At 34.5% G+C, this 234,700-nt stretch overlaps 4 protein-coding genes and 1 long non-coding RNA gene across 5 annotated transcripts; 2 read left to right on the top strand and 3 right to left on the bottom strand.

The window, feature by feature from the left end:
• The first annotated feature begins 3,397 nt into the window (after positions 1-3,397).
• Positions 3,398-21,438, top strand: LOC138132945 (ATP-binding cassette sub-family G member 1-like). Its single transcript, XM_069050686.1, has 9 exons — positions 3,398-3,768; positions 10,742-10,859; positions 16,571-16,760; positions 16,816-17,200; positions 19,650-19,781; positions 19,835-20,191; positions 20,242-20,342; positions 20,394-20,549; positions 20,602-21,438. Exons 1-9 carry the CDS (start codon positions 3,582-3,584, stop codon positions 20,944-20,946), a joined length of 1,971 nt encoding a protein of 656 aa, XP_068906787.1. The 5' UTR covers positions 3,398-3,581; the 3' UTR covers positions 20,947-21,438.
• A 401-nt stretch (positions 21,439-21,839) lies between these two features.
• Positions 21,840-25,879, bottom strand: LOC138132947 (ATP-binding cassette sub-family G member 1). Its single transcript, XM_069050690.1, has 9 exons — positions 25,572-25,879; positions 24,811-25,118; positions 24,414-24,559; positions 23,638-24,002; positions 23,011-23,132; positions 22,790-22,958; positions 22,635-22,735; positions 22,430-22,585; positions 21,840-22,377 (listed from the first exon to the last, which is right to left on the bottom strand). Exons 1-9 carry the CDS (start codon positions 25,783-25,785, stop codon positions 22,030-22,032), a joined length of 1,929 nt encoding a protein of 642 aa, XP_068906791.1. The 5' UTR covers positions 25,786-25,879; the 3' UTR covers positions 21,840-22,029.
• Positions 25,880-25,907: 28 nt separating this feature from the next.
• LOC138132955 (cell adhesion molecule 2-like) lies at positions 25,908-225,103 on the top strand. The gene is made up of 6 exons (XM_069050702.1): positions 25,908-26,051; positions 66,754-67,272; positions 189,353-189,558; positions 201,204-201,339; positions 220,506-220,904; positions 223,841-225,103. The coding sequence occupies exons 2-6, from the start codon at positions 67,200-67,202 to the stop codon at positions 223,921-223,923; spliced, it is 897 nt and encodes a 298-aa protein (XP_068906803.1). The 5' UTR covers positions 25,908-26,051; positions 66,754-67,199; the 3' UTR covers positions 223,924-225,103.
• Positions 83,667-84,709, bottom strand: LOC138133907 (protein FAM98A-like). Its single transcript, XM_069051916.1, has one exon. It carries the CDS (start codon positions 84,646-84,648, stop codon positions 83,884-83,886), a length of 765 nt encoding a protein of 254 aa, XP_068908017.1. The 5' UTR covers positions 84,649-84,709; the 3' UTR covers positions 83,667-83,883.
• Positions 93,055-93,560, bottom strand: LOC138133628 (uncharacterized). The gene is made up of 2 exons (XR_011160451.1): positions 93,426-93,560; positions 93,055-93,376 (listed from the first exon to the last, which is right to left on the bottom strand). It is a non-coding gene; the product is annotated as an uncharacterized lncRNA (long non-coding RNA).
• Positions 225,104-234,700: the final 9,597 nt, after the last annotated feature.

Genomic DNA, 234,700 nt, shown 5'->3' with positions numbered 1-234,700 from the left:
TTCCATGCGACTCCGTTCTCTATCTATTTATATATTTTTTCGTATAACGTGTCACCACTCTTATTATCTTTTTTCTAGCATTTAATAATTTCAGATTTTTGTTTATTCTAAACCCATTTATGAGACTACAGCATGTTCATATTTTTCTTTTTCTTAGACCGGTATTGGTAGAACTCGTTAGTGATCTAGACGTGACTTGGGTTTCCTCAAACTGCGATGGAGAACTAATTTCTTTCCACCCTTGAGTCAAAATAACTAAAAATATATTGAGTAGCTAGTCAATAATCTAGACGCGCGCTAAATGTTTTTTTTATCTCGTCATTGACATTGCGTTACTCATTAATCATTATCTATCTAAAACATACTGAGTCATTAGTAGATTTAACTACTCGAAAGTTGATTTTAATCCAAGAACAAAAATTGAGTAAATTTGAATTTATTTATATGACTGTACCAGTTGGATACACGACTTAAGTAGACTATGAAGTAAATACTTAGGTATTATTGTTTTCTCTGGCCACAGTTCCAACCAACTTGGTTGCAATAACAGCCCTTATTATTTCTACCAATTTTAAATATAAAAGTTGCATTGTTAAATATAGAGGGCCGGAGGTAGAAGATTACGCCCGCGGCCGAAGTTTGAGGTATGAGGCCAAGGGTGTAATCTTCCTCCGGCCCGAGGCATATACAACGTTTTACGCACAACTGTAGAACACCGACAAAATTTAATTAAAAATGGTTAAAAATGACGAAAAAACACGACGGTGGCGGTGATTTAAATGAACCGTTCGTTGCGGGCTTTTTGCTTTAGTTTACAGCCCGCCGGGCCTGTAAAGTTACTTTACCGCCCGCCAGATGTAAAATTGAAGTTTCGTTCATGGTAACCAAGATGTAGACCAACTTTTCTAATGCAGTTGTGCGTAAATGTATTTTACGAGAAAATCGCATTCATGAATCTACTATCCAATGAGAAAGCTACGTTTATTTTTATAACCATGGATACATAAAATATTTCCAGGAAGAATTTTGACAACTCCTCCTACCGTACTTTAATGTAAACAATTAGTTATGCATCATGTGTAAAAAGCACTACTTTTTTTTTACGGAGGGTAAGTTTACACACATAAGTGTAACGAGAAAAGTGTTTTATACACAAGTTGCATACATAATTTTTTGCAACAAATCAATATCTGTAAAATAAAATTATTTTGAAAAAATTATTCATAAAATTTCAAAATATGTATCAAGTTGCACTAGTTTCCTACTGTCCTTGCGTAACTTAGGTAGCCAGCTAAAGGTCAAAAGCTATCACCACGTTGAAGTGTGTACACATTTACAATTACATATTTCCATTAAATGAATGAATAGAGTACCTACTGAAAGTGATAATGAAGCACAGAAGATATTTTACCAGAAATTCATTTCGTTATTTACCATTGTTCACTGAAAGGTTATTTTGGGCTGCTGCGCCCTAGGGCGTGAAATTTTTTAGTGGCCCTCTAATGTCATTTGGATGTTTAACGTCAATTAAATTCATTCTTTAATTTGGAGTAGAAGGATTGGTTCAAACAACAGTTCCCTGCCAAGGTTTTAAATTTTTCAAGCTGTAAGCCATCATTGATTAATAACTACTACCAAAGATCAAAGAGTCAATTTCTTATAAGTTTACTATTTTTCATAAAAGTATACTAATAGAATTTTTTTAGTAACGGATTTAACCTTTTTGGGAGTCCGCCACTTAGAAATTTATTGTATACCCTCTTATACTGGGTGCTATGGACGTCCACGTAATAAATTTAATCAATAGAACTCTTTAAAATAAACATTTTTTACGCATTGACCCCTAATTTGACACTTCGCTCATGGGATAATCATCAATTGAAACGAAAGAGTGAGGGAAAATGTTTTTGTGCGATAAACGAAAGAACGATCGCTGTTCTAATACTAATACTAACAGTTTTTACTGGTTTTCATTCAAGTAATTTTTTTTTGTGCTTCGTTATCAATGAATGTGTAAACACATAAGCGGATATGAATGTTAGGATTCAAATTAGATTAACTCTGTTTTGAAGATTTTTTTTTTAATTTTAACGATTGTTGGTTCAAAGTAACATTATTTGCTGCTTTTGTTATATCCTTCGTCATACTTCTCATCCATTTTAAGCTATTTATCACAATTTTCCGCCATCTCGCTTTTGCTTTTTTTTTACGAAAAACTTTTGTTTGTTTATTAAGCTTATGGCAACGTAGATTTGTTCTGTCAGTAGTATTTCAATTTCAGCTGAAATATTTTGAGTTTATGTTTATATGAAGTTAATTTCTTAAAAAAAAAAACTTATCAATCACAACACCCAAGTCTTAATTAGAGTCAAAAAACGCCTTTTTACGCTTTCGATATGAAAACATAATCTCAAACTTTATGAAATTTATTTGAGTGATGTAATGATATACTTTACCGCACTAGTGTCAAAAGTTTTGTATTTCTTACAATAATAATTGATAGTGGATAAAACGATGGACTAAAGTTGTATCACAACTTCATATTACAATACTCATACCGTAAATAGCTGTTATTTCACTTGTGCCGAATGATATTGACTAAAAAACAACCACTTTTTTAATGGTGGTGTAAAAAATATATTAGCTACTTAGGTACGACTGATACGGAAATAATTTGTTTTGAGATCTGTATAATCATCTCAATTTTACGCTCACTTACCATTTTCAACACAATTAAGAATCGAGCAGAAACGATCAAGGTTATATAATTATGCAATAATTACTCTGCAGCTTCCGCAATTGATTAGTTTCAAAATAATAAACCCGGTGGTTACATTACATTAATCGCGTCTATGACTGTATTTGTTTTTCCTTTTGTTGTCTAACTGTAAAAAGCACAAATAATGAGTTTCGATACTTCCTCTGTTTTATTTTGACTCACTGTCCGTAAAATCAGTTAATTCGTCACTTTTCTGCATTTATTGTGCGACCAAGCCGAGTCGACTCTTTCATTCGCCAACTGTTCTCACGAACAAATTTATGAAGTTGACTTCTTGGCCCTATCGACCTTGTTGCGGCAAGTTCATCGAGTGAGTGATTTGATTAAGACCTGTCAATTACCTGGGAATTTGTCGAAAACTTAATTTCGAAGCGGTCTCGTTGCCAAAAGCGAATTTATCAGAATTCGATTGCGCCAACAAAGATAAAAGGGTTTCCATCACGGGCGATTAGAAAATTTATAACACTACACGATAAAGTATTGATCATTGTAGACTCGCACGGCTCTTTCTGAAGCTAATTGCGACGATGAATGATTAAGTGAATGTTATCATTCGTGGCTGATAAGACAATAGGTTGTTTTTCGGAGTCGGCGTGAGATAGTAAACGGCATAACGACACTGGATAAAGTCCTCCCGCGTAGTTCTTCAGCTAATCCCTCGTGCATAATCCAGAATAGCCGAAAGCCGGCCCGAATGTTGATAATAAAGAAAAGAGAAGAAGAGAGTGGGGCAGTAGCGTGATAGTGGTGAAAATCGTCGCGCAGTTACTACCTCAGAACGGTGTGGACTGGATGTACCGCGATGGAGACGACGTCCGCGTCCACGCCGCATCTCAAACCCCACAAGAGACCCGACTCGCTCCAACTGGAGCTGCTCCCGATTCCCGAAGATGGTCCGCTCGTCAGGTGCGGTCAAGGTTCGACCGGTTCAGTGCACGTGGGTTTTAAAAGCATCACCTACACCGTCAAGGAAGGACTCTTCAGGAAAAGTAAGTTCATTTGTGAGAGTCGACTTGTATTGGCGCGCCACTGTTCGATTGGGGTGGAAAAGTGGAAAGCGGGTTCGATAAACCTTGAGAACATCTGCATGAATGATTCGCGACCTTCATCTGATTTAGGTTCAGAAGTCAAGGCGGCAATCAATGCGGTAGGAGCTTTAATTTTTGCGATCGTGCTCACATTCCTAACCAATAATCGGCACATTTTTTTTCTTGATTGGCCAGTCCGTGCCGATGTTGTAGCTTTAAATTGTTCTTCAAAAATTAATAGTTTGTGATAAGTCACAACTATTAGAAGATTAAGATATTTCCTTTGTATAGTTATCAAATAATTGCAACTTTTTTTATTTACAAATTTAAAGAAAAAGTGAATAAACAACGAACATTTTGTTCCTTATCTTTTGTCTACATGGATGACACATATCACAGCGGAGAGTGTTGAATTCAAAGTTAAAAGTTCTCTGTTTTCTAATAATGATGAATTGATGATTCATAATTTGTATTTAATACTGTTGTCGATGATTAATAATTTAAATTTGTTCGTCAGATATTTTTTAATAACAATAAAATTGGTCCCAGAGTATATTTTCCCTTTTCTCGTACCTACCCTAGTTCATTTTTAACCAAGAAAATAATTACATACCTTTATTATCGACCAAAAAGGTTTAATAAATTTTCTTCAAGACATTTTTGATTTTAACCTTGACTTCATTGCGATGATTTATGTTTTAATATAAAATTATAACAAAATTTTTAGTAAATTGTTATAACAGAAATGAATTGCTAGTAACATAAGCCGATATAATTTCAATTGCGCTAGTTACTGACACTTTCTTACAGAAGCTACATTTGTTGAACAAATTAATGTTTAAAAATACATTTATCCAAGTTTTTAATCAAATGAAAATAAAAATTCAAAGAATTATTAATTTTTTTACAAATAGCAATATGTACTTCATTTTTCTAATCAATAATCGGATCTGAAAGAGAAATACATTTTTGAATTTATAAAATTTATTAATCACTTTTTGCAATAATGTGTAATTAATTTTTTAATCGTTTATCGCTCTATAACACAACCTCGAGTGTTAGTAGACAATAAAAAAAATGTAAATAAAGAATTCATTTTTTTTTTGTTGGTATCATTAGCAATTTAAATACATTATACATATACAGGGTGTATCTGAAATACGTGTGTTAATTTTAACCAGAGAAAGAACTCGATAATTCATTAAACTTTTCTGTATAACATTTGGAATAAATTTGTGAAATCAGTCATCAAAGTGTATTAGCCGTTCACGATTGTTTTAAACAAGTAGCAGGCTAACATATTTTTTGTAGATTGGCATTAGGTCCTGTCATGACGTTTCGTTATTAAATATTCGTCTTATTGTCAATTCCGTAATTGATTTAGTGCAATTCAATTATAACCTAAAATAGATTTATTATGCCAAATCACAATACATATTGCCAACTAAAATGTCAGATTTTCGTAGACAGTCTGAATTTGAAACAATCGTGAATGCTGTATATACCCGCCTATGGGTAAGGGCGAACATTTCTTAAAATTAAAATTTTCATGGTTACAAAAAATTATTCACACAAAACGACTCGTGTGGTAAAAAAATTTTGGAATACTTTTGCGAATTTTACAAAATGTTATAGAGAAAAGTTTCATAAATTGGCGAGTTCTTTCACTGGTTGAAATTAACACACGTATCTCAGATACACCCTGTATACTCGTGTATAATTAGATATATGTATACAGAGTGTTTTCGAAGTTGAGACGTTCCTTGTAACACGAGGTACTGTACATTATTCTTAAGAATTTTAGCCTAAATATTCTTAGTAAAATGTTTGTATTAACGGAGATAATTGATTGTATATTTTTATTGTTTTCTAAAATTTTGAGTCCGGTCCTGTCTATTTCTCCGCTGTACTAGATTAATAACTAACGTGGCCCAAGATGGTGTCTTTCTGGAAATCGCTCTGCATACTCTCTGGACGCCGCAGCTGCATTCTGATAACGTGATAACATTGCGCATATACATTAGCAACATATCTGTTCATTATTTTCGTAATGATGAAGCCATTCCGACTAATTAGTTGACAACTCTGACAGTATTTTTGATTAACGTCCATGCTCATTTGATTTTTTTTTGAGCAGGACCGGTTTCAAAAATTTCAAAAAAATTAACTTATTGTATCTTCATTGCCGTACACATTTTACCAAGGTGATTTTGGCTAAAACTATTTAGAACAACATATAAAATCACATGTTAAAAGGAACGCCTCAACTTCGAAAACACCCTGTATAATTTTTGATCTAGCCGTTTAAATATATGTGCTTTAACATTTATTGAGAACAATTTTATTAACATAATTATGCGTTCGTCTACAAATTTTTTAATTGAAATATCTGCATAAGATAGACTGGCAATAAAAATGTTGTTCTGGGATTGATACATGATAAAAAATATTTTATTGAGAACCGGTTTTTAGTTATCACCCTAAGGGTAAATACCTATTTACTTGAGCCAATTATTTATTTACGTTTAGTTGCACAGTAGAATCTTTTCCCAATAGAAGTGGTTCAGTGTGGCATCTTTATCACTGACACAGATTCTTTATTTGATACCTATAATTGGTATAAATATAAACCAAATCGAAAATGTGATGAAAAATTAAATATAAAATTATTTTTTTGTGCAACCGTACGCGAAACGAGCATTTCGCGTACCAAAAACAGGCGTGAAATCCAATTTAGCGGCCATTCATCTTAACGACGGCCGTTAAAGTAAACGACATTTTAATACATATTTGATACAAATCACTCAAATCAGAGTTTCTGACATTTTTACGATTATTTACAAAATGAATTGTTTTATTTGATGTATGTATTTAATATGTATTGACAGTGAAGTAAATTTTACTTGTTCGTTTTATTATAATTACATATTTTCGGTTGCACAAAAAATGTTGTGTACACTTTGGCCGCGAAATCCTGTAACATCCTGGAGATTGTCCTGCCACGACCGCAAGCGGCTTCGGCGACAATTGTTCTCTCGGTACGATAAGAATGATTTCGCGGCCTTGATATACAAATAACTATTTTTTAGTTATTCAATAATTGTAGTAGAATTTCGCATTGTCGTATGCAAAGAAACGATGATAGGGACAAAGAACCACCATTAATGTGTCTAAATTTGTGTAAGCCGTGAAAGAGACGCCTCTCTTTATTATCTCTCAAACAAGGTTAATTGCTTGCATTGGCGAGGAAAATGAAATCTTCCTTTATGATGATTTATGGCATCAAAACTCAACTTGTAGGTTGATACTGTGATTACCTCACTTTCAAGAAGACGTCTTCTCAGTACTTATCCAAATGTATTGACTTATCGCAAATTACGAGTTTCTTGATGTGAATTCGAATTGTTCTTAGAACTGCATAGTTTTTTATTACATAGAGCATCATTGGTTGTTCCTAAATTGTTAAACGCTGCAAGATTTTTTATTGTCCATAAAGAATGTTCGGAATTTTTATACCGAGTTATAAAGATCTTGGGGTGAAAAGTAACAAAAGATCGGTAGAAGGAATTCAATGAATTTCTCTATTTGATGGACTTAACACTTGAAACATTGATAGATGTCTATTGGTTTTAGGTGTGTTTTTCTCAGTAACATTTGACAAATTATTAAAAAAAAGTTGCACATAAAAAATACAGTAAACACTCGAGTTTGATAAAAAATAATAATACATAGTTTTAGTTTTTAGTAAATTTAGTAAATCGCCGCAAATAAGGTCACGGAATGAGAAAAGGATAACGACTCGGCAATAAAAGGTGATTTGCTTCTGAAAATAGCTTTGATTTTTTTATTTTTGATGAAAGGAGACAATATATTTTTATACGAGGATGGTTATCGTAGTTTACTATTACATTGTCATTACGAAATAGATAAACACCATTCTTATCTTTCCGCTGTAATTTATGCGTGTGTGAAATGATCCATGAAATGAGTTAAATAAAATCGGTAAATGGTGTCAAAATTCGTAGGATTTTCTCTGCAAGCGTTTCAGTTAATTGTGGCTAAATGAGAGACCGTCCTATTAATTAATGAAGTAAGGTCAAACTAGGTTCAAGTGTTGTCGGCAGAACGTAATTGGTTTGATCAAAACCACGCATTGATCGTCTGTTGTAATAAAAAATGCATAACAGATAGCAGTTGGTATAATAAATGTTTACCTGAAACGGACGATCGATGGTTGGTAATTTATTAATCTGATCTGACAAACAGCATTGTTGCCAATTTGCTAACGAGTCTAGACATAAAAGGGTAAAATAGTCCTCGGAAGTTTAAAAAATCTATTTATTGAACTTTATCGCCACAATTACAAACAGGTGTTTATCAGTAATCAAACAGCTGCATCAACTTGTAGGTCGTCCTTTATGTCGCTTAGTGAGACCAATTCAAACAAAAATGTGGTTTTTCAATCATTGAATGACATTTTCAGAAATAAATAAAATATTTATCAATCAGTTTAAAATAAAATAATTCTTTTGGATTAAAAATTCCCATCTGGATTTATTGTGGAAATAGTTTTGAATTATAAACAAGCGGCTTGACAATGACAATCACAATAAGGTACAGCCACAAGTGGAACACATGTAGATCCTCAGAGATCCTATCTGGTTTCACAAGATCTAATTTAATGATCATTTATGATATAAATTTGCTATAATTATAATCTGTTATCGTACATTGAAATATACGGTGTTTTTAAAAGTTGACAGTTGCTGTATTTTTTTATCACTTTATTGCTTAATGATTAGAAATAGTGTTGTTGCTAAAAATGGTTTCATTGAAAATAATGAATGGTCCCCTTTAAATACTTCTACATTGAATCAATAAGTTTCAGGCTGCAATGGATTCCATAAACGCGAATTGTATGTAACGAGCGTTCAAGTAATTTTGTGGTCGTGTAGATCGTCTTTATAGTTGAAATGCTTTGACGAATTTTTCAAATATACCCAGAGGGGAGAGGGGCATCGGTTACGCGCAGGCGTGAAATCGCGACTTCTAATTAAATAAAATTGTCGAAATTTTTGGGTAAGGTACATTTCATGATTTTTTGATAATTTTTCACTTACAAAGCAAAAAAAAGTAAATTTCAACAAAAAAGTCAAATTCTGATTTTTATACTGACCTACCCAGGTTCACTTCCTATAATTATTTACGAAATCAGCGGGAAAAAACATCAATTCGATTTTGAATTAAGCTACTTGTGCTGTCGTAAATTTAGGTGACAATGGGAACTGTCAATTTTATGGCAAAGCTGTGAATAAGAGGCTTCAAAACGGTCGGCTACTAGTGAATGATCTTTTGTTGGCAAATTATACCATTTTGCCATAAGTCACGCGAATTATTTAGTCAACCACGTCAAAATTTATAATTGTGATTCATTTAGGGTAAAAACTTTAAATTTACATATTATTTATTAACAATTTTTTTTTAATCCTCAAATATACGTTATCAATACAGTAATTATTTAGGTGTATAAAATATCGCCAATTTTAATTTTTAATTAATTAGAAGTGGCGATTTCACGGCTGCGCGTAACCGATGCCCCACCCGGTATAGCCAAACTTTAATCATAACTTCATTTGTTGGAATAATGAGAAATTGAAAGCTTCAGTTTATTTTATATAGTTTCCTTCACTATTTCTTCAATGGTTTTTGAAATACGTATTCTGAGTCGTCTACTTCCACTCCTTTGTGTTTCACGAAGTATTTTACAGCTCACGAAGCTACGTTATACATTAATGGAAACAAAAGCAAACACTAAGTCACTTAAACACCCATTTTTTTTAAACACACCTTGCCTGACTTGGTAAAATATGTATCGGGTGATTGTGAACGCACCACTCGTCAGTCTGCAGAGTAAAAACACAAACAACGCAAAAAGTGAGGTTAGATTTAGATAGATAAAAAGCTGATCCGTGATCTGTAATCCGTGGTATTCACAATCGAGTCTTTAACGCCTATTTTGCGGATCAATTTAAATGAACACCTGATGTATGTAATAATACAAATAATAAGTAAACAGTTTTATTAAAATCCAACGAATAAGGAAAAATATCTGAAAATGAAAAAATAAGAGTATGGCATTTTGTCGTGGTACAAAAATGTTTAGATTAGTGTTTGGGCGGAAGGCTTATCTGAAGGAGCGATGCAAGCAAGCAATTACCAGACCTGATTTCTTTACTTTTTTGCTGTAATGGTTTTTTAAGGCGTTGCTTTGTTCCCAACAAGACTCAGTAACCTAGTAAAAGAAATTGAAAATAAAGTTTAAGTTTAGTTTCTACTTAAGCCACTTTTTATGTCTTTATTATATTAACTTAAGTTATCCTATCTGTTGTTAATTATTTTAACTGTTTCGAATTGTAGACATTAATTTTCTTTTCATTTATTACACTTTGTTCTGAATTTAGGTGAATTTAGGTGGGTGAGGATTAATGTAATTTAATGTAATAAAAAATATACACTGAAATGGGTTTACCCATCACCCAAAATAATAAATTGAAAGAGGTGTATTTGTCAGTATTATTTGTTTTGATTAGAAGGATAATACTTCGTGATTTAATTAAGGGATAAATATAGGTGGAATAGGGAGTTATCGCCCACTCCACGCTAAAATAAAGATAGGTAACGCTAAACTTGGGTAAAACCTTAACACTATCACTCGTAATCATAAAAAAAAAAAATCTCAATGTTATTAACAATTCTAGTTAATCAGATGCATGCATGTGACCTTCTATTCTTCGTAAGATAATTGAGTCTCCGGACTATTCTACATTTTGCGCCTTATGTACTACTAAAAAATTAATTACTCTACTAATTTCTGCCAAGTGTAAATTTTCTTTATTGTACATTTGTGTTTCTAAATACTAATTGTATTTCGCAGAACCGAGAGACGTCTTGCGTAATGTGAATGGGGAATTTTCTGCGGGCGAACTAACAGCAATAATGGGCCCTTCCGGTGCTGGCAAATCAACCCTTATGAATATATTAGCAGGCTACACGTAAGTACGGTGTTAAGCAAAAATATTGCTTCATACTTTCCGCATTCATTAGCACGAGATTGTTTCATTACTCAGTAAACATGATTACAACAATAAATTATAAATTCATTATCTCCTTAAAATGCACATGCTCGAGATTTATTACGCATCGGCTGTTTATCGAAGAAAAATTATTTTTTATAAAGACAGGTCGTCGTTCTTTGACGATGCACTTGCACATGCAACTATTACAAATCCTTGAACAACAAGATTTTGGTAAATTTTTTGTTGACAATTGCAGCGAAAGCAGTGATTTGGTTCGAGGTCGAGTTATGTAAAAGATTAAATTGAAATGCACTCAAGCATTGTTGTTAAATTATGATTTACTGTTCACATCATCAATAGGTTTCGAATTAATCGAGTGATTGATTTTCGGGACGTTTTTTACTATCGAATACTCCACAATACGTTTTGGTTCTCGTTAACAATCTATTGAGGCATTAAAGCGTTCTGGTACGTTAAACACATTTTGAAAGGAGTTAATTAGCTGTTATTTTTACAAAATTGATGACCTTTTTACTACCTCGCGTGCGACTAACACCTAAGACACTATCGATTCGTCAACTGTGTGGCAAAATCAATTATTACTCGTTAATATTTATTTTAGCGGGATTATACTGGTTTTGTACTAATATTGAATTTTGCACGGAATAATTTTAGCTTTCCGTCAAAGATCGCTCCAGGTAATCCAGAGATAAGTGTTATCTCCAGTCAACATTTACTCTGGGACGACCCTTTCAAGATATATTGTTGCACATGATGATTAATAAATAATAATAAATTATTCGTTGTCGTTACCCAACCTCTTTATATGCATCAGGGACAGATTTTTGGTTAGATATTCCATATTGTTAGTCGCGAAACGAATTCTTTTTGACCCTCAAGAAAAACCCGAGACTGACCTCCTAGAGCATCAGATTATTTAAATTTATCACTCAAGCCTCTTCAGGGTAACTAATGATTTGTTAAGATTGAGATGCTGACCCCAAAACAGACAAATTGGCGCTACTCTGTTGACAATTGCTTAGTTAAAACAGTAGTCAACATAAACTCGTTGTTGATCATCACAATCTAGACGAATTTTACACTGATAAGCAATTCAAAATACAACTGTTTATTCTGTCAGTTTTTCCAGATTTTTCAGATGTCATCCTCAGGTCAGGACAGAATCATAATTCACGCTGATCTGATTTGATTATCATTAATCGACTTTTGATTCCTCGAAATGAAATATTCATGGTATAACAAATCAAATAGGGAGTGTTTTGTTTCTGTTCGTATAATGCACCGGTTTCTCTTCGGTGCACGAGCACCCGGTGACTCAGTATTGATCCAAATTGGGTGCACGTGTACCGAGCTCGAGCCGAGCAACCGTTGTTTCCGTACATTAGCACCGGAGTACTCTGGCACATGGTTTTCATTTCACTCTGTCTGAACGCTGCAGTGTTTTTTTCTCTCATGTCCTGTATAATAATGGGACTTACCCACTCCGCTCATGACAAACTTTCAAGGTTTCAGGATGTTACAAGTTGCACAAGTTTTCAAAGGAAATTTTTCGACAAGAAACTGCGATTTGTCTATGCCAGACTAGCAATTTAGTGTCCAAATCGTCCAATCAACGCATGAAGCACACTCAAAATATCTGTGTCGATGGCAATCTGAGTTCATTAAAAATACGTTAAACCTAGAGTGGTTAGCTTTTCGCCTCTGATCTTAAACTTATTGCTGGTTAAAGTATTAAATATTTTGGACGATATCCAAAAGCATAGTCACTATCTGTTGTGTGTTTACTAAGGGAACATTAAACTAATGAATGTTCGTCACATAGCAAACTAATCAAATCTTGTGACTGTAAGAACTTAAGAAGCTTATAGAAAAGTATTCGAGGTGAATAACTTCAAGAATCTGCATTGTCTCCATTGACGAGATACAACAAAGACATCAGGATTCGTCACACTGCAGTATATTTAAGTTTGGTTCGAATACAAGTGCACAATTTTTAGTGGTCTACTAAAATGGCATTTTCATTTATAAAATCCATTGTTCTGTTATACAGGTGTATTAAAAATTGCGCATAATATTTATGTCACGCGAATCTACGTTGAATGCCAAACAAAAAATTACAATTCGAATTTGGTCTTCGACGAATATTTTTTAAGTTATTATGATTGTCAAAAATGACATTAATAACAATCCTTGTTACTTTCTGACTTTACTCAAGTCCTAAAAATCACTCTAACTTAGTTAAAAATCGAATTATGTATATATAAATAAACCAATATTCCCAATATTCCAATATTCCCCATTACAATCGAAGCAAATTTTCAAGTTTGACTGTTAATAACTCCTAGAGTTTTTTTGCTTCTATTTCACCATAGAATCATGTGACGCAAATACAGTGTGGAATAAAATGATTTACATCTAGTTACCTTTGCATTATCCTTGTAAAAATACGAAATGCCGCTCTACAAAAAAAAGAAACCCTAACCTCAAAATATTCCAAAATTCCAAATGTGATTTATTGCGAAGGGATGATATGAATGCAAAGTAGAGATTGAAATTAAAAAGGAGCTAACTAAAGCAAGTCACAGCTAGTGTTGAAAGTGGCCACCAACGTTTGTTAATTCAATTTAGTAAATTGTAACAGTTGTCAATTCGATTGATGACATTTATTGACAGAACTAATAGTTCGGCACTTCAAAAAAAAAGTAGAGCGGTACAGGAAAATTTACATGTGCAAAAATTCCAAAGGTAACTAGATGTAAATCATTTTATTCCACACTGTATTATGTGCCATTTTTAATATAGAATTTATAAAAAAAAGAAATAATATTACATATACTCGAAAATATAGAATAATTATGTATTATCAAACATTACATATTCGATTGTATTAAATGTTTCAGGTAATAAATTGAATAATTATTACAATGTTTTCGTCTGGTTTATGCCCCACCACTATAAAAATTTATCTGCGTCAAAAATAATTGCAACAAATTATCAGTACTCTAGCAAAACAACACCAATTTGTGGTTGTAGAATCATCTGTGTTGAAAGGTGAAATTAATTTTCTTGTCTTAATCGAGTAATGTAGTGATGTAAGATGATTTCAAACAATTTGGCAAAATTAGATATAATGTTGAAATAGTTGATTGCTTTAGGAAAAAAATAATATTGAAAGTTAAAACCGGTGGTACAGTTTTCTGTGCATGTCCAATTTTCGTTGTCTAAATTAGTCAAGATATTTATATTTTCCAGCTGAAGTAATTTGTATACTGCACGCTAGATCACGATAGTTTTAGATTTATTAAATTCTAATGACATGCTTTGACACAGAAATAATTTTAGTCCACTTTTGGAACGATGCCTCTTCCACGCCGGAGTGACTCTGGATCTGGAAAGAGCCGGTTAGGTCCCCCCGCTCGAGATGCTGGTCGTCTTTTTGTCCAGCTCGCTTTTACGGAGCCGCAGTCTTTTTTGTAGGAGAGGAGTGAACGAAACGAACACGTTTAGAGCGTGAACGAAAGTGGGCCGAATTTCGGTCGGCAGCACCTATTTATGGGAAAGTTGGGACCAAACGCGGCACGAACAGTGCCCGCACATTAGCTGGCCAATGAGAGTGTAGAGTGCCCAGAAAAAACCGGGACGCAAACGGTGCTGCGCCGGGGTGACAATATGTATACAAATCCGTTTTTATAAAGGAATTTGTGTTACACAGAGGCAGTAGATCTTGTATGACCAAAGAACAATAAAAATCGTTCAATTGTCCGTATGCAATTGTTTATAAGCAATTGATTTTATGGGCAAAATTAAAAAAAAAATTAACCATTGTAATTTTTTTTTCAAGAATGATATTCCACAACCTTTTTTGATCTTCTTTTGACACAAAAGAGCAACAACACGAGAACTATTGCATGATTTTACTTAAAATGCTGTTAGTTTGAGTGTATGTTAAAATGAAAATTTATTTAAGGAAAAGTTGAAGGTCGCGGGATATTTGAATAGATTATTTCCGGAAGTTAATTTAAAAAAGAACGCAAAACACAGGGAAACTTTTTAAACTAATTAATGCACTTATTATTTGTGTTGTTGTTAAGTAACGAAGCAGGAAGAGGGAATTTGTCGCAGGAAGAGAGCATTTATCGATATAATAATGTGTTGATTGGTGATTTTCAGTAGTCTTTTAATTCGTGAAATAATGTTTACCTAAGTGAAAAATGGGAAATTTATCAGATATAAAAAATTAGGTCGTATTATTTTTGGCAAGATTAATTCCAGAGTACAAACTTTAACGTTAGGTAATTATTTATTTATAATACAGTTATTAAAAACACAATTATTAAAAAAAAATGAGAATCCGACAGGAATAGCATGCAATTTTAATCACTTTTGACTGATGACAGAGTAGTAGGACCTTTTTATCGCGATAAACATTTTTGGTTGGATGAAAGCAAGCGCTCTGATTGGTTGAACACACATGTTTGGTGTACGTGGAAATTAATCGGGAAAAATTGATCTATTCGTCGAAAAAATTATCTTCACCGCATTCCAATCAGCATTGTTATTTTTAATTAGTTTCAATTGTGCTTTCTCCGGTAAGAACTTAACGCTCGAGTATGCTTGGGTAAATCAGGGAAGTGGTTAAATATTTTTTTAATTTTCTTTATGAATATTTTCTGTTTATAATATAAAAGAATTCCTAAATGAACCACTTTAAATGTAATATATGGTTTACGCCTATTTGATTTTTTCTTTTATCCCTCAAACCCTTCGGGTTTCTTGTACATTAATACACACATTTTGTAACAGCATTGTTATCGCAAAAATTCTTTATTTTTGAGTTTGCAATGGATTGACAGTGCTGGAGAAGCTTCAAAAAAAAAGATTTAGACCAGAACAGTATACAGGGTGTTAGGTAAATGTCCGGCCAAACTTTAACCGCGAGCTACTGGCTTCATGTAGAACTCGGAAAAAATATGTAAAAAATTCTACGTCAAAAAATAAATTGACATTTAATTTTTGAGGTACAATTTTTTTTAACTGCTTTTAGTCTTCTACGTTGTCTCACAACCTCGTAGGTAAAATTTCGGCACATTTTTAAAATACACCTTGTATATCATATTTTATAAAACGTACACCAATGCGGTTTTCTTGTTTTAAAGCATATTTCCTAGAGGTTACTACGTATTGGCGTACGTTTTATAAAATACGATATACAGGGTGTATTTTAAAAATATGCCGAAATTTTAACTACGAGGTTGTGAGAACGTAGAAGACTAAAAGCAGTTAAAAAAATTGTACCTCAAAAATTAAATGTCAATTTATTTTTTGACGTAGAATTTTTTACATATTTTTTCCGAGTTCTACATGAAGCCAGTAGCTCGCGGTTAAAGTTTGGCCGGACATTTACCTAACACCCTGTATAAAACATTAATATGCGTTAAAATAAAATTTCTTAAAATTAGACGATAGATGAGTAGACGTAAAATTTAAAAACTTACAAATAGCTGTAAATTGTATTTGAAGTAAGCTTACATTTAAACATAACAAATTTAATTTTTCCTTCAGAAATAAAGTCCTTTAGTGAAAGAAAGAGTTCCGTCCTATTTAAACTTCTTCTCAATAAAGTGGCTTCTATTTCTGATTCTACTTATAAATAATGAAAATTGCAGGACATCAGGTGTTGGGGGTACCCTGTTGGTGAACGGTGAAGTCCGAGATGAGAGCACTTTCAGGAAACAATCGTGTTACATAATGCAAAACGACAATCTCCAGCCTTTATTGACCGTACACGAAGCAATGACAGTAGCTGCGAACCTCAAGCTTAGCGCGAAAAATACTCACAAAGAAAAACAATCAAAGGTAATTGTGACATTTTCCCCACAATTAAGCCACACTACAAACCATCTCTTTCCAGATTAAGGAAATTTTGGAATCTATCAATCTATGGGAACACAAAAAATCTAAAACTTGTGATTTGTCAGGTGGACAGAAAAAACGATTATCCATAGCTTTAGAATTGTTAAAAAATCCCGAAGTGATGTTCTTCGACGAACCAACAAGCGGTCTTGACAGTCTCACATCGAAACAGTGCGTGATGCTCTTAAAAGAAATCGCGTCGACCGGAAGGACCATTATTTGTACAATTCATCAACCGAGTGCGATGATTTTCGAAATGTTCGACCACCTCTATGCGGTAGCTAATGGCTATTGTATTTATCAAGGATCCGTTAAAGGTCTATTACCGTACTTGGAACAAAGCAATTTGAAGTGTCCGCCATACCACAACCCTGCAGATTATCGTAAGTATGATTAACTTGTTTGATTGTGATAACACTGATAACAATGAGTTGAGGAAGTGTACTCATGTGGGGACGGAGGCGTTGCGAGAATTGTTATGCCAACTTGAAAGATACGCTTCGATTGTGGTCAATTATTGGCATTAGCTAATTTTCACAATTCTTGCAACGAAATGCCACAAAGGCTTGTTTTAATGACTGGTTTACACATTTATTACAGGATCATGTTTAACTCCGATATTATTAGACGGACAGTAATTAGTTAGTTTTTCTAACGTTCACTTAGCTTTATCATTCATCTATACAATATAAAAATGATTACATGTTATGTTACTTTTCAAAAAAGTAAAATAAATTCCGTGTAGCAAAGTTCAATTAAGGTTCGATCGTTCGATGTTTGTGGCTATTTAGAACACCCAATTGTGGAAAACGTGAAAGAAATCTAAATCAACACAATGATACTATTTTGGGATCAATGTTCACATTCCACGATTTTCGTGCCAAAAATCAAATTATTAAATAAAACAATATGTTGTATTGTGGTGCTGATGATTTCATAGATAACGTCAAAGTTATCATTTTAACGAAAATTGAGAAAATTACGCTCACTTCGAAATAAGAACAAAGGTCTTTGTCTTACAAGCAAGGTTATTAACACTTTTTCTAGATATCAAGTGGCGCTGGATGACGACGGCGAATCTCTTTGTTTACATCCTGATGTTAAATTGTACCATTGTTAAACGGTATAATATTGTTGTTTAAATGTGAATCATATTTTGTTTAATTTCCCATGGACTATTTGTGGTAAATAAATACACATTCTCTCAGATTGATTGTCTCAATCGTTTTCCAACAAACAAAGAATTATCTCTTGATAATAAATTAGGGCGTAATGAAAGGTTTCTATGTAGATTAGCATATTCCACTTTTGTATTAAATTATTCCGATAAAAATTATTTATAATACAGCACGCTACCAAAATTAGGATTCGTTTTGGAATCACTTAAATATCTGATATTTCGAAAAGATTTGATTAAGAATTTTTTGGTCAATAATCTACTAAAAGAAAAATATTTCAAGGTAATTAATAAATATAAAAGGTCAATGGTCACACGAGTGACAAGCACGAGGGATATTTTGACAAACTATTTCCTGAAAACAGATAATGCATCATTAGTACATTTTTGTGTTTTTTTGTCTCTTTGAAAAATTTAATCCAGTTTTGTCAGATTTGAATTTCAGCACTAGTGCATTAATCGATCTCATTTGCGTTGGCTGAAATTGAAATTTAACGGCGCTGAATTGGATTAAATTTCTTGAAGCAAATTGTGAGTTATTCTTTCCATTGTGCACGGATTATTTCCATTTTTCTGCACCCACCAATGCTTTGTTGTGAAAATCTGCACGAGTCGAAGATTGGTGCTTCATATTTCCGAACAATATCATGAATGCCAGTGCATAAATTATGCATTCCCGAATTTTTCCCGACCTCACGAATGCTTTTGTCTGAGTCTGCGACACGTGTTTATTTACATAACAACAGTATGAGTGAAAAGAGAGGAAAATTTACAAAAACTAAATTGCATGCATATGGGATATTCAACAAGATAATCGCACACCAACACTTGAAGAGACATATTTTTTTAAATATCAAATCTGCAATGGTCGAATTTGTGCGGTAACAGTGATAAAAAAATATATGTTTTAGTCAATGATATGTTTACGAAAATAATATTTAGTACATATTAATCTTTTTGAATGGTAAGAAGTTTCCGGATTTTTTTGTTGTTGCCATGGCAACCGTGCCGAATGTGAACTTTCTATTTTATCTTTACACACGTGCGATTTTCATTGATACATTAAATAAATAAAGCCGTTTTGAAACCTACAAAAACGATACTAAATTGATAAAAATACTTCAAATAGTGATAATATACTGTGTGTTTTCATGTTTGTGTCAGACAAATGTATCGGGTGTTCATTCCCGTCAAAGTTGGCGTTAAAGAATCGATTGTGAACGCACCACTGTCAGTCTGCAGAGTAAAAACGAAAACAACGCAAAAAATGAGGTTAGGTTTAAACAAGCTGATCTGCTGATCCGTAATTCGTGTGCGTTCACAATCGACGCCAACTTTGACGGGAAATTTAAGTGAACGCCCGATACCTAAATTAATTACTAAGTTCTTCTTATTATTGAGAGAATCTAGGGTTTTAATTTAATTTCCAAGTTTGTAAAAACAATGCCTTCGCGTTATGTGACATGTCGGGAAACAATATTAAGAAATTTAGAAAACTAACCTTTGGAGAGAGAGAGTCTGCTGGAGTCGAGGAAGCAGATTTTTAATCTCTGTAACATGGTAGACTTTCTAAATTTTTTAGTCTTGTTTCAGGTGAAACTGAAAAGCGGCAGGATGCTGTCAATTCATCAACTACAAACCAAACTGTATTTCAGTGCTCGAAGTAGCTTCCGGCGAGCACGGCGATTGCACTGACACTCTGGTCAAGACGTCGGAGAACGGTCTAAATGAGTTATGGCGAAACAACCAAAGAAACACCCTTCAACTTCAGTCGATGAACCACATAGGTGAGTTCTCAGGTCAACTTATCCTGAATCGAGTAACTTAAGATTGATTGCAGATAGGTTGATGGAAAGCGGCCGGATTACTCCCGTCAAAGCCCCGCCGATTCTTTTCAGTAGAATGACCAACGGCAACCAGCTCAAAGAAGATCCAACATTTTGTTGGCACAGTCAATATCCGACCTCTTTTTGCAATCAAATTTACGTGTTACTTAAGCGGACGTTTTTGTTGAACAGTCGTGACAGGACTTTGACGTATTCGAGGTTGACTACGCATTTTGGAATAGCACTTTTTATTGGAGTACTTTACCATGGAATAGGAGAAGACGCTTCCAATATTCTCAATAATTTCAATTTCTTGTTCTTCACCGTTATGTTTCTCATGTTGACGGCGTTCAATTGCGTCACGACCACGTGTAAGACGATAAAGTTGTCTCGTTGGCGTTGTAACTAAATTTTCTTGCAGTCCCTTCAGAATTGCCGATCATCACGAGGGAGCACTTTAACAAATGGTATTCGCTCAAGTCCTACTACTTAGCAATAACTTTAGCCGACATTCCAATACAAGTGAGTATTATTTACACAGTTTAAACTTTATTGAAACGATTTTTTCAACAGATAGTAGCCACACTCATTTACGCAATAGTGACTTACTTTCTGACGATGCAACCAGTCGAAGCCTATCGAATATTTTCATTCATGTTTATGTGCATTCTGATATCGCTGGTGGCTCAAAGCTTTGGACTGTTCATCGGTGCCATGATGGATATCAAGGTAGTTTACCTTCCATGTTACGAAACTCACTCACGCACTCTTATTTTTCCAGAACGGCGTGATTTTTGGACCATTTTGCTTCCTACCCTTCACAATATTTTCAGGGTTTTTTGTACAACTAAACGACTCTCATCCTTACATGAGATGGTTGTTTCACATATCGTTCTTAAAATACGGTCTAGAAGGGCTCGTCTTGTCAGTTCTCGGATATGACAGGGGCAAGTTGCCCTGCAACACCGACTATTGCCATTTCGTCTATCCGGAGAAATTTTTGGACCAGATGGACATGGAATATGCTCAGTATTCAACGGCTGTGGTTTTCATGTTAATTTTGATCGCCATTATTAGAATTGCGGCCTATTTTGCCTTGAGCGTTCAAATTAAAAAGCGATCATGAAAGGAAATTGCGGCTGCACTAAGCACTTTTGTTTTTATACACATCTTGTACTAGCGTAAGGTAGTGTACAAAAGTTAGTTGAACTACTACGTTTTACATAGATTTGGCTGCTCAATAAAAGAAGAATTTTAATAATCGGCCTAAGAGAATTATTGAACTGCAAACTGTGCTATCGTGGACAGGGCTTTTCGCTTTTATTCGAGCTTACGTCCACTTGTAATAAATACCGTATCTACACTTAGGTTCTTTGAAGATGTGTTCATGATCAAATGTGATAATTAACATACAAATAATGTGTTATTTATTTTTACAGTAAATATGCTTTGAGAGTTTAAAGTAGTCGTAGTTGGTTATATGTAGGACAAACCTAGTCTGTTTTTTTACATTCTGACTTTGATGTTGGTAACAATGGTAAAAATGCAATAAAACACGATTTCCATTATCTAGAATAAGATAGAATTGACTTGTTGCAAATATATTTTTTAAAATATTCGTTGTAGTTTTGATATTTCAGTAGAGGTATTTTCATATTTGGTGGCGGAAACAAAAGACTGAGAAATTTCAGAAAATTGTTATGTCAGTGTCAAATTTCTCATAAACGCCGTAAAATGTCTAGGTGAATTTAAATTTTCCCTAAATAATCATATAATCGAATGTATTACAAATTATTTCTCTAGTTCGACGAATAACTTTCTTATTGCCAATTTGCTGCATTTCTGTCGAAATCACGAACGTCTTTGAGAAATTTGACACTGACAATAGAATTTGTGACATTTCTCAGTCTTTTGTTTCCGCCATCAAATATGAAAATATTTCTAGATTATTTTACAACGGTTGTCATGAACGAGAGTAATCAAAGGTAAGGTGATATTTGTTCATTTACAACAAAGAGATTGAAACAATAGGTTTTTATTAAAAACGTAAGTGAATGTACTCTTCGATACATAAGTCGTCCTCTCTTAAAGATAAATGTAACAAGTACAAAAACTACGTAAACAGCACATTATAATAAATATAAATAAAATAACACAGCCTTACTTCCTGTTATTACAATAGGTAGGTCAATAAATAATTTAGTTTAAATTATCGGATCGCCATAAGTTTGTATCTCAGTAGTACATACGCAATAACCCTCAAAATGAAGAGGATAAGGAGCAAGGCGATAACGTCATTGCCGAACTGATCTCCCTTCATTGCAATATCTTGAAGAAATTTCTTCGGGTACTTGTAGTGGCAGTAAGCGTCATCGGGACAATAAATCGTCGGTCTTTCTAGACCATAGATGGCTCCAACGAACCCTTCGAGTCCATATCTGAGATAAGAAATGTAACTCCCCCAGTACAGATACGTCGGCAGGTCATTCAAAGTGACTCCAAAACCGGCAAACATCATCATTGGTACTGATAACGTTGGTCCCAGAAAAGTACCATTCTGCAAGATCTCTCGTTAATTTTATTTCTACACTAAGTTGATCAATACTTACGACAACGTTGAAGACGGCTCCGATCATTAATCCGAAACTTTGCGCCACAAACACGACTAGCATACTGATGACCAAGAACATGAAGAATCGGTCTTGTTCGTAAGGTTGTCCCGTCATACCATAGATTATGATCGAGAAGAGTACACAACAGACAACCTACAAGATAAATTAGTACTGGTTTGAGGTAATGAGAGGTTAGACGTACCGAGACAGGAATGTCGATTAGAGTGACTGAAGCGTAGTACATTTTCAAAGAGTACCATCTGTTGAAGTGCTCTTTTATCAAAATGGACATTTCGTTGGGAACTGGAAGAAAATTGCGGATAAGTCGAGGACAAATCATTTTCAAAGGTGACTTACAGGTGAGAATAGTGAGCATCATTGTCGACATCATGTGGTGCATCAATATTGAGAAAAGAAGGTTATAGTTGTCTAGAACTTTGGTACCGTCTCTACCGGCTTGCCAGTACAGCGTTCCCAACATGAGTCCAACAAAGACGTTGACCAAGACACGCAAGTAAGTTAGAGTCTGAAAAAAAATCTTGATAATTGGTACCATCAGATAAAGTTCGGTTTTGTACCTGATCGCGGACAGTTTTTATGAAACCGCGTCTCAAAAGAACCTTGAGCTGGTTCGTAGAACTGGTAGCTTGTAATCCACCTTCATCGTCTTTTTGTGGTTGGACTAGGCTAGTACTTTCTTCTGGAATGATTGGATGCATCATTAGAAGATTTATTTAAAAGGTGACAAGGAGTAAGTAAACAAGATTGTGGTTTTTTGGTAGAGAAGTAAAAATGTAAATAACTGATAAGTGTTGGCAAGAACGCAGACCGCTTGTCGCAGGTGGTTATCTACAAAACATTTATCTTTGTCTGGACGATGAACAACTCGTGATCAATCCGAAAAAATCTGTGCGCAAGAATACGAGAACACCCATGGAGAAAAATTGGTTTCTTTACTTTGACTATCAAAAAATGTTTTGAGTGAGGATTCAATCGATTTGAAGATAACCTTGAAATCAGTGAATCTATCATTCGTCGTGGGAATGATCAAATAGAGATGCAATAAATGGATACGATAAATGATTAGCAGTCTAAGTTCACGATAAAATTAGAATCTGATGAATCGCACCTTCTGTTATCACGTTTGAACGTGTGCCTTCTACTTTTAGAATAATTGAACCTTTGGGATAATTGACCTAAATTACCTGTGGAATTGTGTAATGTCGGTAATATATCTTTGTTGACGTATGTCAGACACTTTCCATTACCAGTCGTGGTAACCATCGTGTCTATTATGTCAGTTCCGTATTCTTCGCACGCCAATTCGATTACGAAGTCCGCAGGGTTGTGGTACTGTGGACAGGGGTACTTCACTTGGTCCAAGAACGGTACCAAGTTGTCGGTACTGCCTTGGTACAAACATCGGCCAGCACCCAAGACGTAAACTTGATCGAACAACTGGAACAAAGAGGCGGAAGGCTGATGGATCGTGCACACTATCGTTCTTCCTTGTCCCGCCAAGTCTTTAAGTAATTTGATACACTGTGAGCACGAAGAGCTGTCCAAACCGCTGCAACAAAGAGAAGAGATGATGTTTTTTGTGGTTGTGACGTTGGAATTCTTAACAACTGGAACTATTATAGTAATTTGGGCAAATCCCCAACTGCATTAATTTTTTTTTTTTTTGTGGAAAGAACCTCTCTAGTTGTTTTTATTCGGCCATGACAACAAATTTATTTTAAAGACGTGCAAGCATGTGTCGTTCGATTAAAATTTCCATGTAACGCTCATCTCACATTTAATCATAAAACTGACCACCCGCTACTCGATAAGCCTATCAAAGCTTCCTCCAATGTGAACCGAAAGTGCGATTTGTGTCTTATGCGACCTCGTGATGTCGATAACAAATAGAATTTGTGCTTACTAAATAAATTCTATTTAATGAGTACAACGTTTCGCAATTCTTTGGGGAATAACTTACGTTGTGGGTTCGTCGAGAAACATAACTGTAGGATTATTAACGAGTTCTAGAGCAATCGACAGTCGTTTTCTTTGTCCCCCTGACAGACCAGAAGCCCTCGTGTTTCTAGTTTGTTCGAGTCCCAGCATGTTCAGAATGGCTTGAATCTGTAACAAAACAGTTTAATCTAATGAGGAACGGTTTTTATCGACTAATACGCAAAATATACATTATGTTGTCCTAGTTGTCTTCAGAGCGCTTTCACGGGTCAAAAACATTGATAAGATGCAGCACGCGTACATGTTATCAATACAGTTTTTTTTACATCAACAACAGATCAAAGAATGTTTAAATAATTCTTATTTCCTTACACAACCTTGACGAGAATAGCCCGAAACGTCACAAAAACAAAACTTACAGTTTCGGCTTTCTCGGATTGGGATACTTCAAGGGGTAGCTTCAGGTCAGCGGCGATTTGCATGTTTTCAGAAGTGGTGAGAAGGGGCTGAAGTCTGTCGTCTTGCGTGATGTAACAAGACGACTTTCTGAACGCTTTTAAATTTCTTGGGGTGCCGTTTGTGTTAACGAAACCCTTCACCCCACGGATTCTGTAACCGCTGAGGATGTCGAGCAGAGTACTTTTGCCAGCACCAGAGGGTCCCATGATGGCGATCAACTGACCCTGAGGAAACCTGCCGTTGATAGCATGAAGAATCTCTTTTTTACCTGTAAATGCAAAAGTTGTTGTCATTCCGAAAATGCAGGGTGAAAATACGAGCGTTGTAAATTTTGTTTACCATATCAATTGTATTGTCATAAGTGGGTAAACAGGTCAATAAAGGTGAGAGCGATATTAATCTTGAAGGTTAAATCTGCTACACTTAATGATCATAAGTCTAACAATTAGTAAAATTGAAAAATGCTGGGTTTTAGTTCATGCAAGTGCTAGAAAACTCGCTTAGCTGTTCAGGGTCATGAACCGGTAATTATTCTTGGAATTTTTGGAAATGACGTCGATAAAACAATCTTATCGCTACAAAATACCTTTTATTGATGAAATCGATTTAACTGGTTTATCTTAGATCTTACAAATAATAGCGCAAAATAATGAGTTCGTAACGATTGGTACGGCACGTACTTGAAAATTCAATTCAATTCATATTATAACACAATAGTGACCTTTTCTGAACCCTAGAGATGCGGTGTAAACCAGATTTTTGAATTCGATTTCGACCCTCTGTTCGTAGGGCACTTGAGCGAAATTGCTAGTGTTGGTGATTCCTTCATCTTGCGTCAAAGTCACTGGGTTTTCTGCACTACCGGTATATCTAACTACACTTTCACTCTTAACACCATCGTCAGGGTTGGAAACCTCGTGCATGATGACCTCCATTGCAGAGCTGTGCACCGTCTAAATGCACATGGAAGAATGAACAAAACTTGTTTGCGATCGCGCGTATTTTCTAGTGAATATTATCATCTTGTTTTGGTCACTTATATAGAGTGTGTAAAGTTAAACAGATTGGACCGCGTTTAAAGTCCATTCTCGCAGTGCTCGACTCGCATTGTCATAAAATGTCGATAGTGGATGTTTCGCCATTTGACATGTTTGAAAATGTGCACAGATGCAGTTTTCTAATTCGTCTATTTGCAATAAACGTATGTATTATGTATTAAAACAATGTGTTTTTCCACACTTTACGAACTCTACTTTTTTGCAACACCATTACCTACAAATTAATTACTAATAAGAGAGACTTCTAAGTCCAAGGATTTGTTACAGTGATGTAAGAATAATTTGGACGTGCATAGGACGATTTTTTTTTCTATAATGTTTTAATTTGCAACCATTGACGTAATCGTGGTAACTTTTATAAAATCACTCAGAATTAAAGTATCGCAATGTTAAAACCGGAAAATAAATATCACTGATTATGATTCGTCTTTGAACTTGGCTTTGTTTCATGTTGTGCTTTAAGATTTTTTTTGCAAAAATATCGGTACACAACAATTTTGAAATTTAGATTCAAATATGTATGTACTATCGCGGCCATCCAAAAGTGAACGTTTTTTTTTATAGTTTGATATTTACTTTAAATCATAGGCGTCCTAAAATGTCAAAGTTTGACACTAGCGATAAAAAATTTATTGAAACTATTTTTTTTAAATGCCACAACTCTCTCCGATGCAGACAGCTAGGGCTATTGCAAAGCTAGAAGAAAATTGGTCGTTAGCTGCTGTGGCGAAAGAATTACATTGCAGTAAGACTTGCATCTTCAATATAAAGAGGGGTTGGCAAGAAAACAGGCTTGAGAGGCCAATGCGAATAGGTGTTGGAAAGGTTTCTTTACTAAAGTTTACTTTCACTTTAATAATGTATTAATTACTTCTCAGTCTCATTTTTATTATTACAACTTTTTATTATTAAAATAGTAACGCCTGCCGCACGAACGCCAATGAATACAGTCTGATTTAATCTAACGAAAAATACGGAAATTTTCGCAAGCTATCGTTCACTTTTGGATGGCCGCCAAAAAATGTTACACAGCAATTTCCCATACGCAAAATCGTAATCAAACGTTCTTTTTTATGCGTCTGTATGGTTTTACAGAGGTTTAAATTACTATAAACATTGTACAGAAAATGTTCTGAATATGATAATAATAAGCAACAGTAATCACAGCAACCATTTTATTATACTGTACAGTTATACATAGTAACGATCTATACATTGCAAATTTTAAAGTAAATCGATGTTGCCAAATGTAAATAAAAAAAATAATAAAAGGAGCATTTAGAAAGCCTGGTAAAAGAAGAAAAACTATTTTTTTTTAATGTCAGTTATGTCCATGTGTCCATCTTAAAATAATATGAACACACATACACACATAGAGTGTTTAATAGATGATCTCTTTGTTCCAGCCTTTGTAACTCTTTATCTTCTGAAGACATACAAAATAGTTTATTTAACGTTTTTTTTGTTCGACGAGCCCCTTAAAGGCTCCAAATCGCTTAAGATCTTTAAAATTAGTTTGACTTTTCATTTTGACATGTTGTGACATTTATCAAAATCCGTTCACACAGGAGAAAATTCTCAAATTCTGACAGTGTCGAACAAAAAACTTTTTTTTGAACGATTTATTATTCAGTATATATTTTATCATGTTCTGTAAAGTTTTGGCTGCAGTTTTCAAACAGCCTGTATAAGATTGCACATTTATAAAATACAGGCTGTTTGATGAAAAACGCCTCAACCCATAACTTTGTTATTTATTACCCGATTTCAATGAACAAAAAAATCAAACATATGGTTTTTCAAGCGCTACAAAGCAGCCATAAAATGTTTTTTTTTTGGTGTTATCTTCAATAGCTAACGATAGTCAACTTTTTTTTTCAAATGGACACATGTAGTTTTTTAGGCTTGGTCTGATAAGGTTTTTTTTTCTGGATCTAATGATGTATTGAAAGTTATCATTTGGTTCATAGCTAACTGAAAAAAAAAAAACATTTTTTTGTGGTTCAGCTTATTATAAAATTTTTAAGAGTGCCGTGATAAACAATCGGAATACAAAGTACGATAAATGTCATCTAAACGTCAGCTTAGAAGTTTTGATCTGCTTTTTTAAACTTTTTTTATTTAAGTATAAAATAACGTTGTCAGTCATGCAGGATAGCACCCATTTGACTATTATTTTATGTTCGAGTGTAATAAAAATCGTAATTAGTCAAAAACAAAAAGTTAATAGAAAAAATAATAAAAAAAATTTTGTTGCAGTCTAGGACTGGCTTATAATTAAAAAAAAAATATTTTTTTAAATTATTATTTATGTTTTCCAAGAAAATAATAATAAAACTCTTCAAGATTGCACCTGAAAATTTTCAAACTCACACTTGACATTTGTTGCTATTTGTTTCCTAATTGTTTTTCACGGCACACTTGAAAATTTCATAATAAAGTGAACCACAATTAAAAATTGTTTTTTTTTCAGTCAGCTATGAACCAAACGATAATTTTTAATCCATCGTTAGATTCAGAAAAAAAAAACTTTACCAGACTGAGCCTAAAAAACTACATGTGTCCATTTAAAAAAAAAAAGTTGACTATCGTAAGCTACTGAAAATAACGCCAAAAAAAAAATATTTTACGGCTGCTTCGTAGCGCATGAAAAACCATATCTTCGGTTTTTTTGTTCATTGAAATCGGATAATAAATAAAAAAGTTATGGGTTGAGGCGTTTTTTTATCAAACAGCCTGTATAGTATCGAACAAACGAAGTATGACATTAGGATACCTATCTATTTCCCCAAAATTCGCGGAACAGATTAGCAGTACGTTGTTAAGTACTCATTAATATATCAAGTAAAAATGTAAAAAAATATATATATTTTTTTGTATCCATGGAAATAAGAAAGAACAATCAAGGTCATGTTGCCATATGTTATTTGAGGTAAAACCGATATAAAATCACTTGTTGGAAATGCTGAAAATAATGCAGTAAATAATTGCTAATGTGCACCTTTTAAGCCCCCATATCCTCAAATTAAAATAAACTGTTCGAAAAAAGTTAGGGATATTGCTAAATATTTAAGTTAACTTTATCAACATGCATCAGTAAGTTTTTTTAAAAAGAATTATTGAAATGGTTTTTTAATAAACGTTTTTACACATGTAATGAGTTTTGACTTATGTCAAACTTTTACTCTTCCTTGGGATAAGTTATAAATTATAATATCAATATCCCTACCTTTTTTCGAGCAGTTTATATAGAACGTATTTATCAATTTTTTCATAATTTTCTTAGTACAAATTGATATTTCCCCATTGAGTTCTTCTACGAATTTTGGGGCACCCTGTATTTAATATTAATTTTAAATTGGACTTGTATAATATATTGCACTTTGCCAAAACACAAAAAAAAAAAAAATGAAAAACATGGTTCTTATATTGACTCTCATAATGAGAGAAATATTTTATTTAACTATTATTTTATCACTTGTTAAAATAATCAAGTGAAAACTTTGAGGACGAATATCTATTTTGCATTGGCTCTTGAACCGTGTACCCAACTTGGAATTTATACAGAGTGACTCATCAAGCACATTGTTTTTTAAATAAATGATTTGAAGTCTGAAATGTCTAGCGACACTAAAATTACTATCAAATTTTCTTCCAGATTTCAAACAGTACATTATTATACAATAATTTTCCTTTTTTTATTTGTATCTAGCACACCCACCAATCGAGTCGTTTTGTATTAATTATAAAAATACATCTTGTTCTGGTTATGGTGTTACGTAAAGTAAAAAAGGAATTATAAACTTTACTGCATTAAAGAGTAGACTTCTTTTAAGTTTGTAACATTTTTGGTGTGTGAATCTTGTTTGAAACATGTTCAGTCACTACTTTTGACAGCGTTCTTGATATTTGAACAACAAATAAAAATGTATTCGCAAAACTCTGTCTACGTTTATTGGAAATAACTTTTAATACTGCATATTGTTCTCATTTGTTTTTTTTATTTTTATATTTATGTAACAAATCCATAGGACTCAAATCAATTATCTTTAACAGTCTAGGCGGTTGAATTTATATTGTCTAAAAATAAATCAATGCCATTTTAGAATTTGCATATTTTTAAAATACAAAAAACAAAGTTTTTGGTTCAGATGACGCAGATACCCATAAGTATGTAATAAATAATTAATAATGGGATTTAAGCTGATAGTGGTTATATTATATTATGGTAGACACAAAATGGTGTCTGTCAAGGACGGTAACCCCTGCGGTCAAGGTTTCTTACACTCTACAAAATTATTATTTCTTGCTGATTACGAATTTCTATGGAAAGAATATCCTCATTGCACCTACTTTTATTATTGTTCTTGTATCCCACCTCCACCCGGCGGCACGGCAATTTTGCCGGAGTACATACACTATTACGGATAATACTATCAAGTAATAGTGCAGTGCTTATCAACATAATTACCGGCGTCTCGCCTCCACATTTTGACTTTTTTGTGTTTTATGTTCTGTGTCAATGTTAAGGAATTTCCTCACGATGTGACATGAGTATAATAATATACCTTTTTGAATTTCAACCACCAATGTGTTCTCTAAGTCCAAAATTTTTAAATTTTTAAAAAGAGATTGCGGTACTATTCCTGTTGCTGAAATTATAAATGGTAAAATCAAATTTTTTTCTAAACACCAAAGATTTCTCATAGCAACGGAGAGTTCTAAATATTTATTAATTTTTGTATTATATGTCTATGTTATATTGTGTGAATTTGGAACAGCTATATCTAAAAGATATGCTTGCTCTTGTTGTTTATTTAAAATAATAATATCTGGTCTGTTATGCTGAATGTGAATGTCAGTTAAAACTGTGCGATCAAAATATAATTTGTAATTGTCATTTTCTAAACAACTTTCTGGTTTATAAATGTAATGTGGTTGTGTATTGTAATTATTATCATTGTGTTAGTAGTGCACTTTCGAGTATCTAAAGGCCCATTCACAATGGCGTTAACGTTACGTTGATGTTAAAACGTTAATGTTAACGTTAGATCTAGAAATTCAAAATTACATGTATTTCAGTGTAGACCATTCACAATGGCGTTATGATGAAAGTTAATGTTACATGATATTGTTAGCGTTAACGTTAGACCCAGAAATGTTCTGGATTCTTAACGTTACATTCTAACATTAGCCAACGGAAATAATTTTAAAAAAATACTAAAATACATGAAATTAGATCTAACGTTAACATTAACGTTTTAACATCGACGTAACGTTAACGTCATTGTGAAAGGGCTGTAACTGCTTCGAGTATCTAACTGATAGTTACACTGTCCACAACAAACTTACTTCATTACTCCGTGTCAAATACTTACGTCAGGTAATTAAAGTTGATTATTATTATGGGACTATGAATAGACAGAAATGAAAATTAACATATTCAAATAAGTCCTTGGTGCACAACTCAAAAATGAATTAACGATTCAAATATCAAATGGCAGTTGTACGAGTTTTGCCTCAAAGTGAATTGCGATTTAAATACAAGCATGTCAAAACACTAACAATTGGGACTCAAAGTTTATCTTTTTGTGTTGTAAATTGATAAATCTGAATTTATGCGAAACTTTAATTGACAAAGTTTATCTGCACGGATAAGCAAATCCCCTGACTGGTATACTATAATGGGTGAAGAAGTGATCAAGATGAATATACTTTTTAACCTTTTACGCCACACTTATCTTATTATTTTTATTAAAGTGGTAATTTTAAATAAATAATAAACAGAGGAAACGGAAAGAAACAAATTGAAGTCGTCGCAGATTATACTCGTAGAATAGTTTAATTCGTGTTGTGTTTTCATTGTGGTTGACTAATTAACGTTTTAAAAACTGATACAACAATGGTAAATTGTTGATTAGTTCTCATAAGCAGAGGTCGATACGTTAAAGACTTTTATTTGCAATATTTATAGAAATGTGGAAAGACGAGTTAATTAGGTTAATGATCCATTATGTGAATTATACGAAATCTGAAAGAAAATTTTTGTTTGATTTTAAAGCAGCTACAGCTGCTCTTGTACTTTAATTAGCTGATAACAATGTCATGAAAAATACATTATAGTATGTATCAACTAACAGCAATTTCCAGCGAAAGTACCAGATATACGGTTGACCTTTTAATCATCCTTGAGTGCAAGGAGTACTTGTAAGTTCAAATACAAAAGAGAAAATAGGTAAGTACAAGTAACAAATTTCGATCAAAGTTCGATAAGATGCTCGAAATTGAACAAAAGCCATTATTCCCAACAAGTTCAACCTTATCGTTTATCATTTTCTTGATTTCGTAACGTAGAAAATTTAATACATAAATCCTACATGGTTACGATTATTATAGAGCATCGGTAAACCACATCCAAAATGATTCATATTTGCTCTTTGCTCTGTACAGTTTTTTATAAGTACATATTATCACACAACGTTCATTTGATCAACACAACGACAATAAACTTGTATAAATTTTGGAGTAGTGGAATATTTGAATGTGATATTTTTACTAACGATACATAAATATTTATCGAATATGACCAATAATAAATTGAGCGTTCAAAGTCCAGAAAATTATAAAATATGTGTTTAATTACTAAAAAAAAATGAGATGAAGCAACAGAGCAGTGATTTGTAAATAATGATCAACGAATAAAAACAAGAAATCTATGTTTCATGCATGCACGATAAAGATTGCCACAATCTATTTAGTGAAGTTTTTATGCTTGACACAGAAGTGTCGGTACCTGTTTTCCGGAATACGGTAATCTTCTTTAGCTCCGGAGTTAATTCGACCGGATTGAATCAGATGGCGCTCCGATACCTACATCAGGAATCCAACAACAAGATGATCCAAGTCTATCATCTTCAATTTTACGATTTTATGAGTTTTGTACATATTGAAACTTTCGTGGGCATGAAGCATTTGTTAAAAGTGTTTTGGGGTTAGTTATGACAAAGCTTTGTCGGATATTGTAAGGCACCGATGGAGCATCACAATCAATAACCCTTGACATTAGATTCCTATTCAGTACTATCGAATTGGGTTGTAAAAGAGGGATGAGGCGGATGGTAACTAACAAAAGAAAACCAGGAACCATTAAATATTTATGCTACAGTCTAATTAGACCTTATAATGCGGATATCTTGAACGTTGCGCTTAGGATTTATATTATTTTAAGCTTTATTATCCAAGTTATGATATATTTAACGGTGGACGGAATTATTTAATGCTTAATAAAATTAACAGCTTCAACATAACCTACACTTATTCTGCTTATCCCAACGTTGCTTATGATCCCAGCTCTAAAAGGTTCATTATTATTAAATATTTCTTTATAAGCTCCACTTTTGTCGCTTTTACTCAACGAAAACTGGTCAAAACATTTTACTATTCTAAGGAGTTGTAATTGGTTTAAAACCACTACAAACTGATTTGGTTGATAAGCCTAACCTCTCTTGTACCTGTCATTTTGACGGTTCTTTATAGTTGGTATCACTTTGCGTTAAAATTCAAACACTCAAATTATCAAAGCCTACTACTTTGTAGTAAACCCCTCTCTTAAATTTAGCTTAAAATGTTTTTTTCAAAATTCTTTAGTATCATTCGTTGTAACTGTAGCAATTAATATTGTTAGAAACCGGAAGTGTAACTTTCTTTTTCCACTTGTTGAAAAGGGTCGTTTTCCCCGTTGTACTAAAGTTTCCATTATCGTCATAAAATCTCTGAATTGCAAATTTGTGTTTACAACCACAAATAAATTACAATAATAACTTCAGCATCAACAGAAGAAATAGGTACTTTTTAAGGAAATTTCTGAACAAGGAAAGAAAAATACTCACATTTTCTTATTTTTGGACATCAGCGAGTCCATTTGATTTTATTGGGGAAAGCGGGTACTGACAGTAAAAATTCATTTTAAAAAGTGAATATTCTAATGGACCTCCTAAGTGACAGCTGACACGATGAGTCAGGTTTCGTCCTCAGCTTTTGCAACATTTAAAAAGGACGCTGAGTTGATTTCTGATGCTCTCAACCTTCCTCCAACCAATCTTAATGAAGTAGAAAGGCAGACATGAGATACTTTTTACTAAAGTATTTTTATAGGTTTTTAAATTGGTGTCTACTGTTCAAATGTTTAAGTTGAAAAAATATCGATTATTTATACACAAGAGTGAAGAATTCCAAATTGTACCTGTGATGGATTTAAGTAAGTCATTGGGAAGCGATTACTGATTAGAATGCGGTGATAAACGAAATCAATACCTAACAGAATGGTAATAAATAATGGCAAAGTGTCCCAATCTGTTCAAGTTCACTATTAAACACGCTAATAAATTAATTAGTTCCAGCGTAGGCCGGGTCCCATAATTTAAACTGAATGTCGATAATAATTATAAATAAATTAGCGATTTCGGGGATTAGGGATAAACCTGCCCAATCTTCGTACATTCTTAAAAATTTAAACACCCGCTTTCTGTTTTGTAATGTCTTGGTTTTATTTGGGTGTAATTTACCCTCCCGGAACACCTGATCAATGGGGACAGATTTACTGTTTCTGACCCGCTGTAATAAGTCCGTTTTAATAATTAGTGGCTGGCCCCACGTTTGTTCAGGTATCCGGTAAGGATTTTACTTCCAGGGATGTAGGCAGTAACGTACCCCTACGCTACTAGACTATAGGAAGTTAACCTTAATTACAGCAATCACTCTGGTGATTCACATTAAGTAACATTACCAGAGAACCCAAAAACCCCCTTCACACGTAATGTGGGTGTCATCTACCAGGTCGGCTTCATTTTCTAGACATGTGGCGAAATCACGAGGTGAACCGTATTGACGGTTAATTTTGTCAAGATTAACACCAGCCGAAGGGTGAACGTCACACCTAGTAAATAGGGGTGAAGTGTAAAAAAATCGTAATTAAAATAATTGAATAAAAAGTATCAGAGTGAAGGGTAATGTTCAGTCTTGAATTTGTTTTAATATGTCAACTTGTTGCCTCCTTTCAATATTCTACGAAAAGTTTATTTCATTCAATAGATCTCAGTTTTTGTTTGAAGCGATATATTTTACGGATTCTAAACTCATTTCTTATTAGGGAACGTTTTCATTTTTTGTCGTCGTCAGTTTAATGAAGTCTGTGAAAAACAAAGAGACAACTTTTCTATGTTGCAAAAGCACTGCTGATGCTCCAATTTGAAGTCATAAAAATTTACTTAGAGATTTCTTTTGAATAACAATGTCGTAAACATCTCTATTTTATAAAACGTGAACGTACAGTATACGAATTCATTTATAAAATAAAATTCTTTTAATTTTAAGAATTATTTAATCAAAAGTGAATAAAACATTTTTTTTATCAATTGCTGTTGTTGTTAGTTGTTGGTATGTTGTAATTATTTTGCCGGATTTTGATGCATTTGAAAACTTTAAATGTGTTGAGAATGAAAACATTTTTGAATTAAATTTGAAACAGTAATAACAGTATGCTATGTAGTTAAAAATTAAATTAAGAAATCAAGTTAGTTGGCTCTCCTTTATCGGTGTTGTATGTTGAATGTTTCAGATACTCTCTTTCTCTCTTTTATAAATATAAATACTTCTAATTTGGATACATTATTTAGTACTAGATTTTGTTTTGTATTTGTTTAAATTATTAACGTCCGTTGTCTTATTTTTATGCAACACAGTATGTTTTAAATTAGACATTAAATGCTTCGAATGAAAAATATTCAACATTAATAAAATATATTATTAGGCTTTTTAAACTATTACTAAAATGTTGTATTACATATAAAGTAAATAGCACAACATTTCAGGAAGAGATTTAATATACATAAGTACTAATTATTTAACTATCATTTCTGGTGTAATGGCAGAGCTTTTTATTCCACCAACATTTTCACGTTATAAAATTAATTTTATAAACCATCATTGCTGGGCGAAATTTTCATATCAGGTAAGGTGCAGTCTATTATAATACAAAATGGAAAATTAATTCAAGTATGAATTGTCATGACAAGGAATCAGAACTAGACAAATGGCGATGACATTTAAGTTATAGATAATTCAGCACAACGAATCAGACTGTAAAAAAATATGAAGCTAATTTACCCATTTGTTAATTAGAATCTGTTTACCAAGTAGTAGTTTAGGGTTGGTGTACCTAAAGATTAAAAATGTTATAGCAACATTTTTAGAACTCTTAATAATATGACATCATGAGTAACACTTATTGGGGGACAGACTGATGGGCTATATGTTCATAATACCGACTTTTCTGACAAAAAAAGACACTCCAAGTACACTCCAGGTCAGGCCCATTAAGTTTTTGGATTCATTCTAAAAGCAATGCTTGCGGAGAGTCTTAGATCACTTGTTAAAAAAATTGAGCTTGATATCTCTAACGTTCTTTACTTCTTTATTAATTAAATATAACTTTGTTAGAGTTCAGTCGGGTTGAAACATTTTAAAAAATCAATTTTTATTTTGGTTTTTATTGATTACAACTTATGTAAACTCAGATTATTGGACAAAACTGGAATGACCTCATCTTTTCCGTCGCTTTCTGTCCTGAAGAATTCATTAAATATACATCCCATCCCATTCTGTTATAAAAAGGCATAAAAAAAAAAAAATAAATAATTTCGGGATGGCTATTGACATTCGCTTGTTAATATTTAAATTATAAGCCAGTATTCCATTTAAAACGTTTGAATTATTTCTCTGAGCGTTTTATATTATTTAGAAGAAAAACTAAAAATCTATATGAAAGTTTTGCAAGTTTTGAATTCATATTATTTTTTTAATAAATTAGGAACGTTATCCAAGTGCAGCAAGGAATGCAATTGTTTTGTTTTTTTAAAGTATAAATTGACAGTTGTAATTCGAGTTCTAATGTTGGCAGCTAACCTACAAAAAAAATTTCTGTTTTCTTTTTCTTTCTTTGCAATGTTTTACATTAAAAATTGAATATCTAAAGATTCCTATTCTCGAAGCAAATATCATATCATATCATAAACAAATGTCATTCGTGTCAAACGGCGGGAAATTCAAACTTTACACTGATCCAAATGGTTTAATTTTTTCAACGCCTCGCCTGTACAACCCAGGTTTTGTTTGTTTGTATGTATGTAATTTTTGAGGTTTTCTCTAAATGGGTCGGGCCCTAATTAGTCGACAGTCCAATTATTAAAATTTTTAAAATTAATATAAGCTCTTCGACGAGAAACGGATGCGGAGGACAAGCGTTTAAATAAAGCAATAGACGTCTGGGGTCTTAATCAAGATTTTGAGATAATTATGCGAACGCACGTGCAATCTTGCAAAAGTACACGTGTGCAAACGATTTATGATTAAAGTTTGTTGTATTAGCGGTTAGATTAAACCATAAAACGGGTCGTTCCATAGTTTACTGGTGGCTTGTTTTGTTATGCCACTTAAGAATTTCTAATTTCTTTACCTAACAGTATTAATCTGATTAAAGTTATTAAACTCAAGAGTACAGCAGTTAATCGTCTTATTTATTTCGTCCTGCTCCGGCCAAAAACAAAATTTATGACGGCTTTCGAAGCGTTCAACTGGCTTGTTTGTCGTATATAACGTTGACATTATTTTAACATCAATTATCGTGGTGCGGGTGGTATATTTCACTCTGATATTGGCACAGTCAAAACAGCCGTCCACTGTTTTAAGTTTGGCTTGTATGTATTTCATGTTTAACCATTCTATTTGCAATATGACAGAACATCATACATCCAATGATAAATGTTCTCCGACACGGACGCACACCCGATTTATATTTGCAAATTTTAACAAAACGCCACCACTGGTCGGTCCAATCTCTGCGCCAGCATTGCACCAGAACGAGTTTTGCTAAATATTTATTTTACTTGTGTTTTATTGCGAAAACATATTTACTGCTTTTTGAGCAGAATAAATCACAGGTGTAATTTATAGATATATGTACATGTGTTCGATTTTTACGACATCTGTTTTAATGCTGATTTTATTCTATTTTACATTTTAACTGACATTAGCAAATAATTATTTCTAAAATATGTATTACGTCTACCCAGAGCTCTACGAATTGTTATTTTTTTATGTTAGGCGTGTCTCCAAGAGACTTTATTAATAAACCTAAATAAGCAAAAGATTTTATAATCCGGGTCTACATTTAAAAACAGAGCAGAAAGTACGAGTAAGTCCATATACAGGATGTAACAGAAAAAAGGGCATTTATCTTAACTGCTAATAGTACTCATCAATTACAACAATGTTTCTTGGGATTTGCAAAATTGAATTGCCATCTGTCCCCCCTTTATTTTGACGTTCCGTTCCAGTTTTTTAAACAGGAATCGTAAAAACTGAATGTTTTTATTCCCTTCGTTTTGTACTTGATGAATAAAATGGTTTCACTTTCGTTTGTTTTTTTTTTATTATTGCTTTTTTTTTTAATGTCATGAGAAGTTACAATTGCGTTTCATGAATAAAAAGGTTTCACTTTCGTTTGTTTTTTGTTACCTCCTTGTTTTGTTTCGTTATTAAATGTACATAGTTAGATTAAAATCGTTCCATAGGCGGGTAAGCAAATCTTCAGTAAATTTAGATTAATTTTTAAAACCCTTTAGAATTTGTTTTCGAAAAAAAATTATTTAGAAAAGTTGTAGCAGATGAGTCCTATTACCAGTTAAAACAAATGCCCTTTTTTGTGTTACACCCTGTATAGCGGAGCGGCCGTTTTATCAGTAGGAGGTGTCAAATAATAATCCTGTCATTATTGAAGTTAATGCAATATCACATAAGAATCGTTGGACAACTATATTTAGTTTTAGTCTTTGGCTATATGAAAAATTAATGTGTTTGGTTCTGATAGCATTTAATAGTAACACTGGATCCATTTGCATAATAAAATAATTGTCAGTATAAATAATAATTCTGATATTCCCACAGAGTTCAGTAAATGAAGAATTAATTATTTATAAAATAGTTAATAAAGTATGTCTCAGAATTGCAAACGAGGAAATGTAACTGACCTGATTCGTTGATTTGAATGGTTAAACGCAGAAGTAAACATCTCAAGGTTCATACAATACAATTTTAGAGCAAAACAAATGCTACTGCGGTAAACTTCAGTTTACCATGTTGCTTTAAAAGTTTCAAACTGTACATTTTTTTTATTATTAAAAGTATGACGTATGTATTTCATTTTCGCTTAGAGCTGGAAACGTCAGTTTTATTTAATTTTTTTGCATATTTTTATTTTATATTATTGTCGACATGTTCACACATTATTTTAGTATCGAACTTATTCTGTATATAAAATCCTGTCCCCACTCTTTGGCCGTAAATTCTTGATGTCGACAGCCCCACCCCCAGCAGCTAGATCCTCTTTTTAAGTTCATAAGATGCATATTAGAATGCAGACCGGTATAACTGACCAGTGTAATTTTCGAAGCATATTAGCAAATTCCATCTCTACCATATGTTTGTGGTACTAGAAGAGAAAATATTCATTCAACAACCATTCAACAATATCAGCGATACCTAGATCATTCTGTAGGTTCTATTGTAGATAATCCTAAGTTCAATTTGTGAATTCGAATTTAACTTGAAACTCTACGAAAATGAAGCTAGAGAGAAGAAAATGTTCAGGACATTTTTCGTACAAACAAGTCCTGGTATCTGGTGTTTTGTTCTTCTGCCGAGTCGTAAAACATAAAAGATGGTATTACTTAAGTGAAGTTTACACTATGTGCTTTCTCGTACGATTTCTCATAAGATTTATCATAAGCTGATATTTCAATGTTTACACAGTGCGATTTCTTATGCGAGTTGGTTTGGTTCGAGAACTCATAGCGAAACAAACAGATTAGGACGGTTCCTAATTTCATCCGAGAAATCATATGAAAAATGGGTCGGTTGAGGGTGGGAGAAGACGTTCGCCAATCATTCACTAGCACTCTGATTCACTCTGATCTCTGGCCTGTTGCCTTGTTGCCTACTTATCAGATGAGAGATCAGACAGTGTGAAAGCACACATTTAAATATAACCAGATATGACCAAATTGTTATATCCTATGAGAAATCATAAGAGATCTCGTAAGAAAAGTCTTACGATAACTCAGATAGTGTAAACTACACTTTAAACGACTCGCCCTTCTGAGTATCATTACTTAACCGCAAGCGCCATTTTCGGACACTTATGTCCATGGGGGGCATCTTCCCCGTGGTCGGCCAATGAGCGGGCTCCGTTCGTCCAGCGTTTGGTCCCAACCAATAGGTAACGTCGGCCAAAATTCGTTCAGTTTCGTTTACGCTGCAAACGTGTCCGTTTCGTTCACTCCTCTCCACTTCTTCTACAAAAAAAAAAAAAACTGCGGCTTCGTAAAAGCGAGGTGGACAAAAAGACGATGCTGTTCTTCGAGACAACGTGCATCGAGAGGCGAGACCCAATCGACTCTTTCCAGAGTCACTCCGGCGTGGAAAAGGCGTCGGTCCACAGATCAATACTGGCCCCGAAATAGATTCGACAATTCGATCCCTCCAGAGGGCCGGTGGTAACAATTCCAAAACTGAAACCCAAAAAAAGAACAAACAATCAAAGCAAATGTTCAAACAGACGTTAAGCATTTTTAGAACTTATCAAACATTTTGGAGAGCTTCTGATTATTTCTGTTGCTCAGTTGTAGCTGACTGCATTTAATATAACCCCACGAATATCTAACGGGCTGAAATCGGGAGACCGCGGAGGACACTTAATAAATCTTCTTCAGAATCCTAAATTATGCACTGGTTTTGGAAGTTTATAGTTTCGAAAATGTGCATTTTGGACGTTCTTTCAATTTCTTGTTTTAGTTTGTCAATACCGAATTTACTTTACTGATATTGAAATATTGACGTGTGTCTTTTCGAAAAGCTTTAATAGGGTTTTCATTATTCGAAATTCTTATTAGTATTTTTTGTCTTTTGAAGAGCAGCTTGGTGCGGATGTATTTAAAAAAAAATCATGAGTAGACAAATCGGTTCATTAGAACCTATTATACATTTCTACCGAAAGAAATACCCAGGCAAATGTTGAAATTATTTATAGATATTTATATTTTTTAATTTTGAAACTTATATTTTGGACATTAATTAATTTCCGAATCGAAAACTATAGCAGATAGAACAAAATTGTATAGAGTCTTTTTTCAAAGGCATAAAATGTCCTACAAAAAACCATCGACAGTCGTATTGTAGCCATTGTAGTTTGAACGTGAGAAACGTTCAAAAACGAGCAGCGTAATAATCCAATTTCACGAGACTTACACATTCGTTGGTTCACTCCGGCTTAGTAACAATTGATTGAAAAAACTTTAAACATTGTTTAAAATTTCTGAAAAAATTCACACATTGTCTAGATACTGCTAAGATACTTTTTAATGACGTTTGTAAGACAACACTCATATTGGGGGGGTGATTACTTTTTTTAAAAAGCATGAGGCCTAACTCACAGCTTCATCTAGTTTTAGATAATTAAAATATTTGCTCTCATAACTTTTGCAATTTTATTAATATAAGAGTAGCTACGGAATGCCCTACAATACTGAATAAAATTTTAATGTTTTAGTGTGTCTTCCTTCTTTTAATAACAATTACACACCTGGCGAACACATTTCCTTGTTCAAAAGTTTCCTTGACCTTCCGTATTCTTAAACAACAGGATGACTTAACCCGTACAAGTTTTCCATACAATTACCTAAATTTCCTAAACAATATTAAGTTCAAGGTTTTCCTGGATAATAATTAAGACACAATGCTCGTTTTTTACTTAAAAAAAAGGACTATTTTACTGAAAACTTAGTACTTGAACAAATCAACGTACGCACACTCGAATAAGATTCAAATAAATATAGGAAACCTGTTGCCTCAAATATAAAGAAAGAATTAAAATTAACATTGAAACTTTCACAATTTCATTTTTATAATACCGAGTGACTATAAATGATTGAAAATTATTTTGTTATGTTGGTAACACATTTGAAATCTTTAGTTGGCGACATCGTTGGCATGACACACGTAATTTTTAAAATTGAAACAAACGTCAAAAAAATCTAAATCGACAATGTATTTCGTGACTTAACCTAACCTAAATAGAAATGACTGACAGATAATGCACGACAAGACTTGCACTACCAACTGCATCAGTGTTGCCAATCCACTATTTTCTTTCAATCATTTATAGTCACTCGGTATAATTACCTTTAATCTGTTTAAAAAAGTGTACCTCTAGCGAGAAGGTAAATTGATAATAAATCGACGAGTTCTAACAACTGCGTTTTCATTTGATACTTTCTCATCCATCAGTGTTCAATGTAAAATTTTGTTATGTGGTTACTTCATTAAGCTAATTATGGATCCTAATACATTTTATTGAATTAGCAGGCTGTTCGTTGCGCACTACATGTTATATGAGGAAGACGCATGAAAATAAGACTGTTTTACGATGTCGTAGTCGTAATCTGCTTAGCTTTAACTAACTTTCTTTAGTCAGGTTCTAATTCTCTGAAATGTTAGTGGTGCGCCCGTTGATTAAGGAAAGTAATTTGAAATTTGGACTGCCGAAGGAGATTTGCTTTGTGTTATGAAGATTTGAGAGTCACTTGAAACTTCTGTCGACAAAAAGTAGTCCTTGTTACAATAATTCGTAGACATTTTCAAATCCGGTTTGACCTAAATGTACACGTTCATCGTTTTTAAACACTTTATAGATGAACTGTTTAACACTGACGTAAGTAGAGTTGCCTAACTCAATTTTATAGCAACCGTTCACATTCTTTTAGCATAATGGGAGGTCATGATTTATTTTTTTAACGTTGGACACACTGTTTCATTTCAGTCACTAAAGTGCCTGACATGCGGACCTGTCAAAATTCAGCAACAAAATGTTGCTGAATTTCCCGCGATGTCTTCTATTGCAAACTAGTAAAAATGACAACAATGCACTAGATATTGATCATTGACGCTATTTATAACCTCAAACTTAGAAAAACATAACCTAATTCAACAGACAGTTTGACTACTAAATTAAACGCAATTTTTCCATTCCATGGCCTCCCGCTATGCCAAAACAACCTGAATGCATTTTTGGTATAGCAAGTAACTATTGCAATACTAAAGGGTGTTTTTATAAATGTGGCGTCGAAGTTGACGTTGAAGAGTCAATTGTGAATGAACCACTCGTCTAAAAAACACCGATTTTCAAACTGCAAGTTAAAAACACAAACAACGCAAAAAGTGAGGTTTGATAAACAGCTGATCAGAGTTGTAATCCGGTGGTGCGTTCACAATCGATTCCACAGCGGCAACTTGGACGCCAAATTAAAAAAAAAAAACATAATATAATATAACTTTGGTAACATTTTTATGTTATGTTTTTATGTTGTTAAGAAAACTGCTTTGTTAAATCGAACAATAATTCAGATTTTATATCATCCACAGATACATTTTTAAATTCTCCACCCGCAAACCGTTTAATTCCGAATCTGCATTTTAAATTTATGAATTTGTAAGCACGAGATTTGTGGGAACATAAAATTAAATATTGAGCCCTGTTCCGTTCTTAATGAATGTCCTCTATTTTAACTGCACTTCAATAAATCGTTGGCATTAATAATTTTCTAAATCGCGCAGAATTTATTTCTACACAAGCGGAAACCGGTTGCCTTTTCCAGCTTTAATTTAGAGTGTTGCCTACAAAAGAAAAAAAAGTGCAGTGAAAGCGTTGGAACGAGCGAATTTCAACTGCAACTCTCTGCTTCGTTTCGAGCCAAGTTTATGGCCTGAACTTTGCGATTGCGTCCTGGTGAGCATGTTCGTGGCGAAATGCATTTTCTGGGTGGATCGGACGCGGTGTCATGAAATTAGCGTCGAACACTGAATAGGCCAAACACATCAATTGTGCGTGTACTTAGCCCATATACACGTGTATAATATCAATCATGAATACCGACGTGATGGGATTGGTATCCTCTGCTACATCCTAGTGTTACTATGTATAATTAATTGGCCGTACTATGCCTCCGGACATCCGGCAGTCAGATTACGACCGTCTATTGGTAGCCACGGTGATGGCGTCGGTGGAGCACGGAGACGTCGGTTACATTGTGTTGGTGCACAAGTCTCCACGATGAAACCGTAGGTTTTGCTTTTACCACTATTTTTTCCCTTATATTAACTGGAACTTTTTTCATTCTTGAAAATCGATCTCTCACAAACATTTTTGTTATCTGTACATCATAGTTCGGTGGTATCTGGAGCCGTTAGACTCGACTACAAAGCGATCAGTTCAATTCTAGTTGTAAATTTTTAATGCGGAAAACGCGTACATTTTTAATGAAATTGTAAACTATATTTACTCCCACCAATAATTTTTATGGTCTTTGTGACCTGCACCATTATCTTTAATGATAATTTGGTTTGAAAGGACTATCCGACAATAGCTAATTTATTTTAGAGAAACTGGGTTAGTATAAGAAGGTTATAATTTCACCTTTCATTAAATTTTCAAAAACTATCAAGAAATGGATACTATATTTCTATTTTATTAATACATAGTATTATATCAATAAATGTTCTTTAAATGTCATAATAATAACAGAAGTGTATTAAAAGTTATGTGTATCACTAGGCCAGAATTGGCACTTTTGCGAGTGTGAGTTAAGTTTGTGGACCGAGGTGATAGTCGAGGCGTGCAAATGCTAGTACTCACAAAACCGTTTCTGGACGAGTAATACACAATTTTTTTGTGCCATTTAGGGAAACCGTAATTATCTCATCACCGAACAACAACAATGGGGTTTAATTTTAAACTAGGATTACAAAAACTTTAGTATAAAGCAATAGTGAACAATCTACTCTTTGTTACGTTGTTTACTAGATTTAGTTTTGATTATATTTTAATAGAAAATTTAGAAAACATAGTGATCAAAGTAAGTGATGCTATTTATAAACCATATTCAATTTCTAAAATTTACTGAAAACTTTTTCGCTTTAATACAGTCATTAATACCGGCACTAACTTCCGGGATGGTTCTTTGCGAGTAAACGCGTTGTACTGTATCCTCAATAATTCCAAAGAGCGATGAAGCTCTTTAATTGGTCTCTGAAGGGGGAAAGGGTTCGTATTTTTGCAAAGCCGGAAAAGCCTGATAATGGATTGGAAGGAGATACTTTGCCGGTTGTGTAACAAATATTAGTAACAAAAACAGACGTGTTGTTTTTGGGTAAGCGGTTTAAAGGGCATAACAATTACTGGAAATTTATGGAAAACAAGCACCGATAATCGTCAACATTAAAAATGTAAATTGATGATCTACATAAAAGCACTAAATATTTATTGAATTTTGCGGTGTTCGCTATAACATTTCCCAATTATGTTTTATTTTTATGCATAACGTGGTTGGCTCGTAAAAGGGTTTATGTTTGAGGGGCATCACAAATTAATGACATTTATAAAGGCTGACACTCACTTCACATATAAATTATGATTTAGTTATTTGGTTATTCATGCAAGCCATAAAATTCTAAATTAAGATGCTTCCAAACATCTTGTTGCCATATCTAGAAATTAAGTATATTACCAATCATGAATTAAGGATTGAATTATTCCAGATTTGTTCCAGAAATAATGGTATTCTTGGGGGTAAACTACAGTTAGAAAAATCTGAAACTTTTATCTTCTTTCCACTAATTTTGAATACTCGACTGGCGTTTTAATCCCGTTCCTGCATATAAGTCTTTCCGTTGCTGGCTCAGTCAGCACGTAGTTGCACCGCTTCTGAACCTTTTATTCGTTGGGAAAGCAATAAAAGCACTTAGTAATCAAATAGAACGAAGTCTGACCTAATGGGGATGAACAAGTACCACGAACTACTAAAACTAAGCTAAAATTGTTTTGGTGTCCATTCGACACAAAACAAGATGATGTAAAGGACAGCAATGGCTTTCTTATTGTTTCATCATGAAATTGACAAGTGATGTGGTTTTTCTAGAAAAAAAAAAGAAAATTACAATTATTTAGTTCTTGTAAAGAAATTATTTAAATTGGCTTAACACATTTTAAGCGATGTTAGCAAAATAACTTAGTGATTCTGTAGCTTTATGCATCCTTCCTAATTTAAAAAAGAATAGAACAGAAAGTTACTTTTTTAATGGACAATGAAATAATTATTTTATATTTTGTATATGCAAACAAAAGCTGGAATATCGTCAAAACAGTATTATTATTTATTACTAAAAGAAAAATCTTCAGTTTACACGAATTTAAATTTTTATAAATTATAAAAATTTTCATGCTACATACTTTATTTTTTACGAAAATGTAATTACTATATTATCTGCACGTTTCCGAGCATGATGTATCTGTCACAATAGTGTTAATGGTAATGTTAATGTTAGTGTTAGCCAGAATGTTAATCTTCAGAACATTGGTGAAACGTTCAACCGTTCACAATAATGGTAATGGTGATGTTAATGTTAGAAACGATGTTAAGAGATCTAGAAAATGTCTGGTTCTTTAACATCTTCGTTAACATCTACCAATCACCATCGAGAATTTCACGCACGCGCAGGCGCAGTGACAGTTCACACCACGTTGACAGCTGTAAGCAGTGGCGTAGATAGCTTTTTGCTTTGGGGGGGGTCCACGTACTTTTGCATTAAGTTTTTGGTTTTCAATGTAGTTTCCTACTTATAACACTAGAATATGAAATTATCACAATACGACTTGAAGGAATACATGTTTATTGTTTATACTCATGTTGAAAAAAAAAAAAACCTCAAAGAACAATTTTAGATAAATAGTCCAGCACGGAAAAAAATCGCCAAAAATTATGCTGTTTTAATTAAAAAAAGATCATGATTTAAACAAATACGTACGTATAGTCGCGATCATTAAATTTTGGTCGTCAATGTCATTCTTTGACGCAATTTAAATGGTCCATTGTGTTCAGGCCGTTAGCCCTACCACTGGTGGGGGTTACCACCCCCCCTAACGCAAACCCTTGTTAGTTCTATATCGCACTTGCAACTGAGAAATAAAACCAGAAACATCATTTCAATAAGTCTTTTTTTTTGCTTCACCAATTTTAAAAGCGCCAAACGATATCGCAAATCTGGTCCTTCGAGAAAACGCGATCACATTGTAAAACGGTCGTACCTAAATATCATAACCTATCATCATGTCGTATGACATTAATTTTCATTTTTTTACACTTTGTTGACGTGGACATAATCCGCTAGGGATTTTTCTTTAATTTGTGACTAACCAAATTTTGAAATGACATTGACGACCAAAATTTATTGCTCGCGACAGTACTTAGGCAGGCAGGCAACGTTCACGTTGTTTTGGTATAACGAGAGGCCATGATTAATTTTTTTAACGTTGGACACACTGTTTGATTTCTGTCACTAAAGTGCCTGACATGCGGACCTATTAAAATGAACATAACATGTTGCTGAATTTCCCGCAATGTCTGAGTATTCTTCTATGCCAAGTTGTAAAACTGACAAAAATGCACTAGACATTGACGCTATTTATAACCTCAAACTTAAAAAAATATAACCTAATTCAACAGACACCGTTACTAAAATTAAATGCAACATTTCCATGGCCTCCCATTAGGCCAAAACAACGTGAATACATTTTATGTAGTCGATCTTTCAATTTTTAAATCGTGATTTTTTTTCAATACTTTATGTATAGGTACAGTGCAAAGGTGCCAAAGGTAATTGCATGGTAAAACTTATACCCCCTCTTAACTTTTGTTCAGATGAAAATATTCAAACCATTTTTGGAACAAAGATGGAAAATTTTTTAAACTAAACTGTCAAAAAAGTTGTGAAAAAAATATTTTAGTAAAAGTATTTTCTTGCCACTATCATTTTTAGCAGGTTGAAATGTTAGTTAACTTTTGCCACCTTCATTTTAAAAAAAGTATTATTCAGTTGTGAAAGAATATGGATGAGCTCTGGGGGGGGGTCCGGACCCCCTGGACCCCCCCCTTATCTACGCCACTGGCTGTAAGAGTAACATTCCGTTAACATTATTGTGAACACTGGACTACTAACATCACCATTGCCATCTCCACTAACATTATAACATTACCACTAACATTAACACTATTGTGACAGATCCATGAGTACGGTTTGCTGTACGAGTCGCAGACGAGTACGAATGCCCGCAAAATAGTTTCTGCGCGTGTGATACACTATTATTAACTTTTTTTATGTTGGCAACACTTAAACATTTAAAATGTAAAATCAACGTCGCTCTTGTTTCCTGACATTTATTTATTTTTTCGGTAGTTTGTAGATCTCGAAATCGTCCAGAAACACATGCGTTGCCGGCCTAGTCCGGGGGCACTCGAATTTTTTTCTCGAGTTTTTTTAGATGTAAGGGGTTAAAATTTTTATACTGTCAGGTTGACAGTTAAAAGACCTATCAAAGTGATGACGAATAAATATAGATGATGACGTCATTACCTTGACAAAAAAAAAAAAAAATGTTACGTCAATAAACGTGAAATTGAAATTAAACATCGATCTGTTTTTGTTCTTTTTCCAAATTCAACAGTATTTATGATTTATCGAATTGTTGCATTTCTTTTGCTCCTCACTGTATACCACTTTTCACGTTATGTATCTCGGGAATCGAACACGCAAAATAAATTACGTCAATTATAGTAATTGTAGCAGAACACAATTTTTTTATTTCTTGCGTTATCTCTAAACTTAATTCAATTAGTAAATTCTACTCTTTAACCGAATAACCGCATCTCGAGGAGTGATATTGATGATTCAACAAAAAGTGCATCCGCAGAAGACGTAGTTAATTACCAATTAATTAAGAGAACTCTTAGATGAACCTTAAAACAAGTGATTGTTGTGTTTGAATTTATAAAATCTTGGACAGTCGTTAAATTTAGAGAGAATCGCATTAGGTTTATTGAAGCTGTTTACTTAAAATATTTATTTTTTATATTTTACACAAAAAAAAATATATTAGCATTCATTTTATTAACTGCGAACTCACTATACATACAAAGTGATCAAAAAGAAAACAAATCGAGCAGGCGTTGTAAATAATAATCGGTCATGTCGTAGCGGAATTCGATATAAATAAGCATTTAATGCATGGGCGTAGACAATTTGTGATCTGAAATGTTACTTAATAATAATCATGAATTTTATACGTGGGAGTTATAAATGTGCATTTAAAAAGAAAAAATATTTATTTTTAAATGCACAATTAGGTATAACTCCAACGTATAAAATTCATGATTATTATATAGTAACATTTCAGATCACAAATTGTCTGATAATGGAGAAAATGTATAAAATAAACAAGAGCAACATTTTAGATTCGTAAAAATGAGTAATTTACCAGCTTTATTGCCAAACGCGACTCTACTGGTAAGCAGATTTGGCGGTGAAACGTCAATTTTACAGCAACGGTGCTGTCGTTAACCTTGAAAAAAGTTTGCGTTTGCTGTAATTATTGTAGCAACAATCCCAGAATAAGTGGGAAAATAAAACATTAATTGATAATAGCCTTTTCGAGAGGTAGGCAACCAATAAAACGACTGTGTATAGCAAGTATACATATTGTGTTCGATCAAGCTAAGACAGACGTTTCGTTAAAACAAAAGATGAGGTAGCCCTCTTGATCTGTTTCCTTGTTGATCACTTGTATCGGGTGTTTTTTTTTTTAATTTCACCTCTTAGTAGGCGTTGAAGAGTCGATTGTGAACGCACCACTCGTGTAAAACGTAAGATTTAAACAGCTGATCCGTGATCCGTAACCTGTATAGTGCGTTCATAATCGACTCTTCAACGCCTGCTATGAGATGAAATTAAAAAAAAAAACCGATACATACAGTTTTTTGAAGACTTACTTAGATTACCAATTACATATTATATTGTACATGATTTTTGCACTTCCGGGAGTAAAAGTAGTAATTTAATACCTTTTTTTCAAAGATTAAAGCGTCAGTTTTAATGCCGGAGGGATTAAATATTTTAAAAAATCGCAAGGAATTAAAAGGCAAATCATCAAGTCTTACCATGGTATAGTCTCTATTTATTTTTGGTCTTCCAAAAAATACGTTTTCTGTGAAGTTTTCTTCGATTTACGTTTCCAATAAATAACATAAATTTAAATTTCTTGATATTGATTGGATTAGTTAAAACTGATAATGTGAGAACTGATCTACGTTTCCAACTTTCATAGGTTTATACTAGTAAATGACGTCTTAAATTATGATAGTAAGAGGATTTCCAGCTATGTTGAAATTTTAAAAACAGGTATTAAAAATGTATATTTTTATAATAATCGTTGACATAGAAAATACAGAATATTTTTTGATGCAATGGTTTGTGTGGTCAGTGAGCCTAAGCAGCCGCCGAAATATAAATTTTGGAAGCTCACAAAAGGCGGTGGAGTGAAAAATAGATATGGATGATATATTCAGTAAGGTAATGTGATGGGTAAGATGGTTATTTCTTAAATCCAGTGGAATTTCATTATGCGGCGTCTCTTTCGCCGGGTAATCCGATAATGGGCGATTAATAATTCCCCGTACTTCTCCACGCTCCTTCAAATATCGGATAGTTCGCTAAAGCGATGCGATTAATTTAAAAAGTCCCCGGTATCAATGTGAGTTCTCGCGATATCATAATATTAATATTCATGGCAGTGACATCCCAATATTCCCCAGTTAATCGCAGGTGGAGGGGTGATTTATATGAGCTGTCGGGCCGGTTCTATGACTTCGTATTAATATATCAAACTTGCGACGCCCTCTAGATATATCTCAACGATGAAATTCAGATTTCCTCCCCAATATGCCGATCCCGGGGAAGACAACAAATCGCTTCGCAAATGCATTCCAGGGGCGCATGGTCGACGAAGCCTTGATGCATGTGTATGTGAGGTCGGCTTTTCTCTTTAAACATCAATTAACACATTTTGCATTTAAATTAAACATCAGGTGGTTGGTACCCTGCCATATGTTCCGAAACTGATGCTTATTATATAGTCGGCCACCTGAAATTTACAACATTTGCAGCTGTTTATTGCACTATTCTAAATGCAACCAGTCGTATTTGCCAATTTGCCTTACTGCTATCAGCTGGCTACACTGACAGAAAATCATTAGCCGCTATAACTCTAACGAATTCGTATAATTCACCTGTCAAATGTGCACTTTTGCTACATATAATTAAGTACCGTGTAATGGGTACTGCCACTAAATCCTTTACCGGTAATTGTCTGCTACTATACATTTTCACGGGGATTAGCCAAATATTTTAAATCGTTGTTTCACAACAGTGTTATAATAGTCATTTACACTATGAGTGGAATATACACATCATTAACGCACGTATTGTGAAAAATTGGGGTAATTACATAGTGGGTTAATAATGTAATATCCCACGAAATAGTCTTAAAATAGCCTCACTTTATACTCGCGTCCTAGTTACTGAATAACAAATAACAACAAACAGGAATTAAAAATTTTTCGAAGATAAAACTATTGTTTTGTGGTGTAATTTGTTGCCTTGAATTTGTGAGTTGTCAGTTTCATTACTGCACTAGTGCGGGAATAATTTCATTACAGCACTCATAGGGGTTTATTACCCTTCTAAAATGAATGCGATATAGTATAACGTAACCCACGGTGATATTTGAAATTTCTTTAATTATTTCTGGGCAAGATACGTATTTACAATTCAATAATGAAATAATTAACATGTGCATTTTTAACTTACCTGGTTTATACTAAAAGAATGTCGCTGCTACGTGAAACGAAAATTGTCGAAATAACTCTTTTTCGCTGGTCGAAACTGAACAAACGCTTCAAATTTTTTAGATAGTTCATGTACATTTAGTGAAGAATTTGTGAAAGGGTCTACTGGTAGCATTCATATAGGTAGCAAGTGAGTAAAACTTCAGAACGAACCAAGCATCAAAGCAAAGACAAATTAATTAAATAATAATGTAATAAATTGGAATTGATATGACGGCTTTGAAATATTTCGAGTTTATTTTGTGTATCTGTGAGCTTAGGTTCGTAGTCGAAAACAAAATTAAATAAAAGAAAGGAAAAAATAAAGTAAATGTAATGTCTCTTGTAAAGTAGCATTAATTAAATTACCTTGTTGTAAAAATAAGCTATAACCCGTCCTGCGTTAAAGAGGAATATAATAGGCTGTAGGGGCATGGAAACTACTTCCGCACAGTCACAGGCCCATTAAGGGACACATTAGCATTAGATAGAATAAACAACAGCAAAGTCGAAATAAATACGAGGAAGACAGCGGTCTAAAAGCTTTATTTTCGCTCTTTAATAAATTTACTCTACAACGTATCGGGGCTTATCGTGAGTTTCTTCGTCGTCGTAGCTCTCCATTAGGAGATATCTTGTTAGTTTCACTACATTTCTATTGAGATGCTACGGGAAGCGAAAAATGTTTTGTTTTACCAAATTAAAATACACTGTTATTGAGAGCTGCAAGAAAGTAATTCCGACAATGTTTTGTTTGCAGATGTTATTCCGCGACTAAAAGTTCTGAACGTGTATGTTGAACATTTATTTTCCTGTACAATTCTGTTAAAACAAATTACGCCAGTTTCGAATTGAATTTGAACACTGGAATTTAATTTAAATGGCAATATTTAAATTTTTAACAAGTAAATAAAATCAAAATGTATGTTATCGAAATAACAAATTACTTTCTAAGTGTACGTACATTATTTTTGTAGATCCAAATGTGGAAACACATACTTACACGGTTACAAAAATGTTCAAAAAATCAAAAAGTGGAGTCAGTGACCTGAAGGGCTCACGTATCTAAATAAGTAGACGTTATAAGTTAGTCGTATGAACTCAGGCACCAACACGCAAACTCATGTTGGTTTCTGTAGCACTTCTTTCAGTATTTTACTTCTGTTGTTGTTGCGCCGTTGACGCGTGTTTCGACAGTATGATGGCAATGTTGCTGTCGAAACACGCGTCAGTTTTATTTTGACAAAACTTGTAAGAAAAGCCAAAAGCTTTTCATGGTCGCTCTGATATTAATAGGTAGAAAGAGATCACAGGCCATGAGAGAATCCGATACCTCTACTATTGTGTTCTTCAAATAATCTCCGAGGGGCGTTTCATTTGATTTGTAAGCTTCTCTATAACTCCCAATCCATTTTAAGATGTTAAAACTGTAACTGCATTGGTAACACTTAATTAATTAGATATTATTATTATTTTGATGGGTTAAGCTTGGTTCATTCTGCATGAAACAGTTTCCATTGAATACATTTTAAAATAGCTAGGGACTAAATAAAAATATTTTTGTAAAGTAAGTTTCTTCACGTTACCACTTCCTTGAACAGTATTCAGTAAAAACACAAAGTTTCCGAGTTCAGTCTGGTTTTAAGCTGATTATGTGAATTTTTAGTAAATGTCTGATTACGGTGTAGTAAAGGAAGCGGTGAACGCTGGAGCTGGATATAGTTCGGAATGAAATAAAATGGAGCAAAAGTGGTTAGTGATAAATATTTTAACATCACTCATCCCAAGGCAGATATTAAAAGTTGTTGTAGATACCTGCAATGTGACAAATAGAAGTTGGTGGTTTTTTTATGGAAATTTATTATCCGTACTTGTCAAGCAACAGGCTCCGTAGCGGGGTTATTTTTATAGAGTAAAAGTAAGCAACAATCTATATTTTTTGGATGTAAGAACACGGTCGTCAGTGTAAGTCAGATATTTTTAACGACGGCGAACTACTATATTTCAGATATTTGGTGATGCAGTAACGCCATCATAAATTACCCCGACTGCTGTGACATAATTCATGAGCAATAAAAGTGGTTTGTATCGTCGTTTTTTTACGAACCGTCTTAGATGACGTGTTACGGCGTCTCAGATAAGATATTTAGCAAAGAAAAGCTACCAGAGTTCAAGTAATTATTTCATGAGGTCCACGGGAAGGACTGTGTGTGAGATCGCGACGACACTTGAATGATGTCATGATTGATGTTTCCCAGCTGCGTACAACCTCTATCTAAGATGTACATTATATATTGCTTTGTGCTGATATATTCGCTGATACTCACCCGGAGGGAAAGAAATTGAAAATACTGAATAAATATATGATCGGTCGTAAATTTTCCCGGCCGGATTTTTCCAATACGTGCAATATCTGCATGGTGAGTGTGATTTGTGTCTATTTCGCGTTGGTTTTTGTGCCTTTTTTCCCGTAATTAATTGCAAACAGTGGATTCAGTTATTCGCGTCCGGGTTGGACATTATCAGCGTTATTGGGATCGCGGCCAGCGTTGGACCAACTCGCGATGTTCAGCTATTTACGTAATGATGCAGTAAATTTGTGTAATTTGAGCTGGGCTCGATATTTCGGGGATTTAGCGACTTTTACAGCGGATGCCGACGCGATTATTAAATATTTCATGTATCGACCCAGCGGTCTTTGCGACACCTCTAATGAACTACCCCTATATACCGAAGACCCTACTCATGCAGGATATGCTCCCGATTTTATGAGCGTATTTAGAGCCCCTTTATCTTTGCCTAATCTAAGTTATCGACGCGAATCTAATCTGCCTTATTACGTTCTAAATGTGCTCAAAAAAATATACAGCTACCACCAATTATACAGGGTGTTTTCTAAGTTGAGGCGTTCCTTTTAACATGTGATAATATGCGTTGTTCTAAAGAGTTTTAGCCAAAATTACCTTAATAAAATGTGAACGGTAATAAAGATACATACAATAAGTAAATTTTTTTATCGGTCCTACTCAAATTTGCGCTGATTTGTTAGAAATTGACAAAAAAAATCAAATGAGCATGGACGTTAATCAAAAATACTGTCAGAGTTGTCATCTAATTAGTCGGAATGACTTATCATTACGAAAATAATGAGCTCACAGATATGTTGCTAATGTATGGGCAATGTTATCAGAATGCAGCTGCGGCGTCCAGAGAGTACGTAGAGCGATTTCCGGAAGGACACCATCCTGGGCCACGTCAGTTGTTATTTATTAATCTAGTACAGCCGCGAAATAGACAGGACCGGACTCAACATTTTATAAAACAATAAAAATATACAATCAATTATCTCCGTTAATACAAACATTGTACATTTAGATTCAGGCTAAAATTCTTGAGAATAACGTATAGTACCTCGTGTTACAACGAACGCTTCAACTACGAAAACACCCTGTATACAGAATAACTTGAAAACATCTACTTCTACTCCTTTCCATTGACATCTTTGATCATTGATAACAGATTGATAGGTACTAAAAATTTTTATTAATACTTCACTACACGTCTCTGTCTGTACACATGTAATTCTACAGTTTCTTGCGAGAATCTGAAATGGAATTTGAAGTCTTTTCATTTCAAATTAGCTGTATATGTGGAAATTAATAGAAATTCGACTGTTTCGTATAATTTCCAAATCGATGTGGAGACAGATATAAACTGTACTGATCTTGATATTGACCTTTCAATGAGGACTGTTAAATTTTAGGAGCATTGGTTTTAATCAATAATCGAGTACAGAGCTCAATCGCCTTACTAAAAAAGAAAATGCGCAGAACTCACGGTAGAAACAACGATAGTTTGTGTTTTCGCATAGTGCAGTTAAGAGGATGAGGCTAGATGTGGAGGACCTCAAGAGTCTGATTGTAATCTCCTGAAGACCAAAATCCTATTGCAATCGTTAAAACTTGCTGAGAAATTTAGTTTCTCTTATTATTTGACTGTGCATCGATACTTTAAGAAGATCAGAAGAGCAACAAAATGAATTGGAATTTAGAAGTAATCTCAGAAATTCAGAGAGACAAATTTAAACCAAAAAATTTCTGCTTAGGATGAGATGGAAAATGTAATAATTTTAAGTGGTGGATATAATAAGTCAACTAGGAGTATAACAGGATATTAAAATTAAGGATTTCACCTAGAAAATGTTGTCAATGGAATATAGACAGAAAGATACGTTATAATATAAGTTTTAAATCCCAATCACACCGTCACCAAATTCGGCTACTGTGATAGCTGGAGGGCAAAAACAGAGCTCTGATTCTTTAAGATGACGACAAGAGAACATAAGTTATATTTTATTGGAGGGTTTCGTCAAATACATAATGTTTGGAATGCAACAAGTGCTGTTTTAACGTTAAACTACAGTCTTGTTGTTAAAAAACAAAAGAAAAAGTATCTGCAAATGTTAAAATGAATTGAGTGCTCCTCAAGACAATTAAATTATTGTACTCTTCGCAAAATTGGGTTTATTACATAGTGAAAAATATTATAGAAGGATTCGTGGTGATGTACTACACATAACCACTATACGGTAGTAATAATTTTAACAGTAATTTGTACCTAATTATAATAAATGGGAATTAGCGAAATGAAACATATTTCAGATTATTTTCCGAGAGATAGTATGTTGTATCTAATAAACATTTGTTAATTGATATAAATTTCTTGTTGTACAGGTTTCCTAGATATACAGATCCAAAAACAAAGTGTAGTGTTCAAATAAGAATCGAAATGAATATTATGCAAGAAAAAAAAAACAAGTTTATTTTCCACACTACTCACAATATACAGGGTTATTCACATAAGATGACAAGCCTGACCAGGTAAAAATGCAACCCAAAAGGCAATTCACAAAGCAATCTCGATCCCTATTACATTATCCGGCATTATCATAATGCCCATAAAACATAGACAGCTTTTAACGTCAGCCTAATGAATGTCAATTTCTGACAGAAAAATACGTCTCTCAACAAAATATGATTTAATAACAATAATAAGCAATTAAAATCACAAAAGTAATGGGTAAGTAGGATCATATCGGTTCAGTCATCGTTCGAAAACTCTTTCAAATACTAAATACCTTAATACCTATGAACGAAAAATGCAATGACAAATTAATAAAATACCTACTTGGATTCCTGATTTAATTTTTAAATAACAAAACACAATGAATGCTTTGTCAAGTGTATTTTGGGTTGCATTTTTACCTGCTCTGGTTCGTCATCTTGTGTGAATAACCCTATATATATAACGTGTTTCACGTAAGAGTATGAGCCTGACGAAGTCTGGACGCAACACAAAATACATTTCGCAATGGGAACTAGATTCATCAAAAATTATAAATTGTGGTTTTGGGCACAACTAATACCGTGCGATCAATTATTTAGATCAAAGAAGGCGTTGGATTTTTCAAAGTGTGTCCAAATTTAGGCAATCAGATGCCCTGAATGCATGGAGGTATTTGCGGTTGCATATACCCGTTTCAATTTAAATTTTTTACCTAAACTTGGCCAAACAAGCAACAGCAATGTTATGTCCATTCTCCGTTATTGCAAACACCATTAAGATCCAATGATGAGTCTTTTATGTTCTGAAGTAAAAACCATTTTTGAGTTAAAATTTGATTCATAGTGACAGTTGTCTGACGTTTATTAGCTGAGTTAGCAAAGATACGAAAAATCTGACACTGTCAAAGTCATAGCCTTTATCTAAATAATTGTTGATCGCACGGTACAATCGCTGGAGAGCTTTTCCACAAATGTGTGAAAAAGGGATGTCCAAATTACTTTTTGTCAAAACATGATTACGCCTTGTTACTCATGAAAATCGAATATTGGATTGCATTTTGAGATCGTCAGGCTCGTACTCTTACGTGAAACACGTGTGGCACACGAGTGGCAATTTGAATTTCCCACTTTATTTTGGATGTCATAGTTTGTTCTGTATTTCGACAGTATTGCAGTGAACTTGTCGTTGCTAATAACTATCAATGATATTAACAAGTAACGAAATGATTTTTTGGTGTCGTAGGAAAATAGCGTACAGAATTCCCCGGAAAGCTTCTTAAGGGAACGAACTCATGTCATTGCCGCACTTGTGTCAACATTCACACTTGTGCGTAAACTACTCATCTATGTAAACCAAACAAAATATTAACATTTATGTCATGATACATTTTAAATTCTTTATGCTGACAGTTCATCAAAGCAATGTAAATGCAAACGAGCCATAGAGACCTTTCGCTTAGATGGACCTACTGGAGCTAGAACATAATGGTACTGTTAGGAATTCATGTGGTTGACCGTGTCAGTGGTTACTTTGCACAATTATTATTGCATGTTGCATCACACGTAAAGACAATAATTACAAAGCCAAACAGTGGCAATGTTGCAATATGAAATAAGTACGTAACAACAAGCGCTCCAGGACCGGATTGTTATTAAATGAAATATTTAATGCTTGTCCCACAGCAGAGATTTGTTGCATATCGATCATAGTAGGCTTTATCAACAAAAGTACACCATAAAGCAATTTATGTACCCACCTACAAGTAGATTATAAAAGAGGTCTTGCATGACTATCACTCAGTAGAAGTTCAATGGAGAGAGTTTTTTATTTTCACGTTAGTTTCAAGGTTTGGAGCAAGTAATAAAATACTAGAAATCATTTGTAGAGGTCTTGGATTTTCTCATGGGCTATGAGTCATATCTGCGCAAACGACGAATGTCGGTCTCAAGTAGGCGCTACAAACCGACCGGAAAACATCGTCATTCGTTACGTTAAAGTCGTCTCTCTGTCGTCTATTTGCATGTAAAGTAGTTCATTTACAAATGACAAGTGGTTTTTTGCAACTTGCGTCAACTTTATAATGCATTGGCTCTAAAGCTTGTGAAAATGGAACAGGTGTAAATTTTTTTATCGATCTGTGTGATTGCATCCAATTACACATTAAGAATTAATTCTGTTGTGAAACAGCAGCAGAGATATTAGAAATGTAGATATTGAGCGATCGCCACAATACACCATCTTAAATCAGTTCGAAGTCGACCTCAAAAGCTGTCCCTGTCAGAAATGCCAGATAATATCTGGATTTGTTTTAAGGGTACTCATCCCTTAGGAGAGCTTGGCAGCTCTCACTTTTTTCAGGCGCTTTACTGTTATTACAGTTTTAATTCTATGGCAATTTGTCGACTTTAATCTCAAAGGAATTGATAAATTCCAATTTCTTCGGTGCCCCAGACGTTTGCAATTAAAGACGGATCCTTAAAGTCAAAAGTCCTTATTATACCCTGACTGCATTACTGTTGAACTTTGCTAATTGTCGTATTCGGCTAAGTTCAGGATCGTACGAAAAAAATTTCGGAACGATTCATAATCATCTAATTAAATTAGGGCGTTGCGTAAGTCGCACAATGGGGCTGATCTATCCGGAGACTGGGGAGGAATATGTTCTGAAAATGTTCTAGTTTTAATTCCAGGGATGTAGTTTCGAGTCGGGAGAAACGTCAGGCTGGAGACAACCCTGGTTGGTGGTGGCACGGGTGTAATGATCTGTACAGGGGATTAAAGAAGGCAATTAAAAGTCGCGTGAGGTAATAAAGATGAATATTTGTGTGGGTTTTCTTTGGCTTCCTTCCGTATCCGTGTGGAGTGAAGAAGCGGCTGCGAAATGAGGCGTGGCGTGACAGATGGCGCTAACTCCAGACGAAATGCCCAGAAACTTCACTTTGTCACACTTTTTTATTGCCTGTCTTAAGCGAGTTTATTTATTAAAATTAAGGCGATTAAATGGGAGCCGCTTTATAAACGACACACTGTTTGCAGTTCGGGCAATAATTACGAAAAAAAATTTAATTATTGCACAACGACGTTTGTTTTCATTAAAATCTTTCGGTCGTCCGTACATCCCAGTTTTTCCTCGGGAACGCGATAAGATCCGGATGAAGCACAATTAAACTGGAAAGTGCTCGCAATTTTAATTGAATTTCTGTAACTAGTCCATTAAATGGGTTTATTTCACGATGCTTTCTCAGACACGACGTTTTTGAATTTCCACTGATACTCACTGCAGGGCGCACCTCAAAACGTCTCTTAATTTTGTGTCGGTTAACGATCAAAGTTTAGAGAGTGTAAGTGGTTGAGAATTAACTAGACTTGTGAAAGTAACTTACATCGACCGTATTTGCAAAGAGTCTATTTGCCGCGATTAACAAAATAAACAAATTTTCGTTCGAAGTGTAATTAAAGTTTTGCCTTTAACGACGAGACGTAGTCATAATACAGGTATTCAGTGGTGGTCATAAATGATTTCGGTGTATAGCTGTAGGGAATTAATTAAATAATTTGATGAGAAATTAATGCTTTAAGTCAAATGATCCCTAAATTAATCCTCCAACTAACCCCCAGGCACGTTTCACCTTTTATTATTAAAATAAAACCATAATACAATAAAGATAGACGTTTGAATAATTACATTATAAGTTGAAATTAATTCGCCAGGGGATGATAAAATCCGATTATCGTAAAAAGTAATTCGATCCCCGTATATCTCACTTCGAAACTCTTGTAGATGATTAGTGAGGGTGTAGGGAAAGGACGATGAAAATTCGCTGTGTGTCTCTCTAGCTTGAAGGGGTAAGGGCGACCCCGAGCCACGTCAGCGCTTATGAAGAACTGAATAATGCTCCTATGGAAAAACCAATCTCTTAAAAAGTCAATCATTCATGCTAGCCAGCCCCTTATACCTTGCTGAAAGCTAGCAAACGCTCGCAAATAAACTTTTACATATTTATAAGAAACACAAAATTTCATTAACCGACAGCAACAGGTTCAATAAACGTGAAAACTGTTCTGCTCCACTATTATTTAGTTGCTCCCTCGCTCATGTTAATTGGTACGATTTTGCACGGATGGAATAATTTACTTGGCTGATTTTCACAAGGGAAAGCGATTTCTGTCCTTACTTTCACATATTATCAAAATTATAAGGCACGTTTCTACCCACTTGAACAAAGCCCACTGTTTTCCACACGTAATAACATTTTGTGAAATTTACACACCCAGTTAGCACCTATTTACGACATATTTAAATCGACAATTACTTCGCCTAATGGCCGAATTTCCACATAATGGGCACAAGCTAAATTCTCCACTTGGCAAAGTGTAGCATTTGTGTTTTTGTTATTTTTTATAAGTTGCATGCCCCACAGATATTTCGATCTCCTCGTTAAGCAGACATCGAAAGATACTTTAATAAAAAAATTGGAAGACAATTCGTTTTCTGGATGGCTCTTCTCTACATGGTAATTTTCAGTTTCCCTTTGAATTGTATGTAATAATTTAGAGTGTCAAGTTTATAAACAGAAACAAATTTGCTAATTTTATCCTGAGGCTATTGGAAATCGTCGATATAAATCAAGATATTATCGACAATTTAACAGAAATTTTAGGGGTAGCGTGCACGAAACCTCAAATAGTTTATCATCTATACATAATAGATACAATACATGAAGTAAAAGGCCGACCGGTTATCCTTTTACGTGTTCGGGTAGCTAAATTAAATTCAAGTTTAATAAGAGGTTTTTGCAACAAATCATTGCAGTTAACCTCTCTTAAATTACAAGTGCCACTTTTATCCTCTAGGAGACCATGAAATTACATATTTCTTTATTGATGTTGACATTGCCATTTTCCATCTTACTGTTTAAGGTGATATTAGTAACGTCATTTAAACAAATACAAAAATTCGGAAATGTTTAGTGAAATTCTTCGATGCATGTTAGTAAGAATGGTAGGTTATATTACATCATTATCAAGAGTAGAAGTGAGTCTTTTTGTGTTAAGCCCAGAGATTGAAGACCAAGACGAAGTCGAGGTCGGAAACTGGGCGAAGCACAAAAAGACTTTCTACTCTGAATTTTATGATTTGAAAAATCAAGTTAATCCGAGTCAGCACCAGAAAGTGTTCAAAATGTTGATTCAGTTGTTTTCATAACCCTAATCACAACCCATCATTAAAAATGTAGGATGTCATTTAAAATCTTGAATTGGGGTTGGCGGGAGCGTGTGGGGGCAGAGCCATGACATGGTAATTTTACTAAATTACCCTTTCCTCCTGACTCAGATACATATCTTTTAAATTTATGGACACCAGATATAAACCCATCCATATTTAATATACATATTATTGTTATGTAAAGGGTGTTTTTTTTTTTTTAATTTGGTGTTGAAGTTGGCGTTGAAAAGTCGATTGTGAATGAACCACTCGTCTCAAAACACTGATTTTACAAATTGCAGATTAAAAACACGAACAAGGCAAAAAGTGAGGTTAGATCTGGTGGTGCATTTGCAATCGACTCTTCAACGCCAACTTCGACGCCAAATTAAAAAAAAACACCCGTTATGTATAAACTAATAAGAATAATCTATCGAAAATTAAATTACAAAAAAGAAGTAATTTATCAGAAAAATTAAAGAAATATTTAAAAATCCCTAATATGCATATCATATAAATATGAAAGATTTCTTTTTAACTTTATATTGATAGTTTTTATCATGTCTTGGACGATGTAGATTGAGATCAAACTTTCTTCGTTATTCCAAATTATTGTAGATTTAACTTTTTATACATCGTTGAATAGATTTTGAAAAATATAAATAATAATTCTTGATTCTTGATGATTTTTCATTTTTCGCAGTGATCTGTAATATATTCTATTTATTATACAGGGTTATTCACGAGAGGGGTATTTCTGAATTTCTTTTTGCCGCAACCCATTATACACATTGCAACAATATCTTGATTTCAAATTTTGAAAATAATTATAACTGAATCCACGATGGCTCTTAGTCCTGTCTCTTTGACGTTAAAGCAAAAAATCTTTGTCAGTTCGAAAAATTTGTTTTGACAATAATGATGAAAAAACTGACATGCTCCTGATTTATGGGGAGTGTGGAAAGAATTCTGTCGCCCACTTGTGAATAACCCTGTATGTACTAGGAGTATTTCTTTGTCGTTTGAGCATATGTTCCTAACATACTATGTATTATAATTATATTCTTGGTGCTGTTTATAAATTTATGCTCATTTTGAAAGACATTTTGGACTGTGAAAAACTGTCGATCTTTGAGGCAAATTTTGGATCTCGTCAATTTTCTTTACGGTGTTACGCTGTTACGTAACGTAAACTAATATTAGAAATAAATGTAATAAACTGTAATTTATACCACTAACGTGCGATAACCAATGGATTTGACGTTCGTTGACTTCTTACATCGTAAAAATTTTGACAATGTAAATTTTCTTATCTTAAACGATAATAACATACACCACTCCTTTATTCGATTGTCCATAAGTTACTGAATGGGCAACAGGAGAAAATTGTCATGCGAGCATATTTTATGCTTTTATATAAATTTTCAACAAAAGGAATGTCGAAAAATATCATACATAACACCTTGAAAAAAATACCAACACTAGATGGAGTTGTCATCTCTTGATGGAGCTTTAACAGGGAGTTAAAGAGGAGTTGATATTCTTAATTTATGTTACATTATGCCAATGAGGAAAAGTTTAAGTTCTGAGGGCTGCTATTACCATTGCGAACAATCACACTAGCACCACTTGCGGTCTATTTGACCGATTTTACGGAACACGAAATAATGTGCCTACGTCTGCTTGCATACTAATGACTCTTGGTAGCAGCTGGTGCAAGGTAAAGCCCTGTGATGTTATTAATCATATTTTTAACGGTTCTTTATTAGGAAATTAATAAATAATAGCGATAAATTTGCATTAAAGTGTTATTTCAGTAAAGCTTGAATGGATAATTATTAAACATTAATTCCATGACAACCTACCATTTCCACTTTTTTATATTATTTAACAATAAAGTTAAATTTGTGACGAGTTTGGTTATGCAAATTAAAAATATATAAAATAATTAAACAAACAAATTAGTGGGTAATAATAACGGAACGTTATTGTACAAATGTAAATTACGTGGAGCTATTCCACATACAGCAATATTTCGATCGCGTGTTTCTAATCCGATAAATTTGGCAAAAATACCTTTATGTGAAAATTTAACATTGTTTTCTTTTAATTTATAGATACATAATTACATAAAAAATATTATTTAGTTAACGTTAATTTAGATGATATTTGCTTCATTTTGCGCTAGCAAAGTAATCTTTTTAAGCAGGTAGTTGTTATACTTTAGATTCACTGGATAGTCATTTCATTACATTTTACATTGTTTACAATTTTCTTTTTGCTGAAATTGATAATAGAAGGAATACTAGGTAGGTATACATAATTTAAGGATAATAAACTGGTGGTGTAACGAATAATTTAACAAATTTATGCATATTTTAAAACACGAAATCATATTATGTTATTTTCATTTGGTATAAGTGACTTAATTGAGTCTTGAGATTTACCACGCAGACATCATTTTAGAATGAAACGAAAGTCCCCGTAGACCACACGAAGACAAAGTAAATTTGTTTTTGCACGAGAAGGCGATAACAGAGTGCCACAAATTTCTTAAATAAATGCTTTTAGGTGTGTATGTGTGATGAAAGTTGAATAACATAAAATACATATTTTAAACTTCAGCTTTGTCAAGTTAGACTAAATCTGCAGAAATTATTTTAATGTTAAAAAGTCTTATTATTTTTTAAATTCATTGTTTGCCAACAAAAAGCCATATGCGTGTGTATATTGTTAGTCGTTGGTAAAATTTTCTAAAAAAAATTTGTCATCCATACTGTGTTCGTGATATTCAAGAATTCTGCTTATAAACCTTGAATATTTTTTGTAATAGTTATTAATAACCAACGATGTTGGAAAATTTATAAAATGGAAATTTTAATTTTAGTAATTGAGATTTGCATAATATTGCCATTTCAATATCATGCCCTAATTATTATTTTAAATTTGCTACGTCATAGATTCGGAATAACTAATAAAACTAGAATATATTTAATGGGGCTGCTGGATATTAATATATTTTATTTGTCCAGTCCTTTTAGTTAAGTTAAAATAAATACAATGAAAAGCATTTCTATTATTCAAAAAGTTCAATTTGCAAAAACTACTTATTTCGATTTACTGTCATCATGTATGTACGTATATTATTCAACGGCAAGTAATGATGGTTATTACTCATAGAGCTGATAATAATCATTATGCACGAGTAGAATATCATACTATTTCTACAGCAAACAGATTTCATCATTTTCGTCATTAGAACACATGTTTTACCTCTTTTTAATCAAAAACTAGTGAATTATGATTTATGAAATATCACAATCATCATGACATACGAATATTGTGCTGTATCATAACAACTTTATAGGCATTCGAATTCGATAATTTTACAAATGCTGTGGTTGTGGCTAATGCCTATCATTACACAACGGTCAATACATATAGGGTGTTTTTGAAATGCGTGCACAAATTTTAACCACGAGCTACTGGCTTCATGTACAACTCGGACAAAATATCTAAAAAATTCTATGTCAAAAAATAAAATGACATTTATTTTTTGAGCTACAATTTTTTTTAATTGTTTTTAGTCTTCTACGTTGTCAAACAACGTCGTAGGTAAAATTTCGGCGCATTTTAAAAATACCCCCTGTATATTATATTTTACAAAACGTACAAGACCTACGGCTTCAGTTCCAGCGCCAACTCTAATTACAAATTCAATCGATCGCACGATACTTTGTTGTTACTTTAAAACACATTATGTCAAATTACCGAGTCGGTTGTGTTTTTACTCCAAAGCAACTAAAAATGCTACTTTACTCTCGCTTTTGAGGGACTAAAAGAACGCTGGATATAAAGTTGTGCAAAAAATACTTGATTTTACAGTTTGGAGAACTTTATTTTGTACTTAGACTTAACTAAGTTTTGCTTAATTTGCTACACAAAAAGAAAAAAAAAAACGCCAAATGAATACTGGTTGAATATTTAACAGTGCGTCATTATCGCTTCACCAACTCATTCACTCAATTTATGGACATAAAGAACTCTAAATGTGCGCACTTCAACACGATGACAGTTTTTTCTTGTAAGTAGCTGTTTACCTAAATAACACGACAGTAGAAAATTAATGCTACTGACTCATATTTTATAGACTAATTATTTCTATCGTAGGTACTTAATAGTTTTATTTCACATAGATGATGTTGCAAAAATTGATGTGTGACTCGTGTATATAATCGTTGCGCTCGTGTTTGTAAACTTCCCACGGATGAAAAAAAGTAGTGCTTTACACACATGTTGCGTAAATAACTATTATTCGTTTTTTACAAATTTGTGCAATTTTTGATTTGTTTATCAGTTTTCATTCGTTTTTATAATCAAAAATATTAAATCTAGTAAAGACGGTAAACATTTTCTTTTTTTGTCAAGCAGTGTGGTACTGCTCGTCGTGTTCTCGGTATGTTGTTAAGTGTAGCAGTTTAGTAACAATATTTGCAAAGTGTCTTGCCTGGTGGCGGCGCACAGAATTTAAAAAGCGCACGTGGATATGTGGCAAACGGTAAGTTGTTTGTCGGAGGCAAAAGCCGAAGGCTAATCGCTTAAGACGCATCCGTTCACCTGGCGTTTCTGGGTATTGTAAAATTTGGAAAACAAACAACGGGATTCCGTCGACTAAATAATATGTGTGTAATTAGGATTTTACGGACGTAAACAATTTTTACGGTGGTTTCATCGGGTAGACAATGGTGTGCGCGCGTTTTTATTTATAGTCGGTACACGCGGCCAACCTTTTGGACAATTAGAGGCAGCTGCCAGACGGTTTTCTAAAAAATCCAATAAGACGATGAGTCAGTGAACCTATTACAACAAATTAAGGGGCTAATTAAATACTTAATCATAATACATTAATTGCAGAGCATGCAGTATAAGTTGGGGTGCAGGGTGACGATTCACTCCGACCGGGCTCGGCGACGGCCGAAAATTGTTCCAGTCAACGCTGCGTCGGTGGAGTCTTCAGTGTGTCCGCATCCAACCGTCGCGACGCTCCACCACTCGGGGGTGTCTCGTTTTGGCGCGATAAACCACTCATTTCGAAAATCGCAAATATCAATTGTCCAAGTCATGGCGGTCGAATACGTCGACTCGTGCGGACGGAACGCTCTTTGAAATTGTTTACTCCGGACGAGATAATATTCGATTGGTGATATTGGATGCGTTTATTGGACATCGGTGGCAGTGCTGGTTCCGTCGTGGCGGCGTCAAACAGTGGTGACCCGGCTAATTTCGTTATGTGTTGTGAACTTTGCCAACTTGTATTTGTGCCAAAAGTGAAATAAATCCGATTGGTTTGTTCGACGGAGATGACGATGTCTTGGTTTGTTCCCGCGATGGATTGGAGGCTGTTCTGTTGCGTGCTACACATTTTATTGCAAGGTAAAATATGTCCACATTTCCGCAACCCTTAGGTAACGAAAGCAATCTCGCACCCAAACCGAAATCGCTGCATACCTGGCCGATTAAATGAGCCTACTGTTGACAACGCGCCCACAAACATTCGCAACTTTTCAAATATTTCCGGATTGTCGCTTACGAAATGTTGTTTGCTTTGCCTGAAAAATTTCACTGAATACCTACAAGAATAGTTTCAAACTAATCCGACAAAAATGCTAAACATCTTTATCAACTTGGATTGTCTACACCAAGCGATCGCCTATCATAGTCAATATCACTAGACGATCTACCCTCCTAGTGATGCGCATGTGCACATTCTACATTCTTCAAATATTCTAGATCACAGTGATATTCACGACCAAAATCTGCACTGCAAAAAAATATTCAAAAAGCTATAATATTCATCGTGATCGCTTTTTCCAACATGTTTGTATTTTTTTAAAAAACTCACGGTACATTTCAAAGTCATTTGGAATTTATTATTTGTTTTTTGTTGTTTTTTGAACAATTCTATTTGGCTGTTTGTTCAAGAGAAGTTCCGGGGATACCCATATTTAATTTTTCATTTATCGCCTTTGTGAAAAAATGGGAAAATCGGAATCGTCGTGCTGCAAATTGTTGCAGTTATATTCGGAAAGCCGAATTAAATTTGACGCCCGTAAAGGGGAATACTCTGCGAAATCATTTATGTAATCAGCTCGTAAAAGTCTAGGAAACACCTGTACTCCCTTATTATGGTTAAGCTTAAAAACGCCAAAGCCAATTTATTTCTTCCTTGTTGCTTAGATCTATTCATGTTAATGGTTTCGTGAGTAGTTTATAATTGATTCAAGAGTAACTGAGCATGTAAACATAACAAATTGTCATATATTTTTTATAACTTGACAATTATATTACAAACAACATTTAAATTAAGATAAATGATATTCTTCCACTATTAATTAATTTGAAAAGCTCAGCTTTTGGAAATACAAAACGAACTTTAAATTGATTAATGTGTATATTTATACCGAGCGATTAAGCAAAGCGTGGTGTTACGAACATATCGTCATTTTAGTTGGTATGTTTTGACATATCCTTAACATACGTAACCTCAATTTGATCATTAATCATCATTAATTAAAAAAAATCATAGGGTACATAAGGAAACCGTGAAAACTATCGTAGTTAGTTCCAAAAGAAACAGTTTTTTTGCAAAAGTAGTACGCACCACTTGTTTTCTGGATAAATCACATTCGATATGAGCGGTTTGACAGGTGATCAAGCTACGCCACCACATAAGGTCACGTGACCACACATTTTTTTGAACGCTCTTTACAATTTTATTCCACATTCCAGAATTTAATTGTGATTATCATTTTAGCGAACTGTCACTTAATTTATGAGAAAGAAATTGACGTATTTCTAGTTTTCTTTATTTTTTTGTGGGTATTGTATCGCGCGTTCAAATGAAATCCTGGGCTAAGTAGGCGTAGGAAAAATTAAACTGTTTAGAACAGTGTCAAGTTTGAATTTCCCGCCGTTTGACAGGAATGACATTTGTTTATGTTTAATCGGGACATAATTGAACATGTTTGTTTTCAGCAAAGGGTGTCCTTAGATATTTGCTTGGAAAATATGAATCGTTAAGTTATTCTATTTTTAATGTAAAACATTGTAAAGAAAGAACAAAAAAGAAAGATTTTTTGGCTCTAAATTTTAATGCTCCAGATTAATCTACGCTTTAAAAAAGCACAACAATTGACGGTTGCCAACGCCTTCCCAGCCCAGGATTTCATTTGAACGCGCGATATTATACACCATCTATTTACAATTTTCGTTATTTGTTTTGTTAGTTTAGAGTTTAGACAATAAAAAGTTTTTAAATTGGTATATTTGTTTTGTAGACTTTATTTTTCTTATCTAAGATCAAATTAAATGTAACGAGTAGAAAAGAGTTGGCAGGAATCATAAAACGCCGTACTCCTCCAGAAATGAGATTAATAAGTCCGTTTCCATTTTCTGGTGTAGCTTCCTTTATATTTTGTCTCTCGCATGATCTGATTTTTTCGTCCGTCTGCTCTCCAACAGTTTTGCTTCGGGTATTTGTCTTAACGGTCTCATTTTTGTAGATCGGAGCATTTGCTGTGTTGTTGTGTTATCGTTTCCATGCCATAAGTCTGTAACGGTCTGTAACTGTCTTGAAAGGTTATATTACGTCTGTTGGACAGGTCGGCAGGTTGATTGTTAACTCCTGTTTAGGCACACAATGGCTTTATAGATTTTGTTATTCCCGAGTTTCTCATCCAATTCCTTTTCTTTTTGTTAGTGGGCGAGGAATCTCGATAAAAATAATCTCGGACCCGCTGTGTTAATATTTTAAAAACCCGAAGCGTCTCCAGGTGACTCGATAAGATTATTATCGTCTGTTTTAATAAAATTTAAATTGAGTTTTGCTCTTCAATTTATTAATTAGGACGCCAGCTAACGCAATAACAAACGAAATGTTTTCGAACTTCTTTCGGCAAGTTTGATTGCTGCCGTTCCAGAAAATGAACAGAACTCCCTAATAAAATTGCTGAAATAAAAACAAGATCATAAATAATTACTAAAAAGAGTATAATGGATTCTCTTTGTTTTCATCATATTTCAAACATTCAACACGGCCTGTGCCGATGATTGTATTTACAAAAAAAAACCCAACTTGGTGCGTATGTGTTTTTGAATTCAGGCTTTAATGTTTTTTTACGTCCTGGCTTTTTTCAGACGTCAATAAAATTTCCGGATATAAATAACACATTTGATAAGGAAGTACAGGAAATTGGTGAACTACTCCTAATAGCCAATTATAAATATAGATCGAAGCAATAAGTATATCATACACTTGAGAATTGCTAATATTACATGAAAAGAATAACTACAGTATGATTTCCAAGGACAGCGTCTAGACAGTGGCATTGCTGTTATTGCGAGATAGCGATTTTTCTTTATTTTAGATGTTTTGATAAGTGCAACGCTGGTTTTAATAAGACCAATTCATTTTTAACACAAAAATGCTTTGAACATATTTAGAAAATAATTCTAAGGAACAAACCACATTTAGTAGTGAATGTAAAGATAGCAATAAATTAAATTAATTAAACCTTCTTTTATAAATCAACCATCAATATCAACTGACATTGTTTCTGCTTGATTAAAATCGCAATAATGTGGAGAACCATCCAACAATGATTATTTCCTTGGTGCAGGTATAAGATCGTATGTATTATTATTTTACGGAACTCCCTCTCAACCAGAAATCTTACTTCTTTGAGATATGATATCAAATTATTTTGCAGAATATCGAACCAACATAAATCAATCTATTTTATGTTCAACTTTTAAGAAGTAGTCTCGAGGCAGATATCAACAAACAACTTCAAACCTCAAACCATAATGAATGTATCTTCATCGGAGTTACCGACGAACAGTTGTTCATGTGTAGTAGTACCCTATTGTATCCTGTCTCGTAAACAGATTCAATTTTAATTCATCACCAAAACCTATTTTCTCATTCTTTTGGAGTTAATGTGGTCTAATTAGTCCTCTACAAATCCTCTTTTATCTTCAAGCGGTCAAAAATCGCTCCTTTGTGTACCTCGATAGATTGATGTGGCTTTTTTTTGTAACCGGTTTGGAAACACTTCAACTCCTAGGAGTTGAAATGTCCACAGTCAAATGAAAGGCTATTTGAAGCATTTCTCACGATTTATTTATTAATAATTAAATTAATTAATAATAATTAAATTATCCCTATTTAAAAAAGCCAATAAAAAAACGAAATAACAAAATTATTACCCAATATTTAACTGTGCCACTGTGGTGTAACATTTCACCCAGTTACGACCTCGACTTCGTCTCGGTCTTCAATCTCTGGGCTTAGCACAAAAAGACTCACTTCTGCTCTTAATGATATAATCTACTATTAGTCTTTTCTGACCTTACTCCATGACTTAAATTTTTCTCTGGCACTTTTGATAAAACCCCAATTTGTTGATCTAATCCTTGCAACCTTTTCGGGTCTTTCTGGGCATCGTGCACTTAATAATTCATCAGTTAAACGAACCCTTTAAATAATTTAAGACACTCCACATTTGTAGTTCTTGCAGTTTTTATTTGTTTGTAGCCATTTTTGTACTATTAAATTGTTTAATTTATAATTTGCTTGTCGATTATTTTGGCCTAATTTATTGTTAACAGTAAAAATAGTGAATCTTTATGTATTTCATGCAAGGTTACTGTCACTTGTCTCCAGATGGCACCTCAGCCAGATTACGTCCCTTTTAGACTATTTTTAGAGTATAAATAATTCAAAATGTTTTCTCGCTGAATGTTTGCAAGAACTTTACAGATTAAAATTGTCTATCGCGGTATTAACTATTCAAGTTGTTTTAAGTAGGTACACTTGTTTTTCTTTTTGAACAGATTTTGATTTTGTTTTTGGACTAACTTTGAACTCTCACCATCTCAACTGTTTTTGTTCAAATCTTTCCAAATCCCTGATTTTATTAGTTTTAACCGACAAACTCGATTCTTGTAAGTTTTCACTTAACGGGATTAAAATAAAATTTTGATAGATCTAGGCACACAGTACTCCTGTCACAAGATGTTACCAAGTTTGACAACTATTTTTACACCACCCCTGGCTTCATTTTTACGAACGAAACTCCCAAATTTACGCATTTATTAAACATTATATTTTGTTTTTGAGGTTGAATGTTGCGTAGAAGCACTATTTCCGATTATAGAGCAATAAATAAAAATGTCGTTATAGAAATGTTTTCAGTTTTTTTCAGTAATAATGCTTTTTACTTTTTATGTCGCTCATGTATATAACACGCCAACGACAAATTTCAGACAAGTTGTAATCAATAAATTGAGATTAACAGTCAACAGGCTAGTTCAATCATTTTTGTAAACAGAATTACCTGGTGTTTTTTTTTTACAATTTTCGTATGCGTAATATTTGTACGACCTAAACACTTATTGGAAATTTTAATATGATTTTTTTTTCAACTCCCAAAGGTCACGAAAACATCTAAATGCTTAAGAAATTTATGGTTAACGATCTACAATGTAAATGTGTTTGCTTGTCTCGAGAAGAATGGAAACATTTTTTTAGCTATTTTTACAAAAGCTAGCTTTAAGAAATAAATTTTGGACTTGAGAAGTTTTGCCACAAGGAAAAATTTGGATAAGTCGTATTTAAAAAAAAATATTTTTACGACAAAGTATGAATCTGGTGAAAGACGAAATAATTCAGTTTTGAGTTAAATTGTCTTAAACTGAAGGTAAGAACCGTGAGCAAAGCCGCAAACAATAATTGATGGATATCAGTTTGAACAAGAAGCTTTTACAGGAAAGCAAGCTAGGTGCTTGTTGTGCAGTAAATTCAATTAGCCGTACGAGCTTCCATAAATAATAAATATAGGTGAGCTTCAAAGCTTCCGTACTTTCTTCATTATTCACACGGAAACGTTCGATTTTTCCCAAGTTGGAATTATTTTTGCAAGTTTGCTTTTTATGTATATTTCTCTTCTGAAGTTGATTACTAACGTATCATAATATTTGCGGGAAGAGACAGTGTAGGGGCTTCGTTGTTATTGATTTCGGCCTAAATTTATTGCTTTGGAAAGTTTTTCGCCCTTGCGGCGAGAAAACTTTATATGAGCATACTTAGTGTTTGAATTATATTCTTTTTGTAACATGCTTCCTCCATATAAAATGTGACGGATGTTAAGGAGCCACGATAATTACAATGATCGATAAAAAGTCGCATTTCAATCTCGACTCTGTCACGATCATGATGAGCTTAAATCTGTGATAAAGTTTCTACACGATTTAACCACAGAGTGAAGTACAGTTTTACACAGAGCCTCATTGCATACTACTATTAAATTAAGGGTAAGACGAGGTTAAATTAATTTTGGATTCCAGGTAGTTAAGGAAAACTCTTCAGACTTTTAATTACAATAAAATGAAGCGGAGAGCTTAACTTGGAAGTTTTTATTGCATTTAATAATTCAGTTTTTAAAGGGAGTAACCAGGGTGTAATGGCTTTTTAATTAACATAACATCATAGCAACATGTACTTTATTCACTACCGGGTTTCTCACTAATCCCATTGATCCCACGTAAAAATGTAACGATAACTCTTTTCGATGATTATGATGAGACCACATAAACAGGGTCAATTTGTGCGCGGAAATAAATTATTTATACTGATAGCTTCATATCTGTTACCGTGAAGGTTATAACGACGCAAATAAATAAATAAGCAACTTGGCCTCACATATATGTTTAAAATATTAGTTCGGAAAGGTCTTACGTACACCAAGTTGATATTCACGAAAGGCTGCTTGGTTGAATGGCGTGAAAGTTGAAGAAATAAAAGGAAATTGGCGGCCATCGGATTTCAAACTTTTCAAATATGAGGCTGAACCATGCACCGATACCGAATCGAATTCAAATTTACCACTCGTTTTGGTATTAAATTTTTATATTTAGACTGCACAAATCTCTCTATAGCAACTAAATCGATCGATCCTTCCATCAATCGCTCTAGTATTAACGAGTGTCGCATTTTGGACGTAGAAATATAATTTTCATTTGAAAGTGTCCATCATGGCAAATGATTTGCCGTCGGTTGTGCCACTTTTCCGAGAGAGAACAATCCGATATTCAAGGTAAAATAATAATTACATTCCAAACAATACGACTGTATTGACCAACATGTGATTAGACAGTAATGACACACAATTTCTCCCGAAAAAACTTTTATTACAAATACAATATGAGCTGCCACGCTGATCGATAACAATATTGTGTCGTGTGCGCTTATTGAAAAGTGAACATTACTTTTTCGTCCACTTAACGACCACACGTTATCTAACGAAAATGTAAAAGTTCGTAGTATTTCTTCGTTACCACAACGACGCCAAACTTACTCTTTCAACAATCTAAAAATTAACTTCGTTGATTTAAGTGTGGAGAGAAAAAAGTCGACAAAAACGTCGCCCAATAATGACTTTAACATTTTAACTTTGCCAGCGAAATTAGTATTTGTTTTTCTGCCACTGTTGGTTAAATTAAAACTTGAACAAAGCTGCAACGTTTTCGAGGCCTTTTGTGATACCGGTGCGTCAAAGCGCAGGACGTTATGTGTTTTTGTTGTATGTATTAACTAAACGTACGACCAAAGTCAACCTGATATTTACAATATTCAATAATTTATTGCCTCTATAAAGTGCAAATGTTACATGAACGTTGATAATACTGTTGCAGGGATTGGACATTCAAAAAGGCGCGTGCAGACTGAACGGGCACAAATGTGTCGGATAATTATAAAAACATAATTTCCAAAATTTATCACGTTTTGTACCAATACATTTATTTTGTCAGAATACAAAATGTAAATGATTGCTCTGTGGTGTTTTTTTAATAAAATGTCTGAAGAGTATTTTCGTTTTCTTCACTGAAGTACGTCATGGGAGGTATAAGCTCAGCAATTTTTTTTGTTGTATTATTAACGCTTTTTGTCGAAGTAATTAAAATTTTAATGAGAATGGGCAGTAATGCGTTGAACATATACGAGAAGTATTATATTTCAACAAATTTCCCTCTATTACTGCACTAGTCAAGTGTTACTTTACCACACTTGTGAGGAAATTCATGACAATCCGATAAATGTCATAAAGTTTAACCTTATTGATAGTAAATAAACGAAGACTATACATACTTCAACAAAATTTTATTAAAAAAATCCAATATTAAAGAAATTAAAGATACAATAGATATACTGAGTGCAGATGTGAAACCTGTCCCACAAAGTCCACGTACTAGAGCTTTAGCAATAAATAACAGTAATCTTCTTCACAAAAACGGTAACGAATTAATCGAAAATTATTTTCAGATATTTTTGAAAACTCCCCTTAGTCATTGATGAGGTGGGTGGAAAGTTACCTTTACTTTAGCACAAAGAGGAAACAGTTTGAGGACTTATTTTTTATATTTTGTAAGCTTGTAGCAAAAGGGTTCCTATTAAACGAAAAATATCTTTTGTAGGTTTTTTTCAAAGTATGTATTTTTAAAAGGTTGATTTTCATACTAAGGAGGTCTTCTATATTTGGAGTCAAACCATTCGTAACAATGCAAAATTTCAACAAACGTTATGTTGACAATTTTAATTGAAAAAAGCTGGAAAAATAAATTGAGGAGAGAGAAATATAAACAGTGTATTAGCCTAAAGTAAATCTTGTGGCCAAGGCTTGTTTATGTTTACATAATTGATTTTCCACTTGGACTGTTTTGTTTCAATAGTAAATGTTATTAGGATAGTATGTATATGGTAGTTGCAAAATTTCATGCCTTCGAAAAGCAAAATGGAAAGTTAACCCTCTGCACAAGTTCTTGAAATCAGCTTGGATTAAGAAACAAAAAAAATTCCAAGGAGAATGTTTAGAAATTGTTTGGTTACCGTCAAATCAAATTTTAATGAAAAAGGGGTTCTTTAAATTTTTCTTCATTGGTAGACGTCTTGGATTTTCTCACGGGCTGTGAGTCATATCTGCGCAAACGACGAATATCGGTCTCAAGTAGGCGCTACAAACCGACCGGAAAACATCGTCATTCGTTACGTTAGTGTCGTCTCTCTCTCGTTTATTTGTATGTAAAGTAGTCGACGTTTTCATTTACAAATTTTTCACAGGTTTGTCGCTCTGCCTTCGCGCAGATATTTCCAAGGTCACCGCCCATGAGAGAATCCAACAATAATTCTTGGAATGTGGTTTGAAAAACAATCCTCTGTTGCTCTTCCAATTTTTTTTGCTAGAAATCGAAACATTAATTAACTTAATTCACCTTTAATTTGAATACTGGTAGACTAAAAAAATACAACGTGTTTGTTACGTTTCGATGCAATAGTTTTAACCAAAAAAGGAGAATCCAATTGAAGTGCAAGAATAGATTTTGTTATCTATGACCCTGCTTCAAAAAAAAATTGGTTTATAAAATTTTTCTCAGGACTCAAAGTTTAAACGAAATTATTGTATTTATAAAAAGTTAAAAGGTTTTAAAACTTTTAGAAAAGTAGTTGTTAAAGAGGGATAAAATCGCCATGAAATGAAAAACTCCTATATTTTTTAATAACCCATGAATAGAATTAAGAGCGAGTAACAGAATTTATAACTTTAAAGTCAATGAAAGGAGCTTTTATAATATCGAAAAATTTATATCCCCGTAAATTTCCTATTTAATGCTTAATGAAATTGTGGTTGGTGTGATTTTCGAAATATGTAACACTGACAATGTACATAGTGGTATATTTTCTAACTCTTTATTGTATTCTAGTGTTTTGTAATTAGTAACTAAAAAAAATGACAACGGAAAGATTTGTCGTTTATTGTTTTTGGTCGAGTCTTTAATGTGTTATTCTAATATTCAAGAATTGTGTATTCCTAAGAAAAGATGTTTGGTATCGTTTTTAGAGAGAATTTCGCTTTTTACTGCGAGTCCTTTCGTGGAAATAATGGGGGTAATTTTTTTTTTCTTAGGAGCCTCCTAAATTCTATCAAAACAAAGCTTCTTATGAACTTATTTAAGCTTTTCTGATCTGGTGTCGTATCAGTGAAATCTGGAAATCGTATACGATACCATTGTAAAATCGGATCGATTCTTGCAGGTGCAGTCTAATCAATGGGTTGTACCAGCACTGTTTGACTTTGTGTGGTGTAGCTAATGTTTTGTTAATATCGCTAATTTATCGAAATCCCATTAAGTGCACGTCTTGCGGTGCGTAGCTTAATCATTTATGGTTATTTTGCAGAAACTCTAAAATCCTAATAGAATCAAGGAGCGATCAATCTTGTTTGGGGAATGTAATGCCTTGCTTTATTATTGTACGGTGGCGCTGAACTAAATCATATTAAGATGTTGGATGTCACATCACAATAGATCAAAGATACAATATGTTTGCTAAACAAACCCTACAATGTGAAGTATAATGTAAACCGCGCGTGTGTGTGTGACTAATTAACGTATTCACACTACACAAAGGACGGAAGGTGTAAGTTTGTAGGCACACACAGGTCTCTTGTAGCATCGTAAAATGGGACGTAAGCATGCTGAAAGCAGACTAATGAATGTTTTAAATCACTAGCTCGTAAATAACAAGGAAAAGATCCCCGGCCTGTTCATCATGAAATTATTCAATCTGCATCGAACTGGAGCGTTCGAGAAGTTCAGAACAACGGAGAAGGATTCAATCGGAATCAGAATATGAAACAAGTGGAAGTGGTCGGGGTCATTTCCGTGAAATTAGAGAAAATCAGTCTTGGAAGTGATACCAGAAGTGGTGTTGTGCAAAACCGCATCGACGTCAAGTCGAGCTTGAAAAGAGAGCTTTAGTGAGCTGGTGTCGTATCAGAGGGCGAGCAACTTTTAATCCGGTGCCGTTTACTAAATTAGTGGAAATAAAGTTTATATCTTTAGTTGTAATTCATCGACAACGTTAAACTCCCGTGGAACAATAAAGGTTGTTGTTGTGCTTACAGTAGCTCATACACAGAGCGCCCCGCTGAATGCTCCAACTTAGTAATTAATTGTTTGAATTTACGGTAAACTTGTCCGCCAACTACGCTTCCTAGTGTACTAGTACCAAGTTAGCATCATCTCTCCGCTACAAGTGTTACTTAATTTCAAACTATTGATATCGACGTAAATTGTTTATCAACTTGGGCCGCGAATCGCAAGCGATGAATAGACTATTTGCCGGAGAGAAACGCGCCCCCAGAAATAATATTGACACTTGTAATTGTCAATACGGCACAACTCTAGTAATTGGATTATAATATCATGTCATAATTTAATTGATAGATCATTCTTAAAGAATTTTGTTTGTCCTAGTCTTAAAAGAGATTTTAAAAATTAATATGACTACCAAAAGTATTTGAAGAATTTATATATTGGCTATAATGGCTATTATTCACTCGGACGATTCCACCACTCGCCTACAGCCCGTGTTGGAATTTTCAACCTCTTGAATAATACGCTCATTGAAGAATGTACTATTCTTTTTGACGTTGCTTTTATTTTAGAATATAATCTCCCTGATTTGCAACACACTTGATCCCATCAGAGAAGCCCGATTCCTCAAGATCTTCGTAACTTCGCAAAAACGTTTCAAGTCAGAGGGGACTAAATCAGGCGAATAAGACGGTCGTGGCAGCAAGTTGTACTTCAATCCAGCAATTTTTTCAATGAAGGTTTATATTATTCTAACGCAAAATTATTTTTTCTTTGTTAAACTCGATCTTTTTTCATAAGCTTTGTCCAAAAGGTATTGGGTTCTTGTTTTAGACAATTATAAATCATCAATATCTTCTTTGCATCAATATCAAAACCATAACAGGTTCCTGTAGATAAAACTAACTTTACCTAGAGTAGAGTAGAGAATCAACATGCTTCCATTTTGTTATCAGAAATTTCCATTGAAATCCATTTTTGGTACATCGTTAAAAGACCCGTCTAATAGATTTTTTTAAAACCTACATAATTATTTATTTAGCAAAAGAAAGGTTAACTAAGATGCTGACAATCATGAATTTCCTAAGTAGCGCTTTACAACTTTTCTATCGTGGTATTTGATCAGAAAATATAAATTTGCTAAAAATTGCTAAAAGTTAAAAAGTAAAAAAGGTCTTAAAGAGAATGTGGTTCCCTAAATTATATATTTTTGGAGCAATTACAAAAAAAATCACAAAACTGGACAAGTGTTGTTTAATGTAACGATTGTTTGTTGGGTTTGAAATTATGAATAAAATCAAGAATCCATCATCCTTGACCTTGATTTTAATTTTAATAAATCCGTTCCACTAAATGACTTTTTCTAAGTTGTCATTAAACCTAGGTTAACTCTGACGTAACAATGATATGGTCAGAAATTTGGAAAAGATAACAATTTAACCACAAATGTAGAAATAATTGCAATCCTTATATAACTACATTGTATGATTCGGTTTTATGGTTATGTACTTAGCTTTTAAAATTAAAAACTTTTAGGTTCTATTAAGACTTAATGTAAGCTAATAATTTGTTTATGTTTTAGATGGCGACGTAAAATACAATTTTAGTTTTAAAACCACTTAGATGCGAATAGTTTTTATTCTTAAATAACACTAACCGGTATTGCTTGAAACATAAATAGAGTGTATTTTCCCGAGAGTTGCAGAAGCCAAATTAATTGAATAACAGAAAAAAATCTAATCAGAATCACCACCATTTGGCTTACTATAGGTATGCTAGAGTAATGAAACAAGTAAATTATAAAGTTGGAAAATTACTAGTTGTAATGTTCATTACTTAGAAATTGGAAATTTTAGTATTTACTCCCAGTTCCTTGAAAATTTATTTCAGGATTTCCTGAGACACGTAATAGCAGTTCTGTATAAAATAATGTAACATTTAAGAGCAGCAATCTAAAGATTATTGTGGAAAAATGTTCCCTGAATGAGATTGCATTTTTAATAATATTTATAAAGTACTCGGTCAGTTATTGGAAACAAATTCAAGAAACAATTGATCCCAGGCATGGTTGTCAGAGAAAGTTTATTCTACGGTTGGGTTGATGGGTCCTGTGGTCACATTAAAATAAGTTGGGTAGCTGTTCTATGCACAAAATGTTTTTATAACAAGACGTCAAGATTTATAGCGAAGCAAATGCGTTTTCTTATGCCTTAGTAGTGTTTATCAGAACTAATAGATTTTATGTAGAGATTTTTAATCGAAGGTAAAATATGTAAAAACAAGACCTAATTTTTTTATCTGATACATTTTTCAATTTTACGAAAACTCTTTGCTTCGACAATTTTACGAGTTGAATCCGGGCATTTTTATTCTGGTTAGGCCCGAGAGCTTTAGCTCGAGGGTTTAAACCTTTTCATAAAAATGCCTAAATATCAACGAGTAAAATTGTCTAAAGCAAAAATATTTAAGTGAAAATTGGGAAATTTATCAGATATAAAAAATTACGTCGTGTTATTTTTGGCAAAATTAATTCCAGAATACAAACTTTAACGTTAGGTAATTATTTATTTATAATACAATTATTAAAAACAATTTGAGAATCTGACAGGAGTAGCATGCAATTTTAATCTCTTTTGACAGATGACAGAGTAGTAGGACGTCTTAATCGCGATAATCATTTTTGATTGGATGAAAGCAAGCGCTCTGATTGGCTGAACACGCACGTTTGATGTATTAGGGAATTAATCAACAGTATTTTTAGATGATATGTAGGAGTATTTTCCAATACATCACCATAACGTATTATTCTGGATGGTTTTAATGAATCCCGGTTTCAACAATACGTGTATGTTGTGTGGATGTACCAAAATAGAATTTATTAAAACTGGTATTATACGATTCTGTGGAAACGTAATAAATTATATTTTATAAAACGAGGGAAAATAAAAGGGTTTCAAATATTTATTAATTGAATGGGGTATAGGTGTACAAACCATGTTTAAATATTAATTGAGTTTGTTTTTCGGTGGCTTTTTCTTTTTGGATATAAAGAAGTTAATACAAACCTTTGAATACATCAACATCATTTATTTTACATTAATGTGTTTATTTTTCACGAACTTGTCTTAGATATTTGTTGTGGGTCGAACGAGGCTAGAACTAATTTTCTTATTTATGTTTTATGTATGTAACTACTAACTAACACAAAATTTTGGTAAATTGTATATTTCTCTATATGTACAAATTACAGAATTGCATAATTTTTTATTTGTTTTTATTTTCATGTGTTCTCCCTTCATTAAGTCCATTTTTAATCATTAATCTACGTAAATTAAGTCGGACGAAAATTTTGTATTAAATTAACATAAACGAGCATAGCAAATTTAAATTGCATTAACTGCTTTCAAAATTCTTCTGGCATATGCATATAAACATCCGGTTTATGTTTTTACTTTCCATCATTGTTTAAGAAGAAAAAAGTGAATCGTAAAATTTTCTGCACGTTTTCGGATACAGAATTTGTTCAGAATTTTAAACCAAAGTACTCTCTCTAATCTCGAATTAATTTCGGCGAAACATTCTACGTATTAGCCACCTGTATTCATAAATAGATTGTTCCGAAGACAACAAAAAGTAATGATGCAAAACTGCATCTTTGGTACATTTAAACTTGATTTAAACGCGACGTTAGTGTTAAATTGGAAAAAGATTTCGTACTGACATTTTTGTAAATGTTGGCTTTTAACCGGAGAATTATACACCAATATCTCGTAAAACGCTTCACGTTGAATAACGTTCTAATTGAGGATCCACCGTTGCCGTTGAAATTTTGATGAAGATTTGTGAAAGCTCTTGTACGGATGAAAATGGAGCTTTATATGCAGGTGGTGCATCCAGTCGTTTTAAAATTAACAAGTTGCATTGCACACAGCTAATAACTTTATTTTTACGAAGTCATGTCTTCGAGCCCATGTATATTTGAGTGGACTTTATTGCGCCAGGCGCAAGAATAAAAATGTATCAATGTTGATAACATATTCGCATAGGAGGTCCATAAAAGGCCGGAAGTGAAATATCGCGGCAATTGTGTAAAAGCCCGTCGGTAATATTCATGCAGTTGAGCGCAGCTTTTAAAGGGTATATTGCACAAAGGGTCCATATTGAAAAGATCACTAACTTGAAGGGTTCTCGGCCATACGTGTCAATGTCTCAGCTTCATTGTTCTAGCGCATGCCTATAAATACTTGTAGTGCTCGTAAACGGGGTGGTAGACAACCCTCTTACGTTACAATTATATTGAAGCCGTAAAAGTATACGGCTTGCATTATGACAGACTTGCCATCACTTGTTAGTCCACTATCTTTATTAGTAGCGACGCTGCAATATTACCATCTGCATTCCGTATCTTCTTTCCCAACACGTACAAAGTCAGAAATCTTTATAAGAATTCGTAAATTGCTATACAGCTCTCCGGAATACATTCTTGTTTTTGAATTTTTTATGCCGATTCGAAATGCAAGTGAGCGGACCAACATATGAATTGCTTCTGAAAAATGTATCAACAAATGGCGACTTAAATATGTATATGCGCGGCTTAAACGAGATATGCTTTAATTATGAATCGGTCATAAAAAGGGCTCGACGGGGAAGTCCTGGAAGCGAAATCAAAGTTGCTCTGCAATGTCGAATAATCCCTTAAGTTTTATGAGGCTATAAGTTGCTGTTATGTCTCATGTTGCGGGGTGTTTGCTAATAATTTATTATCTTTGAATGGGAGCTCAAGTATGGATTTTTTGGGAATGAGAAGAGTTTGTCGGGAGTTGGGTGATAGACCGGTGTAACTTTAATAATTTATTCTCCAAGATAAATGAATAAAACGGGCATCAACGGTACGTCATAACAATATCCCCAGGGATTTGGTAAACAAAGAAATTTAATATATGTATACGGCGTTAAAATAACTTTTGTGAGCAAAAAATGTTGTGGCCATTGTATTCGGTCATTCCCTCTTTCTCACGCTTTATAAAATTCATTATTCGAGGAAACGGGAACGTGTAGTGCCTTTTCCGTGAAATTTTCCAAGTCAGCTACACATTAGGTCAGTCTTTTATGCAAATAACTCTCGACTTTTTCCGCAATACCTGTCACTCTGTATTGATGATATTGTCTAGATTATGCAAAGCGTAAGAATTTTGTCGACGTAACAGGCGTGTAATTAAATTTCCCGCTTTTGGAATGTTGATACGGAACGATTTTTGCGAAACCGGAACACCTGTCCAAACCATTGTGCTAAGAAAATAATTCGGTTTTCTGGGTAAGCGGCAGCCAGATGAAAATAAACCATTGTCCAAGTGCTAAATTCTAAAAAAGCCGTCAACTCTAATCAGGGTTTCTGTTTATTTTATAAATATCAGCCGTTGCGAGGGTGTTTTTTTCCAAGATTATCTCCCAAGTTTTTCGCCATAACAAATATTTAAAAGCCCCGTCTTTCGTCGGATTAATCCTGATTTGTCCGTCATGAAGTCGATCTGGCGAAAAGCAACGTTTTGATGGGCGAAACTTCAACCGGGGTTTCTGCTGATGCCAGGAATGTTCGGATAACGAGATTGGTTTCCAATTACTTCCGAAGAATTTTTAAAACTTGCTTAAAACGTTTAAAGCTGCGAATTTATGGGCGTCGTAAAGCTGTATTGTAGTGTTTTTATTCCATGTTAAACGGATGAAATAAAGCTTTCCCGATAAATTGTAACAATTCGATCCCGTGACGTGCGATGAGATGGCATTAGATAGCGCTAATTCCTGGGGGAGTCGTGGGTGAAAAATAAAAATCTCTGGGGTTATTTCTTATTTTTTTTTGTAACACAAATCAGAACAGGCAACAAAGTGATCAACATGAACGAGACTTGAATAAAACAACGCGTGGCGCTCCGACAGCAATATGTCGATGATATGGGTATCGATGAGTGGTGGTGGATCGGGGTAAATAAGGAATCAAACCCTCGAGGCGTCGGAGTCGTCATGGGGAACTGCTGGCGGAGCGCTACGTAGAAATCTTTAGTGTTTTCCACCACTACTGAAACCGTATTCTTTGCCTCCGGAATGTCCTCCCTTCTTTCCATAGTCGGAGTGATGGGCGTGATGGCTCTCGTGTCCTCCGTGTCCTTTGAATCCTTTATGGTCGTCTTCGTAATGTCCCTTATCGGAATGTCCCTTCTTGCCGTAATGATCGTCATGATAGCCGCTCTTGTGGCTGCCTCCCTTCTTGTGGTGTCCGGATTTGCCTCCGTGATGTCCGTGGAAGTTGCCGTGTTTGGAATGATGTCCTCCCTTATGGTAATCGTCGTAGAATTTATGTTCCTTGTGATAGTCGTCCTTGTGAGATTTGTGGTGGTAGCCGGTGGTCTTCTGTCCCTTTTTGTGTCCCTTCTTCTCGCCGAATTTACCTCCTTTGTGGCTTTTGCCGGCGGCGTGGTGCTCGCTGTGATGACCACCTTCCTCGTGGTGACCTTTGTGGTGGCCGCCTTTTTCGCTGTGGTGACCGGCTTTGTACTCCTTGCCGTGCTTGCCGTGACCGCCTTTGTCGTGGTGATGGGACGATTTGTAGCCTTTGTCACCTTTGTGTCCGTGGCTGGAGTGGTGGTCTCCGTGATGGGACGAACCGCCGCCTTCTTCGTGGCTGCTCGAGTGACCGTGACCAGAAGCCGCGACTTCTAAGTCTTGGGTAGCCAGTGCCGCCGAATCTTCATCTTCTTTGATGACTCTGGCCGAAACGAAGGCACTGACTAGGCAAATGCCCAGACACAAAAGTATTATTTTCATGTTATTCACTCGGAGGAGATGGATCTACTGGGGTTTCAATCATTCCGACGACTATTTATACTGAGACTCTTTCCTCACTGTTGTTGCTTTAATTTCGTGTTTTCCGCAACATTAGGTCGGAGCGTTTTTATAAAATACTTTGATTTGGTGTAATACGGTTTTTGTCGGTTTTATTTAGATTTCATCTTTATGTAATGAGCTTTCTCCGGCGCGGCGGTATTGCATTTCGATGGTTGATTGAACTTTGTTTAGCAATTGTGTAATAGAATATCTGGAAAAGTGGGCCACACCAAAACTCCAATTGTTTGTCTTTTTTTGTTGCACATTTATTGGAGCAACTTCAAATTCGTTTTTAATAAAACCGGCTCGATTAAGGAATTCCTCGCCCTTGCTCTCCAATTATGAAATTAATTAAATTAAAAAAATATTCCGGTAATTACACGACTGACTTGATTAAAAACCTACTACACTGCTATCATGTAAGTTTTCCTGAATAAAGTCGACCGCACGTCGACTTTTCTTTGACGAAAACTCTTTCAGTAATAATTAAAGTTTGCGTTGTTGCATTTCGTAGGCGAGCTCGTGGATATTAAAAAACAAGAAACCGCTCATCCAAAAATGTTTATTTTATCGTCCAGTACTAATTAGAAAATTCCAGTAGTCCACAAACAAAGTATCTTATGGCCATTAATTTAGAATAGATGAGCTTTAAGTTGAACATAAAAAGAACACAAGTGTCTGCTGTTTTGCTAACGGTAAAAAGGTTAATTAATCTCTTTTAGCATGCAAACCACATTATTCTTTTACCCTTTTAATGCAGTCCGACCCTGTTCGGGCGCTGCGGTGCTATTTTACGACTTTAACGAAGCATGTCATGACAACATTTCCATATAAAACGCGGCTCTGAAGCATCGCAGGGAAAGTTCGACGCGATGGATGCCATTTAGCAACTGTCGCCGTGCTATTCCACCGAAATTATTCTTCATATACTGCGGCGTCTCATTAGGAAGGGCCTCGGGAATCAACCCTACACAGCCATCATCAACATATTATTCCTTACAGACGTCACTCAAGCCGCGATTAACAATTTTTATCCGACTTTCTTATCTACACCACCCAACCGCCGTGGATATCTCGACGGGTCGAAAGAGCTCTTCGCGTGCCTCCGTTGCCTCTTTTTAGTTCACGCCATCAGATTATCAACAGATATCTACACGGTTCTCGGTATTTCTGTGCCGGTGCCGAATTGCTTGCTTATGTGCTGCCAGAGAAAACATCGACGACTCAGAATTACCTACTTATTACCCCTGGTTTATTTTTGTGTTTACTTCATTATTTTGCTGCATTATTTCCGGAAACGGAACGTCTCTCCACGGCATCGACTATCGATACTAATCCACAAATTACAGAAATATACAAATCAATTTAATAATCAGAAATGTAGAAGAGATACAAGGCAATTATGCTTACACAAAAATTAAAAATTTCAAGTATTTGCAATGGACAATGTTAATATGAAAAATTAATACAGTATCTTTCACACGGACGCTTGTTCGGTTATTTGAACATTTCAGTTTAAAAAAATTGTAATCTCATCAAAATTCAGTTTACGTTATTCCACTGCACGTAGCAATGATTAGGTAAGTCCTGAAGTATCCGTTTTTACTCATTGTAAACCTGCATATCTGCTTGATGCTATTCTCAAAGGTTTCAACATATTCTTGCGACAAAATCCGTCGTATTTTTTCTGGAGCTGGTTAGAATTCAGAATATATTTTTCTTCGTCTCTTTTATTAAACGACAAACGTCAGGACTTTGAAAGACCATTTTCGACTGATTTTATTTTGCTTCACAGGAATGACTTTGGTGATTCTTTTCACTGTTTTCTGACAAAACATCACCTTTTGCAAACTAATTATTTATAGATTGTAATAAATCGTTCTAACAGAGTTTTAATATTCCAAGAAAGTAAATGTCCAAAACTTAGAGAAGTGCAAAACCTTAGTTATGAACTTTTCGCTGACTAATTACCGATGTGTGAGTAAGACTCAATTACAGTTGACCAATGAGATAATTATCCTCCTGTTAACTTTTATCTTGCTCAAAATAGTCCAACACTATTCACCTATTCTTATACTCAAAACTGATGTAGGAATTTTTGCTGTAAATTTGACTGACTCTTCTGGACAAAATTTCTTTATTTCCACACTATTGATTGTTGTTATGTTTGTGGGTAAAATAGGTTCAATTAAGATAATTGTTACCCACAATAGTCAAAGTTTATTAGTTTATGTGTTAAAAGGCAGTCCATACACTGTTTTCCAGAATTGATTAGAGATAGATTTTCAACATAATATGCAGGGTGTATCTGAAATACGTGTATTAATTTTAACCAGTGAAAGAACTCGCCAATTTATGAAAAGTATTCCAAAATTTTTTGCTCCTCAATTTTTACCAAACGAGTCGTTTTGTGTGATTAACTAGTTTCTATTTTTGTAACCATGAGAATTTAAATTTTAATGAAGTATTTATTTTTTTCTATAACAATGTAACTTTTTAACAAGCCTCCGTTTCTATCAGAACAGAAAATGTTCGCCTTTGCTCATAGGCGGATCTACACTTTGATGGCTAATTTATTCCAAATTTTAAACAAATTTTTAATGCTTTTTTATAAAAATGGTATAGAGGAAAGTTTTATGAATTGGCGAGTTCTTCCACCGGTTAAAATTAAACGCACGTATTTCAGATACACCTGCCTTATTTTACCCTAGGGGCTTTCGGATTCCTGATAACATTTTTCTACTTTGTTCTTTACCTTTTCTTAAATCCGTCTTATCTCCCTTCCGTCTTCATTCAGTATTTCTCCCCGTTCTTTTCTCTCCCTTCCTCTCATTTCGCTACATCTCTCTCTCTCTCTCCTCATAGCACATCCTCCACCTTCTTTCCTCTCCTTCCATCCAATACCTGTTTTCTCTCTCCTCTTTTTCACACCTGAATATTTCGGAATTTCCTGTCATACACCCTGTTGTATCTGGATTCTTTGATTCACTCCCTTCTTTCTTACTTGTCTGTCTGTGTCTTTGTTTCTTTCACTCAGCTTCATTCATCCATTTTCCTTTTGCTCTCAATCTTTCCATTTCTTTCTTCACTGGCATACCCGTTTTTCTGGTAGTACATATTTCTCACTCTTCTTCTTCTCCGTGTTCTTTTTCTTTTCTCTCCAGCATTCTGTCAGCATCCTGCAATCTTCCTTTCTATCCATTTTGTCTTCAAACTTTGCCGTTCTGTTTCCCGCTTTCACTCTTGGTCTATTCCTCTTGCACTCTTTCCTCACTATGTAACCTGGCGTTTCCCTGTCCACTCCTTGCAAATAATTTTCTTGCAGTACCGCTTCTTGTTCCTTCCATCCCCAGATCTCTACCATGCTGTCAAACATCATCATTTTCCTCCCGAAATCACCTCCCCACTTTCTCTCTCCTATTCCCCAAACACATCCCACTATCTTATTTGCCTTCCTCACTACTTGTATCTCTCTGATGTGTGCCTTATCCGTGGTTTTTTCGTGGAATTATTTTTCAACGTTAATTTTGCTTCTAACTTTTAGCTGAAATGTAACTCTTTATTCTAAACTGTTTATCAATACATATTCCTTCCTATTTTTACGCTTCCTAAAAACTGATGATCTTATTAGGTCGAAGCCTAACTCTAAGTATAAGGTTTTTGTAGTTAATTTATTAAAATTGTCGCTATTTTCAAATGAACAACAATATTCTCTTTGAACGACGGTAAAACCTTTATTGATTACGATTTTTTATTAGGACATGATAATGAAAAAAGAAAATTTCAACTTTGGAAAAGTGGGCTAGACCAAGCTGATTTTTATATTTCTGTACGTATGTGTGTTTGCACATAATTAAATCTTTTCAAAATATTTTTAAATTGTCTATTGTACGAGTATTTCCAAAATTTTTACACACCTAATTTCTATAGCAATAGATTTCTTTGAGTTAGTTTTAGCTTTAATTATGCCTTATTATAACTTGACGCCAGTTACGCGGCTACGCCATGTTTCGTTGTTTTCAATTATTTCTTTTATTACTGTTTTCTTTGGTAGAATACATTCTATTATTCGTGCGAGTTGTTATTAATCAACGGTAACACGACGAAAAATAACCCTCTACGGTTTTAATTTATTTAATATAAAAATACTAAATGCTTTACAAACCATGAATTGAAGTGCTCTCCAATGTATAATAAGCTTGAGGTAATAAATAAGTATGCGTTACGGTTATTTATTTAATTTTTATACTCGAAAAAACGGTGGAAAAATATTCTAAAAACCGAATTAAGTTATAATAACAGTGTAATAACGAAACTAACACTGAAAATCTACAAAGCAAAAGAGCATTGGTGTTTCCTTTTGTCCTCTTTAACGTACACCGTATTAGCCGCTATTTTAAAAATCTTTTGACATTTCACTGCACACAACGGTGTACAACGATGCATTATAAAGATAACAGTGAATTATAATTGATTGCCTTATTTGTAATGTACCTGAAGCTTTTTCAGAATCAGTTTTATAAAACAGCAAGAAATAGCGGACATGTAAGAAGTCTGCTCTTTTCTTGTGAGTTTCATTTAACTCCGATGTATCGATACCTATTGGTTGACTTAAAAAATAAACGGTGAAGTTCGAGATTCGCAATTCTCTGCACAAGAATTAATGTCCCGACGTTCCAATAATGATGTATTATGGTAGGTATTTAAAGGACATTATTTACAGTCGTTCTTTATGGGGAAAAAATTCCAGCCACATTTATTGGAATTCCTGTTGAAGCCGTGTAATTCTTCAACAGCATTTCCGAAATTCTGAAAGAAAGAGATTATTTAAAAACCAATTTATGGAACGTAATTAATAAAAATTGAAATTAGGGAAAAAATCACCTGTTACGGAATTCCAGGTGGAAATTGCTTCGAAATTTGATTTCCCTAATTTCTTACAGAATAGGGGGTGATACTGCAGAATGCAGAGAGAACCGCTGAAAAATGAAATTCAGCCAAGGTTCAGCGTTTCCCTTAAATTCAATCAGTAAATGAATATCTATCAGCTGAAACCAAACTGTCAATATTTCAGCGGACCATTTGTAAGACCAATCTGAATTATCGTCGTAACAGAGTTACGACCGTTCGACATTTTAATAAACGCGGTGTCATCAAGTTAATCTTTAACGTTGGAAAAGTTGCTTGTGTGGAGACATTAATTTTAGAGGCGACTGTTAACCCCATTATCGAAGCGCCGCGTGACGTGTTAATTCCTGCCACTGCAGGATCCCCGATTTTCACCGTCTTGGTAGGGGAGGTCAGTTTCGTTTTTAATTGATTTACAATTTGCACCTGATAAAACGTATCTAATGGTTAGAAAGCAGGTTCGAGTAATTGTGTGGAACGAGGCGGCTTCACTTTTTTGGCTTTCCACTTTGCAGGACTGCAGTTATGCACGAGTTTGTCCGCTGATCCGACATGTAGTTGGTGACATTGTTTGCAGAACATTTTAGAATGGCGTCGTACAATTATTAATTGGGTTTTGCGTCTGAAAATGGACGCGTAAAGCCGTTACAGAACACAAATTAGAGCTTCCGAGAAAGCTCAGATATTAATCCGTTAATGTTGACTGTTGAATAGATGGATCCTGAAGTGTTTAATGCTAGGCTATTATTAATGTAAAGAGGATTATATTAAATATATAAGGACCACCTCTTAAGGCTGTCATGTTAACGACGACGATAATGATGGAGCTTACTTTTATTATTGGCTTTGTGATGTTACGCGTTGTGTGTACTAGTTCAATTCTGCAATTTGGAGCTCCGTTCATAATAGATCCTGTGATGCTTCTAATGAGGGGTAAAAGCAGTCGGGTTATTTATGAGCGCTTTTAATGTACATGTGCCCTGTCCCTTGTAGGGTGGCGTCGGATTTTTAATTCACTGCAACGTCGGTATTAAATTATTCTCTCTTCCGACCGCCGTTATATTTCATAGGATTTGAAAAAATAATTAATCATATGGCCGCCTACCTACATGTAGTTTGATTGAGTAATGTGACGCGGACTGCGATTTGTATTCGTCACAAAATCGATTTTATTTAGTTCGGTTTCCAATTGTTTACCGAACGAACAAAATCAAATATTCCATTCCATAATGATAATTCGATGTGGGCTCGGGGGCGAATTGAATACGCCAAAAAACTGTTACCGCGGGACGGTTTTCAAGAAACTAAACCAAAAATCAATATGCGTTTAAAATCGTAAACATTTACTTTGTCGCTGGTCTCTTTCAGTTTAGAATTCGCCTTGGAAACGACCCGCAACGATCTCCAGAGATCGTCTTTCAATCTGCCGTTCTGAATACATAACTAGACCCAATAAGGTTCGCTTTTGCTCAAGATAAATTCATTCAAGTATGTACAGCGTCTCGTAGAAAATCACGTGTACAGGAATCTGTCGAGGAGTAAAGGAGTGCATATCTGTAATTGCGGACTCCTGGAGTGACCTCCTGGCGCCTGCCAGTTCAAATTCTAAACGAGTTGCAGGATTCCGTCGAAACAGCGCTCCGTCTATTATAACTTTGTGCATAGTAATGCGTAGTTAGTTTAAAACTTGTAGATTGATTTAAAAATTTCACGCTGCACGACCACCCTCCCCGCTGGATGTAGTTGAATTAGTTGACTTTATCTTTTGTCCCGGGGAAATGCCATTTTCGCTAATTAATGGACCACAGCATGCACGACAGGCCAGCTTAATTGTTAAATACGACGTCAGCGACGGCGTCAGTCAAATATCAAGCCAAACTTAATTTAAAAGTTTTACCTTAGGTGTTGGCACAACTTTACTTGCAGAAAATGCGACACTCCGTAAGCATACTTTGCGCTCACATTAAAAACAATTTAACTCTTCAAGTTCCAGAACAACATCTAATTCGTAACTGGATGCCGACGAATTCTTCTCTGATCGCCCCTAATGGGGAAGTTCATGAGAGATAAAATCACCAAGACAATTCGCTCTTCGTTTGCGTTTCGTTCGCAGAAGAACGAATCTCATAAAGTTATTTTCACAAATATACCTGAATTAATGATCGAGTGTGTGTTGTGAGGTTACGTGAAGCCGTCTATAATGAAGAGGGTAATGTTTCAAAGGTTTCACTATTTCAGACGAGTAATTGCATTTCCAAATGGATGGCGTCGGTCTTTGCGCAAAGAACTCTCTAAATCAGACTAAATTTAAAAAGCAGCGATCGCTTAAATCTCGTCGGGGGTTCAGATCACTTCATCAAACGAGAGCACGGGCAAGTCGAACGCTTATTTTTTGCCACCTGAAAAAATTGATTAAGTATTGATACGTGAAGGGATAATCGATGGTCTCTACGAATAAATTAATTTTTAAAAGGTGATCAGAAGCTGTTTTTGTGAGAACGAAATTATTAAAAAATGACAGTCGGACGTTAAAAAATTGCCTCCTCAGTCTGTGATGAAAAATGTACAAGGAAGAACGCAAAGCCGATGACTAGTAAACAAAATAAATTTGTATCGATCGTTTCCTTCCTCCATATGAATGATGATGCAGATTCATAGATTTATTACAGCTATTTTATATTCAGTACGTCTATTTTTTCTTTGATGGCCTTATTTTTTTCAAATTGTAAATAGAATTTTTCAAACAATTACTAACTACAACTCACTGACTACTAAAAGTGCTTAAGTCGAAAATTTTCCGTCGAATTCTGATTTAACAGGGGAAGTTTCCTTCTTCGTTGCTCTCAGGGGCTTAATTATCATTTAATAAATAGTATATTATATCATTAAGAGTAGAAGTGAGTCTTTTTGTGGCTAGCTTAGAGATTGAAGACCGAAACGCACAAAAAGACCTTTTACTCTGAATGATATATACAGGGTGTTAGTAAATGGTTGGGAATAAATTTTAGGGCGAACTCCTTACGAAAAATGTGGCTTAAAACCTAAATAAAGTTTTTCGTTAAAATTAGTAGTTTTCTCAAAAAAAAAATAAAAAAATAAAAATAAACGTATTCTGTCATATCCGTATTTTTTTGAAATACCACGGTTTAATAAATAGTTTAAAGAAAAAATTTAAACGTGGAAAGTTGATTTTTTTAACGTATGTCAAAATTCAAAACTAATGCGATTTTAGGCAGACAAATGAACTAATTAGAGAAATTCTCCAACAGTGGACTACATTTGATTTTTTGAGAAAACTACTCATTTTAACGAAAAACTTTATTTAGGTTTTAAGCCACATTTTTCGTAATGAGTTCACCCTGACATTTATTCCCAACCATTTACTAACACCCTGTATACTATTTTATCTTCAAGCGGATCTCAAAAAAAAATCGAACATGAATTCACTCATTTATTTTTCTTTTTCTGCAGTTACAATCTTCAAATTTTAAGGCACTACTAATTTCTATTTCCCTTGTTATTGGTACTTGAAGTTTCGATAATATTAGTAAGGTCTACACTGCTATCCATTCTATGCGATGTACTTTCTGCAAATTTCCACGTAAACTTTCCCAAAATGATAAACGATTTGTGATTTTTAGTATCCTGAACTTTTACTACGATAGCAGAACCCAAATCTTCGATATCTCTCATTGTCAAATTGGTGATTTCATTGCATCGAAAGCGGTCACACTTCGTGACAAGTAAGACCTCACCTAACCTACAATAATAATTTATAATTCTTCCTCTAGCGAACTCAGAAATTTTACCTATGTAGCCAGAAACTTTGCATCAGGAGCAATCATGTAGAAATCATACACTTTTCGCCCGGGACTGTGGTCGGATTCGATCTATGTACATTGAGTTTGCCGCGATCTGCACAATTATACAATTTTGGAGCCGACCCTCGCCGTGCAGTACACACTTCAGTTGTTCACTAAATACAACAAACGTTATCAAAATGTAAATAGCAAACGATTACAACTTACAACTGTTTACCTATTAACATTGAAGGGCAATCTTGCGCCATTTTTGACATCTGTTTGACAGCTGATCTGACATCCATGAACACGCCTAAAAGTCTCACAATGGGCGGCTCGTCTTTTAATCACAGTCGAATCGGTTAAATATTGCATAATAATTTCGTTATTTCGCTTTTTTAGAGGCTTTATCTTAATGGGGATTATTTATTAATTAAATATTTCGTGTAATTGATGGTTGTAATTGATAAATATACCGTGACAAATACTTCAAATGACCTTACATTTGACCCGGTCGAGCCGCCTGTGGGACACTTCTACTCCTAGGACTTGAAGTACTTCTACTCCGCTCAGAAAAAAATGAAACTTTAACCGTCTCTATGGAGATACATAAAGGCGTGATTTTCGACTACTTGAAGATAAAAATATGTAGGTCAAACCAGAATAACATGACTGGACAGTAAAACTAGAATAATACGACGAAATGAAAAATGCTATTATTAGAGAACACATTGTTTGGTTCTAAAAACTTGCACTTATTTTACAAAATTTATTTATTTTTACAGCGTTTGTTGCAAAGTATACAACAGAAAAATTAAACTGATATTATTGGCCGTTTACTATATCGGCATTGCATGTTTTGGCTAATTTTTGCTAACTTACGTATCAATCCAACTTCTCGTTTAGATTCTATTACAATCGGCTCTAGATTTGTCTGTTTTGAGATTTTGTCTCCTACCAACGTGATAGTTATTTACATTAGAGTGAAGTAGGTGTATTTTACATTCCGACAACTAGGTTTCAGGCACGAGGCGAAGCCGAGATTAGTTGGAGGGATGTAAAATACCTACCGCACGACATTTTTGTATTACACAGTTTTTTCAGCTGACCAAATGTTTTATTTTGCACTTTTGCAGATTTGTATGAAATGACAAATGAAAAACTGACATACAGACCTGCCAACCCAATAGGTTGTATTTTCCCTATTATGATTATTAACCATTTATTAGTCAATAAAAAAAAATTAAAAAAAACATTTAACAGAAAGAGAATACAAGTAAATGTGTTTTTACACTAAATTAAAGTAACTGTAAAAAGAGAAAATGAACTGTGCGTGCTACCACACCCCTCGAGATATTTACAGCATCCGTCAGTAAATCGCAGTTACCTAAACGTAAATTGAGAGGTAATGGTGTGTTTTACAGTTGGGGAGGCCGAAAAACATTTTACAGATTTTAATGTACGAGTATTATAGGAATTACTGTGGTCAAGTGCTTTTGTTTTCGTTAACGTATGGCGTAGCTTCATCCGTAGTCTAATATTTCGTAAAACAAAGAGTGAAGAACGAAAGAGTAGAAGTGGACGAGCAGTGAATTTTAGAAACCGTTGCAAGAGTTATGGAAATAATATAAAATGAACCGAAAACTTCAATTTGTCACTCATCACAACAAATGACGGTATCATCAAAATCGAGTTATGCACTTGAAAAATTTGTCAACTAAAAAGACCAGCTACATTGTAAAAAAGAGAAAACCACCTTGTTTGACCACACGTTTATTTGAACGCTCGTTACTTCCACATTATATATTAAACTAAAGAGAAGTATTAAACGCATTTCTACATTTACCAGATTAAATTTTTAATAATAGAAACATATCATCAGCAGATTTTCTACTCAAAGCTACTAATCTATTCCCTCTTGAGTCTGAATTCTATGAAAGTTTTAACACAAGCGCTCAACTAATCCCAGTTTATTTTTTGCCCAATAAATGTTTTTTAAGTCATGTAATAATACAAGCACGTTTTATTAATACGCTTTATACATGCAACATTTATCGATATTCTTTTAACAGAAATATTATTTATGTCCCAAACAATAAAAGTTTTAACCACAAAAGTTTGAAATTTATACAATATGTAAACGTACAATCTGATCGAACTATAATTTATTGATGACGGATGATTTTATACACAATAACGAAACCAGTAATGTACTCCAATCTCTGCGGTCATGTTCTCGTTATCTGAAAATGATTTAAGTCCATTTGCCGAAACCGCTACTATTGATTTTAAATATTCTGATTTGAACTTCATCGTTCACGATTGATATACTAAGACAGGCGCCTGTAACGCGTGAGTGGTATTAGTTACGTGATGGGGTGAATCGATATAAAAATTCTTCTGGTGCTTGGTTTTGTTATCTCCAAAATGTCTGACAAATTAAAGTTGAGTAATGTCATTACGTTCCTACAGCATATAATGTTAAGTTCATGTCAATAACCCTATCGATCCAATTGATTTATATTTTTCTGGCGCATAACTTTTGACAAAACGAGTGAGGAGCGTGCAATATCCTCACAAGTAATTATTTGGGGCTTCACTATTGAATCAAATGCAGTTGGTGACTTGTCAAAGATTTTTACATAAAATGGGTGCATTTCATTGTGCGGGAATTGAGAATTTAACAAGTTGTACTAAAAAGGCGAAGAAACTTTGTAGCGATAAAAACGATATCACACCCGATGTCTGCATTTAATAGTAAATCAATTTTGAAAAGGGTCAGAATTTATATACAACTGATAAGAAATACTTTGGAAGCGAAGTCGGTGAAATCGCACATTTTACTCGGAAAGTATGTATTTATTATCAGTCCATCAGAAGTTTTTGTGCCAACTATAAATTTGTATCTTGTCGACATTTAGTTTGGAGTAAAATAAGAACGCGAAGTAATCAAGGTGTTTATTTTGTGTCGGTCGTTGTTCTGCTTGTTTTTACTTTCCGCAAAATAACATGTTTATTCGAAACGTGGAAACTGGATTTTATGTGGTGTTTTATTCCACTCTTTAAATACTGGAAATCCAGAACACATCGAACCGAATTATCAACAAACTGGTGATTCACTGCACTCGCCGATTTCGACCAGATGTCCCGACTACAAGGGGGATCCAAATAAATTTGGGCCACACTTTAAATGATCGATTATGTGGAGTTTTGTGCTCTTGGACAAAATCTTAACGAGATTGTGACGTTGGCGCCGGTTCCTGGACCTGGCCATACAATCCCGAGTTGGGTCAAGACGTGGAAACTCGGGACGCAACCACTGAGGGCTAACTCCAAATGTAATCATCCCGTTTGCGTATGTGGAAGCTTGAGATTAACTAAACTGAATCTTGCGGAGTTGTTTGCTTATGCAAATGAAGAGGTCATAATAGACTTAGCAAAACTTACGAATTATATGAATGTGTTCTTTGCTCCGTCTCTGCGACCCTTCAATTTAGATTCATTCAAAATACTTCGTGTTTAAATCAAGTGGAGCATATTTATAGGTTGAATTGAAGGGTCGCCGGCCAAAGAACGATCGCTTTTAATTCAGTTAATGAACTTCCATTTAATTATTTTCGTTTCGTGGCCTGTTATGTGTTTGTTAAAAAAATAAACGGATCTGAAAAACACATAAAGAAATTATTTGGCTTGAAAATTTTAATCCATTAAAAAATCGAACATTTGTAATTCGTTTCGCCAACTGTAAGCTTTTTAACCTTAATTAAACAAACTGCCGGTGTGAAATTAAGCTGTCAGCTTTATGAGATTATTGGATAGTTCATTAATGGAATGACTGATTCTATAACCACCTGAAATAGTATTATGTCTTTTACACGTAGGACGTTCCGGTGCATAATTACTTCAATTAATGCTATAATAGCCGCAGAAATGTTCGCCGGTTTTTGCGTTTTGCATACATGTCGGTGCATGTCGCCCACCAGCTAGTTCGGTTCTGCATCGGTGAAGCTGAACGGTGTTTCTCTGATGGACCGTGAACCCTGTCACAACGACACCACATCCGATTTACCATTGAAATTAAAAGGAAATAGGTACATTCGAAACATTTTGTTACCGCACTATGTGGACAAGATTACGAAACTTGACACAGAAAAGAGTTTAAGCAGACAATTGAGTTGTTGCGATTTTTAAAAGCAATCGGAGAGAGTGTTGTAAGGATCAGTAAGACATAAGTCGAGGGTCAGGGAGAAATTGGTAAAAGGAAATTTTCGAAACGATTCTGGGATGATTGTTGCTTACAATTACAGGAAACGTCCGTAAACTAAAACTTTTTTTCAAGGTTAACATCAACACTGTTGCTTTAAAACTGACGTTTGTTTGACACTTTACCGAAAAATCTGTGCGTACCAGTGGCGTCGCGTTTGGCAATAAATCTGGTAAATTACCCATTCTTACGAATGTAAAATGTTATACAATTATAATCCAGACCACAAATTGTCTACGCCCGTGTATTGAACACTTATTTGCATAGGATTCCGCTACGACATGACAGATAATTTGCAACGCCTGCTCAGATTCTAAATTCACCGGCACAATTGGGATAGTTACGCAAGATGGATATGTTTATGTAGACATTTAAGTGTATAAAATTACCAAATATCTGACCTGATTCTATCAACTCGAATTTGTACTTGCTAATGATAACACAGTACTGCAAAATTTGATTTATAAAAACCTGTTTTGGTTTTAATAAGATTAAGTCTTTTTTAGGATGCTAATTGCAGATATGAACTTAATTTTTCTTTATCACGTAAGTGTTTTGGAAAAAAAATGTTAAAATACGACATACCTACGACTAAATAAATTTTGATTTAAAATCGGCAATAATCGTAAGAAAATTAATAAGGTATACTTTTGCACAAACCCGTTATATTTCTTTGTTGTTTTTTGAACATTAAGATAAATTTTGTCGACATTTCAAATTTTTTTGTAATATTTGTTTCGATAAAGTTTCTTTGTACAAATACCATCGACAATAAAACTATAAAAACTGAATTTAAAATTGCAGCAAACATTTTTTTAGTCAAAAAACTTGAGTAGTGTGGATAGATGCAAAATTTTTGTTCTAGCTCAGTTTTATCGTCCAAAAAGTCTACTCTCTGCTTCTACCAGATTCAAATAAACGCCAAAAAAATTATTTTTTTCTTGAAAACTGGACGCGCTGGAATTTTTTAAATATTTTTTTGTACTCATAGCCTTGAAAGCAACGCTTCCAACATCCAACGCTCGCTCCGAAACGAGTGCTTCCCGGTTGACTCGAATGTAAAAATTGCAAAAAACACTGGCCCTTTGAGGCATTCAAAAAAAAATCTGTGTTGATAATAATAAAATTTAGTTCATAAAATACAACTTCCCTGGGTTTTCCTCCATTAAAAAATTACGGAAAGATTTATAATCGTTGAAAATTGTTCCTACAAAATTCACAAATTATTGCAAAAATTGAAATATCAAGTGAAAAGTGAAGCAATTGTTTCCAATAACCAAAGATCACTGCCTACTTGGTTTTATGTTCATTTATGTTTAATGTATTAAAACAAAAAATTTTAATTTAATTTTCGTACAAAAAATATTGTACGAACCACTTGCGTGAAGACATCTTCCGTTCATTCGCGCATTAATTAAACGCACTCGCTCGTGCTTTAAAAAATGCGCTCATGCGGGAACATCGTCTTCCAGCACTTGGTTCGTAAATAACTATTGCCGTCATCAGCATCCAAAAGTCCATCATATTTACTTTTTGATTTTGAGACAGGTTTTTCATTGTTGACCGGTGTAATCTTTTCATCTGAACTACCCCTAGTCAGCAATTGTGAAAAAATCGATTAAAATATACGTTACAACTTGAACACAATAAAATCATTGATTTGTATTTTTTGTGTTTTCATTAACTTATGTTTATTCCTGCACTATTGTCAATATTTTGATAGACTCACTTAATGTAGTTAATTACTTGAACACAGGTACTAATGAATGTTATTGCCTCACCATTATGTATTACGTAATACTGATCATAGAGCTGACAGGAATATCCTATTCATCCTGTGTAAATTGGAAGGTACATACAACGCTTCCATCTTCCCCACGGTGGTCATGCAAATTAGAGATATTAATATTTAATATAATGCGTTTATGTTGTAAGCATCGTTGCCGTGCATATTAATATAAACAAATTTAACTCCCAAAAACAATGATTTATTCATCGGTTCAATAATTGAATATCGTTTTTTATGAACCCTTTATATTTATTTTACATAGGTACTTAAATTGACAATTTCAAATTGAGGGCGACAGCGTTTTCGAATTTAAAGCTCCATTGTAACTTCGTATTCATGTGTGTTAAATGGGAATTTTGTAGATTAAATTTCAAGTGGACATTAATAGGAAAAAAATTAAATTGCATTAAAATCTGATTTGTTTGAGCGCACAGCAAAATATAAATTAATTTTCGTTTAATGCTATTTTCCTGTCATTTAACTTTGGCCGATTATTTTATTTGAATATTTATCTCTACAAATTTGTAATTAACTTGAATAAACTTCCAGTGAAAGTCAATTGATTTGTCAATCTGATTGCCAGTCAAGTGAAAGGTTTTGGCCATGATTTGTAACTTTAACTAGCTTAAATATAAGATGCTTCACTTTAGCTGATTTTGTTATTTAATAAATGTCCGATGATTTAATGTTTCAATAATTTGTCAAGATTTATTTAATACTTTACTTTTGACTCATTTGATGCTGCTAAAGTTGTATCGGGTGTTCATTTAAATTTCACGTGAACAACGCAAAAAGTGAGGTTAGATTTAAACAGCTGATCCGTGATCCGTAATCCGTGGTGCATTCACAATCGACTCTTCAACGCCAACTTGAACGGGATTTTTAAATGAACACCCGATAGATGAGTGACGGTCTAAGGCTCTTTTACTTGAGAAAGTGAAAAAATAAAATAATATTGTTTGTTATTAATTTTGGCTTTATTCTGTTTTTGTAATGAACAAAGTTAAACATGGTTCAAAATATTTTCTGGAAGTGACAACGCCTTGTAAAAAAAGACTGGTTCAGGTTCAAGTTACACAAATTACCAAATATGTTCTGCTGATTTGCAAATAAATACATTAAAATTTTGCGGCTTTCATGTAATTTACATGGACTTTGCGAAATTTGCATAGTTTTAAGCTTGAAAAAACTGTGGTCATAAAATATTTTTGTGTGCACAAAGTTTGAAATGGTGCTAAATAATTCACGAGATCCTTTTTTTGTGTCCAAAACCAACGCAACACCTTGTCGAAATATATCTACTGTCGTGACAACATAAACATTAGATTGTTATGAATGTTGTTTGTTTCTTCATGACACGAATGGTCAGATTAGTGTGTTATCAATACAAATAGAGCGACATACTTTATTAAATCAAATTAATCAAATCATGTTTTAAACCCACAACAATTAGTGTTACATTTCGTGGATTGAGAACTTACAAAAACACAGCGTGAAAAAGTTACTTTGAATTGGGGTTGTATAAACTTGAACGTCCAATATATTACACAACTGACGTGGACCGTTCTTGATGACACATCTGTGGATGTTGCTGAATCACAAGTTGTCACCCTTACTTTTTATTTGACGTGTCATTATGTTTTTCCGAGTCATAAGCTCCATGAATATTTAATAAAATCCTAAACATACACAAACGGTCATCATTAAACGGTCGTCTTGGGACTACAACCCGGAGCCTGTGGTTTTTCAAATTAAATTACCACAAACTGGTACAATAAATCGGTTACTGAAGGACAGATCCCGTCAAATATATCCCAAGATTGCGATTATTTGTATTATCGTGTTTACCTAGAACTTGTAATTGTTTTAACGATACAATTATCATTTATTTAGAGAGTCTGGTTAAATAAATTCGGTGGGTTTATTTTCGTGCGCTATTTTTACAATTACTTTCCACTAAGTTCTGCATAAAACGAGCTTCGCGTTTTTTCGGGAAGCTCTTCATGTAGCGTCAAATCGAAGAGAATCTAACGATCGTTAGTCCCTAGACGATATCACGCGATCCCTCTCTCTGATAAACTTCCACACATTATTTAATACACTGATGTCATTTATCGTTATCGGTCGTTATAAAGTTTCGGGGGCATACTGCAACACTTGTAATTAAATTCGAGTGAATTCTTTCATAATTAATAATAATAATCGGTCGGATTTTAATTATCTTCGATCTAGCAATTTATCAGAAATAAATACAAATTGTTTCGGTTTTATGTGAAAGGGTCTGTTTTGGAGATTTATCAATTTCTAAAGTGAGCCAGTCTCCTCAACTCTTCCCAATCCATTCGGGCACGCTTAACCGATCAGAATTATTAATGAACCGTAACGCAATCGAAAATAATTTCAGTTTGTCTTTTCGCAATGCTTTTTCTCTCGCTAATTAAATCCACGTCTTGCAGGTTAATTCGCTCCGGTGGATATCGATGCTGCATCTTCCCATTTTGATCTGCCGTTTTTCCCTTGTCGAAATAAATGTCGTTCGCATAAGGTCTGAAACGCCGCAGAAACTAACCGTCTGTATCGTCGTAAAAGTAGCGTCGATGTGGACGTGCCCTAATCTATGTCCTGTACCTATCTTTCTTGTCAATTACTTTGGCAACGTCCAACAACGGTTGTTTGTCTTCGGCCCGAACCATAGCTCCTAACAGACGTTACAAATTTCGTGTCAAAAGTAGTTTGCTTTTTTGTCGGCTTGGAACGGGATAAAAAATTTACTGGATTCATTTATGGGTTATGGTCCGTTGAAGATTTCCGAGTTTCGCTACACTGCACGCTTTCCTGCTTGTCACTGTATTGAATCACTGAATATCGGAAACAAGTGCAAATGTTTGGCTTATTGGTTCTTTAAGTCGGTTACAATAAAAGTGAGGCTCTTGGGAAATACCGTCGAAGATATTGTAATGCAAGAAACTGTGGAGTTCATTTGTTATGGAGTAGTGCTGTTCGAAATCAGGTGATTATGAGTTCATTAGGGGTGGAGGCTCGATTATCATTATAATAACGGGTTTAGTTCAAGCCAAGGTATTGAGGATATTATCTCGGTGAAATATGGTAGGTGCAGTTCATGTATATAAGAAATTGTGAAATTGTACCTATTCCGCATACAAAAGCTTGCCTACTGTGCTCACAAACTTATTGCCGACCATCTTTTGTATGCTAAATCTTTGAAAATATGTCTTTCAAATTTTATTTTTTTATATGCATAATTTTTAATTAACATAGCATAATAACAATTTATAAGAATTATAAATTGTACGAGAGATTTTATATTTTAGTCAATTTTAAATATATTTGGTGTAATTAAACACCTGAAAATGATACAGCAGTTAAAAAATATTGGTTTAAATGAGATTTTTGATAAATTAATAATCGATGATTTGTAAACACAAATTCATAACACCTAAAGGTATTAATTTTATGTTGTAAAAACTGCATCAAAATTTACGGAATAATAATTGAAATATAATTTTGTGGTGAATGGAATGTGTTATTAGTACGATCTAGAAAAATTGTATTTTTTTTTATACATGTATACTGTGTCCATCAGAATGAGTACAAATGGTAGGAGCATAAGGAAAGTAAATTGTTTTTTTTTTATTATACTCTGATGAAGATTCATTTTATCTTAGGGTGGAGAGGATAACACAATAAACATTTATTGCCAGTTGCAAATCATCAGTTTGGTTAAAATTAAAAAACTTGGTCTGGCACACTGAGGGTGAGTACAAAAATTAAATACCACTATAAACGGCAAAAGTTGTATTTGTTAAAAATTAGAATTAGAATTGTTATCTGTTTCGGTGATTTATTTTAGGCACAAGTTATGCACAATTAATAGAATAGTGGAGTTTGTTATGTTATATGATTAACTAATTAATCGCATAAAAATCTAACGTTTTTGGTAATGATGCTACTTGGGACAATGTTGTTCTACCGGGATATCAACAATTGCTTAGATAAGGGGCGGATATGACTTTGACAGTGTCAGGTTTTTCGCATCTTTGCTAACTCAGCTAATAAACGTCAAACAACTGTCAACGTTAATCAAATTTTAACGCAAAAACGGTTTTTACTTCAGAACGTAAAAAATTCATCATTGAATCTTACTTGGTGTTTTCAATAACGTAGAATGGACATTCAGGGCCGAGTTCCAAATTTAAAATGAAACAACAATAAATTTAGGCCGGCCTGTCATTGAGTTGACATCAAAATGTGAAGCTGGCATTATGTTCAACTAACCCCATTTTCGATTTTTGTCATTCTTGTCATCGTGACAGCGATACTCAAAATTAAAATTGGGAAAAGAAGCGTGCACCAGAGAGAAGTGCTACTACAAATCAGTTATGCTAGTGCGTCATGATCTGTAAGTTACGAAAAAGGCGAAGGAAACGCCAAACAGCTTGAAAACCTTCAGTTTGACAAACTGACACATCAGTCATAATGACAATAAATGGTCGCTTGCATTGACTTTTTTGAAATGTCAGAAATTTGCGGGCCTAAATTTATTGTCCGCCATAGTACATATATGCAACCAAAAATACAGAACATCTGACGTCTGAACCTCAAGTAGATTTGGACATACGTCCAAAACCTCTAAGGCTTCTTTGATTTAAATAATTGTTGATCGCACGGTAAAATAGATACTCCTAATGTCGCGACACATGTAATAAACTGTTTTTTTACCATCTTTAATTGGGAAAGATTACTATTTAAAATAGTAAAAATACGTAAAGTAATTTCAAAATTGTCAAGCTGGTATTCTTGTAGGTGTCTTTGATGACATAATTTCATCTGTTGCTGTAGTTTTAGATTTTTTCAAGTCACTTTTTTTTGTTACACTGATAAATTGTAGCTTCAGTGAAAATCGAATTTTATTTTTAGACTAGCTTTTACCCGCGGCTTCGCTCGCAAATTTCAGAATGTTTTAAAATTATCTTTCTACTTTCATGTATTGTGATAAACGCAGTAATTTCAATATGAAGTTTGTCTTTTTACGAAGAATAATTAAAACTTTACTGTAGACTACTTTTTTCTTCGACTATATAAACAAAAAGATCAATACGATAAGAAACTAACACTATGATCACTTACCAATTCATGAAAATACGCCAATATAACAATTTTATTTTCAGTTGTAACCTTATTTAGATCCTCCTATTGTTTGATTGTTTCGTTTGATTTCAGATACCTGCCTTTTGATTTTTCCGCTATTAAGCTCTTTGAAGCTTGTTCTGCTTCATTTAATACATCTTCCGGTAAAACAAAATCATTCAAACACATTTTGCGAAATTGCTACCTTTATAAACAACAAAATGTAACTATGACACCTGAACATATCATGCAAACGCGATTTCCAACTCGAAAAAACTGTTTTTGTGCTTAACAGGCTTAAAAATGATAATAGGGGTTGCTTTTTGTGGGTGTCAAGCGGCGAAGGTGACGATATACTCAGAGGATGAAATAGGGGTGAAGCGGCGAAGGTGAGGGTATTTCCAACTCGAAAAAACTGTCTTTTTTTCTTAACAGGGTTGAAAATGGTGGTAGGGGTTGGTTTTTGTAAAATTAAAGTAGACAGTAATTTTCTTCTTGCTTTGAAGATCAAGTGTACAAAATTTCATCAAGATCGGAGTAAAACTGTAGATTTGCATACAAAATATACAAACAAACAGACATTCAGTTTCATATATATATAGATAATGACTTATCTGTACCAGATGTAACTTGCTTCGTGAGGATTACCTTCGTGTCTTTTCTTTACATATTTGGTCAACAATATAAGTCAGGTTTAATCAGATTAAACTGTGTTGTTACTTATATTTAGCTATCGGGTGTTCATTTAAATTTCTCCTCAAAGTAGGCGTTGAAGAGTCGATTGTGAACGCACCACGGATAGCAGCTGTTTAAATCTAACCTCACTTTTTGAGTTGTATTTTTACGAGACTGTCGAGTGGTGTGTTCACAATCGACCATTCAACACCAACTTTGAGGAGAAATTTAAATGAACACCCGATATAATGAATAAACAAATAAAGAACATTTAAATTCATGGACAGATTCTGTTAGTTTACTTTTGACATAATTAAACCATGGTATATGTGTCCCAGAACTGCCGTACATTCCGTTAACTGCAAATGTAAATATTTATTCTGAAATGGATTCTGCAAGAAAAATTGTTTAAATCCTTTTGTTTTTAAGTTACAACGATTTTAATTTAACAAATCATCGCAGACAAATATGAATTCAATCCATGCGTTTCCTAGGGAACAATAGCTCACGGTAGATTTATCTGTAATCTTTCTGTTGTGATTGGCTAACTTAAAATTGCTGTAGTTTAAAAACTATCAGGTTAAACAAAAAAATTCTAGTGAAATCGCAGAAAGACCGGACCACGTGGTTAACGGGATGTACGCCAGTTCTGGGACACTCAGTATATAGGATTATTGCTGTACTTTTCTCTTACTGCTACATATTTTTTTGAATTTCTAATTTGATGCAACAATGGAAAAATGATATTTATTTCGAAATGACACCACGTGTGTGTCTAAAAGTAAGTCAGAAAAAAATAGAATAAACGATTTATTTTCGAGATGGTTGATGAGGGTGAACAGAAAAATTCTGTAATTTTGCTTGAACAAGTCAACAAGATGTTGTTATACGATCCGTAGTTATTTACAGTGGAAAAAACATACGTGATTTGTTCGGGGTGTATTATAACAAAATGGTAAAGAATTCCTAGAACCTGATCTGATCATAAAAATAGATAGAAAAAACCCCAACGCAGCGTTGACGTGCGAAGGACAATCCCTCGTGAACAAAATCGGGATAGTTTAAATATTTAATATCAATAATAAAAGTTTTTTAATTTTTTGTTTCTCTCCTGGGAGAAAAGTACAGTTTCGCAATTTTATTATTTTGTGAAAAGTTAACTGAATAAATTTTAGTTATCAACTTATCAAATTAGTAATTTGAAAAGTTTCAGAATGAATTACTGAGTTAAAAACGTTCAACTAGTTCGTGTAGAAAATATTTATGAGTTGGCGATTTGAAACCGGTTAATATCCAAAAATTGGTATTTAATAGAAACGAATGAAATGTTGGAGGGATGAGGTGAGTAAGTTTTGCAGCACAACGGGCAGCTACTCAGGGATGAAGCGTAATAAATTCAATAGACAGCAAATCTTTTTTACTTATGACAGCAGAAAAAAAATCCGCATCTTGAAAATTTTTTCCGCCGTCAAAGTTTCCCGGCGAGTTTCCGATAACTCCGGCGATGTATTTTAGTTTTATAATGTATACTTTCTCAAATTTCCCGATTCCGAAGAGGCTTCACCGATCAGGTGTAGGCAGATGTCGAACATCGCGGGCTTCATTTTATAATTAGAAATTTAAAACCGGCGCAGCAGCAGCAGTAGTAGTTTGGCACGCATGGGTGGCTGGACAATATTCCGGGGTAATTGTTTCGACATTTTAATCCGGGGGCGGTCGGAGCGATCCGAGGGATAAAAAAGGGTGGTCGTTGTGAGTGACTGAGAGTGTGGGTGTTCTGAGGCAAATAATAGACCTCGTAGAATGACAAATTCATGATAGTAACCGAGCACATTCTGTAGTACTTAGTGGTGACAGATCACCTTATGCGTCTAACAGGGCTTCTACATAACCGCGTAGCCGCACATAGATCTGTCAAGCGTCTCTGTGGTATTCACCCCGACGCACCCCGTGCAGACGTCGAGTCGCCCGGGAGGTATTTATTTCATCCCTCTGTTTACTTTAGACGCATGCTAAAGTCATCAACGCACAGGCGATGAACGAAAACACTTCCCACGTGTAAACTTATGATTAAGTTGTAAAATTTAACCAAGAAGTAAACACGATTCAAGAGCGTCGCGGTCTATCACGGAGGAAACGAATCGCGAATCCTGTCTCAAAGTAATTAATTTTCGCTACTGCGAACTAATATTTGTTCGCCGGAATCTGACGGAATCACCGAATTTTATAAATAAATAACCAGTTTAACCTTCGTGATTATACTTTCCCCCGGGAATATGTAAATAATCATGCTTTCTCCTGTTTACAAGGACCATTAATTTATAGGGACAGAGAAAATTAATTTAAATTGTCTCCGATCTGAAACAAAAGCGATAATTTTCCCTCAAACTTTCGTTTGTGAACGCGAAATAAAATTATCTCCGCAATAAATTAGGAGACGGTTGGGAAAATTATCACCGAGACCGAGCCCAACTATTCTGAATTCCGCTACAACGTCTGAATTTTGCAATTAGATATTACAATAAATTCGGATATAATTAGATCAAAACCTGAAGATGGTATAATGGCAAAACAGAACGCCTCCGAATTAATCATGACACAATACGCAGAATTTCTCTTACTACGTTCACAATTAACAGAGCAAAGCAATGCATCTCTTGGATTTATTAGCCGCTGCGAGCAAAATTGAATAAAGAGAGTCGGGATAATTAGTGACTTCTGTGTGGGAGAAGGACCTTTCGGAATGTATAATTAGAACATGGCCTATAAATTATGTAAAGGAACAGAGGAATTACAATCGGTACATGTACAGAATTCTGTCAGTCACGGGGAAAAGGAGCTTATACTTGAAGGAGACAAGTTGTTGCGAGAAATTATTCGCTCTTGGGCGGCTTACAGTTTAATTCGACTGGCGCGACGTCACTTACATCCAGCATGGGTTTTAAATAAATTGAAAACGATTTCAACCCTCCGGGAAACTAATTTCACTTCAATTATTAGGAATGTTGCCTCTATTATCGGCGTCCAATCACTGTGTTTACACATTATTATCTCTTGTTTCGCTCTTTACTGATTTTAAGACTGATCACCCACCGACCACCTTATCTCCGAAGAAAAATCGCCGAAAAACTTTCATATCTCATGTTGAGCACGCAATCTCACCAAGTCAAACTTCAACTTCGCTGACTCTTTCATAATTTCACTTCTGCTTCCGTACTGACGATCTGTCACTTCGCACTAAAATTAAATAAAATACCAAAGCAGCTATATGAAAAATTGTACTACCGGAGGAAAATTCTTTAGCAAAATGTACACCCACACGCACAAAATGTCACTCGCAGATTGATTTCTGGAAGATGGAACATTTTAAATTTTAATAGTTTATGCGAAGTCCCAAATTACATTTTACTCGAACTGATCTCGGATCTTAAAAGAAAACATAATACTTAAGCCACATAATTAGGAACACCGTAGTTGTTCGAAAACTGTCGCTAAAACTTTACAGTACGTGGTAAAATACAGAGTGATCAACAAGAATCCAAATCAAGAGTGCTACCTCATCTTTTGTTTTATCGAAACGTATTTCTAACATGGATCATACACTTTTATTTACTTGCTGTGCATACTCGTTTTGTTGGTTGCCTACCTCTCAAAAATCTATTATTAATTGCCTTTATACATTTTTTGTAATTTATGAATAATGGATTTAAAAGAAAGTTATAATTAATTATTATTTTTATTGATAAAGGAAGAAACACACAGTTACAGAAAATTTCTTCATAAGGCACAATCTTTAGTTACAACATTTTAAAAATAATTATTTTTCACAATTCTTTGTTTTGTTGTTTTCTGTAAGAACAGGGCAAAAGTTATTATTCTCTAATTTTTGGATAATTGAGAACTTACTCGTATCTTTTCTAGCAGTGTTTAAAACATTTAAATTACTCCAAGGTCAAAAAATAAGTTTTCACAAAAACTGCTCAAAATGTTCTCCATTGTGGTCCAGACAGAATTAAACTCGCCTCTCATAATTTCAAAAACCCTTATGTTTAGGGTAACGTGTGGGTTTTATTTCTTGCAACACACAAAGGCAAACAAATTAATATCCTTCTTAAAAATTTTCTGATAAGTGCCATAACACAATTTAACTTGTTGTCTTAAACGTCTTATGGAAGTTGAGGGATGTTCTTGATAATTTATTGAACATTTTGCACCATTTCTAAAATTTAAACTAAGGACTGACCTGACTTCTTCTTAATGATGGATTATGATTTGCTAAAATTAGGCACATTGATAAATTTGTTGATAACCAATACCATCAGGTTCAGACATCTGGCTTGAAATTCTTCGGTGTAAGGAGGTACAAAGTAAGGCCAGTCTTCATTTTCTTGTTTCACCCTCTTTCGAAAATAATCCAATAAAAATGCCTTCTCTTTAATGGTAAAACCCATTTTACAACTTATTCTGGGATAATTATTGCTTACAACTTCAATAAACGTCTGTAAACTTTGCCGAAATCGAAGATTTGTTTTCTAGGTTAAATCACTTAAATTGTCAACAACAATAACCTTGAATTTTGTAATGTGACATTTCAACGAAGCATCTCCGTACCAGTGGCGTCGCGTTTGGCAATAAAGATGATAATTTACTTACTCTTACAAATGTAAAATGTTGCTCTTGTTAATCTTCTAAATTGTTTCCCTTATCTTATAATAATAATAAAATGCACAATTATAATTCCAATGTCTAAAATTCATAAGGTATCATTTTTTATTAAGTAGCGTTTGAGACCATAAATTGTCTACGCCCTTGTTTTGCCCGCTTATTGCGCTTATGTGCATATGATTTTGCTACGACGTGACCGATAATTTGCAACGCTTGCTCTGATTTGGATTCTTGTTGATCACTCTGTATGCTATACTGAATAATTAATAATTTAAAAAAATCCTGTTTTCCTTCTTGTACAAGGCTTTTGAAACGCTCGTTTTATTTTTTTTTTTTTTAAATTTACATTTGGCAATATCGATTTACCTTAGAATTTGCAATGTCAAAATTTAATCAAGTTATAAGACAATTTTTTTTTTACTTCTGTAAAATCATACAGACGCATAAAAAACCATTTGATTACGATTTCGCATTGATATTGATACGGTAAATTGCTGTGTAACATTTTTTGGCGATAGTTTTGGAACAGCCTCTATATTTTTTTTTTATATACCACTACTTATTTAAGAAAACTTATCTAATAATATTTAAGGATTCTTATTAAGTAGCAAAAATGAATCAATCACCAATGGCAATTTCCAGTGGTCAATTACATTAATTCTAAAGTGAATCACTTTGAAGTTCTTAATGTTTGCTCAGAAACTTGGAGCTTTGGCAGTGAGACGTTTTCCTAGATTCGGTAAATGTTTTATGACATACACGTTTGGGTTACTTGTTGGTCAGTTCATTACCTCAATTCCAACCTCATCAAATTTAAAATCTTGCTACTTCAATCATTTGTAAAAATAGCGGAAGACGATGTTTGTAGCATCTATTCTTTATCTTGGCGAGTGGTCTTTGGGAAATTTTCAGCCGTCAAGTTGAATTTAGGGATTTTTGAAAGTTCCAATGGAAAAACGCGTTGGTAGTTGTTAAAAAAATATTCAAATGTTACAATAATGTACTTACAGAGACGCCGCAAAGGCTTTCTATTTATTATTTTCCAAGTTAAATTGCTCATGAAGTCATAATTCACATGCACCGAGACATAACCTCAAACGTGTCATGTTCACATCGCATCGTTTTCTAAAAATGTAATTACTTGCTTGAGAATTTCAAAATGTTCTAGACCGGCCACACACTTTTCGGTCAAATTAGGTCCGGTTTATGGTTTATTAATCCGGTTAATTTCTCAAACCCAAACTTCTTTGCAATCATAGTTTGCAATACATATTGCCCGGCACGGGCATAATGTTCGGTCGGATTGAGCGACGAGCGACGAGGAACGCCGATAATTTTCAGAGCGGTGAACGGTTAAATTTAAGAATCGGTGTGTACGGCTTATATAATATTTACATTTCGCGACATAAGACTGCGAGATTTAGACATGCACATGAATGCTTGACGAAGATTCTGAATGTGAATGACAGCGATGACAGTTAATATTTGATGTACACCACACAAAAATTTGGTGGAAAAAGTAAAACTTACAAAGCTACCCATGGCTATAGTATAGGTATGTTTGTGAAATTAGTAACCACATTCTGAATAACTTGCTACCAATACGCATGCAATAATGAAGCACATGATTAATACTTAGGAAAAATAAGAAGTTATAAAGTAAAATTTAGTTACTACCACTATCAGTACATAATGTCAAAGTTTATAACATTCTTTGGGATATCGTGATGACACTCTTTACCACTCTTGTATGGTAAAGGACAAGCTAAAATTTTCGTACTTTCATTGCTGGCATCAAAGTTGTAAAAGCGGTAATCTCAATGTCTGAGGAAATATTTTCTTCGTTTGTATCATCTGTTTTTTCGCAGTGGTTACAGAACTGTGACCGACATAAAAATGTCTCTTGCTTACCAGTGTGATTTGTAGAATATTATTAACGCATAGTAGAATATTCGTAACACAGCTTCATATTATGATACTGGAATATAGGTGTTGGATTTTCTCATGGGCTATGAGTCATATCTGCGCAAACGACGAATATCGGTCTCAAGTAGGCGCTGCAAACCGACCGGAAAACATCGTCATTCCTTACGTTAGTGTCGTCTATTTGTATGTAAAGTAGTCGACGTTTTCAGTTTTCATTTACAGATTCTTCACTGGTTTGTCGCCCCGCCTTCGCGCAGATATTTCCAAGGTCACAGCCCATGAGAGAGTCCAATTCCTCTACCGTAGTATGATACGTTGTGCTACTTATTTCACAGAATAGTGGTATTTGTTTGATGTTTAGCTCAAAATAAGAAACTAATGTAAATACAAGGGGTAAATTTTCCAGACCGAAATAATTAAAAAAATATTTTTTGAAAAAACTGAGTACTTATCTTATTTTGGCATTATTTACGTCTCAGATACATTTGTGTTGTTTACTTTAGAGCTACAAAGGCGCAAGAATGACATTAAATCTGGAGCAAGCTCTATTATTATTTACCTTGAAGTTGCTGCTCGTAACAGAACACAACAGAGCTATTTCTTTGTGGATGACGTCACATTCAGAGATTGCTTCCAGACTCCTATAGTTGTAAAACGTCAACTCATTAGGAAGTCGGATGATTGCTCAATTTGTCCAAATTCAAATGAATTTAACGGCGATTTTATAGATTTCTTTTCAAAATCACTCAACAGTGTAAGTATAGAAAGTTACTTAATTGCAGATAAAGAGAATTTGGCAAATTCTTTTCATAATTACTTAACAGAAAAAACCGAAAGTAATAACTAATATAATTTAATATTTGACGGAACTTTTTGTCGATTGTGGAGAAAACGTGAAAAAATAAAAATGTGAATGTTAACGATCCTACTACATAATGTTAGCTTTCAAATTAATAAAACTGGGGCGGTATTAACAAGAACCAGATCAAGAAGGACGATATTGGGTCGTTACCACAACCTCGTGATAAATGTGTCGTAAATTGCCCCAAAGTACCTACTTTTGGTTGGATTTCAGCAACACCATTTTTCAGATTAGCGACAAAGTCAACTGGAGCACAACACCGTTTCATTATCGGTTAATTTATTTATTTGACTGCAGTGACATTATTATTTTCACCATGTTTTTGACCCTAAGGATTCACTTTTTGTTCGGATGATGCAATTTCACATTTACATTTCAATCTTGCATGTAAACGACTGTTTTACATCCTGAATCGTAAAATTTTTATATTTTGATAATCATAACTCTCGGAGCTAGTATGTACATACTTACTTGATTGGAGTGACATAATGTGAGCGGATTTTAATTGGAATATACCTAGCTCGAGTGGGGCAATCCTCGTAAAAGGGAACAGTAACGAAAAAGTCATCTTTGAAGGTTGCTCAAGGAAATTGAATTAAAATCGCCTTCAGCTTGATATTTTCTTTGAGAACCACCCTGAGTGTATTCTTTGACCGCATAAAGTCTTTTGACATAAATTGTTTGTTAAGAGAAAACGAAGATTCCCGAAAAAATCATGTCTACTATTTAGGGTTAGCGAAAACGGGGGTAATATAATCACCTTTAACACCGGCAGGACTCACGGACGCCCACCGTCAACATAAAAATCGCCGGCGAAATTACCGTTCAATGGAACGTTATGTGAATTTCGTATTTGAAATTCATTCGTCGGGTCAATATTTAGATACTGAAATTAGATATCTGTGGAAACTTTGTTTCGGCGGCGGCAGAAGCAGTGGCAGCAGGCGGAGGAGGGTCTTAATATTGTTATCGTTCCGTGGGCTTGCGTTCGCCCTCTTTCATCGAGATAAAGAGCGCAAGATAACGCTAACAAATATTTTAACACGGCACTCGATTGTATCTAAAACACTTCCTAAATGTGGCATTTGTTGCCTTTTTCGGCCTAAAACAATATTAATGAAACGACTCCAAACTGGAAAATTGGATACCAAACTCAATTACGATGACTCCATTCAAGTACGAAATGTCATAACACACCGAGCTCCTTTATATACAGAGAGTTTCAAAACGCCACCGCTATTTGGAAAATCAGCACGAACCGGAACAGTCTTGAGTGTCATAAATAAAATCTTGGCTGTTCTTCTGGTTAATAATTGAATTGTCTTCTAAAGAAAGTCTAATTAAAGGTATGCAAATCAAGCTGCAGCAACTTGTAGGAGCTCCGAGAAGCTTTTAACCCAATTCTTATACGTGACGCTACTGGAGTGGAAGCGTATCACGGCTGAAATAAAGATTTGAGCTTGACGAAGGGAGGAACTTTACACATGCATTTTCTTCAGGTAATAATGTCTTGTGTTTTATATTCCCGAGACACCGGTTAGCTTACATTTTATGCTTTTTTGCTTTTGGGGAGCGGCAGGTGGTAAAAATGTAATTATAAAGATGCCTTCCTTTTCCTTTTTGTCGAAGTTGTTTCCTTCCATATTTTAAAAGTCACATTTAGTTTGAGATTTGAAATACGTGCTCGCTTTCGGAGTTGCACTTCCGCTTCATACTCATGCGCCGTATAACAAAGAAAGATGTTGAAGTGAGGAATTTTTAATTAGAGTACGGTGGAATCGTGCTGATGATGCTCTGTTATCTGTAACAATTTAATAACTTCCAGGATTGGATTGTAGATGGTGGAGAACGACCGCTGCACGGAGATTCAAGATAATATAGTTGGTACAATTGATATAATCGAGCCCTTGTGAGATAATTTTAGTACATAATAACAAGCAAGGGCTGCTAATTGAGAGGGAGTATTAAATTATCAGCATCTTGTCGACTATAAACTTCCTCGACTTGGCGTATACCTTAGGAGATTTGGTTGACCGTATTTTGCTCTGGTTAGCTCAATACGTAAACACTTTCCTGTAATTGCTACCTGACCTACATAAAATCGCTATGCGCCGATTGATTGACAACTAAACAAACAGTCTTTAAAATTGAGTGTATCACTTACTTAAGTGAATAAAACTTCAAAAATAACAACCTGCGGAAATCCACTGACGGCTTCGGATTGTTCCACACCTACACCAACACCCACTTCTCCAAAGCGCCAATAAATTAAAATATGCCGGGACGAAGCTTTTGCAAAATTCCTTTTTGTTATAAGCGAATACTGTTTCGAGAAATTCAGAGGATTACAACTGGTGATAAAAATAAATACACTTATTATAAATTTTTTATAAAAGGAAGAGCTGTCTGCTCCCGATATGTTTTAAATCTTAAAGTTATGTACGTCGCTGGACTGGGTTTGATTTTCCAGAAATATTCTTGTTTTTTTTGTTGTGTATTTTAAAAGCAGACATTTTTGCTCAAGAGCTTTAACAAGCTTAATAGCATTATTTTCATGGTTCTTGAAGTTAAAGCGACTCATTAAAAAAGTATACCTATGTAAGATTTTTTTCTAAGCGTTGTAGCTTATAAACTTTAAAAAAATTATCAGTTAATTAATGATTGGATCTGTCCTTATGAAAACTTGAATAATAACTTTGCAGTTTTCATAAGAACAGAGATAATTTTAGTCAATTGGTGGAAAATTAAATTAATTAAAATTAAATTTAGCAAAAGCAAAAGAAACCAGAATTAGCACCAATGGACGTCTGCTTGAATTATTAATTGATTTGAATAATACTCGTAACTTTTATAATGAAAACAGACGTCCATTCGTGCCAATTCTTTTTTTTTTTTTAATTTTTGATAAATTTAGTCGTAATTAATTTAATTTTCTGCCAATTGACTAAAATTATTTCTGTTCCTTTTTGAGTTTTATTATTCGAAGTAGTAGTGGACTTTGGTATACTTCTTCCCCTTTTTAAAAGAGAATATTCCTGCTTCATCGTATCTTCTTCCTTTGGAATTGCAAAAGCTTAAAAAGTATAAGATTAAGAAATGATCAAATAATAAATGAATTTATGGAAAAATAGACAAAAATGCTAATATTTATGTAAGTTATCTCAGCAAACATATTTTTTTTTAAATATGTATGTACATAATTCAGTTCATTTAAATAAAGTCCATTCATTTTGTATTGAACTTTTCAAGGTCAAATAATTTTATTTTTTTGGCTTTGTAATTATGTTTTGTAAATAGTGACATACATGTAAACACCGTAAACGTGAGCATTGCTAAATCACATTATGTTGGTTATATGCATGTCACTATTTACAAAACATAATTACAGTGCCAAAATTTAAATTATTTTACCTTGAATGGACTTGACATTTATCTATTTGATAGAACTATACTAATTCATCAAAATAAATATTTAACTCTTTCTCACTTACTTCAGTAGCAAAGGAACAAGTGAAAACTTTAAAAGATTAATTGAGATTTGAAAATCGCAAACCCCACTTGTTCCTTTTTAACCAAAAAAAAAAGAAGAAATAGGTGCCAGGTCAGGTCTGTAAACCGAATAGTTTGGTAAGTTTATTTCAGAAGTTTCCAAAAGTGTATTGTCTATTGAAAAATATGAGACGAAATGATGTGGTAGTGCGAAATTATTTCACTTTTTCGAAAACCTAAGCACTTTTGGTGAACACTGTTAATTACTTAATTAGTATTTTTCATAATTCCATGAACAAGGATTCTTTTTTCTCCAGTTGTAGTAGAAATTGGTTTAGCTTCATGTAAACAGTTCTAAATGAAGTCCTTTCAAACCTAATTGGTCGGCCAATGAGCCGGCTCTGTTCTTGCCGCGTTTGGTCCCAGTTTTCCGAAATTCGTTCGCTTTCGTTCACGCTCTAAACGTGTTCGTTTCGTTCACTCTTTTCTTTCTCCCTCTACAAAAAAGACTGCGGCTCCGTAAAAACGAGCTGGAGAAAAAGACAATACTCTTCTTCGAGACGACCTGCATTTCGAGAGGGGGGACCCAACCGGATCTTTGCAGAGTCACTTCGGCGTGGAAGGGGCATCGATTTGTGGACCAATCGACACATGCTCCGAAGATGGATTCAACAGTTCGACCGTTCCAGAGGGCCTGTGGTAACACTGCGTTAAAGCCATTTTTATTATGTAACTCCATTTCAAAAATTAGTAGAAAATTAGAAGTGATAGTTATTGGCACAAAAACGCTGTTAAAAGTGAAAAATAAAAGCATAAAAGCAATTATTTTAAAAGACATATGAATAAGTTTCCTAAGCGACTCATATAAAAAAATACCGTTTTGAAGTACATATTTTGCAATGAAATTGAAAGAAGAATTCACAAATAAATTGAAAAAAAAAGAAAAATAAGTGTCTTATTTTAATACTATTTAAAAAGCTAGGTTTTTACGACTATAGTGTAAAAATCCTTGGATTAAATCTCTTGAGGCCTTTGAACATAATTCTAGAAATTTAAATCTAAATATAAAAGTTAAATTTTTCATGAACAGTGACAAGAGTGATTTGAAAAAAGTATTGCAGACTTTATAAAAGCCCAAGCAAAGGCCAATGCCTTCGTTACGTCTAAGCGTAATCCGTTTATCCAAATTTGAAATTGTAAATTAAAATTTGTTTTCAAAGAAATGGCTTGTTGGAAAAGCCCAAGTCTAAAGTCTGTAAAGACTCGTAGTTTACATAATATACACATATTATATCAAATAAAAAAAAACACACCTTTTCAACAATTAGTTATACTTATTGTGTCGTTTTACATTTACAAGATGGAAAGGTTTAAAGAGGCGCAATTTTTATTGTTTGACATTTCCTTTAAATTTTTTACGTGTGCATTTTATAGTTTGTTACAAAAAAACCGTTGCATTCCCATTACGTTTGATGTTTGAATTGATGCGATCTCTACCCCGAGCATTTGAACTTTTTAGTTTCATCATTTTCAGTGATGGTTCGATTGAAAAGACCGAAATATTTTGAAAGGCTCTTTTTGTGTTCTATTTGTTCAGCTAGATCTAAAAAGCTGTTGATCCAACAGTGGACTGGACGTTCCGATTCATTCCTCCCCTTCCTATAAAGGACGACATTTTTCAATAGTATTCGATGCATAATCGTAAATCTGGAGTGTTGATGGTTTATTTACATGTATTTCCAAGTTAAGGGAAATAGCTCCTATATTTTAACAGCTGAGCGGTATTTATGCGTGTGCATAAATAACAAACTACTTTAATATTAAAGCTAAAATTGATTTATGTTGAGTGGAAAATTTGTGTGATGTTCTAGTTGAAAATTCGCTCTAGACTAGTGTGGAGAGGATGTCCCCCCGACCAAGTGGAGATAAACTAGATTACATTTAGTGTTCGCATTGTTAGATCGGGGTTGCGATAGGCATAATGTCCCAAAAGAAATACGAGGAAAGTTGCTACATTTTTATTTAGGTAATTTGGTTCCCGGTTCGTATCGAGTCCGACCAGAAATTATATTTGATTTGATTCGGTTATAATGCGACGTAAAATTTTATGGAATAATATAAAAAAGTATTGAATATTGATGCCTGTGTGGTCTCCTATCTCAATTACCGGCAGTGAAGCCAATGCTATTACAGGGACATAAAGCTCTGGAGAGGGAATAATGCAAATTCTGATGCGGTAGGCTTTGCTACTTTGTTACATAAACGATGTTGCTTTTCAAGCTTATTCAGCGGTTCTTTTAGAAGGTGCAGCGGGGATAATGAGGTTTATTCTTTCTAAGAAAAGCACGGGGCTCATGTTGCGCTCCCACTTTATTTAGTCTCGCGTCTTAAATGCCATTCCTGCCATGCCACAGCAATGTTTATGCATGCAGAAAACTTCTGAAAATTAAAGCCGGACCGATTACTCTTTAGGAAGCCATTAACCCGATGGCGTAACGTGTCCGATAAACGTTGCGTGTGTTCAGCAAATCCAAATAATTATTTCATTTTCATCTGTGTCTGGTTTCCTTCGCGGAAATAATTTCAGGCGAAAAAGAAGGATTTGTTTTGAAAGTAGGTGGAGAGTTGGCAGCAGCGAGTTTACATTTGAATTTAAAAATTTTTTTTTGTTGCATCCTATTGGAAAAGTTGAGCGAGCGTATCAATGTGTAAATTGGAAAACGAATACGATGAAAGAAAAATGTAACTTCAAAAAAGTTGCAAGAGAAATAAGTGTTTTAAAAATAAGTTCTATCCGTGCTGCCTTTGAGAAACCGCTTGATGGGTATCAGGTATGCATGTTGGCGGTAATAAGTTCTCTTCAGAGTATCTATCGAATAGGAACTGGGGCACTCTTGCACAAAGGCAACGATTTTTAATGCCTTCTCCTCTATACCTACTACAAGAGTTTGTATGTAACGAGAATACTTTAACGATGCTAATTATTTATTCGCAGATTCACAGGATTTATTTTTGTGTCTGCGGCAACCTAACGTACCTACAAGTTTCACTGCTCCCGCTTCTTTTGTCAGAAAATAACAAACAAACTCGCACAAGTTGCTAATTTGAATTCCAACTTTGAAGATCCTGCAACGTGGTCTACCTGTTCCTTGCAGCTATCCTAACCAGTTTGGTTCCTGTACCTACTTCACTTTTATAACTAATTTTCATTGGAAGAATGTATCACCGGAGTTCTAATAGTTGGCAGACCCTCATCCCACAATTCAATGCTTAGATAAATACGCATCCGACCGTTACAGCCTCTCTATACAAACTGTTATACTCAGTTAACATGCGGATGTTGATTTCGAATTTCAAACAATAATTGTGTTATGCGCAAACACATTTAGTTTTAGGCAGGAAGCAGACCCACAACTTGATTTTAATTAACGCCCAGCAAGATATTTGGAAAGGACCGAATACGGTAATCTACGGACTCGAAAACCTTGTCGCAATAATATTTTCGTACAGTTTCGAATCTGTAACAAGAATTTTTAAAAAATGCAAACAAATTACAAATCAAAATACAGAGTTATTATTACAAACGTTTCTTGCATCGTAGTTGGCTGTGAAATTTGCCGCCTGCAATACACAACGTAACTATACTACCCTAAGGGTCGATTGTTGTGATTACTTGGTTGCCTAAAATTAAGGGGCTTTGAGGCATTACAATTTAAAGTTAAAAAAAATGTCACCTACAAATTTTGTCTGTCACTTTACTCATCTTCGAATATTTGCAAATGTTTTACCACATTGTCTGGTTGATATTGCGGAAGTAACGTCAAACATTTTCTTATCGTCTGTTATTTGAGTACTTGGTCTTTAAAATATATAAATATTGCCAAAGGTTTGTGGGTTATGCTTTAGTCATTCTTTAATCCTGAACAGATTCCAGTTGATTGTTCTTTATTTACACTTTCAGCCTGAACAAATCAGTTGATTACATTTCCAAGAGGGCTATAAAGACGTTTCATGGTTTAGAACGTTGGAATATTTTGTAAGGTATTCATTATGTGAATAAGTCCACTCATCATTCTTGAACATTCCATTTTAATAACAAGACATTATAATCCTGTTTCAGGGAATAAACCATTTTCTTTACTGCTAAAGTAAGAAAGTGTTTGTGTTGTGTACGATGCAGTGTTGAAAAGAACTCTTTTGCTTCTTCAACTAACACAGAATACCCTAATTAACACTGCAAAATTGCAATTGACAAATGTGAGGTGTCATATGTCAAATTTACAATGCAGAAAAGGTGTACACCATAAATCACAGGCAACTGCGATAAAGAAACTTGTATATCATATCAGGAATGGCTTTTGGATAACGTCAAAGTGTCGATTATTGCTTTACTGATTTTTTTGTGTTTTAAACAGAATTGCTGGTTTTAGTTGCGTACATCCTGTTGATATAACAGAAACATTTTAAGTAGAGTAAGAGGATGCAGAAGAATGCGTTGTGCATTGCGTTATGAGTCGTATTTCTAATAATATTTCAATGTAATACTGCACAATACCATTTTCATAAATTACATGGTTTAAGATTCCCATCACATAAACACCCTTTTAGTCTGCTCGACGATGTTTACTACAAGCTGCAAGCGACGAACAACGATCTATTAATTTTACCTCTGATTTATTATGACTGTAAAGAATCCATTTTTTAATCTTGCATCATGCGGTTCTTAGGACAACTTTGTTTGTCTACAATTTTTCATTGTGTACTTTATAAATTAACTTTTTATATAAATTACTCACTTGGAACATTTGTTCTTACTCATTTCGCTGTACAAATCCAAAGATAATCAAGTACAAATCAGTAAAGAACGTGCAGATAGAATTTTGTGGGAGACAGATGGAAAACAATTTTGTAAACAAAACGCTTTGGGGCAAGCAGGAAATAATAAAATGGATCCGAAGAAAAAATTAAACGATGCGATTATTGATTCCGTTTAAGTGGAATGCTGTGCGACGTTGGGATTTTGTTGTTTTTTTATTATTACTGTCAAGCTATTCGGATAAGGTTGTGGATAAATTCGTGCTAGTCTTCACGTACAATATAAAATTTTTTGTGAATAAAATCCGGTACGGTGAATTTCCATAAATTATAGCAATAAAACGGGAACGAATATTAAACTGGATATAACAGAGCGAACTTTCGAAACACAACAGACAAAGTCGGTTTTGCTTGCATTTCCTCAATATATTGTTGATTTTATGGTGTATTGTTAAGCACAGAGCTTACCCACGGATTCCAAAATATGTATCTTCCATATACCGTATAGTAGGTTCGAAAACGAGACAAAACGAAACAAAGCAAGTTAATAACCCAGGTAGGAGTACGAACATTTCAATTATTTCATTAGTAGCAATTTCACTAACTGGGCCAATCATAAAATGTATAATACTGTTGCTTAGATGTTGGAAAAGATTTTAAATTATTAAACATTCCATTTACGTCGTGAAATATTCACTGCGTTTAAACTATAATCTTATTAGGCTGGATGTTTTAATCTAGCAGAATCCTGGGCCTCACTTGAATTGGCCTTTTGAATATTGCATCGCATTTTGTTGTAATTTTTCCGGGGCAAGCCGAGCTTGTGGAAATTGCAGCCCATAGACGACAATTCCTGTCTTTGCGTCATTTTAAATTATTTACAAGCGTTGCAGACGAAGCGAAACGACGGCAGCTAGTGAAAGCCACGGAAGCTTCTGCACTACTTCATTTCCTCGAGTGATCAAAACCACTTTTGATAGCTTGCGGGAGTGGTCTATAACCGGCTGCTCGTTCGTTCACCCAGTATACTTTTTAATAAAGTAATAGATTCCACTGCAGGTCGTTCACAGGTTTTTATCTTCTCTTTAAATGACTTATTTTCTGAATGCATCTTAAAGCACTTTTTGAGTTTTTAAAACACAACGACAACCCCGGTGATTATAAACTTCTCTATCACAATTTATCATTAATATTGTTTAAAATTTAATTTATCTGCAACCTTGCAAATATCATGAATTAATTGAATTGAATTCTATTTTATTATTTGCTCTGACTTTTTCATGTTTTATAATATTAATCCTTTGTATTAATATGTTTGGCAAACGTACAATTATTGTTGACAATTTTTAACCACATTATACAGTGACAATGCTGTGTGTCCAATACTACATTTTATGTATTTATTACTTATAAATAATATAATTTGTCGTTTTTGTGATGTAAAAATATCAAATTTTGCACTGAATCTAAATAACAGTTTAACTTTCAGAAGAATTGGGATAATATTAATATCAAAGGAATAATTGCCAATGACTTAATCTTTAATTCACCTAGAGACTTGGCTCGTTTTAAAGCTTTGCAATGCAGAGAATCAGGATCTTGGTTACATGCAATACCTTCTCCTAATATTGGTACTCTTTTAGATAACACTTCCTTCCAAGTTTGTATTGGTTTAAGATTGGGTTGTAATCTTTGTACACCTCATATTTGCAAATGCAATGCGAAAGTTGACGAAATTGGCACCCACGGTCTAAGTTGTTTCAAAAGCAGTGGTAGATTTTCAAGACACACTGAAATTAATTCCATTATCAATCGGTCTTTAACTTCAATTCATGTGAATTCAACTTTAGAACCAAACGGACTGTCTCGGGATGACGGAAAACGCCCAGATGGGATGACTTTAGTACCGTGGATTAAAGGTCAACCTTTGGTTTGGGACGTCACTGTTGTAGATACACTTGCAGACAGTTACGTATTGAAATCATCTGAAGTCTCAGGTTCTGCCGCTGAAATGGCTTGCAAACGCAAACATAGCAAATATAGTTCAATCATTTCGTCAAACTACGTGTTTAAAGGTTTAGCATTTGAAACCTTAGGCCCTTGGTGCAAAGAAGCCATCGATTTCATTAATGTCATCGGAAACCGACTTATCGCGGAATCAGGCGATTCAAAATCAAAGAAATTCCTTTTCGAGAGGATTTCCCTTGCCATTCAACGTGGAAACGCTGCAAGCATTCGGGGCACTTTTCCAGATTCCGCAATATTATCGGAAATTTTTGTATTATAAAACAAAAATGTTTATGTAATTATGTTTAACTTTTTACCTTGTTATTTAATGATTTAGACACTTAACTAAATTGGTTACAATAAGGAACCCATATTAAAAAGTATCAAGTTATCTAATAAATAATAATACCACAATAGTGTTTTTATATCTCTTATTTACTGTAATGGAAGAGTTATTTAACTAATGGGAGGTATCGTGCGTTCATATAAATTTATCCTCAATGTTGGCATTGAAGAGTCGATTGTGAACGCACTATACGGATTACGGATCACGAATCACGTGTTTCAATTCTACGTTTTTACACGAGTGGCGCGTTCACAATCGACTCCTCAAAGCCAACTTTGAGGATGCATTTATGAACGCACGATATATAGTTTAAGGAAAGTTTAAAGTTACACAAATCAAAATCTTTCTTTCATTGTTTAAATTTAAAGATTCGTGGAAATGTTAGCATTAATTGATATGTATAGTGTATCAATGAAGAACGTTGGCACAGTATCTAGTCCGAATGTAGCTATTATCAATTTATATACATCAAGAACGAACCAAAAGACTCTACTTAACTTAGTTGGTAAGATAAATCCCAAAATACAGTTTTTAGCTTATACACTCGTATTTGGAGGGGTTTTCCATGGCAGATCTTTTAGCGGAAGTCATAAATCTGGTGGTATATCCGGATTGGCTCGATCGATTCGACATTTTGTAATTGAAATAAAAAACGACTAGTCGAAACTAATAATAATTGTTGGGTCTAATGTGGGAAATAAACAGTGATCTGATAAGCTAACACGTGTCGGCTGTGTCGTTGTCGATTTGGCTCAGACGTACACCGGTCCTTCTCCCCTTCATCCCCATAAGCGTCACAAAGAAAGAGAGCTGATGAGAGATGAGTCACGCTCACGCACCCCCGCATTGCTGGGGTGACACGAACGTTCTCTTCGAATGGTCAGGCGTGTCGAGTGCGTGCTACAAATGCCGTCTAGATTAGTAACCAGGTCGATGATAGCAGCTGGTGGAACACCTGGTTACCCCTGACCTTGCCCTCTCACATTGTCATCAGCAGCTCATAAAACATCGACGGAATCGGCCGTAAAATCGATCACCAACAACACAATCGATTTGTGATTCGCGTAATACGCCGTTATTACAACAGGGCGCAGTTTTAGATTCCAGATTAAATTAAGTGGTCAGCAGATGTTTATAGGCGGCTCTCGTGTTATGAAGTCATTTTCCTGCAGGACGTCTGAGCCACAAATCAAACGCTGGCTTTCATTTAATTTTCTTTCTGCTGCAAAGCCATCGAACTTGCTTTTATTGCCGCAATAAATACGATAATTTTTTGGCGGAGGCGCCGGGACGGCTGCCAGCCTCGACCAATTTCCAAATTTTAACTTTCGACAAGCACGAATTCGTTCTACGAAGTCCTAAAACAAGACAAATTTAATTAGACGCTTCAAATGATTATTTAATTGAAATTTACTTGCGTTACTTCTCCGAACGTCTCCACTCGAATACTAATATGAAAGTATGATTGTTTGCAATCTACTCTCAACCAAGAAACAAGAAAGTCAGAACGTCCATATTTTTCAAACTAGTCAACTTAGAAATCTTGCCGCAATAAATTTCAGACGATTTAGAAGTTTAAACAGGGTTTTTCTTGTTTGTTCTATAAATGTCACGATAAAAAAAACTTCTAAGGTATTATTTCTAATTGTATCCAACTTTTTATCAAATTACTCGGAAGAGAAAGAAAGTGCTCTCGTTAATTTCAATTTAGTTTGCTGAATTCTTTCGTATACAGTAAATCTGGAAAACAGTCAACAACAACATTTTCCCAACAAACCAGATTTTATAATATTTGCTGTTGTATCCTATTTTCTATTTATGATAGAAACTGTCATTTTGCAGGTGCAAGCGCGGTATGTGAGCAGAGGCGTCAGCCGAGGCGCCACAAGTGCAAGCACTTGCAAAACAGTTTCAGGCTGTGTAATACACAAAACATTTTATTAATTTATTAATTTATGTTAAAATATTACCGGATAGGGAATTTATTTTTCTTCCATTGGCAACATAAAAGACCCAAGAAGCGACTGTGACACCACAAGAGTCAATCAATTCCTCAAATATTCAGAATCCTCGTTGTCTTCTCTGTTACTCCTAACCCATCGCCAGTTCATGAGGGTTGTTGACCTGGTAGCCGCCCGCCCGTAAGTCTGATAACCCCCTCGGCCTTCACTGGTTCGACTTCTGCTATACACAATGTACAGCTTGCTATAAAGGATACAAATTTATCCAACATCAATATTTCACACTACAAAAAATCTACATGATACTGATACTCAGTGCCGCCAACCTAAAATCAGTAATTTTTAGACGGAGGCTGAAAAACATCTTTACTCCTCTGCTTTAATCCCCCCAATTTTATATTACTTTCTACGTATTTTTTTTTTAATTTCGCTATACATTTTATTATTTTTTGTACTCATAGCCTTGAAAGCAACGCTTCCAACATCCAACGCTCGCTCCGAAACGAGTGCTTCCCGATCGACTCGAATGTAAAAATTGCAAAAAACACTGGCCCTTTGAGGCATTCAAAAAAAAATCTATCTTGATAATAATAAAATTTAGTTCATAAAATACAACTTCCCTGGGTTTTCCTCCATTAAAAAATTACGGAAAGATTTATAATCGTTGAAAATTGTTCCTACAAAATTCACAAATTACATATTGCAAAAATTGAAATACCAAGTGAAGCAATTGTTTCTCTAATAACCAAATATCACTGCCTACTTGGTTTTATGTTCGTTTATGTTTAATGTATTAAAACAAAAAAATTTAATTAAATTTCGTACAAAAAATATTGTACGAACCACTTGCGTGAAGACATCTTCCGTTCATTCGCGCATTAATTAAAGGCACTCGCTCCTTCGCCGCTCGTGCTTTAAAAAATGCGCTCATGCGGGAACATCGTCTTCCCGCATTTGGTTCGTAAATAACTATAGACTCCTTGAAACTTTAAACAAAGAGTATATTCAATAAAAAATTTAATGAAATATATGCATTACTTTATTCTTAATTCACAGAAGCAATTTTCTTTCATTGAGGAGCTTATTGCTCCGTCAACGAGGACATTCGTTGACGTAGCAATAAGCTCCTAAAAGCAATAAGCTCCATAAAGTATCCTCGGTAAATATAGATAACCTCTCCTGAATGAAAATAGTCATCATTAATTTATATTTCCTACTGTTACAAAAACGGATTTTACAAGAGAGCAAAGTGGAGCTGAAATAGAAACACCTTACTTATGCGAATTAGTTAATAATGGGTTATTTAAATCTGCAAAAAACTACTGAAACATAAGATTGTTGAGATGTTGTTAGATTTGATGGAGATGTATTTATTCCCAAACTGAGGAATACTTTTTAATAGCTTTAAAATATGATTCTTGAAAATGAATTGTTTAATGATTAATTCTCCAACGTCACTATGGTAGAGCAGATACTTTAAAGATGATAGTATCGCATTTTATAAGATATGTTGTAGGAAATCCATGAAATAAGAAAAAAACTGCGGCAAATACGAGGCTTTGCATATCAAGCTCATTTTTCGGTTAGTTGTGATAGAAAGAAACAAGTGGAGCGAACGGCCTTATTGTCTTCATAAATGTATAAGTATCTGGGCAATCGAGCGAGAGAATTTTGTTTTCGTTTCATAAAAGCTATAATGGGACATTATATAAACTGGAGCTGTTGAAAATGCTTGTTCGGGACATTTGTGATGTATCTGCGTTTTAAAGGTCAAGGAGTAGCGACTTTGAAAATGTGTAAGGTGGCCACGTAAGTGTGGATAATAAAGGCTCGAGGGCAGGTTTTGTAGGGAACGTTTCATTTATTCTTATCATAATCGGGATCAAAATTTATTTGCGAAACACTTTACACACGTTATTGCAAAATGTGGCTTGGGTTTTAGTAGGTTCAAAAACTGTGACTGTTGGTATGTTCGTTGTTTTCTATTTTGATAATGTCGCGCGATATGATAATGAGTTTGATAATGCGTTGCGATCCCGTTAAACGCTACTGGTTTGTCTTTTTGCCGAACAATGCCCCCTTGGAATGAGCAGCCTTTGCCCTTTAACTTCGCCATTACGTTCTTTTATAAAATGATGTCTAATGGCCGTTATAAAAACTGGATCTATCTCAAAGTAAATTGAAATAACTAATTTGATGTTATTACGTTTTATAAGAGTGAAGCCATCCAAGATAAACGAATTTCTATTTTCCTTCCAATATTCCGTCCTATAAAGATAAAAGTGGATTTTAAAAAATTATGGCCCAAACTCCGACTGGATATTAATAGAAACAACAATGACATTTGCGGTGGTTTTTTGCCGCTCTGTCCATTTCCAATTCATGATTCTGACAACAAGGGTGAGTAGTAAAGTGCTGACTATCGGTATGTTGGGTGTTCATATTCCGCAGCACTCTACTTTATGTGGTTTAATCGAGCATATAATGGCCGTCCCTTGCTGACCACCCTAACTCGTTGTGCTCCACTTGCATGGACGCTGAAGTGGATAATATGCACAGTTTTACTAGCTATTAATGCTCCGAACAGGAGTTTGATAGGAGAGGACCAGCATCATCTTAAGTTTCATTAAGTGTGTGTCGATGAGTGGAGGAGTCTCCTGCCGTCCAGTCTTCCACATCGATTAAACACCAGAAGAACAAGCACGGTTGGGCACAAAAATGCGACCGACACACGCATGCTGGCAATCTATCAAATTATGAAGGGAACATGTGATGACACCGTTATTGTGCAGCAATAGCCGGTTATCACAGTTTCTGAGCCAAAGACCGACAGAATTTTGTCCCACTGCAGTGATTTGTCAACGCCAAGAAGGAATTCATTACATGTTAGCGGAAACCTCGAGGGGTGTAATATGTGATGCGATATTGTGATCACGTGAATCTCTTTGAATAATTATCGTTACATTGTCTACGACTAGCGACAGGGGTTTTAATTTCGATTTTAATATCAGTCAAAACCGTGGAAAAGTTGAGCCTATCCGCGGCGGTGCTAAATTATTTAAATTAGGGCTATGACAAGAAAATCAATTAAAAGAACGAAGAAGAGCGATAATTCATGAAATTTATTGCATCCAAGAGGAAATTCGAAAGAAGGCTTCACGATATTATAAACTTATTCAAATCTCCACCGCGACTCCAAACATCGTACCTACCCCTTGGCCCGGCCAAATTTTAATGACGCTCCAGCATAAATCGCCCGCAAGACCGATATTTCTTTCATGGCGTGATGGAAAATAAAAGTCCATAAGTTACGAAACCAATTATCTGTGAAATATCGAAACGGTCGGTAAATTGGTGTCCAGCTGGCGAGCTGCGCTGGTCATTGAACATACTGTTTCATTTCGCTGCTACAGATGAAACGGGACCGTTTAAACTAAGAACAACACCCCAGAGACGGTGCTGATGTGCCATTTTAAAATAGCGTTACTCCACTAATGGCGGCGCCGAAATCAATGGTCGCAATAATTTATTTGGGACGATATCGGCACGACAAAATACATATTTGCTGTGTTTCTTGTGAAAGAGGCGAACAATGCCGCATTAAGACACGCCACCAGCTGTCAGCGAAGAAGGCCGTGATAGATTGTTGACGCAGGATACAATAGTTGATGAACCATATTCATTTTGTTCGTGGGACCGCCCCTGGTGATTACACCCCCACCCTTCTCTTTCTTTCCACAACTCCTCCTTGATGTCGTTATCGTCAAATAACATCGTACGGCTTCGCGCTGAAAATGAACCAGAAGGGCTTCCCTGTAATTTTTGTGTATCACTTCGTTCGCATCGATCGAGACCTATTCAAAATATCAATTTACAATTCAAGGTTGGCATTCTGCCCGAAAACACTTCTGCTGATTTAATAATCTTGATCTTGATCGCTAACTAGCGGGAGCAGTTAGTTCCGTTTCCGCAGCGTAATACGCATAAGGCGCAAGATATATTGAGCAGTCCCCTTCAAGAAGAACTTCCTATCAATACGCCCAATTAAGTTCCTTTTTAATCTTTCAAGGAGAATGTTGTGCCATTTGTTCTGACCTTTAATAATACAACCAAACTGACAAAGGAACATTCGCTTAAAAATCCTCTTAATTGATCTAATTACAACGAGTTTTGCATCAAATGGGATCAATCTAAAAATACTTCAGTAAGATATAAAAAATCAAAGGTATGTCACTTAGACATTGCCAAATGAACTAAAAATAAAATGATATGGCATGATTTAATGCCCTCGATATAGAAGGATAAATGCAGGCGAATTCTTTGGGTGGTGGCGTCCGCTTACTCATTTACCTTCGTCATCACTGTCCGGAAAATGAGTACCACCAAGGAGTTGTTCTAATTTTGTAAATAAACAGTAATTACATAATAAACAACAAACAGGAGGAAGTAGCTTCATCATGTAGAGACCGGCATTATGGACAGAATCAGTGGAAATGCAGCTCTTGTGAACGGAAGCGTTGTCCCAGTGGAACAGCACAACGTGCTTTAATTTTCCTCTTCCTTGATCCCATATTTTCGAAATTAATTTGGCTTAATACTTCTCCGTTACACTCCGTGCATGCTGAAAATCATCAATCAAAAATCAGAATAAAATAAACTTTCCGTAACTTTTGCTGCTGCGATAGTTGCATGAAATGAGGTGCTAAAGCTTGGAGAGCGGTTTTCTTCTGAATGAAGTGACGAATCCAGATTTTATCCATCCTATCAAGTCTTCACGAAATTAATCCAGATTATGGTTAATGATGCTTCAGTGGTCAGTCGTTTTTTGGACATTTTTTTCTGCGCTGTTAACAGAAAAGACGACTGTCCGCTATGACTAAATAATTAATGTTTTCTTGAATCATAACAGTTTTGGTACATATTCATACAACTTAAAATTTAAAACTTATGAACAGATTTTTTTGTAAAGGTGTCTATTTGTCTAATTTAATTCGTATTCTTATAAATTTTTGGAATGATCAGCCCTATTTAGAAATGTATCCCATATGAATTTTATCCGTTAAAAGGTACAATTGATTGGATAATGATTCTCTTTAAATGAATATATGTTACTGTCGGCAAACGACCATTCCTTAATAAACAGTTTTCTACCCCAGTACTTGCAAAATAACGTGCGATCAATTAAAAAAAAAAATCGAGTTACCTGGATTGTGCAATTCTGACGCTTTGATTGGTTCAAAACACCATTTTCGCCTACTCTGATTTTTTTTTATTTGATCGCACGGTACTATGTGGGATATTGCTATACTAATAATCACTTTTGATTTATATACAGAGCGCCCAGAAATGTGGTAGCAAGTTTTACGATTGGTCCCGCAAGATGACACTTTTTTACAGAGACCTTTTTTTTGCATGGCAACGCCGCTATCTAAATTGAGATAAATACATAAATGTCAAGAATTGTCAAACATAAAACATTCAAATTTAAATTTTATTGAAAGTGTTCAAATTGACCACCATTATGCTCAATGAATAACTGAACCCTTCGAGCAACATCTCGACAAATTTTAGTGCACAAAACGCGGGTAAAAATTGTTCGGAAAACCTCCTTAACATATTCTTTTGAAAAAATTCAAAAATTGAATGTTGCAAGATTGAACAAATTTGGCTTTTCGAAAGTGCCATCTTGTGACACTTTGTGTAAAAGTTGCTACCACATTTCTGGGCGCACTGTACATATAATAATGGTAGGTATTTCAAGCAACAACGGAAGCAAACGAAGAGTCTACATCATTAAGTACTTCCTGAATTATTTCCCATTCAATATGCATAGGTACAATAATGATTCACTCTATAAATAATGCATGTAAATATGCAAACTAATAATTTCAAGTAACGAAAAAAAGTGAGCATTTTGATTATTGTGTTTTCCCTCATTTTGTACAGCAATATTCTATGGTAATTTTTAGTTTTGTTTATTGGTTCAGAAACAAGCACTAGTCTGATGGAACCAAATCTGGGGAATATCGAGGACCAATCTCATCCAAACTTCTAAAATTATTCTGGTGTTGAGATACGCGTTTTTGCATTGCTTTGACGAAACAGAACTCTCTCTTCCCATTCCGCTCTCTCACCATCATTCTCTCACCATCATTCTCTCCCTCTTTCCTTCTCTCTTCTGCACCAACTTGGTCTTGACTTTCTCGAGTAACATTTTTTGGTTCACATCTCTCAAGGTTCAAACGGTAACTTCCGGTTTGAACATTTTCGAACCATTGTTCACACTCCTCCTCCACTTTTGGTTTTATCTTCTTCTGTTTTTTTAATTCCTAACGAAAATTTTTAATACATTCCGTTGAATAACGCTAACACGTTTGAAAAAGAGGGTTAAATGCAATCTCTATTCACATTATTCCCTTCCATTTCTCGTTGCTATTTTGTAGAAAAAATGCGTCATTGGCTGGAATTCCGTTTACGTTCCGTTTTGTCTTCAAAACTGTGACCAATTAAAATACATCAAGAATTTGTGTATTTAGTTTTGTTTGAAATATTACAGAAGTCGCTTAAACTGTTTTGGTCTCTTCCTTCCAATGCTTGTTTCAGGATCTAGTCGTCACAAGGTTATCGTAAATAATTCAGGCTTATTCAGGGTAACACTCCAATGTCGTTGAATGAAAAGTCGTTAACACAGGATAGTCTTCCTGCACGTGTTGACTCTCAATTAATATGATAAATTTCACACCACTGAAAGTGACGACTGGTTAAGTCATTACTTTTTTACCGACTCACATTTTTTAACACTTTGTAGGGTGTTGAATTTACTTCTTTTAGGAAAAAGACTAAAAATAGTTTCGATTCAAAGAACACAACACTGTAATAGCTCCATTGAAGTTTCAGTGAAAACGTATGTTATTATCATTCCCAATAAATTGTGACCTACATTCGTTACATGCAAATTCTGAATTGACGTAAACTGTCAGTGACATGCAGGAAAATATGTGAGCAAGAAAACTATAGTGAAACTCGTACTTTCATTATTATTAAACTTTTGAAAATATACCGCCTAAAATCGTAGCTACAGGAATGAGATTTCTAGGAAATATAAAAGGGATTAGAAGAGGCAGGGTAAGAAACAAAAGAGTAGTTAAATAACCAGTAGAATCAATCATCGACGAAAGCCAACTGAGCTGGTTAGGTTACATACACAGTGTGAACATAAACTTTGGAACAAAATTCATAATAACGTAATGTGATGTTACATAACCTTACATAACATTTTTTTTGAGAAAATGGCAATTTTTATTTCAAAAATTTAATTTAATTTTTTTTGTATGGGTTTATTTAAAACAGAAAGTTTATTTTAATCGACCAAACAATTTAGAAGATTTACTGCAGCAAATTCGCTCTAAAATGGAACGAAAAGCCCTGACATTATTGAGCGCAGTGTACAAAGTGTCGGTAAGTGCCAAATGGTTGGCTAGGAATAATTTCAACATTTGCGTTAAACTTTATTATTAACCTTAGATGGTTGTTTGTATTTGTTTGAGGTCAATTAAAATTTTTACATTAAAAATTAAATTAATTTTTTTAAATAAAATTTGCCATTTTCTCAAAAAAAAATTGTTATGTAAGGTACCAATTTTTTTCATTCATCGATTAGGTAGTAGGAAGGTCTATCAGAAAGAGATGAAAAAAGTGGAAGTTGCCATTTAAAAAAATTGGTGATGATGTCATTGCGCATTTTTCAAAATAAAATCGACCTGTCGAGCGATTTTCCAAAAAACATCACATAACGCTACTATGAATTTTGTTCCAAACTTTATGTTCACACTGTATAGGATGAAGAAAGAAAGACTTAAGTATAAGAGAAATTTACGAAATCAGAGAAAAAAATACAAAAACATATACCGTACAGGCTTAGACGTGCATTTTATTGTGATTAGAACCGGTTTTTTTTAAGAAACTAAAAACCACCAAACTCTCTATAAAGATAATAAAAATAATATATTTGTATGAACAAACTCCAACGTGCATATCGTGTCAAAAGTGGGGACATAACAAAAATGAATAACATGAAAAACATAGTGCTTTCCAAGGAATTATCATTACTTGATAGAATAGTATATTTCAAACCAAGGTAAGAAAGTGCTTTTTGGCAGACCGCAGGCAAAGATTATAAACCGAGCCGTAGGCGAGGTTTGTAAGTGCCTAAGGTCTGCAAGGGCACTTTCTTAACAAGGTTTGAATACTATTTTTTTCCCTACCGGCACCACTTCGTTGAAAAAAGTCAAAAAAAGATGGTTATATTCCTGATTAAAACGAAAATTTTAAGAATTGAATAGTAGGGTTATTTGTTTAATTAACTTGTCATCGCATTTGAAGATTTGACGTTTGTTCGAAAATTTGATATAAACAGAAGTTGTAGTACCTAGGTACTGTCGCGAGCAATAAATTTTGGTCGTCAATGTCATTTCAAAATTTGGTTAGATTGTCACAAATTTAAAAAATTTCCCTGCCTGATTATGCGCGTGTCAACAAAGTGTCAAAAAAATGAGAAAAAAATGACACTTAATGTCATACAACATGATGATAGGTTATGATATTTACGACTGTTTTACAATGGAACATTTTCGATTGCGTCAAAGAATGACCTTGACGACCAAAATTTATTGCTCGCGATTGTACCTAGCTTATCTGTTTATTTTCCAGATTATATGATTGACCTACCAACTTGCTTTATTGAATTGGCTTTCATTTATCAATAACTTATTTCACTTTTGACACTTTTGACATTTGTATTTTGGTACAGGTTTACCATAAACATTTTATGATTCACTTTCTTACCTTAGCGAGAAGGTTGAATTTTCTCACCTCAAATGAGGTATCCACAGCCTACATTTCTAACTGGTAGGGAAAAAACATTGTTATGATATCCGGCCTCAATGGCGTGCCCCTTTTTTATAAAATAAAGGTAATTAGCACCAATTGGTGGGTATACAGTTTTATTTTAATACATTTCGTAGCAGAAAGTTTCAATTTGAACATTTTATTGAAATTAAAATATTTCAAACTTGTTTTTGTTGATATTTAACACACATACCTGATAAATACTTTCGGCATTTAGCTCTTTATAGCGTTTGTTAATAGTATTCTTTCTTATTAATCCTCCTTTATCTGTCTATTTGACAACAGACCAATACACGCAGTTAAAATCAAAATAATTATTTAGTTTAATCAAGTGAATCAATATTATGATAAATAACCATATTTGGATACAACTAAAATTAGCCGTTATATGCAATTATCCGAATCATACGTCATTACCATATTCAGCAACATTATGTTAGTAATTGCACGCGATATTAGAACTTATTGTAAATCATTAGCTGTATGTGTTATACTTGAAAAGATACTAATCACTGTTATATTTAAATATACACCATACTTTTTCATTTTTTCAGCAAGCCATCAATAATATCCATTATTATAGTTTTATCATTAGTCATTACCATAGAACATACACGTACATCTAAATTTTGGCTGTATATTTTAATGACAAAAAATATTGGTCATTTATTAATAATGGCTGGAAGAGCAAAATAGAAAGGAAGTTTAGATGAACGGATAGTAAGAAGAGAAGAATATTTGATTATCCTTTTTACAATTTACTGGTATTAGTGTGTTGCGTCCTCGAAAACGTTTTTATTATTATTATACCTATTAGAAAGATGTACGTACTATTAAGTGAATGATTGAAATGTTTATTTTATTGTTTTCGAATATTTTATAAAGTGGGTTAATTTAAAATGTATTTCTCTGTTGGTAAAAAGGCGAGAAAGCTATTAAGGGAGTAGGAGAGCTAATGGTTCAATAAATCTATATCTTATGTTGGTCCCCTTTATATGAGCAGAAACTTTGTGATAATTTTATCCCTGTTGTTTAATGAAAAACGATTTCAAACAAACAGAAACTTGACTACGCCTTTACCCTTAATGACATTTTCGAGTCAATTAATTATTTTTGTGTTGGTTCAATGCTGCCAAAAGAATGGGTTTTCCTTTGGCTTTGATGTCGTAGTGTAATTATTTATAAAGATGCTAGTTTGGGGGGAATTGCGTATTTATGAACGATGGGAACCCAGCTGAGAGATGAAATTGGTATTAATCAGAAGTAATTTATGTCTCCCGGTAATCCTAAAAGCCTATTACTGAACGAAACTAATGTATTCTTGTCCAGATGTACCACGTTAATGTCATCATCGTCCTGTATACACCATGTGTAAATGTTGCCATCAGAATTTCATTTGCTTGTTCTGATAACTATCTTCTAATTACATTTTCGCAGACGGAATTTAATGGAATACGCTGCCATCACCACGTGTACATAATTAATTAGTTTTTGCCCTTATTTATTTAGTAAGTCGGTGGTTTTGTGGTCGGGTCAAAGTGCGGGCCAGCCACTGGCATTTCGACTATCGGACGAAATCGTGATGGTTGCAACAGAAACCGGCCCTGCCAAAAATAGTGAAATATATATTATATAATTATTCATTGTATAAGAAGTTATAATTTATGGTTTCCTCCATGGAAGTTTTGTGTTGCCGTACAAAATATTAATGATTCTAAAGATAAATTGTTGGAAACACGCACCTAAATAATTATTTATAAGCTTACTGTGTGTGAAGAAAAACATAACGCGAAACTATATCACAGTGTAGCAATAATTGGCGCCGCTGACCCGAAAAATGACTTGCAGCTAGTGACCCGTGGAGGGCTGAAATCTGAAAGCCGCCTTGAGCCGGAAGGGCCGTCAATAGTTCTGTTATCAGACCGCCCGTCTTTTTCACAAGTCTCAAATAAATGAAATCCTTATGTGAACACAATGATTCGACAGTATGTCTCGCCTTTTCAGCTCCTTCACTTAACATTTTGACAACTTCCGTCGCCTGACTTTCCAACAAACAACAATTATTTTTATCCATTCCGATAAAACTGCTCCTCTCATATTTATTGATTCCCAGTTGAGCCAATAAATTTTTAAACTTGATACGGAAACACGGCTTCAAACGCAACCTCTATCTTTCCTCTGTTTATTGCAGTGGGATTCGTAAATTTAAAAGCTCCTCCACTCTAACGAAGCGGCTCATGAAACACTCTTCGCACAAGTGGATACTGCTTAATTATCTGCTAACAGTGGTCACTGGTCGCTAAGATAGATTTATCTAATTTGAGATTGCAATGTCTTACAAATTACGAAAGAGACGCTGCAAACAATTAAAGCCGATTATTTATTTCAGCGGAGCTTTATCACGCAAATAATAATACATACTTCCTTTTCCTTTTTGTAATTATGGTACTAAAGTGTTCATTGTTTTACTCTTACTCCAATTAAATATTATTTTACAGGTGTCAATACCTAAGTAATGATATTAATAACCCACGGCCGTGAGTAACGTCTCATTACTCTCTACGGGTTATGACCAATCGCATATCTAAAAAAAATACATTTTGATAGTAACAATGATAAAATTTGTACGTCGTAGAAAAAGTATAGGATTCTACTCGCGTGTAGCGGCTAGAACTCACTTACTTCTTCTCTGTAATAGCCATCATTACACGCTTGTTGAATAATGCACTATTACTGTACTCGTATAACTGACAATAAAGTCTGAAACAATACAATTGAAATATGTAGAATTCGATCAAAAATGTCACTTACACTTTTTTGAGAATTTTTATCTATCTAGGTGGAACACCAAAAAGTATCTAAATATTTCTCAGACATTAAAAATTGTAGTTTAAGAAAATTAAATTGTTTGCTCATCTTGAAGTAATCAGCAGAAGAGAAATGAAATAAAATGTGAGGTGGTTGAATTAATTTAATTCATTTTGTGTATGGCAGGAAGCTTTTTATCCAATAACCTGCGCACATTAAAAATACAAAATTTAGGGGAAAATTAAAAGAGAATTTAATATAATGCGAGAGGCACCTTACGAATTTATAAACGACTCTACATGGCGGAAGTTTCAAACTTTCGAACGAGAAGAACTTACAAAATTTATTACATCAATTTTTCGTTATTGTGGTTTTGCAAGTTGGGCAATCGTCTTTTGCTTATCATATTTCGAAGTGTATACCACTTTCAAGCCGCTGGATTCTCCATAAAATCGGATAAGGCTTTATCTGCTGTAACAGTGGAACACAACATTAAGGAAAACTTTTCGACGAGAGGTTTCAATATCTGTTGTCTAGTAGATCTTGTAAGAGACAAATTGCGGCCCGTACAGGAGTCAACATCTCCGGAATGAATTATTTCCAGTGGGGGAAATGATAATAAAGACGAATCTCGTTGTGTTATCAGGGAAATTGTTTTTGTTATGCGGTTTTATTATGACATTATGATATTTACACGACGAGGAATCATAAAGTTGAATATCGGGAAAGGAGGTAGGAGCGAAATCCCGGAATATCACAGACAGCTGGTTAACGTGAGAAAGGGTTTCTACGACCGATTGGGGTAGAGGTTGTCTCAGAACGGAGATTTACCAGAGATTTACAGTATGTTTGTATTTTTTTCCCTTTTTTTTCTTTGTCTTGGTTTTCTCCGGTTAAGTCTTTTAATGACTGAACTGTCCTGCTTGGTACATAATAATTACTGTCTTGCTAATACATCAATACACAGTAGTCCATAATTGTCAGACCTACAAGGTCTATACAAATCTATTACATATTATCACGTGTCATCAACGAAAGCAGTCGCGACTGGGTAAAGTCCGATGTGAATATAAAATTAGTATCAGAGTTGGAATTACAAAATACACTTACAATATAATTAACATTGATTTTCCATAAACTCATTATATGATTTTAACAATTTTTTCGTATGTTTCAGGTAAGCCATTTGTGGATGATGACGTACGAAACATTCCATGCCGGAGGAAATGGGGTGAACATTATGATAATGATCTGAAATCATTTATTGCGGAAATAAATTATTTAACAACTCGAAAATAACAAGTTTTTGTAGCAAATACAACAGATGAAAATCATTGCTGATATGTATCATTAAAGACGAAGTTATCTTGATATTCTCCAAATGGCAATACATACTCGTATGCACTTTCAACGTGCTATTGAAAACTTCTTTAGGCGCACCGCGACGTTTTCCCGGGAAGCGAATTAGTTTTACCGTCACGCGTCATCTCACACGCTCCGAAGTGAAAGGGTCATTCGAGTAAGTTCGGGGGAACCGAGTTAAGCCGAGCGAGCGAAAAACAGTCAGCTGTGCGTCACTTCCAAATTTGCATTGTGTTTCTAAGTTTAAGCGACGTTAGTGCAGAGCTGCAGGAGTAGCCATATAAATAAAAACGATAAAGACACGACAAACATTGAAGAAATAAAAACACTGTCAGAAAAAACTTCAAATTAAAATTATTATCAAAATTGAAAAATTGCAAAGAAATATGTATAGATGTAGAATACAACCACTTTGTGTGACTTTGCTCACCTTCACTTTTGTGTGTAGTGTGCGCAAGGATGAAAGAATTGGGTGGTGATATTTTATGCAAGAGAACAAGTTCGAATTTCTGCTGTAGGAGGTATTTATCAAAAAAGGTTCTTTGAAGTCTGGATTTAAATACATATAATGGAACTACCGAAGTCGTTCAGGAGCACGTTTTTTTAAGGCAGCTGAGAATTTCGAAATCACCACAGATTTCCTATACTTAGATTTTTTTTTTCATAAATAACAACTACATGAAAGATGTAAGTTTAACAAAGTCAAATATTTTTTTAATAGAAAAAAGATTTTTTTAAATACCCAATTATGTATATTTCAGTTCCATCTAGCAACACTGAACACGATCGCAATTCCAAAGAGTACAAATATTTTTCTTTCCTTATTGAAATAAAAGTTTTTGTGTAAATTGAACCTGAAAAAACTAACCGAATTCAGTTTTATTGATATTTCCAACAATACATCACCACCGTTACGTAGCAAGTTGTTTCATTTTTCCCGAGGTACTAAACCTTGCAAGTTTTCACAGTCATCTTTATCTAGATCGCATGTTGGATACATGTCCTATTTTCATAAAATTTAAATAGACTTGCAAAGTATTTACAACAAAATATTAATTTGGTTTATGCGTCTGTATATAGAACGAAATCCAATTCTACAAAGTTTCGATTTAAGTGATAACATCTCATTTCTTGGGAAACGTTGTAAAAGTTGGGTTGGCTTGAACCAGAAACTGCTGTGATGAAATTGCTATTTTTAAATGCCGAATTAAACTCAGGAAATATTACTTTACGTCTCCTTTAGATGCACAATTCTGCGGAAAATCTAACAATTTGGCCTCGAATTTCCGCTATTGTTCTATCGGAGGCAGGAAAAACAAACAAAGTCTAGCCAGTAATTTCGTTTTGTAAGTGTCTGGGATACTCAACGCTTCTTCGAAGGATATTTCTGTGAATGAAAACCTTGCAATCAAGTCTTTGTACTCGAAACCCAGATCGGTACCACAATTAATCATAATATGTCACAACAGAAAAATGATTTAGTAGAGTTTGGTGCATAAATTACGTGTGCCTATGTTGATAACCTCATGGGACACCGGGTATAACATTATTCAAGTTTCGCAGTTAGGGTTCTGCTATAAATTGTGCTGATTCATTTAGGTAGAGGTACTGAAAATCGCTGCGAAATTCTGTATACAAAGATGGCGAGTTTATTGGGCAGATACCCAAATCCTTTGCCTAACTATCTAGACGATGCTGATGAGCTGATGCAATTTTCATGTTAATTTAAATAGAATGTGTCACTAGTAGAACAAAAGCCCCAGATAAGGTGGCGTGTTCATTGTGTTGTTGGCTGCCTCGCTCGGTTTACTGCTTAGTCCCTCTGCTTACGCCATCCGTAAGCCGGGCGCGGGCGGAACCTCGACCAGGTGGTGGTCGACAGATGTCTTAAAGTTAAAGTAACAGATGCTCATTGTGGCGCACACACGACTGTTTATAAATAATTGACAGCGGTTAGGTGTTGACATTAATTCGTATTTGTCGATGACACCGATACTTTATCTCTAAACTTTCAACGCGACCCAGATTTCCTCCAGAATTGATGGACTGTCTGTGTGTGGCTCGGATGTAAAAATCAAAATTGTATCCTTTTTATTTGGAGCATTAACGTAATTGATAAATCGATAGTCAATGGAGCACTCTCGAGCAGACAATTAATTACGTAATGGATTACAAGCGATTTGTTCCGATTGTTTCGCCGTAAAAAATTAAAAGATTCCGTGTTATTAAATAGTTGAACAAACTGGAAAAAAGGATTGCGGATATGGTAATTTAATCTCGCCACATTCAAATGGGCAAAATGCAAATTTCTAATTTAAAAAACCAACAAATTCGTTGCGTCGGGGTCTCCCTCATCTAACATAATATTGTCGGTTGCATTCATTAATTAATTATAAAGTGACAGTCGGTTACCGCCAGTAGTTTACAAAGACTTTTGCTACAACAAGGGTTGTATTTTTTGCGTTCTATCTTCAAAAAATGTAAATATTGTCCATTATTTTCCCCCAAGTGTTCTGAGCTCGAGCAGTATTTAAATAGGAAGCATCCGCAAGCGCCCCGCTGTGAAACAATGTCTAATAAATATTTTTAACAGGTGCCATTAAATTAAAAAGTGCTACACCTTTCTTTAATTTAATGGAAGTTTTCTTCGGAAGCTCTACGAACGAGGAAACTTAACCAAGTTTTGATTTAATTAAAGATGTGTAAAGTTTGGAAGCTCACTGAAAACCTTATAAATATAAAAGATGGAAGTTTCAAACTAATACTGTGTTTCATATTCATTTTTGTGTTACTCATTTTCCCGAGTGGAATCTCCTACTGGTTGTATAGGCAACCAGTAATTTGGAAGCAGCAGGATGGCGGGTGTCCCGTTTTGAATAAAAATATTCGCTGATGATGCATTCACGTGATGGTTTAATAAAGTAGCAATACAGGAAACAATTAAACTGAAATGCTCCATCCGGGACCAACAAGTTTATCGATTTGCGGCGAACTGCGGGACTAGTTAATTGCATTCTATTGTATTTTGTATTTGGACATCGGAAGATAAATAAAAATTACACCGATAGCAGTTCAGCCACTTTCTTTTGTTGGCTTTTACAACGGCACACACCGATACCGCACACACACGCACTATATTTACGTTATCGCGACAAGGAAGGCTAATTTTTAAGAATCCACCAGTGATGGTGTTTTTACTGCGTATCTTGTTCCGCGGCACTGTTTCCTTTTTAGCTAATTTCGTTCCGCATAAACTATAAACGCGTATGCCTTTTGTTTAACCAACCAACAACAAAAACGGGGTAACGTGACAAAACGGCAGATAGCTCTTTGTTTCATTTCCCTTACCAGAACGTGTTTTATTGAAGGCAATTATTTCAACAACTGAAATGGTTGCTCGGTTTAAACGACAGTTTATATTGCCCCCCTCGTTTCGACAAGTGGAACGGTCCCGCCGTCACCTTCTCAAATACGCCCAAATTTTATCTTTATGAAATAATTCCGTCTGAAATGTCATTTATTATTTGTTGCCGGCTGCTGTGCATGCAGACCAACGTTTACTCGCTCCAGCAGTCAACACAATAAAATGCGGAAAACCAGAAGCGTCGCTGTCTGCTTTCGATGCAACTCTTAATCAATACCGGAAATGTCTACCATAATGCGCGACCAAAGTAAATTCTTAATCTGCTTAACTGTACCGTAACAATCCACCAGAAAATGGTTTATGAAACCGGTAAGTTTACAGTTTATTCGGCTGACAAAATGTGAAGCGTCCTTGACATGAAGTATTGTTATCTAATTGTGGGGAAAAATTAAACCACCTGTCCCATTGTTTATATACATTTATCTCAATGTTTATTTTTCCTTTAACTGTAAATTAATAATTTAAATACTGTAATAACATTTCCACGTGAATTATTTGTCAGAGCCGTACTGGACGCCGCACAGAAATTTCCGAGCGAAAAATGTTAATACTATGGGCGTGACCATTTCTGATTAGTGATTAGTAAATTGAAGAAAAATAATTATTCAGACTTTTTTAGTGTAAAGATGAATGACAACGTATTTTGCTCGGATAAGAATTCCTGGAAATTTGATTTAATTGGAACGATGTTGATCACGATAACGATTAGAGTAGCTTTATAGTTCATTAAAGTTTTGCTATGTGAAGATATTATTCAACAAAGAACTTTTATTGAACGAATTTTGTTTGGTACAATTAAATATAAAATTTTAATTTTATCGCTCACTGCTTTAACAAGACCAGAAATTGCTTACAATAGAGAACTCATTGATTTTTGCTTCAAATGTGTCTGTATGGAGTGACGAATGAACGGTAAAAAAGTAAGAAGTTTAGAATTGGGAATACATAATAATGTTATAACAAAGTCTCAATCTGTTCAGATATTTTACTTCGGTGAAAAATAATTGGCTAGTTAGGTTGGATCATGGAAATGAATCGAATGGTAAACGTCAGACCAATTAGTATCATGTACCTAACTATCATCTTTACAAAAGGTACTTTTCTCTCATGATTAATGTAAATAGAGATAATTTTTAATGTGAATCAAATCCATAAGCGTTGAAACTCCGAACCATATGCACTCACGAAGAAACAGCATTGTTGGTATAAAACTAAAAATTCTTATGACACTGCGTGTTGGAAATACTGCATACGTAAATCAATATTTTAGTCCAATCCCGTTAATTGAAGAGTTTTTATAACGATCGGACTACTTTGGCTACAACTTTGATGAAGTCACGCATTTCAAAAAAAAGCGAGATACGATGAACTGATAGACCATAATAATAATATTGATCAAATCGTTTCATGAGTAGGTTAGTCTTTTAAATCTTCTTAGTATTGACTTGGACATCAAGGCTACTTTGAAAGAAAGAAAGAAAGAAAGAGGAAAAAATATGTATATATTTCACTTTGTATCACAATGTCGTCACAGTATCAGATATCTGAGTGGAATAATCTTGTGATGATAACTCTCAGTAACCTATATCGTGTGTTCATTTAAATTTCTCTTCAAAACTGGCGTTGAAGAGTCGATTGTGAACGCACCACTCGTCAGACTGCACACTAAAAACACAAACAACGCAAAATGTGAGGTTAGATTTGAATAGCTGATCCGTGATCTGTAATCCGTGATGCGTTCACAATCGGCTCTTCAAAGCCAACTTTGAGGAGAAATTTAAATGAACACCCGATATGTCTGCAGAGCGTGTTGCGATTTTCCAGATTGTGACGACAACAAATTAAACGAATGAAACTAATAACCAAGCTTATGGGTTTGTCACAATAGTGTTAATGTTAGTGGTAATGTTATAACTTATAATGTTGGTGGAGGTGGCAATTGTGATGTTAGTAATCCAGTGTTCACAATAATGTTAACGGAATGTTACTTTTAAAACTCGCGCCAGTCCGTAGGCGGAGTCTTATAAGCTGTCAAGGTGGTGCGAACTGTCACTGCGCCCGCGCATGCGTGAAATTCTCGCTGTGATTGGTAGATGTTAACGGAGATGTTGAAATAACCAGAAAATTTCTGGATTTAATAACATCTTCGAACATCGTTTCTAACATTAACATCACCATCACCATTATTATGAACGGTTGAACGTTTCGCTAATGTTCTTAAGATTAACATTCTGACTAACACTAATATTAATTAACATTACCATTAACACTGTTAGTTAGATACCTACTTAAAGTATACTTATTGCGATCACTACATGAGCGGTACGTAGTGTTATGGTTTTTTGACTTCAAAGTGTTAGCTCGATGTGCTGAAAAGTTTGCAACAAAAGATTATGAGAAAAAATATATGTAGTGAGAAAAACATTTCAGTTCTGGAGAATAGTGTTGGTTTCTCGATACGACAATGCGTCAACCACGCATCGTTGCTGATTAATACATTTTGACTCAAAATGAACAAAAGTGTGCTTACTCAACCACATTACTCATGTTGTAACCTGACTCAGGTAGAGTTCCCTGAACTGAAATCGATTTTGAATAAACGTAGTGGAAGATGCCAATGCCACGAGAAAAAAAAAACACGAATAGAACTGTAGATGTAGTAATGGCGTTGAAAACCGTCTAAGAGCAGAGAAAAGAAGTACTTTGAAGAACATAACACTAACTTGCAGATTCGGAATAGTAATAACAAAATTCAGGAACTTTTTGAAGACATCACGTATAATGGAATTCTGGAAGTACGTTTAGTAAGAAGGATTTAATAGATGGAAAGAGAAATTATAGTATTGCCGTTATAACTTTTTATCTGCTCCGCCCACTAAAATTGACCAATCAGAATCAAAGCCAGATTCAATCTGTACAACTTTTCATCACATTTGCCACGTAAAAAAGTTAAGGTTAGAATTTTGCTGTCAAGTCCACAATTATTGTTTTAGGTTCTAAAAAATTAAATGTCATTAAGACAATTCGAATATCAAAAATTTTTACTGTGTAAATCAGATCGTCTTAACAACCTATTTGATTGGTAACTAAGAAAATGAAATGGGCGGGGCAGATAAAATGTTACGTTGACCTTAGTATAGCAACAATTTTATAAATTTCCAAACAATTCCTTCAAGAAACAATATTATGGATTCACGAGTTGAAATGAATATGTACTTTGTTGGTGATTATATTTGAACATGTTTTTCTTTTTGTTTGAAGCTTTAGTACAATTTATAATTGAAAACATTTGCATAAAAAATCAGGACATTCATGTTTTGAACAATCCAATCGGAAAAAATTGGTAGTTTTTTGAATCTTATGTCTGAAGCATTATGTTCTGTTTTCAATGATTCTCGGTTTGTTTAGTACTTCACATAAGAATTGGGAGAATCACATTCTGAATAACCCGAAAGCTAAGGATTGTAGAAAAAATTCCAGACTTTTTTGAAGCTTACGGTTGGCTTCAAAAAAAACGGGAACTGTCAGAAAAAGTTCTGTCAGATTTTATAAAATTTTTATAGTTTGAAACGATCTTTTAGAATTTAGGTTAAAAAACTGCACTTATCTGTCAGAAATACTACTGTCAAACAGACACAAATTGACATAAATTGACAAATTAAATTTCCAATTCACATTAGGTCAAATTTCATTTCCAGTTTTTTTTGAAGCCAACTGTACGACGAACTAACTACAGCGTTATCAACAATGACTGAGCCTGTTGGCAATGAAAAATATTGGTGTTTTTCTGTTTCGTAATTGGCACTGACCGGATGTTTTAACTTGACACGACATTTAAAAAAAAATAGGTTATGTCGGGTATGTTTATGCCATTACAAAAATGATCCTTTGATGGTAAACGTCAAGTTCTCCTGTCAACTCTGTCAAAGCTGACAACCGGAAATACGTTTAGATTACAGTGGTACCAAAACCATTCAAATTTTCATTGTTACCAACAGATTCAGTCATTCTTGATCACGTTGTACTATTGCAGCCGAACAGGGACACATGGTATAATGTCAAACAATTTCGGAAATAAAAACAAAGATCTCACCTTTGTAATTCATTCTGGTTTTTCACATAAAACCAAAAATAGTTTGTTAATAGAGTATGTACTTAAAAAAAAACAAATTTTTCTGATAGCTTCTTAAAGAATAGGATTTCTAAAATGTGATTTCAAAACCTTATCCTGGCAATTTCCAAAATTAACGAATTTATAGCGGTTTGAAACAAAATCATCATTAAGACGGGAGATATGAAAGAACTTCAAACGTACCGTGAGATCATTTAAATTTATAATTAGAGGAGGCTGTGACTTTAAAATTATATTGACAACACCGCTGACACCTTGATTTGAATTGTCAAAATAACGCTTTAAAATTCAATGCAAAATATTAAACGGCGAGTTAACAGTTGTATCCAAGCCAGGTGTTTGATACAAAACTGTTACTCGCAGTTTCATATTCTGTATTGAATTTTGAAACGCCACTTTGACAAACCAAATCAAGATGTCAATGGTGTTGCCAATTTAATTTTAAAGTCATAGCCAACTTTAATTATAAATTTAAATGATTTCACGGTATTTATACACTGCGTTTTTTATTTCGCTGAACATACAATGTAAAATGGCTATGTTCAATTCTAAAATGGACAAGTCAATTCATTTGAAATAGGCAACCAAACTTACAGACCATGAATCCTATGTTCAGTAAAATAAAAAACTCACGGTATATAAAGTTATCTCTAATCGCTTGTGTCAAGCTTAATTGTGTTTTTATTTGTTTAATAATTTTATTCGTCTATATGAACTAGGCAAGAGTAATAGAAATTATCTTGTCCACAACATGTTTTTTGTAGATAATTTTCAGTTTTCACATTTCGAAAAACTGTCTGCAAAGAAAATCGCTCGATCCTAGGTCTCGCTTTTTTATCATAAGCCTCATCAAATTTCTAGGCAAGAAGCTTTCGTTAAGAAGCTCTTTTGTAATGGTCGAAAAATTTCGTATAGTATGTCTAAACACTAGAAAACAAATCCCAAAAAAGATAGAATATCCAATTTTAGATGAGAATATACCTCAACTAAAAGAACGTTGTAGACTTTTACAAAATATTTTAAAAACAAATTTTATCTATCAAGTATTGGGCCAGCTATTGTGAAATAGTATATTGTTATATAAGTGAGGAAAGGGATGCATTGCTAAACGAGAATGACAATTGGATCACGAGCGATAGCGAGTTGATCTAATCATTCAAGTTTAGCAATGGACCTTTCCTCACATATATAACATACTATTTTTGCCAACGTCAAGAACTTTCGGTTTATCTTGCATAGGTATTATCAATTTATTATTTTATACAAATCAACATACAAGTAAAATTTGAAAATCACGTTTCCATGCTCACAGTAAACAATAAAATTTAATTAATGAATGTCAAGTCGTGTTTTTACCAAAACTTGAAAATCAATCAGAATTTACTAAACAAATAGTGATGGAAGTAGAAGATAGTGTTGTAAATTTACCAAATACAGAAATTAAAGAAGCAGCGAACTAGGTATCTTTGGAGTTATTACCTATAAAATCTCCAGCACGCTACGGAAAGGAATACAATGCGTTACTGAGATGGAGACAAGTAGTAAGAAGCGCTAGTTTGGCTTCAACGTCAAGCTCTGTACCGACACGTTATTTAGAAAAAAAAAATCAGGAACATTTGGAATTTTAATTCGTGTAAAAAATTGTACATTTAATTTCTATAATACTGATAAAAAAGTTAAGTATCTTTGTAAGTGCTAGTTGTTAATAAAGAATTCTTACAAATGTATATTTTAACGTTATTTTAAAGAAAGTATGTACATACCTATATAAATGGGGATCAAATTTTTGTTTTACTTTCCCCACTAGTGAGGGAAGTGATTTACTTTCCTCACATGTGATGCAAACGCTTACTTTCATCTCTAAATTGAGTGATGGAAATGTCATTTTCAGACTTGACGTTGGAAAAAAAAAGTTATTGTGTATCCCATGGTGTTGAATGTGTTATTTAATGATAATATTTTATATTGGTTTTAAATGAAGAGATTATTTAAAATATTTTAATTGTATTTTGGTTGGATTCCCAAATATCATATTTTCGTATTTGAAACTAGAAATAATTTATAAATCAACGTATATAATTTATGATATCTAATAATCCGGTATAACTCTGTGGTTCTATATTTAACAAGGTGTGTTACAATCGTTTTATTATGTTAGGTGGTGTAATAATGGTAACTGAATAAACAAACTTTAGTTGGGTTTCATTTGTGAAAATTCATTTTAACAGTACGATAAATTATTCTCGTAATATAAGTTTAATGCGAAAGAGAAACATCCGGCAATATTAATTTATACTTAATTACTTAATATTTACATAAAAGGGTGTGTTTTTGTTGCATATTTATTGAATTAACATAAGTAAAGTTGAATAGTAATGAATCGTCTGCGTGGAATTAATTAAATGCAGGTTCTTGAGGAAATCCTTTTTTAATTATTAGATAATCCTGATTTTAAAATGCCCACGATTTTGACTAATCCAACAATAGTCGAGTAATTATGGACGATTCATTTTGATATCCACTTTAATTTTGTAGTTATAAATAATACAGGGTGATTCTGAAATAAGTTTGGGAAAAAAATCCTTGACACAAAATAATCATGCGTAAATGACTTTTGGGGGTGAAATCAAAAGGATGGAAATTACCCCATATTTTTGTATTTCGGATCCTTATCACCAATTACCAGTTTTTTTTCCAAACTTATTTCAGAATCACCCTGTATATCAAAAGCACGTATTAATTCGTGGTGTGTACGTAAACTTTTTTGGAACACAGAAAAAGTGTGAAAAATGTGTTTATCTTCAAACGGTCGAAAATCGCGCCTGTGTGTATCTCTATAGAAACCGTTGAAGTGCCTTTTTTGTAGCCAGATTTGAAATACTTCAAATCCTAGGAGTGGAAATGTCCACGGGCGGCTCGACCGAGTCAAATGTAAGGTCATTTGAACCATTTCTCACGATTTATTTATCAATAATTTCATGAAATATTAATTATTAAAGTTACCCCTGTTAAAAAAAAGCCTTTAAAAAAGCGAAATAACGAAAATTATTACCCAATATTTAACCGGTGCCACTGTGGTGTCACACGAGTCGCCCATGTGCATGGATGACAGATGTCAAAATCAAAAATAACAAGATGGCCGTTCAAGGTTAAAAAGTAAACTTTAGACTTTAGTAGACTTTACTAATAGTATTGAATCTTCAAGTAAATATTACTAATAATATTGCAACAGGAGAAAATTTGAAAATTGTCATTTTACTGTAACTGCAGCAAAAGAAAATAAATGAGTTTATGTCTGATTTTTTTTGTGATTCGCTTGAAGCTAAAATAGTATATATCAGATCAGATTAAAAAAAAAGTCTTTTTGTGCTTCGCCCAGTTGCGCCTCGACTTCGTCTCGGTCTTCAATCTATGAGCTTAGCACACAAAGACTAATTTTGTTAAATTTCTCCTTATCTATTGGTTCTAATCTATTAATAGGTATGTTTAAACCTAGATTTAGTCCAGTCATTATTATTAAAAAAATATTGAAGATAGAAATTGTCTCCTAGCCAGCTGAATTTTGCAGGGTACTTTCTACTATATTAAAAGCATCCATTAATCCAACATACGGAAAACATTTTAAAACACAGAAGATCTTTTGATGTATGTGTTATTTATAAGTTTTATAACTACTGAATGAAAATATATATGTATTAAAATTCAGATAGCTGACTTCAGTGCTTTTTCGAGTTTAATGACCGAAATGAAAAATAAAACTGTGTTTGGAGTGAACTGTTCGGTGAGGAATTATTATAAAAATATAAAATGGTGCAGGGTGGAAGAAAATATATTGGAATTTCCTTAAATAATAAATAAAATGAATGGGATTCGATTAGAGGCGTCTAGGAGAAGATATATTGGGCATATATCTTACAAATCTATGTGACATGATGGCGTATATCAGAGAGTACTATAAATTCATCCTTTTTTCCCTTGTTGAAGTTTGAACTGAGATTTTCATATGCAGTGATATTTCTTCATATTTACATATCTCATAAACCGCCGCGTGATATACGGGGTGAGATATATCAAGCGATAGCACTGATCCAGCCTGTCTGAATAAGCGACTCGCCACTCGGTATATGGAGCAGCATCTTTCATATCGCTTCCTGCGGGACCGGGAAATTTAATTGATGCCACGACGGAGTGCAGAATGCAGCAGCAACTTGTCAGTTAATCCCCCGGGACGATTATTCAATGACGTTGGCGGTGTAATACCTCCGCCGACACGGTCGTAATTCACCAGGTCCCGCTAAGCCAGTTTTTTGGGCGACTTTGTTGAAATGTTTGTTCATTACAAGGATTTGTCCTTTCGCTTATAATAAGAAATGTTTGTGTGTCATCCTCCGCGTAGATTACTTTGGGACTCTAATTTATGACACGGCTTTTCACCATAAGAGCAAGGAGCGTATATTTATAATAACATCCCTCACGAAAGTTGAATTAGGCACGATGAGTTATGGATAAAATGTTTTTTGGGGGGCGGAAATCTTATTTTTTACGGCGCCCCCAGCAATAATAGCGACAATCTGCAGATTTATTTTTTAAAAAGATTTCACTGAAAATTCCCAAGTAGGTTAATGCAAAATCAATTGCGTCAAGCCGGCGGATTCTTTTACCTCTGTGATTACCCCAGTTTAAGGTGAGAACTTTGTAATGAATCTGTCATTATTTCGCAATTTATCTAAACTTACGTTGACCGTGTTCAATATTGTAGGGAAACTGCGGAAGCCCCAGGGATTGAGATCACTTTGGCTTCTGTTCGCTCAAGTATTGGATTTATTCGTAAAATCGCCCAGGGTATTTTTAACTTGGATTTAGGCTTTTCGATTGCTTTAGAAATGGACTGGACCAACGAATTCCGCTAAAAGACAATTGTTTTCGTACCGGATTACTTGCAAATGTGCTCCACAAAACCGTCCACTATTATTGGCTGCACTCCATCAAAACCACCGCTAATCCATTAAGTTGTGCACTAAACACGAAACGAATCATATTATTATCATTTCAACTTCACAAAAGCGACTTGCCATAGACTTTGTCAAGTTAATCTCTTCATTCATCGAGTCAGCGCTCTTCCAATTAATTCCTCCGTAATTAAAATTTATTATTCGGATATTAATTTAGCATTTTTGCGATGCCGACGACACCTCACAGAACTGCTTACATCAAACAAAACGTTTCGCCTGGGGCAAACAAAATTATCGGAAACAATCACCAACCGAAGCGACTAATGTTTCCTCTGTGCCGTATCGATTCGCCAGAAACGCAAAGTAAGTAAATTTTCTTGTAAATTACCTCAAAGTAAATTTTCTTTTTTGGGGGGTGTCAAAATTGTCTAACCTCTATTTCCAAATTTCTCCTCGCTGCAAAACGTTAACACGGCGACAACCCTAATTTCCGTATAAATTTTCCGAACAGGTTCACACTGTTCGGTTCTCTTCTTAAATCACGTCGACTTTCTGTTTTCGCGTACACCGGAGGCCTTCCATGATTTCTACCCACCTGCATGCATGTTTAATACCCGGCGATGAAAAAAGAATCGAAGTTTTATGAGACTTTTTATTTCCCACAGTTAACCTCTCTTATTTTTTATAACTCGGAAGTATTTTAAATAAAGCTGTTTACTATGAGCCGTACTAACAATTTTATTACTTAATAATTTTTAAATATCTCGTTTCGAGAGAGGTTACGAGCTATCAGCATTACATTAAAGAGAATTTACGCTTTATAATCTTACGGGATTAGCTGATCTTAATTATTATCATCGTAATCCTCCTTTAATCAACTCTAAACCTATTATGCAAACACAAAAAGGCAAAAACTGTTCAATGCTGCATTACATTGTTTTAACACGTTGGATTGTCGTGTAGGAACGCGCTGCATCTTGTTAATTAATTATTGACAACTATATATTTTACTGCGTACAAATACAGTCTTGTCTCTTGCGGCATCGTTGCGGATATTGTGTGCTTGTTTTTATTTTCAACGCAAATCCTCTCAGAGTTTCAGTAAATAAGTGATCAATCAGAAAATCACTCGACGTTTTTATTCTCTTTGAATGACTTTTTTCCTTCGGTCATTTAATAACCTTCAGTTCACTTCAATTAAATTTACCATTTCGTATTTTTAATAACTGAAAACTATTAATTTCCGTAGCTTGAACATTATCATCCCTTTTGATAATGTTGATTTATTTGCCTTGCAAATAAACCATTTCCAATGGAAATGTATATAAATTCTTGTTTTATTACCGTGGAAATAGAAACTATAAATTACTTCAAGAAAACAATGAAATCCTTTCAACCCCAACAGTCTTTATATATGCTTCGGAATACATTCTCCAATACGTCAACACCAAACGCACCGAATATTCTTGTGGAGAGCATCAGACTTCTTTCGTCAGGTTCACGTATTATTAGAAGTGATGTTTTGAAGCGTTTGCTTCCTACGTCATTTATCCATCTCAGTTCCAGTGAACAGCAAAATGCAACGAATTTGTCAAAATCGCGTTGATGTGATATAAAGTGAGGGCAAAAACAACATATTTTGTATAATGGCTCTGGCTGCCGCCTACGTTGACACATTGTAGTGATCAAGTTTATGGTTTAAAAATGATTTAAAAAGCTATGCGAAACCACAATGCTAAAACAATATGTGTGATGCAACCAACAATACACGTAGTAAAAATGACATCCCATGGGGCTAAAATGTTTAAATATCCGAGGGAGAAGTATTTTAGCCCCAAGGGGAAAAATGTGGTGTTTTAGCAAGTGACAGGAGATGGAAAAAGTTAGCATGCCGTGTTGGTTACGGAAGAAAGAAAATTTTTTCTTTGGAGGTTATAAAATCTGTAAGGTCAGAAATGTAAAACATATTTTACGATAACGTTTCTTAATTCTTTTTATCCAAAGTTGTCCCTTGGTAGTAGTTTGGGATGACTCTCAGATTGATGGACTGGTGCGATAAAAGTTGTATTCAGAGCAGATGACAAGTTTTTTTTCAAGATGGGATTAATTCAGGGGAATTGAAACTGTCCGAGCGGCGGTAATGACCACGCAACAAGACCAACAAGAAACACCATTTACATGTTATTTTGTGATCGCTGGGGAGCTGATGGCGGAAATAGTTATGAAAAAAGAGAATACAGTGGCGAGGTCAAAAAGCGCACGCCATCCAACGGTCACGCGTTAGTAATACAGTAGAAGATTAATACATGGCACTGGGTCATAATTTAATCCCTCCGGAGTACAAAAACCGTCTAATTTAATAAGTAACCGTGACAAACATTTCCTCACTATTATCAAGAGGTCAGCTTGGGGAGTTCTCACTTCCACATGTATAGTTCGAAATTTGTAGTAATTACGCAGTGTCGTGCCTCAGGGGATTTATGGTGATGGATTTTTGGCAGGAGAGGAGAGCACAAATTACGTTGACAGTAGCCAGGGCCGTAAACACTGATAAATTCGGGTCATATCCGCTAAAATAATCAGTGACAAGTGCTGTTAAAAGTGAAATAAATCCCAGTTACCATCAGTAGCTAAGCCAATTAAGCTCGTACCTGGTCGAAGCTCGCCTGGGTAAAATAATAATAACGACTGCTATTTGTAACGCAATGAAATATTCACCCTGGAAAATTAGAGCGTAAATCAAGCACTCACTCTTTAAATATTAAGGTTTTGGTCTTGCAGACACCTGCACTACGTTGATAATACAACACTCACCGTTTGTTTTATTGGCCATCAATGTTGCGACGCAGATATAACTTTTATGTCTCGAATAGGACGCTTTATATTCGTCAATAACTTAGCCACAATGGCATGTGAATTAACTTACGAGTGAAGGCAACTGAATATGTATTTATATTATGAATCGAAGCTCTCCCTCATCGATGCAAATTCAAGCTCCAAAATCTTGTTGACACATGTCAGATTCACTCACTTTTGGGTGATCATTGAAAACATTTTCAAAATCTGCGATAATTTAAAACTTGACCAATCAACAGGTGCGTTATTAATACGTTTGATTGGTGTTTCCCTAGTGGATTTATTTGTCAATCACACAGATGATCATGATAATGGTAGATCATTTTGGTGCATATTTACACAAACAATAAACAACATTTTCGCTCGAATAGTTTATTTCTCTTAATTGCATCTAGAACACTGTTTTGAGTAGCTAAATTAATAAGATCGTTCACCGATCATTCTATATGTTACAAAGAATAAACAACATTTTTTTATTTTTAAAAAATACTTGTTTTTCATGCCCGGTTAATTTATTTAACGTATGCATATATGAGAAGAAAGGTTCACTGTCGCATTCACAGATAGTTTGAATTTTTTTCAGTTATGAAAGATTTTCCCTCAAAACAATATCCAGTAAAAATTTCATATAAACATTTCTCCTTCACAAAAAAAAGAAAATGTTTCTTGTTTGCGTAGACATTCTGACAAGTAATAGAAGACTGTGGATGTAACCCTAAAGTATAACCGAATATTAAATTTACGACAAATAGCGTGCAAAATTTTTACTGCTTCTGTAATTTAATTTGAAAAATAATTTCAGTTTCCATTTCCAGTTAACAAAATGTAAAAGGTAATAAAACAGTTGGAATGGGCAATGCAAAGTAATTAACGTGAAGAGTGTCCACACAACCAGACTGGTTATTTGTGAATTCAACACATTAATGAAATACATATAAGAATTTATTTATGATTGGAGAATCTTCTTCACGTATCAAGCGCATAATCCAGATAGTTTTATTTATTTAAGTTAAATTCAAATTTTCAGTATGTTCTTTAATTAGTTATTAAAATGTTGTTATTGAAAACATGCAATGATACCAGACAACAAATTCACAAATCGCACTAATATTTTGTGTGATATTAATTGTTCATACTGACAAAAAGGTTCTGTTTCTTTTGCAAACAATTACGAGGTGTACCTCATAAATGTAGTGCTCATTTAAATTTATGGTCAAAGTAGGCGTTGAAGAGTCGATTGTGAACGCACCACCGATTACGATCACGAATCAGCTGTTTAAATCTAACCTCATTTCTTGCGTTGTTCCTGTTTTTACTCTGCAAACTTATGCAGACTGACGGCCGACGAGTGGTGCGTTCACAATCGATTCTTCAACGCCAACTTGGAGGATAAATTTAAATGAACACCGGATCTTCGTAATTAATTATGAAGCTATAAATTAAAGTTGGATTTCTCCTGACTTGGTTATTTTCTTTTAAATCTGGCAGTATCTGGAATGAACTAATAATGCGAATTACGTTGTCTCGATTACCTCCAATAAAGGTGCTGATAATAAGATATTTATTACCAGGCGGAAAAGAGGATTATTAGCAAGATGCTTTTTGTCATTTCTCAGAGTTTAGCGACAGCCGTCTTTTTGTTTCCCCGAATCCCTGTTCTATTGATTAACTTTGTACTTCCATGCAACAAAAACTTCCAAACTCGCATTATGTTTTTCTTTTATGCTCAAACAACCTTCCTTTTTTATTTGCTTCAGAAAGAAAGTATGCCCGCTAATATCTTTTGTTTATTCCCATTGCTAATTACGCATTACGAAAATCCCGCTTAGGTGTATCTCCATTTTACAGTATATCTAACAAGTGTTCAAATAAATTTGTGGTGAAGCAGGTCGTGGTTTTCTCTCTTTTCCAAACGTATCTCGTCTTTTTAGTTGGCAAATCCTTCAGGTACCTACATATTTCATTTTGACTATACATACTGTCATTTGGTGCGATAAATGAGAAGTTTTCAGTTCCTTTTATATTATCTACTGTATCTACTTGCACTTTTTCATCCTAAATTTCCTCTCTCACGAAACATAGACAGCTGATGAAGCACGCTGTACGTTAACGGAAACAAAAGGAAGCACCACATAACCACACGTCATGTATTGGGTGATTCAAAATGATTGTGGCCAAGTATGGCAACTATGTACGAAAATTTATGTGGCAACTGTGTGAATGGGGTAGAGTTGACATTTGTATGACATTTCATAAGCGTGCATTTGATTTTTTCAATTCCATTACACATTGATTTGACAACTTACAAAATTGCGCGACTATGAACTGTCAAGGAAATGTCAACTCTACCCTACCCACACAGTTGCCACATAAATGTTCGTACATAGTTGCCATACTTGGCCACAATCATTATGAATCACCCAATATAAAAACAACGCAACATTTACACATATTTGAAGGAAATCACGGTGAAAATCTAAAAAGTTAAGTGTGCAATTTTTTTGGAAAGAAATATACAACGTGTTTCACGTAACTTTCCGAGATCTACGCCGAATGTGTGCAACTCAACATGCAATAGTCACAAAATGATAGATACCAAAAATACAATTTATTTATCATTAATTATTAATTTTTGAAATCGTTTATTTTTAAGTACAGTCGTTGACCAAAATGAAATAGGACAAAGTGTTACCTTAGACAGTTTCACAATTCAATAATTTGTGTAGTGTAACTAGGACGTATGTGTCTCAGATTACAACTTGATTTGACTTGACGATTGATCTACAAAAAGTTAGGTTATGTGTTTTTTTTACTTGTCACCTTGTCACTGACACTATGTTCAATTAAATGATTGTGAGTTTTTGAAAACTGTCGGTAAACTTGTTCATTTATATTTGGTTCGCTAAAGTAGGAAAAGGAACATGGAATTGCGATTGTAAATTAAAACATTTTATTCTCAAATTTATACCCATGAATAAACTAAAATAAATACCAACAGATTTGTTTTCTTAATTTTTGACACTTTTGTTTCCTAAGAGATGGATTTCGCAAAAATATCGAATTACACAATCGAGATTTACTTGTCCCATTTTATTTTGGACTGTACATAAAATTTTTTTGGTTTACAATACAAAAATTTCCGATAATAATGCGGAATCTGGAAAAGTGCCCCGAATGCTTGCAGCGTTTCCACGTTGAATAGCAAGGGACATCCTCTCGAAAAGGAATTTCTTTAATTTTGAACCGCAATAAGTCGGTTTCCGATGACATTAATGAAATCAATGGCTTCTTTGCACCAAGGGCCTAAGGTTTCAAAGGCTAAATTATTAATTAATTATCGTTAATGAAAGTTATACATTGTTATAAATGAAAGAAGTATTACCGGCTGTTCGTCAGGGTCGGAAAGTTACGTGACACACCTTGAATTAATGCAAAAAGGAGAAATTCCAGTAAAACTAAAATCCTTTAGTTAGTTTCTAATCTATGTAAGTATGTATTTTCAAATTTTTCTTGTCTTTTGGGACGTTTTCAATTATCTACAAAGCCACCCTGATATCTTGTATGTTGGAGCAAATTTTATCAATTTTATTCTGTGACCCGTGATCATTTTTGGTGTTTGCTATCAGCAGAAAACAATTTCTTGATTTACGTTTTTTTTTTATAAACAGGTAGGTAATTTGCTCTCAAAGCACTCAATGCTATCATAAATTAAACAAATTTTCTTCCTTCAAACGTCTCGTCACTTTTTGTGACAGATCCCAGCGTGTGGTATACACATTTTTACATATCTGAAGTTTTCTCATTTAAAAAAATTGAAAAAAAATCTTATCCGAAGGAAATTGGTAATTATCATAAATTAATATGACGTGCTACAAATTAACATCCCTCAATCACTTCTTAACAATTTTAATTTTTCAATTATTTTTTGACTTCCCCCTGTGAAGAATAAAAATTAATTATCGAAGATAATACATTTTGCTGAAACAATAGTTACATTTCGCACTGACCTGACTACAGATTTTTTTTCCGTTTAAAGGAGTTGATGAACTTTGCAGCGGTCCAGCAATTACATACTTTTACTCATTCTACCAGTTCATAAATGCCTGGACTATGTTACTGTGCTTTTCAAAGCTTCCTCTATCTTTTCCCAATTTATTGGGGACCTTGGATGGAGCGGACCATCTCACTACAAGAATAAGTTTTCAAAAAACTTCTCTTGTGCGTGTTTAAGATAGAAAATCGTGACTCCTAGTCCTGTATTGGAAATGAAAATTTTAATCAGTTACGGGTCTGTTAAAAATTACTGTAGCTCTTTGCAGAAATAAAGATGGGTTTTTAGATCACAAATAAATATTGTTAATCAAGACAATTCAAATATTGCAAGTGATTTAAAATTTTCTAATTCTAATGTTACATTTCACAGAGTGTATAGAATAAATAGTTTGAGACTGAAAGTGTACCCTTGTACTATCCCTCATAACAATGTAACGTTCAATCGTTTTCATTCACGTCTGTTGGTTTATATGATCTAAAGAAAGAAACAGATATATCATCCAAGTTGTAACATCTCAACTTAACACAAAGTAGAGAGTGATTAAGCGTATCAAATTCTAAGAAAACTCCCAGAAACACCAAAGTAGAACATATCCTTTGTCAATAAGAGAAATTATATCAACTACTTAGAAAGAGCTCGAAAGCTTGAAGTAATTTTATTATACATTTATTTTGTACAGCGTAAAAAATCGTTGATTACGTAGTTGGTTTGGAAAATTTTGTTCGAAAAAATAGCCGATGAAAATGCGTGTGATGCAACGCATTGCGTGGGAACCTCCAACAGGATTGGTTGTCGCTAAGCGACGTGACACGGTGGCAACAGATTTTTTATATTGCAATACCGCATTACTAAAGCGCCTTAATTTTCCGAGTGTCTGCCAAGGAAGGTGAATTTATGTTGAAATTGAAAGTCTGAGCTTTTCACTTATAAAATGGCCCTTGGCATTTTAATTAGGTATTACGGAAAAAGTTTCCCGTCCAATTCCGCCACATTTGCGTAAACAAATAATTTCGTCCTAAGTTTAATAAGTTATTTAATATTCACAACATAATAACGTTACGGTAAGATCGGTGCAGCACCCTTGTTTGTTTTTCGCTCAGGAGCGAGACATAATAAGGGCTGTTTTATATATTTTGCTGGAATTCCTCGCTCCCACAGCCACAAAAGCATTTGTTAATTTGCATTTTTACATTTATTGTATTTTCTGCACGACTAATTGTGTAAATCATGTAAATCCGTCCGTTAATTACCCGTACTTGCATTGTGTTCACTACGCTCTCACTAAACAAATAAAAGAAACAGGGTGCGGAGCGTAACACCGGCGCAAAACCGGAAGATGTGACTCCCAAAACGGAAGTTGCACAGTAATTTAAGCATCCCCTCGATATAAACAAATCAAATATCTATCGGTTTAATTGACTCTAAGCCACCCCAGAGAATTATTACTCGCTACAGACACGCTTAATTTTCTACACGGCGGACAAACCGCACCGCAAACCTCCCCCGCAATTTTGTCAAGCTTATTTTTCTAATTACATCCATTGCAGCATGAATTTTAATTTGGATTTTTACAGCGAATCCGACTAGTTCGAAGAGAACGCGTTTCTCTAGGTACTGAGCACACAATTTAAAAGTTCCGCTCCGACGATAATCCTCTTACATTATTTGATTAATTAAAACATAACTACCGTCATGAATTGTGCATAATGAAAATGGATTTTCGAAAACCGACTGACGACTTATAATCTACCCTACAGCGCGCTACTTCCTTCTTTATAATCAACTCAAATACGTACTAATTTACACTGGAAACGGCTTCGTTAACATCATTTTTATTTTCTTTGGTTCAGTTTTCACAAATTTGCTTTTCGCTTCTTTGATAAATAACGCGGTTTGTTCAAGTACTCCTTGTCTGGAAGAGTTAGTTGTGTTAGTATCAGTTTTCAGAAAGGCGGTTTGATGTGCAGGGCGGTTGAACATGTATAACCTTATTAGTCACGAATTATGAACCCCAAATTTAGATCATAATCCACTAACAGATTGATTAATTGTCGTTGTGACCCATTACTGGAATGAATGACAGTTTAGCTGATTATATGTAAATAAACAACATTAAATGACACAATTAGGCGATTCTGTGAGAGATATTTTCAATTTCACATATTTTACAGGTGCAAAAATGTATTTAAAATTATTATGTGAATTCAAAAACACATTCAACGGAAGCTCTAAAGAAATATAATCGGCTACAGATTTCTATATCTCACCTGGTCTCCCCTTCATTTAAACTCAAAAAATTAGTTTCTTATTTAATTGTATTTAATACAGCGGCATAAATTTCTCTTCTTTTAGTTGTTGCCTTTGTTTGAGTGTTAAAGCTGACCCGGCCAAGAGATCACTATCTTCCCAAAATTTAGCTTTAGGGTTTACAATCCCCCGAAACAATGTACATATATGTGTATCTCGGTGGCTATTATTAAAACCCTTGATACGTGAGCAAACTCAAAAATAAAAAATAAATTGTTGGAAATATTAGTGTGGCCAATGGTTCAGGAAAAATTTCATTCTACTTTTTTTTTAATTAATTTTTAATTCCTTTCAATCAGCAAGAATTAATGTATGATGATTGCAATTGCCACAAATAAACACATATAAATTTATCCTCAAAGTAGGCATAGATTGTGAACGCACCATGAATTAGCTGATCAGCTCTGTTTAAGTTTAACCTCACTTTTTGTGCTGTTCAACGCCAACTTTGAGGATAAATTTAAATGAACACCCGATATATTTCTCAACTACCCGAACTTCAGAATACTACAGTTCCGAAACTAATTGTTGGCAAGACCTTAAATAGTGGAACACTTTGAATATTTTAAAGACTTTCAGTTGGCTCTAACTTCATGACGAAATATGTAATTGAGAAACTCAGTTTCTCTTGTATCTGTCGATCACCAGATACTGCGGAGTTTTTTGAACTTCTTGAAACAATTTCTTCAATATTACAGGCAGATAGGTATCTACATATGCAGTTTTCATCTTCTTAGTAGTTGTCGTTAGGTGATGTTAGAGGCGCTTGCGCGACCTGAAAACTTCTATACTTGGGCCAACCAACAGATATAGTAATAAAACTGCCCCCCAGTGCCTTCGTATTTTAAATAGCAGCTTCCAATTGGCTTATTCAAAACGTGCGCAGATTTTCGAAAGCCTGATGTACATCCACAAAAATTCCTTGACAGCATCCGGCATCTCATTCGTTTTAACCTCGCTTCAGGAGTTTGACCACGTGTTTATGTTTGTTTGTTTTCCTTGGCCTTTTTCGATTTGTATTACAAAATAGTTTTTTTTTTCAAGACTTATAAGAATGACAAATTAATGGCAAAGAACCTGCTTCATTGTAAAACAGGCTTCGGCGTATATCGTTCTACGCAACTAGGCCACATCTCCTTTTTTTTATTACTATATCTGTTGGTTGGCCCAAGTATGGCACTTGGCCTTAGCCAGAAGGTATACGATTATCTATTTGTTTTATCTTCTTTCCACACATTCTTTACACACTAGTTACAAAATTAAGAATTAATTGTATTTTTACGTACAAGTTAACTAATTCTTTAATCTAATCCTTTGATAACAAAAGTTCGGATCGATTTTAATATTATTAAAACATTGTTCTGTTAATCTGCTGGGCTTAGAGATAATTAATTAATGTTCAGTGTGGGTGGATATGTCGTTTGGATGATTATACATTTTTCTCTTGTTATGTTGACGAATGGAAGTCCAAAGGAACCCGAAGTAGCGATCTAAATAGAGTTATCTTCTTTATCACAATTTAATTAATTGACCTGAATTGAGCTTTCGCTTTTGACTGTTTAATACCCGTTTGATCACCTGATCCAATTTAAAAAATAATTTATTGCTAAATGATACTTCCGTTATAAACTTGAATAGCTTTAAAATTAAATTCTGTCCAAACATTTTTTCTCCTTTTATTATCAGAGTAATATTTTTTTTTCTCGAGTAGCATTGAATTCAATTTGGTGTTCTTATAAAGTAATGCCGTAGAATAAATATGATAATAACGATGTTTATTCGAGATGATGAGAGATATATTAAGTCTTCCTGTTTTTTGTATACCGAGACGGTTTCTGCAAAATTTTAAACGAACTAAACTTTTGTAACTAGACCAACTTTGTATTAAAAAAAAACAATGATTTATTCAGTCTATTTATACGAATAAAGTTTTACAGTAATGGTCATTTGTCACAATTTGAAAAACGATGATTGTGCTAGCAACAGACGTATGCGTAAAAACAAAGGCTCGTGTTGTTGATACGTAATTTTGAAAAGGTGTTAGTCCAATTTAATTTCACAAAAGAATGGTAAATGTGTGTTGTGATAAAACTTGGAGGCAGTGAAATGTAAATGATGGGATAAAAACATTTTTATTCGCCGTTTCCGTTGAAAAAAAAATTAAAACTAGACAGCTGTAAATAAATAATGATTGATCTATTTTCAGCCACATAAAACCCACGGAACTAATGATTATTGTCAATAAAACAATTGACAATCGATTAGGAATTACCAGTTTCGTGTAGGCAAGTAAGCTATTTAGCTTGGACTAAATACATAATCATAATCACATAATATCACTCTGGAAAAATAACAATAATTCAAATTTTAATCAAAACCAAAATCGCATCTGGATTAAAAATGAGAAGTATCCAGGATACAAAAGTCATGACAGAAATAACAAATGATACCAGAGGTAAATTATTTTTCAACAAATTTTCTACGGAGTTTTTATTATGAATCAAATAAAAATAAAAAATGTATAATTTCAAAATAGAAGTTTGCTACCTATAGGTTTTTCTCTAGAAAAGTTTTCGACATCCATTTTTACCATAACGGGTCCATATCTGGTGTTCATTTAAACCCATGATTTAAACTTACCCTCAAAATTGGCTTTGAAGAGTCGATTGTGAACGCACCAATCGTCGGTCTGCAGAGTAAAACCAAAACCATAAACAACGCAAAAAGTGAGGTTAGACTCAAACAGCTGATCATTTATTAGACTACTAATAATATAAAAATGTGTAAATTAAAATGTCAGTACATCAAGTTTGTATTGTGAAAAAATGCTCGGGAGAAAATTCGTCCTTGGTGCTTTGTAGTCCTCAGGGTTCTTCTGATTACAAATATTTCTAGATGTGTAGTAGCTTTTCTCTCGTTGTTATTTTTGATAATTGTAAAAAAGTGAATATTATTATTAGATACTGTTATTAAAACTTCAAGTTTCTAGGTACACATTCCATGTAGGGGTGCGTTTAGTAAAACTAATCCTGAAAGCACTAACTTCAGCTTTTTCTGTACTTTCAAAACGGTGTCCTTGTAGTTTATTTATTACTACAGAAAAAAGAAAGAAGTCACGTGCAGTCAAATCGGGGGTGTATAGTGGGGACCAAGTGTTCCAACACCTAGGCTTCCGAAAGTGTGGGCAAAGTCTTCCACACACAAAGTAAGTAAGCTTCTCTTACTGGATTTTTTTTCTACAACCTTTGAGTCCTTTGAGAACTCCTAGACATTAGTATTTTCTTATTTATAAAACCTCGTGCTGAGGTGAGAAATGATTTCTACGAGATATTTACGTCAAAGAGAAATATTTTTGAACAAACATTTAATGTAGAAGGTGCTTGTGTTGTTTTATTAATGTACATTGTAAATATGCACTTGACGCAAATCTTAGTTGCTAATATTTGCTCCAGCTTGGGCTATGCCAACAAACACCTGCTTTTTTATTTTTCTCTATTATTTGCAGATAAAGACAGTGCAGGTAAAACGGTTTAAATTTATTATTTAACGTGAAATAATTACACACGAACAATTCGTTTTGTGGTGCTTGAAGTATTGGTGTTTTTGTGAGTAATTAGGGATAAATTTGTGACGTAAATCATACTGTTTCAATTACCATAAATACGTAATTTAAAGTGAAGTTCTATTATTTTCCATTTGCACGAATGCAATTAATAATTTTACTTTGTTAATACGTTCTGTCAACACGTCACCATCGTCCATTGATGGAAATTCGTCAATATTCAGTCGATACCGGTGCTATTAATTGGATTTTATATGTTGTGGGGTTACCGATTTGGGCGTAATCATTTCCCCAAATGTAGAAATTGTCAGCGATAGTTTAGAATTTACCGTAACTCTGTTGGAAGTAGGAGTGTGCTTCTTGGAGAGTTCTAGAGTGCCCGATTTGTTGTTTATGGCACTTGTTTAGCTCGATACTGGCTGTAAAATCTTTGGAAAAAAAAATTACGCACCTTGATGCTCATTTTGGGATTTTATATGATTCTTTTACTGTGTGGGATAAGAGGTTTATTTCACATCGGTGAAATCTTTAGTAGCTCAAGTCCAGGCTGCGTGACTGTGCGTCTCATGAAAACGTAATGTTTATTTCACTCATTCAACACGGTCTCGTTGAATAATTATTATCGGAGGCGCGGATCGTCAGTTAAGTAATAAAATTTCAATCCGATCAAAGCTTTATTAGAAAATTTCAGCAGGGATCAAAATGCAAAGAATAAAAATAAATCCAAATGCGGCCATCGGCCTTAAGCTGAATTCCGGAGCGACGGAGCGTAGTCCAGTATCTGAATCCTCTCTAATCCCTTTCTGCCGTTTAACAAATCCGATCACACTTCCGGTAACTCGCAGCATTGCTTCCGGTCGCTATTCGATGCGCTATCCTCAAACTCAATCAATCCGCTATTACGGAATTTTGGGCCTTTGCCACTCGATATTAAATAAATTATTTAGCCAACACCTAAAAGTTAACACCCCACATCAAATTACGCACCCTCTGCAGCCCTTGCCAGTTAAGTTTATGGCGGAGGAATTATGTGACTAACGCCAGGCACACGCTGAAGGTGATTTTTTATTTATTATCTGCGTTACTATCTGACATGAAACTTCGTTACGAACAACCAATTGTAATTTTAATTTATACAAATTACAAAGTCACGCATATATGAAATTGTACATAACAATCTGATACACCCAAAGTCTTGTTAATTTTATCGTTTACGTTTACGTTTCAAGATTAACTTAATTGCTACGTTACCCGTTATGTGGTTAAAACAGCTATTTCAAAGTAACTGGCATCATGCTCACTCGCTGTTAACATTATGGATTGTTTGACTTATTTGTTTGGAAGTGGTATCAGTGAACTCCCCGCTATAGGGGTTGCGATTAATTTGGAACGTTGAAAAAAACATTACTAGGAGATACCAAAAACATTTTTCAGGGAAACGTCCCTTAAAGGCCATTTAAGATTGTGTTCAACAAAAGAATGAGAATAATTCAAAGCTGATAAAAGGAAGCTCTTTTTTTCTTCCTGCACCTTTACTAATTTGGATGAGTTTATATATTCTTGTTGAAAAACGCTCTTGAGGGGTCACACAAGATCGGATTTGAGAATACAATTTACAGCAAGAATGTGCCGAATTGGTGTCATTTTGAATTGTTAGCATTGTTGCTAAAAATGGCAACTGTTGAAAGTGGCAGTTGCCCGATGATGCATAATAAATAATAAAATGAAATCTAATGAAGCCTGCAACTAGCATTGAAAATTTATATGGATTCATATTGATTATCTTCTAACAATGGAGAATGAAACGTTTCTGCTGCACGTTAGAGACAACGACAAATTGGTATCATGATAAAAAGATGGAAACAACGATCTGAAGACCAACTGAAGAATATATACATTGGATAAAATTTAAAGTGTTATTAATTAAACAATATTTCAGAGTTAATCTTCAACTAGGAAAAGAGAAATACTTTTGTAGATATTAAAGAATTGTGAATGCTGGCAATGGGGAATTTTTCGTTGTAAATTAATAAGAATAAGCAGAATAATTGTATATTGGAAAGAGTGAAAATAAACGAGTTTTTGTATTTCTTACAGTAAGTCTGACTACGACTTAATAATTTTAAATGGCATTCTTGGGAAAAAATTCAACTGGTAAGTTCGCTGCACCAATTGAAAGAGATTTTAGATTTAAGTTGTAAAAAAGGTACATGGTATGACAAGCGATTTCAATCTACGGTTGCTAATGAGTTTCAAAATACAGAAAAAGGTCGTTGTTTTGGAGGCCCTTCTTGTTGGTATTCTGCTATGAAAGAATGAACATAAATCATATTTTTGAAGAGAGCCCAAAAAGGGAATAATTTTTCGGATATTAAGAAATTCCGAATGTTGGTTATGGAGGATTTACCACGAATGAATGACCAAAATAATTTTATTTTTGAAAGGAGTTCAAATAATAAAGTTTTTATATTTCGTTCGGTACGTCAATTAAAGGACAACACATTCAAATAGCATTTCTGAAAAAGATTCTGTTGGCACCAGTTGAAAGGAGCAGAGCCAAGAAGAAATAAAAAAATACCTGGTATGGCAAGTCATTTCAGTTTATTAATGGTCTATAGTTCCAAAGTATAGAAAAAGTGCTGTTCTTAGCAAATTCAGCTTTCTTCTTTAAGTGAAGAAGTAGAAGAGAGCTCTCGAGATTTCAAAAGTTCTTGTTTTAATAATGATTTATTGACTTCTCAATTCCTTGCGCAACTTAAAAAAGATTGGGGAGTATTATCGCGAAAACTATCTAATGAAGCTTCTAGTGATTGTTGAAAAGACGAAAATGATGGTGTTTAATAAGAAAAAGAGGAAAATACAACAAGTAAACGAGTTCAAATACTTGGGTTATACATTCAATGAAAGAGCCACTGATAAGGCACATATCAGAGAAATAGTGCGGAAAGCAAATAAGATAAGTGATTTCAGGAGGAGAATGATGATGTTTGACAACTTGATAGAGAGTATATTGATGTACAGGGCAGAAATCTGGAGATGGAAGGAACAAGAAGAGGTAGAGAAAAAATATTTAAGAGGGGTGCTAGGAGTGAACAGAGAAACGCCATAGTGAGGAAAGCGGGAAAGAGAGCGGCAAAGTTTGAAGGCAAAATGGACGGAAGGGAGGAGTCCAGGATACTAATGGAATGCTAGAGAAAAGAAACATGGAGAAGAAGGAGAGAGAGAAATACTATCAGAGGAACGGGAATGCCAGTGAAGCAGTGAAGAAATTTAAAGCAAAAGAAAGATGGATGAATGTAGAGCTGAGTGAAAGGGACAAAGACACAGACAAGCAACAAAGAAAGGAAAGAATCAAGGAATCAAGATACAACAGGAAGTATGAGAGGTGTATGACAGAGATTCCGGAGTACCTGGGGAAAGAAAATGCAGGAGAAAGAAAAATGATGTGGAGATTTAGGAGAGAGAAAACAAGTATTGGATGGAAGGAAAGGAAAGAAAGTGTAGAATGTGCTATGAGGAGAAAGAGATAATCGAGGACATATGGAATGGATGTAGCGAAATGAGAGAGAGGGAAAGAAAGGAACGGGGAGAATACTGAATGAAGACGGAAGGAAGATAAGATGGATGAAAGAGCAGGGAAAGAATAGAAAAGGAAACGAGTGGGAGATAGGAAAAAATGTTATATTCTTTGGAATTGTGATTTTTGTTTTTTTTTTTTAATGTAATCAGGAATCCGAAAGCCGTAGAGCAAAAAAAAAGCTTAAAATTAAAATTTAATTTTAATTATTATATACTGGTATTATGTATTATGAAGTTTCTACAAAATTTTCCCTTAATCGATTCGATTCTTTTACTCTACTTTTAACATCTTACTACTAACTAATCTGCTATAATTATTTTTCTCAAAGTGTTGCCTTGTTTCCATTATCGCCAGCCATTCATCTTGATTTCCCTTCAAACATTTTGTTCGGTTCGAGTTGGGTTTCTTAAAAATGCGCATTTACCCTAATTGGCAATACCTACAAATTAGCTAACAATTATTAGCATAAGGCCAAAACAAAATAATTTTGATAAATATGCAAACATCAATCATATTCATCCGTATAATTGAACGCGATTCCTTTTAATTGATGAATAATTGTTGAATTTGTTAATTAACGAATGTCGGTTTGGAGGGATTTTTTGTTGAAATTGCGTGCGGGATTATACGGGGTGGCAGGTGGAGTATTAATTCGGTTTCTGTTGGCCGGTGAGTAGTAATTTCTGGCGCAAAGTACGTAAGGTCGAAGGTGAGCTTAGGAATGATCAATCCAATCCACTTTCAATTAACTCGGATTACTTGTTATCCAATCAGTAGTGGGCAGAATAACAGAGCTCCCTTGGTGATGCTAACTTCTACTTCGTTGAGAGGAAGCTTACTGAAACGAAAACGCCGAAAATTCAGTTGTGTCCCTTCAATTACGTTATTGTCGATGAAATGTTTCTGGCCCTGCGACGATATTCTGTATGTATTTTGATTCATGTACACAGAGGGGATAAATCATGTGGAATGTCTGGAAGTCGTGTTTACTCAGTAAATATATAAATCAGACGAGTTAACATAACACGACCAATAACGTCCTTTCCATATTTTCATCGATAAATTACATAGAGATCATAATTAAAATACGCAATATTCATAAAGTTTGGACCCATTTTAAATTCGTTTATCAAAATGCTCCACATCAACCATATTAATTTGGTGTCAATTTCATCAGATAGCATAAATTACTTCCACTCCTGATTCACCGAAGATAACTCACATTTGTCAATATCACTTTGTTTGGAAACCTCCAACCCTCAATTGTAAACAACATTTTAACAACTGCACGATGTAAACCCCAAAGTACAATTTGTAAACTCCACTATCTAAAATTTTACGCCACATATCTAGAGTTGTTAAAACATTTTTATTTCTTCGACTCTCCCAACACCATTAAAACCGCTTGTTTTCACCCCAACAAACAAATTCATTACGCATCTGCAAATAATTATTCAAACTTTTTCCTAGTTTTGCTGACGCGGATGCTTTTTGAAGACTTCATTAATTGTGCTGAATCCCCGTTAAATTGTTTATTGATCCTTTAAGTTTTTCCTAACCGTAATCGACTGGAATAAAACAGTCTTTAAGCAAAATGTATTGTCCTGAATGGAGTTTAAATTGATTTTGTAGTTTTTAGCAATTTAATTTTAACTGAAAATGGAAACTGTGCATTCTGTGGAAATCCCGTTTTATTAACTCTTCTATTAATATTTTTTAGCAATTAATTAATGAAATCTGACCATCTTCGGGTAATGTTTCTGTGGCCAGGTTAAAAACAAACTTTTAATTGTAATCAAGTGTTGAACAAAACTTTTAATAACTGTTCAGAAACGACAATTACTGCAAGCCTTGGTAATTAAAAGATCTTTCGCAATTAACCTTGTGCTCTTTAAACGAAACTATTTTCATCCAGTGTAATTTTTTCCGGTAAAAAATTCAGAAGTTGATAAGTCGGAGTTACGTCACGGGAAAGTTGACAGTTTAAAGTACTCCAGATCGTTGCCCTTTATAGTTGAAAATTTTTTTGTAGTTAGAAAACTTTGCGAAAGTAATTCCGAATTTTTCCCGATTTTCGTTTTTTCCCAGTAATAGACCATTTATCTGATTTAATTTGCATCGTTGGAGTCGGTTAGTCAGATCACGGTTGCAAATCGTGCTCGAGACCGATTAATAACATCAGCAGTCAAAAGAAATGTAGGAGAACCTTCTTTAGTAAAAAAGATGCGTTTTAACACGCAAGGGAGGTTTCAAGTTTTCCTATCGTACCAGTGCAGACTCCAGCAAGCGAAATTTGCCTTGATCTTTTCTTTAAATTCGTGATGTGAAATAAAATAAGACATAAATGGAGTCTGAGCTGGCGAGTGTACAGGAAATCTTCACCTAAGTTTCTCGCCAAGATGACGGAGGTAGCTTCAAATGAAGTTGACACGGGATTTCTTGTGATTTTTTTTCTGTCTGAATCGCCAGATGACTTAATCTTCGTGACAGTTTGAGTGGAGTTAATAAATTGGACTTGCAAACGTATCACGTACGAATGAGGGCCAGCATAAATTTCTTATAAGTTCAAGATGTGCAAGAAGGAGAAGCGACCATTTTAAATGAAACGTCGAGAGAAATGGGCTAAATGTTTAGTGTAGCATGCGTTTGCCTGATTGATTCAACTTACATTCTCCCAAAAATTAATCTCATGCATAAAATATTGATTCATCTGAATTCGTATCAGGGATAAAATGAAAATGTAAATAATACATTCATTCACGTGTCCAGGATTAATGACTGTTTTTGGGTTTTTTAAAAGTGAGGGCTTGAATAAATATTTGCGGATGAATGAAATAAAAAAATGTTTAAATGTTTTTTGCTTTTCAAATCAATTAGCCATATAAAATGAAACATTTAATTAACGGATACAATTGCAGGATCTTCCAAAAATAAAAATTTTTTTTCGATGGTTGCCGGGGTAAACATTTAACACAAGGACAGGAAGTTTTTAATTATTGATTAGATTAATTAATTAATTAATTATATACAAGGTGATTCAGGAGTAACAATGAGCCTAATAAAATTATGATGCAACCAACAATACATGTCCCCAGTTATTTTTTATTTATGTTTTTATTGATCATTCTACATAATGATTTTGATTAAGTTTGACATAATGTAATGTCTGGCATTTTGACTGTGTTGTATAAAATTAAAATCTATATTTTTTAAGTCCACATAATCGGTCCAGATGCAATGTTGGCTGCATTGCAAATTTCGTAGGCTCAATATTACTCGTGAATCACCCGGTATAAACAGTTATTCTATTTATCTACTTCTTTTAGATATTTATTGTCTTCTATTTTTTGTGTACCCTGTTTACGGTATATTTATTTTATTTTGGGTGCACGTTCTCTACTACATACTTCTATTTTTATTATTAGATGAATATTTTATTCCATATATACAAAGTAATTCATGATTAATAATGAGCCTGACGGAACTGAAAATGCAACCCACAATACATTTCGAGGTAAAGTTGGATATTTACCGCTTTACGTTCGGATTTTTTTTCTAGGCCTGTTCTAGATATATTCAATTATAATTTAATCGATAAAACCAATAAAAACGAATAGGAAATTTTATTATAATTATTATTCAGTACTAGACATGTGTTCAGCGATTGATTTGGTTTTACGATAGCCATCGAGCAACGTGTGATTTTATTGCTTTGTCGTAAACTGAATAAATCCAATTGAACTCTCCATCATAGATGTCAGCAAGTTTCGTACATGACGGAGATTTGGCTGTATCTTGACATTTTTAGATGAAGAAGTGTTCACTTAAAATTTTGCTATCTTCGAAATGACCCTTGATTAATTTTGATTAAAATAAATTGTGTATGATATTCTTTAAAGTGTCACTTAACACTCTTTTTATCTTCTACCTGTCAATAGACACACCGAAGGAAGGTTAAGTTTCTGTAACTGTTTCCTATTCAGTTATTCTGCTATCACTAGTACGAAAAAAGAAAATAACGACTTTGAGGGAACTATGCTTTGAATAATAATTATGTGTGTTACGGCTACTGTAGAACCCTGCATTTCAGCTTATAAATAACCAGCTTACATTTTCTGCAAGATATCCGTAGTTTGTTCGATTCTAAGTTCAAAAATAAGAAATAAAACAAGAGTTGGACTTTCTTGAACGCTCTCTGAATTAAACAGGGCTGGAATTGCAGCGTGGAAAGAATTAATAAATCTTGAGAAACTTCATTTGTTTAAAGTTGTAACTGAAACTATAAATGCACATTTGAATACGAAATTTTGTGTGCAGTCTTAAATCACCCCGAAATTAGTTTTGTATCATTCAAAAATAATAGTACAGATTTATTCGCCGTATTTGTCTTAAAAGCAAATTGATCTCGTTTCCGTTGCAGAGCCTCCATTTTGTTTAACTTCACCCTCTGCAAAATTCCACTTTGTTTCTGCATCCAACATCTATAAAGCATTCGAGCTTTAAGTACAGTCGTGCTAGGATGCAGCTGAAATATAAAAAATTATTGCAGTCATCAATCTTAGAATGTTGTATTAAGATACCCCCGAGAATTTTAAATCTTCAATGGCCAGTTACCGAAATCACTTTGTATAAATTTGTTTTAATCCCAGCTGGGCTGTTAGGGAGTGTTTCATGGAAAAAATACGGTTGTTTCTTTTTTTACGGCGGTTTCTCTTTCCACGATGTGATATGCATCTAAATTCTCAAGAAACTCGGGTCGTGGGTCTTTCTTTTAATTAATAAATGCTTTACAACCGTTGCTTGTACGAATCGAACACCTTTTATTCACAAACATGAAAGGCTTTTTGCAGTCAAGTGGTGAATAACTGAACACACACATTTCATTTGAATTGATGAAATGCCACAGACAGTCCCGTTTGCGTTATTTAGTTGCGTTGTCATCGAAAAACATTAATCATAAAGAAGAAAAAGTTAAATTCAATTATTTTTCAGCCGTTTGCGGTGTAAAATACGACCGTGTTTACCGAGGTGTAAGTCAAGTTTTCTTATTGTTATTACTGGTGTAAAGCAAAATCCCCAACGTCATAACTTCAAATTGTGATTCTTTCTTGTGAGATTAGTACCGGAGGAAAGATGTTTATGATTGTACATACTCCTTAAAAAAATTCAAACTTCGCCGCAAGTGGCTTCTTTAAGTAGGTACAGCCTGGCTTTTTTTAAGGAAAATGTATATTTTTCTTTTCATTTAAAACGCTCCCGCGTTTTATGGTTTAATGCACTGAATTGTGTGTGGTGTGCGGTAAAATGTAGTTTTTTCACCCCGTTTCGCGGGAAACGATATAAACTTTTATTTTTAACCGACCGTTTTAATAAACATCCCTTTTAGTTACAAAAATGTGTTCTAAACGCACTAATTGCAATCGGAAATATCAATTATTATCAGTCGATATTAACAGATATTATTATTATTTTTTTAATATGAATTAATTTTATGGAATTAATATTTTCATTATTACATTGGAGACAGTTTTTCCTTGTGTAATTATTCATTCGAAACAAGCGGAAGATTTATTGTGGCGTCGTGACAGTGCTACAAATTATTGTTAAACAAACAAAACAATATAGTAATGAAATTGGTATTATTATATAAAATAGTAGATATTTATTGTGAATATAATATAGCAAATATTGTTTGATTTGTGACATTCGAATTGAAAAATCGCAAATTGTTTGCCACTAACAGATATTTCATTAAAGTTTAATAAATGGGATTTTTGCCCGTAGTAATTATTATTACATCCGACAGCTGGTGGTAGGTTGCGAAATAATTTCCAGTAAACATAGAAAATCGTGATGGCGTGCAAAGCCATTCGCTATTGAAATTACATTTTCCAAGTGAAAAGTTGATCTGTTGGTGGAACAAACCGTTATTTGTTCGTCGCCGCAACAATTTCGGCTCTATCATCTTAAAAATAATATATAGCAGTGCGGCATTTACATTTTAACGGGAGATTCCAGGATTACATAAATAGAATCCAAACAGCATCTTTACGGAATAAACGCCCACCGTACTCAGCAACGTCTCCGGTGTGTTTAGGGTATTATTCAGTTTCTTGAATTTGAAACAGGAATTAATCCGAGCGGGTTTAATCTCTGGAAGTGCGATCGAGTTATCTCAAGCTAAAACCTGTTCCCTTGTTTGTCGTTACAGTTGGTGTACGCTTAAGTGAACAGACACGGTATTAAAACACCTAGCAATTTGAGATAACATGTTCTACGGACATTGTACAACTCTCTAACTCTTAATAATATCGATAAATCTGATCAAAGTTTGTAGCCGCTCTGAAATATGGGCGGCTTTTACTGATCTATTATCCTTTTGTGGATGTTGCAACGATTAAGCAGCTCCCGGAGCTTTCGAAAATATTCCGCACAAGAGACTTTGCGAATTCCGGGACGACAGAGCGTTTACAAAAAAGAAAACTCTTTCAGTAGGTAAACTTTCTTCCCTCTTATTGGTTTAAGGATTACAGGTTATTGAAAAAACAAGACTTTAAAGTGTCGCGGGACAAGATAGACGTTACTTACTTTGTCTTGACACAATACAAGCAGGTGTGAGCCCAGGGAATAGAAAAATAAATCTCAACATACAAATTTAGAAAGTTAAGTCGGTTGTTATTGATCAATTCGCTGATAGGTATTGAAGATAAGAGACAATTTAAATAAGAAGCGTAATAGCACAAATAAGAAGACTTAATCGGGATTTAATTCTATACTCGAATACGTTATTATCTTTGTCAGATTTTACAATAAATTTGTGATCGCAGATTTCAATTCATTTAAAAACCAGATGTCACAGTTAAATTTATTTTTGCTTCAGATTTTTACAAGATAAGTTTCATTGAAATCATCACCTTAAAGCGGCGAAACGATTTTATTCAAATTGTCACAGAACTGTGTATTTCAGTAAAGGAAACAAATGATTAAAGTTTGAAAGAAAACAAAAAGCAATTTTTTAGAAGCGGTAAAATATTCAGTACAAGATATGTTTTTTATTAGAAGCTATCTAGAATTTCTCGATTTTGTTCTCGCTTGTGTGTTCTGAACGTGTCATAGAGTTCGTCAATGAGAAAATTATCGGCAGTTAATCGATTTCGAACGTGGTCGAATTATTGGGATGAGAGAGGTTGGACTTTCAATTCGAACAATCGCTGACCGTGTGTAGTGTGCCAACGGTTTTATGATGTTGGTCGAGATGATCTCCAGGAGTTTTTGATCGTCGCGGTAGAATGTAGAACTTCTAATCGTGAAGAACACCGTCTCAGAACACGTGTTATGGGTCGCCTCATCTCGTTGTCACCTGTGTATTACTGAAGAAGGTCTTCTGGACTGCGTTCCTAGCATCCATTTTTGTATCTTCCTCTTACGCTAATCCATCGCATTTGTACGTCCACGATGGCGGAAGGAGCGTGAGATCTATTCGTAGAGAACTGAGAAACGAAGAATTTTATGTGGAACGTGATACTGCTCTTACTTAGGAAGTGATGATATGGGATACAATATTCCTTAGCAGCAGGTTACCTTTGTTCCTCATTCCAACCAGCTGCAAAGCCGCAAATTACATTACTTACCAATATGCTGGACCCTGTTGATCTTCCTTGATTTCAGAGGTCATTTTCAGCATGATAATGCATGCCCTCGTATCACCAGGCCTACAACATAAAGGCTAAGGTTGATTTCCTTCTATGGCCTGCTCGATTTCCCGATTTCTCCCCAATCGAACATGCGTGAGATTTGATGAAAGACAATTGAATAATTTACACCACCCTTCAGGAAGCTCGAAAGCATCCATGAAACGAACCACGAGCTTAAAGGAAGCTCTACCTGTAGTAGATACATACAGCTATTTCCTTCAAGGAATTAAGTCCAATCAGATTTTGAATTTGGATCAATGACAACGACAATTACCGTAAATTTTTATTTTTCAGATAATCAATAAGTGGAATTTTAAGGTAGCTCGGTGGCCGCATAACTGTCGGAGACAGTGTTCCGAGGTCGCGGTCCCGGCGCTGTGGGTTCGAATCTCACCGAAGGGGGAGGATTTTTTCCAAGGAAGGAACCTCCGCCGGGCCATGGATGTGTGTGTATGTCTTTCAGGGGCTGACGGTAGGGTGGTGGAAGGAAGAGCGACACTCTTCCGACACCACCGCGAGGTCAGCAGGGTTCAAATCCCAGGCCGGATGGGCCTCCCATGGATGTTGTGTTATATTCGTGTTGTGTTGTCTAGAAAGGAGAAGAGGTGGCGTGGGTGGCCAGGGAAAGTACCCCGGAGCTCCGCCGCACATAAGGAAAAAAGAGGGGAAAAACAAGCCGACCGCAAGGTACCTGATAGGCAGTAGTGGTGAAAGGGGAAAGGCTATAAAAAAAAAGTGGAATTTTTTTAGTGCATGCCATTGGCAAAAACGTTTTTGTAATCAATGTTATCATGAAAAAGTGAACATTACGGGTTTGGCAACTAAAATAAATACTCTCCTTAAGTAATTACTTAGTGTTGGCATGCGATTTTCTTGTAGAATCTCGCACAAGCATGTGGATTAGTTTCGGTAAATTTTTCCTCGCTTATCACACATGCTATTTAAATTTCCCGTCAAAGTTGGCGTTGCAGAGTCGATTGTGAAGGCACCATGAATTACGGATCATGAATCAGCCGTTTAAATCTCACTTTTCGCGTTGTGTTTTTACTCTGCAGACTGACGAGTGGTGCGTTCACAATCGACTCTTCAGCGCGAACTCTGACGGGAAATTTTAATGAACACCCGATACCTATTGCGCTTTAAAATGCCTGAAGGGCATATTCATATGTACTTTTATATTTTGAAATATTCACAATTTTGATATTACGAGTAAGTACTTTGAATTTATATTTTTAGGGGAAACATTACAAATCTTTAAATTTTGATTTTTTTTTCTGTTTTTGAATTTGACCTATTAGCACGTCAGACAATTGTATTAGATGCACTTTCATTACATACTGAAATTTAACCAGATGCAGAAAACCGTAATTGAGTGTTTTAGAATTGTCGTTGTAAAACACCGTTAATTCAAGTAATATTCTATATCGAACCAACGCAGATTACTGTGATTACAGTAAATTCTTCAGTTTTATCATAATACATATATCACACTCAGGAATTCTCAGTTCAGATTTTTGTTGTTAGTTTTAATTTCCTCTATTGATTGCTTTAGTACTTTTTTTATTGCTGTCTTATTTATTACATTTGTTTTTAGACTTTTTTTTGTGAGAAAACAACAGACCATTCTGTAGACAAAACATATTGATGGTTATAAAAATATCTTGTTTCGTCCGTAAGTGCTAATATTTTAGGGAGTAATTTCTTTAAATCACAGATTGTAACAAACTATTGTAAAAATGAATGGAAAATTATAGAAACAATAGTTTTGTTTATTATATTAATTGTAAGAGTGCATTTTTTAACAGTTACAGATTAGACAAAATAAATATTAAATACGTAGATATGACATTATTTATGTCTATGCCATTATTAGCCAAGCGTGTAGAGGTGTTGGATTCTCTTGTGGGCTGTGACCTTGGAAATATCTGCGCGACAGCGGGGCGATAAACCAGTGAAAAATCTGTAAATGAAAACTGAAAACGTCGACTACTTTACATGCAAAGAGACGAGAGAGAGAGACAACACATGATAAAATCCAAGACTTCTATTCTACTAATTTACAATGCAACGCAGCTTTATTTTCAAGTTACTTCTCTGAACCGTCTTGCCTTCAAAACTAGCTTGTGATTTTGATATTTAGAAGAAAGTCGTAGGTCATAACGTCAGTCATAACGGTTGGAGCCTGTATATAAAACTTTTATTTAAAAAATAACATAACATAAAGTTCTTGACAATCCAAGGAAAGCGGTGAAAGTTTTCCCCGTCCTTATAGTTTTTTTACAAAAACGTGTAGAACAATTTTTAGCACTTGAATTAACCAATTAAAGAAAAATATAATATTTTGCATATGTAAATTTGGCCGTCTCGATTGCTGAGAGTTTCAGTTTAAAACTTGATTTTTCGCTTCGTTTAAAGTAAACTTCTTGTAAATCTGTAATTTTCGATGAAATGTTGCAAGTTGAAATGAACACATAGTAAATTTGAATTTTCGTTTGGATTTATCCGAAAGCTACGTAATTGCAACTGCGTGCCGTAGTACGCAAACTTATCCAATATTGTCGAAGTCGGTCCTTCTTACCTATGGCCCGGAGCAATTCCTCCCGCACTTTGGATTGATTTTTTTTGTGAAGAGAGGCGTGTGTACAGTCATGTACAGAAGACAGGGGATAGTTTAAGAAGCGATGGGTGCGTGCAAAGCGCAAGTAATCCGGGGTTACAAAGTCATTCAACTTTTTAGTGCCGGGCCAGTTGGCAGCCGGGGATGATTACAACAACTCCACCCCCACTATCTCACACCCTCCGCGCTGAGATTACAGGCCTTTATCCCGCAGCACCCGGCCGTTACACCATACGTTACTCTGCTTATTATATGATAGAGATATATGGCATCCGCATGATTGGGGTACTGTTCTCGCCGTCCCACTCCGGCCAGAAAACTCGACTCCAAGTAGCAAATTAGAGGGATTATAGGGGAGCAAGTTGCACCGGAGTTTTTACGGCTGCAATCTGTACAATAGTGCTGTAAAAACGCGAATTTCGAGTGTCAATATCCGCCGAATTTGAAATTTTCATCCGGATGAAATAAGGGGTAAATTTTTATTAAAATCGCCCAGGACTATTATAATATTTATTGGATTTCACCCTTCACTCGCGCAGTGGCGTGACTTCGACGTAGGCTCCCGGACTAATTGTTAGAAATTTCAACAAAATCACCTTTGTGTGATTTATTCACAAAATATAGACAGTGACTAACGAAAGTATTCGACGGATTACTATTTTTTAATGATTATTTGTATAATATCATCATGGTAGAAAATAATCCTAGGTAGATATAGATAATAGTCACAAAGTAAAATTATTCGAATCCTGATAAATACAGAGTGATCAACACGAAAACAAATCAAGAGTTCTACCTCATATTTTGTTTTATCGAAACGTCTATCTTAGCTTAATCGTACACATATGTATACTCGCTATACACAGTCGTTTTATTGGTTGCCTACCTCTCGAAAAATTTATTATTAATTAATTAAAAATCATAATTTCAGCGTCTAAAATTCATGTATTATTTATTATAAAGTAGCGTTTGGAACCACCAATTGTCTACGCCCATGCATTGAACGCTTATTTCCATAGGATTCCGCTACGACATGACCGATAATTTGCAACGCCTGCTCTAGTTTGTTTTCTTTTTGATCACTTTGTACTTTGGTTACTCGTTGTATACACAGCGTGATGCATTGTCGTTAAGGTTATATGCACTCTTTTATCTAAAGATAATTTTTTTGATAAGGTGCATTGTGAGATGAAACATGAAATTTCATTTTACCCAGAAAATGTATTTTTGTTTAGGGCGTTCGTTGCAATGTGACGCTCGGGGCGGCTCTTCATCGCCTTGTTATGCTCCAGGTTTAGTAGATCGACAATAAGGTGAATAATTTATTTCAATATTTTGTCGCAGTGAAGCAATTCATTTCAATTCTACTTTTTGCGTTGGATGCAAAAGACGGCGGCGAGATATTATCTCAGTCGTAATATCCTCGAAGTCTTGAAAACGTCCCATAAGGATTGATGATAAGTGAATAGGTGATCGTAGCAAAGTTAAAGTAGTTGGGAATTCCGTCTTGAGTCGCCACCTAAACGTGACGGTGCCACATTTGACTTTGGCGATGGTTCTTATGCACGTCACGTCCGGCGTCACGCCGGGTCAACGTTGAAAGAGGCTCAAGGATGCCTCAATTTGTACGCAGTGCAATTCACCCCTCTCTTCCTGTTCACCTTAAATGTAATATTTCCGAGGATCTCCTGGCAAATTGAATATTATATATCTTGATATTCTGACACGACTGGAAATTTAACGACGTTCGATGGCTTTGTACAGAAATGTTTACTGCACCTGTCACATCACATGCCACACTTATTCCGCATGGAACGTATCTGGTTGAATCCGAACGGTTGCAATGCGCCAATAACCGCTTTTAAAGTGCACCGAGCTAATAGGGACTTTGCCAGCACAAATCTCCAATTTATTATGCATTTCCGGCGATTCGCTGCCACTCTTTCGCTCTCTGTGCGAATCAATTCTCGATGTTCTTTGCGGTTCGTGCAACCTTTTCATTTTTGACATGAATTTCTCCAAAGTCGGCTCTTCGTCATGTTTTAACGAGGATGATGGATGGCGCCAGTTTATCCCCGTTAATTTCTCGTTCGCCATAAAAAATTACGAAGATTGCGGTAAAGCTTTTATTTAGTGTTTATCATCATGGAAATTAGCATAATATCCCTAGCAAGTGATAGCTTAAAATATATCACTCCCCTCTCACATTTTAAAAACATTTTTGTTTCAATTCATTTGACTCCCTTAACCGAAAATGTCGTTATTTAAAGATTCTGGAGACTCGAGGTGTCTCCATATATCAATCTATACCTATAAATCTTGGTAGACCAAAGAATTTGCAGAACCTTCGTGTGAAGCTTCTCTATTTGCTCAAAGTTTCTTTCCCAGTTGAACATTTTATAGTTTACAGACAACTAACTAATAGGAAAATAGTAAAATAATAAGTGCAGTATATCTTAAGAGCTGAAATTGCATTCGCCTCTATTGTCGCATTGATTTTTAAATGAGTATTTTTTAGAGGATGTTGGCCTTTACAGTTGTTTAAACTTTGTGATGATGAATGATGATGATTAGAAATTAATCAGATACTTGTTTCTTTTTTGTTGGTTTCTTTGGGGACGAAGAATCGTCAGGAAACGATAAAAGTAATTTTTCAAATTAACAATGTTAGGTTGGTTGCGGTATTTTTTCCTTAAAAACAAAAACTTTAATATTCATGAACACATAAATCAGTCTTACACATGACAGTAACAATAAATAAATAACAATAAATTCGTAGAAGAATTTATTGTTTGGGTTCGTAATAAACAGTGCCATAAAAAGTGACATAAAAAGCATCCGAAGGAGAAGGTGTTCGTCAGTAGAGATTTTACTGTATATCGCAAATTAAAAATTGAAGATGTGACGTGGCGTAAAAATAGCGAAAATGGTAAATCTGGGTAATCTGAATTACTTTTATAACTGGGTTAAATAAATAACGAACTCCTCTTCGTTCAAAAGAAAAATTTGCAAAAATATGTTTTAGAAATTGTATTACCCACATCTATTGATATTTTAGAAATGGACTGACCAATCATAGAAATTAATGATGATCGGAATTTAACAACATGCATGAATGTCATGTATTCTCACTTATAAATAGAAGAGAACTGTTAATATTTGAAACACCTTTAATATTTGAAACACCTTTAACGAATTCACAAATTACCATCAGCACTCAATGTCTGTTTTAAAACGTTTTAATTAAAATTTACGACCATTGCTTTCGTGACGCCTAATGCATTTATAATCAGCAATTTTCATTGTCTACACTTTACTATTTTAATTAAAATGTATAAATGTAATGTAATTTTGTAAGGTGAAAGCGCACTATGTGACCATTTTTGTACAGGTATAGTCATGACATTTATTGAGATATTTTGCGTTTAATAATAGCAAAAAATGTCTGATTCACTAGAATTAAAGTGATGGTCCACATATTTTAAACTTGCAGAGAATCTTAAGCATCAAGTGCAATTGTTGTAAGAATACGTTAGATAGACAAATCCTCAAAATTTTTGTGTGAGCAAAAGAAGATTTTAAGGATTTATTTGGGAGTATTTTTGAAGGACTGTTATGGTATGTACTGGCTACTGGATGTAACCGAAGAGCCTGTGATGTCAAGGAAAAAATAAGGGAAAATGGAGGTAAGGTATGTTTTTCCTTCAGGACAACGGTCAATTTACAACGTTCTCAAAATTAAACAGAACATTCGTTGTATTAATTTTCCAAACGATGAAAAAGTCAATTCAGGGCAATGTATTATTGTCTTAAACGACTATGTTGAGAAAATTTTGTTTGAATTGTTACAATATTTTGCAAAACAATCACTGACAGCACATAACTTTTCCTGTCCAACTGTCTTACTAAAACTTTTTCGCTTTAAATATTTGACATGAAAACACATTTAAACGTGTTTCATTCGAGCTGACCGATATCGTTATTGCCTGTTTTTTCATTTCCATTTGGCTAAGATTTATTTGTTGTACATACTGCTGTGCGATATGCCTAAAACAAGGGAAAAACTTCAAATTTACTGACACGAAATGGCGCTGTAGATTTACACGACATCTGTGACTGCGAAGTAGATAACATCGGTTTGTTGCCCGTGTGTATAAATGCTTCATTAAAGTGACAGACAATGCGTTAAATATTGCAGAACAACTTCATTTCAATAGGGTAATTGTCAATTCATTAATTTCTAAAGTAATGAAATCTTAATCAGCTTTTATATCGAGCGATCAAACAGAAAACAGATCAATAGTGCTACCGCATCTTTAGTTTTATGGAAGAGTTCGTCTTAGATTGGCTCATACGCATATGTGTGCTTGCTATGCAGTCGTTTTATTGGTTGCCTACACCTCAAAAATCTATTAAAAATTAATTAATTAGCAATAGTTTTCTAGGTTAACAACAACACACCGTTGAACTTGGTTAGAAATAACGGTTATGAACTTTATTAGAATACGATTAAATCTTATATATTTAATTTATTTCTTGAAAATGAATGATTTTGTAATTATGAATAGAAAGTGACTTGTCACGTTACTCTATTACTTTTCACGAAATATCTTGTATATGTCGAAACCCACTCGTTCTTGTTAAAAAAGAAACAGGCTTTATATTTTTTATTGCTTGACATATTGTGGGTATGAACATCAATAAGAAGCCGGAGAAAGTTGAAGTAAGTGAAAACGTTTTCAGGAATCCATCACCGCGAATTCACTTACATTTATTGACAAATATTCCGTGATAAGTTGATGATTTAACAGCAGTCGTCGAAACATTGTTGGATCCGTTTATTGATTAAGTGAGTTGGTCGCAACGAAAAAAAAAAATGCTTATTTCTCGGAAACCGTGATGAATTTGTAGGTAGAAAGCTGGCAAATGTATTTTTTATTCAAATTCACGTGAAAAGTCACCAAAATGTAAAATACTAAATTGAAGATTTACGCCCGACGCGATTCGCCAAAAAATATTGTATGAAAATGTCCTCCGACGATGCAGAGGTTGGTGTGCAGCTTGTTAGGAATTTTATCCGTTTCGTCTTATCGAAAATATGTCTTGATACAAAATGGGGCAGTCTTAGGGTTGCGCATCGTCAGGGGAATCGGTATTTGATCGTCAATAGACTCGAACTACGATACATCACCTCCCTCGGTGACAATCCTCGCCTCTATCCCCGTCTATCAGATCCCAATTTAGCCGAATCCCCAAGCAATCAACAGATGACACTGGTTGCCTTCGGGAATTACATAACATCTTTTTATTAATCGATTTTGTTTGGATTACAGCCTTGGGAGCCGTCCTGTATTGTTAGATATTATCCCGAAATCTTATTTTCTTTGTGGAAGAGAAAGATTCTGTCGAGAGTGAAATGAACATCTGAATAATTGGAATAATTCAGCGTGGTGATGTAGAAATGAGCAGTGGCGTGTTCAAGGAGTGCATCAGGGGAGCAATGTTTCACATAATCAAAAAGACCGTCCGTTTATTTGGCATTAAATTGAATGCGCTCATGTATTTATAAGGACCCAAAACGAAATTCCCGGCCCGAGTTATAAATATAAATGACACAGCAGTCCCACAGAGCTCTGCAAGGGATCATTTGCAAAACAAATTAAAGAGTTAACATGATGCAGCACTTTACAGATTAAGGATGTCCAGTAATGGAGCTGAAACCTGTGATGTCAGCACGGCTGCCGTCATCTTTAATCAGTTTGTTTTCTCCAGTTTACTCTTTTTCCTCGGTCTAATAATACCGGTGCCATATCGGTTTTTCTCGTCTTTACAAATATGAAGACGTCTCCGGCGCATATTTTTCATAGACAATCCTTGAATTTCTTATTCATATTTTCGTTCAAGTCGGCAAAATATTTTTCTGCGGTGGCAACATCTCGACTTCATTGCACAGACACAAACAACTCGACGATAAATCCCCTCTGGCTTGAATGGCCTTTTAATAATTTCTAATAGCGCCGCTGTAATAAATCATCGGGGTATTTCAGCCGTTTCAGGAAGTGCGCCTGTGGTTACTATTGTTTAATACTCTTTGACGTATGATTCAGTTATGTCCTGTGACTCAGGACTATGACAAACTCGCCTGGTATGGAGGGTGACCTCCCTTACATGGGGGTCGTATCAGATAAGTTTACTAGAATGAACACGGGGTTAAATGTGACAGTCCGATTAAAACGCCCTATGGCATTTTAATATTATATTTCGCCCCGAACTGTTCCGAGTTAGATAAATCGTTCGTTTCGTTTTTTCTGCAACAAAACGAATTTTCTCCCTGCATTAAACGAAGTTAACTCGTTACAATCATTTTCAAATACAGTTTTCTCATTATTCCGGAACAAAATAAAATCACACCGATAACTGTTTTTGTTACGTGCTGCTGCATTTCTCTCCATTCTTTGGAAATCGAGGTTAAGTCAAACTAAATTATAGGGTGGAGCTTTAAAAGTCAACCCAACAAAGCAATGCATTCGACGAATCACTTATACAGATGTATGCATCGAGAAACATATTGAATCGAAAGCTTTACATTTATCTTCAGCTGAATTCGAAATATACACTCGCCCTCCATCAGTCTTTGTTCTCTTTTATTATCACTGAAGAGAGAAACAATGAATACAATAAGTTAAGCAATAAAATCTATACAGTTACCTATAAAGCGGGATTTGTTTGAAGGGAGGCTGCAGGGTACTCTCGATCAATCTTAAAGGTGGATTCCAAAGGCACAACTTCTTGCAATAGTGTGAAGCATACTGTGTTCTCAAAAAAATTGCTAAAAATTTTTGAAAGTCTCGGTCGGCTTAACTCGGCTCCCACGAACTGACTCGAATGAGCCTTTCATCCCCAGCGTCTGACGTGCGGCGCGCCGTGACGCGTGATGGTTGAAAACTAATTAATTGTCGTGCAATGTAGGCAGTGCGCCCAAAAAAGTTTTAACTTCAAAAATAAGTTATGACACATGAAAGTCAATTCTTAGATTGGCTCACACCGCTGTAGTTGTCAATTTAAAAATAGGTCACGTTTGTTAATTACCAGGTCGTTGCTTCGTTAATTTCCTCAATGCTTATTTTTCATTTGTATTTGTTGAATTAAAAATCCTCTTGATAGGGATTTGAGTATTTGTGGTAATTTTAGCATCACACTCGTACGAATCAATCTACGAGTCGGTTTTTGTTTTTCATGGTAAACTAGCTATCAATTTTTTTCACAACGTATTGTTTGTTTGTGAAGTTTTAAAATTGAAATGCATAAATCCATAATCCAAGGACTCTTGTTTTCATTTGGATGGTTCAATAAATTTAAATGTTGTGCGGATCGTGTAAAAAATAGTGTATTTGGGAATTATTTGCTTTCGATAGCAATTACAGCAGATCACGTTTCGGGGGGTAATATTAGTTTATTAACGAAATATAATTTTTGGCAGGGATTTCGGAGGTCATTTATCCCGGCTTGTAAATTCTAAAGCATGCAAATCGCCTTGGAAGCAAAGCTTAGAACGATAGGGACCGTAGAAGGTTTCCAACAAGAAGATTAAAGGCAACTGGTCCCTTCTTTACGTAACTCTATTTTCAGCATGAATATATCCTACTCAATGCTTGATCTGTCTCGTAACCTTTCTCCCCTAAATAAATGTTTGCACTAATAACCATCACACGGATATTTGTTTTATGTTATTTAGGGCATTTACGACGAAACCGGGAATGGTGGTGTTGGTGTTCAAATAAATTTAACGGCATTAGTAGTAAAAAACTGTGGCTTTTTTTTAAAGAAATAGATCGCACTGGGGCGGGAATTGCGCATCGGGGTGTGAATAAAGATAAAGAATAAATAAAGTCAAAATAAATGTAAAGCAAGAGACATGACGTTCTCACAAAGGAGATTTGATTTGGTTTCATTTACTTTCTTGGCGATATCTGCCACAAGAGCGCGGAGCTTCCACTTAAACTAGTTGTCGTTCAAAGACTTCCTCCGCTCTGTGATGTTATACGCGAATTTTATGAAAGTGCATTTAACTGAGTACGTTTCAACTTGTTGAGACAAAACTGCACTTGTTCATCTAAGGTGATGACACAATTTCTTCTTGCTTGTTAATTACAAATAAAACAGGCGGTGAGTACATTGCGAAAATCACGAACTGCCATTGCAAACGCAAATCAATTTGCATTTTTAACAGGCTGTTTAATAAATAACAGGACAACGGACTTTTAATTTTGTCCAGATGTATTTGATGTTCAAAAGAATCAGCTCGAAATTGTTTAATGCCATACTCTGACATCAAATGCTGCCGCTTAGTAAATTATGCATATGGGAGTATGTTCCCGAGGTCTTGCTTTTTCATTAATGTAAAAATGTCCCGGCTCGTTCCTAGAGCTTTTGACTGTAATGTTTCAACACGTGATGCTGCAAAAAAATGTCCCTGAAAAAATAACTCGGGAGAATGGCGCGGCGAGTGTTTGTGTACTTCCTAATGCAAACTGACATTATTTTTTATACCTATTCCGCAAATTACAATCCAAGCACGGCACTAGAATTACAAAACAGCAAAGATTCTTTTGTGGAGAGAACAAATTTTGTAGATCGATTCGCGTAATTATTTTTTAGTCTTGGGCAGGTCTGGATGAAATCGATACTCACTACAGGACACACGAGTACATTTAAGTATCTCGAATAGCTTCGATTTTTTATCTGATTTATTGGTGATTTCGAATTAAAAGCGAATTAGGTCCGGGTCGGATAAAATCTAAACCGTATTCACTTCAAATTAAATCTGGGTTGATTCCAAACTAAATCGAATTTGGACTCGAATTGATCCGAATGATCCTCAGTGGAAATTAATCTCATAATGAATGTAAAAATACTACTAATGTATTTTGACATTAAGAAAAAATAAAAGCCTGAGTAGATTACGTGAATAAGTATGGCCACTTTTTCACATTTTGTCCATTCACGTTAAAGTGCTTGCATCGGTATGTAAGCTGATTTAAATTTTCGAATCCGGAATTCGGATAAGTTTCGAATCTGATCCGTGTTTAGCCCGGATAAAATCCGGTGAAGATCCGTTTTAGATCCAGATCTAAATTATTCTAATGTTGGACTAGGTACGATTCAAAATTTGAAATTTAGCGAAATGAAGTGAATAGAAAAATATGTATTTGTTTAATTTCTGCAACAGTTAATTAACGAAAAACAAAGTCAACAGTTCTTTCATAAAATATTATATTAAGCAAAAGCTGACTAGGTTTCACATTACCATTTCATAATTGAAAAAATTAGCTTTTGTAATGACTTTGTTGCAATAATAATGTTCTGTTTTCAATGTTTCGAAGCTCAGAAATGTTGCTTTTCAAAGTTATCTAATATTTATTTTTTACGTAGACCGAAAATGATACATTTATCACAACTCTTCTCGTCCAGATTTCCTTTATTTTTTTTCAAGGATCGCGGGATCAGGACAACATTCAAAACAAACTTTTTAAGGGACAACGTTTCGGTAAATTTATTCCACTTTCTTAGGTGGAATTAAATTTTTTTGTAGCATGCAGTAGTCAGGTTTGTTGTTTCTCTCATGTCGGAGGGATGTCCAAATGCCATTATCCTTGGTCAAAACAAAAAAAGTAATTATATAAGTTCACAGCTTCAAAATAATTTTTTAGTAATTAAATATACATTTAGATACCATTTGAAAAAGGAGATTTTTTTCGTATTTTTAAATACATTTAAGCAAGCTAATATCATTATTTCATGCTAGATTTAATTTTTAATGAATAGAAAATAAGTGAATAATTAAAGTATAGATTTTTTTCACGGATCTAATGAGGTGTAAACTAGAAAATTCGCACTTAAAAATCACCTTTACCTTTTGATTTGATACACCTGTCAGTCACTTGACATTTAATATTACGTTGAACTAGAAAAATTATAGATAGTCTGAAATTGCGTTTTTCCTGAAAATTGATAATAATGGTAGAAGGTTTTAAAATCAAATTTAGTAAATTAAGTAGATATATACAGACTGTCCATAAAAGAATGTAGGATCGCAGATGGCTCTGGAATTCGCCACCACGTTTAAATTTATGAAATACTATTCGCAAACTGTCAAATATTCACAAGCTGTGAACACAAAGTCAACTTAACCTCATTTCCGCTTTCGAAGTCCTGCTTTGTTGTTTCTTTGTGATCCCGTTATTACACCGTTATTAAAGTTGCCGTTAACTAAAGTCGTGATTAAAGTATGTAAACATAAAACGATATAGTTTTATAATTATAATCTGCTAGAAAGAGATGAATTCGTCACCATGGTAATTTGAGTCATGATTAAATTTAATAAGGGTGTCGTGATACGGTCCATTGTCTTTATCCTGTTTTTATATTGAAAATCACCATAATTTTATAACCTCGCAAATATTTTAGAAATATGTAATAACTTTTTTTGTTCGACACTGTCAGAATTTGAGAATTTTCTCCTATATGAACGGATTTTAATAAATGTCACCACTTGTCAAAACGAAACGTCAAGTTAATTTTAAAGATTTTAAGCGATTTGGAGCCCTTAAGGGGCTCGTCGAACAAAAAAACGTTGTATTCAACTCGTTCTTGTGTAAATTGGGCTTTTCTGGCACCCCAATTTACACAAGAACTCGTCAAATAAACTACTGTTCTGCGTTCGGCTACTTGAAAAACAAATTGTATAAACGACAAATGAACAATTTAAATGAGCTAATAGAAGAGAGTACTAACTGTTGTCGTAAGATCAATGAACAGATGTTACAGAATATTTTTGAAAATAGGAAAGTGAGAGTGAGAAGATGTTTAGAGCAAAATGTCGTTGTCACTTTTTTAACTATGTCACTGATGTTGTTTACCGTGTTCTTAAGTTAAGACCTATCAATAATGCATTTCATTATTTTATTTTTATTTCATTTTCTTTGCGAAGCACCTATTTTGTCAAGCTAGGCAACTACTAAAACCAATTTGTTCTGAGGGTTACGTAGAATACTAACATTATTCGATTTCTGGTGAAAGAGTCGGCAAACTTTCAACGCCTACTAGGATCCCACTACTATTTATAGACTCTCTGTGGTAAGTTGTATGTGAGGATTTTCTAGTGCTCGTTAAACAAGACGGACAGGAACAGAGGAACGTTCAACGTAAAAACTGTACAGAAAAGGCACAGTCAACGGTAATTACCACCTGACTTATTTTTTTAAAAACCGTTGAGAATCTTTTTTAAGGGCTCTTCACACCGAACGAGCTTTTATGTTGTTTCCAGTGTGAAACCCTTTGAAGCTAGAAATAGACATTTTTGAGATTTATATTTGCCTATTCTAAAATCCTGAGGTATTTACTTATGAATTGTGAAAGCCTTCTCATTTTATTTCGGGAACTCATCATTGACAGATCTATGATTAGGATTAGAGATAGAGATAAATAATATCAAGCATATCGTATCGTCTTCAGCGATGGTCGTAGAACTGTGTCGGTATAATCTAAAAACAGCAAACCCATGAGCAGCTTCTTCATTTTCTGTCACGTCCGCAGACATCATACGAGAATCGTTTTTGTATTTTTGTATGCAGAAGCTTGAAGCGAACGTAACGTCCAAAAAACTTTTGCACAAAATGTGCGAACACGTCGTACGTGGCTCAAATCGATAATTGATCGTTGTTTATTGTTCTAGGTGGCCTTTCGTTGCACTTGGTGGAACTTCGCATCCCCAGCCCCGTGGTGAGGAACCAGAACGCCCGCCTCGAGTGCCACTTCGACTTGGACGATGAGATCTTGTACTCTGTCAAGTGGTATAAGGACGGCAATGAGTTCTATCGCTATGTACCCCGTGACATGCCACCTGCTCAAGTCTTCCCTCTTCCGGGCGTCACGGTCGATGTAAGATCATTGCACTTTGTATCGTTTCTGGGTCAATTTTCGTCCAATTCCTATTATAATATCGGCACATTGTGGTGCCATGTTTTGTTTTCCTTTCTTTAAAAATACAAAAACGTTTCAGATAGGCCCCGAGATGGAATAAAATTCGCGCTGAATCAGTAATTGTCTTATTTCATTCGATAGCGTGCTAGCCGATGCCAACACGCATACAACCTCTAAGCTCGTAAAGTTGGTACAAAGCACGCCCGACTTTTTTTATATCCGGAGAATTGACTTGTCAAAAACATTTCCCCATTACCTGTAAAAATATTTGTTTTGTTGCAATCTATGATGTCTAATTGATATCGACTGCATTATTAATGTAAACAACCCTTCACAACTACCAAACTTTCTACACTTCCCTTTTCTTCATCAAACAATATTTCAAAGCTTTATTCTTTCGTGTTTATTTACAAGCGGCGATGCAAAGGGTAGATTTTAACGACTGTAATTGGGATGTGTTTGCTCCACACCTTTTTGAAAGCTGGAACAAATCACATGCGATAATGCGTTCAATATCACATTTCATTGTTTGAATATCGCGTTACACGTACCAAGTTTTGACACGTGAAAGCAGCACAGTCACATTATACAGTCATTAAAAATGACTATTAGGTTACGTGCAGGAGGTCCTGGGGCAATAGACGATTTTTCATTTGTTAATTATGTAATACTGTGAGTCGAAAAAAAATTAGAGTTTGCTGTTACCAAAACTTTCAGTTGGCAGTTTCTTTAAGATTTCAATTATCAGATGTCAGTCTTAAAAGTTCGGTTAGTGATTTTGAGAACTTTGAAATCTTGATTTTCATAAAGGTGTGAATTATGTGTGACCTGTCGGTTATAAAAGAATTTCCTCACCTAGTGCAATGAAACAATGAGATTTTAAACTCCCGTGTCTTTATTTAACGGTGAGCCCCATAATGTTACTCTTCGCTTCATGTTTTCAAATGACCTTTGCAAAGTCTGGACAGTTATTAGTAATTACTTGTATTAATTTGGGAATTGTGCCACGCCTGTTTTTGAACATGTTGTTTTTCAAGTATGGAAAAACAAAATAATCAAGGCAAGTTATTGGTAAGCGCCTTGAAAGTCCGGAAACTTTTGTTGAAATTCCTTAAAAACTCGACCATTCGCCGTTCTCAAGTCTTTCTCCATTTCTGAAGTAACACTGCACAATTAACATTTTTTGCTCTAAAGTGGACATATTGTAATAGCAAATTTTAATAGTCAATAATTAATAATGACAGTTACTATTGTGATGACTGATGACATTTGAATTAAATTGTTACGTGTTGCCAACTAAAGTGTAATTAATCACGGCTTTCTCGATTTTTTTTTAATTTTTGATCGCACGGTATAATCACTAGAAAGTTTATACCTTGATATGGATTACAAAACATTTTTATTGGAACCATTACTCGAAATAGAAAAATAAAAAGCTCTGCTGTAAAACAAATTCATGGGGCGCTCAAATGATATGTCTTTTGATACCCCTTCCTATTTGTGAGACAACTGAATGATTATCGACATAATTTAGATTCAAATCAGTATTTTTATTGACTTTTTTATATTCAGCTACAAATATGTATTATGTAGTTCCATCCCAAGCCACAGATAAAATTTTTCCAGATAACAATAAAAGCACGAGCGAAGACCAATCTACGGAAACTAATTCATGCACTAGGGCCTGGTTCTCTTTACTTTTAGCAAAGAAGAAAAAAAAGAAACTGTTATATTTTTTAATCCTTTTCCACAACGTTATAAATTTTCTTGAGATTTAATAGGATTTATCTTATTTATTCACTTCAGCTTTCAATATGTCAGATTCAGGAACGAATTTGTTAAAATTTGAGTTAGGAATTTCAAATGATTTACATAGTTTACTTTGCTGCTGCTCATCAGCGGAGATAATAACTTTATCTGCCGCTCGTCAGCTCGTCAGATGCCATGGCAATGAAGTAAAAAAAGTATTCTGTTCAATCCACTTATCCTGGTATCGATGTGGACAGTTGTGATTTTTTTTCGTCTGAAAAATTTTAATTTCCAAACCAAGAGACTTGAATTTAAGTATATTTTTGTAATTGGGTGCGTATTTGGGAGTTGTGATTTGGTTGGAAGTAGATTATGTGGAAAACATGAGAAACGGGAGGTAATTAGCGTCTGGCGATATATGATTTTCTCATTTAAATGATAAAATTGCTTTATTATAACGTTGTTATGGTTATGAAAGGCAGAGTGGTATTATTCAAGTGCCAAATCTAGTTCTGCTAATAACCTTATAATGAGAACGGGATCTGAGTCGTTCTTAATTGCCTGTCATGCAAGAAAAATTTTAACTCATTATTTTAAAAATAAATACAAAAGCTCGGAGAAAGAAAAGAGAAAATAAAAAGCTACCTTTGGAGCGAAACTTCTGTTTCATCTGTGTATATATTAAGAACAGTAATTTCTCATATTTATGGTCGATTTTTTGGTTATTTAGCGTTGCATTATCATATTTTGTGAGGAAGTTGCAGGCAGACGAAGACATAAATCAAAATTTAGTATAGCGACACGCGAGAAAACACCTCGCTCCGGTAGATAACGAATTCTTGAAATGATTCATTTCCATATAATTAGAATATCCAGCCAATAGTGCAAGGCGGATGAAAAATTACATTAAACAAAGCGTGGGCATAATGAGATGTCTCTCGGATAGGATAGGAAATTGAAAACTGACACCAACTAAGAAATTTCCCGGCGGTGTTTACGCAAAAAATTAAATCGCAAATCTTTTAAATAGGATATTCTTCGCTCCTCCGAGCAGCATTATGATAACACGAGGTTGTTAGAGAGAAATACTGCCTTAATATCTTAGCCTTGCTTGGTGGGCTTGGATAACAATGCATCATATTCATAACGCTCTTCGCGTTGTAAGCACATTACATCCGGCTGTAATGGGCAAGTTCTATTGATATTACCGCTGTTCTAGCTAATGCTGATATTACTGCACTCGGCAATTCCACTTCATGTTCCCCTCTGTCGTTGCTATTATGTATATAGGATGCAATGCCCCAGACACCAGGAGTCGTCGTCGTCACAGTTCACGACGATGTCGCATTTTATTTTATCTTCGAATCCACGCAGTGCCAAAATTGGATTTTCATATTGAACCGATTATAAGATTTTGTTCGCGGAATCCGCGACATGAATAAAAATTAGGATCAAATGCTCCTTCCTGGTTAACTCGGCAAACAGAACTGATGAATAGTTCCAATAAAGGTCAGATCCTTTATTGATGCCATTAGATTTTTCTTCAATTACTTCGCCCGGAAATAAAGAAAGGTCATAAGCGAACCATTCAATTGCTCGCCGAAACGGTTGTAAATGGCGATTATACCTGTGTGGAATTGTATACGATGGTGGGTTCCTCGTTTATTGTCCTTGATTTAAAAGCAAAAGACTACGAACATTCAAACAATTTTATTTCTCAACATAGACACCTAAACTACTAACACGCTTGATGTAACGATGATGAAGTGCTTTGATACTTTTTACATACCTTTATTGTCTGAGCGAATGCAACGAAAGTATTTCCTTAATTTTAGGAACAAACAGAAATCCATGGAGGTTAGATCTGGCGAACAGGGAGGTCACTTTAATATTTTCAACCGACATAGTGGATAACAATACGATAATACAGCTCTTGTTAACCGGAGCTCACATCGTTTAAATTTTTTCCTTGACAGGTTCCCCCTCACTTTTGAAATTAATTTAGCATAATGATTTCTTTTTGCAAGAGGTCCTCCTGTTAAATTGTCATTGAAAAGCACCCAAGAAACTGTTCTGACTTTCCTAGTGATTCACAATTCCACAGGACTCTTGATATACTTACATTCTTTTATAGACACTTTACTATACCATGGATCAGGTGATTTGTAAACAAAAAAGAGACAATAACAGATGGAGAAGACAGAGATGAATTATTTTTCACCTATCTTATGACTTATCGACGTCTTCTATGTCAAGGAAAATAAATGATAACTGAAGCCGTGTCTTTCAACAGAGTAGTCTAAATATGGTTGTAGTAAGTTCTTCCAAGCATGTTAGATAGGTTGATTTGAGGATAAGAGATTTACTTCGCTATGCGATGAGGCTAAATTTGTTTTTCTAGATTTTTTCATGGTTATTAAAATGCAAACGAAATTATTTGTATTAGCTTCTATGTCGCATATTCAATCTTAGTCACCTTCAGAATTTCTTCGATCGTCAAATTTGAATAAGAAGATTGAACTTTACACCTTCAGCGCAACATTTATTTTATTTTTGTTATTTTATATCGTGTAATTCAGTAAACACGGTGTTAGTGGAAATTTATGTAAATTAGGAAACTTTTCTGCGGCATAACCAGGTTTCATGCGATGTAAGTGTTTAATGGGTTGGCGAGTAATAACACAACTTATTAAAATTTCAGGTTCAGTACCACTCTATTTTGATGAAATTTTTCAAATAAAAACGCACGGTTTAAACTCTTTACAAAACTTAGGTAATCTCGGACTATCCACTCTCGAATAAAAGTGTGTAAAAGCTTTGCGAAAAATTAATGAAAACATGAACGTAAGGGTCGCTTTATTTCAATATTTAATGATGGGAGATTTTTTAAAAATTTTTTCACCGAAACAGGTGAGATTTACATAAATGTGTGTTTAAGGGAAATATGTATTTTAATAATTATGCCAAGGTCCTACACACTGATTAATATCGCAGTTCCCACTTGACTGCAGTATGTACAATGTTGTAACAATTGTTTGCAGGGCAACCAACGTTAATCGCAACTAGCCTAAGCGATCAATATGATAAATATAACCTAAGGGTGCGGCAAAAGTTCTGAGATCCAGCCAGGAGCCCAAATATATGCACACACATTCACGTGACAATTTTCGAAGGGAAAATCAAACAAGTTTTTACCGTGTAAACAGTTTCGTCGGAATCAAACCAGATGTAACTAGTCTCGATTCTTCGTAGTGAGAAGAACAAGGAAGTGTGACAACAGATGTCTCAATTTATGGCTTTTCGACCCAATCATATTTTAAATGATTTCGGGTTGCTTTTTGTTTTCCGAATTTGCACCCAATTAAACGGAAAACGTGTGGGAATATTTGTCGAACGATTTCTGCTGAAAGGTAACTTATCTGGATGAAAGTCAACATGTGTGAAAATTTCATTAAAATCGGTTTATCAGTTTTGGGGATTACAGAACGCAACAGATTGGTGAGCGCCAACAGTAATCAACACTTTGAATGATCATATTTCACTTAATGTCCATATCAATTTCTTGATTTTCGGATTTTAACAAATCAGTTGTTTCGTTTATATTTCGTGTTGCTACATTTTAACAGCTGATATAAATCTACCAAACAGTACACCCTTTTTTGTAGTCAATCCAACAACTAACATTGTAGAAGCTCACCAAGAGGATAGTTTATTTTAGGTTGAATTTCTAGAAATTAATACTAAACATGCGATAGAGAAGTTAATGAAAATTATTTGAACACTGGTGAATTTATCCGTTTAATGATTTTCTGTTTAATGTGTTGGTAGTTAAAAATTATTTTTATTTCTGATTAAAACAATTTACGTTTATAGTAAGCTATTAATTTAATGGTGGCGACTAGTTTGCACCCTTAACCAAAACGTGTAAATGTGTTCCAATGACCACTACACACATCAATTCAAACGTAGTTACTCAAATTATCTGTATCACAACGAACACGGACAGGCGTTCATATAAAATTAACACATCGGTTTTTCCCCGGGCTTTAAACGGATGTGCTAAACATTACATTGCGGACAACACTTCCAGAATATTGAAACTGTACACCAGGACATGCTACAATTTAAAGCGATCCTCCAACAGGTAGAAGCTTTCATTTTTCTCTGTACCACAAAATACACTTCCGTTACGTGTAAATATTGTATACTTTTAATAGATATAAAGGATTTGCGTATAAAACGACAATTTTGAAAACAACAACAACAACAAAAGTAATTTAATCGTCGTATTTTAACATTTTCGTAAATGTCAGTTGCGACAAATAAAATTATTGGAAACAAAGCCATCATGAATTCATAATTTCATTTTAAAACAATACGATATTTAAAATAGCCTCGTTAACTTTGGAAATGTATTGTGGGTTGCATTTTCAATTCCGAAGGGCTCATTATCAGTTATCACTCGTGAAATATCCTGTATTGGTACTGAATAAGAAAAACCGGAATTGTAACCTTTTTATAAACAATCTGTTTGAGCTCTTTTTTCAAAATTTCATAATTTACCGTCTTCTACAACACATGTAAAATTCAAGACAAGCTCTCACCTGCAATTATGCATCTGGAAAATAACCTATTCACCTAATAGGTGACCAAACAAAGTGTGGTTGTCTGCCTTTCATTACGATTTTTGTTTCATAATGTCCAAAAACCGTTTGCTAAGTAGAAACAACTTTTTCAAGTAAAACAGAAATTAATGTTGTATTTCGCGATGAAGCAGAAGCAATTAAATCGCAATATATCTCAGTACCATTAGGTAGAACAAAGGGTTTTCTCCCTAGGAAGTAATAATACGAAAGATGTCTTCTTCCCAGTTGTACATGTGGATTATTAAATGATCTACTTAATTAGTTTAGCTGAAAAGTTTTTGCCTGAATGAATTATTACCTACAATTAAATGAAAACGTGTAAAACTGATGTTCTCTTCAACGCCTTCTATGAGGTGAAATTAAAAACAAAAAAAACACCCGATTATATTGTATTCAGGAAACTCCCGACATGTCAAAGTGGCATTTGGTTGACTAACACAAAAATCACTAATTACCTGACAGTAATTTAAGTTTTTCATATTGGTAACAATTTCAACTGAAGTTTGAAAACTTTTCAATTGTTAATATCACCAATTGTCACTTTGGCATTTACAGTTGCTTGCAAAAAAAAAACGGGAATTGTCAGAATAAAATTGACACATTTTTACAATTTTCCCATATTGTGAAACCTTATCAGAGATAGGTTAGGATTATGGTCAAAATTCAATGACATTTAAAAAAATTATTTGACAGGTATTGTCAAGTAGACAATTAATTGACAAATGAACAAAACTAGTGTACCTATATAAAAGTTTACTAAGAGTAGGGCAAACGTATATATTTGACAACTATTTTTGATCCAAATTTATGTCAGTTTAATGTCATTAGGTCAGTAGCGTCACAAGAGTTTCTTTTAACGGATCAGAATAAATAAAAAAATGAAAAATACTGGAACCAAACCAAACAATATTTTATTGAACAATAATAAATATTTTTGTTTAAACATTCATTTAAAGACTAAATACGAATCTATTGTTTTAAATTTTGAACCATATCCCTCATGGCATGACTCTTGCTGGACCATTAATTTTTTTGGCGGATTCTGATTTCCCTTTTTAATTTCGCAGTATAAATTTTTAAACGATAAACCATCAATTTTAGTGCAAACTTTGATTTTATGTTACAACAACGTCGAAATGTGATTACCTGATAATCAGGATCACCAAAAACTCCATCCTTTAGAATTTTCAATATATTGCCGCTGTAGCTATTTTTTTTTAAATTGGAAAATGCTTTTTCTACTAAAATTGCAGTCTGAAATGTCTTGTCCGTCACATAAAACAGACATCCTGCTTTGTATTCCTTTAGAGCTACAAATTTAGAATAAGGTCTAATAGTAATTCGTTTACTTTTTGTAAGTAGAGGGCATTACTTAATTTTTTGTTATTTACTTTAAAAATCATCAATCTCCTTTAAATTCTGAATTTTTTTTTGGAGATGGACGTGATCAAAATTTTCTTTAAATTGGTTTAAATTATCCGGTAACGCAGCACACATTTTTCTTCTATGTTTGAATTTAATGAGAACTTCGGAAAGCCGAAAATAGAAGGTACAGCATGCTTCTTCAGTACTTTCCCATAAATTTCCCACTAATCTTCTGAAAAATGGTCTGCACATATTCTTCCATTCTTCGGTGGCGTTCTATTCATGTGCTTTGTCCAAATAGAACGCTTATATGGGTTTTTCGGGATAGATTTGAAAATTATACCACCTTCGCTTCTGTTTTTACATCCTTTTACACTGCAGCCTGTCATTGTTCTTATTTGACGAACGGCAATGAATGTCACAATGACGTATATTTTAATAAAATAAATAAATAGGCTGTGGTAAAAGTGATCCACCAATCAAATTGGATCACGCTGTTTGCCCTACTCTTAGTAAACTTTTATACAGGTGGTCCCGATATAACCTGCCAAAAAAATTCTGGGTCATTAGAAGGATCTAACAAGTCCAAAAACCCCCCTTCGTTAGGTCCAAAATAATGGGGATAAATTAACCCCTATCCACACCCATTCGACGCTGCTGACCACAAAAATGCGTTCCTACTCAGGAATTAATTGTTGGTGTTTGTAAGGATGACAGTATCTAAGCAACATAGGTATCTGTATCGTTTATGACAAATCTCAAATCTGACAAACTAAATCAAATTAATGACATTTATTGAAAACGCTGTACACTGCGTGCGTTAATTCACCAGCTTATTTAGGTACAAAAGCTGATTTTGTAGACTGAGATGAATGAGTAATAAAATAATAAAGTGGTGTTCCTCAATGTGTAAATAAATGTATAGGTAGTGTGTGCAAAATTGTGGAAGAACTGTGTAATAAGAGTATCGTCTTAATTGTGGTTAAATAGCCAAAATAATGTATCGAATAAATTTATTTACACTTTACATATTCGTACTTTCAACTCTAACTGAGAATATCTACTAACTAATGAAAGGTAAACTAGACTAGAAACATTATTTTATAATAAATGTTCTGTGTGCCTTCCGTTGGCATTTAAGCACATTTGAGTACGCTGGTACCAATTTCCATAAACAGAATTCAGCATTTCTGGGTTTTTACGAATCTGGTTCGCGGCGTCTGTTACGCGTTTCTGGAGTTGGCTTTTTGTATTTATTTCAACTTCGTATACCAAATCTTTAGTGTGGCCCCAAAAATTAAAATCCAGAGCGGTTAAATGGAGGATCGGGGACGCCATCGTATTGGAATCAGTCAGAACCAACCTCACATAAATGCAGATGTAGCTCCACAAAAGTACAACGAGACGGAAGGACTCCTTCAGGAAAACGCTCGCCGTATGGTAGCCATGCCGGTCTTGAATTACCATGTGTTTCGCCATAGAGTAAATGCAAATCGGCGTATTCTTGTGTTGTAAATTTCATAACTTTTTGAAGGATTCGCAAATTTAAAATTAAACTTGACAAATGTCATACGTGTTACAGGTACCGTTGCTAAATAAATTGCAGCCAAGTAACCAGAATTACCTTTTTAAAACCGATTAACTCATTAGCGTACAGCAAATTTTGACCAAATTTTCAATTATTTTTATCTCGAAAACGAAAAGACTTTTATTAGAAACTTTTTTTGTGTATGAGTTCTACTCATCGTCACCTATTACTGGATTTCTTCTGGCAGGTTATATCGGGACCACCCTGTATAGGTACACTAAACAAAACCAAATTTACATTAGGAAAATTTCCTTTTCCCGTTTTTTTTTGCAACCAACTGTACATTTTTTTCAAAATTTAAAAATTGTAATTATGGAAAAAACGATTTTTACTTTCTACTGGAGATAAACAAGCCTTGTGTAAATATTTCTTAGAGCGGAAAGAAATTAGTCCAGAATTAAAGAAGTATGTATGTATAACATTTTTGAGAAAGCTACAAATAGCATAACCTCAAAAACGCTTGATGTTTGATTTGACGGTTGTTTGACGCAAGTACAATCAGATTCAGTAATCAGCATTTTGTAATTATTAAGTACATACACTCAAAAATTTTCGTATGACGTAAATGTACCGCGACTTTCCTGAATACATTATAGTGTCTTTTGAAAAGTCTGCGAATTAATACAAAGATTTTATAGTGCAGTAAAAGTATGATTAGCAAGATCGGAACTTATTAACAAGTATGTATTGAGGAGTTTCTTTGATCTTTACTGATCAGTTAATGGAAGAATCTTTTACTTATCGTAGAGGCCGCGGCAACTGTTTCTGAGACTAAATTACGTAGAATTTTTTTAGAAGTTTTTCTCCGACATCATCAATTTTTTCTTCTTCAGAAACTTTCTTAAATAGTAATTATTTTAACCAAACATGGCCAACCAATAATAATTTTCGTATTCGTTTCCCGAGATACATAACGTGAAAAGTGGTATACATATAACTAAATATATAAACTTTTCAGTTTATATACCTAACTTGACATCTGTCAAAGATAACCTAAAAATTTATCATTAATTAAGGTTTTTAAGACTTTGCCCAAACGAACACGAAAAACGTTATTCAATATTCGTGCGCTGTCAGTTTTCAGGTTCGGCCTGTTTTCAAATTTCAAATTTCAAATTTCGACTTCATACCTGAAAAATGATCTGAGAGCGCTACTTATATGAAAATAACTATATTTTTGTCCTAAAAAATAGTCAATTAACTTCACAGACAATTTGTTGTTACTGCAAAATCTACAGAATCGTAATTTACTCCAATATTTCGTATAATGACACATATTTTCATTTGTATTGATGTGATAATTATCACAAACCAAAGAAGAGTGCCATTAAAAAATCGCACATAGATTTTGTTCGATACATAAATAATTATTTAGCTGGTAAATATTTATGAATCTAAGTGAGCTATGTCTGTGAAATACACTTTGGTGTATTTTAAATGTGGACCGCCGAGTCTCCACTGTAAATAGAAAATGTGTCTGTCAATCCTTTGTACCATCAACATTTGGGAATTTAACTTGACGAGGCGCTCCGTAAAACATTGAAGGGAAGCTTCCAAAACGACAGTTTTAATATTGTAGAGTCCAGAATATACCTAAATTTTTATTTTACAGCCACGATAAAAATTGTGTAATTCCACGTACATAATTGGCAGTACCAACATCTGCAAAATATATACCAAACAACGTACCATTTATTTCTTGTGTGTAGAGTCAATAACAGTAAATTGATGCTGATGTTACCTTTGAGTAGAAGATTGTTTATTGTATCGTACCCAGTCGGAAATTAAGTGTATCCTGCCCTGTGTGTGGTAGCCAACGTGGTCCTGAAATTTGTGTGTCATTTTGTCCGTGTTTTGTCTGTTTCCGATGCACTTTGTGGAGGGATATATCGGGAATATTAAGAGAAGGGTCTGTGAATTTTTCACCTATCCGTAGCTTTTAGTGAGTGACGTTCGGATATATAATGTTATAAATGCAGGCTGTAGTATTACAACATGACGCAATCAATTTTCTCAGTAGACTACCTTACAAGAAAGGAGTGATGTATCACCTAGGGGTTTCAAGGGGCCAGACTATTGACAGAAATTGGAAATAGATTGAATATCGACCTTTTATCAGACAGCTCCGGCATTACATATTCCGAAAGCTTTTATCAAAGTTATCAGTTAAATTGGTTGTTTAACCGAACGACTTTAAAATAAACTTTGTTGTTGACAGTGCGAAGTTTGATATTTTGCGAATTCCTCTCTTTCAGATCCACAACTCCAGCGAGAACGTTGTAGTTTTGTCTTCCGTTCAACTCTCCAGCAGCGGTATTTACAGATGCGAGGTCTCTGGAGAGGCTCCCTCCTTTCAGACCGTCACCGAGCATGGCGACATGATGGTCGTAGGTAAGCCAACAGCTTCATTTGTGCCTGGTCGTAATTGTTCCGAGAGAGAGCTTTTGCTCGCAAACTTGCCATCGATCGTTTCAATATTTAATTGTGCACTCTTTCGAACTTTCGCCGCTCTGGTATGTAAAATAGACCATTAATCTGGGGAAAAATAGAAAACAAATAAAGTAGTTTAAGGAGAGAGCTTAAATTAGTCGGCGGGGAAGCGACGAGGCCCTGTCTCGATTGGTTTAGCTCTCAGCCGCGCAGTAATTACATTTAAGAAAATTGGTGCTCCTACTCCGGAACCGGAGTGGTACAGAATGGCTCCGGAAATAAGCTAACATTCCAGGATTGGGAAATGTCCCGGAGGAATAACCAGCCCTGTTGTTAGGCCTCCGCCGCTATCGGCATTTTAACAATAAATGAATTCCCGATTTCTTTATTGAAATTGTTGATTCTTTATTGAAAATTTATTACGGCGCCTGCTTCACAGGTTTAGACCGATTCGCCCCCGATATGTTTTAGAGGTGAATAAAATCGCAACGACCTACGAATTTTAATGTGCAGATAAGATGAATAATTCGACTGTAATCTGTTCAATTTGAAAAGGTGTGCGGTTCACAATTGGGTAACAAAGTGCTCCGCTCATTGCAGTTAATAACCCTAAAACAATTGCTCCAGCTGAAGTTTGTTTCCACGTCGAGATATATTGTTAGTTTTATGGGTTAATAAACTGTCTTCCAAAGTCTAAATAAATAGACAAAAGCAAATTCTGTCTGCTACTAGGAAATCGAACAGAAAGTTGAAAATTTTAAATAACACCATTCTCTACATGAGACGTCATTGAAAACTTCTTGGAAAGCAAAGTACAATTGCTATTGAAACTGAACCGACTTGTTCATCTGGAACTCATGCTTGCACAAACTTCGGAGAATCTGGCGTTACATTACAAAGAGCAATTTACTTAATGTTATACAGAGTTAATTAAAAGTAACAAGTCAGTTTCAGATTACAGAGTGCAACTAGTGCAAATGTAAAAAAAAAACATTTATTGCATCCTACAATTTCAAAATATGTAAATGTACGAGTATCTTACTAATAACGTGGATTAAAGCAAAATGTAAATATTTGTTGTGGATACAAGATTTATGTTGCGTCGTGGGTAGGTATTTTATAAATTAAAAGATTAATGTGATATGCAGACATTTTATTTTATACGTATAAAAAGGTCCTCGAACTGATCCTTTTCAGATTGCTTTTTTAAGCTTTATAATTTATTTTTCAACTTCTGGATACGAATGAAATAAGTAATATTTCTGGAAAGTTGTATTTTGAGAAGCTTAAAAATTGGGAGGAGAAAACCCGTCAAAACCATAAGAACTCGTGATGCTAATTATTTACACTGCATCCGTCGAGGAAGTTGCGTGTCAAACATAACCGCAACTGCGTGTGTTGCGAAATGAGTTTGAGTTACTGTCGCAATTAAAACCAGGGTTACGCGTTACGTTGATTAGTTAGTTTGGGTAACTGCATTGTATTTCAAGATTTCCGACCACGTTCGACGTTGAAATCCAGTTGTCCGACAAACTTCAAATCCCGAATGTATTCGTAATAATTTAAAGGTCTTTTTATTTATGAAGTGGAAGCGGATTTACAAGTTTAAAAGAACGCTTTTCTTAATTTAGAAAAGTCATGAATATTTATTTTTTAAATATGTACTAAGTAGTTTTATTCTGGTTCTGTAAATTTACCTTTATACAGGGTCATTATAAATGATTGTCTCATCGCCAGTTGGCGTTGAAAACCCACACAAATTTTGGATGTGCCGCCAGCCTCGCAACGTTAGACAAACTAGTAGACAGATTTCCACTACCGCTGGTAGCACCACCTATCGGCGATACTAGTCTCACTTATGTTATAAGGCTTGCGGCACATTCAACTACGTCTGTGATTCTTATTTAAATATTCATTTATTGATAGAAATGATATAAAATATGAATGCTGTGACTTGATCTGTTTTATTGTTAGGGAATCAAAGGCAAAAAAATTAATGAGTGTGTATTAAATATTTTTAATATTCACATTAGATGAAACATTCAGCACAAGCAACGTGGATGTTGATCGATTTTCTGCCAAAAGAAAGAAAGAAAAATATATAAAACAATTTTAATGTAAATACCTAGCAGTTTTTATAAATATGTTAATCCATTTTTATGGACTGGCAGCATGCTGCTTGTATGAAATGTGAAAACAAGACGATATCGATTCAATTATCTCGTAGTCAGATGTGTAGTAACCACAATACTAAATTAATTTAATGACAGTATCGAATTTAGCATTTTCACATAAAATTGTGAAAAAGTGAAACCTTTATGTTATGGACAACGAAGAGACCAAACTTTTTGTTCGTAATAAGCATACGTCTATATGTATTATACTTTTTGCATAAGAAAAACAATTTTCATGAGAAATTAAAGAGTCTAATGTAATGCAAATATGGCACGGGATTAGAGCAAAACGAATACAAAACTTAGATCACAAGCTATACTGAATGATCTAATCACACGAGTTCTGTAATGACTCGGGAATTTTAAATTCCCGACCTAGTACTTACAAAAGTGACCTTGGTTAAAAATTCGCTAGAGAATGGGCTGGCAGCATTGATTCTTAAATGTCAACAAAGTTTGACATAGAAGTTACTTTTTAAAAATGATATAAATTTGTCGGAATGAAAAATTTTGTGGATTACACGTCCTGAAAATGTTTTGCGAGTGCTCGTGTAGCGCCTCGGCTAGGCGTCTTGGCTACGCAATACCACTCACACTCGCAAAATATCATTTTCTGGACTAGTGATCCAAATATCTATTTGCACGTGTATTACATACTATTTTATTAGATACTATGCGCTAATTACTACTTTTACCACTCTCTACATAGTAAGTACGTTGTTATGATATTGATTTGATGGATGTAGGTACAACTTTTTTGACCTAGCGTTGGTTACTAAATATTAACGACGGGATGTAAGTAACCACTTACCTCCCCAGGGGAAATATTTGACAAAAATTAAACCAAACAAAACACTTCAATGCCATCTGGTAACGTTCCTTGGATTTCTTCGGCAGGAGGAAGGAACATGCAATGTTTGCAGTCTCAGCAACTTCCATTTCTCTTTCACTTTAGTTCAAATTCATTTTCAAACTTTTGACACGACGCTTGTAATATTCACGTTTTGTGTGATGAAAACCTTAGCAACCAGCCACATACTAATATTTTATGCAAATATTAAAATTACTTAATTAAAAAGAAACTATGCAATTCAAAATAACTTTGAGAGTGGAAAAAAGTTAATAAATAATTCGAGAGATAAATATTAACCAGTCTCGAACTCTATATTGCTAGCCCTCGCTATCGCTCGCGCGCAAACACGTCCTCGACAGGTAAACATTATTTAGTTACCTCCCTTAATATTTAAATAATCATTAAAGCGGTTTGAAAGTATGTATTTAATTATTATGTATTCCATCATTCAACTTATACAAAGTAGTCGTTTGCCTCACATTTCTATGACTATGACAAATAGTTAAAAAAATATATACATACCACGTTTTGAAATTTTTAAATAAAGTTAAAAAAAATATATTAATGGATAATTAAGTGCTATTTATGATGCAAGAAGGCAATGATTTAGATTTGCCAAATACTCCACCAGATGTTAAAGAAACAACAAACCTTCAAATTAATGTAGACCCGTACTTTCTTCTTTAAATCGAATGACGGAATAGTAAGGTAAACAACAAGTGCATGAAGGAATACTTTTTTCACCAATAAAAGGTTGAGCAATTTAATGAGTGAAAAAAAAACATTGTTTCTAATGGACACTTATGATTCAGCTATTTCGGTGAATGTATTTACATAACGCCAGTGTGAAATAATGACAAGTTAGACATCATTACCATAAATACATGTTTTACGGACTAAAAATAGTGGATTATAATACAGTCATAGGCACATGCCATTTTTTGACTTGAGTAAAGGAAATTGCTTATTCTGGGGTGATTTAGATAATTTTTTCTGAAATATAACTTCAATGCTAGTTGTGGTCTCGAACGCCACTTTGTCATAAATCCATACTTCATGAATTTTAGACGTTGGAATTATAATTGTGCATTTTATTATTACCATCTGCTAACGGCAAAAATTTATAAAATAAACAAGAGCAACATTTTACATTCGTAAGAATGGGTAATTTACCAACTTTATTGCCAAACGGGACGCCCCTGGTAAGCATATTTTTCGCTGAATTGTCAAAGAAACGTCAACGATGTGCTGTCGTGTTAACTTAGAAAACAACTTTTCGATTTCGGCAAAGTTTACTATAATTGTAAGTAACAATTATCCCAGAATAGGTGGTAAAATGAGTTTTACCATTGAAGAGAAAGCGTTCCTATTAGAATGTTACTTTCCAAATAGGGTAAATAGGCAACCAATAAAACGATTGTGCATAGCAAGTAAAATTTTGCGTACGATCGAAGTATGACAAACGTTTCGATAAAACAAAAGATGAGCTAGCACTCTTGATTTGTTTTCTTTTTGACCACTTGTATTGTCTCTAATTTGCATAAATAATAAAAATACATTGTATAAATAACGTGCATCTTCATTAAATGAAATTACACCTCTTTTTTTTAATACGCACCTACAAATAGGAACGTATCCACGTTGACAATTTTTTGAAAAAAGTGTTTTTTTTTATTCTTGGAAAACACATTAAACAAAACTTTATCATAATGTGATAAAGCTCAACATTCTTTCATTTCATTTACGAAGAGACGGCTTTTTATTACCTTTATTACTATTTTGTGTAAATTTTCCAGGTTGTGTCTTTACATCCTGTGTGCTTTACAGTGGAAATCGTTTTTAATAATCATAATGATTTAAAATATCAAAAAAAGAAGGAATTTAGTTGTGGGTAAACACCACAAAAACGCCTTCTATGTGCTAACGTATGTTGGTTAAATTTGGGTGAAATTCCTTTTGCTACAGGAAGACACCAACTTCGTCTTAAAAAAGTACCGCCATAAAAAAGTATTTAAGACCTGGGCCACACTATTTCACATCATTTTTACGAGGTAAGTGTTCCCACTGTGTTTATTAATATTTTTTGTTATGGTGGAGATGAAGTGAAAACGCCCCGAACATGTTTTTAGCTTTGGTTACCTTGGAAATGCAACGAAAACATCATATTATTGTTAGGGGTCAAAATTGAATCATCAAAGTATATTATGTGTATTTATGGCATTGTATTATTTATTGTCGAGTTCGGAATTACATGTGTTAAAAAAAATTAAACAAAAGCAAATTTGACTAATACAATTATGCCGCCATTTCGGGAAGAAATTAATGGTTTCGTACCATTATCTTATTGTAGTGGAAAAATCATTTACCTATGTAACAATTCGAAATGAGATTTCGACTCGATTAGAATTTCTATTTTTCGTTAATTTCGCTGCATGCAACGGTCCAACAATACTTATTGTTTTACAGTTTATAAATGGAACGGCGAATTTGAAAACAAAAACATTCACCTTTGTTTTAATAACGACACCTGTACATTCATGCAACTCGGTTTAATCCATCCCCAACATTTACTGTAGCCGTGGTAATCCGGATATTGTTTCATTTTTATTTTGTATCAGCATTTGCAGTGTCGCTGTGTTTTTTCAAATAATTGTTTTTTTTTTGTATATGCATACTGGTGCTCCACAACATGTTACAACTGTTCAAATGGCATACAGTAAAGGCGGAATTATTTTGTCGTCAGTATGCTAAAATTATTGAAGTTGTATACGAGTTTTTGGAAACGGTCGCTCTCTATCTACACAAACACGAACTTAGTTATTCAAATTAATTAATTTTCACACAACCCTTTACGTTTATATTTTATCTATAAAATGTACTCGTTAAAGACATTGCGTCAATTTAAATATTCGTTCCGCTAAGCCCGAAAGAGGGGCATCATTTTGACGCACCGCTGCGGCCTAAATTGAGAACAAATTTGTTTGTTCTGTGAATAATTGCTCTCATTCTGTCTAATTTCTCTTTAAAAGGGTTAAAACGTTCCGGCATTATAGTGAAAGCACATTTATAACGGGAACGGCCCCGTTCTGGAACTATTATTTCCATATAATCATCACTTCAAGGGCAAATCAAGATAACGGAGGCTAAAGCTGGGCAATGTGAAATTTTAACTGACGGTATTTCCAATACGTCGATACACCGATATATTAAATACTTCTTTGCATCAAATTTAATTAAACTTCTTTTGCTCAACTGGGAGAGAAATGATAAATTCATTCACTGCCATTAAATTTCATATAATGTAATTCATTTGGTAATTCCAATGCTTGCACTGTGAAACCAAAAAAAATATGGCGTGAAGATTAACAATGCGTTGGATGCCCTGGGGATTGTTTGTAGCATCCTACGCAATGATAAAAAAGTGTTTTTTTTCCAAGGTAGACTCGATTGAAGACGAACAGAAGAAAGGAAAAACTACTTGGCAATTCTCCAATTTGCGCTTTCCAAATAGGAGAAGAGTTGAAGGTTAACAAAGATTGTATTGGGGCGGTTCTTTGTTCATTTAGTAGGGTACTGACAATATTGACACTTCTGGGGACTAGGAACAGCAAATTTCCTAATACATGTGCAGATCATCCCGACATAACTTTTCATCACTTAGTGATGAAACTTCGATGATTTGGATCTAAACAGGAGTTGATGCAATGTGTAAAGGGAGGCAATGAGGAAATTTAAAGTTCACTTTTGTTCCTGGATAATAAACTTTACTTTCCAAATGTGGTGAAGCTTTGTAAGAACTTTGGCGGGTCTAATATTTTCACTGGAGAGAAATTTAATAATAAATGCGTTGCGCAACAGAAGAAATCAATCGCAACGATAACAATAGTACCTAGGGCTTTCAGATAAAGTAAACCAAAACTTCCCTACCGGCTTTGCAGATCGTTGACTTACTCAATCCAGGATCCGACTCCGATGACACATGTCGTTTCCCTTAACAGGACCCAGTTTGGGGGGTGTTCCGTGTAGACTACATTGCTCCGTTATTTATTTCTAGGCTGAGACACAGGCACAAGGCTTACGTTTAAGAAAACCTTAGAAAAAAAGTCCTAGCAAGAGTAAGCGGTAACGGGATTCGAACCCTCTACCTCCACGGTAGCAAGCGAGTGTGCTTGGCACTTGGCCACACACCCTAGTTTATGCTTCTAGGTAGTCAATTACATCATACTCGCAGATAAGTAGGAAGTAATACAGGCACAAAAATAATAAATTTGTTACACAGTGCTGTTTACAAAGAAATATTGTATCCAATAAGAAAATTAGGATAATACATGACTTGAGAGCAGTGAATTTCTTCATGTTCTAGTCTTAACATCGAATATCCTAAATTTCTTTGATGTTCCTTTTTTGAGATTTATTATGACTGACTAAACAAAATACATATTCAAAAAATTTCCAAAAATGTAGATTAGAATCTGAATCTTTGTTCATTATGTAGTTCTTTTGTCAGGGCTGTAGTTTCCTTTATTCATTTTATAGATTAAGTAGATATCGATGGGACAAGATAGGAATATATCGATGAAAATTCTTGGCCGTAAGTGTCGTGTGTCAGTCATTACATTTTCATTTAAAACGAGAGGGAGTCGAGGATGCAATTTAAAAAAATCCGATCCGGATGAAAAACCGTCCCGTAATTACTCACTGCCAAAACAACGCTAAGCTGAGCTGTGTCTTATGTTAATCTGGCATAATCCTGTCTGGTTGGTTCATGCTCTCCTGCCAGGACGGGGCCATTATTCACGCAGCTCAAGGCTATGTTCCCTTATTAATGTCGGGACTTGACTAACGTGTGCGCTCAGCCCTTTCGTCATCTGTCATACTTCGCCAAACTTTAGGGAGCGCCGCACTTAATTATTTATAAATACCAAATAGGTGCCTCGTTACAATAAAAGCCTCTCGCGAAAATTATGCAGCACAGCTGGCGAACGCCGCCGCCACGGCGACAACGAAGCCCCAAATTTATTAAAACGGAACGCTCTTCTCCTTCTTCCTATATCACATCATGACCTAGAGGATGTCACGAGCCTGTCCATCCGAAATCGCCATACCGGCTCACTTTATTACACACCGACCTAGTCACAGTCCGAATAGATTACCTATCTACGATTAATAACTTCCCCTATAAAACGCGACATTTGACGCTAATTTTATTGCGATCGATGTTGGCTAAAACAGCGGAACAATTTCCTATCATCGAGACCATATGGTGATGGGGCGCTTTTTAAATAATCGCTCTCGCTAGGGGTGGAAAATTTAACGGACGTACACACTGACATTTCGTTTTGAAAAACCGATAGGTTCTATTATTTGCACGGACCTCGACACACTTTTTCACCTTCAACAGAATACAACCGGGGAAGTTTAATATGTCGAGTGCTGTGAAAAAAATAACACAAAACACTAACCACTAGCGAGGCTGTCAAGTCGATTCTCAAATGTTCACTTCAGAAAACTATATCTTTATTAAAAATATTTTCATTTCACATTGTATACCCTTTTAATTTAATCAAATATTTGTAACATCTACGAGTGATGATGAGCCCGACGGAATTAAAAATGCAACCCACAATACATTTGGAACGTAAAGCTGGATATGGACGCGATAAATATCCAGCATTACCTTCGAAGTGTATTGTGGGTTGCATTTTCAATTCCGTCGGAGTCATGATCACTCGTGAAATACCCTGAATTAGATTGCTTAAGATAATTAGAAAAAGTTAAGTTCAAGGAAAAAATAGACAACTACTGGACTAATGAACATTGTCTTGTCTTTAAGCTTCACCTAGATTCTTCAAAATTGTACAGCTTTATAATATAGAATTCTGTTAGTAATTGGGGATATTTCTAGTGCTACTCTTTGTTCACAAAATAATAAAAGAAGTACTTTGACATAAGAACTTATAATACTTTACTGTTCATCGTTATATTTTAAAAAGGTAATAAAGTAAGATTAAAAGACAATTGCGTAGCAATTGCATTATTAGTTACTCTGTTAGCTACTCTATTTAAATAGCAAATAGATAACATTCCAAAATTAAAAATTAAATTATATCTGCGAAGTCAAAAGAACTATCTTCTTGTGTTGGTAGAATTTGTTAATATTTATAACTAAATTATGAAGTGGGGGGTCATTATAAATGATTGTACCATCGTAGTAGGCGTTGGTGGCTAAATTGAATGTGTCGCAAGCTTGATAACATGAGTGACTAGCATCGCCGGTAGGTGGCGCTACTGGCGGTAGTGGAAATCTGTCTACTAGTTTGTCTAACGTTGCGAAGCAGGCGGCACATCCAAAATTTGTGTGGGTTTTCAACGCCAACTGCGATGGGACAATCATTTATAATTACCCTGTTATGTGCGTGCTCTGCTAAGGCAGACAAGCAATAGCCACTGGACAGTTCAAATATTAGGTAGATCAGGTAGAAAACATGTTATAAAATGAAGTCCTTTTTAAATTAAACTACGTGAGACACGCTGCTGTCGAAACTACCAAGAGCTGGTTAAAAAAAAAAACGACGATGATTCCTTCTTTGAGAACAATCCATCTTGTTCAAAATTTCTTCTTTAAATCCAGTCACATGTCGTTTCGATGTCCGTCTTTTAGAGCAGTCTTTGTAGAAGGTTTTCTAACTGAAAGTTTGAAATTTGAAAATTCTTAAGATCAGACTCATTTAAAGTTAAGAAAAATTTCTGACCAATAAATGGTTTTCATCTTTAAAATGCTCCTTTAATCAAAACATCTTTTGAACATGTTTTTACATTTTTTGCATACAAAACAGCAACACGAAAACATTTCTTGACATTTCTATTATAATAAGAAATCCCTATTGATTGGTTACTTAAAGCAACAAAAATTAATCTATCCGTTACTGTCGGGATTTAAATTACGAATTTTTATTTCTTTTAGATGTCTGTGTACGATTTAGTCTTCCGAGTGGAACAAATTTTTGTTGGTTTTAAATCTGTGAATCACAAATTCACTTTTTGTGCAATTCTTAATCCGTTTACGACCGTTTGTTTACGCTCACCGTGCAAAACGTTTTTACTCTTCCGCGGCTTCGTACTAAAAGTGCTGATTACAATTTTGTTTGAAAAAGACTTCCAGGTTGTACCCAAGAGATGTTACGGTGCAGGAGAAAGCATCGAGTTAAAATTGAATATCCAAAAACGTGAACCTTTCAAAGCGTTTAATTTTAGAACAGTTTTTATATCAGCGAGGTTAGTAAACCCAACGTTCGACTGCCAACAACGGACTGGTATGTTCGCTGGAATAAATTTTTTATATTCTCATTATTTATACAAAGGTACGATTAAATATTGAAGTTTGAGTGGAAGATAAAGGTTACACTGCGCAGAGAAGTAGGGTTGTGACAAAAGGGTTAAATCTATTCGATAATAAAATGCGCTGCGGAGTAGGTGTGACGGCGTCAATGATGCAAAATGGTGGAGGCGCCGGGCAAATCAAGTTAATCTTTACGCTTTATGAAATTTTCGTATCTTCCAGAATATGTATTAAAAACGGAATGTGTGGGATCTTAGTTATCAAAGTCTGAGGTTTTTTGTTTTATTTGATACAATGTCGCTATGACAACGAAAGCGGCGAAGAAACGGAGGATTAAGGACAACACGTCAAGCTGAGTCAAGTCAAGCGCATTTTCAAATAAAGCTTCTCAGTTTAGTGCTACATTTAATATACGTAAATGTACTTGAAAGCTTTCTTTGCAGAGACTTGGCAGAAATGAAATAGATTTTCATTTGATATTTATTTTTGGACATTTCACTAATAACAGACATTTTAATATTTCACTCAAAGGCAGGTACGACAGTTCACTTTGAACAAATATTTTCACTACCTAAATAACACAAGCCCGTGTGTGTGTTGCTCATAATAAAGGCAATAAATTTTGAGGGTTCATTTAGTATTTAATCTTGTTTTGACGTGTGTGAGGTTTCTATTTAGTTATAGAAGCTTGTAAACTGTTGCCATGTCATTAATTCAGTCCCACACTGTACGTGTCAGAGTCAATGGTGAAGTTTGTAAAGATCCTCTATAATTTAACTACCCTCAAAACGACCAAATTATTTTACGCCTGTACAGTGAAAGGAAGCCGAAACCGGTTTTATAATTTATAGTTTTTTCTTGCTTAAATCCACCACCCTATCTGATTTTCTTCATAATCATTAAGCTCTGGAGACGTTTGGTAGGCTTAACCCTTGTTGGATAGTTATAGCTTCATAAAGATAAAAGCTAAACTCTGATCACGTCTTCAAATGAATGCGTATTCACGCTGAAACGGTTTCTTACACTGCGAAAAGGATAATTTTTGCAAACGAAGCGATTTTAGTGTGAATTTATGGCATCGCGAACAATTTGACATTCAAATAGTTCATTATGGCTGTTCTGTATTTAAATAACTTATTAAATGAGCTGGTTTCGTCTAACCGTGTTAAATCTTTTATTTAAAAGTCTTTGATCTAGGAGAGTGAAAAATTCAAATCCTTTTAATTTTTACGATTTTGAAACTTTAAATGGAGAGGAAAGTACAGTTAATTAGATACTAAAGCCTGTACGAGAGCTTTCTAAATGGTAATATCCAGAGTGTCGGTTTATTTTATGGCAAATATGATCCAGCGAGGCAGTCGGAACATTTTTTCAAATTAACCACTTAAATGCTAATGAAAATTATTTGTAGAAGGATTCGCCGGAAAATTAACACAGGTCGCAGTAGTAGATCTTATTTATCTGATAACGTTTCTGTGTCACTAAATGGAACCAATTATGACATCGACGTCGGTCTTATATTGTTCGCACATTCTTATATCGTCCTTTTTCTCTTCCATTAAATATATTTTTTTTCATCAGTTAATTGTGTTTTATGTACCACAATGAGTTCGCAGTTTTTATGCTTTTTGCTTCAGAGTGCTGTTTTCTGTCACCATAATGGTATTTCTTTTATTTATTTTTTCCTCCTGAACTTTAAGGCTTTCCCACAATTTGTATTAATTTTTTGTGTTTGTTTTTTACTTTCAGCGCCAAATATAGCGAATTAATGAAATACAAATACGAATTTATTTGTGTAAAATTTCAACGAAAGCTCAATTCTAGAAGCTTAGAGGGGAATATTTAATTATACTGTTGCCTTCATAAAAATTCCGATCAGAAGGTCATCATCCATTAATTTTCTTGTTGGTATATTTTGAAAAATATTTTTCCAAATATGCTAAAATTGAAAAAAAAATCTGAAATAACAAGTTGGGTTTGAGTACTTTTCAAATCCACTTTCTGTGGTTTCTTTTGTTTCAATTACAAACACAATACACTGTTTTTTTTAATTTTGTTTTTCTCTTTAAATAGATTTTGAAAAGCCACTGGCGCAGTATCTGAATAGTTTTCCAATAATGTATCACAAAGGATCTGTTATTAAAGGCACAAGGAGGCGAAACAGTAACCATAATATTAAATGTTTCCCGGTTAACCGTTCTCACCCCTTTTAATCTTCTATTTATAGGAATAGAAAAATGTACCCTTTCACGTCTAATGTAATCACAAATTCAATACCATATTGTGAAGTTTTCGTAATTTTTATTTCTTTGAAAAGAACTGAGTGTTGGTTTTTGGAAAAGAAAAAATTTAATGTTCTCTAATGATCAATGAAACATCACTGCTAATGCATCGAATTAACTTTTTGTATCAGAGCAGTTGAGTTTAACTGTGAAAAGGAACGTTAAACAATTTTATGTGGTCATTTATACCTATTTTATTTCTTCAGATGTAAGAATTTGTAATGTTTCCTTAATTGAAAAGTCTAAGAAAGACATCTTGTTAAAGTTTACTATCGGAACTTCAGCGAAGGGAAATTCTTTCCAAAATAATTTGCAAGTAGAAATATATAAAGTCAGGCAAATGTTAGTTTCTAACAGTGTGCTAATTTCAACCGATTGAAATTGTTAGAAACAATTTAAATAGACAAGAGCCACAGAAAATTTAAGACTCCTTTGGAATGAAGGAATTCACGTGAAACTTGTCAACTGTTTGAAGATGTTAGCAAGGAACAAATCTGCATTTCTTGAGATACATGTTATGGCTTGGAGGGAAATTGTTTTCTAACAAGGAACTGTGTTTAAGTATTCTATTTTAATTTGGGAATATCGGCAAAAAAGGGAAACCGTCACAAGAAACCACTTTGACTTTCGATTAAAAATGAAACAGGTTGCTCTTTTATTTGTGAGTAGCATGTTCGGCTTGTTTCTGTTAGAAAATTGGGAAAAAGCAAGTCGAAACGCCTAATCCTTGAAATGGATTTTTTAGAGCAAATGATAGCTGGTAGAGAAGGGAGCGTACATCAATTTTGAGCAGTTTCCTGTTTTACGGAATGATCTTGATGTCTTTATTGTATGAGAAGCTGGGCAACATTGAAAATCACGGCATTTCAGAGATTCTAATGAAATATTTAGAAGATCGTGTCCCTTTTCCGAGTCAGATCGTTAAATATTAATACCGGCAGATATGTTGGCGGCAGAAAAAAAATACAAGGGTTGCATTGCGACAGCGTTCCGTTTTTCGAGAAACAACATATTGATTCGACGATAAGGTGGCGGCGAACAATACTTCACTGTCTACACCTTACATGCTCCATTTGCTCTCTTCGATAACCTTAAACTTATGCTATTTTAGGTAGCGACCTAATGCTTATCCAAATTTTATCTGTTATATCGAGGCGGGCAAGTCGAATTTACGCCAGGGAGTTTGGTGCGCACGTCTTCCATCTTGTTAGGGGATTATTAAAAGGGAGCGAGAAGAAAAACAATAAATCCCCTGTGTTGTTAAGTGGAGTTTAGGAGGCGGGACGGTTCGCTAAGAAATCAAACGTTTTGGCTCCGACTTTGCGCTTTTTCCTACATCGGATTATTCAATTATTCTAAAAGGATGGTTCATCCGCAATTCAATCTCTGTGGTTTTTTTACCTGCCTTACTTCTTCTTATCCGTTGTTTCCGTTATCTAACTTTTATCTTTGGAAGAGAAGTTGAATAAGTGAGAGAGCTCGGCGCGTAAACTTCCAACCGCCCGCCTCGCTGTATCTTTATACTGGAAGATTAAATAAAGGAGAGAAACAATGTCATTTCGACTTTCTCAGAAATTCTTTTAATGGCCTCCGATGTAGGAATCCGGGAAGTTTTTGGGGATCCGACTCCTAAAATTTACTTCATTGTTGAACACATTTATAAAGTGGTCATTGTTTTTGAACTCCTCTCTATTCAGACTCTGAACTTGGGGTGGTTATTGCGAATCTGATAGGCAAAACATCGATCTCAAAACCGGCTCACCTATTCCAATTTCGTCGAGTAATTGCATTGCAAATCGCAGCATGCAAACTCCATACCTAGGTAGTCATTACCGGCATAATCGATCCTTACCCCAAATTCTCTCCTTTTTTTTTTAATCGCAAAACCTATCGATCTACTTCCCGCGGCAAGCGCCACTCTTCCGCTTATAAATCATTGCTTCCTAATGTTCGGCCCATTCTGTGTTACTTAATATTAAGGGAGTTTAAAGCTAAATGGTATATACACTTTACGGTAAGATACGGCTGTACTCCCGTTATACACTCTTATTCATACGCCTTTGCTCTGCCACCACTCGCATAACACTCCTTCCACTAATTTGTTAATCTCCATCGAAACATGTTCAAACAAGTCGATTGTGTCAATCATCATTACCGACTATATTGGAGTTTGACGGTTGCGTGTATTAATAATTAGGTTAGGCTATCGATTTCAATGATTTTCACGCCAATACGAAAACTCCGGTAATTTAACCAAGGTAATGGTCTGCCACATTACTCTTCCATATCTGTCGAGCTAGAAAGCTCACTTTTATACCTATGCATCCATACTTTGTAATAAATGAATTTATTTTACGATTACTTTTTATTTTATGGTACGTACAGAATACGTACTTACGTAACATCAAACAACCTCGTATCCGCACCTCACTGAGAATTTTCAAATAATGAAAGCAACTTGCGATATAAATTCATGTTCTCGCAGTCATAATGTTTTATATACCTGGTGTTACGTTAAAAATGGTATCGTCTTCCCTGTGGAGTTATTATACGCCAAAGTATATACATAATTTAAAGAAAGGAAAAAATGTTGCAATCGAATGTTGGAATTCTAAATTTTTGATTAACGTTGGCATTTCTAAAACCCTTCGTAGTTCATTATTTTTGGCGATTACAGCTATCAGTGAGACATCTGGTGCGAATTGAATGAACTAATTATAAGACATACTCAAGCCGGTGGCTATTCAAATGTTTGTGTTGTAAAACGACGGTAATTGAAATTTATAATTTAAAAATGATTAACAATAAGATGGATAAAACAAATTGTTGTGTTTTTGGCTGTAACACGTGCCGAAAAAACGAACCAGAAGCATGTTTCTATTTCTTTACACGTAAAATGTCATTGTCAGTTAGCTGCAAAATACAAACTTTCAATGTGTAATGCTTTTTAATTATCTCATAACTCCAACAACTTCAGTTTTAAATTTATTCTCCAAACAATTTATCCAAAATATCTTTTCGTAATTACGTGGTGTGCTTCTATTTATTCAACAAGTTTCAAACGAAAGTTAGTATTTCCCTCTAGTTTTCGTTTCATTTTCTTTAGCTTCGCAGGAAATGACTGACATTTTTTGCCCACTGACGCAATCTGTATGTTCTTATTAACACCAATCATGACTAACTTCAAGCAGCTGCTCTTGATAGTTGTTTGTTTACTTACAAGAAAAAAATATTAGGAGAAGTAGTTGTGTACTTTGTGTAGAGGAATTCATAAAACGCCCTCACGCTAACTCAGTTTCAAACTTTGTTTCTAGCTAAAAAGTTTCACATTACGAGGAGACTTTATACTGACAATGAACAGTCCTAAGATCAATGATAATATGACGTGATCAGATAGACCAACAGGTAGTACCTACACGAAAGATAATACGAAAGATATGTTTATTAAAACGTAAACATTTAAAAAGGACAACAGCCAACATTTTATGGAAATAAAATGATTGCAAAGCAGTTATACAGGGTAGTTCACGAATGATTATGAGCCTGAAGGAATCGAAAATGCAACCCACAATACAAAAGCAAACCTGGATATTTCCAAGTTTGCTTTCCAAATGTATTGTGGGTTGCATTTTCAAATTCGTCGAGCTCATTATCATCACTCGTGAAATACCCTGTATAACCAAGGATAGTTTAAAACAACAAGAAAGAAATGAGTCAATAATATTGGGTGATTGAAAATATTGTATGAAAATTTATGTGACAACTCTGTAGGTAGGATAGAGTTAATTAACATTTCTTTGACAGTTCATAGTCGGGCAATTTTGAAAATTGTTAAGTCAATGTGCAATGGTATAAAAAAATCGATGCCTATATAATGTCATGTAAATGTCAACTCTACCCCACCCAAATAAATTTTCATACATAGTTGCCATATTTATATTTATCCATAATCATTTTAAATCACCCAATAGAAGAAATGAGTAAAAAATGAATTATTGTGTATTTTATTTATTTCGAAAAATAACGTGTGTAGAAATGAAACGTTTGGATTGCAACTATGAACGTGTCACGTGTGTCTGTTTAAGGCGTTGTGATCATAATCGTAAGTAGGTTTCATTTTAGGTTATGTTAACTGTAAGTTAAGTAAACCGCAGCCAACTCCCAACGTTCCAGTTTTTTTCTAATATTTGCAGTATTTGCACCTTGAAAGGACATTGAGTGCAATAGTATGATAAAGCTTTTACTGTGTAAAAGATAGGTTATGCATTAATTAATTGTTGTGGGCAAATAAATAATGATAATTAACGTTGCCAGTCGGTAATAAATACACTCTTCATGTTGTCAGCTTGACGAATCGTTATTTGCGCCAAAATCTCGCCACATCACGAGAAAGCAACTTTCATTTTTGCTGATATTAAAGAAAGTTGAACGAAAATAGGGGGTTACAATGTGACATTGTCATTTATGTTTTACTAAATAATCCGGAACAATAGAGCCAAAAATGTACGCCGTACCTGTCAAACCATGAATTTGTGAAATTTATTCAACATTGTTTCCTGCGTATGTGGTTAATTTATTTTTAATAAAGTCTAGTCGATACTAGGGATGTTATTAAAATGTCGTCAGTGACATGTATTCACCAATTCCTTGTCCCCGCCTTGTGTCATGCTTTTACTGGAAAATGTTTATTAAGGCTGGGTTGGTGGGTTGAAGCGTCAGCTCTGCTCAAACGATATTATCAGCACGAATGTCTAACAATAAATATGCAGATATCATATAATTTCTTTAAACTTTGCGGGAATGGTTTCGTAAATTGAACTAGTCGAACAAGTGTCCGAAAAACTACTTCACTAATTGATTTACGCCATTACTGGGTAGATTGATTAAAATTGTGTAGGTATCGGTCTTGGTTAGCAGCCTGAAATTTTCCTCGAATGTTGCTCTTATCACAAAGGTTCATAAAGTGTATTTTTCAATTTCGCATTTCTGATGTATTTGGGTGAATATAATAGCAGGGACGTCGCATAAGGTTCTGGCATTTACACAATTCACCATTTTATAGTTGACTGAAATAAATTATTTCTATAGATCGGTCTAACACGTTGCCGCATTCTCAGCGTTTCTGTTAAATTTATTTAAGCACCCTTTGCCTGCACAATATAATGCAGAATTTAAGTAGATTCTTAAAAAAATACTTAATTTTTTCCGGTAAATAATGGGCTTTTATAATTTTGTAGTTATTTTATAGTAATAGGTACAAGGGTTATTCACACAAGAGTTGTAAGAGCGTAACATGCAACCCAAATTACATTTACATTACAAAAACCATGATGCCTATAATGTAATTTGGGTTGCATATATGTTAGGCTCGTACTCTTGTGTGAATACTAGATCAGAATTTTTTAGGTTTGTTAATTTACGTCCATTCTCATTTGCAAACCCAAGTTTTTTAAATTGTAGATTTCTTACAATAAGTCTGTAATTACGATTTTAATTTTATATTTACATACACTGCGTTTTTTATTTCGCTGAACATACAACGTAAAATGGCTATGTTTAGTTCTAAAATGGAGAAGTCAATTCATTTGAAATAGGCAACCAAACTTACAGATCCATGAATCTTATGTTCAGTAAAATAAAAAACTCACGGTATGCATATGAAAAGCAATGAATAGTTTGCTGTTTAAGCGGCTAATTGTGAACGTGTGGGATTTAAGTACCTTCATTTATAGAAGATTGTGACATGGCACTTGAAAATCATATGTATTCTTATTGCTAAGAACAACTAGTTGCTCCAAATGCCTCGGAGATATTTGTATGATGCGTTGTACAAGTAATTGTTCTGTGCAGACATAGCAAACTTAACAATGAACTAGTTACATTATGTAAATGTCAACAAGCCAATTAGCGTAGCGCAGTCAACGATTAGACTTGTTACTAAAACGTTGGTGTATTTAGTAGTAAAAAAAGTTAACATCACATTCGGCGGAACGACTTAAGAGAAAAATAAAGTTGGGCACAAATTGCTTTGAGAAAAACAAAACAGCTCAGCTTGATACTTTTTTTTTTAGAAAATTTCATTTTCGAGCTAGCAAGAAGCAAGTGCATCTCGTTCATCCACTTGTAGATTTTTTATTTTTTAATAGGTAATTGGTAAGGCACCAATTTTGCGCTCGTTTGCATTCATACATATTAAGAGTTTTAACGTCGCTGGGAGAAAGCGTTGTTTAAATATATTTTTATACATAAACCCTTGCCTGACCTAGATAAGGTAAAACGAGGAAATTTCTCTGCGAAATTCGCGCTAAAAGTCTGTTTTATATTAGGTAGAGCAATAAATTTACTTTTAAAATAGCCAACTAGTGAGAAAAAGTAAACCATTCCGGGCACATTTCCGTCGAGGGAACCGGCCGGGGGAAACTTTATTAAAACTATCGGGTCGTGGTCCTTACCATTAAGGCGTTCTTTTCTGTTCGCAGCATTACCAGAAGAGGGTCCCCGAATATCAGGTGGCCGTCCTCGCTATCAGGTCGGCGATACGGTCCGCGTGAATTGCACTTCGGGTCGGTCGAAACCTGCCGCCAATCTGAAATGGATGATCAACGGAGAGCCCGCCGACCCCAAGTTCCTCGTCCCCCAGAAGAAGATAATAACCGGCCGCGAGGGCCTCGAGACCACCATCCTCGGCCTCGAGTTCGTCGTCCAGCGCAAGCACTTCAAGCGCGGCGACATGAAGCTCAAGTGCGTCGCCTCCATCGAGAGCGTCTACTCCCGCAGTAACGAAGAGAGCGTCGAAGGCGAGCGGCCCCAGAGAGCCTCCGTGCTGGAGAGCCGCGGCACCGTCGCTCCAGCCGGCTCCAGGGCCGACCGGGTGCAAGGTATGAATTTTTCCGCCGTATTTTATAATTTCATGATCAGATTATTGATCTCGCCGAATGAGGACGGAATTCACAGAAACATGTTTTATTGGAACCGGGCCAAAAGTATTCATAAATAAATTTCCTGCACTGCACCATCCACTTTCTTCAAAATTTACGACATGCACGAGGATCTAAAAGGGGGGAAAGGACGACATCCTTATACTCGAGCGATACTATCAACACACGTGTTCGTCGTCGCCAGGACAATGTTATCAACGCAGGATAATACGACTTGGCTCGTAATTCTTGCTCTGTGACGTGATGCTTTCTGATGCCGCTTTTACACCTCAATCGGCCACACTTATCGCAATATAAAAATTCAACACTTTCCGCCACAAAACTGAACGAGCTCGTCTCGCATTATTAAATTGGCAAGGGTGCATCGGGTCGAGTAGCGAACGCAAACAAGAATATCCTCCGACAGATTACGTCACTTTGAATCTGCACCAACGATAACAACCAAATAACAAGTCGTCGTTGCTGATTATTTAAATCGTCTCATTTGTGTATTCAAAGAATCCAATACTTTAACAGAAGACTAACAACAATCCAAGTTAAGTCTAGAACGCCTACTCAGTCAGTGGGTTCTTATTGATTAATTACCAAAATGTTGTTTTCGAACCTACCGTTAATAAAAGCAATACATTCAAAAGGTTTCCATTGTGTTGTTTTCTCAATCACGATTTTAATAATGACAATTAACAGGTCACAGTCGCCAAAAAATAAATGGATTTTCCACGATTTACAATTCAGAAGTCTCCTGAGGACAAGGTAACGTGTGTTCAAATTTTTTTTGATGAAGTGGCTTGGTACTTGTTTTTGTTTCTGTATGTAACTGTCAGCTGTCAAATATTTCGTAAAACAGGAAATGTAAAATAAAAGGGTTAAAGTGGACGATCATCAATACGTATTTCAAAAACCGTTGAAAGGGTTAGGGAAATAGGAATATAAATTGAACCAGAAACTTCAATTTGTCATTTATCACAACAAATGAAGAAATTATTAAAGTCAGGTTACGTATTTGAAGGACTTGTCAACTACGTTTGGAAATGAGAGAGAAAACCATGGCCTGCTTGACCCCAAATTTATTTGAACATTCGTTACATGTTATGATACAATTCAGATTCAAACTGAGAACCAGACAGACAAAAAAATAATAGGTATGTCTTCTGTTGCAATATGCAACGTAAAGAGTTAGAAAATTTGGCACAAATTGATGGCGTGATGATTTATCATCTGAGGAGTAGCCCAAACGATTTCAAAATTGACATTTGAAAAACACAATTAGAAACCACATATTGTTTGTTGGAGAATTAAAAAAAAGAATGTTTGTTTAAAGTGCATCATTTATGTAAAAAATTTTTGACAGTTTAAAGCCTTGGAGCCCTTAGGGCTATACGGGAATTTATTAGGCCCTTTTGTAGCCTATTCATAACCATTTACTGTCGCGAGCAATAAATTTTGGTCGTCAATGTCATTTCAAAATTTGGTTAGATTGTCACAAATTTAAAAAAAATTTCCTGCCTGATTATGCCCATGTGAATAAAGTGTCAAAAAATTGACAAAAAAAAGACAATTAATATCATACAAGATGATAATTACGACTGTTTTACAATGGAGCATTTTCGATTGTGGCAAAGAGTGACCTTGACGATTAAAATTTATTGCTCGCGACTGTACATAATTTGGTGTATAAATATGTAATTAAAGTCCTCCAATAAAAAAGAGACTTATGGACTTTTTTTTTGGGGACACCTGCATAACATAACGTGCGTTCCAAAACTTGGCGGTTAGGTGGTCTAGTGTTCGCTTTTGTTTTCGCTAACTTATTGCTTGGCCTAGCTTGATCAACTGTTAAAACATATCTACATATCACGCGTCACAAAATTAGTAGTGCTTCTTTTGCAAGAAGAAGCTCTTTTCAGAAGTAACTAACTCGAGTTCCTGCATTTTTAGTGGGATACGATGGTTTTTACTTTAGATGAATGATTCAAATTAAATTTAAATCATAATCAAAGCGAGATTATGTATCTGAACGAAATATCAAGATATGTCAACTAAAATGAACGACTTACGTTTGTAATAGCGAAAAAAACATGAGCCCAAATTTTTTGTACGCTCGTTACACGCAGGCTATTATGCTTAGGCTTATTAGTTGTAAAAGAAGTAAGAGCAAAAAACTTACAACACAGTTTATTTTTTTGTCTACATCATCTCCTATTCATTTTTTTAAAGGTGCCCTTGAAATGCTTCGATTCAATTATTATGATTTAATCAACATTTTTCGTTAAAAATCTCCCGTCAGAGTTGGTGTTGAAGAGTCGATTGATGAACTCGTCAGTCTGCAGATTAAAAACACAAACAAAGCAAAAAGTGAGGTTATAAACAGCTGATCCGTGACCCGTAATCTGTGGTGCATTCACAATCGACTCTTCAACGCCAACTTTGACAGGAAATTTAAATGAACACCCGATACGTTTGTATAAATGGAAAATTTGATCGTTGAACTGCAGTCGAGTGCGGCAATCTCATGAGTGTAAACGACACTTTCTGCAATATTCATTCTACATCTGTGTTCAATTAGAAACTCCATCAACATCAAAACACAAATCCAAAAGTTGACATTTGTACAGCCAAGGGGGCCAAACAACTTCAATTGTTTTTAATGCACTCGTATGAAGACACACTGCGGCATTTTTTTCACTATTACAGATCTGTTACATACTTTACATTACATATAGTTTTTTTTTTATCGTGAAAGATATTTTAAAACCGTGTTTTTTTTTAATAAATATTGTTGTTTTGCTAGAATTAAATTTTTAATTTCTCGACCGAGCAGAGGAAAATGTAGTTTATGTTGAATAACAAGTTTAATTAATATGTCTTTTTTACAGCCGCAGGAAGCCGGAAAGCATTTCTCCCTCACCTTTCCCTGGTCGCGATGTGCTGTTTTTTACTCGCATTATCTCCGAGGTAATTGTGTTCCCTCTATCAGCTTTTCGCTAATAATAGATACTCGTGGAAGCCAAAGACACCTGTGTGAGTGATATCAATTTTACTGTTGCTTTGTACATTCCTTTCATTATTGCTTTGTCTGTTTTATTCTTATTTTTTTTTTATTTGTTGACGTTTATGTTCCAAGTATGAAGTAGTTTCATATGGCACTAATTTGGAAATATATTAAGTTTACATTTGATCTATGTTAACTATGTAACCATTTACTCTTGTACATATCTACAACTAATGAATGTTTCCAACAATCAAATCATACTTCTAGTCGTTATCATTTCTGGCATCGGAGTTGCCACTTTTATCCAAAATGTAAGCATCATAGATTAATGTAAATTTAAACGCTTCATTCCCTCGAGAACTGTAATGTTGATGAATCATTGAGGCGAATCGAGCTTTTAAATAATGTAAGCACAGACTGTTCATGTCATTGTAAAAATAAATTTTTCCATATTATGAATATTGATATCATATGTTATAATAATTTCAAAATTATCAAAATTAAGGCTAGTCTGTTTGTAAAGAACTAAAAATACGTTTATTATTTTAATCCTAGGGAGGACTGTAAAAATACTATCTCGAAGTGTTATGTGCATATAACGAAAACACATTAGCGCTTAAGATTTAACTTTGATATTGCACTTATTTCAAATCTAAGTCCTGCATACGGAAATTTTTTTGACAAGATAAGTTTTCAAATCGATTTGTTTTCCTTAGCCGTATTAGTTCCTACCGTTTGCAATACTTTTAATGTTGCCGCTAAGTCGTAAAATTTATCTTGCCAAAATTTCATGTTGCATTATATTGAAATAAATCCCTGTGATGAAAAAAAAATTGTAAGGTTGACGACGAGGTCAATTGGTGGTTAATTAGTACGAGTCGAGCGTTCGAATTTGTCCCTCGTTCGACTATAACTAAATAAAAATTTATATGTAGCGAAGATTAATTTTAAATATTGTGTAATTATAACTCTAAAAATTAACTAAATGTATATATAACGCATAAGTATTGCTGTAACAATGTTATTGAATTCGAACCGAAAGTCGATGGGAAATACCATATTCCGCGGTTCCAGTTCAAATCCTAACAGTTTAAAAATTACACTTATATGTATTTTATTTTGGAAAAAATAAAACCGGATTATAATAGCGAGTGGTTTTATTGGATAAATTTTCAATCACAACAAAAGAGTTGGTCGTGGTGCTCGGGATTTGGCTAAGGCCGGCGTAAATTAAAAAACTGTGGCACAAACAAAAATGGGTTATGTAGGGAATTATAAAGTAATCCCCGTCTCCATTATCAGGAGGACTTTATCTTAGGTTCGTTATCCCTGATACAAACGCGACCTCTCTGTCTTGATGAGACGGGCCGATCCACCAGGAATACCAAAACACTACTTGAAAATCCACAAACACACGAGTCTCTAGATTAAATTCACCCTGGAGTTTTCTTGTCGATTCGTCTCTTAGTTTCCCGTCATCATGTCGAAAATGTCGTTATCTTCACACTAGAGGATCCGTTGATAGAATAGGAACGACTTAAGGTGTGTATCTAGAATTCATTCATTTCCCGTATCGACACACATCAACTTATATTAAACTAAGCGTGGCAAATTTTATTTTGTTCCTCTTGTTTCCCGTCATCGCCCCACTTTGAAAATTGTTCCAAAAATAACTCGAATAATTCCGTTTGATCTGCAAAACCTCCGTCGGTTAGCGGTTGTTGTTCATCTAGGACTTTATCGTCAAAACTTTTTATTCCTTTCTTCTTTGATGGTTTTATCTTGGTCTGTGGAAACATTCATTTATCAAAGAAACAATGCCGATGTAATAAGGACTACTCTGTTTGTGAACCGCCATTGTTCACGTTCACGTCGACCTTGTTATCATTGCGGTCTAACCGTGTCGGTTTTCACCACTTACACTCCATTTCATTTATTTCACTCTTACACAATTCACCCTAACCGACCTAAATAAATGCTCCAATCTAAAACGCACCGACAAAGGATTAAACCCGTCACCATTTTTACATTAATGCGGAGGCCTCCTCCCTCAGATGCATTTTTTCTGTAAGCTCGTGGCCACCGTGAAAAGCTGTGTGATGCTTTTCGCACAGGGGTAGTCGTTACAATAACACGGACCGAAAACAATGCAAATTGCACCGTCGTTAGTGTGACTGCGAAATGCAGCTGGATTCTCTCGAGCTTCCAGGATATTCATCAACTTTGCTTTATCAACCAAAATTAAGTACGTGGAAAATGTTTGCGCTGCATTTATGTATTACGAGTACTGGAGGTCACCGTTCTTATCCGCTCATCAAAAACTGACTTCGTCGGCGAAGGAGCAATTACTGCGGGGTGGAAAGGTACACAAAAGGTAAGTGTGTCATTTGTCGAACATTTCGGCTGTGTTGTTATTGCGACTTTGCACGCTATTATAATTTTGACAGGTTATGTACACGAAACAGTCAAGAATGCTGTTACTATTTACAGACACAATTTTATAAATCAAATTGTACCACCATTGGGCTGTGCTAAATCTCCTTTGATTTACTTTTTTCCCGTGTTTATCAATTTTGTTTTTACCTTCACAAATATTACTTTGTAGGAAACTTATCATCAAGTGGACTTTATCTGAAGTTACATAAAAGTACGACATTTGTGAACTGAAGGAATCAACCGCAAATATTATTTATATGTATAATGATTTCTATCACTTAAAATATTCTTATGACTAGCAAAAATCTATAGTCCATTTTTTAATTATTGTCCGCTGGATCAATTAATAAGCAGAACAACTGTTATATTGCTATCTCTTTTCAACATAATGTAAAACAAGCTATTGGATTTTTGTACGTATTTTATTAAGTCCGTCCCACTCCCACTATGCATCTCGCTTTGATATGTGCGATTACAGCAAGACGCAAGTTGTGCGTTTATTCCAATAGCGACGTCAAAATTTTAGGTTAGGTTTTAAATACATCTGTGATCATTTCGTTTAATTTTGCTTGAAATTTCCGCCATATGATGCCATGGAAAAGCTACGCAACTCTTTCTTGAACACCATGGATCATTATTATCTCGTTCCCGTGTAAAATACATTAACAAATTTCTTATTAGCGTGTAAGGGCATTGACCTTACGTGGCATTAAGCCTGCCAAGTAGAGAATTAGACCATTATGCTATTTTCTGCCGCTTTATGCTCGTGGCGCTAGTTATCCTCTGGTGACAAGTTGAATTTGACAATTGCAAATTAGATTAATATTTCATTTTGTGCACAATATCTCCAATTCAGAAATCCTCAGTTTATTTACAGGACATTGGTCTGGTATTTTATGATGTTATAAAAAAAATTAAAGGAAATTAGGGAAAAGGTATACCGCAACTTACTACTTTTTCTTCGTGTGGGACGGGAATAGGACTTGGAAGGATTTGATCATTTATTGGATGGAGTATTTGATCGGAACCCAAAGTAACATGTTTCCTAATTTTGGGAACTGCGTTTTTTTTAATCTGCACCGCCCCATTGAATAAAAAAAATCTTTTCGATCAAAATGCAAAATACATACCTACCTTTGACCTTTCCGGTGCAGGTTTAAAATCTTAGGTACATAAAATGGGTATAAATATATTTAATACAATATTAAATTAATTAAATCACAATTTATAGTAGATAAATATAAAAACCTTTCAAATTTTCGCCTGTAGTAATGCTAACTATCCACAAAAAAAGCTTATGTTTGTCGCCTGGAAATTCGTGAAATGCGACTTTTGGATTGGAATTTAAACACGAGGGGATGCAACAAAAAATCTTTCAAATTATTACAACAACTCTATTGCTATCAAAAAACAAGAATAAACAACGCATTTCAATTTAAACTACACGCTATTTAGCTGTCAGTGAAGTGATAACTAGCGCCACGGCAAAAATTGGAATTACTTGATATTTTGAAAACTTGCTTACTTGGCAGGCTTTTATAATCAACGCAGGCGACGGGCGAAACAAAATCTAGGAAGAAAGAAAGACAGTCCAAACCTGGTTGTTTAGTTTTGTTTTCCACAACTTTTAATATATTTTACCTATTAGTTGATAAATAGTTATCAAAAGAGTTCTGAAAAGAACTGTTTTTTGAAAAACAAAATGAAAACGGAGGAAGGAATTTGCAGAAAAATCATGAAAGCACGAAAGAACACAACTCAAAATCTCAAAAATTGAAATTCGTCCCAAGATGACAATATAAATTTTCAAATATTGGTAGCACAATCCACTGCTGTCAAATGTCGAAAGCAGACGCAGGTCATGTCGACTTCTTGATTCGGACTGAGCTCATCGGACTATAATAAAAAAATGGACTATTCTTGTGATTTAATAAGTTTCATAGAGTGAAAACAATCCACGAAAATGTCAATGGTACATTTGTTCATGTCTCAATTATCAGAGAAGACAATTGACGTAATAAACCTGCTAGTCAATTGTCGTTAAAAAAAAAGGAACGTTAATTTTTTTAAATTTTCTTTGTGCTGCTACTTTTTATTCTGAGTGTAAGCTTATTGTGCGAGCGCAGCGAGAGCAATAATTACGCGGAGGATGAAAAGCCATAAATAATAATAAATGCTCTACTGTTCGACTGTTTAGGTCTGTAGTTACGTTCTGGATTACGGAAGGGATAAGACCCCACAGCGCTAACCTTCCCTTTTTGCATTCAACAACACGGCTAAAAGTCCATTTAACTGATGAAATAAGTGTTAATGATCGACCCAATTCAGGGAAGACGACGTCTTCGTAAATAATTTTATTTGGTTCTTGTTGTTGGCAACTATTATTAGATCCAGAACAAGACAAACTGAATTTGTTTGAGTAAACTTAACTCGATCACCCCCCGGTTGAAAAGGTGATATTTACATTTTTGGTTATCGGTAAACAAGGGTGTATGTAACAAAACAATGAGGGTGAAAGCAATTTTCAACCTTTGTCTCCCATATTGGTTCTGTATGGTAAGAGTAAATTGTTTTAAAGGGAGAAGGCATTATTATATTTTACAAAGAAAATTTTATATAAACTTAAATTTAATCTAACTTTGCAGACTGACGTACAAACTTCTCAAATTTCGGGACTTAAAACGTGATTGCTATCTTTTTAAGGTACTAATTCCACGCGTCTCGCGATCTCATTTTGGACTTTTTTTCAACGGAAATTAGCGAAATCACTCTCAAGCAGATTCTTACTTGGGAGCTTTATTTAGAGACTAAATTTTTGTTCACTTATCAAAATGTTTCATGTAATGTTACTTTACCTGTTCGAAATATGTAGTGTAGAGGAAAATACAATCTCGTAATGGAACCGTGAAGTAAATGTTATCACAATCTACCTAGATTTTAGATATTGTTTATTATTAACCTCGCAATGTCTTTAAGCGTTGTTCTGGATTACCGGCATTTGTGTATTGTTATATTTCGAACTTTAACAAACTGCCTAAGGTTACTTGCATATTCTGCTCTGATTAAACTGTAATTACTATTCAGTTCTACTATAAAAAATATTGTTGCAGTAGCGCTGCCTGCGAATAAAATAGAACACAATAGCACTCACACATACAAACAAAAAAGTGAAAGAAGAATTGTACAGCTAGTTTATTTATAAATCATGTATTTTTAACGTTATGTTGTCGTTCCTATTCTCAGGAAAATAAATTACGACATTTTTGCTTTTGATAAAAAAGATTTACACCTGATACTCATGTGCAATTTTATGAATGTCTCAAAATTATGCCATAATATTTCTACATAAAACAACACATAATGCCTCCTACGCTTTCATTGTTAGATGAAAAAACAATACTCCAACAAGATGGAATTTTTTTATGTACATTATGAATTTTTTATGATTGAATTACGAGTAGATATGTCTGAAATTTTTGTAACTCTGATAACTCTAAAATTTGGTTACATCTGAAACCTTAATTATATCAGTGTCGTTAATTTAATTTATTCCGAATTAATTTCCACTGACAAAAGAGGTCGGGACTGTCAGTAATGTGTACTTAAGATGTTTAAAGTGTTGAAAGCAGTGGAAATTTTCAAGTTTAAATTAAGGACATCAAGATAAATACTTCTGATTGAAGAATATTTATTAATTTTCAATATATTTTTTTTGTGTAATACGATACATATCAAGTTTCCCTGGAACGACTGTAATCAGCATCAAAGATAATTTCGAGCTAAATGCTCGAATTGGAAAGTTAGGAACTTATTCAGCAACGAGAAGCCATTTGATGCTTTTGAATATTGGCAAACGGGAATTTGTCGTTTCCATCCACCACTACTAATAACAGCTAAAGCCTGATTTGTAATTTTGCCAATCTGTTTACTACACCCTCACCCTGTAATGCAATAGTTTTCCGTGCACAGATTCGATGCAACGAAAACTTACGGCAAACAAATATTTTGACGCACATACATATCCCTTTCCGTCCAACAGTTAATTAAGCCATTTTCCCCGTACTGTTTCTTGCTTTACATGATGACGTAAGGAATGAAATTTAAAAAATCAACGAACTGTCCTTCACGTCTTAAACACAAACGAGTTCGTTTAGTTATCAGACCCCATTATATCTTAGAACGCTTAACTATAATAAACTAATTATATAAATGGTCTGATGTGTTACACTCAGTTTAACCCGCTTTATTCCTTTACTTACTCCGTTATTAGCTGTTATTACTACTGTTATTTCTTTACTCTGTTGAGTATTCTGCCTCCCTTCTAGCGTAACAAGCCCCATTATTATTTATGACGTCATTCACAAATGTTTCCACCCTTGTGGAAATATGCAACCGGTTATGCACACATGTGGAATATATTGTGTATTCTTGTGTCTTCTGAACTAGGTATGCGTGGAGTTCCTCAAGGTTAGCCTAATTTTTAAATGTACGACGGCAACGTCGACCACATTCTTCTTGGCTAAGGGTTGAACCATAAGCCAAACGCCGCAATAAAATCAAATATAACCCGATGATGCGTTGTCCTTACGTTAGCAACCTTCAGAGTTGCTAAGCCTCACAGTGTAGTTTTATTTTGTTCTTTTATATTATATTACGTGACCGTTGCGGAACGGATTTTATGAAGATACGAGACAGATTCAGGAAAAATGCGACGAAACATTAATATAATTTATTGTGCTTCTAACAATTGTTTAATGTTATCAACATATTTTTGTTTGCTCCGCTATAAAGTTATTAATTTTTTGTACTGACACCAATTGTAAACAAATTGTCCGCATACGACGCAGTTAAACAGTTCGAAAACCACATACATGTCCAGTTGAATTTCTAAACTTTGTACTGAAATTAATTTATGCCCGTAGTTTAATTAACATTAGTAGTATATGCATACAAATTTTCCAATTGCCTTAAGTTAATACATATTTAAATTTGATCTATACCGGGTGGGGCATCGTATACGCGCACGCGAGAAATCGCGACTTCTAATTAAATAACATTGTCGAAATTTTTCACACTTACGTGGCTATTGGTAAGGTACATTTCATAATTTTTTGATCATTTTTAACGTACAAACAAAGCCAAAAAAAAATAAAATGTAAATTTCAACCAAAAAGTCAAATTCTGATTTTTATACTGACCTACCCAGATTCACTTCCTATAATTATTTACGAAATCAGCGGATAAAAACAACAATTAGATTTTGAATTAAACGCAATTTTACATTTCAACTTTCAAAATCATTTTTATTTATGATCTACTACTTGTGCTGTCGTAAATTTAGGTGACAATGGAAACTGTCATTTTTATGGCAAAGCTGTAAGTAAAACGGTCAAAACGGCCTGCTACTGGTGAATGGCCCTTTTGTTGGCAAATTATAGCATTTGGGCCATAAATCACGTGTCTGGTTTGCGTTTAAATAAAAAAGCGAATTATTTAGTTAACCAAGTCAAAATTTGTAATTGTGCCACCAGGGTTTGATGCGCTAGCAGATACAGATTCATTTAGTGTAAAAACTTTATAGGTAAATTAACAGTTAATTTCAGAAAACTAATAAAACTGTTACGGCCTTATTTATTAACAAAAAAATTTTTAAAAATTCTTAAATATACCTTATCAATATTTAGTTAGGTATATAAAATTTCGAAAATTTTATTTAATTAGAAGTCGCGATTTCTCGCGTGCGCGTATACGATGCTCCACCCGGTATATTTAGTAACCAGGAATCATGAAAATAATTGTATAACAGCATGAAAAATTTAAATGTAATGCGTTAATAATGCCTCTATAAATTTTATTAAAAAAATCACTTTTATCTTTAAGCTGTACAAGTGATTCACAAGTAATAATGAGCTTAAGGAAATTTGTAATACAGCCAACATTACATTTGCACCGATCATGTGGATTTAAAAAAATATATTTTAATTTTTATTATTATTATTATTATTATTATTATTGTTGACGGCTAACAGGCTTGACGCCCAATTAGAAGCCCTGCCAAAAAGAAAATGATACACAAAACACAATCACAACACAACAACCATTACACAGAGAGCATCCCAACATCCAGGCTACAACTACCGAGCACTCATCTGAGTAGGATCGCCCTAATTCACGAGGAGATGGAGAAGAATTTTTTGATTTGCGAAATGCTGCAACAAAAAATATCGATGTGGGCCTCAACACTCTGGTAATTTCGCAGCATTCGAGTGACGGGTGACTTGAGCCCGATGTCAGTGTGGCGCTGACCGATGTAGAAAACACTCCTTACCCTAGATCCCGACCGGCTAACCCTCAAGCTGATCCTCTCCAGAACATGAGGACATTCCTGCAGCCCTCTGAACAATTTGAACAAAAAGATCACCGAATGCTCCATGCGTCTATCAAGCAGAGACTGCAGACCAACCTCACCGAGCAGAAGACCTTGTGGACACCCACGAGGCGGATATGCACCATTCAACATGAAGACTACATTCTTCAGGAATCTGCGTTGCACTCGCTCCAGAAGAGAAGAGTGAACATCATATATCGGTGACCACACAAGGGAAGCATACTCGAGCCGGGATCTCACATAGGTGATGTACAGAAGCTTCAGGGTCGCGACATCAGAGAATTCCCTGCCAGCACGCAAAACAAAACCCAGTGCCCTGAAGGCAGTCCCCGCAATGGTCCGAATGTGTTCGCCGAAGGATAGTTTGGAATCGAAGATGACACCCAGATCTCTAATAGACTCACGTCTTGTAAGAATGGAGCCGTTGATTTTATAGTCAAATAAGAGAGGCTTGGTCTTCCTTGTGAATGAGACTATGCTACACTTAAGATGGTTGAGAACAAGGTTATTTAACTTACACCTTCTAGAGATCTCCTCAATACAGCCCTGAAGTCGAAGAGCATCATCAATCGAGTCTATCGTAAGGTAAATCTTCATGTCATCGGCAAACAAGAGGTGCGGTACGTCGAGATCGTCCACCAGATCGTTTATGAAGATATTAAAAAACAGCGGACCCAAAACAGAACCCTGCGGAACGCCAGACTCCTGCTTAAAGGGCTTAGACGCATACCCATTCACTCCCACGTACATAAATCGATCGCTTAAATAAGACCTTATTAGCTCCACAAGATTATCCGAAAAACCGAATGACTCCAATTTGATCAACAAAAGACCATGATCAATCCTGTCGAAGACCTTCGAGAGATCCGTGTAAACTACATCCACTTGGGAATGGTTATCTAACGCATCAGATAGATACTGACTGATCGACGCCAAGTTCGTCTCGGTGGACCAACACTTTGTGAAGCCATGCTGATTCGGAGATAGCTTGTGGGAGACATAATGGAGTGAGGAATTATACAGGACATATTCAAAGACCTTTGCAAATTTTATTATAGATAGTCAACATGCCCGACGTTACATTTGTCAAATTTAATCTAAATCATTATGTGGAATAATTGTGAGGGACATGTATTTTTGGTTGCATCACAAATTTTGTTATAGTCCAATTTTTACCCTTTTGAGGCGACGTCACGATTTCCTTCCTCGCTTTCTCTCTATTGAAACGACAGAAACAGAAAAAAAAACGGCACGTTTATAGTTGAATTTTTTTAATAAACAATTGTCAAAACGTCTTGTTGGTATGAGCCAAACTGTGATTTTCATGATAATACGATTGGTCACATTGAGTGTCAACATTTTTTTATGTAACTGAGCCTGCGCCCTAACGAGCGAGAGTTTATTTCAAATTCGAAAAGGTTTCTCCTGATTTCTCATTAAATTTGTTTTGAAAAGTATAACATAATTACATAAACATTTTTGTTTTATAATACAAACATTTCCGATAATATTGCGGAATCTGGAAAAGTGCCTCGAATGCTTGCAGCGTTTCCACGTTGAATGGCAAGGGAAATCCTCTCGAAAAGGAATTTCTTTGATTTTGAAAATGAATTCGCGGAAGAAAGATACGGGAAGTGAAGTGAACATAACCTTAACCATGATTTGGTGTCAAATTGTTATACAGCTGGTCCAAATGTCCAAATTTTAGGGTGGTACAGTATGGTTTTTTACTTCATTTTGACACTGACAATTGTTTATTAAAAAAATTTCACTATATTTATTGTTGGTTACTTTGTGGTTATTTTATGCTCCTGTCAATTTGACAATTTTTAATTTCTTTCACTTATTACATTGATTAAAAACATAACCTTTCGAAGCAATTGTCAGCAAATTTGAAACATAATATAGTTATTTATGATC

The sequence above is a fragment of the Tenebrio molitor genome, chromosome 6, assembly GCF_963966145.1.
Source record: "Tenebrio molitor chromosome 6, icTenMoli1.1, whole genome shotgun sequence".
NCBI lineage: Eukaryota > Metazoa > Arthropoda > Insecta > Coleoptera > Tenebrionidae > Tenebrio > Tenebrio molitor.
The sequence above is the reverse complement of the archived record's forward strand: the minus strand, read 5'-3'. Positions and strand labels throughout refer to the sequence as shown.

Excerpts from the sequence above, each read along its gene's own strand:
- LOC138132945 (XM_069050686.1), top strand. The coding sequence starts at position 3,582 with ATGGAGACGACGTCCGCGTCCACGCCGCATCTCAAACCCCACAAGAGA. Across the intron at positions 16,761-16,815 it reads ACAAAGAAAAACAATCAAAG|ATTAAGGAAATTTTGGAATC; the intron begins GTAATTGTGACA and ends ATCTCTTTCCAG. Across the intron at positions 17,201-19,649 it reads CCACAACCCTGCAGATTATC|TGCTCGAAGTAGCTTCCGGC; the intron begins GTAAGTATGATT and ends ACTGTATTTCAG.
- LOC138132947 (XM_069050690.1), bottom strand. The coding sequence starts at position 25,785 with ATGGAGGTCATCATGCACGAGGTTTCCAACCCTGACGATGGTGTTAAG. Across the intron at positions 22,586-22,634 it reads TAATCGACATTCCTGTCTCG|GTTGTCTGTTGTGTACTCTT; the intron begins GTACGTCTAACC and ends TTTATCTTGTAG. Across the intron at positions 22,378-22,429 it reads GAGCCGTCTTCAACGTTGTC|AATGGTACTTTTCTGGGACC; the intron begins GTAAGTATTGAT and ends GAGATCTTGCAG.
- LOC138132955 (XM_069050702.1), top strand. The coding sequence starts at position 67,200 with ATGACGATGTCTTGGTTTGTTCCCGCGATGGATTGGAGGCTGTTCTGT. Across the intron at positions 201,340-220,505 it reads TGGCGACATGATGGTCGTAG|CATTACCAGAAGAGGGTCCC; the intron begins GTAAGCCAACAG and ends TTCTGTTCGCAG. Across the intron at positions 220,905-223,840 it reads CAGGGCCGACCGGGTGCAAG|CCGCAGGAAGCCGGAAAGCA; the intron begins GTATGAATTTTT and ends TCTTTTTTACAG.
- LOC138133907 (XM_069051916.1), bottom strand. The coding sequence starts at position 84,648 with ATGAAAATAATACTTTTGTGTCTGGGCATTTGCCTAGTCAGTGCCTTC.